The sequence below is a fragment of the Mesocricetus auratus genome, unplaced genomic scaffold, assembly GCF_017639785.1.
Source record: "Mesocricetus auratus isolate SY011 unplaced genomic scaffold, BCM_Maur_2.0 Super-Scaffold_100023, whole genome shotgun sequence".
Classification (NCBI taxonomy): domain Eukaryota; kingdom Metazoa; phylum Chordata; class Mammalia; order Rodentia; family Cricetidae; genus Mesocricetus; species Mesocricetus auratus.
Window position 1 is genome coordinate 30,086,546 of NW_024429204.1, and position 288,358 is coordinate 30,374,903.

At 44.2% G+C, this 288,358-nt stretch overlaps 1 protein-coding gene and 1 long non-coding RNA gene across 6 annotated transcripts; one reads left to right on the forward strand and one right to left on the reverse strand.

Moving 5' to 3' along the window:
* Positions 1-40,466: 40,466 nt before the first annotated feature.
* On the reverse strand, positions 40,467-41,034 carry LOC121133599. Its single transcript, XR_005870480.1, has 2 exons — positions 40,737-41,034; positions 40,467-40,610 (listed from the first exon to the last, which is right to left on the reverse strand). It is a non-coding gene; the product is annotated as an uncharacterized LOC121133599 (long non-coding RNA).
* Positions 41,035-67,605: 26,571 nt separating this feature from the next.
* Khdrbs3 (KH RNA binding domain containing, signal transduction associated 3) lies at positions 67,606-235,043 on the forward strand. 5 transcript variants are annotated; one of them, XR_005870498.1, is made up of 11 exons: positions 67,606-67,777; positions 132,298-132,416; positions 150,887-151,003; positions 155,156-155,302; positions 162,784-162,923; positions 166,607-166,802; positions 187,915-187,997; positions 225,791-225,849; positions 227,507-227,655; positions 229,028-229,085; positions 234,760-235,043. XR_005870498.1 is itself a non-coding variant. In XM_040730334.1 (9 exons), exons 1-9 carry the CDS (start codon positions 67,690-67,692, stop codon positions 227,596-227,598), a joined length of 1,041 nt encoding a protein of 346 aa, XP_040586268.1. In that variant the 5' UTR covers positions 67,606-67,689; the 3' UTR covers positions 227,599-228,110. The 5 variants fall into 5 exon arrangements, 4 of the variants coding, with proteins under 4 accessions (XP_040586268.1, XP_040586271.1, XP_040586270.1 ...); XM_040730334.1 differs by lacking the exons at positions 229,028-229,085; positions 234,760-235,043 and having other exon boundaries at positions 227,507-228,110; XM_040730337.1 differs by lacking the exons at positions 67,606-67,777; positions 229,028-229,085; positions 234,760-235,043 and adding an exon at positions 68,355-68,620 and having other exon boundaries at positions 227,507-228,110.
* Positions 235,044-288,358: the final 53,315 nt, after the last annotated feature.

The window sequence follows — 288,358 nt, forward strand, 5'->3', positions numbered from 1 at the left end:
AAAGTATTAGACTCTCAGTTCAGTAAAAGAATCATTGAAGAAGAAACGTCCGTTCATTTGCATTTCCAGATGAATAGTTTCTTCAGGTGTGTAGGACTAGGTCCTCAGAAGCCAGCATGAAACAGACACTTAGAGGCTGTTTCTATTGCCACGTGTTGGCTCCTCTCTTCACTTAGCCCCAAGGGTAACTAAATGAAGCATAAAAGCCTGACTTGTCTGCTGTCTTCCAGTGTCTGTCTCCTTTACATTGGGTTGTCTGCTTGCCTTGAAGGTCAGCACGTTAGTCACTCAAGAGGGGACTGTCTAACCTATCTCACTGCCTTTGAGTGCTGAAAGCACAAAGATATGTCATAACACTTAACCTTTCTTCTTGGGTCACCTTGCATTCCCAGAATAGAAGAACTCTGAAGGACACACCCCCTCCTCCCTGTGAAAACAGCAATCTAGGAGGCCCAAACCTTCTCCCAGAGAAGTGGTAATCAACCCCCAAGAACCATTTTATCCCCTCCAGCAACAAGGATGTCTACAGGTCACCTTGCAGAAGCAGAGCTGAGTCAGTGATGAGGGGCAGCATCTTCTACAAGGACTGCATAGCAATGCCTACTTCTTGCCCTCTATTTTAACCTCAGGCTCCTATCTCTTCTTATTGCTTGCCATTGCTTGTCTCTTTTACTTAACACATGTACATGTGTGTGGATAGGTGTGTGTGTGTGTGTGTGTGTGTCGCACGCATGCAGAATCTGAAACAAGACATATAGGGTATCTTCCTGTACTCCTGTATGGTGAGGAAACAGAGTCTCTGGCTGAGTTGGAAACTTGCTGTTTGGGCAAGTCTGGCTGGCCAGTGAGCTTGTGGGATCTTCCTGTCTCTGTACATCTAATGCTAGGATAACAAGCACATGCAGCTATACCCATCTTCTTATGTGGATGTTTGAGGACATAGATAAGATGCCTCTGAAGAGATGATTACCTCTGATCCAGGACAAGGCTTGGACCTCCTGAGTTTTTGCCTTCATTGTGGGGAGGGGTCTGTCCAGAGTTCCTCTATTCTGGGCATCCAAATTGACTCAAGGGGAAGGTTAAGGGAAATAATTTATCTGTGCAAGATGGGGTCCTCATGCTTGCACCGGAAACACTCTTATGCACTGAGCCATCCCCTCAGCTCTTGTTCGTTTCTTTAATAGATGTATAGGCACAGGTGTCTGAGAAGAACTTGTTGCAGCTGCTAGTGGCCTGGCTTTTATCTCACAAGCTCTGGTTACAAGCACACACAGCTCTCACGGGAATTTTCTCATATAGTCAAAAGCCAACTCTTGCTGAATAGTCAAAAGACCTTACATCTGTCATGGTCTGGGCTGGGGAGATGACACCATCAGTAAAGCACTTACAGAATAGCACATGGACCTGGTCCAAGACCCAGAAGTAATGTGAAAAAGGTTGAGCATGGAGATAGCACAGGAAAGGCAGAGATAGGCAAATCCCTGGGGCTCAATGGCTAGTAAGCCTAATTTGTATTCTAGGCCAGCAAGTCCTGTCTCAGAAACTAAGTGGAAAGGCACCCAAGGTTGACCTCTGGCTTCCACATACACATTCGCACATACACCTGTGCAGCCTCCCACACGAATGTGCACACGCATGTAGGAGGAGACTTGTTTGGAATGACAAGTGTAGGTGAGCTAATGACTTGGGGGAGGACGGAGAGGAAGTGGCGGCGAAGGGAAAGGACTAGGGCGATTCAAGGCTTGCTATTGTGAATTCAGGACACATTTGTTTGTTTAAACTCTGCCTCATTCTGAAAATAATTTGAGGAAGTCCTTACACATAGCACAGCAAGATAAAAAATAAAAATAAATCAGAAAACTGGGACAAAGAGAAAATAAGCTGGAATAACAAGATGAAAACAAAATAAAAGAAGGTCCTCAAGCAGAAAAGCATGCTGTGAAGTTCAGCACGATTATTCCAGTTGGGCCACAAACTTATTTCCTAGAAGAATGCACTCATGTTTTCCTTTTTATTTTTTCCAAGTGGAGGCACATAGGCGAGTTCCATAGTTAGCAGTTGAACTCATTTCCATGCAGTGAGAAAGGTAGGACACCTTGCTCAAATGAACAAAGAGCTGTCACTAACGTAAAGCATTATTGCCCCCAACTTTTTCTTTTTAACCCTTGCGTAGGAGAATGTTCATGAAAACAAAAAAGCTTCAAAGCCAGTTTGATATGTTGGTGATTCACTCACTTCTCTGTCCATTGTGTGTTGAATTCAGTTTTCAACAGACACTAGTTTCCTTTCTCTGTTGAGCAAAGCAAGCCAAACAGGGAAAATAAACAAACATCTTCACCTCCTGGAATGGAAGGAGGTTCGCCTTCCTAGGAACCCACCTTCATGATCATGGGAGCCTATTCTCAGCTCTTCCATGATGTAGTTCCCATGTAAAGAAACCTCACAATTCCTCCAAAACTAGGACAACAGACCATTGTCATCACAAATCTCCAAGAAGGTGACCAGCTCCCAGAATTTTCTTGAATAACACCATCCCCCAGACTGTATCTGAACTGGTCCTGGGACTCTGTAACAGCTTGTAGTGAAAGTGATACTGTGTAGCTTCCTAGGATAAGCATTCAAACATCTTCAGTTGCCCTCTTCCAGAAAGTTCCCTCAGAACTAGCCTACCATCCTGCAGGAAGCCCACACCACATGAAGACGCCACAAGGAGGGGGACTAAGGCCCTTCAGTCACCAGCAATAACAGAGAATCCCTTTGACAGTCCATACTAGTTGGTAAGTATGCAAGTGATACCTTGTAAGATGTGGCCTAGCTGAGCCTTTCCATGACTGCAGTCAACAACTGGCATTCCATGGTGAAGAACCAACTGCCTGAACTTATTGAAGCCACAGAATCATGGCAGACAATGAACGACGGTTGTTTATCAGTCTCTGCTTGGAGGGGTGTTACACACACAAACAGTGTATTTGTTATGTTCTTCATCTTGGAATCATATACAAAGTGGTCCTATTGGCCCTCTTAAAAACTATGATCTCCATAGCAAGGGTTGGCTGTGAAAGGGCCTAAACTTTCCAATGTGCTTTCTGCCTTCTATGCATAGGTAAGGTAGATAGATACTTTTTACCCTTAACAGTAAGGCATCAAGTTAATTCAGCTTTGCAAAGAGTCTCACATAGTATGTCTTGTGCAGAGACTGCTTTGAGTTTTCTCATCAAAAGACATTAAATATGAACGAGGAATTATAATAGACACTGTCAATGTCTTATCTATATGCCTCAAGGCACACAAGGGAACTTGAAATGCCAGTGTATTGACTGATGACTTTTTCTAGTCCTTTGGAATGCTCTATTTCCCAATGCTTACTGGGACTTGGAGTATAAATTCCTCAGTATTTTAGTTACGTTTCAATTACTGTGACAAACTGCTATGACCAAGGCAACTTATAGATTAAAGTGCTAATTGGCAGCTTACAGTTTCAGGGGGCAAGTTCATGGCCATCATAGCAGGGAGCATGACAGCAGGCAGGCATGGGACCGGAACAGGAGTTGAGATTTCACATTTCGATCTGCAAATAGGAGGCAGAGAGAACTAAGTGAGAATGGTGTGGGCTATTGAAATCTCAAAGTCCATCCTCTGGTGATACAACTCTTCCAGTAAGGTCACACTTCCTAATCCTTCCCAAATGGTTCTACCAGCTGGGTACCAAGCATTCAATACATGAGACTTTGGGCACCATTCCCATTCAATCTACCACATCCAGTTACTCTACCTAAGATGAAATGATGCTAAGGTATATGACCTTAGCCACCTCCCAGAATTTACCAGTGAGCTGAAGATCTAGGGCATGAAAAACATTCTTCAATGGCTGTTTTTTCTTTTGGAGAAACCCAAATTAAGTCCCTCAAATAAGCTAGATACGTTGAGTCACTGCCTAAAACTTTTCCATCTTAGTACATATTAATTTAATTTTAAGTAAGCTAATAGATACCCATCTAAACATAAATCCTCAATAAATTCACTAAACCAGCATTCAATTTCCTTATTTGTTTAAGAGCTACCCCAATGTCCATGTTGCAAATATTTCTGGGCTTATTTCTTTTTTTTTGTTGTTGTTCATTTTTTTATTAATTTATTTTTTACATTCTAATCCCAGTTCCCCCTCCCTCCTTCCCTCCCACTCCCTCCACTCCCCCTCCTCCCATCTGCTCCATGAAAAGGGTAAGGCATCCCCTAGGAAGTCTACTAAGTCTGTCCCATCATCTAGCTGAGCCAGGATCAAGGCTCCTCTCCACCCCCACACCCCTGTGTCTAGCCTTGGCAAGGTATCTCTACATATAGAACGGACTCCACTAAGTCAGTGTGTGCATTAGTGTTAGGTCTTAGACCCACTGCCAGTGGCCTCATATATTGTCCCAGTCACACCATTGTCACCTATATTAAGGGAGTCTGGTTTGATCTCCTGCAGGTTCTCTGGACTTATTTCAATATCAGAAAGTCCATGATGCAGTTGATAAGATGAAGTATTCTAACCTCAAAAGAGGAATCCATAAAACCAGTGTCAATACATGGTTCATGATTGCTTTTACAAATGTCTTGACTGAGTGACTAGTGAAAAAAAGGAGGTATATTTAGCTCACCAGTATAGCAATCCAAGAGCAGGTCACCAACTTTTTGTTCAGCTCTTGTGAGAGCTTCATCATAAATGTCATCAAATGTTGAAAAATGCAACATGGTGAGGTGAGAAGCCCATGGGAGAGACCAGTCCTTCTTCTGCTGTAATGCCCTACTGCATTTTGGGGTCTCATTTAGGTTCTAATGAGGAATACCATAATCCCTCCCAAGGGTGGTACCCCTAATGACTACAGTACACTTGGACATCATTGCACTGGGGAGTGAGCTTCCAAGTTAGGAAGCTTCATGGGACACACGTAAACCCTATCCAGACTTCAGCAGCCTCTAATGTGTCTTCAGTGTGTGGTGTTTAGGAGAGGGATGTGTATTTTTTGGGCACTCACTTTGTAGCAAACATACTCAACAATGACGTTTGTATAACTCGTCTAATCTTCATGGCGATGTTTCCAAAATTTCATTATCATCATCTCCATTCTACTGATGAAGTTGATGCTAAGGAGACTTAAGTTCCTTGTGTCATATGCCCTAGCAGTAAGTATCAAAACTAAGGTATGTACCTTGGCTGCAACCTGCAGAGCCCACCCTATTAAACACAGCACTATATTGCTTCTTATCAAAACACACAGAGTATTAAGGGAAATAAAGCGACACCAAGTTTTAAAGGCACTTTACTTTTGGATGCATTCAAAATACTAAAATTTAAGAGAAAAATGAAAACCCTACTGTTTGAGAAAGTAAACCTATAGCTAGATATAAAGCTCCATATTTTCTGAAAACATGATGTAGACGTCATCAGTATAGGGCATCGATCAAGGGTAGGAGAGACAGAATACTACACTGTCACTCACGAATTTTCTCATGGTAGAAAACACCAATGAGTCAGGATCTTCAGCAAGTTTATTTTCTTTTTAAGGCATCATGGGAATTGAGACAAGGTCTCAGGTAGCCAATGCTGGCCTTGAAATCCCCAATCTTCCTGCCTCAAGCTTCCCTAATGCTAATATTACAAAAGAACACCACCATGCCCAGCTCAACTTCTTGGCCACTAAGAACCTTAATGCTGATAGCATATGCTACTTGTCCTGGTGTTGTGTGGGGGAGTAGTGCGCTGAATTACAATGAAGCTAGATATCATTTAAGACCCTCCCAGCCCCAAGATTCAACAAGACCAGTTAGTTGACGCTCATTACTTTAGCGTGGGAAACACTGTTAACTATCTGTGATAATGAGATATTACACTTGCCAGTGTGACTCTTGCCTTTCTGCACTCCCTATAGGGTAGTTAAAGATAGAAGACTGTACATGTGGCTGGCTGGCATGGGCGCAGAATGGGGATGGTCAGGCATAGCGGCCATCACAGCAACTTCTATGTGTTGACCATGTGGTGACAAATGTGTGTGAAGCCTTTGCACAAGTGACACATATTTTTTTGCATGGAAATTCCCTCGGGAAGGTTTCTTATTCCCAAGAAGTGAGGACCTTGAGAATGGGAAAGTCACCCTAGTCACACAGTCACCTGAGTTCACTGTTTCTCCCCGCCGCAGGACTTTCTCACCAGGACTGTCAGCCAGCCCCAGCTCATTCTTACCCATCCCATCACCCACTGTGGCACAGGATGTATTCTCAGACTTTTTTCTGAGAGCAACAGGGTATTTTGTAGTGAGAGAAGGTTGTCTTTTTATTCCTTTGATTGTCAGCTCCCAAGACAGACACACAACTAATGAACCCACTGAAAGCTTGGCTTCTCAAATTATCTTTTTCCTGAAACCTAGAGAATTTGTGATTGTTCTATAATAACTGCTGCTGAGACACAAATTACCTTTAGCAAACATCAAATGTGCTTAATACCCTCACCCACTGTAATGGCTGCCACTGTCACAACCAGAAAAGCTGAGATTTCCAGTTACAGCACTGACCTCCACAATCAAATCTTTGGATGTTAAGTTCAAACCCTGCCAGGTACCTACAGAAATTCAATTAATAAATATTAGCTAAATGGGTGTTTTGGTAGGAGGCTCAATTGTTTGGGTTTTATTTTGTGGCCTTTTTTGTGAAGGTTTTGTTTCTTTTGCTTTGATTTGTTTTGATTAGTTTTTCCAAAGAGGTCTTTGCTTTACAAATGACTTTGTTTAATGCTCTTCAAATTGTAGCCTTGAAAATGACTCCAGCATGGGAAATGGGAGCCCCATTTCTGCTTGCTAACATTGAGTGAGTCACTTAGGTTTTGGAACTTCTTTTTTGTCAGTGCCAGATATCAGACTTGGGGCCTTGTTGGAGTGGAGCAATCTCTCTGCCCCTGAGAAGTATCCCTATCCTTGAATCTCATTATTTTACAGGAGAAAGGGAGTAGGAAGAGGGGAGAAAGGAGAAGGAGCAAAACAGGAACCAGACAATGGTAAGTGGGACTTCAGGGACTAGTGTCATCAGGCCACCTGGCTCCAGACACTGCAGTTCTCCGGCAGCATGTAAGTGGAGTTTTCCACATCTGGATAGTGCCCATGGTTTTCAGTACCACATATGTCACTTGAGCATGCAAATGAGCCATTTGGTACTGTAGTCACTCACTTCAAACTCTTCCCATGTTGACTGGAACAGCTCTGCAGTATCTGGCCCTTAGCATGCATACAGAAAGAGCTGTGTATATATGCCTCACCATAAAAAAGAAAGAACTCTGCCACACTGGCCACAGGCTTGACCAGTCAGTTTATCTGGATTCCCTTTTTTTCACTACGAGGGATTAAGCCCAGGCTGTCTGGCACATGAGCCAAACTGACAAATACTACTTCTAGAACCTTCTTTGCTCTGCCCTGTGCTCCCTTTCTGCTTCCCAGGAGTAGCTATGACTTCAGGAACATAAACCTTGGCAAGAGAAGAGCAAACAAGCCAAGAGAGGTGTATGGGATGAGTGAGGGATGAATCCTTCTGTTGGGAGTTGCTTACAAAGGGTTGGGTATTATTTATGCAGAACTAATATCGCATTAATGGTTTATTGATTACAAGGACTCTCGGGGATAGGAAGAGTGTAGGAAGTGACAGTACCAGACATTTCCCAACACTGTTCAACTGATGAAAAGCTTAGATCTCTGCCTTTCACCGAGGCAGCCCATGTTCGTGCATCCCTGCCTTGGGCACCTCTTCCCTGTCTAAGTATGCTCACATAGCCACCCCATAGCTCCTGCTCCTGCCCCAGGAGGAAGCTCCGTGGAACCCCTGAGTCTATTCTCAGCTCCAGACCTGCAAAGAATGCAGGGGAGAATTTCAGTTTGCTCTGTCAATTCCCATGCAGCACAAAAGACTCCGGTGAACACTGAACTCCCACATGGCTTGCACCTTTGCTAATTCATATCTCAAGATTGTACCCGGGACCAAGTCTTTGACATGAAAATGTAAAGTGGCCACTTTCCACTTGTCCATAGCACCTCCATGGGTCTGTCTTCACACCCCCTGTATTTCCTGTAGTCATCTTTCTCTTTATTGTCTTTTTACCAGAATTGCCTGGGTAAAGCTAATCTGGACACTTCTAACAAGAGTTCAGCAAGTTTTTCTATGACATCACATGGCCTTGGAGGGGCTTCCCAGCTAGGTGTCTTCCCTGCTTGGGAGCTCCACTTGGGATGTTTCCGTTTCTGAAACAAAGTACCAGTGACCAGTCAGGCATGTGAGGCTGCTGTGCCCTGGATCTACACTTGGTCTCCCAGGCTCGTGCATCTGCCTGTCTTTGAAGGATACTTTACTTCAAGAGTATCCTACCTCCCTTTTGCTGTCCTTGAGGCTGTTGGCTGTGCCACAAAACAAAGCAGGATAGGCTCAGTGCTCTCACACTGGAGAATGACAGAGCCAAGCTTTGGGTAACACCTGACCAGGAGCTACCTGCCGGTTAGGTGAGTGGAAGGGGTTGCAGATGTTCCAAGCAGAAGCAGCTTCCTGCCAATGGGTTGGAAATTAGCTAAGTGGGATGTGGGAGCATTCTAGGAAGTTTTAGAAAAGACCAGGCAGGAAATGAGACTGCAGTGCTGAGTGAAGCCAGGGGACATTGGGCAAGGATAGCAAATGAAGACTTACTTTAGACCACGGGGCAAGGATGGGGAAACGTGCATCTCATTTCTTTCTCAGTGCACAGCAGTTAGCACTGTTAATGTCCAGTTATTCCCAACTCATTAGGAGAATCTGAAAGCTAAATAATAGTCCAGTGACGGTTACTCTGTGCCTCATATCCTGCCAAGTGGTCCATTCTCATGTCTCGCTTTATTTTCAAAACAAGTCTAAGGGAGGCAGTATGCTCACCCCTATTCTACAGAGGAAACTAGTGCTTGTTTGGTCTGTAACTCATGAGGTATGGTAGAGTAAAAATGTACTGAAATGTGACTGTGATCCAGGGATCTGGTTTAAGGCACCCACAGTCCTAACCTCTGGAGCCCACTGTTCCCAGGTTCCCTGATTTAAAAAATCTCTCAAGGTGCATGGCAAACCTTCAGGTTACTAGGAGGACTCATCTGAAGAGCCACAGGCTGCTGGCTTGCTAGCTATTGCAAGGACCCGGGGTGATTCTTGTCTTCAGGGAGGTTGGGAAATCATAAGGACCTGATGACCCTTTGTTGGACTGGGGTTCCTGGTAAAGAATAACAAAAGAAAAGAAGAGAGCAGATGGGCAATTCCTGGATGAGGGCAGGAGGTCAGAAGAGATCTGGATCGTCTTGTTGGTCAGTAACCTGGATAGTGGATTATTGTTTACTCTGTTCAGACTTGAGATTGTGTGATGACTTTGACCCACACACACCACCCCGACTGCATCCTTTACTTGACAAGTTTACATCCTGAGCCCTCCAAACACAGCATCAGTGCCTCTGACTTTCACCTGCCAGACCCTTCGAGATAGAAGCAGACTCAGGTTCTAACTCAGTGCTTTGTTGTAAAAAATAGTTGGGTGAAATAGTTTATAGGGACACACATGAAGGTAACTGACACATGCTTCACCTAAGCTGAAAGTTCTTCTATGCAATTTGAGAAGAAATCATTCAAGAAGCCTGTTAAAACCTTCTCTCATCTGGAATGGGAAGGGCACATGGTGAGCCTTGTACAAGAGCACCCAGGTGATTTCACTTGAAGTAGAAGGTGTCACAAAACTTATTTTTTGAGCAAGCTCAGCTACAGATCATAACATTCTATGTGTTGATTTCTTTCTATTACTATAACAAGGTACCTGAGGTAATTAACCTTAAAAGAGAAAAGGGCTGTGTTTGGGCTCACAGTTTAGAAGGATTCAGTCCATGGTCAGCTGGGTCATTTCTTTTGGGCCTGTTGGGCAGCATAGTTTGAGGAAACATGTGACACAGGAAACTGCTCATCTCACAGCAGCCAGAAATCAATCCTCTTCAAAAGGCATGATACCCTAGATCTACCTTTATCCCACTAGGCTCCATCCCTTAAAGTCTCTGCTGCCTTCTGTAACCACCACAGTCTGTGACCAGCCCTTCTACTCATGGGCCGATGAGGACACTAGTCATGGTATCTGGAGAACCACGCCCAATCCACCAGGGCTAGCAACCTGCTCTGCTTGCTGTTTTCATAGTGATTGCCACCCGCACAGCAGCCACTTGTGTCTGCCCCCTAAACATACCGCTATGTGCTGATGAAAACTCGGGCTTCTGGATCTCTCTCCAAGCTCCTGGCACATTTCACAGTACAACTCTCAATTCACACGAGAAAATGAATTGCAAATAATATGAATGAATGAATGAATGAATGAATGAATGAATGAATGGGTGAATGAGTATATCTGGGGTAGATAAAATTAAGTACATCAGGTTCCGAGGTTAAGGGCCAACAAAACTTCCTTATGAAAGACATAGTATGTCACAGCCACTCGTTTTCACCAGAGTAACTAATGGGTGGTGAAAGGGATTACATACATGAATGACGGCATCCAACACTGCATAAACACACCACGGGTTGATTGGATCCAAGAGCCATAGTCTGTCAACCCCTTGGCCCAGTTATTTGCCTTTTTTTTATGAGACAGGGTTTCTCTGTATTGTTTTGGAGGCTTTCGGTCCAGCCCGGCCTCGAACTCATAGAGATCCGCATGCCTCTGCCTCCCGAGTGCTGGGATTAAAGGCGTGCGCCACCACCGCCCGGCGTCTTTGTTTTTATAGAATCAACCAGTTACGGGTTGAATTTTATCAGCCTACAAAGGCAGCCAGATAGAAAGTTCATTTAACCCTCTGCACACACGAACAGGACCCACCTACTTAAGCTTCTTCATTCGGCCTCAGATAGCTGCACCAAAAGACTGTGGGAAGGTTTCTCCACGCTTACCCAATACTGAAGCCACTGATTTTCCTAGCAGAGCGGCCATGGCTCCTTTTTGCATCCTGTTCTGTCTGGGCATCATAGGAGCTCCTCTCGGCGCAGCCTGATGTGATAACTAACACATCAGAAGCACCGTGGAACCTTCTGCTCTCCGGTCTTTGTACACACCCAGAGGAAACATTGCTTGCTGCAATGGGCAGTGGGAGAGCAGAGATGGCCATCAGACAGGTCTCCTGGGAGAGCAGACATGGCCGTCAGACAGGTCTCCCGGGAGAGCAGACAGACATGGCCATCAGACAGGTCTCCCAGCTTCCGTGGGACAGTAACATGAATTGTGACAAGTCCGTGCATCCACCTATCTTGGCCAAGTGTTCCCACCAGATTGTCTTCTCACTCTGAGGGACTCCCAGCTGGTAGAGCAGAACAAAGACACATCTGCGTGAGTCAGTGCAAACAGTTCCTGTCTGTCTCTCAAGTTCTCCTCTGACACTTGTCACTTGATTCATTTCTGTTGGAGTCCCTTCACCTTCCCTGGTGTTTTTCAGATCTGGGTGAGAATATCTCTGTGACGATTTCACCAGTTCAAAGTGAAGAAAAAAAAAGCATGTCTGAGCATCTTTTCCTGCTTCTGCCTTGTGAGTATACCTTACTACTCCAATTCTTACCTTCCGGCACACTTTTACAGATTTCTGTGTAGGTTTATGTATATAACAGACATCTCCCTAGAAAAAGGTACTCTCTGTGAGAAAAGGACCATATTATCCCATCCATTTCTGTGAGCCCAAAACATACTATGGCTTCTGTGTGCCAGTGACAGGTCCCACCACTAAGCTCAGCAGGCTGTAGCAGTGTTTCCAACCCACCACCAAGAGTGGTGTCTGATGTTCAGCAAACATGCTGTCAACAGTTTTGGAATGAATTAGACGAATAATACTAAGTGTTTCATAAAGCTAAGCTTCATCGGCACAAAGAACTTCATTCCAAATGTGTACCCTCCACACTGCCTCGTCCCCAAACTGTCTAAAAAAAAACACAACAATAGTGGTAATAGAGAAGGATTTTTCCTTTTAAAATATTAATTAGCACTTTTAAAGTTAGCCCATACAATGGATCCCAAAGTTACTTGAAACATGGAGATGTCATAACATCCAGCATTCTCGAAAGCCTTACCAAAGCAGCATCTGCCATGCTGTTATTATTCAGCTGTACTTCACATACCGTAAGTGTGTGTGTGTGTATGTGTGTGTGTGTGTGTGTGTGTGTTGTGGATTAGTGTGCATGTGTGCATATATGTGGGTTCATGTATTTATATGCCTGTGCAGAGGCCTTGGGAGAATCTTGGTTGTCTGTCTTTCTATCTCTTCACCATGTCTCTTTGAGACACAGTCTCTCACTGAATCTAGGGTTCACTGCTTTTGAGATACTCAGGCATTCAGCAATGCCCAGGCACCTGCTTGTCTCTTCATGCCCTATCCCACCGAGTACTGGCCTTGCAGACTTATATGTGGCAGAGCATGGCTTCCTGCATGAGTTTTGGGGGTTCTGAACTCAGGTCCTTAAGCTTCTGCATCAAATGCCCTTACCCACTGAGACATCTCACCAACTCAAATTCATCCTTTCAAAACATAGAGCTCAGAAGTTTTTAACATATGAACTGCCACTGCTCTCTCATCTAGAAAAATTCTAATGCCCACCCCCAATTGCTGGTAAGTACTTGGAGTAGTCAGCCCAATGTCTTCCTCCTGTAATCCTCTGGTTTTCACTAATCTACTGTCTATCTCTACAGAATTGCAGAATTCTGGACATTTTATGCAAATGAAACCATAGATCATGGGATATTTCATGTCTGTGTTCCCCCAATCAGCATGCTTCCACTTTCTTTGACATCAAACCAGTATCGCATTCCTGCTTATAGCTGACTAATATTCTATGATACACATATGCAGAAAATGTTTATCCATTTGTCAGTCGAGATAGAGGGAAATGTCATGAACCGTCATGGAATTTTACTTGAGAATATTCCTAACTAGGAGGTGGTGGTGCAGGCCTTTAATCCCAGCACTTGGGAGGAAGAGGCAGGTGGATCTCTGTGAGTCTGAGGTCATCCTGGTCTACAAAGTAAGTTCCAGGACAGCCAGAACTGTCACACAGAAAAAAACAAAAACAAACAAAAACAAAACAAAAGTAAAACAACAAAGAAGAAAAGGAAGACTATCCCTACTATCCTACTATATTCCTACTATGAACATGCATGAATAAATTTTGTTAAAATTGGTTTAAATTATTTTGGGTATATATCTAAGAGTAGAAACACTGGACCATATTAATCAATATTTATCAAAAGAATTGCCAATCTCTCTTTTGATTTTACATTCCTATCAGCAATGTGTGATGGTTACAACTTCCTCAAATCCTCACTCACGTTTGTTCTGTCAGTTATAGCTGTATTGCTTGGCATGCAATGGAATTTTACTGTGATTTTGGTGCACATTTCCTCGATTGTTAATTTTATTCAGTATCTACCCACGTGTGCTTTGGTGTTTACTTTTATGTCTTTTTAGTAGAAATATCTACTTAAACCCTTTGCCAGTTTTTGTCTTCTTGCTATGAAAAGCAGAACTGTTGACATCATTTATTCTGTGATTCATATATCATAAACTCCATGTGGACAAAGGCCAGATCAAGAATCCTCTGGATTGTTTCTGGCTTTCTAGCTCAGCGTGCTCTTGCTTTCTTCATGCACTCACTAGCCCTCAAAGGTGGGGCAGATTCACACACTCTTCCCCTAATGTGCATCCTGCTCCTAATAAGTTGCTGTTTAAACCCGGGCTCACAGTAGTTGCTATTGAAGAATAACACTGAATAAAGGGATATTGAGAGGTAATAAGATTGATGGTTGCATCTGAGAAAATGCTCAAGAGGGAGCTAATGAGAACTGTCTGACTCAGCAGGGAATAAGTACACGGTGAAATATGAAAAATGAGTAGGGGAAACTAGAATAGGAAGATTAAATGGGGTGAGGGTTGACAGGTAAGGGTAAAGGAGGGAATTTGGGGAGGGACAACTAACACTAAAGGCCTTTGAAGAGACATGTGGAAACCTACTACTGTAAAAGTTCCCAGGGTGTGTGTGTGTGTGTGTGTGTGTGTGTGTGTGTGTGTGTGCCTTTAAATGGAGTTGCCATCTATCTAATGGAGATGCAGTGTCACACCTAGGCATCATATGACATGTGAAACCTCCAGTACCAGTAATGAATCGAGTCATTGGTCACAAGAGGCCCATAGGCCCACCCCACACATAACATTACAGGCTATTGCCATTGCTATTGGCTATCCCCCATACCCAACCTGGTGCTTAGGCTCTATTAATGAAGATGCCATTCACTTATATCATTGAACATGAAGGAATAGAGCAGCTACAAGTCTTACCCCTATTGACAAGCTTTCATATGCTGGAGGATACTATCAACACTACTGAAAAAGAAAAGTTATCATCAATCTCACACACCTATGGACACTGTTATCTATGATAATGACCTGCTTGCAAATCATACCAATGCAATAATGGTCACACATTAGGCAGTAGCCAACCACTTTTTTGCTTGGACTTAAGGCCCACTCCATTGGATGGAACCCATGCCAGATACTGTTAATGAGGCCAATAACCTGTGGCTAGATAGTTCATGAGCCTAAGGGAAAACATACTGCTATTATTCTGTTTTTAAAAAATGCAATAAAGTTACTCTTGATGATATATCACTATACCCATAGATCAGAACAATACTCAATTTTCCTGCAATATATGGGGATTAACCCAGAATTAGACAACGTGAAGATAGTGAGAGACCTTGGAGCACTCAGCAATAAATGGAATTTATGCAACCGTATCAAAGCCTTTCCCTCAAGGCTCAGCTATCTATATGAAAGAGACAGTAGGAAGGTTGTAAGAACCAAAAATAGTAGATAACTCCAAGAAAACAGCGTCTTCCAAACACAAGACAGATGCACATACAAACCCATAGAGACTGTGACAGCATTTTCCAGACCTACACAGGTTCAAACCAGAGAAAATTCCAGCATGGAGAAGAGGAAATGGGCACAAAGATGCTATTTGTATATCAACCACACTCCAGGATGGGCCTCATACTCAGGAGTCATTGTCCAACACAAAAACAGACTCCATGTTCTGTTATATGTGCTTGTTGTTGTTGTTATTGTTATAGTTTGGGTTTTGTCTTTGGGAGATGTTGTTTTGATAGAATATAAACTTGGGTAAATAAGGAGGTATGGAGAATCTAAGGGTATTTGAGAAGGTAGTATGATAAGAATATATTACATGAAAAATGTAAAAAAAAAGAAATACAGGATACCCAGGTAAATGTGAACCTCAGATGATGATGGTTACATGGGTTACTCTCAGTAAAAAGCTATTTGTTGTCCATTTGAAATCCATCTGTGACATAGACTGTGACACAGACTGTGTACTGTGTGCTAGGAAACATGTCTGTGTAGGCTCAACATAGCCCGCTGATGAGATGCGGTCTGGCCAATAGATCGTAAAGATGGCGTCATCTGCAAAGGTTCCTGCTTTTCTAAGGAAAGGTCCATTGTCATTTAGAACCACCTCTGCCCCTTGTGGTGCTCTAAACCCAAGTGTGGTTTCTAAAGATTCACATGCCACATCCCAGTGCGAGGTGACAACCATGACAGGGGAAAGACTGGCAATGGGATGAAAAGGCACTGAGCCCAAGTTTGCACTTCAGACTTTGTCAGGCTGACCTGTGAATCCTTTGAGGCCTTGGCGACGGTGCCGGTGGATCCTCACACTGCTCTGTGCAGGTGCGGTCGTGTGACAGGGCCCCAGCACACATGTGTCCAAGTGATTAGTGTTCCTTTCCACCACAAGATTCACTAATACACAGTTAGGACAAAATGCCCTTACTTTTCAGTGCACCAAGGAATAAGAACCTGCCTGAAACAACAGGGGATTTTACTCTGCAGCATCATCCCCAGACCTGGGAAAGAGTTTCTTGTCATCCCGTGGGTCTGCCCAGCAGTTCCTGTACCTCCTTTCAAACGTTATTTTCACTAAATGTGTTTACTTAGTCTACAGATGTTTGTTGAGTGACTTCTATATGTCTGACACTCTCCTGAGACTGGAGGTTCATAAGATAGCCTCAGTACTATGGGTGGTTAAGGTTTGGTCTGAGTCAATCTAAAACACTATGCAATAGGCACAAATACTATCATGAGTCTTGTGAAAGCAAACACTTAGAAACTTCCAGACCACCATAGTTAAGGGGAATGTATCAGTGATTTTTGATATGATGTGCAATGAATGATTGATGATCATCATCAATTTGAAATGACTTAGAGTCTCCTAGGAGACACACCTCTGGCTGTGTCAGTGTTCTGAACACCACAGAGTCAAGTTGCAGAGTCAAGTCCTTCAATCCTCCAATGTTTTCAGTCCCGTTTTATAGATGAAGAAACCAAGAAAATGAGGTATCTATGATTTTTCCAAGATTACACAGCTAGAAAGCAGTCAAGCCAGGATTTGAATTTGGGGATCATGGTTTCAGAGTTTAATGGCATAAAATCCCACCAATGTCTTCAGTAAAAGATGTGCAGAAGGGCTGTAAAATGAAAGTCTTAGGGGCTGTGAGAATCCAGAGGGAGAATGTTCAGGGAAAGCTGGGTGGAGGATATAGAACCTTTGAGTTGAGTCGTGAGGGTAGTTTGACTTAGAATAGTGTTCTCTGGGCAAAGGAAAAGTCCAGATTAAGGAGTGAGGGAGTAAGCATGTTCAAGTCTGCCTGAGATCTTAGATGAGACAAAATAAGAAGGATTGAAGAAGGAAACTAGAAGCAACCAGACAGGAATCCATATTTGGTTAATCCATTTCAAAATCCACCCTTTCTTTATGAGGCAAGGACAGTAATAAAGCTTAGTGACTACTTATTCAAGTTTTAAACTCTGAGATTGCTTGAATTCAGCTTCTTAGCTGTGTGAACTTGGACCTCATTATGGCACATTTCCTTATGCATAAGTGCCAGAGTCCAGCTCTGGATGAGGGTAGGGTCTGAAGATGGGTAGATGCAAGAGTGGCGATGGGAGGAATCAGACAAAAGACACAAAACAAAAATCTCTAAGCCAGCCCAGGCAGACTCCCATGTCCCAAGCGTTTATTATTACCTCTTAATGGTCAGAGTGCCCAAGAAAAATCCTTAGGCCAAAGGTGCTACAGCTATTATTCAAATTCTGACATAATGTGATGCTTACATTTTATATCTTTATAGAGTTTGTCTATATGTCTAATCCTGGTCATCAGAGTGGTGACACCAGAGTAGTTCTGCATGAGCTAACGTTTTTAAGAAGGGGGGATTCTGATATCTCATTCTTTTATCATCTTTCCACTCCATATATCATATAGTGGTTAGTATCTCCACCTGTCACACGGGAGCCCGGGGTTCAATTCCCCGATGGGGAGCCACCCTGACTCCGCAGTCAGAAGCCCTAAATATGGTATTCAAGGTGAACCATGGGAGAGATAAAAAAGCCCCAAAGCAAAAATACCTAATGATGGCTAAGGCCTCTCAGCTAACTAAAGCAAAAGCCCAGGCTCCCTGGTCTCCTAAAGCCCAAGAACCTCTGTGTCCCTGTTTCGAGTGTGGTCTGGAGGGTCACTGGGTCCAGGCTTGTCCAAACCCTTGTAAACCACCAAGACCATGTCCAAGGTGCCATCAAGAGTGACACTGGGGGCTTTGATTGCCCCCATGTTCCTGACAGCATGGGAACATCAATCTCAGATTGCCTATCAACTGACCTCCTTGGCCTGCCCATTGATGACTGAGGGGGCCCGGGCTCCCTTGGTCTGACCACCGCCATTTCTGACAGGGAGCCTCGAGTAGCTATCATAGTATCAGGGAGGCCCATCTCCTTCTTCCTGGACACTGGAACCACTTTTTCAGTCTTGACAAATTTTGGGGGGCCAACTGTCGCGTCTGCCGCGCAGCCTGTGTCCGAGAACGTGCGAAGGGTGTCGGGGATTGACAACACAGAGACTCGTTCAACAATGTAAAGAAAACTTTAAGCAGGCCCCAAAAAAGGTTCAAGAAAACTTCCTAAGAAAGGCTCCCACCAGAGAAGCTTCTGCTCTCTCCTCTACCCTGGCTGGTTCTGCTCTGACACCAAAAACTGATCTGGGCATGTCAGAAGAGGCGGTTAGTCTTTTCAAGGTCGAGGGTGGTTTCTGTGGGCAGGCCTTTTCCAGGAACTTATTGCCCCCGGGCATTGTATTGTTTTTAGTAAACATGTTTTTAGTAAACATTGTCTTACAGCTGCCTACTCCCAGGCAGAAGGGGAAGTGGGTCTCTGCTCAAGGTCTGGTGTTCCCACAGCCAACCACTCCTTCCTGTTCCTCTATTGTTGGGGTAGGGGGACAGCCATATCAGGCCCAACAAATCCCACCACTTAACTGTATCTTTAAGAGTAGCCCCCTTACTAATTACTTCCTAGTAATACCAACCTGTCCCATCCCATTGCTGGGAAGGGACCTTTTAGCCAAAGTGGGAGCCTCCATTTCTTTTGCTCCCCCTATCTACTTGGCCTCAGGCTTGCAAGCTGTTCCCCTTCTCCTTCTCCTCCAAACCACACAGTCTGACACACTTCTTCCCTTACCATCTCTCAGGTAGATCCTCAGGTATGGAACACCCAAAATCCCTCTATAGCCAAACATCACACCCCTCTAATCATCCAACTACAAAACCCTGCCAAATATATAAGTAAGGCTCAATACCCACTTTCATTCCAAAGTCTCAGGGGACTTAAACCTCTCATCTCTGACCTCCTGAGAAAAAGTCTTCTTCGCCCCACTTCTTCCCCCTTCAACACCCCCATACTTGCAGTCAAAAAGCCTAATGGAACCTACCGCCTGGTTCAGGATCTCTGACTTATTAATTCAGTTCCCCTTCATCCTGTAGTTCCCAATCCTTATACTCTACTCTCCACCATCCCTTCAAAAACTTCTCATTTCTCTGTCCTTGACCTCAAGGATGCCTTCTTTTATATCCCTCTTGACCCCCAGTCACAGAATATCTTTGCCTTTACTTAAACTGACACAGACACACATTTCTATCCAGCTCACTGAGACAGTCCTATTTCTAAGGAAAATAACTAAACCGATGAGGCAGCCAGAATTGCGACTCAGGGGCCTGGGTCCCTATCACATGCTACAAGGCACTCTCATTTTATAACCTTTGCCTCCATCACCATCTCCAGAAATTTTATCCTATCCCTAATAGTCAGCCTTTGTCCCACTTTATTAAAACCTCTTTACAGTCTACCTCTAAGGAACTATCCTATCTAAAGACTATCACTAGTTCTTGTAAAGTCTGTCAAACCTCTAAGCCTACCTCCAGGCATTGGGGTCTCCCTTTCCCCACTCATCAATCCAGGGATCCCTCTCTGGATCAGACTGGCAGCTCAACTGGACTTCTCCCACAGCCTCCAGTCTAACACTTCAGACACCTTTTTTCTAGTGGATACCGTCTCAGGATGGGTAGAAGCTTTTCTCACCACTAGTAAAAGATCACAACAGTTTCTGATCTCCTTTTTAGGGAGATCATCCTCTGTTTTAGAATTTCAACCTCCCTTCAGAAAATAACTCTAAATTTAACTTTCAAATTCTAAAAACTTTAACAAAAGCCCTTAACATCCCATATCTCCTACCATCCCCAGTCTTCAGACAAAGCTAAACAAACTAATCATTCTCTCAAAAAATTCTTATCAAACTTTCCCAAAAACTACATACGGATTGGATAAAACTCCTACCATTGGCTCTCCTGTGACAAAGCCCTTCCAAAGAAGCCCCTCCTCATCCCTCTTTCTTTTTGACAGTACTGATCCCACATCCGTGTCATACCATCTCTTGTTTCAAACCTAAATCTCTATACATCAGTTAAATAATGCCTTACCTAACTACTTTTAAAAATACTGGTTATGTGTCCCTCCTGGGCCAAACTCACAAACACCTTTGTGGCCTCACCCATTGTCTTTTCAGACTTCCCTGCCTTACCGCTTCTAAACTGCTCTGAGCCAAACATTACTAGCATCCTTTATTTCTCCCACATATCTCTCTCTCTCTCTCTCTCTCTCTCTCTCTCTCTCTCTCTCTTCAGTTTCAGAGACTATATTAACTCCTCAGAAACACACTCTAGATTCTACAGATTACAATAATACCACAATGCTTAGTAGTACCACACAAGCCCTATGCCCAACCATTTACAGTGCTTTTCAATTCTCTGTGGCACACAAGTATACCACTGCCCATCTGCTAGGTCATCAGAGACCTACATCCTGGTGTTCCTTTTCCCTAAATTAGGGGAGGTACCTGTTAAAGAGCCCTTGCCAATTCTCATCACTAAATTTACAGCAACACAGCATGACATGAGCAGTTCAAGTCATACCCTTCTGGCAGCCCTGGGCATAACTGCAGGTATAGCCACTGGAGCAACAGGACGGATGGATTACTTCCCTAAATATGTACCATAGGCTTTTCTCACCCTTCAGCCTATCTAGAATGTTACTTCTATGTAATCAGTCAGGTATAGTAAAAGTTAAGATTCAACAACTTCAAACAGACCTTCAAAAATATAAAGAACAGCTTGATAGCTCTGGCCAGTGGATCACTAATAATCCAATATGGAACTGGATGCTACCTTTCCTAACCCCTCTTCTCTCTGTTTTCTTAATTCTACTACTGGTACCATGCCTTATAATTTTTTTGTCTAAATTCCTTCAACAGCAAGTTCAAAAAATTTCTAACCAAACTTTCAACCAGTTGTTATACAGGATTATCAGCCCCTAGCTAAGGAACCAGAAAGCTACAACACCTGGACACATCTGGACAAAGATGAAGATTGTCCCATGAACCTCGATGCCCCCATTCATCAGGAAGTACTCTAATGATAACACTGCCCCTTTTCCAAACCCCAGTTTTATTAAACAAAAAAGGGGAGAAATGTAGGGAAAAGGGGCCAGTCAAAGAAACACACCCTGAGCAGAGCCAAAGAAACACATTTTGGCCCTGCAACCAGAACCAAAGAAATGTACCCTGACCCTGAAATCAGTGCCAAAAGAATACACTTTGTCCCTGGAATCAGAGTCAGTGAAAGAAATGCACCCTGGCCCTAAAATTGGAGCCAAAAGGCTAAAAAGGACCAGAGAAAGAAGCACACTTTGGCCCTGAAACCAGAGCCAAATCTGACCCTAATCCTGTGCAGAAAAACTAACCAATCCTCGAGCAGAGCTCCAGCCAATCTGAGCTCAGCACTAAAACCAGACCAATCCCCACCCTGGAAGCCCTATATAAACCCTGTGTCTGTTCATGCTACCTGGCTGTCCTCTGCTACTCTGGAAGAGGGCAGCTGCTCACCTGGATTCTTCCCTCCCATTAAACCCCTTGGATGAGCTTTGGGTGAAGATCTTCTTTTGCGGCAGCCATAGAGCAGAGGTGACCCTGGGCAGAGCAGAGCAAGCAGAGCTGTAACACTTTTGCCAGGGAAACCTTCCCTGGGCAGCACCAAGTTGTTAGCACCAAGTTGTTACACTCAGCTCTCGGCTCTCCATTCACCTAGAGCAGGGCTGACTGTAGCAACTTCTCCCGAGAAGCCTCCTGCTGAGCAAAACTGCTACACTGGGCGAACATCCCCAGCTGGAAGACCCTGTCCTGCTGGAGCAGATCTGATACACTGGAGGCTGGGCTGTAAGCTGCTAAGCTTATTACAACCTGTGGTGGTCCTTGGCTCCCCAGTTCCAGGATACTTTTCCACCTGAGCTGTGCAACACTCAGTATTCTGTGACTCCCTAGTACCAGAATACCTGACCCATCCCGATCCAGCCGAAATACCAACAATCTTTCTACTCCATACTTGGCTCATCAATATGAGTCTCTGTGTTGGGCTGAGGGAACTTCAGTTAATCTGTCTTTGTTGCCATGTATGCCGCATAATTTTCTAAGAGTACAGTGGGAAGAGGCTTGCAATCTGATCTGTGGCCAGCTTCTCTAGCCCATCAAAACTTGTTGACCTTCTTGAGTTGACTTTGTTTTGAATATCTTGTTCCTGAGTAAGTACAGGGACAGATGTTTCAAGAATTTCTCACAGCCTCATAAAGAGACCTCTGGCTTCTTTGTGTGTGTCATAACCTCCAAAGCATAAGGAAAACTATCAAGTACAAAAGGATGTCTCTCTAAAAGAGGGAGGGTTGTGTGTTCAGGACTTTCCTGGGGAAGCTTAGATGCAGTACTTCTAGGGGAAGGCACAAATGATTCATAAGATATTTTCCCTCAATGCAATATTCCTCAGTTGTATAAATACTAAAAGTCTCCCAAGTAAACACTAGGTAGAGATGAAAGCAAAAGGTGGCACCATGGCCAGCATGTGGCCCAGCTTTGCTGGACAAAGGTCCAGCAACTGTGCTGATTTTATGACATTTGCCGTTCTCATCAGATACGGCTGTGCCATATCAAATGAAGGTAGTTATGTGCTAATCTCATAGGGTTGGGGTGAACAGTACCTGGATTAATACAGGCGAGAGTTTTAGAATGGTGGTTGTGATGTAAGGAGACATCACTGTCATCATCATCATCATCTCATCATCATCAACATCACCAACAATACCATAATAATCTGGTTTACTTGCTTGCTTAGCATAGTCCCAGACTGTGAAAAGGATCCATGGTGAGTTGGGGGTAGGAAACCTTGAAGCTTATACTTTGTGCATCTCTTGCCAGAAAGTGAACCCAAGGCTAGTGAGGGGAGGGATATGCTCCCAGCCTGTCACTTGGAGTAATGCAAAATGTCCCTTTTGGATGACAGCAAGCAAGGCCACTGTTGAAAGACAAGGACTTCTATTAACAACGAGCACAAAGGAGTTCAGCTTATTAACATTTGACTTTGCAGAAGGGGAGAAAAGGGTACTGAGTGGGTCTCAGAATCAGATACGGCTTCAGGAGACCTTGGCAGGGGTGCCGTTGGTAGAAAGATACTCTGGAGAGTCCTCCAGTTTCAGGTAACCCTGAAATAGACAGCAAAGACTCCAACAGCTATGAGAACATCAGTGCCATCAGTGTTCCTTCTGACAGTTTTGGGAAGGACAGTTTTAATTTGCAACTCTAGTTTGTTTCAGATCTGGAGTTATAATCAAAACTTTTTTACCTCAGGCCAAATATGATTTACTATACATTAATCTCTCCTCTGATTTTCTGAGTTACACACAGGAAACAGTCTAGTCCAGGGTCAACTTGCACAGAATATGATGTCCCTGTCCATAACTGCTGCAATTTGAATAATCACCACTAGGTGCATTATATGGAGCAAGGTGTCCTGAAGCACATATTGGGGCTATTATATATGGGACAGTCCTAAACTGTGAAATTTCATGGCTCATTAAAATGTGAAAAAAAATTCCAGAAAGTAAGTGTAGAGTTGCCAGTATTATCATGTTTGTTTCTTTATAAGTGAAATAAAAGATGGAAGACCAACACAGAGAGAGAGAGAGAGAGAGAGAGAGAGAGAGAGAGAGAGAGAGAGAGAGAGAGGGAGGGAGGGAGGGAGGGAGGGAGGGAGGGAGGGAGGGAGAGGGAGGGAGGGAGGGAGGGAGGGAGGGAGGGAAGGAGGGAGGGAGAGAGAAAAAAATCCCATGTAAAGTCACAAATAAGATATTTCAGTATATTTTCTACACAAAATTAAGATGAGTCAAAGTGAGATAAATGTTGTTCTTCATAAGATGGGTAAGGTGAGAACTTGGTTGTGTATCCTACCAGGGATATTCTGTATATTCCAGGTCGAGCACCACACAACTCAGAGCCAGTTATTCTCAACAACTATTTTGATCATGCCTTTGTGTTTTCCCTTCCCTAGGAAGCAGGAAAAAAATTGTAGGAGGAAAATTGGCAAATTCCTTCTATAATTTGCAGGGTTCCCAGGGAGTTCAAGCAACCACCTGGTCCAGATACCTAAAGTTGTGCTTTGACGGTCAGCAGGAATCCACTAAGCTTTCTCCAGGGACCCTTGCTCAAAATAAATCACTCGCCATCTCATTCCTTTCAGTGTTGTAGCATTTCATACATTCCCTCCAAGGAACTACTTTTCAGGGAAATATTATTATTGGCTAAAGTCCTGTTTGGCTCAAATATCCTCAGTTTTTAACCTAATGACCCAAATCTCAGATGCCTTCCAGGATCCCATACTAATTTAATTCCCAATGTTCTGTTTTTCCTCACATCCCATCAGACTCCTCTGGAGGTAACAGCTCCATACACTTTCTGTGTTTGAGATGACCAGGACAGTTTTCACCATGTGTTCATAGAATTCTCTTTCATTCAAATTTATCTGATACTTTCTTCGTGATTACACAGGGTGGTGGCATTGGGATGGAAGCCTACGGAGGTCTAGCACCATTTCCTTCGTGTATCAGGGAGTAGTTTGTCCTTGTCACTGTTGGCATTGGCCAAGGTCACATGCTGAGCAAGTGTTTTTCCCGTCACTAGGCTCTGAAGTGGTTTTCCCTGCCCCTTTCTGTATTAAGTAGTTCTTGAGTGTTAGTATTCAGGCATCTGTACTGGCCAACATTTTATATTCCTACATTATCTGAAGTCTTTATGGACACAGATTCTGCCATATATACTTCTTCTCAAATCACTCTATTCATGTTGTACTCCTGTCTATGTGGGGAAGTTGGAACACATTAGAGGACAGTCTTGGGTTTTGTTTCTCAGGAGCTATTCTTTTCCTTTCTTTTCTTGTCTTCCTTCTGCTAGTGTTCAGGCATCTGTACTGGCCTGTCCTTGGGGTTCTGACAGGATACTTCCTCAGCTGCAGCCACTAAGAGCACCACCTGTGCACATTCACTATGTTCCCTTTTAAAAGAGTCCTGCCCACCTCCCATCCTCTCTCTCTTTCTCTCTGTCTCTCTGCTGTCTCTCCTTCACTCTCCCTCTGTCTCTGTCTCTGTCTCTGTCTCTGTCTCTCTCTTCTCTTCTACCACTCCTGACCTTAGAGGCCAGTCTCCTCTCTCCCCTCCCCCTTTTCTCATTCACTTCCCCCCCCATTAAAAAAAAAGCTCCCTGAAGCTCTATTGAATGACGCCTCTCTCTCTCTCTCTCTCTCTCTCTCTCTCTCTCTCTCTCTCTCTCTCTCTCTCTCTCTCTCTCTCATGCTGCTTCTTAAAATAACAACAATAAGGAAGTCAGGCATAACCCGCACATGGGGACTGGAGTACTCTGTTTGCTTGAGAGGTGGAGTCTGTGGTGTTTACCATTCTTCTCTACTAATTTATGCTTGTTCTCCTCCACTTATTTATGTATTTGCATCATTAGTCACCACTAAGTATTTACTTTATGCTCAGTGTTTGTGTTAGTTACTTTCCTCATTGCTACATGTTCCCAACAACTTAATGTAGGAGATGTGTATTTTGTCTCATAGTTTGGGGGAACATAATGTTGTGATAGGGATAGCACCACCAAGTGCTCACTGTTTGACAGGGAAATCTTACAGCTGTTCGTCACATGATTTAGCAGATTAGAAAGAAGAGAACTTGGACCAAACTGGTCTCAAATGCACCAGTTTTGCAAGCCAGTCCTTACCTTTCAAAGGTCCTAAACCTCCCTATCTCCTAGGGACTGGGTGGTAAAACATATGAGCCTATGAGTGACATTTCACACCCAAACCATAGCATCCTACCTCGGTTCCCTGACATTTATAGCCATCTCATTAGGGGAGATGCATTCAGCCCAACTTCAGGGACCCACATAGTCTTAACAGTCTCTGCATTGTTCAAAGGCCCAATGTCTCTTCTGAGACTCAAGGCAACCTTAACTATGGGTCCCTGTAAAATCAAAAAGAAAGTTACATGAACCTAATACGAAATGGTACCATGTAAACATTCTCTTCTAAAAGGACTGGGAAACATGGCTAGGAAGTATTGACCAGAGCAAGACCCAATCCCATTAGGGCAAGCACCAAAACCTGTAGCCACATCCGTGTTCCTCATCCTGTCTCAGGGGAATAGCATCCAGGTTCCCAAGAGCTTGCCTAGCTCTGATGCTACACATCTGTAGGTTGTAGCACACATTTGTCTTCAAGGCTGACTTCACTCACTGCCTGAAGATTTCCTCAGCTTGACCCTTGCTGTCCATGTTTCTGTCAAGGTTCTGGTTTCCTCACTCCTACCAGAATGTCCCTCTAAGATCTCCTTCTGCATATAAAGACTTCTTTGGTCCACATTTCTAAACCCTTTGATATTCTTCAGAAAAACTAGCTCTAAATGCCTACTAGATACATGGTCACATTCTGTACAGTAATGGCCATGCTTCTCAGGAACGCAGACTACCTCTTAATTTAGTCAGATCATCTTAAAATTTACTTTTATAAAGGCATAGTTTATAGGTGTTTAACTATATATGCACAATACAAAAGTTAAAACATAGTCAAATGTTCATCATTAGTACTGAGAAAGCAACTAATTTTTCATAGTAATCTCTTGTCCTGGAGCCTTTCTGTAACCCTTTATTGTTGCCAGGGACTTCAGGTTGGGGCATTTCTTCATAGACAAAACATCATCCTAAAGCAAATGCTATTTTTTCTCTTCCGTCTCGGTCTGTATGCCTTGTTCTCTTTTTTCTTTTCTCCCATAATCATCATCACCATCATTATCATCGTCATCATCACCATTTCTCTCTTTCTTTGTCTTATCCACACTTCTGTTTTGGATTTGGATGGCAGCGAGAGGTGAATTCTTGCGTTGTCCCTAATCTGAGGAGGTGAGCGCTGTGTCTCACTCCAGTAAGTGTGATGTCAGCTGTAGGTGTTTTGTAGCTGCCCCTGATCACATGGAAGGGTGCTTGTTTTATTCCTAGTACTCTGGGAGTTTTGTCATGAATGCATACTTTAAAAAGCTTGCCTTGCATTAATTGTCCTGCTCATATGGTTTTCTTTCTTTTACTTACCTTTCTGATGATTTATTATATTTTTTTTCAAATGTACAAATATCCCTGTGTACCTACAATAAACTCATTCAGCCATGTTACATAATCCTGCTTATGCGATGCTGGTCTTGTTTTGTTATTTTGTTGTTGTTGTTGTTGAAAATTTTTGCATCTGTATCTGAGAAATAATGGTTTAAGCTTTGGGGGAATTTCTTAGTCTAGTTTTGGTGTTGGTCTGATTATGACCTCACAAAAAGAATTGGGAAAGTGGTCATTCTACTTTGACTTTGTGAAAGAGAATTGGTGTCTTCATTCCTGAAACATTTGTAGAATTTAGCAGTGAAATCATTTAAATCCCATGTCATTTTAGGAAGCATTAGTCATTGATTCAACTTATTTAGTGACTACCATAAGCACATTCAGAGTATCCATCTCTCTGTGTATGAATTTTACACGTTTTTGTCTTTTCCAGGAAATTGTTCTGTTTAATCTAAATAATCAAAGGAAATTATTCTTAATTTTTCTCATTGTTCTTTAACAGCTAGTGCATCAGTAACAATGATCTCTCTTTCATTTCTGATATTGGTAGTTTCTCTTTTGTTACTCAACCAAGAAAAGTTTTAACTGTGTATTGATCTTTCTTTGTTTTGTTTTGAGACAGGGTTTATCTGTGTAGCTGTCCTGGCTTCCTGGAACTTGATTTGTAGATCTGGCTGGCCTTGAACTCACAGAGATCCACCTGCCTCTGCCTCCCGAGTGCTGGGATTAAAGGTGTGCACCACCACCACCCCGCCATGCATTGATCTTTTTAAAGATTGGTTTATTTCCTATTTTTTCCTTCTTTCATGCTTACTGATTTTTTATATATTTTTATTCTTTCCTACTGGTTTAAGCTTAAGATTTTCCCTTTACTGTTTTCTGACATAAGCCCACATCGCTAATGACAAATCTTTCTTCTTATACAACCCACGTGTAGTAAAATGCTGTAACCCCCGCCCTCTGTAGCATTACTTCCTCAGCATCCAAAATTTCTGACAAGTTATATCATCTATTTTTTGTTGAAATTTTTCCTCGTGTAAGAGGAGCTGTCATGTAGGGCATTACGGGTCAAGGGCATAGCCTGGCAAAGGGAAGACAGGGAATGGGAGAAGAGGATGTTCCTTGCTCTCAGAATACAGATTGATTTCATCTGATACTAGCAAGAGGAAGGGGGGGTAAGAAGCTAGACCGTGGACACTCTCATGTGTCATGTTGAACCCAGACATTGTCCTTCAGCAAGAACACAGTGCTTTGCTACCTAGGATCCACTAATGTGGCTTATGGGGACCAACTGTCCCTAACCCACTGTGTCCAGCACTGAGGGATGCTATAGAAGCCTACACTTGAAAGAAAGTGCTAACATGAGCGTAATTCTCTCTGCAAGGTCACACCAGGCTGCCATCTGCTTCTGGGCATGCTCAGAAGTGTCTCCCACATGGCACACAACATGGCCAATATGTCTGTCTCCCTCTCTGAAGGGGCAAGGTAGGTGCAGTAGGATTCTAGGGTTTTTTTCTACTCAGCTCTTCCAATGGTTGAGCAAGATTGCACTCGCTTATATTAAACTGTCTTCTACTTTAAATCCCTGGAGGGGTTTATTTTCCTGAAACACACCCAGTTTTCAATATAAGAATGGATCCAAGAATCTGATATGTGTTAGGCTTCATGTCCGGTAAAAAACTGAATGTTGTGAGTGCTTGGCTAATATTGGCTTTTTGACAAGGCATTGCACAAACAAGATGTGCTCAGAGGACCATTAATTGGTTTATAAGAAAAAAAAAAAAGGAAGGGAGTAGAGAGTCCAGAAATGTGGGGCCAGGGAGGATCAGAAAAGCTGATTTTAGATTCCAAATGGCAGATAATAATATTGATAAAACCCTTTCTCTGAAAGGGCAAACAGTCTGATCAAACACTGCTACCAAGATCAAGTTTAAAATGTGGTCCTGCTGCTTGACTCTGAAAGTGTCAATCAATGTACCGTGAAATTGGAAGAAGACAACAAGGGGTAAGAAAGCCAAGAAATAGCAGATTTGAAAAATTTAGCAGCTGGTGCCAGAGAGATGACTCTGTGGGTTAGAGCACTTTCTGCTCTTCCAGAGGACCCAAGTTTGATTCCCAACACCCATGTCAGTGACAATAAACATTCAAAACCCCAGCACCAGGGATTTTTATGCCCTCCTCTGGCATAAAAGTGTGTGTGGCATACACTCACACAGATACACAGACACAGATAAAAATAAATTCCTTCAAGATAAACAGTCCCCTGAGGTTTTGCAGGAACCATATTACAAAATCAGACCGAATAGATCCTTGATTATTTGAAGCTCAGAGCACCCATTGGTCCTTCAACCTTCTAATAGCAAACAGTAGGCTACACAAACTCCTTGATCCACAAGTCCAGCTTCTCTCCAATACCTACTACCGTTGTATTCATGGAAGAAGATGAGAAATGAAATCCCTCTCCCCAAGAGATCAAAGGTGGGACCACAGGACTTCTGTCCACAGAGTAGAACAAGGTTTGGGGGTATGTACAGCAGGATTTCTAGCTTGCTGTGGGTACTCAATTGTGTGGGTTTCTGTCTCCCTGAGAATGAGAGATTGTTTTGTTTAACTATGGAATTTTGTCCCCTACTCCTATACTGTACATAAAAAAGGAGAAATAACCCACAAATTTAGTTTTAAAGTGCCTGGACCCATAAGATACCCAGTGTGGTCCTCATGTCCTTTGCCAAACAAGGAGGCAGTATCCATTGAATTGGACCACTGAATGACCAAGAGGAATAGAACCCTCTTCTGGTAACACCGAGTGGTGAGATGAAGTTATAGATCTGCTTGTTACAGCCACTACAGTTAATCATCTTGAATAACTAATTGATTTAGAAGCTGAAGTCCCAACCCATAGTGATGCAGAAAACGCAGACCCTGAGCCCAGATCTCCTGACCCTCATTCAGCAAGTTTTCTGATCTGATAACATGCCCTGTGCCAAATCTAAAGTGACCAGTTACTCCCCCAAGGCTTGCTTTTGTTCGTTAGAATAATGAGAGGGCTTTGTTGTTTTGCAGCCATCCATTCTTGTCTCTCTTAGAAAGAGCGATGGACGCATCGTCCACTGACCCAATTTTTCTCCCTCTACCATGTTGAAGGATTTTATGAAGGACTGTAACTACACAATCACCCTCCTCCTTTATGAGCTGAGACAACCTGCCCCCCCCCATTACATTTACTGTCCTCGCTTGGAAGGCGCTTTTACGACTCTGGGAACGATTGCCTCACTCTTGAGGACTCGGGAGTATCCCTCGGTGCTTCATATAACTTGTCACAATATTTTTAACAACAATTCTTCTTGTGTGCTGCCATGAGAGCCTCTCTCCAGCATCTCCCCTGACGGCACTGTTGAGGGTTGTAGCAGCAGGGATCATCTTCTTGAAGCAGCAAGAGGAATTTCCTCCGGCTATGCCCGTCACAGGCCTCCCTACTCTTTAAATTCACCATTCCTACTCTGCTCTCAAACCTCGAGAGTTCAGGTTAGAGTGTGTTGGCCTGGTGCTTTCACTGCATCTGAACAGAAAAGAAATAAACCATTCCGCTAGAGGGTCTGTGGTTCAGAAGATCAAGAGCAAAGAAATGTCCTGACCCAAAGCAACAATGACGTGAATAGCAACATTGATTTGCACAGAGTTATTACATGTAATGCATTTCTACTTGGTACAAGAGGCTGGAGAGGCAGTATTGTAACTGGTGTCCAGTCTTCAAGATTTAGGTCTTACTGGCCAGCCTGGGAAGTGTCTGGGCTCCCTCCATCACCCCCACTTTATTTAGAGGCTTTGTCTTTCTTTTGTTCGCATTCAATATCCATAGCTTATCTCTCTTGCAATATTTATCTGCTTTGAGAACAAAACAGCCATTCATCTCTGAATCCCAGACACCTTAACCAAGTGCCCGGCATGAGACGAGCAATCAATATTCATTAATCCATCATTGATTGAGCACCTGCCTTATGCCAGGGCCTGTACTAGGCACGGACGACACAAGAGTGAGTGACACCTGCAAACCACGTGATCTCAGAGAGGCTTAATATTAGTATGAAAAGCGTTAAAAAAACGAAAGGGGGGCACGGCCAGGTGTAACATGGTCATTACCACGGTGAATCGCAGTGAGGGACAGGTAGATTTTCTCTTTTTTTTATTTTTTTGGTTTTTCGAGACAGGGTTTCTCTGTATTGTTTTGGAGGCTGTCCTGGAACTTGCTCTTGTAGACCAGGCTGGTCTCGAACTCACAGAGATCCACCTGCCTCTGCCTCCCGAGTGCTGGGATTAAAGGCATGCGCCACCACCGCCCGGTGGGACAAGTAGATTTTCAAAGAGCCTGTCAGAGAAAAGAGGTATGGGTCAAAACCTGAACAGTAAGAAAGAGGGTTCAGAATAAATCTGATGCGACAGGAGCAAGCCTTAAAACATGGGGGGAAAAATAACCGTGATGCCAAAATAGGACGTGCAATAGTATAGGCAACGGAAGATGAGGGCTGAAGCCATGGATTTTTCCCTGAGAACAGTGGAAGCCACTGGAGACCCAAGCAGGGAGCCACGTGATTTGGTTCATAGTTTTAGAAGGAGACTCAAACTGGCTGGTAGGAAATGGCTGACCATGACCACGGGGGAAGGGAGGGAGGGTGTGTCTGCTTCAGCAGGGCCAGAGGGCTCCGAGGAAGACACGATGGGAGGCTGTGATGTGATTTTTACAGGAAAGCTGAGCAGAGCATGGCGTCCCATTGAGGTGGAGATAATCCAGCCCAAAGCACAATATGCCGTCTGTGGAGCAGCTACTTCCTGCCAGCGCGTTCCGCTTGCCATTTCACCCTTGCGTTTATGAAACTTTGTTGGATCAGCCTATACAGCGGGTATTTGGGAGAAGGAATTATTTCAGTGCTTGAGAAGCGCCGTGCCGGAAATGGGTTTATCCAAAGTCTTTGAACTTGAACCTAGATACCAGCAAAACTTGATGGCTGGTCCGTGCCACTCTGACGATGATGAACGACATGCCGTGTTATAGATCTCAGCAAGATAGAAATCCCAAGGGCTTTATTTCCCTCCTTAGTGTACTATAACTACATGTAGTAAGCTTATGTGCAGTCATCACGTCCTTGACACTGGCCAGAGAGTGCTGTTTATCAGCTCATTTAGTTCTTGACAGCCCATTGTAAGACAGCAAAACTGGTTAACTCACCCAAAGTCACTTACTTACAAGTGACCTCGCATGGTAACAGTAACAGTAGGTAATCTTCAAGAATCTCTAGGTAGTGGAACCAAATTTGGAAACCCCCAATTCAGTTAGGCAATGTGCTGTAATGATGTTCTGTTCCCCGGTGATACCCAAATGGAACCTGAGGTACAGAATCTGTATTGTCCTTCACCGTGTTGGGTATCCTGCAGAAATCATATCAAGCCCTGTAGGACATGGACTGTGGATAAGCTCAGGCTTAGGAGTCAAAGGCCATGCAGACTGGAGGCTGTGACGCTGGTGAGGTGGTCTGCTGAGACTCCAGCTTGCTGTGTGGGGAAATCTCCCCAAGGACAACAGCCCTGTAGCCCAGGGCTCACCTGGGTGGCTCGGCCCTCAGTAAGCACATCAAAGAGCCTGAAAAGGCATTCCAGAGAGATCTTTTCTGAATGACACAGGAGACCCTCCCCCAGAATGATATTGAAAACGTTGCCAATAAAAGTGATGAACCACTTTTGCAAGTGACCCAAGACTACAACTTTTTTCTTCTCCCTTGCCAAGCACGGCATCCCCTTCATCTGTCTTACATTGTAATCAGATTCAACCTTGATAGAATGAAAGCAGAGGTCACGCTGAACAAACTGGCACTTTACGTGCTTGGGGAAAGGCTCCTTTGTAGCAGGGAAATTACAGCATTTCTATAGAGCGATTTTTCTTAAAAGAGCAGGTTGCTTTGTTCAGGGGGATGCTGATTTCAGCGCTCTGAGGAGATGGCCCGTTCACACTGTCGACCTGCAGAAATTTGTGGGGTTCCTTTTGTTTGTAGCAGCCTGCATATATTACAGGGAGGGTGTTAAAATAGAACATACAAGCCATTGTCAGACAGTCTTTTGATTGTCCAAAGAATGCCAGACAAAATGCAAAACGATTGATTCTCTCTACATTTTACCTTATGCTGGTGTCGTGTGGGAGTTCTGTGAAACAGGGTTCACCAGCTCCCTGTGGGTCCCAAGACCCGAATTTTGTCCCTAAACCTGATGAATAATAGCCTAGGAAAAGAAGTATCACATTTAAGCAATGGTATTCCTGAGCATAATATCAGACCACTGTATAAAATGAAAACACCAGTGCCACCCAAACCAAACCCTGACCTTTAGCTCATGTTTAAGAGGGAAGGACTCGCAAGTGAGCCTTCAATGCAGAGAAACCCACCGTATGGAGCCAGGCCAAAATTTGTGTGCTAATACCACAAAGCAGAGTGTGAAACTATAAGATGTGTTTGAACACTAAATAAATAAATAAATAAATAAATAAGCATGGTTCTCTGTCGATCAAAACACTGAGTGTGTCATGTCTCAACATGAAATGTTATCAAAAATTAAGGGAAGTGTTTCATTTTCCTAGTGTCAATTTTAACACTTAGCAATATTTTTGGCATTGTAATTACTGTTTTCATCCCATTAGGCCTTTTGTGAATAGGGATGTTTGTCTACAATTCTAATAATCACTTATATTTTATGAACAGATGTATTGCTTCATTAGACCTGATTGTTTATAGATAATATAAACGTTTTTGCCAAACCAACTAAACCTCATAATTTGTGCTTCAAGAGCATTTGTTTCTCACTCTTTTCATATGTTGTGAATGAAATTAGCATTGTCTTTTTTTTCATAAAACAGCTATATTTGTGGATGGATAAAAGGAGACTTTTAATCTCCCCTAGTATTAAGAAGGAATCCCACTGACATACTCTTTAATTGCATTTACCATGTAGAGTGCTTTGTCATCGAAGTCAGCAGGCAAGGGCTGCATTCATCAAAGCATCATACTGCCATTGTGTTACAGTCCCTAAGACATGGAGGTAAAAGTTTGATTAATGGGAAAATCATAAATGTGTGCACAGAACCAATATGAAGAGGGGGGAAATCCATTCTTGTAGTATCAGTAGCGCTTTGATTTTAGCTACACTGAGAGAGACCTAGAAACGGTCGAGAGGAAAAGCAAGCCATTCTGTATCCACGTTGCAATCCAGACTGCCCAATAAACTCCATTACAGTGAGCCCTTGGGATGCCAGAGTGTATGTGTTGCTGCACTAGACACTCACTATTGCAGCTAATATACCCTCCCTCTCAAGACTACTGAAGGATGAGATGAGAATTGTGTGTAGAACACCCAGATCATTGCCTAAATCCTTGCGTGAGTTCCTTGACTGCTAGCATCTCTTATCCAACCTGTCTATATACTGAGATTGGGCCATGGGCACAGAGGACAGAGAGGGGTTCCCTTGTATTCAGAGCTGGCATGGTCTTATTTCTGCCTTGACTCTCTGAATGTCCCCACTGCCTAGATGATGTTATAGCCTATCAGTGTGTGCATTTGCAAACGAAATCCAATAGCCCAAACTACAGAACATTTGAAATGCTCTTGGGTAAACTGTGAGGGGAAACATGTTGGGTATTAGGTATGTTAAGAAATAGAAAAAATGAGCTTTTCAAATGTTCAACATTTGTGGTAATGTCTGAGTGACCTAATAAAGTTAGATGGCCCTACGGTTTTCTGTGTTTTACAGGCATAGAATAAAAAGTGTGTGTGTGTGTGTGTGTGTGTGTGTGTGTGTGTGTGTGTGTGTGTGTGTGCGTGCGTGCGTGCTGGCTGCATTCAAGTGTGCATATGGGTGGGGGTCAGACACAGATGTCCGTTCTCTTCTTCGGCACTGTACGCCTTACTTCCCTTTCCCCCGCAACCTCAGTCTGTAGGTATATATGCCAGTGAGATGTGTTTCTTTTTAAAATGTTTTAAAAATTTGTTGAGATTAGGATTTGGGCATGGTGGCCCATGCCTTTAATCCCAGCAATTGGGAGGCAGAGGCAGGAGGATCTCTGCAAGTTTGAGGCCAGCCTGGTGTACAAAGAGAGTTCCAGGACAGCCAAAGCTGTTATACAGAGAAGCCCTGTCTTGGGGAAAAAAATGAGAGACCTGCTGCTGTTAAATCAGACAGCTTCCTTCTCCTTGTCTGCAGGACCTACTGACTTTCAGAGGCAAAGTGTAATTCAAGAACTTACAAAAGCCTGCTTCTCATTAGCAGACACTTAACCACTTTAAAAATTGCATCCCGGTGCCAGATGGTCTTAAGGGGCTGCTAAAAGTGGGACACAAGAAAAACTTTTTTTAAAAAACAGTAAAAATGTTAGAAATCATTAAAATATTGGTACAGGCACAACATTAAGTTCCAGAAATGTGCACTATGGTGTCTGGCTTTTCTGTGGGCATTGGTGATTCAAACATGGGTCCTAGGGCTTGGTCACAAAACACTTCCTCAATGAAGCCATCTCCCCAGACCTTATTTAAGGATCTCTTTACATCCTTAAGATTAACAAAAACCCTGAAAAAAAGAAAGAAAGAAAGAAAGAAAGAAATGCTCTTGGGTAACAAAAGCAGATCTGATTTAAAGAGTTGTTGAGTCTTTTGATGCAAATACCTGTCACAATCCCCATAGCTGAGACAATGAGTGTTTGAAGCAGTATAGCCCCGTCCCTGGGAGGTTGATTGAAACACCACTCAGTGGAGATGGAGTGGCTGGTGCCCTGGTACTGACTGTGGCCAGAGTCAGCCTGTGAATAACTGCATTTGCCACAGGGGACATCAGTTTCTCACTGAAAGGGACTCAGAATATTTGTTCCCTCCTGGACAATGAGCTCAAGGGTCTTTCCTGTCTCCAGCAAGCTGTCTTTGGGAGTGAGGACCTTGCTGTCAAGGGCCTTCTTCTCCTTGCCTGCAAATACATGACTCAGAACAGATGAGATCTGCACAGCCTTGCAGCGTAGGCAGATTCCAGTTTTTCAAGCAAAATCTTAACAATCTAAGAAAAGTCTGAACATAGAAGTGCTTACTGAGGCCAGTGGTTCTCAACCTGTGGGTCATAGCCCCTTTTGGAGGTTGAATGACCCTTTTGAAGGGGTCACATGTCAGATATTTACATTACAATTCATAACAGCATCGGAATTGTAGTTATGAAGTAGTAATAAAAATAATTTTGTGGTTGGGAGTCACCACAGCATGAGGAACTGGAGGAAAGTTTTGCAGTATGGGGAAGATTGAGAATCACTGGTTTAGGTGGAGCAGCTCAGAGGATGCTCAACAGTCACCTTAGCAGCTCCGGGAACATCCATCATTCCATTTGGTCTGAAATCCCCAGATACATAATCCTTGAGTCTCAGGTACCTGTGGTTCTGTGTCTCTCCACCTCCCTGTCCTGTCCTATGACCGCAAACAAATCCCTGAGCTACGTGCTCTCTTGGATTTACTTTGCTTTGAGAGATCTTTTTTCCTCTGGGTTGTCTCAAATTGAAAGGTAGAACACTTTTCTTGCAATGGCTTGGAAAGTCATCATTTAATAATGGAATCAGCCCCCTGTTCCTCAGGGGCTACCAGCTGCTTTTGCTTAACCTAGACAAACAACAACCAAAGGATAATGGCGCTAGGCTAATGCGAGTGAGCTTAAAGCCTTTGGAGAGCAGGAAAGGAGGAGTTACCATGGGACCTTCTCTGCTGCTTGCTCAGACAAGAGCTCTGGAGCTCCTGAGTCATGAGGTCTCTCACAGGGCCACAAGCAGCCTCTCACTAACCTTCCTCTTGACCCACACCTCCACCACCATCTCTTTTTAGCTCAGAAGATTCAAAGTCATACCCTTCTACCACCAGCACCTGTTACCCAGGGCAAGTTAGCGATCACCTGCATAGAAAAATATTAAAGTGTCATTTTGGCACATCTGAAATATAGTGTGTAAACTTAAATTCACTGCATAAACAATAGCAATACCAAGGTGTTGAGAGAGACAGCTAATAAGAGGAAGAGAAGTAAGCATTGAGTAGCGTAGTTAGGACAAGCTTGACTGGAATGATAACATTTAAGATGTGGCTTAAGGATTGATAAGTAACTAATGTTGGGCAGCGGTGCATGCCTTTAGTCCCATAACTCAGGAAGCAGAAGCAGGCAGATCTCTGAGTTCAAGGTCAGCATGTTCTACAGAACAAGTTCCAGCACAGCCAGAGCTACAGAGAAATCCTGTCTGGAATAACAAGACAACAACAACAAAGGAGATTCTAGGCCAAAGGAGCATGCAAAATGGTCCTGGGTAATAGAAAGAGCTTGCCATGGACGATAGTAGACATTAGAACGATGAGGACTAGAGAGGTAAACTTGAAGTGAACATTTAAGTCTTTGTGAGCTGTTACAATGAGTCCAGATGCCCCGCACTAAAGAGGAAAGCCGCTGAAGGACTCCAGGAGAGCAAAGACAAGACACAAGAAATACTTTTAAATATCCCTTTGGTGGTGGGTAGTCACTACTGTCTGGATCAAGGGTAGAGTAGAGGGAGTCAGAACGAAATGGCTATATGTTATGCAAGAGATGATGGTGACATTGAGCAGAGCAGCAGGAAAGAGAGGGGAGGACACATGTAGATTTGCAAGTGCATTGGAAGGGGCATCACCCAAGTTTGCTAACTGCTGATGGATTAGACAAGGGATGAGGGGGGAAGGAAGCATGACATCAGGTTTCTGGCTTGAACAGTGACTGTCATTTCTTAAAAATGAATGATGAATATAGAGGACTTAAAATTTGACTAACTGTAACCTCTTACCTCCCCCTCATCAAGAAATAGATTCTGTGATATCACCCATCATCTCTCGTCACTATATTGGCTAAAGTACAGCAGAAATTATCAAATTGTCACAGACAAGGACCCCCCCTCAATTCTCTGTAGCTCACATTCTCAAGTCCCCAAGTCCCCACTGCTGTGGTAGCTGTGACTGCAAAGCAATGTACATAAAACTTTGGTGGTTGAGAAACTACATTTGAGGCTTGTGAACTCTGAAAGTCAGAAACTTATCGCCAACACAGCAGATAATTCTCATCAGGGGTCTTGGAGATTGAGGGCTAGGCTGACCAAAGTCTATTCTTCACATAGTGGGATAGCTGGACTTTGAATACCTCTAATTCTATTACTATCTAATCTCTTTATACGTTTTCTCCACAGGATAGCTCCAGAGCCACCAGTCACATGCATGTTAATCCCATACTCAAGCTGTGCCTTGGGAAAGGGAACCAGGTCAAACTTGTAACACATTTTATAAACTATCCCTGGAAGTTGTTCAGCATAATTGCATTCATTAGAATCAAGGCACTAAGGCCATTCCAGTTGTGCCATCTTAGACAATGATTTGTAGATGAAAATTCAGTTCTCCTAACTCTGGAAGCTGGGCAGTTGTCTTAGTTAAAGCTTGTATTACTGTGAAGAGACACCATGACCACGGTAACTCATAAAAGAAAACTTTCAATTGGGTGGCTTATGGTTTCAGAGTTTTAGTCCATTATCATAATGGTGGGACATGGAGGCATTCAGGCAGATGTGTGATGCAGAAGGAGCTGAGAGTTCTACATATTGATCTGTAGGCAACAGAAAGTGAACTGTCTCCCACACTGAGCATAGCTTGAGCATAGGAGGCCTCAAAACCCACCCCATAGAGACACACTTCCTCCTACGAGGCCGCACCTACTCCAACAAAGCCACACCCACTAATAGTGCCCCTCCCTATGATCTTATTGGGGCCAATTCCATTCCCACTACCACAGCAGTCTAAGATCAAGGTTCTGCAGACACCAGCTCTTCATACTCATCCCTGAGGATTATATTTCAACATGAACCTTGGAGAAGTCACAAACATTTAAACCCCATTCAAACCATTGATTCCTATAGTTTGTAAAAATATAGCTATCACTAGGTAAGATGTTTAATGAACTTAATTTTGCCGTGTTGAAGACTGGGCATTTATACCTAGCCTTTCCCACCAAATTACCAGAGATGGGAACTTCTCTACATCCAGAATAGTCTATCCGATGGTTATCCTCTAATCCAATGTACTTCCCACCTCCAAAGGCCCTTGGAAAAGATGGATCACCCACCTGAATCTCATCCAGTAGGATGTAATAACTTGATGGTTGTGTTAAGTCACTGAATTTTTGAATAGTTTGTTTCGGAGTGATGGTAGTTAACCATAGTACTAGGGAGAGTTAGGTGTTTTTGGAGACAAAGGATGTTTGGTGAGAGTAAAAACTCATTAAGCTGGAAAGAAACGAAGACAACCAGGTGACTAGAGAAGCCACACTGGAGTGAGTCGTATGGAGCTGTTGAAAGAAAACAATGGGTATTGCTGCATTTCTGGGCTCAGACTGGGGACATTAGAAACACCGAGTCACACACTCTACAGGCATGACTGTGTCTACACAGTTGCTCAGCACTGGAGTGAGTCGTATGGAGCTGTTGAAAGGAAACAGTGGGTATTGCTGCATTTCTGGGCTCAGACTGGGGACATTAGAAACACCGAGTCACACACTCTACAGGCATGACTATGTCTACACAGTTGCTCAGCACTGGTGGGTGCAGCTGCAGGGGGCAGGGTGGTTAGTTCTCTGAGCCTTGATCCCTTCATAGATGATGAAGAAGTCTTAGCACACATGAATCAGGACTCCTGTAGGAAACAGTATCCTGCTCCTGTTCTCCACCTTCTCATGATGGCATAAAAAACTTCAAAACTAAAGCTTAACCAAACATGGAGCCCTCGTTATTGGTATTAATGAAATGGAACACATGGGCTCTTTTTTATATTATACTTGTACAAATAATCCCTTTGAGAGACAAAGTCCTAAATAAAATGCAATTCTAAATAAAATTGAAAACATCCCAGGCTCAGATGACTTCGTTTTGCACAAATAACTAAGAAGCCCAGGTTTTATTTCTTCTTTTTACTCAAAATATTGAGGAAAACAATAAATCCCCTTTCTTTCACTTTTCTTCCTGAGCCATATTTACCAGGACTTTTTTTTTTCGTCTGCAATTTACAAATGTGAAAAGCTGCCCCACCATGCTCCCCACCAGAGACTTTGTTCAGGAACAAGAAGGAAGCTGGGCCTGCTGTGTCCTCCTTCTGTTCCTGTCTTCTTTCTCCCACACCGGCAGCACAAAGAGAAGGAAAATCACATATGGAGAAAATCCTTGAATGCAAAACAGAAAACAGACGTACAGAAACCGAGACTAGGGTCACTGGCCCTCCCAAACCGGGTCTTACAGGGAGAGAGAGCATTGAGGGAGATGCCTTATTGAAACTTACTCTTGTTTCTGGGGTACCAGAAATTAATATCAGTTCCCCCTGCTCTGGTTCCCCACGACTCTAAAAAAGATACCTCTTGTGAAAAAAAATGAGACAGTAAGACATAATCATTTTTGTAAGGTAAGTTACACATTATAATGCATTATGGGTATTTGGGGCAAAGGCAGATTTGGTGGGTGGGCAGCGGTGGAGATATATGCAGATTGCACACGCTGTGTTAATCCTCCAGGACCCAAGGGATGCCCTTCTTCCTGGGGGAGAATCACAAAGGCTGTCTGAAATCACTTGGAGGCTTTTACACAGCTGGAAGAGGACAGTTTGCAGCCCAGGAATGGTGTTTGCAGGGGTTTGTCCTGGCCCCACAGTCTTGGGGTTACCTGGAGTCTTTCTTTTGCTGTTGAGGAAGGAGGCGGTGAGGCGGCCCGGTGAACACTGCATGACAGTCAAACCAGAAGTGGAGGGAGGCGCCAGCTGGAGCTGGGCAAACCCGGTCTGAACTACAGAGAGGGCCACTTGCAAATGAGCTCGTCCCTAGCATGGTGCCTGTCACCTCACCGCACCCCACTGCTAGGGCCTTTTTGAAGTAAGACAGATATATCTCCCAGCAGCCAGGCAGAGAGGATCTGAAGGTATAAAGGCTTAGTGACAAAGCACAGAGTTGCTAGTTGTCCCCACTGCTTCTGGAAAATGGAGGGTAAGAGGTGTAAGGAAAGAGACAACCCGAGCTTTCAAGGCCCACCAGGACGCTGATGCTCCTACACCCACGGTTCACCGAGGCTCGCAGGCACAAAGATTAAAGACCTTGGAGCTGATGCCTGCAAGGCTTCTCTTACCCAGCATCAAAGTCCCACCCTCTAACCCCTCCTGGGACAGCACTGTTGGTGTCCTTTCCCCCAGGGGGACATTACCCTGCTGAGTCTTCCACCCCAGACTCAGAGACAACTGGGGAACTTGCTCTGCCACCTGCCGTGATGTCCCCCAGTATCTGAAGGTGATATCTCAGACTCTCTTAGTCACCCTCCCCCCAGATTGCCTTCTTCTTCTCCGGGTGGCCGACATTTTGGACTACACAGTTGCTCTAAGGCCTGGGCTGTAGGTAGATCTAAGTATACCCTGCATCACTATCACATAGAAGTCTCATCCTTCAGGGTCTGCAGGCTGGAATGTCACCTGGTAACCTGGCCGCCCTCAAGTTCTGCCTCTGTAGGCAAGCATGACCCCTTCTTTAAGCCCTCATTGGCTTTGTATGTGTGGGGGGGGGTTGAGGGGTGAGACATCCTTGAGTGTCTTTGTTCTTCTTACCCCAATAAGTCTCTCCAATTGGTCTCACTACCAGAAACTGAGTACTGAGCCAATGAGTTTCACCAGCATTGAGCCTTCATGCCTAAGGGCTTGGCACTTAAGACCAGTTAAAAATGCAGTTCTGGAGGAGTCCATAGCAACTGACAATGAAACAGGAAGAAAGTTCCTTAGAAACAGAGTTCTAAGAGTCACTCTGGACACAGAACCAGATCTGTGTTGGTGTGTGATTGGTGGTGTAATTAATAAGCAGCTTGGCAACCTAAAACGTTAGCGTTTATTAGCTTGTAGTTCTAAAAAATTAGAAGCTCCAAATTGGTTTCACTTGGCAGAAATCAAGGTTCCTGAGGGGCTACACTCCTGCTCGAGGCTCTAAGGGAGCAACCATTTTTTTTTTTACTTCCTGCTTCCCCATAGGTCTATTCCTATAGGTCTATTACACTGCTACCTTCTCCAGAGGTCTACAACGCTCCTTGGTCCACACATCCTTAAAGCCCGTAGAGTAGCTTCTTCCGGTATCTGTCTGACTATCGCTCTTGTGCCTCTCTCCTGCTTCTGAAGAACTTTTATCATTCCGTTAGATCACCCATATAATCTAGGACAGTTTAAGGTCAACTGAATAGCAATTTTAATTCTACATGCAATTCACCCGTTCTCTGTAAATTAACTAACAACGTATCCCAGAAATTAGGTCACATGCATTTTTGGAAAGATAATGAAACCAATTATCACAACAATCCCATCACTGTCCCACAGTCTGTGCTCTGAAGACTTTAACAGATTGCCCAGCTTACCTGTAGCCTCAAAGGCAACCCCTGACCTCACAGAATAGAGAATCTCCACATACGTATTTATGCTTGTGTGTTTATATGTATGCGTGTATGTTTGCATTCCTGGATGTATTTGTGAATGTGAGTATATGTGTACATGAAGATGTGTTGTTGGCTGTTTTATTACTCTTTTGGGGGGCCTGACACCCAGCTCCCAAGTAAATCACACAGGGAGGCTTTTTCTTACTTGTAAATGCATGGCCTTAGCTTGTTGTATTTCTTGACAAGATTTTCTTAAATTGTCCTGTCTGTCTTTTGCCTCGGGGCTTTTATCTTTCTCTGTATACGTTTTTATACTTCTTTTCCATGTGTGGCTGTGTGGTGGGTGGGTAGCCCCTGGAGTCTTCCTCTCCCCTTTTCCCTTTCCTTCCTCTCTCAAATTTCTTCTCCCATTTATTCTCTCTGCTTACCAGCCCTGCCTATCCTTTCCTGCCAAGCTATTAGACATTCAACTGTTTATTAGACCAATCAGGTCTTTTAGGTAGGTAAAGTATCACAGTCTCACAGTCAAACAAATGAAACATAAAAGAATGCAACACACCTTTGCATCATTAGAATAAATCTTGCACAGCATAAACAAATGTAGCACACCTTAAAATAATCTAGAACAAGGGCACATGCTTCAATATGTGTATGTGTCTGAAGATTTAAGAACAACCTTGAGTATCATTCATTCCTTGGGTGCCTTCTACTTTTTAAAAGTATCTTATTGGCCAGGAACTTTACCAAGTAGATGAGGCTAGCTGGCCAATGAATTCCAGGCATACCTCTTCTCAGCTTTCTAATTCCCATTGCTCAGATTGCAAGTACGCATGACAGCCTTTAAAAAACATTGGTCTGGTAGGGCATGGTGCAATCTGCCTTTAATACCAGCCTTGGGAGGCAGAGGTCTCTTGAGCTCTGGGCCATTTTGGTCTACATATTCCAGGCCAGCTGGAGCTATATAGTGAGGTCTTATCTCAGAAATAAACAACCTTGTTTCTGAGGTTCAAACTCAGGTCATTGCTAGTGAGGAAAGTGCTTTTACTGAGTCATCTCCTGAGCCCCCTAGGAAAATTCCTTCCTTGCCTCTCATAGACTCCTGTGAGTGGTGGTCCATATGATTGTATATATCAACTTTAGATATTTCTGTCAACTTTATAAGCAACTAACTGTCATAGTGGCAGGTAGTTTGGTTGATATAAATATGTTTTATGCCAGGCAACGGTGGCACACACCTTTAATTCCAGCACTTGGGAGGCAGAGGCAGGCAGATCTACAGGCAGGCAATTTGAAGTCAGCCTGGTCTACAGAGTGAGTTCCAGGACAGCCAGGACTGTTATACAGAGAAACCCTGTCTCAAAAAAAAAACCCTAAATAAATAACAAGTAAATACATGCACACATATTGCAAACCAATTAAAAGACAACTTATAAAGCTCTCAGGTGCTACAGTCTCGTGTCCATAAACAGTGAGTGAAGTAGAATTTTGAATGCCATCCTGCTCTACTCAGGTCTCTCTCCTATACTTCTCTAGCTGGGGCTGCTTCTCCTTACAGCAACATGACTGAGTAGACACAAAACCGTGACAATTGCATTTGCTTTTCATCATCTACTAGGATATGGGAGTCAACGATCCAGTAACACAATTGTCGTGTCCCGATTGTATTTGAAATAATTGCCGATAAAATCAGAAAGAAAACTTCAGCAAATCTGAAAACAGATTACAGCAGAACTCCCTGGTACAATGGGCTGATATTAAATATTGTTTCAGTTTTGGAATAAGCCTTCATATTGAATCTAGGTGAACACTGGGTCACAGGATTTGGATTAAAGCCAGGTAGAGTCAAGGCTCCTGTCATTCACAGTGCTTGGATTCAGATCTGGGGGCTGATTTCCTCAAGCACCTTACCTGTCTCCAGTTCAAGTTTGCAGTCATTAAAGATTTGGATTCAGGGATGGAATTACTGGAAATGAGAGTCATCTCCCTGACAGTCCCACTTATGTGCTCATGTCGTCAGTCATAAGCCTTCTGTCTTGGGAAATGGATATTGCTCTCTTCATCTAAACAGTAAGAATTTGATTCTTTTTTTTTCCTTACGAGCTAGGCAAACACTCTACTGCAGAGTCACATTCCCAGTGAGCATTTGTTTCTGGCTTTAGTCCACAAAGACAGTAAGAGGCAAAGCTAGGAGCCACACAAGGATAGTTTGTTCTAAGGGCTTCATCTTCCCATTGGACCAACCTACCTTTTAATATGTTCTGAATGGTGGTAGTTATGTTGCATAAGCCAGGGTCAAAATACACCTATTTCACTTTCCACACTGATTAGTCTAATTATATTACTATCACTGTCCATTTTGTAAATGCGGCACAGAAAAAAAACCTGAATGCAATTAATATAAACAACTATTAAAACAGATGTGCATCTGCAAAGCTGGGTCAAATTGCATCTTTTAAGCAACTCATCTTGTTTTGCATGCAAAAACAACTCCATTAATTTGTTCACTCAACAAACATTTATTAGTGCCCTGATGCCAGTGAGCACCCTAATAGACCTTGGAGCATAGAGATGAATGTGATCTGATAACTATCTTGAGACCCACAGATCTTTGGAAATGGGAACATCAAGTAAACCCCATTTTGAGAAGACACCATCCTCTCCTCCCCACACTGGATCAAGACTCTCATCATATTTCTACCCCAAGTCACCCATAGTTCTTTTCCGTTCTGGGGCTGTGTTGAGTATCCTCATGCCACCCCGAGTCTCCCCTCTGTGATGTTGTTCTCATTTCTATGTCCTATAAGAGACCAACTATCCTTGAGTTCAGTACTGGCCTTTGTTTTTCTCAAGTTACTGGATACTGGCTGAGTGTTGTGCTTGAGAAACCTGAGGATGCATAAGAAGAAACCCTAGAGGCCTTGGAAGATGCCTGGCCAGCAAACTCTGAAGGTCTTTGGAGATGGCCACAGTTTGGAAGAGAGTGTAGAAGATCTCAGTGAAATATGACCTGGGTCTCTGGCATATGACTTGGGGAGAGCACTGTAGGGCTATCCAAAGCATGAAGTCTACACTGCCCTGGTCTAACCTAGTTTAAAGTATGCAGATCAAAGTCATTACCTTCAGATAAGGAAAGAAAGGCCATAAATATTAAATAAAATTTCTGAAGTCTTAAACTGAAAAAGAAGCAACCCTGGTTCCCAAGATTCTTAACTGTTACACTATACCAGCTTCCAAACATTGAGGCCCCTGTTCCCCATGGCTCACGGGCTCAATCTATGAAAAGGGTTCTGTTATTAGCCCTAATTTTAGGGAAGATGGAAACCAAAACTGAGGCTCGGAGATGATTGTTAAACCAGTTTGTAGCACGGTCACTGCAGAGTCACCTTGGTAGTAAGAAGCTGAGCACACTTCTGCTTACGCACTTGTGTATTTGGTGTGGTGGGGGCTGTTCAGACAACTAGTGCTCCAAGTTCCTCCAGGCTGCATGACCAGACATAAATAGTTGTCCTGAGAATTTCTGACCTTATTGTCCCCTGGAACACATGAAATCCCCAGGAGTCATGACACAGGACTGAGCATTAAGGAAGGTTAGATGCAGGACAGCAAAGCAAGACACAAAATTGCCATGTGCAAAGACGCTGAGAGACAGGAGGGCAGAATTCTGTCTTCCGAAACGATCATAACAATCATTTATATTTACCGAGCCTTGTATTATCCAATCTTCAGCAGTCTGTGAAAAGGTTTCTGTCATTAGCCCTCATTTGAGGGAAGATGTAAACGGAAGCTGAGGTTTGGAGATGATGATTTAACCAGTTTGTAGCAGGGTCGCTCCAGAGTCATCTTCATGGCAAGAGAAACTGGACATGCCTCCCTCTTGAGTGACCTAGTGCTGTTTCCTGCTAGCCTCAGAATGTTTGTGGAACCAGATGAGTTGAATTGAGTTGGGTTAGGAGCTAAGAGCTGACAGGCCACCTTCAATCAAGAAGCCAGTCAGGGCAGGCGTTTAGGACCAAACAAAATGGAAACTATCCTCACAATGTCAAATTTATATTAAAGAGCTCAGCATCTTCACAGTAGACCAAAGCATTTCAATGCTTGCTTCAAGACAACAACCATATTAAGTACATTGATATTAAGCCTATCCCCCCCCCCATGAGGCTACTCTGTGCTGAGCTCAGAGCTGAGAATAAAGATATGAGTGACTGATACTCATTGAAGTCGTAGGGCTTGACAGTAACTTGGTGAAGCGTCTTGCGTGGTGCCTGACACATGGTAGGAGCTTGGCTAATGTGTGCTAAATGAGTGCTCAGAAGGATAATGAGGGAATAAAAGAATGAGTTAAATACTTCTTAATATAATTAAGTGGGTAAGACCAGAATGATGTCCTCTGTGTGTCTATCTACTCGTTCTTTTTTTCCCACAGAACATTCAAAACCATGGGAAAGCTTGCAGGCAGCTCTAATTACCAGTTCAGGCAATCTTTGTACCAAGGTGCACCACTTTGATGGTGCACCTGTAAGGAAACAGGAAAGGGCTTGGGTGAGCTTCTCATCCACTTTGTATGGAGATGAGCCGTGAGGGCACGGCGGCAATTGTTTTTATTCCTTAACCAGTGTTCCAGAGAGAGAAGGCAGGTGCTGAACTACACTGTTTATACCGTTCTTTTCATTGGCATCCAAGGGAGCTTGCAGCTGGCTCAGTTTGTTTCCAAATAATGAGATGGATTAAATGATCTATGCGAACATAATGGTTACTTCCTTAAGGGTGAAGCCCTTAGTTTTTTTTCTTGCATCCTACAGAGCAGGATGTCTGTAGGTGGAGTAGAATTTTGTTCATTGCACAAATAAGTCAGAGAACCCCGGGGAGCCTGGGAATGACAGCTCGCAGCTTCACTGTTCAGGGGAAGGAGGAAATGTTTTGCTGACGACAGACATGTAGTAGATCTGGTTCTGGAGGAGAACTAGCTGTGATTTTACCTTCCCCTTCGTGGAGCCCCTGTAACATACGGCACCCCTACTTGGAGATGAAGATGTAGAAATGTGAGAAATCTTTTCCTCCAAAGTCTCGCCATTGCTGTGGATCAAAAGTCAGAATTTGAACTCACATCTATCTGATACTCTCCATTGCATCATAAAAACAAAAGCCTGACCTGTTTTGAATGAAATATTTTCATACTAGCCAGGTGAGAATAGGTATAGCCTGAAATTCTTTACTCCCCAGTGAGCAAGTCTGGACTGGATTTGATTCTGTTCACTGCGTTATTTAAGCGGCTAGAGGCTGACCCACACCCTGCGCAGAAACAAGGGGGAGAGTGAAATTTCCTCTTTGCTTGCCACACTATCTTGGTGAGTCGGGGGGGGGGGGCTGATGGTAGTGTACCCTGAGTCCTGTAAGTACTCTCAGCTCTGAGCAGACAAGGAGAGGACCAAGGTGGTAAAGGATGTCACCTTCCTGCTTCTACTTCAACCACGAATATTGATGTGCTGTGCTATGTTTGGTGGGAGGGAGACAGAGAAGGAAGAATAGAGACAAAGAGAACCAGCAAAGGGAAAGATAATGGAGGGAAGGAGGGAGGGAGGGGAGAAGCGGAGAGGAGGTGAATTATTCCTATCAGGGATAATCTTCATCTTAAAACAAAGACTTAGATACAAAGGAGGAAACTACAATGGGGAAGTGTCTGAGCAGTTTAGCAAAAGAAGACAGTATGTAGATCTGACATGCAGTCCGGAAATAACTAAAACTAAAATTATAGTATAAGCATCTTGCCTACTGTAAACAGTTCCTCCCTCCCTCCCTCCCTTCCTTCCTTCCTTCCTTCTTTTCCCCTCCCCCCTCCTCCTCCTCTCTCCCTCTCTCCTTCCATCCTTTCTTCCTTTCTGTCCTTCCATTTATAAGAGGTTCTTTACAGTCACAAACCACAGAAGGAAAAAAAGAGGGACAATGCATTATAAGGAAAGTATATCATGTTAGAAAAATAATGCCTTTGATGTCCTGTCAACAGGCACTTAAATATAATTTGTCCTTTTGCTTTAACCAGCTGATTATCGCATAGAACTTATTCCATGGTGAGACTTTGTTTTTGTTTTATTAGCACTATTACCTAGTGAGGTAATAATTGCAAACTATTTTATAAAGTATTTTGAACATTGATGATGGTTTTATATATCAAGTTAAGCATGAACTACCTGGCTGTACTTTCTTTAACCTCACCCTCATAGGTTTTCAATCAGTTGTTCTCCTTTGTGTTACTATGATGCCCACTTCAGGCTCAATTTATGCTGTGGAAGATGATGACCTTTAAACATTATATTAACACACATATGCAGATGTATGCAGCTAGATAAGATAAAAATCATTGTTTCAACATCAAGTGTGGTGGCGCACGCCTTTAATCCTAGCATCCGGTGGCAAAAGCAGGTGGATCTCTGAGAGTTTGAGACCGGCCTGGTCTACATAGCAAGTTCCAGGACAGCTGGGGCTACACAGAGAAACCCTCTTTACAAAAAAAGTTTTAGAAACCAGTTCATAATGGGATCAAGAATTTATAAATCATGATTTATAATGAGATCCAGGGTGTCTGAATGGATTAAGTTCATTAACCATTGAGGGTACAAAGCCTGTGAGTTAAGGCAAAAGAAGTGGATTTTTAATGGTGATTGACTTTCTAAACTTGGAATCTAATTATACATGTGTATGAACATGACAAACTATCCAGTAACTTAACACTATTTTTACCGGCATTTCTGGGTACGCCCTGCAATATAATTGTTTCTCCTGAGCACAAGGAAAGAATGCCCTCTGTTTAATTCTTCTCATAGCTCCAACGTGTTCCTCCTTACACTAAATGCTTAAACTGGTTGTCATTGCTGTTGTGTTTAAAACTAGGAGCTCAGAGCAAAACATCCTGCTATCAGATTGTTGGATATGCAATGTATGCTGATGGCTTAAATAGCTTATATTAAAGGTCTTTTAACCTATTGCATGAAGAATGTGCTGCCAATGCATATGGTCAAATAATGATGAGTTGATGCTTTTTTTGTTTGTTTGTTTTGAAAAGATTGTCTATTTTCTAGATTATGTTTATGAGTTTATGTCTCTCTGTGTGTATGTGGGTGAGGACCTAAAAATCCTGGGAGAGGGAATCATGTCGCCTAGTGTTGGAGTTGTAGGCAGTGGTAAACCACTTGGCATGGCTATTTGACATGATTCCTGTCTTCTGGAAGCTGAAGAGCAGTACATGCCCTTAACTGCTGAGTTATCTCTTTTTCCCCCTCTTTCTTTTTCCCATTGAACAGGGAGAAGTCGAGCTGGTGTCTGCCTGGGACCTTTCCCCTCTGCTCACTGGTGTTGACTGGGATGCATGCTACCATAGAAGAAAGGTGAACACCCACTCGGCTCCGAACCCCCTGGCCTGCAATGGTGACCTGGCTGCATGGTATGCTGGTACAATCGTGGCATTAAAGTTGTGGGAGTGACCAACCACCATTTGATTGGGTTGAAGGCTTACTGCATGAAATGGAACCCATGCCTGACACCCCGTAAGATGGGCTGATAGCCTGAGATTATATATAAGGGAAAATCAAATTCCTGTTCTGCTAGAGGAGCATAGTCAAAAAATGACTCCTAACGACATTCTGTGATATGCATAGAGCATCTGGGGACAGTGAAAAGTCTCACATTATGTGGTGGTTTGTAGGAGAGTGGCCTCCATAGGAATGCTTAGACCACAGTTGACGGAGAAAATAGGGAGCATGGACTTGTTGGAGGGTGTGTGTCACTGGGAGTAAGCTTTGAGGTTTCAAAATCCCGTATACCCCAGTTCTCTCTCTCTCTCTCTCTCTCTCTCTCTCTCTCTCTCTCTCTCTCTCTCTCTCTCTCTCTCTCTCTCTCTCTCTGTGTCTCTCTCTCTGTGTCTCTCTCTCTCTGTGTCTCTCTCTGTCTCTCTTTCTCTCTCTCTCTCTCTCTCACACACACACACCCCTGGGGAGCTGGAGCAGAGAATTTTTCTACCTCCTCCCGAGGCTCCCAACCTAATTCCAATCTCATGGCCTCTTTGCATCTCCTCAGCATCCTTATCAGAAGTATGCCCTAATTCTCTTTTGAGAAAATGTGTCTTCTTCAGGGAAAGTACTTAATTCGGAGATTCTACAGCCACTGCTTCCGGCTGTGAGGAAAGAGAGCAATTCACGAGCAACAGAAACCACTGGGTTCCTTTTTCTCTCCTTATTCTCCCTTGCCTCTCGTCCAGCGGTGTCAAGACTTGCCAATTTAGCAAGTCTCCAGACCTGTGCAGCACACAGAAACAGACAAAGGGGGGATGGATGAAAGACGAAGAAGGAAAGAGGAAAGGTATGGAGAAAAGAAAGGAGTGGGTGTTATTTCAGCCCAGTCCCTGGGGGCATCTGAGACTAAGTGTGACCTAGAGGCTGATTTTTCCACATCAGGTCAAATCACCCAGATCATCAAACCTTACAGTAACTCAGAATATTCCTGAAAGAAGTAGACAAGAATCTTCAGTAGAATCCGGGCGTTGGTGACGCATGCCCTTAATCCCAGCACTCGGGAGGCAGAGGCAGGCGGATCTTTGTAAATTGGAGGTCAGCCTGGTCTACGGAGCGAGTTCAGGACAGCCTCCAAAACAATACAGAGAAGCCCTATCTCAAAAAACAAAAACAAAAACAAAAACAAAACAAAGCAAACAAAAAACAAACAAACAAAAAACCCGACTGAGGCAGGGTATTCTTCTGGCCCACAATCTGAGGACACAGGCCCATCATAGCGGGAAGGCATGGCAGTTGGGGGATGGGGCAGCTGACCACATTGCACCCTCAGTCATGAAGCAGAGGGGGGTAAATGTCCCTGCTCACTTTCTTGCTTGAATGCTGCAGCCCAAGACTCCAACTCATGAAACAGTGTCTATGCCTTTAGGTTAGATGCTCCAATCTCAGTTAACTCAGTCTCACAGGTAGGCTCAGAGGCTTCCCTTTTAACTGACTCTAGACCTCATTAAGTTGACAATTTGTATTAGCTGTCACATGGATTTATTGTGAGGAGTGATGTGGGAAGTTATGGAAAAGGCTCTGGGTAGACCTAAGGGCTTCACTTGTTCGGCAGCTCTTGGCTATGGCCCTGGTAGACTGAGAAATAATGGGTACACATACGAGATTAGGAGATATCCCCTCACGGCTTTGACTGGTTTACAGGGATGTGAGCAGTCTAACAAATTGGAATTGCCAAATTTGATAAACGCTTAAAACTGGAAGCGGGTGGACAGATGGACAGAGAGCAGCTGGCTTTTGTTAATGCCCGCCACATTTGAGAGTGACTGTTTAGTATGTGTTTGAGTTATTTCATTTATAAAATGGGCCTGGAGAGGTGACTCAGTGGGGGGAAGTGTCACTAAGGTGTAAGGGCCTGAGTTTAGTTTTCCAGAACCTCTTTGGAGGTGATATCCTTAATAGGTATCCTTTTTTATCTGTCTTTTTGTCTGTGTCTGTCTGTCTGTCTATCTATCTTCTATCTATTAACCATCTATGTATCTATCTATGAATCTATGTATCATCTTTGTATCTATCTATCCATCTATGTATCATCTTTGTATCTATCTATCCATCTATGTATCTATCTGTCTGTCCGACTATAATCTATCTATCTAGAAAGGTTCTCATTTAACCAAGGATAGTATTAGTCTTTCTGTATAGCTAAGGTTGGTCTTTAATTCCTGATCGTCCTGCTTCTGTGTGAGTGCTAGGACAATTGGTGAGCTCTCTTATATTCCAGTATCATTCTTTATGACTAACCCTTGATTTGTCTTTTGAGAAAATTGAATCACAATGAGAAATACTGCTACATGTCTTTGCTCACATAACAAAATGCAAAGCCACCACTTATTGAAGACATGTGCTATCATGATACTCTTCTAAGCGCTAGTCTTTCATTCTTCCATTATGTCTCATACCAATCTTATGAGATTGGCACTTACAAACTGACATTTTATTTAATTTCAGTCCATAATGACACTGTAAGAATGACATTCATAGTTCTATCTTATAGACACTGGGTCTGGAGCGCAGGGAGATTAAGCCATTTCTTTATGTCCATAGGGCTGGTTATTGGCATTCTTATTGCCTCCAGTCGACTATAAGCTTTGTGAAGACAGGGACCCTGTTGCAAAGTCTGGAACAGTAAAGGACACAAAATGTGCACATACACTTAGGCAATAAGGAGATGAATACCAGGGGAAAGAACATGGAGGGGTTTTGAAATTAGTGAGGACATTTTGTGTGTGTGTGTGTGTTAAGGAATAGTTGTAGGATCGCTGGCCACCTGATTTAAGACAAGCTTTTCACTTGTTGAGATACCGGCTTAGGCCCTTCAGTCTTGTGTGTGTGTGTGTGTGTGTGTGTGTGTGTGTGTGTGTGATGACAAATGGTCACCTGTATATTCACATGTAAATGTATGCATGCCCACGTATGTATTCATACGTGTGTGTGATGTGGAATGATGGGTTGACGCTATAGAAAGGTCCTTCAATCTGTCTTAGTTCACTACCAGGCTGGGAATGGAGTTTAGTGCTCACATCCACTCCTAATATGCACAAAGCAGGAAGTGAAATCAAGATTTGAAACTGTACTACCCCAGCCAACCGCAGGGAGAGAAGCTGCCCACAGAAGAAACTTTTTTCTTGCTGCAAAGGAAGAGAATAAGGAAAGAAAATAATGTAAAACAGGTTAATAGGGTCTGAGGAATAGAAAATGTTGATGCCACTGTACATTACACTAAGACATGCCCATCCAATTTATTGATGGTGTATTCCCCAAACTCAAAGGTCTGTGTGTCTGCAGTGACATTAGAATAAACCATCGGAGTACGGAGGAAGGATCAAATCCTGCAGGCTGTTACCGGTTGAATAAGGAATCTGACCTTCATCTGAACCAACAGTGTGGGAGACCCTGAAGGGCTTTAAGTGAGGAAAGAAAAGCCAGACGTGCGTTTTTAAAGATCAGAGTGGTGCAGCATGGGCATGCCAGCGATCATAGCATCAGTGAGATACTGGACAATGAGTTAGAAGTGGGTGATGGGGATTCAGGGTAGGGTAGGGGTGGGAGTCAGGGTCTAAGAAAAGAGCTTGCAGACAAAGCCACTGGGGGAGCAGGGAAAGGGCAAGGCTTCCAGATCTCTGGAATAATGGAGAGACCATTCAAATGGATAGAGAATCCCACGGGAGAAGACAATGGGCATGGGGCAGGGAGAAAGCAGGAGGGGGGGGCGATGGGGGGGGACGGGACACTATTTGCAAGAGAAAGGACAACTGTTTCTTTAGACACAGGAACACAAAAGCAAAACAAGACCACAGCAGTTCCTTAATCCGAGACTCGCTTGATTTAAGGCTAACTGAGGGGCCTGTTAATTAAAACAAACTTGGCATCTTAGAGAAACTGTTCAAGGACTGATTGACCATGGCCGCATGCAGCCTGGGGTCCTCGACTTATGCAATGTCCCCCGTACTGGGTTTAAATGCAATGTCCCCCTCACTGGGTTTCGTTTAAATGTTCTGTGAGGTAAACTGTCCTTTTCCTATTACAGCAGCAGGTTCTTCAACACCAATGCCATTATTTCTTTGGTGTATAATGTGTTAGTCCTCTCTGTGTTTTCGAAAACCCAGAAACCAAGTCACCAGCATGGCAGCAATTTATATAGATTTTTAAAATGTACTTTATATAGAGTTTGGTTTAATGAGCAGCTATGGTGGTCTGAATGAGAAATGTCTCCAATAGCCAGGGGCATTTGAACACCTGGTCCCCAGTTGGTGGCGCTGTTGGGAGAGGCTTAGCTGGTGCAGCCTTGTTGACCAAAGATGTGAGCTCTTGGCCTCTGGCTCTAGCTGCCATGACTGCTGCTTGCTGCCATTCTTCTCTGCCTGCTCTCATGGAACCTGGAGCCATAAGCTCAGATAAAAATCTTTCTTCTGTAAGACATGTAAGGATTCAGGCATTATGCTGATCCCGTCCCCTGACAACTGGCATCCAGGCAGAGCCTTAAACAGCTCAAAGGGCCCTGGGCTACGAGGCTGCATCATGCATTACATGGCTGGGACTTTCTGTATGTATGTGCAAGCTTTCCCTTTTAAGTGAGCGCCTCCCACCTGTCCATCCCTTCTTCCCCTCCCTTTCCCCTTCCTCTTCCATCTCTGTTCCTGGCTGGCCAACACCTACCCCTCCCTTTGCTCCCTTTCCCCAATAAACTCCATGTGGGTTTTATTGAGTTTTGTGCTTCGGGTTTCTTTGCCCACAGCTGCAGCAAAACAACCAGAGGCTTTGGTTGTGGTGTTTTACTGCAGCAACAGAAAATAATTAATACAGCAGCTTAATTTTTTTGTTAATGTGCTCGTGAACTTACTACCACATCTATCATGGGCTAAGACACTGTGTGCAAGTGTCTTAAGTGCACAATATCATTCCATCTCAATATTTCTGCTAGGGAGAGGAAGACATTTATGACTGAGGAAACTGAGGCTGAGAGAGGTCCTTTCCTTGTCGAGCTCTGTCGTAGCTTGGAGTTGAGAGGCCAGCCTCCCAAGCCTTTGTTCTTCCTACTCTGTCTCAGACATACCTTGGGTATAGCTTGAGTGCATGCTCAAGTGCTCATAGGTAAAAGCTTAAACCTTGGGTGGTGATGGTAAGAGATGGCAGGGCCTGGTTGAGGTACGGACTTGTGGAAGATCTTTAGGTCTATGGGCACTGCCTACAGAGGGGTTAATGTCATGCTCATGAGAACCTGTCTAGGGCCTGAGAAGGTTGCTAAGAAGAAGACTAACCCCTCTCTAGCCGCTGGTCCCGTCCTGAGCTATGCGGTCTCATCCCTGAGTTCTTTCTCTCCTACACACTCCACCCTCTATGAAGCCTTCACCATAGGCTGACCTGATGGGACAGTCAGATCCTGGACTTTCAGCCTCCAAAACACCAAGCTAAGTAAAGTTTTCTTCTGTATAGAGTACTCAACCTCAGTTCTTCAGTACCGGAACTGAAACATAGCTCAATATAGGCTCTTGGTAATACCTTTTGTTTAAACTAGAACAACAGACTCCTCTTTCTGATAAGCAAGGGTAGGGAAAAAATGAAGACCAGCAAAACATCTAGTCTAGACATTGGTTTTCAAGCTTACTGATGCTGCATTAGCTAATGATACTATCTATGAAAGGTTTCCAAAATTAGCTCCTTACTACACTTCCTCATTATTCAGTTTCATAGATGAAAGACAAGAGAACCCCTTCCTTGGAATGAGTGACTGTCCTGTGGTTGAAGGAGCAGTTGGTATGGGAAGCCACTGCCTCCATTTCACAGGTGAAAACAAGGAGAAACGACTTGCCTAGTTCCAAGTACATAGTAGGAATCTGGGAGGAAGAATTTCATTTGTAACCTGAAAAGTCCACTGTTATTCATCCGGGTTATTGTTAGGGCTTTTGTTTTGTCTGTGAAAGAAAATGTCAAATCATTCCCAGGCCATGGAATGCTAAGCAGTGTATCTGAGTGACTTCTGTCAATAAATCACTGCTTGATTTTTGCTGATCTTAATCTCTTTCTTGGACAGACAAACACACTTTTTATTTGACCTCAACACCCAAGGAGGATCAGTATTTCAGACCAATATTAAAAATCAGCTGCAAAATCTGTTTGCTATATTGGGATTATTCTATTTATCAAGGAACCTTTACAGAAAACACATTGTATGCCTGGCCATATTGTAAAGCATCCACTGTCTACCTGGTCATGTTGTGTTTTCAAATGTTAACAAATTTTAGCTTCGTAAGGCTCCACCGAATTAGATGGTGTTGACTCTCTTTTGACAATCGAGGAAAGTGGAATGCGTGTTAAATAACTATCTCAAAGTCACACTGGCATGAAGACGCTGGCTCTTTAAGGGATAATCTTATGTGTCTTACTAAGTGGCCCTGTATTTCTGAGGCAGAAGATGATGCTGTGGTTTCTGTGGGTTTATTCCCCTGAGGACTGGCAGCTCCTATTCCTGGACTCTGCTGGACCCTCCACACCTGCTCAGGCAACAAAACACTCCCCTGTCAAATACAACAGTGTAGGCCTGACCCTACTCTGGAAGAGGCCAGAAAGAGTGCTGTCCAGGCCCTTGGTTCTGACCACTCCCTTCATGTCTTTTAGGAAGGAGGGAGTTGAAGTAGCTCTGTGTGCTGTGCAGAGTTGTACCTCTAACAGCAGATATTATGTGCTGTGCACTGTTCCCAATACTTTTCATAGCTCATGACTCGTCTAATTCTCACAGCTGTTTCATGTAGTGGTATAATTTGCCTTCATTTCCTGGATAAGGTCCTGAGAAACTAAATGGATAAGCAGCCCACAGACTCAATCTGAAAATGACAGAGCTTGGATTTGAATCCACATATTCCTTGCAGAGACCATTGTTTTCAAAACAGAGAACTGGTGTCCCCAAGCCACATACAGGGAAAGGCATGGTGTGAAATTCTCAGTGAGTGCAGACCCTTCACATTTTAAATGACATATCAATTTTCTCTGAATGTGGACTCTCATTCAGAAGCCATTCGTGTTCAAAGTCTAATCGAGATTTCCAAACAACACAAGGGGAAAAGGGAATCACCTAGTAAAAAAACTGAGACCAGTACTGGATATGCAGAAGAGTAAAATTGTAAATGTGTAGAATGTAAATATGCAGAAAGTCTTTACATCATCCTTTTACCCTTGACTCTACTGTCTACCCATTTCAACCTCCTTCTGTGTCTGGAAGGTTATGCTCTAAACATGCCATCTGTAGTTCCCTGACCTCTCTGCTTTCTGCTTGGACTCAGTCAAGGGAGGAACCTGCTGGAGGGATAGATAAAAGAGTGAGTTTGGGGTGCCTGGTCCCCTGGATCATTCCTAGATGGGCCCTGTCTTCAGCTCCACCCTGGTTGAAGGTTTTCTTCTACTGTTTCAGTGGGCACAGACCTAATTTTCCTCGCCTCTCTGCAGAGGCAACCAGGTTTAATGCTGATGTCTCACACAGCTACTCTCCCCTTTTGGTTTCTTTATCCCCACCCTAACCTTGTAAATAACCTCTTTGGAAAATCCTGTTATGGCCCTTTCTGAGTGCTCCATTTCTTTCCTCTCAGGACTCTAATAAATTGAAAGAGAGCATAAGCAAAAAGAAAATAGAAGACTCGCCGTTTGATAACACGGTAAGAGAAAACAATATACTATTACAATAGACGTTTTCTGTATGTGGGGGCATAAGTGTGTGCGCTTGCTCATCTCATCTGCTGCGTGAAGTGTCTTACTATGAGACTTTGGTCTTAAGCACCTCTATGGGAACAAACCAGGTTATATCTGCATGATGCTGAGGTTGACAGTGCACCTGTTCCTGCCTGGTGAAAAATAGGGGTAGATGTAATAATATGGCATGAGTCGGAACCTTTGGAGGATCCCCTGGTGGGTGAGGGACAAACGGCGGGGGAGAGACAGACAGAGACATGCAGACATAGCTCATGTGGAAAATTTATTGGGGGAAGGGAATAGAGTAAGGGACTGGGGGAAGAGACAGACAGACAGGCAAAGAGACAGAGACAGAGACAGTGACCTGCCTCCTCAGAGAAACAGCAGAAAGAGCAGAAGTGGTCAGAGCTTGCCTTTTGAAGGGACATTCGTACCTGTGTGCAGAGCTAGGGTGCTGCCTGCCATGTCAGGTCCCCAACGGGCGGAGCCAGGTTTGCATTTGCCTGGATGATAATGCTAAGGAGACAGGGAATAGCAAGTCAGCATCCTTAGATGCTGATCCCATATCTTCATCTCCGGTGCCTCTAAGAAATGACGACCCTCCCCAGGTAGCACACATTTACCTCCCAGTTACTGTCTCAGTGACTAGCAGCAAAATCTCACCAAATTGTAACTCCAGCCCCAGAGTTTACCCCATTCCTAAAAAGCAGGCATGCCCAGATGAGTCTGTTCCCCCCTGCTATCCACAGTCCTCGCAGGGAGTCACTTCATTCCTTCTCCCTTCTTATGCCACATGTCCCCATCCCACGGGCCCTACTCAGATGGATTTTAGGGTGTAAACCCCTAAGGAGGGGGTATTTTCTTTAAATAGTGAAAACTGCTTGATACCATTATTTTAATTTTTGAAGATTGCGAGCCTCCTTTGGAGAACACTGAACGTTTGATTGTAGCAGTTCAGTGGTAGTAGTAACAACAGTAACAGACATAGCCCTGACAGTTGCAGATGCCACTTCTGTTGGAGGCTGTCAGCTGCTTACCAAGCACCCATCGTCTCTCTTTCCTTACTGAAGAACTCCAGCTTTGTTGGAGATGGCAATGCACCCAAATGCACCGGTTACATTTGTCAACTCCACACAAAGTAGAGTCCTCTGGGAAGAGGGAAGCTCGCCGGCTGGCCTGAAGGAAAGTGTGGGGAAAGGGGGGTCATATATTCTTGATGAATGGTTGGTGTTGAAGTGGGAGGACTCATCCCACGGTAGGCGATGCTAACTCTGCCCAAGAGGCCCTTGGTTGTAGAAGACAGTAGGCTGAGCAAGCCGGTGAGCAGCACCCTTCCATGGCCCCTACTTCAGTTCCTGCCTTCAGATTTCTGCTTCAGATCCTGGCTTGGTTTTCCTCTGTGAAGGACTATAGTGTAGAAATGTAAGACAAATAATCCCCTGTTCAAGTTGGTGTTGGTAAGATGCTTTCCTGAAGTGCCATGAAGATGTACACTGGGGGCTGGAGAGATGGCTTAGCAGTTAAGAGCACTGACTGCTCTTCCAGAGGACACAGGTTCAATTCCCAGCACCCACACAGCAGCTCACAACTGTCTGTAACTCCAAGATCTGATACCCTCACACAGATATACATGCAGGCAAAACATCAACGTACATAAAATGAAAATAAATATATTTTTTTTAAAAAAGGCAAAAGCAAGTAGATCACTATGAGTTCAAGGCCAGTCTGGTCTACATAGCAAGTTCCGGGTCAGCCAAGGCTACATAGTGAGATCCTGTTTCAAAACCAAAAAGATGTACACTGCACTTGGTATACTTGTTTGCATGGGGCAGAGCTGACAAGCATCTTACCAACAGAAAAGGATGAGCAAGTGCTAATGTGGAAATATTAAGCTACATAAATAGGGAGAAATCACTTACGTGAAGCCAAGAAAGCTGAGAACCAAAGGTTCGCACTCTGCTCTCCGGGACACAACCAGAACCCAAAGAGGCCTTGTCTCCTTCCCCCAGCTCTTTTATCCCCTGTAAATTCTATGCACTCATGACCATGCCCAAATGGGCGTGGCCAGTGCTATGGGTATGTAAGAGTAAGATCTCTTCCTACAAAGTGCTAACCATTTCTTCCTTGGTTTTTCATCCTTCCTCTTATTCTTTTCTGGGATGAGGTTATGATGCCCACAGTGGAAAGGGTTGGAGAAAGAAACTTAGCATCAATGGCATCTTGTAGCCACCACACCACGTGTACACAGTATATTTTGGGACTTTGTGATTTATTTGGCTAGATAATGGAGGCAGGGCTTTAATTCTGTCATGCCCAATGTCAAAGCCATTGTCCGCATGTATATGATACATTAACATGTGAATGGATGCTATTGTTAGTAAGGAATTACTTATAATGCTATGCAATCAATTGAATTTAAATTTTAAAAGAATGTAGCTCATGCTCTCCCCACTTCCTGGTACTTCCTGGAACCACCTTCCAAATATCTTGCTCTGGACTATAATCTGGGGTGTGCTTCTGGGGGACACACTCAGGGCTTTCACAGGGAACCAGATAAGCCACAGGTCTTAACTGCTCTGCTATGGGACAGCCTGGGACAAAGTTCCACATGTTCAGAGCCCCACTAATCAATACTAAAGCTAAATAAGTCACAATTTTGTAATTTTTTGTTAATCACTGAAAATTTTGAATTGGATTATGATTTGCTATAGTTTCAAAATACTAGATTCTAGAGATATTGCCAAAAAATATTAAAACTTATTAATATTTTTAGATTATTGACTACAATGTGGAAATAACATTTTGAATACATTGGGTTGATTAAATGACTTCATTAACTTTCGCCTCTTTTCACATCGTTGACTTCTAGACATTTTAAGACTACATGCATAGCTCATATCAATCCCCCTCCCATGTGAAATGGTGATGTTCTACTGACATGTCATTTGTCTTGGGCTCATGAGCCCTGCGATTAGCACTTCACATTTATCTCATAAGGACCATAAAGTCACTCTTGGTAATGAGTGGTACCACCTTCATTTTTCAAGAGACACCTGAAAAGGCTGCTTTACCCAAGTCCCCAGCTGACCTGAGGGAGGCCGCTGGTGTTTGGGCTCTGAGGGTGGTGGCTTCAACCACTATGTGCTTGTGGTAACTCAACTGTACAAAGATCATTGAGTTTTCTACATTGAAATGGTGACTGACTGTAGACCAGCCTCCAATGAGTGTGGCTAGAGAGACCAAGTAAGACCCAATGGAAAGACAACATTAGCTAGAGGACTCTGGGATACTACTGCTGGCCACCTGTCCACTAAGACTGAATGAAGCTGATCAAGGATGCCTCTCCTGTCTCCTTCTGTGTATATGTTTGTCTGATTGTTTGATAAATAAAGCACTGTTGACCAACAGGGAAGCAAGATAGGTGGGGCTAGGAGTTGAGGAGGATTCTGGGAAAAGTAGTCAAGAGTGGAGAGTCTCCATGTGGTCCAGGGAAGAGAGGATGCATGAGGCTGTGTCCTCGGTAAGATAAGACCTTATAAAAATATATATTAGTAATTGTGGGTTAATAATTAAATCAGGGCTAGCCATTAAGAAACCATTGCAAATGACTGACAACTTCATGATTAATATAGTTTCCTGCATGTTCATTTGGGATTGACGTGTCTCTGGGACCAGGCTGATGGGAGAATGCACATTACATCCCCCATTAACAACAAGAAGGGGTTTGGGAAGTGTATATCAACCTGGTAAAAATCCAGGCAAAGCAGGAGTGACAGCTGAGATTTGTGGGTGAGCTGGCTGTATCTTGTTGAGAAAGCAAATAATGAAATGTTTGGCTTGTCCCGTGGCAACTGTCAAAAAGTCCACTCTTGTTCTGAAATATTTTCCTTGAGAAGTTTATGCTCATACATGCATATACAACCTCAACTTTATTTCTGCTCTTTCCCACACAGACTGATATTAACTACAGTAAAAGGACAATTGCAAGGTTGTATTTGTCTAAAGTGGTTTATTTTAGTTTTAATTATGTGTATGTGTTTTAATCTGTGTGTTTGTATGTGCATATGAGTGCAGATGCCTGTGGAGGCCAGAAGAGGGCATCAGATGTCCTGGAACTGGAGTTATAGGCAGTTCTGAGCCCCTCACTCCAGTACTGGGAGCAGGACTCATGTCTTCTGCAAGAACCTCAAGTGTTCTTAACTGCTAAGCTAAGCCACCGAATCCCCAACACTTGTCCTTTTCTTTCTTTCTTTCTTTTTTTTTTGAATTTTCAAGACTGTGTAACAGTCTTGGCTGCCCTGAAACTCTTTTTGTAGACCATGCTGGCTTCAAACTCACAGAGATCTACCTGCCTCCTGAGTGCTGGGATTAAAGGCCTGTGCCACTATGTCTGGCTAACACTGGTCTTCGTATATTATGCCTAATATACTGGACTTTAAGGACTTCATCACCTAACCTGTTAGTTGTTCAAGTACAGACAACTTGATACTGCCAAAAATATTTTATTTCTGATTATTTTGGCAAACTCAGTATGTGCAGTTTTACTGTTAATGCTCTCCCTCCCCCAAATCACCATCTAATGTAGACAGAATTGCTTTTTGCGAGCCTTTATATATCCTGACAAGAAATAGTGGGCTCATAGATGGACATGGATGTTTTTACTATAGTGGCAATAATGTTTTACATCCCAGCGCTGCTTTCCGAATGTAGAATCGTACAAGGCAGCAGCATTGGTGATAACTTGGTGCATTCCGGCATCACATATCACTTAGAACAGGATGTGAAGGGTACAGGGTGGTTTCCACGTCAAGGAAAATAATAAAACACATTTCCAAGATGGCTGGATGTGAGAATACATGGCAATATCCAGGGTCTTCTCTGCAAGTCTTTATTGGTCTCGTCAGATCTCAATAAAATAGGAAGAAAACAACTGTTACTTCTATACTTTGCAGGCTTAGAAATAGAGACAGAAGGATTTGGAATGTGGAGAGAACACCAAGGCAGGTCCTGATGGGGTCAAATAAGAGGTCCCTGTCCTCTTCTTCTGCCGGGTTTGCCTGTACACACATCTGTCTGTCATGGTCCCGGTGTTTCTCTGGTTTTCTGTGCACTGTTCCTTTTCTTCCCTTTGCTCTGCCCTCTCCCACGCTTTCCCTTCCCCTTCCCTTGTCCCCGTTTTCATTAACTTCTTTCCCTTTCATTCCCTTCACATTAGAGTCACAGCTCCTCACGTTCCTTCTCGGGTTGGCATCGGCGTTGCAGTCCTACCTGGAGCTCCTTTGGGGGAGACCTGGGAAACCCCAAGTGGCTCTCACACTTTCGGGGGCATGTGCTTCCGAACTTGGCCACGAGGGGGTGCGTGCGCGCGATATCTGTGTCATCTTTCCTGAGGGAACAGAAGTCAGAGGGCTTCTGCTGTGGTAGTAAGAAATGTGCAAGGGGACTTGGGCTTGCCACCCACTGGATAGAGAGGGCATTTGCAAAGCATGTGGGTACAGAGTCAGCAGGCTGGATGTCTCTGGGTGTGTGTGGCTGGGCTGGAAGGCATGCTTTTTCCTGCTTTTTTTTTTTTTTAGATTGGGTGGAATAGAGATGATTGATTGATTGAATGCAAGTGCCCAAGTAGTGGCCTGCTCATGTGTGTATACTCATGTGTGTGCATGCATGTGCATATGAGCAAATGTATCCAATTCTCCTTCCAACGTCTGGGCTATATCAACTTTCTTAGCCGTCTTTCTTAATCCTTCCAGCTAGAGTCACTAATGATCTGAGGGTGGGTGTTGAGCTTGGAGGATCCCTGTCTACCAAAGTGTCTCCTACCCTTCTAGGGGTGCAGTCAGCCCTTTTGACCACAGTCACAGCTTTGGAAATCTGTTTTCTGTGGCAACAATCAGAGTCAGAGACCAGAGTGGATCTTCTGGGCTCCTTTTTCTGTTACAAACTGATAATGGATTTCTAGGTGAGGCTATGCCATCTTTTGGTGTCCTCCTTGCGTGACGAAGCCACTGTCTCAAGCAGTGGTGTTACAGGACTGGTGTTTGGGAGGAATGCCCCCTAGATAAATGCCTGCTTCAGTAAACCGACCGCTCAGCCAGACTCTAGGCTAAGGAGCTAAGCAGGCTCCAAGGGCTCGGAAGACAAAGACTCAGCCTGGTGAATTCGAACCAGAGTGTAAGTGACGCTGGTGGAGTGTGGTAGAATGTTACTTTAAGGTGTGTGACTTTTGTTTATGCTGCATTTGTTTAACTCAGTGAAGCTGTGAGTCTTTGCCTGTCTTAAAACACCCGATGGTCCTAATATAGAGCTAAACAGCCAATAGCAGGAGCAAGGATAGGTGGGGCTGGCAGACAGAGAGGATGAATAGAAGGAGAAACGAGAGGAAGGACCAAAAAGACAACAAGGAGAGGAAAAAGGTAGATGAGATAATTTAAGATAAGAAAAACTGACTAACAACAAGCCAAGCTAAGGCCAGGCAGTGATAATAACAATAAGACTCTGTATGCCGGTTATTTGAGAGCTGGGTGGTGGGTTCCCCGAAAAACAAAAAGAGTAAAAAACATTTAACATTACAGTGGAGAGAGGAGGAAGAGCCAGAATGCATTAACACTGTGTCCGTGAGGAGGTTAGTGAGGTTTAAATCTAGTTTGAGGTTTGCCCCTGCAAACTGGTCATCACCTTTGCCCAGTGCTCAGAGATAGTGAGTGCCGGTGGCTAGGAACCCGTGGAAATGGGGGCCGGAAAGGAACCTGGTTTGGACTCCACCCACTAGAATGCCACATAAGGCCCAGCTCTCTCTAAACACGTAGAAAGAGAAGTTTGTGGTGTGGGCAGCAATCCTTTCAGATAAAGAAACGGCCTCACAGACACAGAACCTGTGATTGGTGCCTGGCCTGATGATGTCAAATACTACACCTGTGTCAGCCTCGCTGGAGTTAATGTCAGCGGCCAGGACCAGGCCGTCTGTCTGTCTCTCCTTGAAAGCAAGTGGCTGGAAGCAGGTGGAGGCTGTGAATGACAGTCACCCCACCCATGGGATGGCGGAGACTGGCTGTGCTTCCTCCGGTAGCCTGGAATGATGGGGAAGATTGGCTGGGGAAGTACTTCTTGCATCTCAGGGGCTGAGTGGCAATTACCTACCTGGATGTGAGGAGAAGGTCGCCCCTCTTCCTCAGGTCAGCTGAGGGACTCCATGACACATGGAGCCTTGTGTAAGATCTGCAGCACCATGGTGTCCTTGCCACAAGGCGCCTTTGGAGAAGGCCCCTTTGCCATGCTGTGTCCTCTAAATGCAGAGGAGTCTCAGCACAGAGTGTGTGCTTGGAAAGTGCTCCGGCCTAGAAGCCCAGATGTAATTACTGCCCGTGGATGTTTGCACGAATGCTGTGACTTTCCCCAAGACTAAAATCTTTTACTTTCTAAAGGACTTGAAAACCAGGGGCTGTAGGACGGTGGGTTCACGAAGAATAGCAAGAGTCTGTGTCAAGACGTGTAGGTGCCCTACAGCGGATCTTCTGGTCCAGCCAGACTGGTGGGTGGGGACAATTTCCCGATCCTCTTACAGGAACATCAGTCTTCTTCCCTAGAGGACCTGGCACCTGTCCTTCTGGAAGGTTCTGTGAGGGGGAGGGACCCCGAGCAGACGCTTCACCATCTCTGCTGTCAGCTTCGTGAGGTAGAGCCCTCCTCCCCAGCTGCTGGCAGGGCATCTGTGCCAAATGCTCCGATGGGGGGGGGGGAGTTGTGGAACACAGATCTGGTCTCACAGACCTCAGATCACTACCTGGGGAGGTGGGGGTGTGGAGGGTTTAGGATAGTGGTGGGACAGTTGGCAGAGTATGAAATTACTCAGCCTCGGAGACTTCTTGATGAGTAAGTGGTAATGAACAGAATCTTTGCTGCCTGTAAAGCTGCCAGAGCCGCCCGACACTTAGTAGATGCTTAAAAAGACAACCACCAGTGAAGGTTTAGATGACCACTGAGACAGAAGATGGGAGAAGCTGGGCAAGAGGCCCTCCTTCACCAGGCACTCCGTCCACTCCCCTTCTTCCTTAGCGGTTCTCAGAGCATCACTGGAATTCCAAGTCCAGGGAGGAAAAAAAAAAAAAAAAGACAAGCAAGAGGCACGTGTTTCCACTTAGATGTGAAAGGAGACAACTTTCCCTCAAGAGCCCCACGTAGCCCAGATGTTGGAGGTCTACATGTGAGGTTCAGACTTGGGGCTCATTAGGATTCCTTGCTACTCTGCTGGGGTTGTGTTCCACATCCAACAGCGAGGACCACACAGATGGTGTCTGCCTCTTGGCTTTCCAAACTTGTCTCGGAGAGCAGCCATGCAAGGGAGACCGCCATGGAACAGCCAGGCTTTCATTTTCTGCCGGATGCTTGTAAAATAGGGAGTCCTTGTGAGCGAGCTTTCTATGAAAACCTCTTCTCACCTTCACTTGAGAAATGAGGAAACCGAGGCATAGGTGACCTAACTTTGGCCCTTCAGGGCCACAAACTAGTAACCATTTCATTTGCTGTCTCCTGGCAGTTTTGACTAAAGAGAGACACGGGGACACTGTTGCGTGGGACTCTGGAGTTGCACCTCACTGTGTACCGGGCTGGAGCAAGGGATCAGGTGTTTGGAGGATTCATTCCTTCAGCACCAGGTTTTGGAAACCTCTCCCTCAGACAAAACTTGCCGTGCCCTGAGGTAGTCCAGGGATAACGGAAAGCAGAGTCGCAGTTCTGTGAATGGTTTCAGAGCACGGGAAAAGAAAGTGAAGCCATCTGATTTTCAGGGCTGTCAAGGACTTGAGGTGGGGCCAAAGCAGAGTCTGAACAAGGACTCTGGAGTCCTTGGCGAGGTGTGAGACATTTATTCCACTCTTTTCAAGGGATCTGCAAGGGAGCCAGGACAGCTGGGGTTCGGTTGGGTGTTTAGAAGGATAAAACACCACCCCAGTGCGGTGTGTTCCCTCCTGGGAACAGTTTTGAGAGACTCACTCATCCATGTCCAGGCACCAGCATGTTTATGGCTAAGGGGAAGGGCAACCCGGAGGAGCAAGTCTTGGAAGACAAAGACAGTCTGAAGGACAGGCGCTTTTATGTAACCGACCTCTGCGCCAAGGGTCTCAGGAGGCTGGCGTTCCAAGCCCGGGCCCCGCGTTATTTTTGTCCAGATACCAGCGGACAGCAAAGAGACCCAAGTTAGGCCAAGTCCTCGGAGCTCTTGAGAACGAGACACCTGGTCGCATCCCCTGTACCCCGAGCCGGGCCTGGTGAACCCGGGGTCCCCTACATTCTTGCCCTTGTCCCTTCTCCCCAGGACGGGTGACCTTGGGCGCGCGCCACTTGACCCGCGGGCCTCAGTTTCCCAGCCTGTGCACACGCAAGGCAATGCTGGACAGCCGAGAGACGCTTCCCGGGGAGCCCGGGATGGACAGTCGGGGGGTCTGGGGACCGGACGCAGCCCTACGATCGCCCCGCCACGGGCCGGCGCGCAGTCCCAGGGTCCCCGCGAGGCGGCGCGCGCCGGGCGGTCGGCTCATCGCGCAGGCGCGGCGGGCGGGGGCCGGGGTGGGGGCGGGGCGGGGGTGGGGAGGGCGCGGGGCAGCGCGGCTCAGAACGCGCGGGGCGGCGCGCGGGGCGGGCGGAGGCAGAGCTCGACATTCGCGCGGCTGGCGGGCGAGCCCGGCCGGCGCTCCTCCGCTCTTCCCCGGCCCTCTCTCCCTCTCTCTCTCTTCTTTCGCTCCTCCCGCCGCCGTGCAGCCCGCGGCCCTCAGCGCGGTGATCTGGGGCTCCACGGGGCCGGGCTGAGCGGCCGCCGCCCGCCCCGAGCCGCCGCCGCCGCCGCCGCCGCCGCCCGGCCGCCCGCCCGGCTTGGCCGCCGAGGCGCCTGGCGGGGTCCGCGTCGCCGGGGGCGGGCGGCTCGGGCTGCGGGGCGGCTGGCGCGCGCGCGCCGCGGGGCGGAGAAGCGGGCCCGGCGGCCGGCGAGCATGGAGGAGAAGTACCTGCCGGAGCTGATGGCGGAGAAGGACTCTCTGGACCCCTCCTTCACGCACGCCCTGCGCCTGGTGAACCGAGGTGAGCGCGCCGGCCGTTAACGGCACCCGCGCACCTGGCTCCGGGGAGGAGGAGGGAGGAGGAGGCCGGGCATCTGCACGGGACTGGAGGCGCAGCCGTGGGGGGACCCTGATGGACCCAAGGGAAACTTCTGGGGCCACCGTAGCGAGCGTCCAGGGTCCTGTGTCTGGGACGACGCTGGGCGAGCCCACTGGAGACAGAGCGAGAGTGGGGCGCCCCGGGACCTGGGGTGTTCGGGGTTGTCCAAGGAGCTGGAAGAGAGCGCTGCAGGGCAATGGATGGGCTTGAGCGGATTGGCTGCGCAGGAGGGGAAGGGAACAGGTGCTTGGGTTGTTAGTGAAGTTTGGGGACCTTGGAAGAGGTTTAGGGTTAGACCTTCCAAGCAAGATAGAGGGGAGGACCCCCAGCGGCCCCGAGGGAGGAGCCCAGTCCCTCTCCCACGATCATCTATCTGTGTGTGCCCTAGGCAGCCACCGGCTGTGCAGTTTGCCGATCCTGGGGGCGGGCACTCATGCCAGCCTGGCAGCCAGGCGGCCCTTGGAGGACTCAGTTGGGGAGAGGAGGCCCGCCAGAGAGCCAGCCCGTTCTTGCTCGCCCTTTCTCTCCGAGACGAGCTGGGCGGGTGACCCTCATTGGTGGCAGGCAGGCTTGGGGTTGAGCACATCGCCAAAGGAACCACCCGCCTGTGCCGTTTTTCACACTCCTCCAACCAGCGCGGGTGGGAGAGGAGCCGAAAGTGCCAAGGACAGGGACACTGGGGTTTATGGAGGCACGCCTACCCAGAACAGTATTCTCCAGGCTTACTTCTCCGTTGGCTCCCTGAATCATCTGCTGGGATGGAAGGTAAACGAAGCCTGCCGCCTTCCCCGGATCTGTCTGCTACACCCCGGGTCCAGCATATGCGTTTCAGAGGAAGATGGGCTGGGGACCTCTGGCCACCTTCTTCTTTTGCTTTCTTTCTTTTTTTCTCTTTCTTTTTCAGGGACATGGCAGAGACGCTATCTGGTCAGCTCTGTAACGGTTTTATGAATCACTCCGTGCAGTTGTCCCTGGTTAGGGGTGTGTTTCTCTCAATGCCGGCCCTGACTCTTATTGTTGAGAAAGATGAGGCAGACATATTCTATGTGTGTGTAGATACCCATGTTTTAGAACCACGACCTCTGCTACTTGTCTGTGGTCGGGAGTTGTCAGGAGTAGGCTGTTGTCGCCCGCTGGGGGTAATGGAGAGTCCTTCTTCACGAATTTAATTTTTTAATTTTTTTGAATTGTTAGGCAGAAATACGTTTGCAAACCTCTCCCATTAATGGCATGCTTATTTCGATTTCTTTATTAGAACAGGCTTGTGGAAGAGTAACGGCATTCACTCTTAAATTAGAGAACAAGAATTTAAGTTTTACTGCTTGGTCCTTCCAAGCAGTTTTGTAGTTAGATTCCTGCAGTTAGGTTTGTACTCCTCACTCTAATGATTTACATATATCTCTTGCTGCCTGCTGGGCTGTCATCTCTGTAAGAAATTTCTTTGTACACTGTGAGATCAGTGGGTTAGAAATGGACTGGACTGTGAAACAAGTACACTTCCTAGCGAAGACACAAAAAAATCAAACCAGGGCTGCACTCAATCAGGGAAACCAGCTGTAAAGGATAATGAGTTATTTTCCAGCATGTTGTCGTGTCATAGCCCTGTGTTGTTAAGATGTTCGCATTTCTGTCGGTTCTTGTGTCTACTGGTGCTAATAATGGCCCCATTTCCTGAACCAGATACTGGGGACCGGGCATGGGGGAGCTGGGTGCTGTTATTTAGGGCTTGTTTGGCTTTGATCTTGTTTGCCTTGCCTTTCACCCAGAGTGTAGTTCTTGTGAGAAGTACATGCCTTACCTGTGAAGGCAGCCCTGCCGCCAGCATGCTCCTGTTACTCTGAGTTTTTACAGGATTTGAGATGGAGGCTGGCACCCAGAAGGCAGTGCTCTGTCATTTACAATATTAATTACGGTCTGTTATGTAACCCCAATGTTACAAGTGCCTTTTTAAAAAACACCGGGTCTGAAGTCAGCATTCGGGTAATTGTTGGCGAAGTTTGGTTTGCAACCTGATCGCCCCTATGAAACCTTTGCTATTCTTATTTTGCTGTGTTCTTTTTTTTTTTTTAATCTTCCTGTAAGGAAAGTCTCTTTTCAGAAGTTGTTTATGTTGGAGTCTCCAGCAGTGGGGAAGGGTGGTCAGCACTGTGAGCCCTTGCTGTGGTGTGGCATGTAAGGACTCGGCAGCTGATGTCTCCAAAGCTCACAGAGTTCCGTGACTTTGAGGCACTTGCTATCTAGTGCCATCCTCAGGCCTCCAGCCGGGTAGGCAAGACAATCAGAGCTTTCCTGGAAGGCTGCTGGGATGCCTGCTGCATATTAGCCTCCAGGTGCTGAGAGTTAATTTGAATCCATATCTTCTGTCTTGAAAGCCATTACAACACTATGACTGTCCCTGGTTAAGTTAATGGAAGAGAGGGAGATTGTGTGTGTGTGTGTGTGTGTGTGTGTGTACATGTGTGTACTTGTACTTTAGAAAGATTGGTGTTGCTTAAAAAAACTCTTTCTGTACCTTTTTGAAGAAGCTAGACCTCTATTGTAGACTTGAGGACTGGATGTCAAGTCCAATGCACCTGCGACTGGTGTTTTAGTAGTCAGCACCATACGATAATGAGACAGTTCATAAAGGAGACCCGGTCATTTCAGAATGCAGTATTCATAAACATTGGTCAGTGTCCTGGCTGCGTTATTCCTGTTGCTGCAGTCTTTAAGTAAGGACGTGGGCGGGTATGCTGTCAGGTCACTGCCTTTCCGGTATAGGTGGGCTTCTGCCCGTCTCTCCAGACTGGTGTTCTATGATGGACGTTACTTACTGAGTTGATGTTTAATTTCCAGCGGAAGCCACTTATCTCTCTTTGCCCCACACGTGAGATTTTCTTCTCCAGCAAAAGTAAGGATGATGCTTAACTGACATTAGAGGCGAAGGAAGTCAGATTCAATAAGAAGTGAAAGGAGTCAGACTTTGGCGGTCTCTAGCTGCTCCCTACTTGTTCCCGTGGAAGTGCCTATAGGGCAAAGTGTCGCGCTTCTTGCCAGGGAGTTGGAGTTGAGCACAGTGTTGCATAGTTTGTGTTATATTTGCCAGTAGGAAATGTACCCACCCACTGAAGCCGTCTCCAGAACGTGTGGTGTTCTGATTTAATCTAGCACTTTGGTCAAGGTTTGGATGGCTCCGTCCAAGTCTGTCCGAGGCACAGCCCCGTGTTTTAAATTATCTGGTTATGCACGGATTAGCCGCTGTTCCTGGCCGAGTGAAATTAGTTGTTGGTTACAGGAGGAAGTGGAGTGGGGGGCACCAGAGTGAGGTAGCCTGCCTGTCCACAGTGATGAGACCTTTGTTGATACTCCAGAACAAATGGGTTTTTGTGGCACCTTGAATTTTTCAAATATTAGAGTTCTTTGCGTTACTTAGGCTTATGTGAGCTGTCTGTCTGCAGGCAGGAGGCCATTGGCCCGCACTTCTTTGCAGTCCACACAATTCAGTGGTGGAGCATCCATTTTGGGGAATCCCTTTTGCAGCCCTTTTTGTTTTGTTCGAATGTGCGATGAGGGCTCAACAGTGAGTTATTTGCAGAGTGGTGGCTAAGGTGTGGTTCTTGTGTGCTTTAGAGTGCGGTTCCCCACTTCATCCAGAGGAGGCTGCCATTATTTCTGTTTTTATTGTTTCTCTTCTGGTTGCTTTGGTTTGTCTTTGCAGGAAATGGAATGTAGTGCCTCATCTGAGGCCAGGCACTTCTGAGTTTTATTCAGTACCTTATAGGGACATACAGAGTTCCGGCACATGGAGCTTGGGGACCCAGCCTGTGTGCTGGGAACTGGAGAGGAGATGATGCCCTGGGTTCCACTGTGGGAGAGAATGAGTTTCCTGTTTATAAATGTTTCCTTTCCTAGGGAACTTGGGTCTTTCAGCTTTTCTTCTGTAAGACAGAGACCAGAATGTGCAGCTGAGCTAGGACAGTGTTCTGAGGCCCTCTGTCCTGAGCTGGGTGGTCTTGTGTTCTTACTACTGTCTACACACCAGCAGGGATGGAGAGGTCTTTGGGCCAGGCTTTCAGCTGTAGAACTTGTCCCAAATGGCACTTTTTCAGGATATCAGAGAGATGGCAAAACCTGGTGGTTGGTTTTGTCACCCTTGGGGTCTGGAAAGCACAGTTCCTGTAAGACTGTTGGCTCAGACAGGAGACAGGAAAGCCTGGCTCCTTGACGTGCAGTTGCTGCTTTTCCCCCTGACCACATTGGCTTATTCTTCCCCGTTCAGATTTCTGCCTTAATTCCTCCATCTGCTTTCCTCTCTCCAGCAGAGGGGGAGGAGGGCTCCATTGCTCTTTTCTTTCTTGTCTCCAGCCCCGGCCCTTTCCTGTGCCCCGAGTGATGCTGCTGTTTAGATCTCAGTGCTTTGCTGGAGAGTGAGAGCCTGTTAGGAGGTAGAGCTGCTCTCACGGGTGGGTCCTTGTGTCATCAGGAGGTAGCATCAAGTGCTTGGGCCCTGCAGACTGAACTCCACCCTTCATGGCTGTGCAGCAGTGACCATAAAGGTCGTGAGGAGTGAAGAAATGTGTGCTGGGAGAGCTCTGCTCCTAGCTTCTGTGGAGCCAGGCCTGGGGGTGGGGATGAGTGTGCACATCACTCAGGAAGGAATGCAGGGGGGGAGGGAGGGAGGAAGGGAAGGTGGAAAGGCTCTAAGTGAAATGTGTTAAAGCAAGCAGAAGTGCGCACCAGGATCCTAAATGTGGCAGAACAGTGGGGGTCTTTCTTGAGGAGATAATGAGAAGATGTCATCAGATCTGCTGAGAATCAGATGTTTATTTACTTTTTTCTTTCTTGAGGAACTTGCTAAACCAGTGCACTCTGGTGCGCAGTCAACTTTCCTTCTGAAATCCATAATGGGATGAGTTTTTTTCTTTTTAATGCAATCAAGTTGGAATTCTGGGAGCCCTTGGAACTTTCTTACCTGAACTAGTCAATCCAGGTGCCAGCCAGAAACAAACTTACTTAGCTTCCTTCCTTCCGTCCCTTTTTTCTTTCTTTTTTTCCTTTCTCTCTCTGTATCTCTCCTCTGTCTCTGTGTCTCTCTCTCTCCTTCCTCTCTTAGACAGGGTCTCACTATGTAGCCCTGGTTGGCCTAGAACTCACAATGTTGACTGGGCTGGTCTTGAGCTCATAGAGATCTGCCTGTCTGACGCACTTCCTAAGTGCTAGTGTACCTGCAGCCCAGCTTAGCCCGAAACTGGCAATCAAAGGAACAACGGAAGCTCTGTGGATGCCAGATGCCAGCTTCAGCGTGGGTATCCAAAGTCCCCTCTTCCACTTGCCATCTGCCTGACAGAAAGAAGAGAGTGGCTTACATTTCATCAGGCCAGTAAGCAGGGTGCTCCCAGCTCTGGGGCAGTGGTGCTCCCTGAGCCCTATCTCTCACCCACATGGGATCTTGCAAGGGAGGTAATCTTACCCCTGCCTTGTTACCTTTGGTTTTCCATAGCTCCAAATGGAGAGCTGTACAGGTGGAACTTGTAGTCAGGCTGGGACTTCAGATCTTCGGGGTTTTGAAAGGATACTTTAAGAAGGGATATAAAAGGCTGTTAGTGTTGTTTTTAAATAAAAGTTTGATTATGGTAGAGACCCATTAGGAATTTCCGTTGGTGATGATTAATTTTTAAACGAGGCATCTGAAAATGTGCTTTAACAGAAAGGCAGCCACTGTGTCCTAAGCTCAGCAGCACTATTGAGACTTCTAGGTAGGTGTTCAGGGTGGGGAGCCTGACTTCTGCCTGCTTCGGCACAGAAAGCGTGCGTGCGTGCGTGCGTGCGTGCGTGCCTGCGTGCGGACTCTGCCCAGGGCCCGCTGTGTTGAAGGAGTCCAGTGGAAATGCAGAGCTGTTTGTGTTAACTGCGTGGTCAGCCAGGACTGGTCCTGAGAATATTAGAGTTTTACTTAGTTTTTGGTATAGTGAGGAAGTTTCCTTCCTTTAAAACCAAGCTCAAAAAGAAAGGGTAAAAGATAGAAAGTTATGTTAACACACAAGATCATATGTCCACAAACAATAGTTTTGGCTTTCTGGGAGGGAATATATTTAAATATGTAGGCCTTGTAATTACTAATTGTTGCAGCTGCCATTTACCAAGGGCCTTTTCTTGTTTACATGCTTTATGCTTATTATTTCATTCAATTCTTGTAACATTCCTAAAGGAATAAATCTTTTTGCAGGTGAGGAAATAGAGGTCAGGAAGGTAAGATAGTTAACCAGCGCATGCGCCTTGGGGCATCAGGGTGAGTGGGGTGGGCACTGTGACTGGTGTTGCTGGTTTAGCTACTTCAGTTCACTGCGAGGCTTTGCACGGGTCACCTGCTGAACGGAGAGGGGCAGACTGGGACTACTGCCCGTGTGGAGACTGGGACATGCATGCCATTTGCTTTGGAAAGAGCCATACCTAACAGGGACCAAACTGCAGAAAGAATGCCGGGATTATGGAAGGCGTCACCCTTCAGGTTTGTCCAGTTGCTCAATTTGTCAGTCCGTCAGTTTGCCCATTAGCAGACTTAGGACACCGTGCTCTATTTGTAGGATCGATGTTTTACACATATGTAATGCAGAACACATAAGCAGGTTCTAAATTATTATTCCCTGCTGTACTTATAAATTGGCTGGGGACAGATGTGTGAGTTCCGGTGTCACTTTTGAAACACAGTGTCTAGTGACACTTTAACACAGAGATCCTAGCTCCATTGTGTATGTTGATCATATGTTATTAGTGTGATTTTAGTTTCCCAGCCCCGGAAGTACGGGAAGAGAAATCCCTGGCTTAGGAACCCTCTTTGATTCCCACCAGAATCAGCATCTTGGGTTGATTTCATTATGCTAGACAAGGCACAGCACCTGAAGCCTAAATTTAACACGTGAAGTTTCATAAACATTTTTTATGACCCCATAGCTTAAAGCTTGCCTGGCCTTTGCAGCTTCCACAGTACAGGAGAGCTTGCTCTGAGTTGGAAGACTGGAAATTTCCATGGTTTTCACCAATCGGCTTCTGCTGCTATTTTAAGGACTTGAAAGGTGTCCTGGCAGATTATTGGTGCTCTTCCTTGGCATGGGGAAGGGCATGGTGTGTGAGGAGCACCCCTTTGATCTCTCCTTGCAGCATAAACCCTACACTTGGGGCCACTGTTGGTTCGAGGCCCCATTGAGAAATTAGAAGGGAGCAGGGGTTGCAGTTTTCATTCTTATTTTCCTGGTATTCTGCTCGTGGTATACATTTGTGTTTTTTCTTCCACTAGATGGCACCCCACATAGCTGTAGATCATCTTACATCCCATACTGGTTTAACTCCTGAACTGAATGGACAAGCTTGCGTTTCTTTGGGTTTTCATGCATTTTTCTTGTTTCTTTCTTTTTCTTTTTTCTTTTTTTCAAGTCTAGGATACTTTCTGACCGGCATTTCGGACATGGTGGCATGTTTTTTGCCTAGCTGCCATTGCTTCTGAGTTCCTAAGGGGTATTATGCTCAGCTGCTAGTTTGCTTTTCCACACATTTCTTTTAGTGTCAGGACTCCTGTGTGAAGTTAGTTTTGTTCGTCTCATTCCGCAGATCTCAGGTCATCCGAGTGAGTCACGCGGCTACCTTGGAGAAGGCTCCGTGATCTAACAAAGCTGTAGAAGCACACGCTTGAACACTGTGTTAAGTAGACACTGTGATGGTCTGGCTTGTGGCAGTCAGCCATTGCTGTCTGGTCCTTGGAAGAGGGATCACAGGTCTGGCAGTCAGTTTGCATTGGGGTGTGTGTGTCAGCCTTAGATATGCAAGCAGGCGACGGGAAGAAAAGGGTTGTTAGCTGGTGTGGGGCTCCCTGCCTCTGTTGCTGTTGACTTGAGTGGTGCATTAGAGGGTCTGTCATTGCCAGGTACAATCCTTGTGAGGGTTTGAAAACCAAACACAGCTCTCTTTTAAGGTGGTTTCTAGCGGGGCTGAATACTGGATCACTGTATTTAGAAACTATAAGAATTCCAAAAAATTGTTTCTCAATGATGCAAGTAGTGTGTATTGGAGTATTTTGAACTACCAAATTGAACTGTGAATATTCAATACTGCTAAATTGAGTCAGAGTAGTTCTGTCTCTGAGCTGACATTCCCAGCTTTGTAAATGGCAGTGATGTTTTTTTATTATTTATTTATTTATTTATTTATTTTTAATTTTCCAGTTTAAATTTAGATAAGAAACGAGGTTGCTTCACAAGTCAGTTCCAGGTCCCTCTCCCATTCCCTCCCCTCCTCCCGAGCCCTCCCCCCAACCCCCCCCCCCCGTTATCCCCTTATTCCCCCAGGGAGGGTGAGGCCCTCCATGGGGGTGTCCATAGTCTGTCGTTTCATATAGGGCAGGGCCTAGACCCTTCCCCAAGAGTTCAGGGTGAGAGTGCACCTCACATTGTTCTATGGGAGTCCAAAGTCCGTGTGTATACTTGGGATGGGTACTGATCTGCTGTCCAAGGCTCAATAGATTCCCTAAGCCTCCTCACTGACACCCAGATTCAGGGGGTATTGATCAGTCCCATGCTGGATTCCCAGGCTGATGCCTGGGATTCAAGAGTTAACCTTTGTCTAGTCAGCTGTTTCTGGGGGTTAAACCAGCCCAGTCTTAATCCCTTTGATCACCAGTCCTCCCTCTCTGTTACTGGCTTTCTTGAGTTCAGCTCAGTACTTAACCAAGGGAGTCTGCCTCTTCTTCGATCAGCCACTAAATGAAGTTTCTGTTTCCCAGATTCTCTGGCCATAGGATTGTAGGCTGGCACTCCCCAGATCTATGTCTAAAATCCATATATGAGAGAGTACATGCCATGTTTCTCTTTTTGAATGGCAGTGATGTTTAGCTCATTTGTTGTCGCTGAGATGAAGTGACAGTGAAGTCCTCACCTGGTCTTCTTTGGTCCCTACAAGCTACCTTTTATATCTGTTGGCCAGGGCAGAGTGTCTTATCTGCTTTCTGTGGGGAGGGACAACTTTCTTACTGTTTTACTGCCCTAACTGGCTGCTTAGAAAAATCCCTTGCCCTTAGTTCCTGTGCTGCAGGGAGGCTACAGTTAGCGGACACGGTCCTGGAGTCGGACTTGTTTGTAGCACAGGAGAGTCAAGTTGTGTGTTTAAAGATTCATTTGGTGTGTGTGTGTGTGTGTGCTCTCCATAGGAGGGCATCAGATCTTTGAAGCTGGGCTTGTGAGCTGCCCCCTGCTGGGAACAGAACTTGGGTCTTTAGCAAGAGTAGCAAGAGCTCTTGACTGTAGATATTGCTCCAGTCTCCTCCCTGTCATTTACTCTGTATCTCATCAAGCTTTCAGGACCCAGGCAGGGAGGTAAACATGTTAACAACCTGTTGCAGAGTGGGTTATGTGCTGTGGCAGAACTCCTAGGAATACGAGGTTTATGCTGCTTTTCTCTGAACCAAGTGGCGACCAAAGTTCCCCTCCCTCCACTTTCCCCACCTCTCTTGGCCCCCAGATCCTCTCCTCTTCTGGCTTTCTTGTTAAAGAGGTATGAACCGGATGCTGAGTAGTGTTAGGTCGGTGACAGTATAGTGTATAACCTCTTTGGCTTTTCTGTCTCTCCACATCTTCACTTTCCTACCCTTGACAATATCTTGTAGTTATTTATCTGTCTTTTCTTCCTCCAATATTCAAGAGATGTCTTGTTCTTTGCATTGAAGATTCATTTTGAAATAATCTTAAGCTTACACATCAAAAGGACAGCGCTAAGACCCCTCTACCCATTCACGTGGATCCACCACTAACGCTTGCTGATGTTTCCTTCCCTCAACCTCTGTGCCTGTGTCACATGGCTTGCCGACTTCCCCACAAGAGGGACTTTCTTTTCCAGTGCTGATGGAGCTGTGGTGTTTGCCTGTCACCCAGTCCCATACCTGTTTACCACTCGAGGGCTCCAGATCCCATGTTGCAGCCAGCTGCCAGGTTCCTAGTGTTTGTGTGTCAACAGCTCTCTGCCTTCCCTGCCCCTGAGGACATGCCTGTGTTTGTGGTAAGCGCCTCTAAGTTTGGGCCGTCCGATTCTTTTGCACCGTGTGGAGGGGATGCTGTGTCCTGTGTGAGGGCTCATGGTGCTGGAAGCTTCACAGCACTGTTGATCAGGCTTGGTTGAAGTCATGCTGTCATCTTCCTTTTCTGGGGATATGCTTTAAGGCTAACTATTCCATGTTTGTCAAACTGTCCCCCACAGACTAGCACCCAGGATTTCTTGCCTGAAATATGCCTGTGGTTGTGGTCTTTGTAAAATTCGTCCTCTAACTCTTCTCCTCTAGTTCCATTCGTCAGATGACATTGTATGAAAGGGGACATTGTCATCTCTCTGTCCTTGTTCCTTTTCCAGCCCCTCTGTTCAGTTTATCTCATTTGTCTTGAGTTAGGAACCTTTACTGTATAAGCTGATCCACTTATTGTCCCACATGTGGTTATTGGGAGCCCTTTGCCTTGTACCCTTGGCTCTTTTGATAGGATTATCACATGTAAGTGTAGCTGGCCTACTATATATCCGTGGGTACCATATCCATGTTTGTCCTGGCCAGCAGGGCACAACAAAGGTGGAGCCCACAGGAACCTGGAATGACGGGACACGAGACACGGACAGCAAGACAATATGGCTGATCAAGCTGCGGGGTTTTATTTTTCTCAGGCCGGTTATATAGTGGTTAGGGCGGGGAAACTAGGTAGGACAGAGTAATCAAAGGAGATTACTTTGTATTACTTTGTATCAGAGATATTTGAAAAATAGAATGTTTATTAAGCGTCTACCTTTTTGTTACGTAAGTCACTGAATTACAGATTACATGTACTGGGTACTAACAGGTATTCTTGTGATCATTTAGTGAACAGAGAAGACACAGATAGCTTAGTGTGAGTGAGTGTCACATGGTTTTACACACGGAGGTTGAGCATCTGTGGATTTGGGTATCTGGGGCAGTCTAGGAACCAGGCACTGAAGGAATCCAGAGAGGAAACAGCTTCTTGCTCCAGGGCTCATTTACTGTTGCCTTTCTCAGAAATTGGTCCTCTCCTACACAGTGCCCTGGTTGTTTTCAGCCAGGAAGGCGCTTATAGACCAGGGTCTGGGCTGCTGCAGTGGCAATGCTTGCAGGCCTGTTGCTCAGAGTTCTGTGAAACAGATTTGTCTCTGTCTGTAAGTGTCTCCATTGTCTCTGTGCTGAATTCAAGCTTTTTCTGGAAAAAAAAAACGGTAGATACTTTTTTTAAAGGCTGAAATTTTTGGGGTATGCATGCCCTTCTATTAAACTCCTGTTAGAATATCAGGAAAGCAGAACAGACAATATGTACAAAGGCTTTATAAAAGCAAGCAGTGTGCAAGGCTATTGTTGGTCAATTGTTGAGTCAACCTACCCTATACTGCTCTCATGTTGCAGACTAAGGACCAGACCTGTTAAGTTTGTTTTACCCTGTCACCCACAATGTGAGTGAGCTATGTCTGCTACAGACCACTCATTTCTCTTATGTAGGTTTTTCCAACATGCTGCGACCTGCCAATTTACCTGCAAGATGAGAGCCTTTTTAATCACTTTATGTATATTGTCCAGTGCTTCCTTATTACATTTGGAAAATAAACTTATGGGAGTAAGTTTTCTTGGCATGATAATACAGATGCCTTCTGCGTGGGGGGTGGTGTGTGTGTGTGTGTGTGTGTGTGTGTGTGTGTGTGTAAAAGCTAGAGGCCTAAGATAGGCGTCCTTCTCAGTTACACTCTTCCTTGTGTTTTCAGACAGGAACTTTCACAGACAGGAGTTTGCTGATCCAGCTGCACTCTGGCCAGCAAGTCACGTGGGCCCTTTTGTCTGTTTATCCAGTGCTAGACTTATAAGCCTGCTGCTGCAGCTGCCTTTTTGCATGGGTTCTGGGGATCCAAACTCAGGTCGCCATGCTTGCATGGCAAATACAGATGAAGCCATCTTCCTAGTCTTGATACTTTCTTTGTAAAGCCCTGTCCAAAGGCAGAGCCACACTGTGGTGGCCTCACATTGCTCTTTCAAGGCTTGACAGAAAGGCTGGATTTTCACGCCAGTCTATGGAGTGAAACAACATTCTCAAAATTATGCTTTTCTTCTTTTCAAAACTTTTAATTGTTTACTTGTATTTTATGTATGAGTTCTCTGTGTGCATATATGCCGGCACACCAGAAGAGAGTATCAGATCCCATTACCAGATGGTCATGAGCCACCACACGGTGTCTGGGAATTGAACTGAGGTCCTCTGGAAGAAGCAGCCAGTGCTCTTAACCTCTGAGCCCCACTTTTCTTCTTCTCCTGTAGGATAGACTTGTTTCTCAAATTTTCTAGATGTAGTTTATTAGTTTAATGTATTTAAAAAGGGACTGAGAGGGTTTTATCAGGAGTGACCCTATTCTCAGAGGGAAAGTATGTCATTAGAAAGATCACCTGTGGGGAAGCCCTGAGTAGTGTTTGACACTGAAGCAGAGTGCAGGTGGCTGCTGTACATAGCAGTAGCTTGACTTGGAGATGTGATTACACCCACGGAAGACATCTCTGTTGGCCTGGGACTGGTCTGGAGTTACAGGTGTGTATGCATCACATAGCCAAAGTGTTGCTCTGTATTTTTACAGCCTTCAGTGTCATAGAAGGATAAGGAGAAAAGAATTAGGAGGTAATGAGCCACTTGTTTGATTGTATTCTGGATGATTCTGTCATAAGGTAGTTTCCTTTTCTCTGTCCTTGGACAATTAGGCGGTGAATTAGCTTTGGTGATAAACACCACAAACCTCAGTGTTTTCATCCTAAAGGGTCCTGGGAAACTCTTTGTGAATTGCTAGCATATTGTTAGATCCTTAAAGTTCAGCGTCTTCCTTTCCCCAAGTCTAGTGAGTCAGTAGCACACACGGTCCTTTTTTTCCCTTAGGGGGTCCAGCATAGAATATTGGGTTTTGAGTTTATGCTCCTTGGATACTTCTTTGAGATACTTAGAAGAGGGAAGAAGCATTCTTGTCTCACCTGTTTTGGTAGCACATAGGGTTGCTTCCAATAAAGAATTACCAGCGATAGTACTTGTTAGGGTTGCAGAGTTAAACAAAGGGGAAGCATGACATCGCACTGAGGAAGTCATAGCCTTTTTGGGGCACCTCTAGCAGGCTGGCAGTTGTGTGTTTCCCCCGGGCTCCTCAGGCCAGGGCTGGGCTCCATCCTTCCACAGTGGGAACATGACTAGACTGAGCAACGTTCTGGGACACAGAGCTGGTTAACCAGCTAGTAATTCTTTATTGGAAGCAGAGAAACATGGTACAGAGCCAGGAAGTGGTGTGGAGCATGGGCTCATCCCCCAGAAAACTCAGCAGCCCCTAGTAGCTTCTCTTTAGCTCTGACTTTGCCAGTCAACTTTACGTCCAATGGTGGGCATCATGCAGTGTCTTTGTGGATGCTTTTGATGTATGTGGCTACATCAAATGAGAATGCTTAGGCCTGGGTCTTCTGATCCTTCAATGTGACTCCTCCTGCCTGCAAGGGGTCTGCTTGCCTCCCTGATATGTGTAGAGTGCAAAGGCCACAAACCTTTGACAGGAACCACCACAGATTAATGCTTAGGGCTTAGGACTCAGTAGAAAGCATACCCAGGCACCTTCCTTAATGCTGTCTTCCTTACTTCTGGCTCTGGTTTGCTTTGTTGAGAGAGGCGGTGTCCGAACCACAGTGGGTAGAGTGCTGGAACTTTCTTGCTGCAAGAAGAAGCCCCATGATAATAGCTGGTCAAAAAGGGAGTTTGAGGAGGAAAGATCTATCAATCAACCTAGCTACCTATTATCTATCTGTCTGTCTGTCTGTCTGTCTGTCTGTCTATCTATCTATCTATCTATCTATCTATCTATCTATCTTCCATCTACTTTTATTAATTTTGCTCCCTGTGTTCTCTATACAGAAGTTCCACTGTATGTACTCTGGCTCAGACAAATTGGTGTGTCAGAGGAGTTGACTAGTGTGGCCTTGGTTAAGGGGAAAGCAGGGACCCTTGCTATACTCTACAGACTTGAGTAAAGTGTGCACTTCTTTTGCCCAAGTGAATTGTTGCTTCCTAGTGAATTATCAAAATGTGAGGAAACTAGTTATGGCAGTCTCAACTCATTTAGTGCATTTTGAATAAAAGTGAATTTCTATTTGAATGACCTGTAAGAGGCTCTTTTCTAGAATTTTTGATCTGTCTGAAATGTAAACAACAGACCTTTCCAATTAAGTTGAGTTGGCTTTCTTACATGGAGAGAAGATGATGGTCTCAACTGATAATACATACATATGCATAGAGGGGTAGCATGGCTTCTGTTTTAAAAACGTTAAAAGTATTCACAAAAAATTTCACACCATACATTGCCTGGGAACCTGCCTTAATTTTGTGTTGCTGTAAGAAAATGCTTGAAGCCGGTTCACTTATAAAGAGATTTCTATAATTCATGACTTCAGTGGCTGAAGAGTTCCAATAGCATGATGTCAGTGTCTTAGTATGAGACCTCTTTGCTGCATCCACATGACAGAGATGTGGAAGGGAAACCCACTGCATAGAGGAGGAGCCAAAACTCTAGGCAACCTGTGTTCCGGCAGCTCATTCTTAAAGAACTGGTCTAGACCTACACTACTTTAAGGAGAGACGACATCAGTTCATACATGGGGTGTCCCCCTCTGAACTATCTACTCTCAGGGAGTTGATCACCAAAGACCAACCTTCCACAGCATGAAGTTTTTAACCAAATCCAAGCAGTGGTGAAACCTAATCTATCTGTGCTTGAAGGTTGCCTAGTGCTCAGGGGAGTCATGCAGATCTCTTGCTTAGCATCTGAAAATTGCAACTTCATTCGAATTGGCTCCTCCTCTAACTCTTGAGTATTTCTGTGTTTTGTGATCTATCTTGGTATCTTTACTTAACACCGTTGCTGCAGTTGTGTGATTTAACATCCTTCTTTATGGACCAGACATGGAATCATCACAGTCAAGATTGCATAGTTTAGTAAGAACTGATGTCCTTAAGAAATTTAACAATAAGTGTGAGTATATAGAGGAAGCAAAATTATTTTCATTTTTGTTTGTCTCAGATCTATAAGGGCTACTTGAAATGAATCTGAAAGCCTGGTAGTGTGTTCCTTTTCTGTAGCTCTTGTGAAGAGTTGTTATAAATTCAGTGTCTTCATTACCTCACAGCTGTGAGCTGACATCACAGTAGATGCTGTGGAGTGTTCTGGAGGCTCTGTGGAGAATCTGACTTTCCTGACCGCTGGAAACTAGCTGTGGAGTGGGCTTGAAGCTCCCTGCTTTGTCTGCGAGAGCAGTACCATGTGACCATCATCTGTGTTCTGGCTTTTCCATCTGTAAGGCCTTCGTGATTGTCCTGGGCTCACCTGGGTAATGGCTCCACTTTAAGGCCCACGTAGTCCTGTCTGCAGCCACTCTCCACACTTGTTAATGATTGTGGACTCTGGAGGTAAGGATGCAGATGTCTTTGGAGGAAGCCAATTTTCTGCCTACCGCAGAGCATTGTGGTGTGCAGCCGGAAATGAATGTTTACGGGTACCTAGAGTATCCGCAGCCGGGCTTCAGAGATTTTCATGTACTCTGATTGTCTCAAATTGTGCATCAGGATCTTAGAGACATCAAATGAGTTGTATTGCCACAGGACTACTAAAGATGGGCTTTTAAAGCTGGCGTTCCTGCTAAGCATCAGGATGTTCTGGGAGACTGACAGACAGTATTTCCTCAGTACCCAGAACCAACTTCTGAGATGAATGACACAAATTCCATCCTGCCAGTGGGAGACAGACTCTCAGTGGAGGTGTGACTGACCTAAAGTCGCACGGCTGGTTTAAAACTACAAGTGGAAGGCAGGCTGAGTCCCAAACTCCCCTTTCAGATTACAGTGGGGTAAGAGGTGAGGGAGCTATGGAGTTGCTTTCTCTTCCTTTGCATTCCAGCGAGGTCCCATGTGTCAAATACTCAAGAGCATCTACCAGAGTGTGTGCCAAGGATTGGTATGGCCTGCCAGGGTGATCAGGTGCTAACTGAACTACTTGTGCCCCTCTCTCCCTCTCCTGTTTCTCAAATCCTCCTTCTTATCCACCACATGCCATGCCTAACTCATTAAGTATTATTTTATGGGTTGCTTTTTTTGAATTTTAATTTGTTTATTTCATAAATTTTATTGAAATTACAAACAATCTTGTTTTACATATCAATCCCAGTTCCCTCTCCCTCTCATCCTCCCATTCCCCCCCTACTGGTCCCTCCCCCACCCCATCCCCCATCCACTCCCCAGGGAGGGTGAGGCCTTCCATGAGTGATCATCAAAATCTGTCAAGTCATTTGGGGCAGGACCTAGGTCCTCCCCGGTGTATCTATGCTGAGAGCATCCCTCCATAGCGAATGGGCTCCCAAGGTCCTTTCGTGCACGAGGGATACATCCTGGTTCCACTGTCAGAGGCTGCATAGACTGCCCAGTCCTGCAAGCTGACGCCCACGTTCAGGGGGCCTGGTCTGGTCCTATGTTGTTTCTCCAGCTGTCAGTCTGGGGTCCATAAGCTTCCACTTGCTCAGGTCAGCTGTTTCTGTGGGTTTCCCCTTTGCCCATCACTCCTCCCTCTCTGCAACTGGATTCCAGGAGTTTGACTCAGTGTTTAGCTGTGGGTGTCTGCTTCTGCTTCCATTAGCTATTGAATGAAGGCTCTAGGATGGCATACAAGGAAATCATCATTCTCAGTATAGGGGAAGGGCATTTAAGGAAGCCTCTCCCCTATTGCTTAGGGTCTTAGTTGGGGTCGTCCTTATGGATCTCTGTACAATTCCCTAGTGCTAGGTTTCTCTTTAAACCTATAATGGCTCCCGCTATTGGCTTGTCTCTTTTCTTGCTCTTTACTCATCTCCAGAATCAGCGCGATCTCACTGCTCCCTCATGTTCTCCTCCCCCTTCTTCTCCCCTCCTCTGCCTCCTTCCCCCTTCCCTCCCCCCTCCCCCATGCTCCCAATTTGTTCAGGAGCTCTTGTTCCTTTCCCCTTCTCCATGGGACCATGTTTAAACCACATCATCATCTCACTAGATGCTGAAAAAGCCTTCCACAAAATCCAGCACCCCTCCATGATAAAGGTCTTGGAGAGATCAGGGATAACAGGAACATACCTAAACATAATAAAGGCAATATACAGTACAGCAACAGCCAATGTTAAACTAAATGGAGAGAAACTCAATGCGATTCCTCTAAAATCAGGAACAAGACAAGGTGTCTACTCTCTTCATATGTCTTCAATATTGTACTTGGAGCAGTAAGAAAACAAAAGGAGATCAAGGGGATACAAATTGGAAAGGAAGAAGTCAAACTTTCACTATTTGCAGATGATATGATAGTTTACATAAGTGACCTGAAGAACTCCCACAGTTGGGTTGCCTTTTAATTATGGCTTTTGTTTTCTCCTAAAGTAGTTTCTTCTAATCTTATCTTTTTTTTTTTTTTTTTTTTTTTTTGGTTTTTACGAGACAGGGTTTCTCTGTATTGTTTTGGAGGCTGTCGGTCCAGCCTGGCCTCGAACTCCCAGAGATCCTCCTGCCTCTGCCTCCCGAGTGCTGGGATTAAAGGCGTGCGCCACCACCGCCCGGCTGTTTCTTCTAATCTTGATGCACTGCAGTCTGTGAAGTGGACACCATTGTATTTAGCCTCAACAAAAATCTCATCTGTGAACTCAGATTGGAGGCAGAGCACCAGAAAGGCAGGCTGAAGAGCATTCTTAAGGTTCCCAAGCACAGTGATGGGACAAGACTTCAGTTTGGCCCATTTGTTTTCAAAGCTCTGTGGCTTCCCACATGGTTGGGTGACTAAGATGAAAAACAGAGCAAACAGAAAAAGAGGTAAAAGCCAAGGTGTGTACTGCACCAGGCATAGGTAAAGTATTTGAGGGACTTACAGTCATCAGCTTGTGGCAAGGGAGGACCTGTGAAGAAAATGGCCTGTTGTCTAGTTCCATGTAATTAACTCTGGTCTGTTCCATAATCAAAACGAAAGTGTAACAGTGCTAGTGGTAGTTCCTATCCACCCGCTGTTCAGGAATAGGATCTGTTTCCAGATCTCTATTTTATCTGATCTTTGTAACAGCCTCTTGTTACAGATAATGCCATTGAGACTGTGAGATGTTAGACTTTAGCATAAGTGCAAACCAGACTTCCTGGAATGGAAAACTTGTGTTCATTTTGCTGCTCTATGCATCTTATTTCAGCATATTCAACATTATTGACTGAAACGATTCCATAAATCTCTGGGCACTAGAGAGAGAGAAACTCAGAGTGCCCGACATAGTGATTATACAGGATAAACACCAAGGGAACACAGGCGTGTGCATTTTAGAGTAGGTAAAATGTGCTTGGCCCATACCATCCTGGATATGCTCCGAGAGCTGGCAGCAGCTAGGACTCAATTCTGCGCTCTACATACCTTGTGGCGCCTGCCGTGTTCTGGTTCTTAGTCATGTTGGGGCTTGTTTCTCCTTCCACAGTGCTGTTAGATGTCTGTCTCCTTCCTCCCTGTCTCTGCCGCCTTACTGTTAAAGAAAGGTAAACCCTGGTTTGTTCTCTCTGTGGAAGTGCTGTGTGCTAATTAAAGGCTGTGCACCTGGCCGGTGTTTGCAACTTGCTAATTACGTTATGAACTCTTGCTCCACATTAAACACACAGTACAATGGTCAAGGCTGTCTGGAGATACCTTCTTAAACCGGTAATTATTGTGGTTGCATTGTTGTGCAGCCCCAGGCGTGGAGCCCGGTGGATGGCAGCAAAATACTTTCCACTGCCACTAGTGCCTGTGTTGTGGCTTATAGCTCCCATGATGTTGGTAATTGCCATCAGGTTGTGGTAGAGCTGGCTGTTGCCATGATGGCTGTGGTGGGGAGAAATGAGGCATTTGCTGTGCTTTAGAGTCTTGGATGCTGATTAGCTAAAGCATATGAGGGAGAGGCCTGCACTGAATCCCATGGCTCTTCTCTGTAGAGAATGCTCCCTGGGAGGAAGGCCTCCTGCTTCTGGCCTGTTTCTGCCTCTGTTCATTTTCCTGCTGCTCCTCAGCTAAGCTTCCCTCAGAGGCCTCTGAGACCCTCCTGGGCTTTGACTGCAGTTAGGACCAGCTCATTTTCTCCTGACCCATGGACTGTTTCTGTTTAGAGCCCCTTCAGATGTAGTTTAGAGCATAAATGGAGAATTCCCGTTTGTGAATGCCCACATTTTGGAAGATGTTACTGTGTAATGATTAGAAATGGATCTTAAAATTAGTCTGTTTTGTGGCCCTGTTTCTTAGCTGTGTGCTCTGGGGCAAGTAACTACCTCCCCCTAAATTTCCTGTTTAATTCAAAACATGGCTATAGTAAAAGAAGCCACCTTACAGGACTCTTGGTGAAGAAGAAATATGCCACCAGGTGTAAAACATTATTGCCTGGCAGGCAGCAATGTTCAATAAATGTTATGTATGGCTGTAATTACTTTACTATAGTTGATTTGTTAATATTGACTGCTAGAACCTTAACTGTGACCAAGGAACAGTAGTACCTGACCTTAGAAAAAGTAGTCTGCACAGTATGGCCGGTGCTGTGCAAGAAACACCTCTCCTCCTTGGTTCCTGCGTCTTCAGAGAATGCTTTCTAACCATCTGACATGTGGTCCACTGACATGCGTATCTTGCTGACAGTCAACTCCATGTATGCAATACTTTTTCAGCTGCTCACTTGTAATAGGTGTTCAATAGGCAATAGTGAATGAACAGATATTAGGTAGGAAATAGAGAAGAAGAGAAATAGTTAACAAGAAAGCGTAAGCTCACAAGAATGTCATGGTGGAAATGTCCTGGTGACATGTACCTCATGATGTGTTTGCAGGAGCCTTCAATAGAATGGCATACTTGGGACCTGTCTTTAAAGCTTAGTGAGAGTGAAGAGAAAGAGTGGGGATTCAGGACATCCACAGCCACGAGGCTCTGGACTGGACAACTGTGAACCCCAGAGCAAAGATGTCTTTACATGAAGTTAGGGGAGGCTTGTCTGTATGGTCACGGACTTAGACCTGTAGCAGTGCTGCAGAAATTCTGTCTTTAAAACATGATTCAGAATTTCAGCTTCATCTTGTTTTCAGGAATTGCTCCTGTTTGTTTGTGGGCATAGCTTCATGTGCATTTCCTTGTGGCATATAGGATGCCAGCTTTCAGAAAATATTTCTATAGCATAAGGATATGAAAAGCTGCTCATGTAGCTCTGACTTGTATTTTTCTTTGGTTACATGATAGGTGTATCTTAAAGTAGTGGTTCTCTCTCTACTTATCTATATAGATATAGAGATCTGCATAGCTATCTTATCTACCTATCATCTGTCATGTTTGTTGCTCTGATGTTACTTACACACTTTCCAATGCTATTTAGTTGATTTTTGTTCCTGCCCTCCCCCGCCAAGGAGATTAACAACACACTGGTCTCAGAGACAGAATATGAAGGGATAAATATGTTGCTCTAAATCATTTAATTCTTACCAAATTATGAAGCAAGTATTTTTATCAGGTTGCTTGGTTGGCTGTAAGAGGAGCCATATTTCTTTCAATTAATGAGCTGATAAGGTACTTTGTAGTTGTGAATGGTTCTTACTGCTTGGCAGAGTAGTTTAGATGTGGCTACTCCAGATTCATCTTGCTAGGAAAATGCTGTTTAGTGGGCTTAGTTTATGGCGTTATCTGTCTGTATTAGTGTTTGGCTTCAGTGTTGAGGAATTAGAGAATCCCACGGATGGTGAATGTCAGCCTGGTTCCAGACATCCCTTTCAAAGCTCACGTTATCCTTCACAGTGGAGATGGTTGGAAAACAGACAAGCCGGGGAAGCAACAGGATTAATGTATATAGTATTTATTTCATGATAAAGCTATATATAAATTAGATAATGTTTGTTGACATTGCTGATGTATATTGATAGTTAATACTCCATTTGACTGGAATCTGATTATTACCAACACTGTAAAGAACCAGTGTTCAGCTCGAGACTGTGAACGTATGTGGCAGTGTACTGAGGTGGAAAGGGAATGTGTCTTGATCATTGCAGCTGCAGCACACGGCTAGTTGATCAGAGCTGACTTTGAACGAGCATCGTCTGGATGCTGGAGGCAGCCAGATGCTCCTATAAACTATAGTATGGCTATGATGGGTGCTTTAAAACTGCTGTCAGAGTCTAGCCAATGACGTGTCGAGAGGTCTTCTTCTTGCCTTGGGTAATTCTGTCCATCTCCTCTCCACGTTGTCTTTGTGTGTCTTGTCTCCCTTGCTCAGCCCCAGCCCCAAGAGGACAGTGCTGGGTTTATGTCTGTCGTGGTTCTGGCCATGTAAACTGTGGTGCTCCCTGTGGTCAGTGCTGTTTCTTCTTCTACTTGCTAGTTGTATGATTTGAGCCAAAATGAAATCAGCAAAATTAGATGCAGGCTCAGGCTTCTTTTGTTTATTTTCTAGGCAGAGATTCAGGTGTTTTTTCTTATAGAGATTACATTTTATTTATTTTGGACTTGTTATAGGTGCAGAGTTACCTAATTATTTTCTTGTTCTGGAACACTTGTCTCTCCCTGACCCAGGTATCTGGAGAGGGGGAAGCTTTCGATGTCTTGTCTGAGATCGAGGGAAGCTAGGGCTTTGTGTCTGCAGGTGCACGTGAGGAACTGAGGGCCAATGACTGGCTCGCGTTCTAGACCTGTCAAGATTAAATAAGACCCGTGCCTGTAAGCTGGAGCATAGGCAATGCTGTAGACGTGCGCTGTGATTTCACACAGGTCTAGAATTCCTGAAGGGGTGGGGCCCAGGAACAGGGCTTCCAAGCCCCTGGTGGTTTAGGCTGAGAGGAGGCAAGACTCACAAGGAAAATGTGGTCGCCATTTGAAGGTGTTTATTTAATTAAATGCTGTTTCTTAACTATGGGATAGAATTTTTCTTTTCTTTTTTGTGTGAAACTATCTGGGTTGTATAATACATCAACTGTCTGCAAGTTTGCTGCACGTTTGCTTGTTTATTTCTGAGAAATTGGTGATTTGGGGTAGGTTTTTTTTTTTTTAATTCCAGGCTGTTTCATTTCTTCTAATTTGTTGAATCTGCATGCATAGTGTTCCCACCTTTACTATCCTTGCAGTTTGGGAGTCCGTGGTGCTATCTGTGTGATCACTTTTGCTAGTATAAATCCTGTTCTTCCTTTTCCTTCCCCTTCCTTTCCTTTTCTCCCTCCTTTTCTTTCCATTCCTTCTCCCCCTTCCTGTCCTTTCCATTATCCTTAGAATGAGAACAATTCAAAGAATAGCTTTCATCTTACTCATTTTTGTCTTCTCATGTTTTAAGTTTCATTGGAACTTAATCTTTTTATTGACATAAGCTTTCTTCTAGAGTAGGGTTTATTTTTGATTTCTCTTTTAGTTACTTTAGGAGAGGTTTAGGTTGTAGCTTTTAGACAGTTCTAATAAAAATAGTAATGCAAAAAAGTTTCCATCTAGTGGCAATGTACTATAAATTTTCTATTTGTTATTTTTTATTGTTTGTTTGTTTATTTATTTGGTTTTTCGAGACAGGGTTTCTCTGTATTGTTTTGAAGCCTGTCCTGGAACGCGCTCTGTAGACCAGGCTGGCCTGGAACTCACAGAGATCCACCTGCCTCTGCCTCCCGAGTGCTGGGATTATAGGCATGTGCCACCAACTCCCGGCTCTGTTTGTTTTTAAATTTAAAATAGTTCTTAATTTCCATGAAACTTCCTTTTTCACCAATGCTTATTTGTAAATGTGGTTTTGCACTTTCTGTGAGTTTAAAGAATGCCCTATGATCCATTATGGACTTGTAGTTCAATTCCAGTGTAGTGAAAGATTTCAGTGTTTGGAGTCTGCCCAGAATTGTTGACTGCCCAGGATTGTTGACTGATCAGGTGTGCTTTGCTTCGGTGACTGTCCTCCATGCCCTGAAAATGCTACACATTGTTGCTAACCCAGGTGGTTGATGGTACTTTGCTTCTTTTTGAGACAAGACGTTGCAATATAGTAAAGGCTATCCTGAGACTCTTGATCCTTCTGTTTTAGCCCCCTTGAGTGCTTGAACTGTACACATGGGTCACCATGTATGACTTAAAAATATTAACTTCACATTAAAAATTATGTGGAAGCCCAATTACAGTGACCACTAACAAAGTTCTGTTGGATTATCGAATAGTATTGGTGTTCTCTTTGCAGCTGTCCTGTGCAGAAACCATATGGTGTCTCCTACAGTTACAGAAAGGTTATACTCCACGTTCTAAGTTACATTATTTTCGTCAACACTTGGAGTGTGAGCCACTGTGAGCTCTGGAGTCTACACTGGATATAGCAGCAGTCTGCACTCAGTTCTGTGAAATATGATCGGGAACCATAAAGAGATCATGAAACCAAATATTCTGGGTCTCGTACATACTCAGCAAAGTTTTATTCTTTCTGGTTTCCCTTAGTTTCTAGGCTGACCTGAGATGCCTGCTTGACAGATAGGTGTGGATTTCCAGTGTGGAATGATGTTTCCTCCCCTATGGGGACTCCGTGCCAGAGAACCTCATTCCATATTCCAGGACTGAGAAGTGTTTTCCCCTCAGGTTGGCCAGCCTGAGAGCAAATCCCTCCTTTTATGCCCCCCACCTTTCTCCTGTGTGCCAAGAGACTCTGTCCTGAGGTCTGAGCAATTCCAAGGACATTTGGTGACATTTTCAGGCTGACTGTTCATGGTCAAGTTTGGAACCCAATTTTGTCCTTAAGTTTAAAATTCAATAGGAAACTGTACGGAAAATAGTATGGACAGTATTCATGCCTGTGCTGTTGTGGGGAACCATCAGAGATGACCACTTAGGCATAGTGTATAACCAGTTGACAGTCTGTTTTTTAGCTGGCTGGGACTACACTGTAGCAAGTATTCAGGACCTAAATGTAGCCCCTTAGACAAAGGAGCTTTTTAAAGGCAAAAACCACATGCTGATATCTCACTCAGTGGCTGCAGGGGGGAGGTTTGCACAAGCAAGCAGTTTAACAGAAGCTAAAATAAGCTGTTGCTGGAGGCACGGTTCTGTAAAGATAAGTTAGCTGGGGCATCTTGACCTCAGGTTCCTAGAATAGAGTTGGGCAATTTCCCATGGGATTCTGCATCAAGGAGATGAAATTCTAGTTAAACCTGAAATGGCCTTCGCAAGAATACAAGATGGAGGAATCTCTCGACTCTCTTGCCCTTTCACAGTGTCTTCTGAGTTAATGTAAATTACCTTTACAGGAGGAATAAAAGAATATCGAGACTATAAAAAAATCCCTAACAAAACCTTCCCTTTAGCTTTAAGAAAAAAAGTCTTGTTCCTGGGGCTTCTGTCCATAATAGGATTTGTAGGACTGTCCTTTGAAGAAGACAAGGGTTGGGTGGTAGGTCAGAAGGTGGATGCTGACTGGGGAGGCAGGTAAAGCACATTGATACAGCTCTTCTGGCCAAGTGAAGCTGCTGTGTGTATTTGTAAGTTGAAAACATGTTTAACTCAGAAGCCTGGGATTTTTAATCTTGGGATTTTGGAGTCTTTGTGTTGGGTTCCGGGAGAGTAGAGAGCTCCATTTTGAACTAGAGATTGGTGCTTTGGTAATGTTTGTGATGCCAAGGTTCCATCAGATATGGGCGGCAGAGGTTATTATCTTGGAGCCCGAGGATAGTTGATAGCTGCAGAAGTGAATTCACAAGTATGAAGTGTGGGCCAAAGTGGGAAGCCCTGGAGGCTTCCCAGACCTTCAGGTGGGCAGACTTGCAGGTTAGAATGATTTTCCTAGATGACTTTCGTTTTTTAAAGCTTTTCCCTCTGTGTTGTTTTTACTGATTCTGTCTGTAGGTTAAACTTCATGTTTTTAACAGACACCGGATAGTGCCAGGCACCAAACCATGCAGTGGTGATTTTATTTTCACTGCCAGGTACTGGACTTCAAAAGTAGAAAGCAGGTTTCACCTAAGAATGTTCCTGATGGAGCAGTAATTGATGCTACTGAAAGTCACCCCCTTGTGCTCACATTTAAACAGTGCTCTGTGACTAACAGACAACAGTGTGCAGTATTTCTGTATGCTGTAGTAGAAAGTTGTCTTCAAAAAACTATCAAGGGAATGAATGCTGATGAACTTTCATCAGGACAGGAAGCCTCTTCCGAGGCAAAGATTTGCAGACTGGGTATCAGAGCTATGAGCGCTGCTTGTGGGGTGGGTGGGGTGGGTGCTACTCCCCTTTGTGGTTTGGTGCTAAACTTTGTGAGTCTTAAAGTAAAATCCACTTTACATTTACTTTAGATAGTGATTCAAATACTTATGTGTTCAAGCAGCTAATTTACTCTGAGAAAACCTGATGGTAAGAGTCAAGGTATAGCAAAGAAAATCGACAGTGTGACCTTTACTCTACTTCAGGATAGCTCTTGTGTAGTTTGGGGTCAAGCTTGCTGGTTTGTTTGTCTCCGTGTTCCAGCCCGGTGTCATGGACTCTTCTGCACTGAACGGCCCTTGGATGTTTATCACACCCTAGTTAACTGTAGTTCATGTCCTGTAGTTAAATGTACTTCACAGCATGTACAAACCCCTGGTTGGGTCCTCAGCAATGAAAACAAAACAGACTCCTAATCAACAGTGGAATTCCTGTCCAGGTTTAGCTGCTAGTCTGTGCTTCTCCGTGTGTCTCTCTTTAAACCAGTCCCGATGCGGTCATTGCTGGAGCTTAGGAAGGCTTAGCAGCCTCCTTATAGGTCTCTCAACTTTTAGAACTTTGTTTTCTATTCATTTAGGTTCACACATACCCTTAAGCTATAGAATTGATTTAAGATTTACATAAATGTCTACCATGCCCTTGATAGGGATTACAGATTGGGATAGTTGAGTTTTAGGAGGAAGGTCTTGTAAACAGTATTGGATTTCTTATCTGTGGCCATGCTGTGAGCATATCTTCATTTTCAGATTTTAGGTTTCTACCTGAGTATTTGCAGTTCCCAGTGTATAGGTTTTATACCTATTTTATCAAATTAATTTTAATTCCACCTTTTGATGCTACTGTGACATTATTTTCAATGGTTTCTAATGTTTTTGTGCTGTATTTAGCTATGCAGTTGATCGCTCACGCATGCAGCCACTCTGTTCAACTCAAGGCTACTTCTGGTGTCATTGTTGTAAATTGGAACTTTCTGGACCATTTTATCAATGACAGTTTTGTCTTTTCTAATCAGAGTTAAGTTTATGTTGAGTTTTCAGGTTTTTCTGTTCTGAGTAGGACTCGTGCCACATGCTCTGAAGGAACGTGCTACAGTATTTTTGATTGATTATGATGTGGCCTTAGGTTTTTCCTTTTGTGTGTGTTTGAGTTTGGGTGCACACATGTGTACGTGTGTGTGTACGTGTGTGTGTGTGTGTGTGTGTGTGTGTGTGTGTGTGTGGCAGAGGAGCATGTGGAGGCCAGAAGTTGACATTGGATATCTTCCTCCATCATTCTCTACCCCTGGATCTATTCATCTGGAACTTGCCGAGTTGGTTGGGACTGAGAGCTCTTGGGTTCTGCTGTCTTCTGGTTGACTGGGCTTGCTGCTGGAGATCAAACTAGGGTCCCCAGATTTGTACAGCAAGTGCTTTCCTGAATGATCCCAGCCCCAACTGTACTTTTTCAAAGATGGTCTTTTTCGGGGTGAGGAAGTTTCCTTTTGCTTTGTGAGGAGTTTTTAATTATTTCAAGTATTTAATGCATTAAAGACTTTTCTTAACATTGACTCAGATCCTCACGGTTTTCCTTTTTGGTCATTTAAATGTAGTGATCCCTGTTGAATTGTTTTCAAATCTTAAGCCATGTTACCTCCCTGAAATTCTCAATGCTCTGAGCTCATGTATTCTATTTAAAGCTCTGGGAATTGTTGCTAATACCTGTGTGGTACATCCCATCCACATTGGTAATAGGTAGATGGATGTGTGGGAGGGGACTTTATTTATTTTTGAAAAGGTTTAACAGAATTTTTGTGTCAGACTGATAAAGTGTGCTTGGCATTTGTGGTCCTTGTCTGTTGTGGAATAATTTGTCTAGAATTGATAGTGTTCTTCCTTCTAGGTCTGGTGGAGTCACCCATGTGGAGCCCTATAGGCCTGGGACTGTTTGATCCCTGATCATAGTTTTCTGTTCTGAGTAGTTCTCTGTGTCATCTCTTACTCCTTTGGTAGCTTGTGGGTTTTATGGCAATTAACTGACTTGAATTATCAAATTTATTGGTCTGAAACTGTTGATAACATCTTTTTTTTTTTACTCTTTTTTTAAATGAACACAGGATAGGTACTGGCACTGTTTTTCACCTGATGTTAATAGTTATGCATTTATTCTTTGTATTGAATAGCAGCCTTCATTTCAGAAGATGTCTTCCCTCACAACCATCACTAGCCCCTCCCCAGGTGACATGTCCTCTCATCTGCATCTCTGACTGGAACAGGACAGATGGGAGGTCACTGGTTATGAGGGTTGTGTCTTGTCAAATGGCTGGTGGTTTGGCTTTCTACGAGGGTCTGAGTGGAGGCAGTGTTGTTACCCCTGCAACCAGAAAGAGCTCTCTCTGTTTCTGACCTTGTCCATTTTGCTGTGAGCACCGAGTGGAGGCTTGAGGAAAAAGCGGAACTGCCGTGTTTCCCAGCACATGTTAAGCTGCTGTGCTAGGCCACACTGTGTGACAGTTTAGCCCTTCCTTGTTTCTTCATGGCTGCCGCTCCGGAGTCTGCAAAGGTGAAGCCTTCGTGGGCCTCATCAGACGTTTGTCATCCCTAGAGTCATTTTTCCTCGTTTTGTGATCTCAGATCTCTGGTTGGTTCAAAAATACATCGTGGATACTGCAGCTCTTTTTGTTTTCAAGGACAAGCAGTGTTCTGCTGCTGCTTTCACCGTCCCGGGAAAAGTGGAGTACCAGCCTTAAATGACTCCAGTTGACTGCTGTTAGGACCACGCAGAATGCTCTCAAATAGAGTCTGTTGTGACAAGATCTCAGTGTAACACCTTCTGACAGAAAGGAGACAGATTTATCCTCTTTGATCAGCTTTCATTGGTCCTTTGTGATTTTGTGTCATGTGTCATAATATACCATGATCTTTTCCTTACAAGTTAAGGTTAGGGATTCTTTCCTGAGGGTGTCTGGGCATCAGGAACTGCATGAATAGGTAACTGAAAGGGTCAGAGGGCTCAGCAGACATCAGAAGCTGCCTCCCAGTGAGATTCATCTCCCAGATGCAAATGTAAGTTAGTTACATTTCACCTTTGGATATATGATGCATTTTCATTTTACAAAATATACTTTACACCAGTAAATGCTCTTTTTGAAATGCATGGTGTGTTTTCTTCTAGGGAGGTAGATGTAGAGGTTAGGTGAACTGGGGGTGCACTTGACTGCAGCCTACTAGTTTATTTACCTACGTATCTGCAACTGTATGAACCTGGACGTGGTTAGACAGTAGAAGGAGAGTGGAGAACACAGAAGAAAGGGTAGTTCATGCAGTGTGTGTGTGTGTGTGTGTGTGTGTGTGTGTGTGTGTCTGTCTGTCTGTGTATACATACGTGCACACGCGTGGGTGGATTGTGATAGATAATAAATGATAGATGAATAAATAAACGAACCTGGCAAGAAAATGATGAATTGAAGAGAGCTCCTGAGGAGACTCAGTTTCTAAGCATCAAGGTGTGGGTAGAACCTGGTGATGCAAGAACCCATGGAGGCATGGCAATTCCACTGATCTTGACACATGTTGTCTGTTTCCGCGTGGTAGACCATCCCAATCTAAGCGCCTCGCTCAGAACTGGTGTGTTGGCCACACACGTCTGTGGTTAGTGGGTCCTGCCTTAGAGATTCTTGCTTGGATTCCTTGTGGCCAGCAGGCTGGTTGGACCCGCTGTCTGCAGAGGTCTCTGTGGGCCAGCTTGCTAGATGCACGGTTTTGGTTTTCAGCTTTAGGAACTCAAAGGCTGGGGTTGTTGGAGCATTGCCAGAGAACTGCCTGCAGCTTCATGTAGGCTTTTGCTTCTTAGCGCCACAGGGCAGGTTCTGCAGAACCTGGGCCATGGGCAAGCATGTTGAGACCACCTGCAAGGCTCCTTATGCCCTTGGTCCCCTGTGCTCTTTGACCCTGCTGTACACCAGAAGCATTGATGCGTCTGACACGGATCACCGAAGCACAGTTCTGTTTCTTCATTTCTCCCTACTGCCCAGGCCCTGAAGTGAGCCAGGTGGAAGAGCACATGGGTCTGTCTGGTGCTGTCTCCTTGGAAGGGGTAACATCTTCATTATTGGGATTGTGATGCTCACACAATGGGGCTCGTTAGTTTACAAGGCTGTCTGTCCTTTAGAGTGAGGTTGTACTGTTAGGTTTGGATGCAGACACTTCCCCTGGCTCTGAGCATCTCTTGCACCTTCACAAGATCAGTTTAGCTGGTGGGTTGAGAAGGGGGTTTCTTACAGAGTGTTGTCTGGGACCTCAGCAGTTTCCTTCCTGTACCCCCTTTTTCTTCTTTGTCGTCAAGTTCTTGTAGGTGCTGCCAAAGCTTCTGCATGAGTTCAAACTCACTACCTTTAACACAAGCGTGCCCCACCAGTCAGATGTGGTGACATTCCTGAAAGCTCTTTGTCTGGCCTGGAGGAGTGAGCCGTTGGCACAGCCTGTGGAGACTTGAGAACAAGTGAAGTAAGAGGGTATTTTCGTGTAGCCTGCCAAAGAGCAGCTGATAATGAGTGCCTGCCCCTCAGCTTCTGCTTAGCAGGTGCTCAACAGGGACCTGTCAAGGAAGTGCTGTCCCTCAACCCTTAAAAGAACAAACAAGCAAGCAAACAAACAAAAAACACGCCCACAAACAAACAAATCCTACTTGTTTTTCTTGGTCCCGGAGAGTAAACCCAGGGCCTTGCACACTCGAGGGAGACAATGAGGACACTTGCAGCCTATTTCTCTCCCCTTTGAAAAATGAGGAAAGTGCTAACCCAATGATCAAATTGCTTATGTGGGGTGGTAAAGGTAGAAATTCTCTTTGTGCAATTCCATCTGAGTTCCCCACATATACCTTTTTCTAGTGGCTGGGTCACTATGTGGTGGCTTCTGTGTGTGAGACAGGAGTCTTGTCCTCTACACTGAGCTTCCATAGTGTGGTGTGACTTCCTCCCCTTCCTGCGCTGCCTGTAGACCTGGCTTAGTGATTTCTCAGGTGTTCTCTTAAGAGTAGGCTGCATATGAAAGTGATGTCAGGGTGGGGGGGGGCTTTCCATAGGCCTCAGCTGCCAATGGTGTACTCTGCTTTTGGGTTGGTAGAGACTAAAGGATCTGCTAAGAAAATAGGTGCCGAATGGTTTTATCTAATCTTGAGATGCTCTGGCACAGAGCAGGGCAAGGAATGGCAATTCAGGGGGGCTAAAGCTAGCCTGAGATAAGGCCCTAGTCTTGAAACATTCCAACTGTTTTCTGTTCTACTCAGTCAGTCTCTGCAGGCACAGCTACTTTCCAGGAATCTCCTTGACAGTACATGAAATGCTTGCTTTGAGATGACAGAAGCACTTGCTTTCAGCCCTCATTAAGGCAGGCCTCAGCAGAGGCCTCTTGAACTGTCCTAACCACTCATCCAGCCCTAGTCTCGGCCCCTGTGCTGAAAGCCTTTCAACACCTCTGAGCTCCCATCCTCCTCCTTTAACCGGGGAGTGAACTGGAGAGAACCTCCTGGCACAATCTTTTGTGTGCCCACCTGACGCAACACTGATCACCCTTCACTATAATTCTCTCTGATGTCTGACTTCCCTGCTTTGTCATGTGCTAGAAAATGTGGCTGGTCTCCCAGAGGGCTCTGCAGATGGCGTAGGCGCCAGCATTGTCTGACACCCAGTAGGTCGGCAGGTAAAAGTGACTGCAAACTTGATGGTTGAAGGTTAGCTGCTTTACTGTCTTCATATGAATGGGTGTACATAGGGTGCCCGTGCATTCAGTCATCCAAAACACAGTGTGTTTGCAGGTTCTCCGAGGAGCTGAGGATGGGCCGAGAAGTAAACCTGCTGTTCAGATCATTTGGGAGTGTGAGGACATGTGGGAATGTCCCCTGGTATGTACTGTCTAGAATCAGTGTAGTGTTCCTGCCTGGGCAGAAGGCTGCAGTAGCATTGAAAACCATCTTCATTTTGTGTGTGTGTGTGTGTGTGTGTGTGTGTGTGTGTGTGTGTGTGTGTGTGTGTGTGTGTGTCTGTGTCTGTGTCTGTGTCTGTGTCTGTGTGTGTAAACTATTGTGGTGTTCTCACTGTTCTCTTGAAACTGGCCAGGTGTGGGATTTCCCCGTAGCCACAGGCAGTTTGGTTACCCATCCCTGTGGGCAAGCATCTGACTGCAAAGGAAAAGAGATGGAAGGCACAGAGAACCTGGGTGTTGCAGTTGTGGTTGAGATGTGTAGGTTTTTTTTCAGGGCCTTGTCTCTTCTTGTTTCTTACTGTGTTATTTCAAAGAGCATACATGAAATGTCAAGGCAATAATAATCGGTAATGCCTGTTACTGGCTGTCAGCATTGCTTGCTTATGTTAGCTTTGTGTTTCAGCTCATTGCAGTGGCCTTGCACAGGGATGTTGTTATCTACAACCACATGACTAAACAGGGAGTCGGGGATTAAGTAACTTGGTGAAAGCCATGGAGCGCTGAGGGGCTGAGACTAAACCCACATCTGACCTTCTCCTAAACCAGCCTGTCTACCCACATACTCTGCGGTATTAAATCTGCTAGGCTGTATGCGCCCCCTCTCCTCTCCTCTCTCTCTCTCTCTCTCTCTCTCTCTCTCTCTCTCTCTCTCTCTCTCTCTCTCTCTCTCTCTCTCTCTCTCTGTAGAATGCAAGTTACATTTTTTTTCCATCTGAAACTTGATCTCTTGGTATAATCTCCTTGTTTTTTTTGTAAATTCTCAGATACAGCTATAGCTTAGCAAGCCACGCCTCTGTTAGGGCTTGTCACCTGCACATCTTAGTCCCTCCTTTTACTGCAGTTGTTTGATGTCCTTAATTTCCAGTCTGGAAACATCAGAGTGTTTTCAATGCATTTATCTTATTTACTTTATCTTTCTGAGTTTTAACCTTGCCAGGAGGAGAGTAGTTTGCTGTGAATTTTTTATTTGATCAAGGAGACTTTCTTTTATTATGTAGAAATGAAAAAAAGATAATTTTTCCCTTTTATGTAGTCCTTATCCCCTCTGCTACCCCAAAATTGAAATGAAATAGAAAAGCAATTGTTTGGTTGCATTTAAGATAAAGCTCATAGTAGCTAGTCTTATATTTTTAGTTGTGAACCTAGCCTTTTAACAGCCAAGCCCTCTCTCCAGCCCAACAGTTGCTAGTCTTTATCAGCTTTGGTATTTTATTATCACACACACACACACACACACACACACACACACACACACACACACACACACACACACACGTATATATACCAGAAAACCATGTTTTTCTGTTTTGAGACATAGCATCTCAATTAACTACAGGTGTTGTGTTACTGAGGACAGAAACATCAGACTTAAGCCTGCAAAGATTCCAGAAGAGGTGGATTGAGAGGCAGAGGCCAGGCCAGGAAACTTGGTTGGCTGTGAGGTGGTATTTGCCAAGATTTGGTAGTTTGGCTATGTTTTTAAGATAAAAGTCTAGAAGTAATGAGGCAGTTTCCATGCAGAGGATGCCTGCTCCCTCTGATTCTCTTGAGCAGTTGGCATTGGGTACACAAACTAGAACTTTATTCATTAGAAGGTGAAGAGGTCTGAGTGTTGGAAGATTAGGGAAAAGGTTTTTAAAATACGTGAGGCTGTCTGGAAAGAGCATCCATCCACCCCCTCTCTCCTCTTCTCAGGAGGAAGGCTTGTTCCCAACTAGAGGCTGACCCTCCTGGAGAGAGCCAGGAGGCTCAGAAATAACAGAAAAGAATGAACCTCAGAAAATATGTGATTAGTTAAGGTTACTAGCTACTTCATGACTGAAATAAGAAGAATTGTGAGTCTTAGGGTTGCTTAAGGTTCTATTATGTTCAGTATCCAGTACTTGGGACTGTTTAGGACAGACCTTCCTAATTCACAATCAATGTGACATAGTAACTGGTTTTGAAAGATGAGTCAAATGGTTAAGTAGGCACTATTAGAAACTTTTAGTGTTTATCATGCTTCAATTACATATTCTCACCGGAGAATGTAATAACTATTGCCCTGATTAAAAACTTCATTCAGGAAGATTCAAAGCCCTGGTGGGGAAAGGACCTTTGTTGGGAGCCCTGCAGCCTGGTCTTGGGTCAGCATATGGCTCCCTGTCCAACTGTTTTCCTCAGGGCAAGACACCTGTGGAAATGGCTGGCACTTGGCAAGGACAGCATAGGAATTTGCAAAATTCATGCAGTTTGCAGACTCCTTTCAGTGTATTGGTTATTCTGTGGGCTGTTTTTAGTTTTACTTTGTCAGTTGTACATGCAACAGCTGTAATTAATTTTCCCTGGAAATTCTGTTCCTTTTCAAATTATTTTCCCCTAAGATTCAACAGGGGGCTAATGTTTCTCAAACCTCCTTTCTGGAATTGCTAGCTACTACTCTTAATCCTGGGAGCTTTTCTGACTCAATAGAGACTGTTAGTTACATATGAGAAAACAACACTTGGAACATTAACTGTGTCTCATAGTTCTGGAAAGGAGAGTAAGGCAGGCACACACAGAATAGAGAAAGGGCTTTGGATATAGACATAGTGAGAGTGAGTTCCCTGGACACCAATCATATAGAATCGATGACACGGTCTAGTATATTCTGATGGGATCGACAGATCCATCTTTACATACACAGTGCTTGTCCTGGTGGAAGAAGTAGGGGATAGTGAGAGAGAGGAAAGGAGTGCTTTGTCAGAGTCTGCCTTCTGCAGGGAGATTGAGACATGGGACTCTCCTGTAGGAAAGGGAACTGTATAAAAATACATCTTGCAGACTTGAAATAATTGTCTGGGTTTGAATATTGTTGTCCTTAAAGCATTGTGCCCATGTCGGTTACCTTTTAACTTTGTAACCACGAGCAGCTGCCAGTTGACATAGGTACTGCAAGAGTAGGATGTGCCTGGCTTGATATTTAGTTAAGTCTGCAAAAACGCTGCACTCTATGTCTAGCATAAGGTTATGCAGGGGTGCGAAGGTTTATTGGGGAAGCATGAAGGGGAACAATGGGGGCTTTCATAATGATCACGATGTATTCCTTAAATTGTGATGTATTTCTTAAAGTCAAAACTGGAAGTCCATAATAAAGCTGTTCATGTAGCCCTGGTAAGAAAGACACTGTTTAAGTGTAAATAAAGATGGGCTGAGCTTTTCGGGGCCACTTGAGTGCTGTCCACTTGGTGGTTGGAAGTTTCCCTTGCGCCGATGTTCCTCACCTCAGGACCTGAACCCCCGCTGAAGCTGGACTGGGCAGATCCCCTTCATTTGCTGCCTCAAAGATTAAGACTGGGTTAGTTTTATTTTATTTTTTATGTTTGCATATAGCTTAAAGTGCCTAAAGTGTTTGTCTGCTCCTCAGTAGGTGCCCAATAAAGACTGCTCTCCCTGCCCTCTGCATTTCAGCTGTGTTTGAGAAAGTTATGCTGAACAGACATTTAATTTACACAACAAACAGAAGCAAAGCTGGTTGAATTCCAAACTCTTTGTCTTTCATTTTGTTGTTTTCTTTCTCAGAATTTAGAGACTTTGAACCTGTCAGGCATTGAAGCCAGAATCCATAAAGGCAGAAGCCTTGGCCTTTTCACACTTGGCAGGCCACACAGAATCCCAGTCACCAAGTGAGTCTTGTTCTGGGCAGAGTTTTTCGTGTGATGTTGCTGAGTTGTACAAATCCTTTCCTGAAATGCTGAATGCATGTGAGAGAAACAGAATAGAGTCAACAGGTTTCTAATCCATTCTACAATGAGCCCACAATAAGGTTTATAACAGTTTTATCAGTTGTCTGAAAATACATTTTATGTAATAAAGATCTTTCTAGGCTCAGGTGGGAGATGCTCTGAGGTGGATCAGGTCCTTTAATTTCCAGGTCATTCACAGAGGGGAGACTGGGACAGAGGCTCTCCTGACATTTCTAGACTCCAGAGGGGAGGGGTATATCATTTAGCATAGTGCAGGGTAGGATTTGATCCCCTCTACAGGGACAGCCTCTGTGATCAACAAAGTGTGGATTGCTGTTTGCTGTTCCTTCCTGTTTGAAAGTTGAGAAGTTGGTGTGGAAGTATTTTTGGTGCTGCTCTATTGTTTGTTTGTTCTTCTGAGACAGGGTTCCTGTAGACTCTGTCCAAGTACTCCTGACCCTTTACCTCAGCCCCCACGTGCATAGATCACAGGTATATGTCGCCACATCCAGCCCCGAGTTGTCACTGTTCATGTAATGACGTTTTCTTTAATGTGCTTTGCAGCCTCAAAATTTGTGTATCTTTTTTTGTTGTTTCTTTTGTTTTTTGTTTTTCGAGACAGAGCTTTAGAGTCTGTCCTGGAATTAGCTCTGTAGACCAGAGATCCGCCTTCCTCTGCCTCCCAAATGCTGGCATTAAAGGCATGCGCCATCATCACCCGGCTTGTCTGGTCTTTTAAAGTAAGTCTGTAGTTACAAGTACTTTGTGGTCCTGTTTTGTAGTCATACTCACCCGTTGCAGTATTTTATCTGTGGCCATAGACTTAGCATATAATGTATGAATTTTTTCACTCCAGTTCATATAAGCATATCTTACATTTGCTGAATGTTATTGGAGTCTTTTAATGGTAAGTGGTTGCATGGCCTGTACAAGTACCTTCCTAGATTTCTTAAGCTGTGCCATTGTAGAGGGTTAGGGTAAACATTTATGGACCTTCCCGTCTGTCTACAATTTGCCCACCTTGTCTATGGTTTCCTTGCCTTTCAGTTTTACTATTAGACACTAGATTAGATAAAGACTTATTGTCTTTATCTTACATTTTTAAATTTGCTTTTGACAACTGTATGTATGTAATGATACATGCTGATTGCCTTCACCCACCCTCTTATAGCTATAGTCTCTCAGCCCCCTCTTTTCCTACAAGTCCCTTTCCTACATTGGTGTCTTTAAGCCTTGCCTCGTGGCCCACTGGGTTTTACTATGACCACATGCAAAAGTGTGGGTGTGCATCTGTTCACTGGACCATGGTGGACTCACTAGTGACTACACAATTAAAGATGATGACACCCCATCTTTCCACATCCGTCATCAGCCAATAGTTCTCTAGGGAAGGATAGAACCTCATTAGCTCCCAGGACTAACTGATAATAGGCCAAGTCTTGTGCAGGCAATCACAGCTTCTGTGAGCCCTTGATTGCAATGGCTTACTATACCCAGAAGGTAGTATTTTCTAGCCCTCTTCATTACCATCTGGAGTTTGCATTCTTTCCTTCTGATGTGTTTCTTGAGCATTAGGACTGACCACTCAGCACCCTCAGAAAGCAGCCATGAGCTGCTCAACTTTCACCGTGTTCACTGATGTTGGGGAAGTCTTTTGTCAATAAAGCACTGTTGAGCCAATAGGAATCTAGATAGGTGGGACTAGGAGTCCAGGAGGATTCTGGGAAGGAAAAACACGAGATTCGACATGTAACCGCCATGGGGTAGGAAGCCCAGAACTATTCTTCGGTAAGAGAAATACTTAGATTAACAATTATGGGGTAACTACTTAAGTCAGAGCTAGCCAGTAAGACACAAGCAAAGGCCAACAGCTTCATAATTAATACAGCGTCTTGTGTGTTTATTTGGGGACTACAACGCAGCAGAGCCCAGGCGGCTGGCGGGGGATAAACCAAAGCGGCTAGCAAAGGAAAAGCTTCTCTTTACAAACTGTAAACAGAAACTGCTCTCAGAGCAACACTAGTCTATGTGTATATACCCATAAGCATTTAAAAGGCAGTTTGCCAACATGTCTGTTTAGCAGAAGTATTAGGTAGCCTGTAGGGCCTGTGATCTTCCCAACCATAGAGTTTTCACCAGGTTTACAGTACCAGGCATATATTCGTAATTATAGAGCAGGGCTCAAATCGAGAGATGAGTTGGTTACCCTCACAACAGATGTGTTCCTGTTGCACCGGTGTGGTAAATTGGTGTTGGAACATGCCAGGTCCACAGCCGCATTAAAACTGTTGATTGGTCTTCTCTCCCAGCAGCCTGTCGAGCGCTTCCCTGCACTGTGTACTTTAGCCAGAAGGAGGGAGCTTGATTTCTCCGTAGCCTGCATAAAAGTGTGTGAAATGTTCAACAGTGGTTCTTACCATCTAGTTCTATGGGTTGTCAGGAACGCTGGCAATACCAGTAATGACCAGAACCTCATAAAAACGATATCTCATACCTGATGCTGGCATTTTCATCTGGCCATGAAGAGACATGGATGCAAAGGGCAGTGTTTGTCATGTGAGGTTCCTGGGTGTGTTTCCTGAAGCGTGCCATTAATCTTCAGGACTCTAACCCAGACACGGCATCCCTATCTGGGTATTGGGTACCACTCACTACCCAGATGCCACCCATGTGATGCTTTGTTTCTGTAGTCAGGGCCAGTTTGTAATTTGAACCTACTTTTTAGATACTTAGGTCTTCTAAATTAAGTTCTTACTTCCTTATTATCATTAGTTTATACTTGCTTATTGTTGGTGCCCAAAAACTGGATGGCTGGGGTTATCCTGGAGTCTGTAGGTTGATGTGCGCTCTGGAGCAGGGCAGGGGAAAGAGCTCCACCAAGCTTCCCTCGACTTTTTTTGCTTTTTCCTCTAAGCAACTTAATGTTGCATTCATCTTTGCTCATGCTTTGGCTTCATTTGTTCTCAGACTTGAGATCATAGAGTTTAAAGGACTTGGCTGGTCACTGTGTTTGTATGTAGTACCTGTAATACAGTTCCTTTGTCAGAAGCATAATTAACAATATGATTTGTACATCCACTGCCTTCTGGTATTCACAACACAGTTTGTAAACTTAATTAGTTCTTGGAATAGCAAATGTTTTGAAGATGATAAACATTTTCTTTCTGAATAGTGTGTTGAATGGTGATATATTCATAGAAACGTATTCTGTGCTGCTCAAATTAGGAGGCTGATAGGTACACTTTGCAATGTGAGCATCACCTGCAGGTGCGCATTCTTAGATTATATTGTCCTCCTGTGCCGTTCACAGGGGACACCAGAAATTTAGCTCAGATCATTTAGCCTCCAAAAATATTCATTCTGGTTCCATTCCTTAGAGAACATGTATGCTAAGGTCATTACAGAGATTACATTTTCCTGAACAATGGCGGCTACCATTGGGATATATACTGGGGAGGGCCTTAGAGTAAAGAAACAGCCGTGAGGCGGCACCGTGGTTGCGCTCTCCACTCTCAGGGATGGAGGTAGCTGGGACCCAGGGCACTAACAAGAAAATTAACTCTCCCGTAGCTTGTAGAGATGCCGTGAATTGTGCTGCGTGCCCAGGACCTTTTCTTTAGTGCCTCATTACCACCAATAAATCACAAATCTTACAAAATGGAACTATTTGGCTTCTCAAGAAGTGTTTGACTGGAAAAATCAAATCAGAGGGTCTGTGATGTCATAAAAGCAGGAAGAAGGTAAAAGCTGCCTAGAAGGAAACTGGAGTTCCTACATTCCGAGGAACCTGCTGGCAGAGGGGAACAAATACAGAGGGGTGTTCTTCATGTCAGCACAAGGAGACTTGGGTCCATAGGACAGCCAAGATCAGGATGGATGAAACAGAAGTCACTTGTCACTTCATTTCGCAGGCAGACCCTGAGTCAGGTATTAAACTTGTTCCTTAATGCCTTACCCATTCAGCTGCACCCTGTTGTAGAATGTTGGGCACGGAGCTCCCACTTCTCTGTTTCTATAGCCAGCTGAAGGGCCATATACATTTTGGGGACCTTTGGGAATCTCATCTACTTCTCCTGTATAGCATGAGTTTTGAAATGAGTAACTCCTAATTGGGGATAGGCCTAGATAGCAGAGAGCTTTAATGTGTCATCAGATACAATTACAATTGCCCTTATTTTCCTTCATTGTATTTTACTTGATTTCTTGAAAATATCAATCTACTCATAACTCCCAAATATACAAATAATAGAAATTATTATTATTGGTTTGGTGGGGACTTTGTTCCTTTTCGTTTTGTTTCTACTCTCAGTAGTTAATAGTGGCCTCAGCCTCTGGGATTCCCCAAACCATACACACCCTCAGAAGAGAGAAGCCCCACCCTCTGAGGGCCTTTTCCAGGTTTCAGGTAACAAATAGTGAGACTTGGTTCTGGCTCCAGAAGCATTGTCATCAAGTGACTTCCTTTTGTCCCTTCATCGGCTTGCTGCAGTCCCTGTGGCACTATTTCTTTCCATTTTTAAAGACGGGATCTTTATGTGACAGTCCTGGCTGTCTTGGAGCTAACTCACTCTGTAGACCAGGATGGTCTCAAACTCAGAGATCTGCCTGCCTCTGCCTGAGTGTGGGGATCAAAGGCATTGCCACCCCTGCCTGAGTACGTGGCACTATTTCTAGGTGACTTCCGTATTATTATTTGTCGCTGTAACGATAAACAGCACACTTGTTGAGGGTATAGGTAACTGTTCATTGTAGAAATTGCTTGCAAGAGAAAATGGCAACTAAGGCCACAGAACCAGAAGCTGAAAAGAACTTGTGGCTCTCCTGCACAGTCTTTTATTAGCATTCCCGTACACGCCTCTAGCCATGCCCAAAGTGGGCGTGGCTAGCGGCGTGGTTCACTTCCCTTTCATTACCATGTCTGTGTGTGCCTCTACCGGGCCACATGGCTAGTGGTGCAGTCCCAAAGTCTCCTCCTACAATTATTATTATATATTATTATTTATTATTATTCCCAGTGCCTGTCTATCCAACCCTTTCTACTGAAGCAGTTGGTGTAATTTCTGCTTACCTGGGTAGGTCCTGATTGATAAACCCACTTGGAAAAGTTCTGCAGCAATGGGAGAAGCACCCAGGAATCAGCAGGATGCAGGTAGTCTTGCATGCCAAACACTACACTAAAAGTTCTAGAGAGCCTCAGGATCCCAGCAACCATGAGAACTGTGAAGAAGACACAGGATGGGGAGGCAGACTGAGCTGGAGCAAGAGAAAGTTAGCCTGTGAGGCGGGGTTTGCAGAAAGTTAGCCTGTCAGGTGGGGTTTGCAGAAAGTTAGCCTGTCAGGTGGGGTTTGCAGAAAGTTAGCCTGTCAGGTGGGGTTTGCAGAAAGTTAGCCTGTGAGGCGGGGTTTGGAGAAAGTTAGCCTGTGAGGCGGGGTTTGCAGAAAGTTAGCCTGTCAGGTGGGGTTTGCAGAAAGTTAGCCTGTGAGGCGGGATTTGGAGAAAGTTAGCCTGTCAGGTGGGGTTTGGAGAAAGTTAGCCTGTCAGGTGGGGTTTGCAGAAAGTTAGCCTGTCAGGTGGGGTTTGCAGAAAGTTAGCCTGTGAGGCGGGGTTTGCAGAAAGTTAGCCTGTCAGGTGGGGTTTGCAGAACCTCTGCCCATATTTCTACAACAGGCTTCAACTCAGTGGGTATGAAGCTAAGAGACAACAGTTTTGGGCTGACACAGGAGGTCTATTTGTGACAGGAAGTGACTGACTTTCATTTTGTTAATTCTAATCTTGGCTATTCTTTAATGGTTTTAAGTGTCACTGTGCTATCAAGAAGAATGTCATGCTTTATTTGTTCCCGTCCAATCAGCAGGTGTCTTTAGATTCATGTTTTCAATATCTAGGGTATAGTAAGTAGCTGGGTTTGGATTTGCAGTTTCAAGTGTCTAGGAGCTAGTCAGTGAGACAGATGGTGAAAATGGGTAAATCTCAAGGCTGCCAGGCCTCTTTGTATCCAGCTCGCTGTCAGATGATTGACACTTGAGATGTTGCTGAGAGGCTATAGTAGACTGGGCTGCAAAGTAGCCACCTGTAGATTACCCCAATGCTGCTGTATGTTAGAATTCTCATATCTGTATGAGAGTTTCCCCTTTTAGTCCTCCTCCTATTGGCTGCACTTAACTAGAAGTACTTGTGTAAATGTCACTCTCTCCTGTGCCATTTGTCCCCTGGTGTAAGCATTTTGAGCCGTTTCAGCTGCTTAACTAGGCATCGCTGACCACCATTTTCCCTATGATTGCCTGTTCTGTGGAGCTTTCTCTACTATTGCCTGTTCTGTAGAACTTTTCAGGCTTCCCCATTTTCTTCTCAATGAAGTAGTGAGACTTCAGCTATATGGCACATCTGCCCTTGTGTTATGCCTTTGGTGAGCCAGCTGCCGTGGGTGCTGAACCAAACTCCTGATCTACACCTTTGGATCTGTGGTGCTGTTGGTTTTGGAGTGTTCATAGTAAACAGACCATGGAACACCTGCCTGAGTTAGTCACTGTTGGCTTGGTGCACAAAAGCTCTCTGTGTTTACTCTGGTTCTGTGTCACTTGCCCAGCCAGGCTAAGTAAGTAGGGTGAGTCACACATTCAGCCTCAGAGTAGATTTGGCAAGTGTGAGAACTTTGGGTTGCACATTCGAACTAAATCCTTTAAGGTTGAAGGTCACAGTGAAAACAAGCATCATTGTAATGTCATTTTCTTTTAAGATTCCTAGATAAGCTTAAAGTATAGCTCAGTTTAGAATGCAAAAAGTTTGTACCTTTTAAAACGACACCCCTGAAGGAAATCCCCAGTTTGTTTGTCTACTGTGAGTAGAGGCAGTCAATGTATAGAATGTTTCTGGAGGACCACCTAGTAAGGAGAGTTCTCTTCAGCTTTAGTATACATTTGGAGATAGTTATTTTTAACAGTTGTATACATCTGTCCCAAGATGTATCATGTCCTCTGAGGCCCTGACTATTAAAGTATATGCTAATTGATATTGCAGAAGTATGCTAACTTTCTGTCATGCTTATTAAATAAAACCTGAGTAACAGAATGCACATTTATGCTGCAGTTGTATTTTGCTATTTAATATTTTTACTCATTTGGTAGTTTTCCAGTGACTAGGAGCATTGGGCATGATGAGTGTCTGCATGTTTTGTTCCAACATTAAAGTGTGTTGGAAGGTTTTTGTGTATGTGTTGGCGGGGGCATCTCTTAAGAATTCCTTGATGCTTTTTATCTCTCCTGGATGTTTCCTTTGGGATCTACTTGTAGCCTTGGATCATTTATCTTTAAAGTTCTGCTTTAAATAAAAGTGACCCCTTCAGATAATATCATGCAAAAAATGGAATTTAGTCTCTTATACTTCTTTGCAAACATTTACTTGATTTTACTTTGGATGTGAGTAGGATAGATATGGACCTGACCTAAACATGTGGTAATGAGATGATGAAGCCTACTTCGGTTCTGTTTTGAAGTTGGTCACTGTGTGTATTATTGTCCATCTAACCAACAGAAAAGTACTCATCTGTAATCCTATTAGCTACAAAATAGGGAGCAAAATGCTTGTGTGATATGGTGGTTATAGAATGTTATTAGTGCAGTCATATTTCTGTCTCAACGTGTGATAATGCCAGCGGGATAAATGAGAAAGACATTGAATCTTCACACAAAGGAAATGGGTTTTATAATGAGTGTGGTCTGAACAGAACTAATCTCTTTCTTGGATCATTACTCCATCTAATCATAAAACTTTTTTTTTAATTCAAATCCTTGCAGGGTTCTAATTGGTGACCTAGAGCCTGATAATTGTTTAAGATAACTGGTTCTTTGCAGTGTACTTAATGGTGTTTGCAATTAAAAGTGAGAAATGTGCTTTAACCCCCAAGGTACAACTAAAAGGTGGATTTTCTTTTCGTCAGTCTTTAATAGTAATCCTTACTTTCTTCTATACATTAATGACTTAAATCCTTACTGACTCAAATTAATCAAACAGTCTGTGGGCTTTCTGAATATTTGACAAGTGCTTTGAGTTGCACTAAAGGCGATCTCTTTAGTCTTTGGAGTAGCGAAGGTGGTTATTCTGTGGGAAGGCAAGCCTTGGCTTTGTGTCAATCATTGTCTAGCTCTGTCTTTTGCTCATCCTTTTTGGTGGTTTGTGTAGTCACTGAGCCAATCCTTCGTTACCTGTTTCAACAAATACTTTCTTTAGACCTTCCTTTCCTATTATCAGATGAAAGTGATCTGAAGAAGAAATGTGCCAGTGTTTGTCATTAGTACCAATAAAATTGCATGTGACCGGGAGCCCAGCTGCGCCTCCTCTTTCTGTGCGCACAACTGGGGTTGCAGATGCTTGCATGGCTGTGTGCTATTACATCAGTGACTTCCTTTGATGCTTCTGTTAAGATGTCTTAGTCAAGAGTAGCTGTCAGTGAATTCAGCCAGCTTCCTTCCATACACAAGTTCCTGGACAATAAACTTAGTCTATTCTGCTTGCTTGCTTCTTGGAAGATTTTGTTTTGTGTCAAAACCATCGTATTTGTAGGGTGGTGTTTGTAGAAGAGAAGGATGACTCACAGTTCTAGAGGGAAATTTCAGCTCACCATTTGTTTAAGGAGAAGGGAAGTGGTAGTTTCTGTTCTAGGCAGTTATAAGGACTAAATTTATAGAAAACTTCCATTATATTTTCTAGAATATAGTAATTGCCGAACTCGTTAGATTTGTTCTACTAATTTTAGGGTCCACCCTGTTTATCTTTACTGTTTAGTCCTTATTACCTCAAAACTAAACCAACCATTTTTATTAACAGCTTAGTGAAGACCTTGGAGTAAGGAGGTAAGCTTAAATTTCATTGATGCAATGAATTTTTTTATTGTAGTGTGTTTGTGTGTGTGTGTGTACACGCGCGCGCGTGCGTGTGCATATGCACCCACACACCCATATACCTGTTTAATTAATGGGAAATCAAGGGGACAGTACAAACAATGTAAGGGCAAGTGTTGCTGTTCACACTCTGGGGGAAATATGAATTAGTGCAGCCCCTATGACAAGCTGTATAGAGAATTCAGAATTAAAACTAGGACTGCCATTAAGCCCAGCATCTATATGAGGGATGTGCAGATACCAAGCAGAAGGAATGTCACTCAGATAAATACTTACGGAAAATGTACAAACTGCTCCATGTATATGACTGGGAACACACTCCAGCCTGCTTACTGTCCTCAGACACTAAGGTTATTAGGTTGGAGGAATCCAAAGCTGATCTGGCCAAGGTTGCTGAGGAAGCAAAAGAGCTGTTTAATTGGCTGGGCAGGTTCTTATTTGCAGTAGTTGGCTCTTCCCCATTAGTGCATCGTGCTTCCTTTTCCAGACTGGTGGTGCTATCAGAGCTGTTTCTCTTATGTAGGCATACAGGGAGGTAGACAGCCATGTTAACTCATTCTGGCCTGTTGTTGTTCTTCTAATGGAATGACTAAATCACAAATAGTAGCTGTAGATAGTAGCTTGTAGCCCTGGCCCTCCTGGAACTTGCTCTGTAGACCAGGCTGTCCTGGAATTCTGAGATCCACCTGTGTTTGCCTTCTGAGTGCTGGGATTAAAGGCATGCGCCACCACCACGTAGCCCCAAAGACAGTTTTATATTAAAGTTTGTAGGGGGATAATAGGAGAGACAAGTTGAAAATCCCACCACTTGCCTGGAAGAGGGGAAATGGAGGAGAAAAGATGTCTTTTAAGTTTGGCCTGGCGGGCAGAGAAACAGTGAGAAAGCCCAGAGTTTCAGGGAAAGGAAGATTAGGAATGTTGAGACTCTCAGTTCCAGGCTTCTGTTGTTCTAGGGTAAAGAATTGCATCAGGGATGCTTGGCTGGCTGGAAATCGAAACAGAGACATCTTTTTAAGAAGGGGAAACAGTAGAGTGTGATGACACATTGTTTTAGTCCCAGTGCCCAGAGACAGAGGAAGGCAGGTCTCTGAGTTTCAGGTCTGCCTAGGCTGTATATGGAGTTTGAGGCCAGTCAGGGCTCCCAGAATGGTGGTTGTCTAGTGAGTTGAGGAAAGGGCCCCAAAAATGTTGAGCCAGGAGGCTCATAACCCCTGTCCCATTTTGCCCTGTTCCTCAGATGAAGCCTAGGCAGTGGCTAACTGGCTACTTCCATATGGTACTCCTGATGTTTCAGTGTCCAGTCTCTACCCTGCTTCCACACTTGCAATGACATTCTGAGTGTCCCCAAAATGGTATGACAATCCAGAGCACCTTTATTTTGTACTCAGAATCAAAGTGACTCCTGGACAGTAACAAGGGCCGAGTGAGGAGTGAGGCTCCAGGGCTCCGATGTGTAGGGTGTCTTAGGCCTGTCTCCTGTGCATGATGATTCTGTCTACCTGTGGCACTGCTGCATGGATAACCAGCCTGGGAAGGAATCCATAAAACCATTCCAGTGGCCATCAGCATTTCTTGGCTTTCTTAATTACCCACGAGTTGTGAAATTAGTAATTTGATCTTCTTTCCTCTTTCCTTGTCCTTTTTTCTAGACGATTGTGGCTGCCATTTCCTTATGAGTAAGCTTTAACCTTATGTATTTTCTCTAAAAAATATTTGTTCCAATTAATGAAAATTAGTTTGTTTCCAAGAGTGCTTATATTTAGAGTGCCACTTTTTTCTCCATTAATGATATGTTTACATGTGTTTACGATGAGCTTGTGCATTCTTACTGGGCAGTGACAGGTGTCTACTCTGCCATGTCAGTTTTTTCTTCCCATGGGACACTATTTACAAGGTGATGAGCTGCATGAGTCATTGGCGGTTAGGCAGGTTTTAGCATAAAACGTCTGGTTTGGATGCAAGGGGTGTTCCTTTAGGCCTGCATTAGTTAATTAAAATAATTTTTAATGAGAACATTTATGGGGTTGGAAGTTAAAATTTTCTTTTCAGACCAGCAGGTGTAGTACCACTGTGCTAATCTGTCAGATAGGATTTCTCGTGGGTAGAGATGCTGCGTATGTATTTCAAAGATGAGTCTGAACCCAACTGTACTGTTAACACTTACTGTGAACTTGCTTTCTGAATGTTGCACATGTGTTTCATTCTCCTTACTCGACCACTTCATTTTAGTGCTGGTTTTTTGACTAATGTTAAAAGCATTGGTTGTGGTGATTAGGAAGGGCTGTGGTTCACGCCTCTTCTTCATTGTCACATGGCTGGTCTGCCGTTGTGAAGGCCCTGTTATCCTCATTCTCCATCTTTGTGGTGCTGGCTGATCTGTATTGTTCTCTCACAGGTCTTAGACACTCTCATGAATTCTTCACACAATACCTTTTAAACACCACTAAGTCATGAAATTTAGAAGAACACTTCATCAGTGGCTATCACTTGCTCGGCTCCTTCCAACTCTTTTAAAACAGCTGTTCAGCTATCTAGAAACCATGCATGGGACCCTTGCTATGTTAGTACTAGAGGCTGGAATACAGCAATGGTGTAGGAGCAGAGGCATCTGTCTCCCCTCATCCCCATCATGGAGTACAGGTACACACCCCCGTAGGTTCTAGACTGCGAGAGGTCTGGGGTCAGGGAGCGTTTTAACTTAAGAGCTGGACCCAGAACTGTTTTTTCTTTTTCTTTTTTTTTGGGGGGGGTCATTCAAAAACTACGAAGTTAAACTAGGAAAAAATAAACAAAAACGCTGCCCTTCAAGGTTCTAGACTGCGAGAGGTCTGGGGTCAGGGAGCGTTTTAACTTAGAGCTGGACCCAGAACTGTTTTTTCTTTTTCTTTTTTTTGGGGGGGGTCATTCAAAAACTACGAAGTTAAACTAGGAAAAAATAAACAAAAACGCTGCCCTTCAAAATTCTGCCCTTCAAGAACTGCTATCCCAGGAGATACTTTGTTGGTAAATGTGAAAAATGCAGGTAGAAGTTGCCTCTGTCGCATAACTGTCCTAACCTTTGAGTGGGTCATCACTCAGTCCTCATGTTGACCCTGTAGGGTAGGTGCTGTGATCTGTTTTTCTTCCCTTTTTTGAGGGGTGTTCAGTGACATAGATGTGGTGACCCTTGAATTATTTCCTGAACTCTTTTCAAGTTTTGCATTTTAGTTTTTTCTTGGAGAGCCTGTATATTAGTCAAGAGTCTCTAGAGAAACAGAACTTTATGGAAATCTAATTTAAATCCATATGTGTCTATTAGAATGGCTTACAAGGATGTGGTACAGCTAGTCCATCAATGGTATCCAATGGCTGAAGACACAAAAAATCTGGTAGTTGTTCAGTCCACAAGACTGGGTGTCTCAGCTGGTCTTCAGTATACCTTGGCATCCCAAAGAAGTAGGCTCTAATGCTAGTGATGGAATGGACTTTGCAGTGAGAACAGGAGGGAGGGAGGGCAAGCAGACAAAAGCTTCCTTCTTCCAAGTCCTTCCAAGGCTGCTAGCAGAGGGTGTGGCCCAGATTAATGGTGGATCTTCCACCTTCAAAGATCTAGGTTTAAAGTGGGTCTTCTCCCCTCAAATATTAAGGAGAAAATTCCTCATAGGTGTACCCAGCCCAGTGGGTTTTAGTGAATTCCAGATGCAGTCAAGTTGACAACCAAGAATAGCTATGGCAAGTCCACGCAATTACATCTCCTTATGTCGTGTTAATTTTCAAATAAAAACAACGATCGGGTCATAATCATGCTTAACGTGATATAAGCTATTTGATGTACAACCACAAACACATATTTTTAAGTAGGTCATAATTATTTTTCATATACCTATCCCTCGTACAACCCCAAACATATAAATTTTGCAATAGGTGGCAATGTCCCTTGAGAGACCTTCCTTTGGTGTTTCACTTCAACGTCATAACCATCAATAGACTCTTTATTGGTATTACATAATAAAAAACTCACAAATGTCTGTACAAACCCATTCTTAAAAACATGACAGAAGCACTTCTCAACTGTAAGTTTCTGCAGCTGGTCACAGTGGCCTTGGCCGGTACCTTCCTCTACTACCCATTCCGTATTTACTCCACCATTAGCAAGCTCTCAGCAGGTCTTGGTTCTTTTCCTAGAGGAGTGACTCATGCCTTCAGTTTTGATGGGTCTGTGCCCTTTGTTATCCTGCCTGGATTGGTAGTTTCCCGTTAAATTTAGTTACAGGATGCCTGAAAGGACTCCAGACATAATCTTTCCCTCATTGTGGAGAAGCAATGCAATTTCACCATGGCAGTCTGGACTAGTCACCTCATCTGACACTGTTATTCCTTTCCTAGCCTGCTGACTTAAGGGCATCAGAAGCCCAGAGTGGTTAGTGGGGGTCTGAGCTTCCAGTTCATTGGAATGTTTGTGTGTCTCCTGGCAGGAGTGCCCGCCTAGAGCCCAAACTCCTAGGCCATCGAAACTTACGGTTGTGAGAACAGCAGGCAAACTTTCCTACTGGTCACTAGGGATGATAATGAGTGGAACTGTTCCCCTATCCATCATTGGATTACTAGACCCATAGGTCCTGTAACCATATACTGGACACTGATTCAAAGCATATCCCACCTTCTGAAAAACCCTGTGTCAGCCCTCCAGGCTGCTGGCACCTAGTTGGGGCTGTTACTGTGTCTTCACAAAGGCCAGTCCATCTTTCTGTCAGCCCAGCTGCTTCAGGATGGTGGGTAACATGGTCACACCAGTGGACTCCATGATTGTGGGCCCATGGTCTCACTTCTCTAGCTGTGATATGAGTTCCGTGATCCGAAGCAGTACTGTGTGGAATACCATGGTGGTGGATAAGGCATTCCGTAAGTCCACAGATAGTTTTGGCAGAAGTATTACACGCAGGAAAGACAAATCTATAACTAGAGAAATATCACTCCCGTAAGGACAAAGTGTTGTCTTTCCCACAGAGGAAGTGGCCCAATGTAGCCAGCCTGTTACCAGGTCACCAGAGTCAGCGTCAATTCAGGACCAGTATCCAAAGGACCTCAGAAAGTCCCTTTGTTCCCTTCACCCAATGTACAGTTGGCCTGTAAAAGTCCATAGGTCCCTCTAGGGAAGAATTGGGGAAAGATTTAACAGTAGGACTGGAGAAGGCTAACAATAAAATTGTTAGGTATTTTATCAAGGTCCTTCCTCAAGGGAACCTTGTCATCCCTTTTAAGGGGTCTGCAAACTGGCTCAAGCCGGAAAATTGTCTCATGGCTGAGATTCTCTTTTGACACAATCCAGTGGAACTTTTCTTTCATTTGAGATTTTTTTTAATCACTTATACAGATAAACAAATGAGGCATCCTGATAGAGTTCCAAATGTCCATACAAGTCAAGCCTCCAGTAAAATCAGTTTGCTTCTGCTGTCTACTAGACAGCTACAATGGCTTCCCATTAGTGACTCAGTGCTGCCACCAGGCCCTGCTACTTAGGGCTCAGTTAAACCCGTTGCATTTCATTTATTCAGCTGAGCAGCAGTCTTCAACCTTAAAGGAAAAGGTGACAACAACGATTCCCAATGTGCTGGTGGCCCTCTCTCCACTCCGCATTTTATAGGGTTAGCGTAGGGTGTGTCTTCTGGGCCTTCCCATTGTAGAGGGTAAGGTTTTACACACACACCCATTCTAGCATTGCAGATTCCCTGAGCCTTATATCCCTTTGTTAACACTAAGTCAAGGGTATCAGGCGTCTCCAGCTCCTTTTCAGTAAGCCACCCTTTGACAAACACTTCAGCTAACCATGCAAACAACTTTTGACACCTTTTTAAATTGTGCGAGTTTCCGTGTTAAACCTAGAATCTACTCAGAGGACCCATATCAGTAAACTCAGCCTGATCTAGTTTTATGCTCCTTTCACTAATGCTGCACACTTTTACAATCCATTTCCACGCATATTCCCCAGACTGATATTTGAATGAATTAGCAAACTCATTAAGCTCTTTAGTATGTAGACCTCCTCATGTACTACACTTTCTACCTCCCCTCGAGGGCCCTGCTTAGCCTGAAGTCTGGTTATTGGTTTAGAGACAACTGTCTGTGGGCCCTAATGGACATCAGTATTGTCTTGCCTGGCGTCTCCTTGAGAGAAAGTCACTGCTGCTTTAACGGACAGGGAAGGATTAATTTTCTCAAAGATGGAAAAAGCAGTATTGCAGAGGGTGGGGGTACCTCTGTGAGGGCAGAGAGACAACTTACTCAGGTGAGATAAACCCTTGAGAATCAGAGGGTTCAAAGCTCTCAGCTTCAATAGGGTTCTCCCACACATCCCCATCCAACGTTACAGGATCCCATTCCTTACCAAACAGTGCCCTTACTTTAACTTCTGACACCCTTGGAAGATGGGACGTGAATTTTCTCTGTAATTCATCCAATCTTAGGATAAGGGCTTCTGTTAGCTTTTCTGCAACCTGTTCTCTTTGGTTGCTGGAGAAAGAGTCTCCTCTAGACCATGCTTCCTAGACGGTTTACACACATATGGAGCTGGCTGATTTTATAACAGCTCATTGCTGTCCTTCGCCATATTCTGAGATGCTAGAATTGGGCTAATTTTATCACAGAGCTCATTCTTTTTCTTTGTCAATTTATCCAGAGATGCCAGGAGCGAGTAGCCAGCATCATTTTCTTTATGTTTCCACAGTTGTCCAAAGTTTTCTACAGTCAACAAATTCATTGCCTTTCACAATTAGTAACTTAGGATAATCAAAAGCTTTTGTCTCCTTAAGTTTGTAAAATAGTTCACAGCATGGGCTGTTAATACTCTCCTAGCTGGAGGGGATTCAGTAACCGTAGGTATTGGCAAATTGGAACGGCTATTTCAGATACTTACAAAATTCATCTTTATAATTCTGTTGGTCTGGAACCCCTTCTGGTACCAAAATCTGTATTAGTCAGGGTTCTCTAGCACAGTGGTTGTAAACCTTCCTAATACCGTGACCCTTTAATACAGTTTCTCATGTTACGTTGACTCCCAACCATAAAATTGCTTTTGTTGGTACTTCATAACTATAATTTTGCTTCTGTTATGAATTATAATGTAAATATTTTTGGAGGTAGAGATTTACCAAAGGGGTTGCAACCCTCAGCTTGAGAACCACTGTCCTAGAGGAACAGAATTGATAAGATGAGAAGAGAAAAATTATATATATGCATATTAATGTATTGTATGTGTTTATACATATATGTATAAATACATGTGTATTTATCTATATACATACATACATATACATACATATATATATATATATATATATATATATATATATACACAGAGAGAGAGAGAGAGAGAGAGAGAGAGAGGCTTACAGGCTGTGGTCCAGCTAATTGAACAATGGCTACCTATAAATGGAAAACTCGAGAATCCAACTTGCTCAGTATGTGGGGCTGGCTGTATATATTGGAATACTGAAGCAGCAGCTCCAATGCCAGTGATGGAATCGATTTGACAGTGAGGACGAGAGCATGGATGCAAAGAGCCAACTTCTTTCTTCCTTGTCCTTATGTAGGCTGCTTCCAGAGGAAGGTTTGGGCCTTCCCACCGCAGAAAAATCTGGATTAAAGGTGGGTTTTCCCATTCCAAATCATTTAATTAAGAAAAAAGTCCCTCACAGGTGTACCCTGGCTCTTGGGTTTTAGTTAATTCCAGATGTAGTCAAGCTGACGCCCAAGAACAGCCACCACAGTTCATTATTCCTAGGAAGAAATTAGCAGTCAGCATTGGATTCCAGCGACGGGGCTGTCTGCTTCTCTCCTACTGTGGGTGCTGAGCCTGAAGATCAATGTGCGTTTTCCCTTAAAGTGGAAGAGTTGGTCTGTTGCATTGTGGGAGAACCATGCTTTCCCAGTGTATCGTACAACTGTGTGTGTCCTTGCCTCTGCTCTGCTCTCTGTCTGTCTGTCTGTCTGTCTGTCTGTATCTGTCTGTCTGTATCTGTCTGTCTGTCTGTCTGTCTGTCTGTCTGTCTATCTATCTATCTACCTATCTATCTAGGTGCCATTGCTGCTTCTGTTTGAATTTCTTGCTTTTACTTAATTCTGTAGGGTACTTTGTCAGCAGAGGACTCTTTCTTTACCTTTCAGTTGCTGTTGCGTTTTGATCAATTCTTGATGCCGTACAAAATTCCTTTAGCTCTACTTTCAAACCTCACAGGCAATCACTGTCACTGAGGTTTTGCCATTCCGAGCTTCTCTGGACATGGCCACAGTACTTCTCACAGAAAAGCCTCATTGCACGAGAGTTAAGCAGGAGGAACAGAGGTGCCTGGGGACACTAGGGTTTAACAGTTCTCAGAACACTGTTACACCTCATTTCAAATGAGACAGAATTGTTGGTTGTTCACAGTAGCTGCTGTTTCGAGGCATGTTCACCAGAGAACTTGCAGGGACACTCTTTTTTTTTATTATCATTTTTTATTTTAATTTTAAATAGCTTGTTTTACATGTCAATCCCAGTTCCCTTTCCCTCCCCTCTTCCCACACTCCCCTTCCCCCCTCCCTCCCACGCTATTGCCAAATCCTTCCACATAGGGGATATCTAGAGTCTGTCATTTTACTCTTGGTAGGGTCCAGGCACTCCCCTAAGAGTCCAGGCTGAGAGAGCATCTCTCTTTGTGCTATAGGCACATGAAGACAGTTTGTATACCAGGGATAGACACTGATCCACAGCTCAGGGCCCCATAGGTTGCCTAGGCCTTCTCACTGACACTCACATTTGGGGGGTCCAGATCAGTCCCATGCTGGCCTCCCCACTGTCGGTCTGGGGTCCAAGAGCTCTCCCCTGTTCAGATCAGCTATCTCTGCTGGTTTTGCCAGCCCATTCTTTGCCGATTTGCTCATCACTCCTCTCTCTCTCTGTCACTGGGTTCCTTGGGTTCAGTTCAGTGATTAGTTGTGTGTTTGCCTCTGCTTCCATCAGTCACAGGATGAAGGCTCCCGGATGGTTATAGACATCAAGTTCATTATCAGGAATGGGCATTCGAGGTGGTCCCTCCACTATTGCTTAGCTTGCCAATTGATGTTATACCTTTGGATCACTCGAGGTCACTCTGGTGCCTGATCTGTCTTCGATCCTATGATTCCCTCTTCCCCCTATTCTACCCCCACCCCCTCAACTTCCTGTTCCCCCATGACCAACTCCCTTCCTCTTTACCCCCTCTATTCTTCCCGGGTCCCACTCCCCCCGACCCCTCGCCATGTTCCCCATCCATTCACAGGATCTTGTCTCCATCCTCTTCTCTTGGGTACTATGCATATATGCATATCTTTTAGGTTCTTTCCTGTTTCCCAGACTCTCTATCTGTGGAAGTGCAGACTGGCACGATCCTGATCCATATATAAAATCCATATATGAGTGAGTACATACCATGTTTGTCTTTTTGCGACTGGGTTACCTCACTCAGGATGGTTTCTTCCAGTGCTATCCATTTCCCTGCGAATTTCAAGATTCCATTGTTTTTTTCTGCTGAGTAATACTCCATTGTGTAAATGTACCACATTTTCTCTATCCACTCTTCAGTTGAGGGGCATCTAGGTTGCTTCCAGGTTCTGGCTATTACAAACAATGCTGCTATGAACATAGTGGAGCAGATGCCCTTGTTGTATGAACCTGCCTCATTTGGATAAATGCCTAAGAGTGGAATTGCTGGGTCTAGTGGTAGATTAATTCCCATTTTCCTGAGGAATCTCCATACTGATTTCCAAAGAGGCTGTATGAGTCGGCATTCCCACCAGCAGTGGAGGAGTGTTCCTCTCTCTCCACATCCTCTCCAGCATAAATTGTCTTCGGTGTTTTTGATTCTAGCCATTCTGACAGGAGTAAGATGGTATCTCAGAGTTGTTTTGATTTGCATTTCCTTGATGGCTAAGGATGTTGAGCACTTTCTTAAGTGTCTCTTGGCCATTTTAGCCTCCTCTACTGAGAATTCTCTATTTAGCTCTGTACCCTACCTTTCAAGTGGATCCTTTGGTGTTTTGGAGACTTGTTTCTTGAGTTCTTTGTAAATTTTGGAGATTAGCCCTCTGTCAGATGTAGGGTTAGTGAATATCTTTTCCCATTCTGTGGCCTGCCTTTTTGTCTTTTTGACTGTGTCCTTTGCCTTACAGAAGCTTTTTAGTTTCAGGAGGTCCCATTTGTTAATTGTCGATCTCAGTGCCTGTGCCACTGGTGTTATGTTTAGGAAGTGGTCTCCTGTACCAACTCGTTGAAGAGTATCTCCCACTTTCTCTTCTAAAAGTTTCAGTGTGGCTGGATGTATGTTGAGATCTTTGATCCATTTGGACTTAAGTTTTGTACAAGGCGATAAACATGGATCTATCTGCAGTCTTCTGCATACCAGTACCCAGTTATGCCAGCACCATTTGTTGAAGATGCTTTTTTTTCCAGTGTACAGTTTTAGCTTCTTTGTCAAAAATCAGGTGTTCATAGGTGTGTGGGTTAAAATTAGGGCTTTCGATTCGGTTCCATTGGTCTACCTGCCTATTTTTGTGCCAATACCAAGCTGTTTTCAGGACTATAGCTCTATAATAGAGCTTGAAGTCAGGTATGGTGATGCCTCCTGAAGTTCCTTTATTGTAAAGGGATGTTTTGGCTATCCTGGGCCTTTTGTTTTTCCATATAAAGTTGATTAATGTTCTTTCCAGGTCCTTGAAGAATTGTGATGGAATTTTGATAGGGATTGCATTGAATCTATAGACTGCTTTTGGCAAGATTGCCATTTTTATTATGTTGATCCTACCAATCCAAGAGCATGGGAGATCTTTCCATTTTCTGGTATCTTCTTTGATTTCTTTCTTCAAAGACACAAAGTTCTTGATATACAGGTCTTTCACTTCCTTGGTTAACATTATCCCCAGATATTTGATGCTGTTTTTGGCTATTGTAAAAGGTGATGTTTCTCTGATTTCTTTCTCAGTCACTTCATCATCTGTATATAATAGGGCCACTGATTTTTTGAGTTTACCTTGTATCCTGCCACATTGCTGAAGGTGTTTATCAGCTCTAGTAGTAACCTTGCGGAGTTTTTTGGGTCACTTATGTAAACTATCATATCATCTGCAAATAGTGAAAGTTTGACTTCTTCTTTTCCTATTTGTATCCCCTTTATCTCCTTTTGTTGTCTTATTGCTGTAGCTAGAACTTCAAGTACAATATTGAAGAGATATGGAGAGAGTGGACAGCCTTGTCTTGTTCCTGATTTTAGAGGAATTGCTTTGAGTTTCTCTCCATTTAGTTTGATGTTAGCTGTTGGTTTACTGTATATTGCTTTTATTATATTCAGGTACGTTCCTGTTATCCCTGATCTCTCTAGGACCTTTATCATGAAGGGGTGCTGGATTTTGTCAAAGGCTTTTTCAGCATCTAGTGAGATGATCATGTGGTTTTTCTTTCGCAGATTGTTAATATGGTGGATTACATTGATAGATTTTCTAATGTTGAACCATCCCTGCATTCCTGGAATGAAGCCTACTTGATCATGATTTTTCTGATGTGTTCTTGAATCCGGTTTGCAAGTATTTTATTGAGTATTTTTGCATCAATGTTCATGAGGGAAATTGGTCTATAGTTCTCTTTCTTAGTTGTGTCTTTGTGTGGCTTGGGTATCAAGGTAATTGTAGCCTCGTAGAAAGAGTTTGGCAGTGAGCCTCCTGCTTCTATTGTGTGGAATACTTTGACGAGTGTTGGAATGAGCTCTTCTTTGAATTTCTGGTAGAATTCTGCACTGAAGCCCTCTGGGCCTGGGCTTTTTTTGTTTGGGAGACTTTTGATGACTGCTTCTATTTCATTAGGGGTTATAGGTCTGTTTAGATTATTTATCTGTTCTTGATTTAGTTTTGGCAAGTGATATCTATCCAGGAATTTGTCCATTTCCTTTAAATTTTCAAATTTTGTGGAGTACAGATTTTCAAAGTATGCCCTGATGATTCTCTTGATTTCCTCAGAGTCCGTTGTTATGTCCCCTTTTTCATCCCTGATTTTGTTAATTAGCATGTTCTCTCTCTGTCTTTTAGTTAGTTTGGACAGAGGTTTGTCTATTTTGTTGATTTTCTCAAAGAACCAACTCTTTGTTTCATTGATTCTTCTCAGTGTTTTCCTGGTTTCTACTTGATTGATTTCAGCCCTCAATTTGATTATTTCCTGGCGTCTGCTCCTCCTAGGGGAGTTTGCTTCTTTTTGTTCTAGAACATTCAGCTGTGCTATTAATTCTCTAGTATGACTGTTCTCCAGTTTTTTCATGTGGGCACTTAGTGCTATAAACGTTCCTCTCAGCACTGCTTTCAAAGTGTCCCATAAGTTTGTGTATGTTGTGTCTTCATTCTCATTGAAATCGAGGAAGTCTTTAATTTCTTTTTTTATTTGTTCCTTTACCCAGGGATGGTGCAATTGTGCATTGTTCAATCTCCACGAGTTTGTAGGGTTTCTGTGATTTGTGTTAATGTTGAATTCTAATGTTAATGCATGGTGGTCTGATAAGATGCAGGGGGTTATTCCAATTTTTTTGTATCTGTGGAGATTTGCTATGTTTCCTATTATGTGGTCAATTTTAGAGAAGGTTCCATGTGGTGCCGAGAAGAAGGTATATCCCTTTGTATTTGGGTGGAGTGTTCTATAGATGTCTGCTAAACCCAGTTGGGTCATAACTTCTATTAATTCTTTTGTTTCTTTGTTAAGTTTCTGTCTGGAGGTCCTGTCTAGCGGTGAGAGCGGGGTGTTGAAGTCTCCTACTAGTAGTGTGTGAGATTTTATGTGCATTTTGAGCTTTAGTAATGTTTCTTTCACGAATGTAGGTGCCTTTGTATTTGGGGCGTAGATGTTTAAAATCGAGACTTCGTCTTGATGTATTTTTCCTTTGATGAATATGAAGTGCCCTTCTTCATCTCTTTTGATTGATTTTAATTTGAAGTCTAATTTGTTAGATATTAGGATTGCTACGCCTGCTTGTTTCTTGGGGCCGTTTGATTGGAAGATCTTTTCCCAGCCCTTTACTCTGAGATAACGTCTGTCTTTGGTGTTGAGATGTGTTTCTTGTATGCAGCAGAAGGAAGGGTTCTGTCTTCGTATCCATTCTGCTAGTCTGTGTCTTTTTTTAGGCAAGTTGAGGCCGTTGACATTGAGGGATATTAATGACCATTGATTGGTGATCCTTGTTTGCGCTTGATTTATTGTTAGTGAAGTTATTTTGTGTAGTTTCTCCTCCCTTTTTCTTTTGGTGTTTTGTAAAGTATGATTATATATTGCCTGTGTGTTTGTGAATGTAGTTATCTTCCTTGGCTCTAGGTTTTCCTTCTAGCATTTTCTGTAGAGCTGGATTCATGGATACGTATTGTTTAAATCTGGCTTTGTCATGGAATATTTTGTTTTCTCCATCTATGGTAATTGAGAGCTTTGCTGGATATAGTAGTCTGGGCTGGCATCCTTGTTCCCTTAGCATTTGTAGGACATCTGACCAGGATCTTCTGGCTTTCATCGTTTCCATTGAGAAGTCAGGTGTAATTCGGATAGGTCTGCCTTTGTATGTTACTTGGCCTTTTTCTTTAGCTGCTCTTAATATTTTCTCTTTACTCTGTAGGTTTGATGTTTTGATTATTATATGGCGAGGTGACTTCTTTTTCTGGTCAAGCCTATTTGGTGTTTTGTAAGATTCTTGTACTTTCATAGGCATATCTTTCTTTAGGTTAGGGAAGTTTTCTTCTATGATTTTGTTGAATATGTTTTCTGTACCTTTAAGTTGAAGTTCTTCACCTCCTTCTATACCTATTATTCTCAGGTTTGGCTTCTTCACGGTGTCCCATATTTCCTGGATATTTTGTGTTAAGGATTTGTTGGTTTTGAGATTTTCTTTGGTTGACGACTCTATATCCTCTAATGAGTCTTCAACACCTGAGATTCTCTCTTCTATCTCTTGTATTCTATTGGTGATACTTGCATCTGTAGTTCCAGACCGTTTACCGAGCTTTTCTATTTCCAGCATCCCTTCATTCTGTGTTTTCTTTATCGTTTCTATTTCAGCTTTCAATCCTTCAACTGTTTGAGCTGTTTCCTTAATTTTCTTGGTTGTTTTTTCTTGGTGCTCTTTAGATTCTTTGAGAGATTTGTTTATTTCTTGAATTTTTTCCCCCATTTCATGGATTTTTTTGTTTGTTTTTTCTTCTATTTCTTTAAGGGATTTCCTCGTTTCTTCTTTGAGGGTCTCCATCATCTTCATGAAATAATTTTTAAGGTCTGTCTCCTCTTCTTCATCTATGTAGTGCTTTTCAGGTCTTGCTGGTGTTGGATCCCTGGATTCTGGTGGGGTCATGTTGGTGTTTCTATTGCTGGGTGATCTCTTATTCTGTCTTCTTACCATCTCTTCTTCCAGTGGGTGCTGGCGGGGTCTTTCCGTCTCCACTGGTCTCCTTCCTTACTGCAGCTGAAGCTGGGGATGCTGAAGCTGGACTCCCTGGGGTTGGGGTCTTGGAGGGGCTGATCTCTTTCCTGAGGCAGGGACACTCTTAAAGAACATCGGTGTTGCTGGCTGGTAGCTCCATGGGAAACTTGCCACATAACTCTCTTCTCTTTTATTCATAAAAAACTCCTCCTTGTCCTTTCTTACATTGTAGTTAGCAAGAAGCAGAACTCCAGAAGCCAAAGAGCAGGTTAGTACATTTAGGGTCTTTCCATGGGGAACTTTCCTGGAACCCTGACTTAGCTTTTGTTCCTGTATGTCGTGTGGTAGAGCCTGCATGCCAGGCTTCAAAGCCTTCTAACACGGCATCTGTTCTTGTAAGGTCTGAGATATGGTATAAACAGGCCAGTGAAGTAAAGAGGGACGTGCCACGCTACAGAAAGGGTGAACACTGAACGCCCTGTATTGTATCACGCACGCACATCACAATGGGTTGCTCTTACGTGTTTGCACATGTGAAGCAGCCACAGCTCTGTATTACTAGAGTGAAAAGTAGCCAGGGCCCGTGGAAAAGAGCCTGCAGGAGATGGTTGTCAAACAGGTGTGCTATTTATCTTTGCCAGAGGAAGAAAAGTTTGCGTGTTCTGTAGCAACGAGAATATGCGTCAAAAGACTGAACTGCACTCTCAGAAGTGGGATACTTAAGCATGGTAAAACTTGTATGTGTTCTTTAAAGTAAGGAGAAAAAGAAAAGGTTTGGCCTCCAATGGTAGAGCCTGCCTGTGCACTGGAATTCTGTTTCCCTTCCTCCTCAGCCCGCCTTTGGCTGGCTTCCTAAGCATGGGCATCCTGCTCTGTAAAATGATGATGGAGACTTCTAGAGAGATCCATAGCCCTGTGCATGATGAGTCATTATCCCCAAATTCATAATAATCAGGTGGGCGTTGCTATAAGTGATTTTCACCACGTTCTCCTTGCTTTGCTGTCTGGCTCTCTGTGTACTGAGCCCAAATGGAGCCTTGCTAGACAGACCCGTTACACGCTTTCAGACTGCTTCAGGCTGCCAGGGCCTTACAGGTCTGCCACTCCCACCCTCCCTGCTGCTCTGTCCCGAGAGGCGGTCAGGACAGACCTCTTGGTTATGTTCATAGCCATGTGCTCTCTGCTCCCAGCACACAGTGTACCGTGCTGAGGAGACGCGGCATCGGAGCATTGCTTTTCTTTATTTCCCCTGTGGTGTGCCTGAGTGTGACTGCCTGGCTCTGTGCAAGTTCATGGCCCTCTGTGTAGTACCGCCCCGTCTCCCTTTACTCTGTCTCCCGCCCTGTCTCTTCCTTCAGCTTGTGCCAAGTCTTTCCTGACCCTCTCCTGCCCTTGCTTCCTCATTCCTCCTCATTTTAACTCCCTGAGCTCTCCACAGGTCTTTATTGCTTTGATTAGCCATACCTATGTTGGAATTTTAAAAAAAGACTTAGTTTTATTTTTGTGTTTGGGTGTTTTGCCTGCATGTATGCCTGGTCCCCACAGATGCCGAAGTGGGTGAGGGTTCTCTCTGAACTGGACTTATGGGCGAGTGTGAGCCACTAGGTGGGCGTTGGGAACCCCACCCAGGTCCTCTACAAGAGCAGCAAGTGCTCTTAAACACTGAGACATCTCTCCAGCCCATGCTTTTGTGTGTATTTTGTGTAGCCCTTTATGTAACTGTTCAGACAACTCAAGTTTACCCATTATTTTCGGGAATCTCATTTTCAAGGTCAGCAACTCAACAATAAAGAAGCTCCAGGAAGGCCAAGTTGCAGTGTGAAAGTTTCAGGCTGCCAGGCAGTGATGGCGCACGCCTTTAATCCTAGTACTCGGGAGGCAGAGGCAGTTGGATCTCTGTGAGTTTGAGGCCAGCTTGGTCTCCAAACTATAGAGAAACCCTGTCTTGAAAAATTAAAAAAAAAAAAAAAGAAAGAAAGAAAGGAAGGAAGGAAGGAAGGAAGGAAGGAAGGAAGGAAGTTAGTTTCAGGCTAATGTGTTTCATACAAAAGTACAAGTTCTGTATATGCTCAACCCAGGAACTCATTGCTTCCTTATTACTTGCTTTTCCATTGCAGTTTGTAACAACAATCTACAACCCCTCCTCCACACACGTGCACACAATCCACAAGAGTCATTGGATGGATTCTTCCCTCAATAAAAGCATGTGAATGACCTGTTGTTGATACATGTTAAGGGAGGCCTAGATTTTTGAGTTCTGACTCTTACTAATTATGTGATTTTTAGAAATCAATGTGGAAAATTGTGACTAATATCCGTCTGAGATGCTGGAGTGGAGTGACAGAGTCAGTAATATTTCCATGAACTGACTTTTACCTGTACTGAGAGAATACTAACTAGTGTTTATCTGAAGCCTACTTAGTTCTGAGATACACTATGTATAAAGAGAATCCACAGAGCAAGCAGAGACAGATGTAATATACACAAAATGCTACAGAAAGGGACTAAGAGTTTTGGGCTGAGGCAGCTCACTTTTAATTCCAGTCTCAGAGGCAGAGACGGGATACCCGGAGCAGCTTGGCTAATGAGACCAGTGATATCAGTAAGTTCTTGGTTTGATTGAGACCCCTTGCTTCAGCGGGTAAGTCTGGGGTGATGGCAGGCTATCAAGGATGACTTCCTGCATTAGCCTAATATCCACATGCACTTTCAAACACATGGACATGCACATTCACCCACATTTGACTCACACTCATACACATGCATGCATACACACACATGCATACACACGCATGCATGCAACACAAACATGAAAAATAGGAAAAATCTTATTGTTCTAATGGAAATTTTAGTTTACCTGGTTTGGTGACTCATGTCAAAGATTACTTGAGTACATAATAAACGATGGGATTTATTTTCTTTTACTAATTAACGCTGAAGTCTTGGATTATACTCAGTGAAGTAGCTGACTTTTGACTTGCTGCTGTTTTCTTTCTTAATTTATTCTTTGAGAATTTTAACCACATATACAGTTATGATCATATCTCCCTCCAGTTCCCTCAAGTTCCCAACATGTCCCTCTCCCCAACTATATGACCCCCTCTTATATTTTTTTTCAAAAAACCCACTAAGTAAAATTAATGTCACTCATAAATGCATGGGGTAGGCCATCCACCGGAGCTTTGTCAACCTCTGAGTGGCCACACTCCCAAAGAATGACTCTCCCTTCCCCAACGTCTATAAACTGCCATTGCTCCTCCATTCAGAATGAGGCTTTCTGAGTTTCTCCCCCATCCAAATAGGAATTTCAGCTGGCGTGCTTTCGTGCAAGTGACTGCAGCTACCACGAGTTCATGAGTGCCATCACATGTCATGTCCGGGGACTGCATTTCACAGCACTTATTCCCACCAGTTCCTTACCCGCTTTCTCTTTCCTCTTCTGAGGTGGAGATGGTATTTCATAAAGATGTCCCATTTTGGATGAATACTCACAGCTCTTATTGTCACCACTCTGGCCAGTTACACATCCCTGCAATGACTGCTGCCCAGTGCAAAAACAAGCTTTTCTCACGGAGGCTGAGAGCAGTCTAGGTCTATGGGTATAAGCATAAATATTTAGTATGCAATTTGACAGCATGGCCATTAAAAAAAAAACACAGAAGGTTCTGCCCTAGGATGTATGACCTTCTTCCCACGCCCCAGCCTTGAACTTCATTCAGACAAGGAATATAATACCATCCCAGGCATTAAATTCCCTCCTGTTGAGCAGACCTCAGAACTAGTCAGAAAGCAGATGGTTACTCCATGACAGTCATGCCCCTTCTGGCCAGTTTGTATTGTAGCCTGCAAGGTCCATTGCTGGGTAAGACCATTGATGTCTTTTATATCCCAGCAGCTTAATGAGAGCTAACTGGTAGTGAGGGAGGTTTTTTTGTTGGGTACTAGTTGCTTTCTTACATCCTTTGACCAGCATGTGTGGTGTCTTCATCAGTAGTTGGGTCTTACTTTGTGGTTATGGTGGGTAACCAAGAGAAAGGGTGTAGCTGTGTTGTTTTGGAGACCTCTGGGGAGGTGTCTTATGCCTGGTGCTGCAGTTTTTGTTTAATAGCCATGTTTCCTAGGAGCTTCCTCCATAGGCTTCCTAAGCTCCCATAAAGCTTTTTCATGACTCTTAGCTTTGGTTAATTCATCTCCTCCACCCCCTTTTATGATTACACCTCCGACTCCCACTGTGTCACACTCTTGTATGTCACGTGTTCTACTGTTTGCTCTAATTACATTTCATTTGGGTTATAAGTTTCCATACACCCCTCCTCTAGGTTACTCCAAAGGACTCAGTGGTTTTTGTTGAAGAATAAAAAGTATTAGTTTATCACACCATTGACTCTGAAATTATTCAACTTGTTAATGTATGGGAAGTGGCTGAATGTTTCTCATCTTCAGACCCTTTCCTTTGTCTCATTTCCTTCCCTATCACTCCTGTTCCTGTTGCAGTGTCTTCTGGCTCGATCAGACCGTTAATGCCAACAAGGAACCCAGTGATCCCTTCTGAAGATGGAGTGAGAGGGGGACATGCACACTCCCCACTGCACCTGCATTCTTCAGGGCAGAGATAGCTAGACGAGAGATGATGATGATAGATAGACAGACAGACAGACAGACAGATGATAGATAATAGACGATAGATGATGATGATGATGATAGATAGATAAATAGATGATAGATGATAGTTAATAGATACATAATAGATGATACATAATAAATAATAGATAGATCATAGATAGATGGATTATAGTTAACAAGCAAAATGATTTATGCAAGTTGTTCCCTTTGTGCACCCCCCCCCCCAGTTCTTTCTCTTTCTCTGAGCCTTGTGTCTTGTGGTTGTTGGGAGTGAAAGTCCATAGGACTTTCTGTGTGAGCACCTGACTGTGCCTGTTGTATACACTCAGGCATTGTAGACGATACACGAAGTGAGCGAACATGTGTGCTATTTCTAGTTTCTGAAACTTGCACACTCAGGTGCTGGGCAGGAGATGTCTGCAGAAGTAGGCTTTACATTAGAGGAACTTGTGAGAGATGCTGTCTTCCTTTTTCCCCATTGCAGTAACAGAGTTGTCCCCATGTGCTCGGTGAGGATCAAGCTAGAGGGATTAATTTCCCTGTTCCCGATACTTCCCCAAGGAAGGAGAATCAGTGAGCTTTAGATGGATGAACCTTGAGAGAAGATGAGCTCATTCCAGCTGCACAGGGAAGGGGGAGGGGGCTCGTTGCAGAAGACAGTGTATGTAGTGCAGGGTCCAGTGCCGTATGAGGAGGTGGCTGCAATTGGGGAGCTGGCTGACAGGGTCATCTAAGTTTTCCATCCTAACTTAGAACCAATTTTTGAAACTTACAAAAATTTGAGATAAAAATATAATGATGGGGAAAGTCCTGTATATATGTCAATAAAGCACTGTTAGCCAATAGGGAAGCAAGATAGGTGGGACTAGGAGTTGAGGAGGATTCTGGAAAAGAGAGACACAGACAGTCATCATGTTGCTGCCATAGAAGTAAGAGGTCCGGACCCTTTCTCCAGTAAGAGAAATACTTAGATTAACAATTATGGAGTAAATACTTAAGTCAGAGATAGCCAGTAAGAAACCAAGCAAACGGCCAACAGGTTAATAATAAATATAGCTTCCTGTGTGTTTATTTGGGACTGATGTGGCTCTGGAACCAGGCTGGCGGGAAGGCTTTTCTTTACAATATAATGATTTTCCACCTTCCCTTTCCTCCCTTTAGCCCCTCTCCTGCCTCCTGCCCTCTCTTTGTTCTTCTGGTTCCTGTCTTGAGCCAATTCTTGGCAGTACAAGCTTTAGAATTCCAGGCAAGAGCAGTAATTAGGGTGCTGGTGCTGTGTAATGCCGAGCTGAGAACAGGACTGGGGGGGTACTCCCAGTCGGCTCCTTTATTAATTTTTTGTTTAATTGTGTAATTCCGTGTTTGTCCACTTTTACTGTCATTAGCACATAGAGCTGAGGGCTGCTTTGAGAGCAGTGCTTGGTGCCTTTGTCACGTATGAAGATGTCATTGGTAAAATAGGAGATGTGTCATTCCTTGAATAAAGTATGCCAGTTTCTGCATTTGATGTCCTTGCACATTGGGGCCAGCCAGACTCCACAGTTCTGGGTCACATGCTTCATGGTATCTTTTTGCCTCCACAGAAATAGAGAAGTTTCAAAAAGGAGAAGGCAAGGATGAAGAGAAGTATATTGACGTGGTGATAAATAAGAACATGAAGCTGGGACAGAAAGTGTTAATTCCTGTGAAACAGTTTCCCAAGGTAAGACGTGAGCTGTGGGCTGCTGTTAGCCTGAGCCGCAGGGAGCAGACACTAGAGTTAGAGGCTCCTTGGGCTTCACACACTTCTGAAGCTAATTAAAACTTTTTAGTGAACTTAGTGGTCTGATTTTTTTTTTCTTTGACATCTGTATAAATTGTCACTAGCCATGTTGTTCATACCATTGTTCGTTCTTTGTATTGCAGAATGATAACCCTTGCCTGCTGTACTGGAGCTAGTTTAGACAGTTTTAGTTTGATGTTGTACTACACATTGCAGGAGTGTTTGCTTATAACTCGTTTATCTGGCCAAATGCCAAGTATTGAAATAGAGCTTTGTCCAGTCTTCAAAGAGTCCCAGTCCACCCACCCTCCCTGAAGTGGTTGCACAATGTGAGGTGTCCATAGGTGAAACATTTGGGTTGTGACTGCCCCTGCCACATCTGCAATATGGCGCACTATTGGGGTTTCGTTGTTACCATTCATTCTGTTGTTATGACTAGCACTCTGTGTGTTTGTGTCTGCTGTTATGAAAGACACATGTTTGACCCGTTTATCTCTTGGCTGCAAGCGTTCTGATGACTGACTGGTAGGAGCTGTTTACAGGCCCTAGGTACAAGTCTTTTATTATCATTTTAGCTTTTTACATTAAGGGTAGTGTTGCATTTCAAATGAGTTTTGTAGATGATTGTGTAACTTAGAGGTTTGCTGTGGGTTTCCCATGTCCTTCAGCAATCCCTTTGTTGAAAACTTAACCCTAGACTTGACTGTCAATCATATTTGGAGGTGGGACCTTTGGGAGGTGAAGGGTTAGACAGTTCATGAAGGTGGGGCCACTTTGATGGCATTAGTAGCTTATAAAAACAGGTAGAGAGAGACAACCTAGTAGGTAATGTGTTTGTTGCTCAGGCATGGACCTATGCAAAGAGTGGCCCTAGCAACGTACTTTGTAACCAAGAGTGGGTGCAGGAAGCCAGCCACTCTAGCCCAAATAATGCGTTGTGATTTCCCTCAGGAAGCCTGCCTCAAAAACTAAGGGGAAAGTAACTGAGGAAGACAACAGACATTACGCTCTGCCCAGGCACCCATGGACACCAGACTCACACATATACTAAAGCAAAAGCAAAAGAAAAAGGAGGAAGAAAGGCCCAAACTGCTCTGCTTACTCTTTGTATGTGATGTTTGCATCCATGCTGTTCAATAGCAGAAGGCCCTCAAATGGTTAAATTGGCCACTCTCCAGTGGAAAACCCCACAATCAAGAATATGAGGGGAGCATGAATTGTCTTGAAGGATTAAAAAAGTGGGGTGGGGGGTCTGGAGTGGGAGACAGTAAGATGGGTGGGTAGGGAAGGAGTGTGTGTGAAGGACCTATAACTAATTAACACACACATCCACAATCACAAATCCTGGTACTCTGCTCTTGGATGTCTCAGCCTACAGAACTGTTAGCCAATAAACTTCCATTCATTGAAAGTTAACTCTGCTCAGGAATTTTGTCATAGCAACGGAAGATGGAACAAGGCAAGAAGAAGCTTGCTTTTCCCCTAGGAGAGTGTTTGCCTTCCCCATCAGGACCTGTGCTCTCTGTCTGGATCGATGTAGCAGCTTGGATGGAAATGGGATGGCTGTGGAAGTGAGTTGTATTTCTGAGTGCTTTGTGCTGTTCCACTGACATATTTATGGATCCTTATGCCAGGGCACAGTCTTGTTTACTGAAGCTTTTTATGGAGAGACGTGAATTTAAATTGCTTCAGCTTCTTTTTCTGGATTACTTATGTGTTCTGGATCTTCTACAATTGCCTATGAATTTATGATTCACTCGTGGGTTTCTACACAATGACCTCTGTGTTCTGGCTGCATTTGTGTGGTGTCTGCTGATGGCTCTGGAGGCTGTCTCCACTTCCCAGCTTTTACTCTTCCCTGTCTGAGTGTGATATGGTGTCTGTTTATATAGACAGCTCAGATTCTGCTCAACAACATTGCTTCTTCATAGTACAGTGTCTGATACTCACGATTTTTCACTATCAGAAACTGGATGTTTCCAATGATTGATCTTCTGAGATTCAGATACAGCGTTTGTTGTCCTATTTATCTGCTTTTTTTAAAAATTGTTAGTTTATTATGTTGTTTGATAGGATTTCTGGTTTTTCAGTCATAGTATCTACATATGAAACTTTACTTCTTCCTTTACAACTTTCAGGCCTCTTATAATACTGACCACAGGAGGTGGGGGTAGAAGCCCTCCGTTTTCCCCCAAAGAAGAAAATGTATGATTCTATTTGATCTCTCATCATTACTTTATTGGTGAAAAATGAATATGATATTTTAAGTTTCATGTAGTTGCCTCTGCCGTCCACTGTCTGTTAAGCAAGCCTGCCCCTAATGTTTGTGTACAATCAGGAAGGAGTCAGAAGCTCCTGTTGAACTCTCCTTGGCTGCATCTGTACCTGATTTTGTCACAAGTGTTGTGCTCCATATTTATAACTCGGTAAAGTTATTTAATAAGCAGATTGAGACAGTCTTAAAAGAAAAATGTTAGTCTTTTCAAGTGCAAAGTAATTTATATGGTTGTTTAGACTTCTGATTGGTCAAAATGTGGAGTCTAATGCAGTGAGTGATTCTCAGCCTTCCTAATGCTGCGACCCTTTAATACCATTCCTCATATTGTGGTGAACCCCAACCACAAAAGTATTCTTCTTGCTACTTCATAACTGTAATTTTGTTACTGTTATGAATCATAATGTAAATATCTGTGTTTTCCCATGGTCTTAGGTGACCCCTAAGAAAGGGATGTTTACCCCAAAGGGGAGGCTACCTACAGGTTGAGAACTGCTGGTCTAATGGCTGTGATTCCATAGGTACAAATTAGTTCCTGAGTTAGAAAATAAGGATGCTATCTTTTTTTGAGAAGCAGTTGGTAAGAGATGCCTGCTGTGGCCAGTAATCTGTGTTCTGCTAACTGAACTTTCAGTCTTAGTCCTGAAGGCGGTTGGCAATCCTGAAAATATCAGGATTTTGTGTGATCACAGCTTGCTAGCAAAAGTCAGTTTTTTACTATAATGCGGACGTGTTTGTAGTTAACACACTCTTTCCTAGTGTTTTAGAAGTGCCAATGTGCCAGGTGGCAGCGACGGCACACACCTTTAATTACAGCACTTGGGAGGCAGAGACAGGCAGATCTCTGAATTCCATGACAGCTGGGGCTATACAGAGAAACCCTGTCTTGAAAAACAAAAGTGCCAATTTATTGATGTGTTGATTTTGGTTTGTCTTGAAAACAAATTATCTGTGATAGTTAATGCTGAAAATACAAACTGATGCAATTTTCTGGGTAATGCAGATGTAGGTAGGAATTTTGGTGGCCCCATCCCTGAGCACTTGTGTGCATGGTTTAAATCCTGGCCTGCATCAGCTCCCAGCTTCTCCTAGGTCTCTCTTTCCAGGTAGGAGCCAGGAGCTGCTTCCTTCCCTTTCATCCTTTCTGAGGACTTTGATCAACCATTGACTGCAAATTTGCCTGAATGATTTCTTGCGTCTGTTGAAATGAATATTACGTATTGCTTACCTTGTTTATAGACTGAATATTTAAGTTTTGATTGCTCTGAATTAATCCTTTGTTGAAGGCTACCTGATAAATATGTTCATTTGCATACTGCTGGATTCAGAATCATTTATATTCTTTAATGATAATGTCCTACAAATTGCACTTAATATTTTTGTGATATTTTGTTACTGGTTTTATGTTGCTGCTATAAAATGAGTGAGAAGTGTGTTTGTTTTTTGCTGTGTCTTTCTAAAATTTGGATAGAGTTCACTCATGTAGGTGCCTGGTCCTGGTGTTTGGTGATGAATTCAGTAACTGTTGTGACACTAGTTATATTTTCGAATTCAGTCTTTCTGGAAAAACCATTTTATGGGGCCTGTCCATTTCATCGTATTTCTGGTGACTTTTCTCTCAATTGTCTAGAGTTCAGTGCATGTCCTCTGATGTTCTCAGTAATTGTGTGTGTGTGTGTGTGTGTGTGTGTGTGTGTGTATACGTATGATGGGGGCTCTTGATGACTATGTGAGTGCATCAATGTGTGTGTGGAATTCAGATAACTACCTTGGGTGTGGGTGCTGGCCTTTGGTCTTGTTTGAGACAGCCTGGTCCCTGCTGCTTACTCCATGAGCTGCTGGAGATTCTGTCTCTGCTTCTCATCTCTGAGGATTGCAGATGGATGCTGCTGCCCCCAGCTTTCCTTGGCTTCTGGGGATCACACTCAGGTCTCCATCCCCACAGGTGTTACCTTCCTTTATGCTGTTGAGAGCAGTTCAAGCAGATGCCCCGAATTCTTGGTCATGTAGTTCTGAAGTCTTGGTTATCTCAGTATATTGGGCTAGCACTCTCCTATCTTGATGAAGAGTTGTCTGTCATGTTGATTAATTGTTGATTGTATTCTGGTCTTTATAAATGTTCATTCTTGCAAGGCTCAGTTCTGTTATACTGCTCTGAAGGCCACTGATGCCTTGTTGATAGCTAATTATAGATTATATTCAGACTGTAAACTATTAATAAGAGTTGAACTCTTTCTTTAGCTTGACTTTGCATCTAATGCCAGAGTATATGGTTATAGGCAGACAGAGATCTTGAAAGATCTTCTGTTCTAACTCTTTATGGGCTTGTTTTCTGTCACTTTCCAGGGCTTACAATAGTTGCCTTTGATATTTTTCTTCAGACTTGGACAGTTTATGGTTGACACATATGGGTATCAGATTGTGACCAGTGTTATTCACAGACTTAGGCAGATGCATTTTTATATAGCCAGAAAGTGTGGACAGATACATTATTAAGTAGCTATGGCACATGCAATAGCAACCCCTTTTAATAATATTTGGGTACATGATAACTACCCTGAAATTGATACTTTGTTTTATATGAGCTCTAGTGTAGAGTAATACATGAATATAGTATCTCAAAATTTCAGATACTCCTTCTCAGTATCAGCTTTGATGAGATAGGAAGACATGTAATTTCTGCAAACAACAGATTCGAGCTCAGTGCAGTTGTTTACAGTGTCTGGGTAGGTTGGATGTCTCCCATCAGCATCAACTAGCCACCACCTTCAAACAGCTTTGTATGAATCAGTGTATGAGCTGTAGAAGCCCTGGGCTAGTGTCAGTTAACTGTAGTTGGAGGACAGTGAAGGACTGTCCCTTGGGAGTTAGCTGCAGGGACAGTATACAGTTCCTTGTAGAGTTGCTGCTGGCTGTAGGGTTTGAGCTTCTGCAGCAAGAGAGAACTGTTGTGTGTGGAATTCTAGTTAATAGAGAGCCTTAAACTTACTGAATTCTTTCCCCCTGTCTACTGATCTTATGTCTGACATTTGAGGATCTCTTCTGAGCTCAGCTTTATGGGAAAACTATAGTGACTCAGTTACTGGTCTCATACTCAGTTGAGTGGGAAACACAGGTGAGTAGTTAATGCTCAGAAGACACCTGGCTGTAGGACAGGAGGATCCTTCTGACACATCGAAAGAATGCTGCTTTGAGGGGGTCATCTCTTGCAGAGGTCACAATAAGACATAGTGACGTTTGCTAGTGTAGGCTGTGTATGTCAGATGCACTAAGGAAATTACAAACCGTTGCATTTGGTCAGGAAGATCATTTCCACAAGTTATGTAGATTTGAGCATAAGACATGACACAGTTGGTTAAGGAAGAGGGTGTGGGATGTACTTAACTAGTAGGACTGCATACCCTTCTAGTCTAGAGAGACTTTTGAGCTGTCTTAGCGGATGTGGGGTCCTGTTTCAGGAAGCATGGCACATGCAGTCTCGTGTTGAGGGGGATGCTGTGGACCATGTTAAAAGATGGAGTTGTAATGTTGAGCAACTGAGTAATGTCTTCACGTCTGGATCTGCCCACACTGTTGCCTTCCTTGTGCTTGGCAGATGCCAGGTGAGATGTTCTTCTGGAGGCGGAGATCACCGAATGCTCAGTTTATATAGATTATTATTATTACCCTATGCAGATGCTTGTATGCACCTATGGGAAAGTTTAGCTCATAGATTAGGCACAGTCAGAGATTAACAACAATAATAAAATTGAGTGATTATAATAATTTACTGTTGTAGAGTCACTTAAAACTTATGAATGACTTGTTTCTAGCTTTTTTTAAATTAATGATTTTGGTTTGAACCAACTATGGCTTAATGGAACCTTCAGCATGACCCCCCCCCGAAAGAGATGGGAAATTCTTACTTTTAATTTTAGTAATTTGATGACTGTTTTTAACTATCTCTTGGTATTCTTATATGTTCACTGTACTGTTTGTGCTTTAATAAATTCTAATTAAAAATCTGTGGCATTGAGTGTTGTGAATGCAAGATGGTTGCTATTTTCACAGGAGCTCTTGGGTGAGGGTCATGAGGTCAGAGAACCATGAAACATATCTGCTCTGTGTTATAGGTAAGGCTCCTCTCTAAATGTTGACAGGCTTCTTTCCTTTCTCCTTGGAGCATATTGCAGGCAGTTTCAGATCCAACTATCCAGTAGCTTACCCCCTGGAAGTTGTTGGTTTAGTTTCTATACATGGTGAATATATGATGTGTAAATATATTAAAGGTTGCAATTTTCAGAGACAGCATCCTTCCCTGAGGATTTATGTGAAATTATTATTTTAGGTGTGAAACTGACAGTTTACCTGTAGAAATCAGATGTTAACATGTGTGGGTAATTATCTCTGTTACTTTAATTGGGAGTACATTTTGGGGACCAGGCAGTTTTCATGAATGTAAGTTTTTGGATCTGACGATGAACCCCAGGCCTGAGTGCGCCTTCTGTGAATCTTCACCCCAGTCATAAAGTGTGATTCCTGAAAACTCAGGGGAACGCAGTGTTATGATCACTTGCAATAATTGGCCATCACTTTAAGCATGGTCATGTCTTTGCTGTAACATGTAATGTCCTCCCTTCTAACATTACATCACCTCGCTATACAGTTCACCACATAAGCTAATTCCTCCTGGTTAACCAGAACTTGTTACCAGCAAATCCCCATCCTTACCTTTTCCCTACCCAGCTCTCTGTACACACTGCTTTTTGAGTCCACGCAGATCATGGGATTTGTGTCTCTGTAGCTGGCTTATTTTATTTGGAACAAATCTCTTTTTTTTCCATATTTTATTTAACTTTTTACACATGTCATTTTCAGTTCCCTCTCCATCCCCTCCTCCCCCACCCCCCAATCCTTCCAAACCCTCACCTCCACTCCATCCCCCCCTCCACTCCCCAGGGAGGGCAAGGGCCTCCATGAGGGATTTCCAGAGTCTGTCACATCATCCCGGGAATGGCCCAGGTTCTTCCCCATGTGTCCAGGCTGAGAGAGCATCCTTCCACCACGTGGCATGGGCTCCCAGAGTCCCTCTGTATGCCAGCAATAAATATTGCTTCACACTCCAAGGTCCCACAGATTGCCAAGGCCTCCTCTCTGTCACCCAGGTTCGGTGAGAGGGATGTCTGGATCAGTCCCATGCTGGCCCCCAATCATCAGTCTGGGATCCATGTGATGCCACTTGTTTAGGTCAGCTGCCCCTGTGGGCCTCGCCAGCCCGATCCTGATTCCCTTGGTCATCACTCCTCTTTGCAAGTGGGTTCCAGGAGTTCAATTAGGTTCACAGCTGTGGGTGTCTGCCACCATCTCCATCAGTCAGTCACTGGATGAGAGTTCTAGGATGGCATATAAGGCAGTCATCATTCTCACCATTATGGGAAGCAATTTAAGGTAGCCTTAATGCCAGTTGGTGTCATTCCTGTAGATCTGTGAAGATCTCACTAGTGCCAGATCTCTCGTCCAACTTATAATGGCTCCCTCTTTTATGGTATCTCCCATCCTTTTCTCCTCTATTCTTACCCTGGCTCAACCTTCCTGCTCCCCCGTGTCCTCCTCTCCCCTCCTCTTCTCTCCCTCTCTTTCTCCCATCTCCTTCTGCTCTCCCTTTCTCCCCCTCCTCAATCTAATTAGGAGATCGCATCCCATAACCCTTCTCCGGGTTATCATGCATATCTCTCCTAGGGTCCTCCCTGCGCCCCAGACTCTCTGGCGGTGGGATTGTGGGCTGGCAATGCCCTCATCCATGTCTAAAATCCATATATGAGTGAGTACATACCATGTTTGTTATGGGTTACCTCACTCAGGATGGTCCTTCTAGTGCCATCCATTTGCCTGCAAATTTCAAGATTCCATTTTTTTTTTTCTGCTGAGTAGTACTCCATTGTGTAAATGTACCACATTTTCTCTATCCACTCTTCAGTTGAGGGGCATCTAGGTTGCTTCCAGGTACTGGCTATTACAAATAATGCTTCTATGAACATAGTGGAGCAGATGACCTTATTGTATGAGGGTACATCTTTTGGGTATATGCCTAAGAGTGGAATTGCTGGATGTTGCGGTAGACTGATTTCCATTTTTCTGCGGAATCTCCATGCTGATCTCCAATGGTTGCACAAGTTGGCATTCCCACCAGCAGTGGAGGAGTGTTCCCCTTTCTCCACATCCTCTCCAGCATAAGCTGTCACTGGTGTTTTTGATTTTAGACATTCTGACAGGAGTGAGATGGTATCTCAGAGTTGTTTTGATTTGCATTTCCCTAATGGCTAAAGATGTTGAGCACTTTCTCAAGTGTCTCTTGGCCATTTTGGAGTCCTCTATTAAGAATTCTCAATTTAGTTCTGTACCCCATTTTTTAATTGGATCCTTTGGTGTTTTGGAGACTCGCTTCTTGAGTCCTTTGTAAATTTTGGAATTCAGCCCTCTGTCAGATGTGGGGTTTGTGAATATCTTTTCCCATTTTCTGGACTGTCGTTTTGTCTTATAACAAATCTCTTTATGTTCCTCCATGTTGTCACAGTGATGTGAATTTATTTAAACCCTTCACCTTGTTCCATTCTGTGTATATTTCACTTTTTAGATCCTTCATTTACTGATGGCCATTTCGGTCATTTCTAGCACTTGGTAGTGAGGTTGGGACTGTAGGCTTCTCCTGAAGATTCTGAGCCCATCAGAATGTATCTGTATTAGAGTTTGCCGTGCTGTGATGAAATGCCCAGTGCACAACAGGGCTGTAGGGAATGAGGATTGCGGCCACCGCTGAAAGGTTTCCGTCTGCTGTGCTGGGCTGCAGTGGACGAGCAGAGCAGAGCGGAGCGGAGTGGCTCCCACTGTGGGGCCAACACGTAGAGACACGAGTGGGGATGGAGTGACGTCACAGGAGGCAGCATGTCTCCATCACATGCTTCCTCACATGCTTCTTTTTTTTTCCACTGTAATTTCTACCATAACAAAATTCTGAACATTCACCAAAGCAAACAACTACTTCATACCTGCACAGCCCAAGGTGCATGAAATATATATGCCGGGAGCTTGACTGCAGAGTGGAAGGAAGAGTTAGTGTTAGGAGGAGCTAGCGTGACTTTGTCTTGTGTTCAGTTCCTGTGTCCATCAGTTTTGAGCATGTCAGCTGTTCTCTAAATGTCCTGACAAACACCTGTTGGCTCTTCGGTTGGGATGCACTGTGACAGGATGCATGGCTATAACTGGACCCCATAGGTACCCATGACTGTTTTGGTTCTTTCCCTATTGTTTTGCTTTTGTTCATTTCAGTAAACAAGTCCTGAAATCTATTTAAGTGTCTGTGCCCCAAAGCAGGGCACCATTTTTGCCTACTCACTACCTCTTCATCAGCCCCCTCCCACCCACCCCTCCACCCTTCATCTTTCTGTTTCCTCGCCACTCTTTGGGGATGCTGTCATTCCTCACCCACACTGTTGTCAGAGCCTCTTATCCATATCAGTCTCTAGCCTTTGATTTTAAATCCTTAATTAATCCCCTGCATTCGTTCCCAGAGCGGTATGAACTCTGATTTTCTGGATTAACATTTTCTAGCTATCTTGCATACAGCTTCCACTGGCAAATTCAGCTCATCTGATGAAACAGTGATGAGAAAAAGTCTGTGAAGTGCGTGCCACCTGCACATCACTGCTCATATCATCTGGAGAAGTCACTTGTAATCTCCATTGATTTTTTTTTCTTTGTAAAGATTTGGTAACGTCTGAGTACACTGCGTTCTCTTCCGTTTACAAATCCCATGTTAACAGCAACACTCAACGGAGCAGTGCTGTACTTCACCACCAGTCATAGTTATACTTGCTAGGAAAATTAAGACATTTAAATAATAGCATTTATTGGCAGCTTAAATATGTTACAGTAATCTAGTAGCAAAGAAAATTGACACAAACTGTTTGATTTGAGAGGCAAATAAGCCTTAATTTCATAAGTATTTACCGAGAAGCCATTATGCAGGAAAGAGAGAAGACCGAAGTGGGTTCAACAAAGTCTAAGAGAACTTAATAATGTTAATGGTGGAAAGCATTCATTCCACTAAATAATATAGGCTGAAGGGTGAATTAATGGAAGAGAGGTAGTGGGACAATTTGAAGGAGTGATGGGAGGTTATTTGGAGGGTTCCAGGTGCAGTGGGAATATGATAAAACAGTTTCCTCAGCTGAAATCATCTCTTCATCCAATTTGTTCTGAGTCCCACATTCATTGTTACCGTTGACTTTTCAACCAATGACAGTGTAGCAGTGGCATTTTAAGATGTAAATGTGCAGTTTTATGAACCTTCATTTATGGAAGGTGTAGATAGGGTCCTGGGCTCATCTGGAATGATGGTGCACAGGAGGGGTTGATGGTGGCTGTCCCTGTGGGATACACAGATGGGCCTACTAACACCTGCTTCTTACTCCGCTCTTTGATTAATTTTCAATGGGTACTTTATACTGTGCTCAAAGATTAAAAATTACCTGAGTCCTCTTGTTTTTTAACTTAATTCAGCCTCACCTCTTGAGAATATGTTAAAATTGTCTGATACTATACCTCAGGTATTTTATATTGTTCTGGGATATATATTCATGGATTTTAAATATACATGGAAATTTTATTAGACCCTTGGGTGGAAGACACTCTTGATCTGTTGACACTGATATTCCATAAATTGGGTTCCTGCCATTTGTTCTTGTGGTGTATCCTGTGCTTGCGTCTAGTTAAGATCCAGTAGTCACTGATAGAACTTGAATGTCAATTTGTATGCATGAAACATTGCTTGCCTCCTGTAAGCAAGGTTTCATTCTAGGGTGTCAATGGGCACAAAGATGCGTGAGACAGGGCCTTTTACCTCTCTCTCTCTCTCTCTCTCTCTCTCTCTCTCTCTCTCTCTCTCTCTCTCTCTCTCTCTCTGTCTCTCTCTGTCTGTCTGTCTGTTTCTCTGTCTCTGTCTCTCTCTGTCTCTGTCTCTCTCTCCCTCTCCTAATTTACTCATTGAAGTCATCCAGGCTAGGTGAAAGCTGATTCCCATTTATGCTGTAGTGTTTCTCAAGAGTTAACTTATATATGGCTTGGTAAAGGTTTCAGATGTGTAATAGAACATAGTGGTCATATTGTATGTAAGTGTTGTGTCAGATGGGTTTGCTCCGTCTAAAATGTTGTGTTGGTGCTACAGAGATGGTTCAGTGGATAGGGATGTTTGATACTCTTCCTGAGACCTGAGCTCTGGTCCCAGCAGCCATGTCCAGTGGCTCCTAACCACCTCTTGCAAACCTCTAGTAGAACAAAGGGCACCAGAGCGAGCAAGTGTGAGTACAGTGAATGCCGTGAGGAAGTGGCACCAGAAGCTGCCAAGCGGCAGTGCAGGGAGCTCACCAGTTGGCCCCTCTTAGTGGTCCTTGGTGAACTGACAATGTTTATGACATTGCATGTGCTCAACTGTGAGGCGCCTGGTGACCTAAGCTCCTTCCTCTTGCTAACTTTAGACTTTGTACAGTGATGTATAATGATGTTGCAGCATATCAGAGGGGTTGTTGAAGAAGAGGCAGGGCTCGGGTCACTGAGAGCAAATGCAGAGATGATGCAGATATATAGATACAAGGACAAGTGTCTGTTGGGGACCAGGAAAATATTGCTGAGGATGTACACTCAGGGGACAGGGTGAGAAGGATGGTCTGCCCACAGGAAGGTGGCTGTTACTGTGTCCTCCTACCTAGCACAGGCCCAGGCCTGCCATACTGTGTGCATTTAAGTCTTTTGAAGTTTTTTGGTTTTTTTGGTGGTGTGAGTACTCTGTCTGCATATATACCTACATGCCAGAAGAGTGCATCGGATCCTGTTATAGATGGTTGTGAGCCACCATGTGGTTGCTGGGAATTGAACCCAGGACCTCTGGAAAGCAACCAGTGAGCTTAACCCCTGAGCCATCTCTACAGCTCTTTATTTAAGTTTTTTTTATATGACATTTTATTGAGAAAGAGAAACAGAGCGCGACACACACACACACACACACACACACAGGGGGTGGAGAGTATGCATGTACAATTGTGAAGTTCAGATGAAAACTTTTGGAGCTCTGTAGCTCTGTTCATTCCATCCTTTAGTGCAGATCTAGAAGATTGAGCACAGGTGGAAAAAGATGTGGCTTTCTCAACATAAACGACAACAAGCAGATAGTAACGTTTCCTCCTCTTCCATGGTCTTGCATCCATTCTTGGTCAGGTGTGTTCAGGCTTGAGTTTTCTGATAGGATTTTGATATGTGCTCGTGTTGGCAACTTGTGGTTATATTTGGTAAGTTGTAGGTGGTAATGCTTTACTTGTATAATACCTTAGCTATCAGTCTGCACTGTGGTTCGTTTTGCTTTGGACAGAAGATAGTTGTCTGCTGCCACAAGCAAGATGCAGAGTTATTCTCTCAGAGTGTGCATTCACAATGGAGCCACTCAAGGCAAGGCGCGGCCTGGAAGCCTTTGTTCGATACACCCTGGAGCAGCTCGGAGTGACTGGGAGGGTCAGCAGGTCAGCAGGTCAGCACTGCAGCACATTTATGGTTTTTAGATTTTTGTTTGTTTTGTGCTGTCAGTGGTCAGATCCAAGACCACATTTTACATGTTAGGTAAGCACTGTCCCTCTGAGCATCGGCCACCAACAAGATCTTGTTGTTTTGAAATTCTGTTTTTATTTCTTGTTCAAAGAGTGCTCTTTGTGTTCTAGAGCTTTACTGATAGAGACGTGGCCTTCCCAACATAACCAACAAAAGATAAGTAGGAGCTCAGGTTCCTGGTCCTAAAACCATTACTTTATTGCCCCCCCCCCATTCACTTTAGGGAGAATTTGTTTCTGGCAGTGCATGGAGGGTTAGGAAAGGGACTAGGGGTGGAGATCTCAGAGTTCCGTAAACTTTGTTCTCCAGCACCAAGAGTCTAAGGTAAAGTCTTCAAATAGCTTGGTTTGTGTAGCAGGAGTGAGTGGCTTCAGCTCGTCAAGAGGCCTCTAGAGAAGAGGGTGGGGCCGGGAAATAGTGGAGGCGTACAGGAAGGCCTAGGCTGCACATGGTGCTGAATTTATATGGCATTCATTACTTCAGTGTATGTGCCATTGTTAAAATGTTAAATTCATATTAATGTGGGCAGAGCAAACACAATGAGCACGTGATTTCTGGACTCTCGGGCAGAGGAGATGGGCAAAGGTCTTTGCTGGATGAGTCTGTCCTCTGCTTTCCCCTGCACTTCCCTTCTCTGTCGCAGAGTCACTCACTCTGTTCTCTCCCTTCTCTCCTGTGCCCTACTGATTCCTGTCTGAAAAACTCCATAGCGTCTGAGGCTTTGCCTGTGCCTTCCCACCGAGGCAAAGGGCTCATAAACAGCATAGCTCACATGTAACTGTCCTGGAGGCCATCCTCCTCTGCCCCCTGTCCCTGTCTCTTAGTAGGCATCATCATCTGTGTACATGTCTCACTTGTCATTGAGCAGACCTCGCTTGTCCTTGGCAACAGGGGCCTGGATGGCTTTTGTTTCTCAGTTGGCCCTAGATAGGTTTTTGCCCTTCTTCCTGGAGGGGAATGACGGTACTGGGTATACTGTGTTCCACTCGTCCCCAGGTCATTCATCAGAGAATTGTGTAGTAAGTATCCTCACCCATTCTTCCCCATGGGCTCTGGGAACAGTATTATCCTTTAAGAAAATGTCAATCTTTATAACGCAGTGACTGGATTATACCCTCATGGATCACAGGTGTCTTAGTGGTCATGGCTCTGTGTGTGCCAGGGATGCTATGAAGTTAGAGTTTCCTAGGAGAGATAATTAGCAGCTAGTACAGCTATGTTTTCCATTGTCAGTGAGGAAGTAACTTTCTCTCCAGCCCTCTCTGGCCAAGCTGTGTGGGCTGTGTTGAGGCATGGTGGCTACAGCTTTGATGACTCTGAGGGAGAATGCTAAACATTAGGACATAAACATTCACAGAGAATGATAAGCTTTAGGACATAGGTTCTAAGAAGAGTGGGTCCGGTGTGTTCTAATCAGAGACCTGCTGTGGCCAACTTTCGCTGCTGACAGAAGGAAGTAGAAGTTGTAGAATAAGGCCTCTAGCGGTTTTGTATGAGAGGACATAGCTGGCAGAAGACTGGTTAATGCATGGTTGGAGAAAAGTGGACAGACTTAAGCTTTCTGGCATTTAATTAGTTCCTTAAACAGTATGCTCTCTGCACAGGCATTGGCAATAAGGCAAGAAGGCGGCCTGGCCAGAACCCCCAAGGAAAGCCGGTCTGGAGGCTTGAGCCACAGGGCTGCAGGGAGGTGGTGCCTCTTTCTGGGGTTGAGGCTCTGAAGAGGAATTCTTTAGAAAATCTGAGAGCAGAATAGTTAGTCAGTTCTCAGAAGCTGTACACGTTCTTGAGACTTGGTTGTGATTGCCCCCAGGGAACAGTTTCAGGTCATGTGCGTAGAAGGGCAGCTGGACTTGTTAGTGAAGATCATGATTATTGCAGCTCTCATCTCTCTGTAGGGAAATACTTACTGGTGCCTTTTTGCCATCCTGGTGGTTGTAGATCTTTGCCTGTGTGTGTGTGTGTGTGTGTGTGTGTGTGTGTGTGTGTGTGTGTGTGTGTGTGTGTGATTGGCATCTGGAGATAAATCATTGCTTCTAGAAATGATAGCAGTTTCATGTTTTAGTGCAGATGAACAAATGAAATTATTCAGTATCTGTTGACTTAATGGAGAAAGGAGTGCTGAAGTGCATTAATTCTTACTGTCTTGCATACATAGTTGCCATACTAAAAACTGAGCCCTGAATTCGGTAAGGACAGACTATGTTTATAGCAGACATTACAGGAATCCAGAAAGGGACTGTTTAGCAGGGATGAATGCATGATGGAGCTATAGAACACAGACAATGCAATTCTATTCAGCTGCCAAGGAAAATGTTACCATGGAATTTGCCAGTGAATGGGTGGAACTAAAGCATAGTATACTGAGTAAGGGACCCAGAAAGACAAATGCTACATGTTCTCTCTCATGTGGATCTGGCTCCAAATCTTTGGATTTAAGATGTCACCTGGAGCAAATGAAGAAGCCAGAGAAGTAGAAAGGGACCATGGTGGGGCTGTGAGGATGGAGAGTAGTGGGACGTGGGTGCTACGAATGGGGGAAGGGAAGAACTGTGGGGGGCTTAACTGTGGCCAGGGAAGGGGGGTACTACGGAGGAGAGGCGTGAAGAACAGACAAATAGCACTAAGGGTAGTTGAAAAGTTCATGGAGGGCAGGGTAGAGATTCTGTAAGGAGAAGTTTGTATAGACTTACCTTAAAATAGGGAGTTACACCAAATGGTGACAGTGTTCTCCTGGGAGGCATAGACTTTCTAACACAAACCCCAGTGCCAGTCAAGGGAAGCCTCCCTTTCTTGTTGGTTAAGGGAGTCCAAGAGACTCCAAAAATAATATAGACTATTGCCATTGCTCTTGGTTTCCTCCCTTAACTTGTACATTAGACCCCGTTGCTGAAGATACCACACACTGTGGACAGAGGACATGGAGGAATGGAGTTAGAGTTGACCTGGAAGCCAGTTAGTTACTCTAGGTGAGAACTGGCTTTCACAGTATCAGAAGGAGCTACACTAGCTGCCAAGGTAGAAACACAACCAGTAGTCCTACCTGGCTATAAAGCATGAGAATCATTATGACAACTGACCAGAAAAGTTACCTCTGGAGGTTCAGTGGTGACATCTTCAGAGTCATCAGTAGCTGTCTAGTTAGACGTAAGGTCCTCTCAGTAGGAAGTAATTTGTGCTTGTTACTGTAAACCTATGCAGCTGTTACCCGTAGCTGGTGAGATCAAGGATCCTAGAGGAGAACCTACTGCTGCCACTTTCCTTAACAAACCAGTATAATTTCTAAATGCATTCTAAATACTTCTCCATATACCCACACATAAATGGCTCTCACCCCTCCTCAAGGGCATGGGTGCCACTGTAGAGATCCACAACTGGCCAAAGTGGAGAAAATAATGACTGTGGAGAGCCCAGCTTCACTTGGCAAATCTACAATGTCTACAATGCAACATATAATCTTTTTTTGGTTTGTTTGTTTTTTGTTTGTTTGTTTTGTTTTTTGTTTTTCGAGACAGGGTTTCTCTGTATTGTTTTGGAGGCTGTCCTGAAACTTTCTCTGTAGACCATGCTGGCCTTGAACTCACAGAGATCCGCCTGTCTCTGCCTCCCTAGTGCTGGGATTAAAGGCGTGCGCCACCACCGCCCAGCGCAACTTCTACTCTTAATGCTCAGGGAATATGAAGGAAGATGGGGTGGAGAGATTGTAAGTGGACCAGGACAATGTCTGTGAGAAAGTGTTTTATAGACATGACAGGGAAGCTGCACATATGAAATATTAACAAAATGGCTGTGTATACAAGACTTGAAAAGTGACAGTGCCAGTTACCATGCCATCCTGGATGGAGGGAAATCTTATAAGGTTCTACCCCTAGATGAAGAACTAAAGACAGTCAATGGCTCCTGGAAGAGGAAGAATCAGTCTTCTCCTGTGATGAGCCCCTGGGAGGGCATCCAATCCCAAGTGTTCAGCTCTCAACACATGTACATATGAGCAGCATTAAATGGACTCAATCAGATTGTGTGTGTGTGTGTGTGTGTGTGTGTGTGTGTGTGTGTGCGCGTGTGCGCTCGCGTACATGCATGTATGTGTACGTGTGCATGTGGATGGATGGATGGATCAATAAGAGTTCATGAATTTGGAAGTAGGTGAGTGAGAGATGCATAAAAATAAATTTCAAAAGAAAAAAACATTGTTATTAGTTATTTGATAAAGGAAATGAAAGAATCAATATTGTACAATAAATGTAGTTGCACCTTCCAAAAAGTCAAATCAGGAAAAATCATAGAAACTGGGTGATCCAGCTCAGAGCACCCACTGTCCAAACAGTAGAAACATCTAGGAATGTAATTCAGAGTAGGTAGCAAGGACAGGCAGACACAGGTGGCTTAGGATGCTGATGTCCTCATCATGTTTTTTTTTTTGATTGTTTAAACTATATATGATTTTTATATTTAAAAATAATTAAAATTTAAAAGCAAGGAATAATTCCATGTGAAGATGAAATGTTTGAATTTGATTATAGACCAATAAAATTACAAACAAGTATGAAAATGCTGTTTTGAGTTCCGTTGTGTTCTGATTTCAGTAAATTCACTTGAACTGCCAATAGTTAGATCAGCTGCTGAGTGTCGTTCTTTGCAGCTATGGAATAGATCATGAAGACAGCAGCGGCTGTCCTGAGTGTGTACTCAGAATTCTTACCAAAGAGAGATAAATGGTGAGCTGCTTGAGACTCTGGTTTGTAGACAGAAATCTTTGTAATTTACCTCGATTATGGAAAGCCATAAAAACTTTTCACCATTTCTCATTAGAATTCCTTTGCTCAAGGTGTTGCTTGCATGAGTGTTACATATTTAGAAAGATTTGTTTTCACTGAACCACCCAGTCCTCAGAATGACCCCGGGAGAGCGGCTCCTTTCTTCTTGTGCCTTGCACAGAGAATGGAATGTGTCTCCAGTGTAAACCATGGTAGTCTGACCCATGTGCTCAGTAACCACATCTCCCCTGCTTGGTAAACTAGAAACCACACACATCCAGCTACATGAACACCCTGCATTCTCACATCTGCTTGTTTTGGAAAGACTTACTTTGTTGTGACTCATGTCAGTCAGTCACTGGCTGGGGACTCACTGGGTCAGTCCATTCACTGGGTGAATGGACGCAAGTGCTAACAAAGTATGAGAGCCCTCGTGTCCCATCCCGGGACCGCTTTTCTCACCTGTATGCTCATCCTAGCCTGTGTATCGTTGACAGCAAACTCATGATTACCACTGTCACTGAAATGGCAAGTACTAAAGATAGCTTTAAAAGTTTACATCTTTGGTACCACCACCATGCGGTTTGTGGAAAACACCACAGTATGATTTATATAGCCGGAAGATAAATACTTGTTAGTGATAAGCAGTGTTTGACAGGGTTTCCCAGTGCTCAAGGCTGGTAAAATACTTTAAGATTTGAATGTTACAAATATGGTTACAAATATGGCCGGTTTGTTTTTCCTAGTTCAACTTTGTGGGGAAGCTTTTGGGTCCACGTGGCAATTCTCTGAAGCGCTTGCAAGAAGAAACGTTGACAAAAATGTCCATCCTTGGAAAAGGTTCCATGAGAGACAAGGCAAAGGTAATACTGATCATAGACAGTGGTGACCTTGTTGGTCACGTACTATTATGTCTGCTTATCACCTGTTGTGTTAATGCCTTGTGTTTAAGTGCTAAGTAGAAGCTCAGATGAGATTATAGGAAAATGTTGTATAAGGTGATACATTTCGATGCTCTATAGAAGATTGAGTTCTCTGACTAGTTCCCAAACCCACAGCGTCTTACCACTTGTAACTATTTAAGACCCATGCACAAAAATCAGACAGCAGTGGCTTACACTTTTCATCCTGAATGCAGCATGTCACCTTTTATAATGAAGAGAAAGAAAAGTGACATGTAGTCTCCCTCCTTTGTATTTTAAATTAGTTCCTTGGGACTCTTTTTTACCTACTTCCACACGATACATAAGGATGTGTGGTCAACAGTTAACCACGAATGGCTGTGGTCTCTTATGGTTCCCCTGCCCAGAGGTGCGGCTGTGTAGTTTGTGGAATGGTTCACGTGGGCACAGGAGAATGTGGCTTAATAATGCATTTCTCAAATGCCTTCTGCCTGCTGTTAAGCAATACATGGTTGGACTTGAGTTGCAGTATGTGTACATTGACTTCTTTTCCTGCCCTTTATTCATGTCTTTGAATGTTTTAATAATTGCTTCCTATTCTAAAAAATTTGTGTTCTACATAGTTTTTGTGTTATATGCCCTATTGTTTAAGTAGATAAAAATTAATGAGTTACCTTATTGATTAATTTGACTTCTGAGAGGAAAGGAATTTTCATGTAACGGTGCTTCTTACATTGTTCTCTGCCATCACGTATCTTACTGTTAGAGATTTACATTACAGGGAACCAAGTCCACATTCCGGAATTGCCCACATTAAACAATGAGTTTTAGATGTAAACTTGCTTGTATAAAGTAAATGTTACCTCTTAACAAGCCAAGTCCGTCTGAATGTAGTTTCCCTAATACAAGAAATCTGCCTGTACTCCACATTATAGTTAGGAAATATGATAGATAACATTTTTTTTGTTGTTGTACATGTAATAAAACTGAGACTTGGGAACTTGGGTCATTACCTGGGTTATCCAGAAGGATCAGTTATATTACTAGGGTAGCACAGTGAAGCCATGTGTCTCTGACAGCAGCACTAATGGAAGTGAAACGTGGCATGTCTCAGTCTCACACAAAGTTTAAGATGTAGGTCCTAGGACCCCAAAAACTTTAGGATGGGAAGTCAGTGTTTTCAGAATTAGTGTGAAACTAACCTAGCGGGCACATTAGCTTCACACCTCACGGGGCATAGAAGAAGCAAGGATGGCAGCTCTCACCAATTGTGTATACGTATGCAATCACAGTCATAGTTTGTGCCTGGCTGTCCACGCAGTAAATGGAATCCCGAATGCCACCAGCTTGCTATCAAAGTTTAGCAATCCTTTCAAATTATTCTGCCTAATAAGGCTGTGTTTTTTCTCTGCTGCTGGCATATTTGGTACATAAGAATGACAGCAAGCAGTAAGCCTCAAGAAAAGGGAATCCATGTTGTGAAATAATGAATAACCCCATCCCTGTCACTGTGAAGCAGCACCTAGCTGTCTGGAGAAGGGAGCAGCAAGACATCTGCCACAGTATTCCTCATGAATGCCTGTCACTGAGTGTCTCCGCTGCCTTTGCTGGTCCGGTACCCTGTTTACAAGCTTAGACCTCCACCCCAGAGTACTTACCACCCACTGGGCAAGTCTCTCTTTCTGTCTCTAACCACATGAATCCATCACCAAACATGTATTCTGTCAAACCACAGAGTAACTAGGGGAAGAGAATATATTGTACATTTTCCACTCCACCCAGCCACTATCAATGGAATGCAATGGAACCAGAAGTCTCTGTCCTTTGATGTCATGAGTCCTAGCCTGTAGGAGAGCAGTGTAGGTCTGATAATTCTCAATCTCTTCAAAAATTCTTCTTACTATACCATCCTTCTAGAAAAATGTTCCAGATCCTGGGAAGACGAGGGCTATGCCTATTATTATGTTCCTATACCTTGTTCTTCTAGAATCAGGGAGCAAGCAGAAGTGTGAGCATGGGCCAGGAGGTAGCAAGGGGGAGAAATAGCCATGACAACTACAGTCTCCTTGCAAGGAGCTCCCTCAGTGGTTCAGGCAACAAAGATGCTAACTAGATAGACACCCAGGGTGTGAAAGACTCAGTTTTGTTTTGGCATTTAAGTATTTAGAATTATTTGAATCTCTGCCTGAATGCTGCTAATGCAGTTCTTAGGTTTCATTGGTATCGACATGAACCCGAATCTCATAAAGAGACTGTACTGTGTATCTTTGTGTTGGGTCTGGTACCCTTCTTTGGCTACATGCACTCAAACCTCCAGGGGCACTTTGTTAGCTTGCTATCACAGTAGCAAATATTTGAAACAACCAGCTTATGAAAGAGGAAAGGCTTATGTGGACCCACAGTTTTTGGGTACCAGCCTGTGATGGGTTGACCCCATTGTTTGGGAATCTGTAGCGAGACAGCACTTCATGTCTGGAGTGTAGGACAGCAAAGGCACTCACTCGAGGCCAGGAAGCATGAGAGAGGATGGGACAGGTGTGTATTTTTTCTTCTAAGGCACACCTCCAATGGTGGGAGGGATCTTACCTCCGAGTCACCTTTCCCAGTGACCTTTCTGGGGACATGGACTTGTGAGGGACAGACGCCCAAGATCCAAGCCGCAGCAAAACTCCTTCCTCATTCCACCCTAACAACTTTCTCTTCCTGCTGCTCCTTGCTGTACTGGCTTCCTCCACCAAGAGGTCTATCGTTAAACCCTCAAACATTTCACCAAAAGCAGCTGCAGGGCATAGTTTAAGTAGCAGGTTTCGCTTTAGGTATGCACCATCAGTATCCTATTTGCTGGCCCATAGCTATCTCTTCCCTGCAGGAACCCTTGGATATTGACTGCAGTTGATCCTTTTAGTAGTTTAACTTTGCCTGCATAAATTCTCAGTTAATCGTGTTTGTTTCTAAAGAGAAAGCCCTTACTTAGTTTTAAAACCCTTCATTTGAAAAATATTAAGTTCTACCAGTCTTCACTACTGTAGCAAATTTAACAAGAGCTCACTGTGTTCATTTATCTGCTACACTGATGAAGCTACAGCATGCTGACACCTGCCCGTGGCTGTAAGTGCAGGGGCACTGCGATCTGTTGGGCCTTAACTGCTGGCTTCATTGTGCTGTAGGTTTTGCCCACATCTTCTATGTTATAGGTGCGTCCTGCTGTAGACAGCACGCTGGAGCTGTTCTGTGAGTCACACTTCAACAGGCTCATCAGATAATGTTGAACTGGTGCTGTCCCATGCTAAAATCCTCCCTGATAAGAGAAAGGCACCTGCCCAAAGTCATGCAGTCGAGTCCACATCCCTCCAAACAGCACACTTCCCTTCATTATGTCGACGTGGAACAGGGTGTTGGAACTCACTGTGGATTGCACAGTGACTCCTCACAAGACATCCTTCATGATTCCGGGATAGAAATGAGAAGCATAATCCAGCATTCACACATCATCAGGCTAGATGGGCATACAGGGTCTGCTCTCTGGCAGTCGCCTACTAATGAGGGAAAACCAAAAAGAAAGAAGTGAACTTGAAACATTTTTGGATGTTTTGAATTGTGGTGAAGCTTGGTGTCAGCATCCCAGAAACAGCAAGCATCGATAGTGCAGGAGTGAGCTGGGCACTCAGCCAAGTACAAGAACAGAGGTTTGTGCATAGCTAGGGGAGACAGTGGGAGAACAGAGGTTTGTGCATAGCTAGGGGAGACAGTGGGAGAACAGAGGTTTGTGCATAGCTAGGGGAGACAGTGGGAGAACAGAGGTTTGTGCATAGCTAAGGGAGACAGTGGGGTAGACAGGGGCAGACTGGAGTCAGCAGGTGGCCAAGGGTAGATGATCCCTTAGGGGCAGCATCAGAACAGGAGAAACTGTATTCCAACAGAATAGGATGCCTGTTCAGGGTTCTCCAGAACCTGGGAACAACAGGATCACATTTGTAGTTGGAAACTATCCTGGGGTGCTATTTGCAGTGGAGTCTCTTGTGACAAACATATGCCAAATATGGTTTTGAGTAACTTTTGCTTGGTTTTTCCTGTTTCAAAATGTCACATTTTAAACACAGTTTTCTTCCTTAGGAGGAAGAGCTGAGGAAAAGTGGAGAAGCGAAATACTTCCACCTCAACGACGACCTGCATGTGCTCATCGAGGTGTTCGCGCCCCCTGCCGAAGCTTATGCCCGGATGGGGCATGCCTTGGAAGAGATCAAGAAGTTCCTCATCCCTGTCAGTACTTTTCCCTGGTGACTGACTTGTGTCTTTACCCAAAGCCTCGATGACGTGATTCCTGCTTGTTGTCTGTGTGACTCCCTGTGTTAAGGTCTCCTGTTTGTCCTGTTTTATAGACATCAGGGAACCTCTTAAGGGCAGTAACATTTTAGACAGATTAAGTACTATCACCAAGTTTATAAGATTAAAATATTGGAAAAGCAGAACCACTCATTTAGATTTGGGGACTCCAGGATAGGTTTTTATGTGATCCTGAAAATGCCACATAAATTCCATGCTGTCCTTTAGTTATTAATGTCCCCCATATGCCTGGCCCGTGATTGGTGTGGGACATGTAGATTTAAATAAAAGCAATCCCTGACTCCTTGAGAAATGTGTAGTTTAGGGGAAAATAGAAATCTCAGTGGATGATTGAGTATAGCATGCAGACATTCCTGTGATGCTCAGAGCACAGGGGCTTTCAGGATACGTTCTGTTGGGGGTCACATTTCAGATGCCAGGCATTGCTATGAAAGTGATGATTTAAAGGGAATGTATCCCTGCTGTCGTTCTCAGAGTTAATTGAAGTATTGGTGTGCTAGTGATGAAAAGAGTTTTGTTTTCGTTTTTTGCGTGCTCATAATAAGCTCTGTAGACAGTTGTTTCAGAGGAGCTGGCATATCTGCCAGGAAACTGTCTACACTGAGACTGTCCTCAGAAGGGACAGTCTATCCAGAGCTCTGCTGGGAGATTGACCTACAGTGTGGAGTACATTTTAAGCCTGGGTTTCACTCAACTGGTCATACCACTGAGCTACACCTCCAGCCTCATTTAGTCTAAGAACAGTATCATTGTGTGGTAGACACTTATAAATGAATGATGGCAATCCCTTCCCTCTAGAGTTTGTAGTTTGACAGAGAGGCCCATGAGATGACTAAAACTGCAACTGTGGCACATGGGGTAGGGTCCTTCTCTCATGGATGGCTACATTGGTACATCCCTTGGCCTTTTTAATCCTCTGTCAGGAGATAGAATCTTAATTTTTCTAACCCAGAATCTGGACTGGCTAAAACAACTGTCTGTCTAAACCAAAGTTATTAATGTCTGCTGCTATCTCTTTATAAATGTTTAATAATATTCTTTCATTTACGGGTCTTTTTGCCAGATATGATGGTGTACCCCTTTAAACTCTTCACTTGGGTGGTAGGAAGGTCTCTGTTACTTAGGTCCAGCCTGACCTACATTCCAAGTTCCAGGCCAGCCAAGTGCATAGTGAAATGCTGTCTAAAGAACAAAACAGAGCAAAACTAAAGACCTCCTAAGATTCTTTCCAGTTAAGTCCCTTTGTGTTGATTTTTGTGTATGGCATGCGATTCAGATCTAAATTTGACTTTTCCTGTTGTCCCCCTGTTGAATTGCCTAGCGTTGTCTATTTGTATTTGGGACTCTGAGTTGTGTCCCATTGATTTATAGTAAGCCTGTCCCAATCCAGTTGCATATTTTCCTTCATCCTTTCCATGAACTTTGAAGTCTGGGGTGTAAATTGTCCATCATAGTGTTGCTTTCCTCCTCCACTTTTATTTTCTTTTTAATTCTCAGTAAGGTTAGCGCAGACTTTTCCAAACCCCGCCCCTTCCTGCTATAAGCTGTGTCCTCTCCCCAGTGCAGGCATGGGAGGCTCCCTGGTCTGTTTTCCTTTCCTGGAGTTGTCTGGGTTCCTTTCCTTTTCCATACTGGGTTTAGTATAAGGTTCCAACTTCTGGAATGTTCAGCAAGGATTCTGCTAGATGTTTTGTTGAATCTGTAGATGAGTTTAGAGTTAATTTTTAATTTTGTGTCTTTTCTGTGAATATGAAGTACTTCTCATTCTCAAAAACAATGTTCTTTAGTAACTCAAAAGTATTTTATGTTTTTAAGGGTCCAGGTGACACTTATTTTGTAAAAATTATTTCCAAATGTTTTTTAAAACAGTTGTTTTTACTTTATGCGTACGATGTATTGCCTGTGCTTATGTCTGTGCAGAATACATGTGTGCAGTGCCCACAGAGGCCAGAAGAGGGTGTTGGATCCTCTGGAACTCCTGTTACAGAATGTTGTGAACTTTTGTGTGGGTGCTGGGAATTGAACCCTGCTCCTATGCAAGAGTGACAAATACTCAAACAGTTGAGCCTCATTTCCAAATATTTTACATTTTCCAGTACTGTTGCGAATGGAACATTTATTTATAGGTACAATTGATTTTGTTCATATTGATTTTGCTCTGTGACCTTGCTGGATGTTTTTACTGTTTATACACAGTATTTTAAAAAATAGAGGCATTAAAGTAATGGAGGCTGATTAAATAAAATCCCCGCTAACTGAATTACTAGGCTTGTATGACATACCTATCACACTGTTACTAAAGACCACTCTGGCACTCTGGGCACCTGTTGACATTTTTCTTGATGTCTTTTGTCGTCTTGTATGTCACCTCCATTCCTCAGTCTTCTATCTTCCTGTAGAAGACCGCTGGTCCTGTAGTTTTTCCTCCTTTATTCTGCTATGGTGGCACATCACATTGGTTGATCTTTAAATCCAAGTTTGCATCCCCTCCATCTTCATATACTGCCTCGTAACTTGCTGCAAGATATGGTACTGATGGTTTGTCAAAGTTTACCATCTGTAACCCTGAGAAGCTGCCTTATAGGAAGTGTTTTTACACTTGTCGTTTCTGGTGTTACTTTCTGCCTGTGTGAATGGAGCTGCCCTACAGTACCTTTTATTTTGAGTTTGAAGAAATATATATATTTACATACAGTCTTTCTTGTAACATAGACCTGCTTTCATTTTGAATTTTCAGGGAGTGAGTTTACTGGACCCACATAGTGAAGTGTAGACTTTATAAATCTTGGGTGATAGTTTGTGCCTACGGTTCTTTGACCGTGTCTCTGTATGACCTGTGGCCCTCACTTGTAATGAATCCAGGAGTCACTTTGCTTCTGTCCATAACATGTTGTTCTTTTCCTGTGTCTCGAGTTCAGTTTTTAGCAATATGGCTATCACACTTTGTAGATCTGCATGTTACTAGTTTTCTTTACATGTGGGATATTTTCAGTTATTTGAATTTTTTTTCACTTCATACTCTCCACCCTGAATGACCTACCTGTACCTCCATGTTAGATTGCCTGCTCCTGCCCCGTAGCTGCAGGCTCCATTATCTTCTTCCTTCCTGTTTCTCGGGTGGGGCTGTTTTCAGGTTCCCTGGTTCCACCGTCTCACTTACGCTGTGTGCGTCTCCCAGGACTGTTCACAGCAGTGACTTTACCTTTTCCTCTTCTCTTTTACAAGTGTCATGCGTGGCTCCTCCTCAACAGGGTTAGTTGCCTCTGCCTGCTTTTCCTCTACAAGAATTGTTCACATTTTCTTTGTGTGTCTCTTTATCCGTTGTTTTTGAAAATGCTAGAGTTAGATAACATAATGCAGCAAATCTGAATTTTATGTATTTTACTTCCAATACTGCTGCTGTTGCTGGTGCTCTGTCTTCCATTTCTCTTAGAATCATGCCGAACTAAACCCATCGGCTCTGTGTCCTTCATGCTTTCCAGGCGTGTTTATGTCTTCCTGTCTTGCTTTTATTTTTTTCTGTCCTTGTGAAAGAGAACATGCTGTGTCCACGTGGCTTGGCTGTCACCAGTGGTTGGTCAAGGGCTATGTGCTCAGCGCCTGTCTTAACCCGAGGTCCCTGTTGCTGTGCGCTGTGGAATCCAGAGTGGCCCATTTTTGTGTCCACCTTGCATTTCCTGCCTGCTGGGATTCTTTGGTGTCTGCTCTGCAGGGACTTGCGGTCAGGCAAGCGCGCATGCGCATGAGAGCTTACCAGGGTCTCCCTGGCTCTTTTCTGACCCTATTTTGTTCCGTTCTGGGCAGGCAGTGTGCTGCTTGCCTCTCTAGAGGTGGTGCTTCCAGGCTTGCTGATCCGTCGTTTTTCCTCGTTCATTTCCTGTTGAGGTTTTCGCTGCAGTGGGCATGGTGTTGCTGGTGTGGTGCTCCACCTTTGTCCCAGAGTGAAGGAGCCGTCTCCTAGGGCTATGGCATTTTCATGCTCGGGCTGACCAGGCAGAGTGATGGCGTCCCCAGGCAAGAGTGCCACAGACTGCTTTCTTACCTGCAACTTAGCAGTTTTTCATGATTGATTTTATAGTGTTTACATTTTATTGTATGGCTTGAATCCATTCTTAGCCTCCTTAGATGGTATCTTAGAACTGTTTTACTTTCATTGTTTTTCATGGAGACTTTCCTCAGTTACCCAGAACACACCATCTCTAGTCATCCTCAGTTATCCAGAACATACCCCCCCACTCATTATTTTTTGTTTCTTAAATTATATGTGATTTTTTTACATTTGTTCTTATGAGCATTTGTGAAGTTTCATGATACTATTCTTGTATCTGACTTTATTGCTTGCACATTCTGGAGTTTATTTTAACTGGTCTTCAAATAATGAGAGTTAAAGTTATTTTCTATAGTTACAATGTCAACAATAATCCCAAGAAAACCTTGAACATAAGTATTGTGGTATTTTGGCAAATTATTATAAATAGTAGTGTGTGTGTGTGTGTGTGTGTGTGTGTGTGTGTGTGTGTGTGTATGTGTGTGAAGACACTGGATTCCAGTGTTACTTTTTAGTGTTACAGTTGTTTTTTACAGTGTGTGCACATGCCTTAGCTTGTGAATGTCATAGGACAACATGCCAGAGTCAGTTCTCTTCTTCTACCTATGGGGTATCGGGATGAACCCGCGTCATCAGTCCTGGTAGCAGACTCCTTTAGCCTCTGAATCAGTCCACCATTCTCCAGGCTCACGCAGCAGACTGAATTCACTGGGTACAAAAGTCATGTACATATATGACTCCACTTGCATATAAACACGCGCACTCGCACGCGCACACATACACACACACGCACGCACACACACACGGGGTGGGGGGCTACAATTCTAATCCCCTTTCTACTCTTAACTATTGAAGAAAGTGTAGGTGTTTCAATACTTTTATTTTTCACCTAGAGAGTTAGTTGTTGTTCATAAACCATTGTGTATGGCTTTGTTGTAACTATGATTTGTCACACCTGCCCATCTGATATTACAAGTGTAAACCAACTAAATCTCTCTTAAATTGTCTTAGAAAAGACATAGCCATACATCCAGTCATTTAGTATCTGTGTATTTTAAAATAGTTTAGCAAAGCTGGTATTTAAAATGGACTGTTATAAACATCCAATCTTTTTTAGGGCAAATGATTTTAACTTGACTTTTCCAAACTTTTACTGATGTCTCAACAGGGCTTCAGCCATGATCTTTTAATCAAATCTATTTTTAGCCATCTACAACTATCACACATCACAACTATTTTCCACAGGGCAAGTATTAGCATTTTTCTAGCACATTTTATTTAGACTGTGCTTTGCAAAGTATTTATTAATCTTCACACGTTGTTTAGCAAAATGGCTGATAAAACATTAGCAGTCTTATTTTAGACAGTTCCAAACAATGGAAAGATGCAGCTGACAGGTCTGAGGCGCAGGTAGGTCTGGGAGAGAGAGGATCTGTGTATGTATCCCTCCCCGTCTGCCTACAGTCTTATTTCAGACAGTTCCAAACAATGGAAAGATGCAGCTGACAGGTCTGAGGCGCAGGTAGGTCTGGGAGAGAGAGGATCTGTGTATGTATCCCTCCCCGTCTGCCTACAGCAGTGGTTTTCACTCTGATGTGAAACACCCTCCACATGGTATTCTCAGCGTTCCTGTGAGCAGTGTTCATGGGATTCCTCTTATTCCATGGTACTTACTTAGTTTTTGTTTGATACTTGGGGAAGACCAGAAAGAGAAGACATAGGTTTGGTTGTAAATGTTCTGTTTCTTCCACATTTTTAATTCAGGTTATAAATACTTCAGGACACACCTGAATTCACTGTCACACTGGAGTGTGCTCATAGTTTTCCGGATTGAAGCCCCCTTGGTGCCCCTGAACCTGTAAAGCCTTGTGTCAGTGAGTGCCCTTTTGTAGCCAAATATCAGGAGACGATCCTGCCTTCACTGTGGCTCTTAACGGTCTTTCACTCTTTGTCTCACGGAGACAGATTCCTTGTCCCCCTTCTCTCTCCATCCATGCCATCTGGCCAAGAGTGGCTCTCCGGTTAGGCAGTCCCCAGGCTTCTGTGTGGGCTGTCTGATAAACTTTAAGCTAACACAGACTTTGTGTAGCTGCACTCGCAGGACACCCTGGAGTGGAGCTTTCTCCTTCTTCTGCTTCCTTTACAGTCTGGAGGTTGGTTTTGTCCTCTCCAGAAGGTAAACCCTAAAAATGGTTAAATTGTCTCAGCAACCTTCCTTCTAATTGTTTGAAGTTACCTTTAAAGTGATACATGGCTTTACATGATTTGGTTTTGCTTTCTCTTTAAGATCCCTTAATGTCTTTATAATTTGTCTGTGTAGTACCTTTTTTGATTTATTATTTATTTATTCATTTTTGTGATATTCTTACTCGTGTTCCAGGCCGATCTGCTACTCACTGTGTAGGCTAGGCTAGTCTTGAACTCAAGATTGCCCATCTACCTTAGCTAGTATCTCTGTTTTTTGTAATTTAGTACTCTTGGAGTCTTTTTTTATCTCCTTGTGTGGGACTTTGAGCCTCCCCTCTATGACATGATCTCTCTTCCTCAGATGTGCCCTTTTGTAGAGAAGTTCCTTTGGCTGCTGGACAGCTAAGTTAGACTTTCCTCTGTCAATATTGCAAAGCTGTGATGATACATTTTTATCTGTTTATTCTGTGTCTTTGTGATTATCAAATGGAATTGAGGAAGGTTACATGGAGGAAGGAAGGAGGATGGAGTCGTAGTTTCCGAGTTCAGTGTGTGGACATTGCAGCCTTGTGAGAAAAGTACAGACTTGCAGGACTCAGATTTAGAAATCTGGAAGTTCTTTGGTTCTGACACAATTTAGAATTACCTCTGGTGTGGGCCTCGGAACATGTCTGTGCTAGCTAGCATGATTCTCATAGTCCTCGTTATTTTAACTGAGGTGGGAAGACCCCCCTACTATGTGTGTGACTGTTCCCTAGGGATCCTGGAGTTTGTAAGTGTGAAGAAAGCTAAGCATGTGTGTGCTCATTGCTTTCTGCCTGACTTGAATGTACTATGATCAGCTCCCTCAGGCTTTTCTGTTAGTCGATGTAGACGCTGAGTACTTAGGAGTGAATGGAGCTGTGAATAGCAATGTCCACCGCACACAAAGCTATGTGGCCTTGTATCTCAGCTGGGAATTATGCATTAGAAAAGGAGAGACATTGGCTTAGTTGTTATTTTAGTCTGAAGGAAAAATTGTAGTTTTCTATTTTAAAAAATTTATTTTTATTTCAATGAATTCATATTTTAACTGCTTCCCTGACCTCATTTTCTTTAAAAAAAATTACTGCTTGCTTTATATTCTAAGTGCTTTTGTATTTTCGATGTCTTTTCTGTGCAGGACTATAATGATGAAATCCGGCAAGCGCAGCTCCAGGAATTAACGTATTTGAATGGAGGGTCAGAAAATGCAGATGTCCCAGTGGTTCGAGGGAAATCCACTTTGCGTACAAGAGGTGTGACAACACCAGCAATAACCAGGTAGGTATAACTACTTTTTGGTTTTAGATAGGCTTGCCATGGCAACAGTTTGGGTGGTGCTGTCATTAGTGGATGGAAATAGTTGTCAGTAAATTTGTACAAAGCTGCATTCAGACTTTGTGAGGTCATAGTCAGGAGACTGACTCTGGTGTGAGAAAGTTGGACCTACACTTACATATACCCTGTACGACTTCCTAGCTAGTAATTGTTGGCATTGTCCCCGGCACAGATTCTGTAATTCCCTGAGACGGAGCTTGTGTTTAAGTCGGCGTAGCGTTGGTACCATGGGGGATACCCTGTGTATGTACTGACTGTTCCCTATTGGGGTTGTTTCCCCGCCAGCACTGAGCATAATGTCAGTTAAGGAGAGGCCCCCTGAGTGCGTCTGCATTTTGGTCACTCCCTGTGGCCTGGGTCTGATGAAAACTGCTGAGCTGGCATGTAGATACAAAGTTTTTGTTTCTCTGGATTGATGGTTAATTTGTAATAGGGAAAAAAGTATCAAAGAAATTAAAAACAAATCTGAGATGGCTATCTTAAAATCGGGGAAAAGAGGAACACTTTTTGTTATGAAGTTGTTTCTGGAGATAGTGATTTCCTGTGTCACCTGAGTTCTAGGATTACAGCCTGCACCACCATCCCCAACTAGAAATTTCAACTTTTCTGTTAAGCTGGGAACCATGTAGAATTGTATTTTTCAGATGCGCTATGTGATGGAATTTAAAATAACATTTATTTTATACCTCTAAGTTCATTTGAGGAATGAACGTTACTTCCCTTGAGCGTGCTTGTCAGTAACTATTTGTGCTACTGTGTTGTATGCCAGGCCTGGATGTAGGCACCTCGGTTCCTCCAGGAGAAAGAGCTGAGGGTTGCTGTGGATAAGTCTGGGAGTCGCTGTGTGGATACTCACTGAATGAGAATGTACATTTCCACATTTTTGTCTTGCTTGAAATAGTTCTTGTTGTAGCTGCCATGACCAATTGCCACAGATCTGGCATCTCCTGGGTAGAATTTTCTTGATATTCTTTTCTCTTACAGAAACAGGAGGCAGATGTGCAAACTCAGTGTCATTAGGCCAAGGGTGAGGTTTTGGAAAGGAGTAAATCCTTCCCTTGACTCTTCTGTTCGTGGTGACTGCCAGGGCTATATGATTTGTGGCCCATCACTCAGCCCTCCATCCATCTGCACCGTGTCTCCCTCTTCTGTGTCCCTTTTGTAAAGGGTGTGTGACTGTAGGAAGGTCTGCTTAGGTGATCTGACGTCACCATTCCATCTGAAAGTTCCATCAGGCCTTTTCCTGTAACTGACCTAACCTGCATAGGTTCCTGTGATTTGACAGCAGGATAGTGTTTGGCCTGACATTCAGCCTACTGCAGTTACTAGGCTAGTTTTATCTTTAAGTGATGGGAGCTTACCCATTTCCCCAAACTATGTTACATGTAAAACAGTATGTTCAGTAGGTATTTTAAGTCTTCTAACTTGTCATGTCTGTACATTACCACTCTGCTGTCTGTTGCCGTGTATGGGGGACAGGTATTGTGGTTTCAGCAGAGGGCTATACTGTGCAGATATAAACTCTTTCTGGACTGAAATGTCTTGTTCAGATCTTTCTTCCAAAGGAAATAGCATATATGGACAGATAAGAAACAGCCTCCCAGAATGAACATTTCTGTGCTGTAGGGCTTTCTTTTAGTAGATGCAGTCCTGCAACATGTGGGATTGGTCTTCCTAGACTATAATGCAGCTAAAACAAATTCCTATAGCCTGGTGATGTGGTAACCATGGTAACAGTGATATAAACAAACTTTTGTGCTGCCTGTCCTATAAAAGCAGAACATGTGCAGCATTGCATGTGAATTATGTAGAAAGCTCTGCTCTCTAGTTTATACAAGTATACTGACCACATCTAATGGATTCCTGTAACGAGCCATTAGTTAGTCATGCCTGACAACCTGTGGATACAGAAATAGGTATCACCATATTGGAATATAAGTCTATAAATGTTCTTTAGAGTGACAGATACAGAATTTAGGCAAGTAAGTTTACTATACAAAAGCTCCTGTTCTGCTATTTATTATATACAAGTACATAATAAAATTCATCATGTTACCTAATAACTCTTGCATATCACATGGTGAAATAGTGGCTCAAAATGAATCTCCACTGACCAGAAGATGTCATGTTCATTGCCAATGTGTGAAAATTCAGTGTTCCTTAAATCACTAATAGAGTATAATTTGGTGCTCTTTCCATGAAGCTAGCAATGTTACCAAGAGAGAAGCTTTCTTTCTACTAGAATGTAATAGTTGGAGAAACCCCTTCCTCTGTGTGATTATTCAAAGCTTTCATCCCCAGTTGATGGTTGGGACTCAAATTTATCTTGAGTTTCTTTATGACAATTGACGAGGAAGCCTGGGTGCGAGATGCACCATGTCTAAATGTGAGGGAAGTCACGATGCAATGCTACAGAGAGTGCAGCCCTCCCGGGTGCCTAACACTGTCTAGTGCTTGCACAAGATCACGGTCTGTAATCTCAGAAGCCAGGCTGCTCTCTGCCAGCCAGGGCTGCACCTTGTCTCACGAACTACCGTTTTGTTTTTTTTTTTATTTTTTTTTTTTTACAAACTTCCTGTGGTGCAGTATAATTTTTTTTATAAGATTTTTACAAGATCTTTGGGTAGCTTCCCAGAAGCTGGGTTTTGTCAGTTACTTGTGTCTATCAACCTGAATTTATCTTAACCAACGCTTCCTGGTTTGTTCTCTGTTACATGGTAAATTCATAAAAGCTCCCAAGTCCCTAGTAGAAGGCACATGTGGTCATCTCTCAGAATTGGCCATTTACAACTCTGTCTTGTTCACATATTTCTTACCTAGTGGCATGAGTAAGTTAGCAGGGCATGTGCCTTGTGGGCCACTTTGGAGTCTCAGAGTAGGACAAATTGGTTTCTAGAACCTTCTAGCATTACCTCACCATTACCACTTCAGGACAGCTTTCTGACCCTGAATACATCTGAAGTTAAATCACACAGTAATAGCGTTGTAATAAAACTTTTCCATTTTCATTGCAAAGCGATGAAGTAAGCTTATTCTTTACCCATAGTCTTCCTGTGCCCTGCCTGACTCCAAGTGTGATCTAGGAGACTCTAGAAGAAAGACCTGGGGGAGCAGCAGGAATGGAGGGGTGTGTTTCAGGATCTTACTCCACATTTGCAGGTTGCGGTGGCAGGCTGGCCTAGAAGTTGGAGAGCCCTCATGGATGCCTGTGTCTCTTCCCTTAAGCCAATTGTCTGTTGGTAGCAGGCAGAACTGTGGCATACATTTGAATCCCTTCTCTGCATGTGTTTGCAGGCAATTTTAAGATCTCTCCAAGTCTCAGATTCCTTGTCCATAGATGAACAACATTTGCTGTCATTCTGGAATGGCATCATTTGTGTGACCTCCCGGAAGTCAGAGCTTCCCATCGTGGCCACCATGAAGAAATTAAGCTCTGCCTGGGATATTTCCGTATTGTGTTGTGCTAGCTGCCTAGATACATGTTCATTTGCTGTGGTTTACTGTGTTGTCCTTACTACATATTGCAGAAGCATGGAACAGTGATTTGTCTGAGATATCAATGTGTGTGAAGGATAACGTGGTAGAAAATATGACAGATATTGCTCATTTGACCCTCTTGCTTACAGGGGAAGAGGAGGAGTCACAGCCAGGCCTGTTGCAGTTGGGGTACCACGTGGGACACCAACTCCCCGAGGAGTCCTTTCCACCCGAGGGCCAGTGAGCCGGGGAAGAGGACTTCTCACTCCCAGAGCAAGAGGTGTCCCCCCAACTGGATACAGACCTCCACCGCCACCCCCAACACAGGAGACCTATGGAGAGTATGTAAGTAAAGGCAGCGGTCATGTGATCAGTTGATCTGGTTCAGATACTGTGTCATAGTCATATTCTCTGGTTCACCTCCACAGCTTGGCGAGTAGTTATTGACCATTAAAGCCAATTCACACAGAAATTCAAAAGTGTACGTTCATTTTGCCAGGCAGCTTGAAGCTAAGCAGGATGCCAGCTGTGGGGAATACAGGGCGGGGTTCAGGAGATAGCTGTTAAGCTCTTCCATGAGTTGACTAGAACATTCTTTCATATTCCATTTCAGGTTGCCTCAGAGTATGTCAGTCACTTGAAAAGTGATTGCTTAAATATACCAAGATGGTATCACCCTTAAATGTGTCATTTCAGTCTGCTTAGCATCAATTTGTAATGGAAGTTCTTTTCAGTCAAGAAAATTAAAATTTCATATTTTTGCATCGATTAGTTTTCTTTACCAATTCATTAATTCTCAGATGTAGTTTGTGATTAGGGTAAGAGAAAGAAAAGCAACTGTAAAAGCTGGGGATTCTTGCTATAGCTTCCTTGCTTATCACAGACGGAGAAAATGAAAAGTCAGTAGGTGGATGACTGCTGCCAGTCACTGTGGGTACTGAGGGGAAGTCCACGGACCGTTGTCAAAGGCCATAGTGATGGGGGTAAGATACCAGCATTAATGGCCCTGACTCCCCTGCTTTATGGAGGTACTGAGCTCCTCTTTGTCTCTTTGCACAGTTTCTAGAAGGTTGATTATCCCAGAGTCACTAAAGTCCAGCTCCATCTGGAGCTGTTTTGACTTGTGCATTCTGAACTTCAGTGAAATTCCATGAATGCTGTCTCCTTAGTTTCTAGACCAGGCTCATGCCTTGGGGTTGGCCTAAACTGCGCTTTCCGTATCATCTGCTCCTTTTTCTGCTTCCACATAGGCCAGCCACTGCTGTAGAAACTCCTGGGTCAGTGGCTGAGCTGTGGGCTCTCGAGCATATGGCTGTAGTCACCATATCTTCCCACCTCACCTGAGCATGTGGAAGGACAGGCATGCGCAACTCTTGGCTCCTTTGACTCAGCAGAGAACCCTGTGATTTACACTCAGCGATGCTATCATTCCATAACAGATTCTCTGTTGTTCACTTCAGTTGTGGAAGGATGTGACTCTTTTCTCGTCTCTTAAAATTGCTTGTTTTCCTGTTTCGTTATGTTCTTGTGAAAATGACGGTATTGGCCATCCCTAGAGATCTTCCACAGATGCTGGCTTTTCCAAAAGGAGTATGGACAACAAAGAGGAGTGCTCTTGAAGGCCTTGTAGATACATGCCATGAGCCACTTTATTCCCACCTGGCTAACTGGGACTGAATGATGATGTTCTAGAAATTGCTAGGCAGGGGTTGTGGGAAATTGGGTCACAGAATTCATTTTGCCATCCACTTGGAATGAGTTAGGCAAGTTACACATTTGCTGGTTTTATAACCACATGTTGAGAAAGTTATTGTCACCTTTCCATGTCCTAATTCATCTTACAGTCACTAAGGACTGCTTTGTGAGCTGCATTTATATTCCCTGCCTAAGCGTGTGCATGCTGACCAGCCTAAAGATTAGTGGAAGAAATGCAAACATTTCTTGCTTCTTGCCTGTAGGAGGAAAATAAAAAAAAAATGGATCCTTAATTTCGGTTAGAGTGCTAGCAGCGGGGGTATGGGGTGTTGGTTGCCTGTAGCTCTGATTTTTGTTTAGTTTTTGATAATGAGAAAATAATTGAACCGATCAAGTTAATGAATTGACGGATAAATATTGTGTGGGATGAATTTACGCTACTAGGTCTTTAACTGCCGTGGCAGCCCTGCAAAATATTACTTGTTTCATTTTCAGGAGCAAAGATTGGAGCATCTGAAGGAAAAAGAAACCTTCGTTATTTATCGTGTTCCACACCCACACCTGGCCCTCTCCAAGGCACTTAAAGCTGTGATTTGCACTTGGGGCCAATGTTGCTTCTACTATACCCTTCTGCATTACTGACAGCCACCTTCCCTCTTGCTTCAATTTCCCTGGAAGGCATCAACTCCTGCTCTGAGCATGCATGCTTTCCAGGCCACTTCAGGAGGAACAGCAGATTGTAGGAAACAAAACCCTGTCATAGGTGCACACCTTCCCCAAGCAACTCCTACTGTGAAGGGCTCAGACTGCAAATGTGATCACTTAATTTCCCATTTGTTAGTCATTGAAATACCTCCTCAGATTAATAGCCAAGCTGAAGGATTTTCCCCACTTAGCTTAGCTTTTTGTAATCCCTTGACAGAGTTAATGTCCAGTGCTCAGCGGCTGTGTACTGTAACTGGGCCATCACTGATGGCGGTGCAGGGGGGGAAGAGGCCTCCTCCCCTCACTTATGGTAGATCGCCATTAGCAGCTTCCCAGCTGTTCCCTTTAACTCATCCCTCTCTCTTGACCCAACTGCAACTGAGTGTCCCTCTTCTAGTCACACGGGTACAGTTGGTAGTCTCTGACGTGTGTCTAGACATTGGCCATTAGTCTTAACTGTTTGAAATCCTGATGGTTAGTCAGTGCTTAGCTTTTTGTGTTACCAAACAAAACAACAAAAACTAAACAGCGCCTAACTTTGTGTTTCTTCATCATTTTTTTTAATGTAGTGTAGTGCACTACAAAATAATGAATTTCAAATCTGACAGCTTAGACTAACATGAAAGCGTCATCTTAGAGCAAGCGGAAGGACCTTTCTCCTTAGAACAGCTGAAATGTTCCCTTGCCGAGGAACAGCCGTGAACCAGACTCTGAACTCTGAGGAGGGCTTCTCCCCTCTCCCTACACACCTTCTCACGTCCAGCCATGCTGTCATGTCCAGCACCTCTGTGCCTCGGTCAGTGCTGACTAAGTGGATGGATGAGGAAGGAGGCCTGTGTTGAGGGAAGCCAAGTTTTAGAAGGTTGCCAACTGCAGCATGGTGCTGAGGCCTCTGTGACGGGCAGTTGTTGCTGTCTCGTGGGTCTGCACGGAGCTGTGCAGTACCACCATCTGTATTCACCTGTCTCAGAGACCATTAGCGCTAGTTTTTCTTTAGCCATTGGCAGTTTGTGGCACAGTCTTTAATTCCCTGGAAACAACCCTACAAAGCAGGGTGCCTTCTCTCTATGGAGGTCACCACTGACTCGATTAAATGTAGTTTGTGTCCCTTTGTATTCAATACTATTTTATGACACCTTAAACTGGTAAATGAAAATAGAGAGCTGTTAGGAAGAATTGATGGGAATAAGAATGAAAACAAATTCATAACCTAAAATAAACAAATAAATAAGGCCTTTTCACTATTTAAGGATATTAGACCATCCCTGTCTCTGAGAAGAGTCCTTTTGCAATTCAGAAATATAAATTCTAAAGATGTCCTTGAGGCTGGCAACTTAGATTATTTGCATAGCATATATGCAGCCTATTCCTGGCACCACAATGAATAAGAATTTTTAAAAGACCTTGACAAATATTCATTAACAAAAATTTTATTTCTGTAACCGTTGTAGATTATATTTAACCAGCCTGTTTACTTTTTTAAGATTGATTTAATACTTGCTGTTTGAAGTGGTTATTTCTACAGTAAATATGGGGGCAGGGCATCATACAGTTGCTTATTTAAGCCAAGCCCAGAGGAAGAATCCGGGTGTATATTTGTTATCCTGACATGCTTGAGGTTTTGTTGAGAAAGTCTGTTTGGATGCCTGAGAAAGCCTATTCTCTTTGTAGTATGTATTCTAAAATAGAAGAGCATTCTCTAACAGGCTGAGGCACAAAAAAGACACAATTAATGGGCTTGTTGTCATTGATTTTGTTATCTAATGAACTCAATTGAAGCCTATAGAAAGCCTATAGAGGATGCATAGGAATGCCCTGTTGAAACTGTATGGACTTTTCCATAGGTGAGTGAAACCTGCACCTTCTGCCATTGCCTCTGAGCCCAGAGTGTTCCTCAGGAGTTACAGTCACAAAGGACTCTCTGTCATCCAGAAGAATGTCTGCTGGCTGTGTGTGGCTAGAATTACCATTCCTGAGAGCCTTGGTGATACATCCGGGAGCCCTGGGTAGAGCTGGGTGGCCATAGTCACCCCAAAGCCTCCCCTGTATTAGACTTTTCTTTAACAAATATTCCAGGAAAGCACAGTAGTTCACCATCTCCATTTTTTCCTAAAATGCAGAAAATAGGGGATGTGTACGGTGCTTCTCAACCTGTAGGTTTGGGACCTCTTTGGGAGTTGCATATTGGGTATCCTACACGTCAGACATACGCATAAATTTACAGTTATGAAATAGCAATGAAAGAATCTCGTGGTCGGGGTCACCACAACATATGAAAGGGTCCCAGCCCTGGGAAGGTTGAGAGCCACCGCCTCTGTGTTTTCTCTGTGAGCACTTAAACAGTTCAAAACGTGAGCACGCATGGAAACAGGCCTGGCAGAGCCTGCATTCCTGCAGACTGGGACAAGCTGCTTCTTGGTCACAGTAAAAGAAAATAAGCATTCAAGCAAGCATGCGTCCCTCCTGTGCAGCTGACAAAGTGCAAAAGAGAAAGGTTCCCTCAGTGTCGCATCTGTGGCAGTGTGTCCTCTGTTTGACCACCTATGCACTCACATGATAACTGCTGGGAGGGGAGCTGGCTTGGGTCACTTTCCTGCTCTGGTCAGGCCTCGCTTCTGCTCTGTATGTGTGAGTTCTTTACATACCAAACTCTGGGCGTCTCCCAGTTCGCCTTGTCCTGCACAAGCTCTCAAGTTACCCCACATCCAGCAGGTTACTGCGTCATCACTGTCGCCTTCCTTTCCAAACCAGCCCTAAGCAATGGGTCTGTGGTTTCTTTCTGATACGGCTGTTGTTGCAGAGAGCTGCCTGAGTGCATTCTGCCGGGTAACAGGACAGGCCAGAGTAATGCCTGGGCCTTTCAATGACCACACATGGGAAAAGCCACAGTCAGTGATCCAGGTGTACACATTGTCAGGGCAACAGCTTGCTAACCAATTACCAACTTATTATTAATACCAGTGTGTTACTTTGGGCATAACTAACAACTCTACTTTAGAACAAGTAATCATCTGTTTGGAACCGAATACTGGGACCATGGTGATGAGACATGGATTCAAGTCACCCTACATGACACACTCGACAGTATGGATGGATGTGCAAGCCTGCTAACGGAGGTCCCCCTGCCACTCAGAACTCTGCTTCTCCACCTCTGCTCCTCTCTTGTCTGTGCTTACGGTGGTTTCTTCTCGCCTTTCTTTTCTCTCCTTTGCACAAGTCTTTCACAGGGTCTGACAGTTTGCAGATGTCATCTAAGGGTTAGGTATACAAGGTAGCTAACTTGGCCATTGCTATACTTACTGATTCCCACATTCTTAATGAAGAAAACTGAGTATATTCAGCCAGTTTGAGCAAACATCAGATGGTTCACTTGTGGAGCTAAGAACTATTAAGTACCAGTGCTGTTTAATGAGGAATCTGTTATTCCAAGAGGCTAAACGGGCTTTTCACTCTCCGTTAGAATGCAAATCTGTTTTGTTCTTGTCTGCGTAATTTGCCTTTGTGAGATTGAGATTCTTCTCAGTCTGCAGATACCTCTGCTGCTGATACTGTAGCTGACAGATCTGCAGTCAGTCTACGTGTCTGTAACTTTGCCTGGCTTGAGGATTCCATAGTGGAGTGTTTTCCATCGAAACTTGACTTCCTTTAACAGTTCACGTGAGGGCTAATGAGAAATTAAATTCATCAAATAGAAAGTCTGATTCTGAAGGGAAAGTGACAGAATACAAAAAAGCAAGTATTTTGATGTTGATGGAAGCAAACTAAAACTGAGTGTCTGTGAGTGTTTGGAGTATTAAAGTAGTGTTGACAATTGTTTGGTTTGTATGTGTGCACATAGAGTTGTGTGTATCAGCTGGTCAGAGGAAAGTTTGCAGGAGTCAGTTCTCTCTTCCAGTGTGTGGATGCCGGGACCAGAGCTCGGGATGTCAATGTGTGGATGCCGGGGCCAGAGCTCGGGATGTCAATGTGTGGATGCCTGGGCCAGAGCTCGGGATGTCAATGTGTGGATGCCTGGGCCAGAGCTCGGGATGTCAATGTGTGGATGCCTGGGCCAGAGCTCGGGATGTCAATGTGTGGATGCCGGGGCCAGAGCTCGGGATGTCAATGTGTGGATGCCGGGGCCAGAGCTCGGGATGTCAATGTGTGGATGCCTGGGCCAGAGCTCGGGATGTCAATGTGTGGATGCCTGGGCCAGAGCTCGGGATGTCAATGTGTGGATGCCTGGGCCAGAGCTCGGGATGTCAATGTGTGGATGCCTGGGCCAGAGCTCGGGATGTCAATGTGTGGATGCCTGGGCCAGAGCTCGGGATGTCATTGTGTGGATGCTGAGGCCAGAGCTCGGGATGTCAATGTGTGGATGCTGAGGCCAGAGCTCGGGATGTCAATGTGTGGATGCCGGGGCCAGAGCTCGGGATGTCATTGTGTGGATGCTGAGGCCAGAGCTCGGGATGTCAATGTGTGGATGCCGGGACCAGAGCTCGGGTTGTCAATGTGTGGATGCCGGGGCCAGAGCTCGGGATGTCATTGTGTGGATGCCTGGGCCAGAGCTCAGGTTGTCAAGCTTGACATTTACTCACAGCCAGCTTGCTGGCCCCAGAAATGGCTTTAAAAAGTCAGGTTTATTGAAAATATGCATTTGCTTTCCTTCATGATGCATAAACTTAAGTTGTCTGCAAAGTGCAGTCTTGTTATTCTTATTCTCTGACTCATTTAATTGTGATTGATTGAGCTTTGACACCTAGGTAGTGTTTTCTGCTGTCTTAATAAGGTGCCATCACTCAGTGTGTGAGACTGAGCTTTGACATGAATCTCCTGCCTCAGCTTGGGGGACATTCTGACTGTGGGTCCTACAAGTTGATAAGAATGAAGGTCTTTCCATCAGCAGGACTTGGATATGTTTCTATTATCTAGCTATAGTGTACTTATTAAACAGAGTGGGATACCATACTATGATCATCGCCTTGTATGGTGTCACCTTGCCTACTTGATAAATTCTCAAGTTAAAGAGACAGCAAAGGTTCCTAGAGTCCATTGTATAGCTCAGAATGGCAGGGCCAAGTGGTCTAACCCCCACCCCTCCCTTTCAGATCCGTAGGAGGTAGCACACAGGCATCTGAGTGCTCCATGGGGATTTGAGTGAGCAGTGAGCACACAATTGTGTGTGGAACTCAGAGAGCACTTGCTCCCGGCTAAGCCTCATCTGGAAAGGAAGAACAGTTCTTGCCAAACCGCAGATCAGCACCCAGCCAAGGCCACAGTGACTCCCAAGGGCTAAGAGGGGATGAGCCAGGATTGGGGCCCGATTCTCTGGTCCTTTGGCTAAAGCTTTTGTTTTCATTATTCTTACTTAAATAATGCTATAGGCTAGAATAAGTAAGAAAATGAGACTTTTCTTGTAGTCAAAAGACTACAAGAACCAAAGCTAGAGGCAAAAATCATTAAGGCATAACTGGCCATGAACCAATTGTCCCAGCTGCTACACTCTGGCTTGCTATCTTGCTGGAGGTGATGCTGAGCTGCTGTAAAGCCACCAGCTCCGGGGTCAGTGAGACTCCATTACTCACTTGTTGTATTTAGCTTCATTTGTGAAGGACCACAGAGCACCCTTGCACAGATTCATGGATTAGGGAACCATTGTGCTCTGCAAATGAGAGAAAACTGTGAGGCCTGCCTGCCGTGCTAGGTAAGTTTTGCCTCGCCACTTCAGGGGAGTGTTTCCTCACAGGATGTCAGCTGTGGCTCAAACCCATTTAAAAAGCCAGAGATGCTTTTGAGTAGAAGCGGAGGCCCAGACCCCAGGCTCTTTTGGCAGACACGCTGCTTGTCCTGTTCTCTTGCTTTATGGCCCATTAAGACTGTGCCAGATGGAAGATGATTTGCAGAAAAACGATGCCCTCACCTGTCACTTGGGAGCACTTTACCACGTCCCCGTTGTGCAGACTCTCCTCTTTAGAAATCGCACTGCAGGAACATCAGGGAGGCCATTAGGAAAAGCCAGGCGTCACTTCTTAGCAGTTTCTGTGTGAAGAGTCAAGAAGGAGGGTTGCTCTCATTCAGGCTTCCCCTGGGGCTTTGGGGATTTGTTGTTGTTTGCTTTTCTCTGAGACAGGGTCTTACTATGTAGACCAGGCTAGCCTCAAACTCAGAGACCTGCTTCCCTCTTCCTCCCGAGTTCTGGGATTAAAGGAGTGTGCCAACATACTTGGCTTTGCCTGAAGTTTTAAGCCTGACAGATGTTGGGGTTTTGTGCAGAAGGGGACTTTTCCGGCAGCATACTTCTCCAGGACAGCCACTGCTGAAGTAATGTCGACAGGTAACTGATTACTAACTGCTTCAATTATCTTGTTTTTCCACAGTGAACATTTTAATTAAAACAATGCAGACTGTGGAAAGGTTATTTAGGAAAATACATTTTTTAAAAACATGATTTGAAAAACCAAGGGACACCTTATTTAGATTGAAAAAAATCATGAATGTTGTATAATCTCTTAAATTTAGCAGAGATAAGAGTGAAGAGTAACAGTATACAGTTTGCTTGAAATATCTGTCAGGAGCCTCACAAGTCAAATCCTTTTCCTAAACTGAATGGCTGATTTATTTTAGGAATGGGAAATTATACGAAATAACATGTTAAATAAAGGAGTCTAGGCAAGATGGGGAGGGCAGACAGCTTTACCCTCATCTCCTTCAGAGTTGCTGTCAGTGTAGACAAATCCTTCTGTTGGAGTCAGACTAGCTATCAGTGAGCCTGGAGTCCTCCAGCATGCACCACCCTCATCTTTATCTCCTTACAGCCCTGTTTCCTTCAGGGGGTCAGTCTCTCGTGTGGATGCATTATCGATGGTAGACTCTATGCTCCCTTTTATCATCAGGGTCAAGTGTTTGGGAAAGACTCAGTGTTTGATTTCTTGATACAGAGACAAAACACAGTTGACTTTTAGGATGACAATATACATAGCTAACTTGTGTGCAAAGGAAATAAAGAGAGGATGTAGCATTCCCCTCAGGTGGGAACTGGTAGCATTGAGATGAAGTAGCTTGAAGTAGCCATGAGGGGTTTCTCTGGAGACTCCCAAACACAGAGAAGGTTGTATACCACAGACCTAGGAGTTTGATGGCTCTGTGTCATTGTTGAGTTACCATCCTTATCCTCAGAGAATTGTTTTTAATGTTATGCAGTTTATTTTTAGATAAGCAGAGTGTCAGGTGCATGACAGGATATGGGTAAAAGATACTTCAGAACTATTACATTTGAATGTGAATATTTGAAAAAATAAATGCAGCTGCATCACCGAGCTGGCGATAGCCAGTGAAAGGCTCAGGAGCGGACACGGTGGTAAAGCAGGGAACCCAGCTAGATGGATTCGACTCTGTGATCTGCCTCAGTTCCTCATCGACGAGTAGAAACAGTAGTATTTAACACCTGGGATGCTATGAAGATTAGATTGTCATCTGGATAGAAGTCAGGATTATATCTGCTACTTAGTGCGACACCTAAGTACTTCTGTGTTTGACTCAGAAGTGCAGTTACATTTACCAGGGGAGCCTCATCTTTCAGAAGGAACACCAGTACAGTTCTTACCAACCAGTGACAAACAGGTGAAGGTGGCTTGGGGTCTTAGCTGGGATTCAGCATAGGAGTGCCCTTCAGTGCTCTGGGAGTACAAATCGGTACACCTACTCTGGAAAAAGTTTCGGTCCTTTTTTGCTCCCAGGACCTCATGGTGCATCTGAGTGGCTTCCAGCAGCGATGTACAAGAGAGTACACCAGGCTCCGGGGAAAGTCCACAGGCAAAAACGAGCTGAAGACTGCTGGCCTAGGTAGAATAGATAAACAACATGCAGTCAAATCATATAGAACAGTATTTTAAGGCCATGGGGCAAGGCCAGGCATTGCTATGTACAGCAGTGTGAATAATTCCCACAAACATCACACTGAATCAAAGAAATATTGCCCAAAATTGTAGCTATTCTGACTCTAAACTCTCAGGTTGTGTTGAAAACCGTGGTGGTTAGGGGAGCAGATAGTAATAGCAAGACGACATGGGTTGTTCTAGGAACTGTTGTCGTTCCATTTCGTGACCTGGTGCTCTTTCCTGCGGTGCGTATGATGAGCTGAGACCCCACAATGCCATTGTCTAAGCTGAGTTCTTAGGACTTTTGTTCTATAGCTCACTGGGCTCTTGAGTAAGCGGTTCAAAGATTTGATGAACTTGTGAATTCAGAGAATCTAGCTGTTGCTGTGTGAAACAGAACAGCCCATAGTCCTTCGGTCTGTAGGATCGGGTAGTCATCTGCGGGATTCTTAATGAGCTCTGAGAACTGCCAGGAAAATTCTCACAAAACTGAGAGCTGGGTGCTTTCCTTGCGATCCCTGTATTAGCAGGTCGGCAGCCCCTTGCTCTCTGGCACCAGTGGGCGTACCTCTTTTTCCAAGCCATTTCTCAGATGGAGGAACACGTGACAGAAGTAGTAGATCCATGAAATCCATCAGTGGCAGCCATGCATTCACTCAGAAAGTATTCCTTGGATGCTCACTTAGGGGCAGTCACTGGGAAAATGAATGAACCCCTAGACACAGCCTGAAATAGATATCAGCAAGAAAAGCAAACAAAGGGGGAATATTGAAATACATGAAAACTGAAAATGCAAAAGAAAGAGGTGGGGAGAAAAGTTAGCCAGAGCTCTGTAGTGGGACCCTGTTATGGTGAGGCCTTACTAGCTGATACCACACTAATCCATATTCAGTGAGATTGTTCCTGCTCTTTCCTGTCATTTTAGTATTTCTAATTTAACATTTAATTTTTCTCAGTTATGATTTTATCTTTCCCTTGAGTGTAAGATTTCTAGTTTCACTGCCTCACTATTTCTCTGTTCTGTTCTGAGTTCCTTAGAAAATCCTACCAGTGTATTTGTCCTCGTGTTAGGTGCAGTGGGAGACGTGCTGTTAGTGACTGACAGACTTCTCTCCACAGGCTGGATCTGCATCTGTACTGAGCCACAGTCAATCTTGACATTCAGTTCTTTATTTACATCATAGCATTTGCAGAGCAGAAATGCAGACCTTGCATCTCAGGCAAGGTTTTAAGAGTTTATCTTCTTCTACAGAAGTCATACTTAGATAACTTTGATTTTTCTCTGACTCCATGGTTCTAGAATTAAAAGGATAAGGCTATAAATGAAACAGAACCATCTTTTTTGGGAAAGTACTGTGCCAAACACTTTCACCTACTTCTTTTTCTTGGTTAATCTTACACACCATTGGAAGTAGTAGGAGCTTTGTTTGGATTCCTACTTTGGAAATTGCCAAGTTGAAGCTCTGAGAGATTAATGAGCTCTACATGGGTATGCAACACACCCATGCCACAGGTGGACTTGGAACGTGATTATTGCAGTCCCAAAGCCTGGGGGGAGCAGCCTTGTGAGGCGCTTCTTACAGCCACAAGGTGACCGGCTGCCCATGGTATCCTGGGGTCACGTACGTCATACTTGATGCAGATGATGTGGGGACACTTCTATTTAGGGTTAGTAGTACCATAACCTGCTGTGTCTTTACTTGAAACTGCTCAGCTCACATGTTCACTGTCATTAAAGGTACTGTTGAAGCTACATTGCCAAGGATACTATTTCCCAGAGTCCCAGCTAAAATGAATTTTAAAAAGTCTTTATTATTTGTTTTATAAACTCAACATAATCATTTTATACCTTAAATTTGCTGGAGCTTTTCACACTGCATCTGTGTGGAAACTTCTCATATCTCAAAGTGGCCAGTTGTCACCCTCGTTAGGGTGAAGTATTCACAATATAATTACCTCCCTTTAAAAGGATGCCAGACTGAAGCAATAGTTTTGTAATCATTATTTTAAATTCTCTCAATTTAAAAGGTTTCCCCAGATTTAAATATTATGCTTGATTTTACTTGTGGCCAAAATGCTGTTTTCTCTGTCTGCCCTGGAAGATGGCTTTATAGCCGTGTGTTCTGATTATCAGGCCACGTGTCAGAGCACATGTCCCTTGCTGCAGCCTGTTTTCTAGCTAGGGGTTCATTGTCCCAGTGCTGTTTCTAAGCAGAGACTGCAGGAGTGTGCTTGGTGAAGAAGCAAGCTTTGTATGCATTTGCGCAGTATTTGATAACGTCATTCTGACTTTCAGAAATAGAATAGACTTGCAAAGGTGATCATTTGCTCAAGGCAGAGAACAGAAGTCTGAGTGCTCTCACCAGACGTGGTGTAAATGTCAAGATTTTCAACATTCAATAAGTCCTATGCTTTCTTCTGTAGTGTTGCCTTGGCTTGCATTCATCTCAAGGAAAGTTATTGTATTTCCTGCGAGTTGGTCATAAATTTGTTCTTGTGTTGAATCACTCAGCAGCTGTTGCTACATTGCCTGCTCTGTGTGAGATGAGACCATGCCCTGGTTTGCTCCCTCCTCCCTCTGTCTTTTACGTGCACTTGCTATCCCTCCGTTTCACCTCTTGTAGGGCTTCTTCCTGGTCTCTCATGATCTCCCTTTTAGCTCTCTGACCTGTGCACACGCATGTAAAGATGCACTTATATGCACGCATGCGCGCGTGCGCACACACACACACACACACACGAGTTATAAATCTAGCTTTCACATGAAAGAGAAAATATACAGAATTTGACTTCCTGAGTCTGGCTTATCTTGCTTAACGTAATTACTAACTGGGAGAAGGAAAGGAACCAGCTGGGTAATATAGGCAAGGGCAGTGCAATAGCAATGAGAACAAAGTGTAATAACTTGTGCATGAAGATGCGGGTGGTGCAGGAAGGGGAGGATCAGGGAGCAAAGAGGAGAGGCTCGTCCTAACTCATCGGGACCTTCTAGACTAGAAAGCAAGAAGGAGTCAAAGAAATAGTTGTAGGTGCCAAATATATGCAAGTTATCAATTATGATAGCTCAAAATGATATTTTAGTTTGCAGGCTAACATTTGCTATCCAAGAAGGTTCCCAAAAGAGAGCATTTGTAGAGGCACCATCAATGAAACCACACAGGTGCCCATTTGGTCTGTACCTTGTCTGAAACAGTACAAGTTAGGAAGCAACAAGCCTAGATTTTCATTTTGGCTAGGTTCTTCTAGAGGAATGTGTAGATGAAGACACACTAGACAGCCGAATGTAGATTCCCTGCTCTGTCTAATTGAAAGATTCCAAACAATCCAGAAGCTTCTATAGGTTCTGGTGAACCTGTAATGCCAGCCGGCCCTCAGGTTTCAGATCAGAGTGTAGAGGGAGTGTGTGAGAAGTTGGGGACATTAGACAGATGCAGGGCAGTGTGACAGCAGCGCTAACAGGACGATGAGGGAAGGCGTGTGAATGCCTCTAGACCTCCTAAGGAATGTCCAGATCAGTTCAGTAGTTGGCTTAAGCTACCTTTCTACCACCCCGTTAAGTCATTTCTGGTCCTCTGAGGATTGGCTAGAATTGAAGAAGCTGATAAAGAGCACAGGATGAGGTGAGAGAAATACGTAGGATTATCTTGCTCTTTACCCAGGCATCTATTGTGCAGAACAGGGTTACTGAGTCCGCTTTGTGTGTGGCTGTGGCTGGTCTGAAGGCAGCATGTAAGACAACCTCAGTTCATAATGTAAGTGAAGGCAAGTCATCTGCTGGGGGCGGTTACAGAGCTGTGCACATTAGGCCAAGTGCTGGCATTGTGCAGACTGTTCAGTTGAAATTTGTGACAGTTGAAGCCTCCCATTTGAACTTCACCCTAGAAAGCTGATTGTGGACACCTGGTGAACTGGATGGATTTATATCTACACTGGAGACACAGAAGTGAGGCCGACAAGGATAGGTGTCACGTCATAAAAGAGAAGTGTCTTTAACAGAAAATGTGGCAGTGTGTGAAATAACACAAAGATATCCATGGTAAAGACACTTCTAATAAATCAACTGTGCCAGTGAAGTGTAGTGAGTTCTGAGTAGCTTGGATGTGTGACTCAACCAAGATCTCAACATCTTTTCTCTCCTGTTTTATTACTCCACTCAGTTGTATGTTAAATATAGCCAATAATGTACTCATTTTTTTTAAATTCTGACTCTACCTATTGAAATATATGAAAAGGAACTTAAGTGTAAAATTATACAAATAAGAAAAAAGTGAGCAACCAGTTGCTTTTTACAATGGAAGATAAAATTTAAAAGAGAGAGAAAGAACATGGCTAAATTCTAATATTACCAAATTGCCAGACAGAACACCCTAATACAAGGATTGCTGAGGTGGTGAATACCTCTCTTGCCAGCACTTGGGGAGGTAGAGGCAGACGGAGCAGGAATTCAAGGTCACCCTCTGTTAAAGAATGGGTTCTAGGCCAGCCTGGGCTACTTGAGACAGTCTCACAAAGAGAAATGGGGGAGAATCTAATGTTTCGAGCCTTCATAAGCTCCACCCTTCCTCACCCACCCTTGTTCACTTGTCTGCTGCATTCTCTGGTTCATGCTCAGTCTTGTTCTCAGTCTAGGAACACTCATCCCATGCCTTTAAGTAAAACCTGTGGGAGAGCACCAGAGTCACAGGCGCTCGCTCTTTAACCCAGTCACGTTAGTCTCTACAGACCCCATATTTCCATGCATTGTCCGTGGAGCAGATATCAATGCTGTAGTTGGAAGAAGTACAACATACATACTGTAGTCAAGTCCAATAAAGAAATCATAAAAAAGAACTGTAGGTTGATACTGTGAAATATAAAACACAGATGTTAGTGAGCCAAACAGTTGTGTCCTTAAATAGTATTGCAATAACCTGGCAGATAGTTGAGCAAGGGTTGAATGCCATAGTAGAGGAATAAAATTGTGCACTACATGGTATTTTAGTTAAAATTGTAGTCATTTATAATCTTAAATATATGTCAGAACTCTTTACTTGAGCTATACATTCTTTACAGACATGTGACATGTTGCTAAAGAAGCCATAATCTGTGTATTTTCCAAGTTGTAAGTATCCCACAATGACCTCATTGTACTCTGGGCTTTAAAGATCATCCTTTGTGTTCTGCAGTAACCATGCCACTCAAATTCCAGATGTCCATTCCTTGACTGGTCCTCCATGATGCTCCTCTGGCTTTTCATCATTATCCCTCTAGTCGTGCCTTAGTGTACTTTCCAGCTCCTAGCTTCCCTGGGTGCAAAGGTTCTGTCCTCCTTGCTCTGCCCCTTCAATTCATTCTGATTAATTTTAAGACCTTCCTCTGAAAAGGAAAGGCTAGCTTTTCTGAGAATTCACATTGAGCCTCCTTTGCTTTTTTTCTCAGTTGGTCTGGTCTATCTCATCTCAGTGCTTACCTTTGACATGATGAATTATACAGGTTAGGTGATAGATGGCAAGTTTAAACAATGATTAAGAGTGTTCCTATTATTAGTTATTGCCAGCCTTTAGCTTAGTACTTGGCCAGAATTCATGTTACTGTTTTGTGACGGCCCTGATAATGAACATCATCTCAGAATTTGCATTATGGCCACTTTGCTTTGGCCATTGAAAGACCATAACCAAATTAGTAATTTACCTTTAACTCTGAACAACACTGTGATTTGCTTTTTGTGTTAAAATTTTATTCCTTTTATATGACTCTCCTCCATTTTGTATTCATTTCTTCCTTTGTGACAAAACATTCAACTGTGTAGGTAATCATGTGTAATTTACATAAGACTTACTCCTGAAAGTTGATAGTATCCATTTATGCTGATACTTGTTTTATGAAATTGAAAGATTTGGAAACCTTCTATTTAGATAACTGTTTCTTAAAAATCAAATAAAGTGAGTCTGTAAATGCTTTTTAAAAGTGAATTCATAATGACCAAATGAAGATAGTTACCATTTTTGTTATCCTTCAATAAAACTACCTTCAAAGTATGTCCAATTACTATATCTATTTTTAATTTAAGAAATACCTGAGTGGAGAGATGGTTCAGCAGTTAGGACCACATACTGCTTTGGGCCTGGAATGGAATTGTGTTCCCCCAAACTCACTTTAGGGTGCCCTAAATTGCCTGCACTCCTGTCACTCCAGCTCCAGGGCGCTCTGATGCTCTCTTCTGGCCTCCGTGGGCACCTGCATTCGCACTCTGACGTGTACACACCAACACAGTGACACATGACTAAAAATATTTTAAGAGAGTGAGGTAAGCACCTTTGGACGTATTGTGTGACTCTCCCTCGCACATAGCAGCTTTCGATGTTCTTCACCTTGTTGAGTTTTACTAAAACTGCAGGAACGATGTGCAGATGTGGGTACCACCTGAGAAAGATGGGTGTCAGGGTCCTCATGAAGCTCTTCTTATGCAGGGCATGTGTGTATACTTTCTCATCATTTCTCTGTAGTTCGGGGATTAGCATAAACGGAGAAACAGATTTGGGTAGGAGGATGAGCTGCATTGAGTGAGAGACTGTGGTGTGGCATCCTGGACACTGATGGGACACTTCTTTGACCACATGGCACATTTGCCTGATCCAGGAGTTGTGCACATATTTGAAGTTTCTGAATAACTGATCCCATAAATCCATAGCCACTGTCTAATTAAACCTGAAAACTTAAGAGCCAGCTATGGGAAAAGATGCAGGGCTTTTGTGGCCTAAATATCAGTATGTAACATGTCTGATTTCCTTTTATGGTAACATTGTTTGTCTTGGCTGTTTTTACGTTCACAGCCCTTTAGAAAGAACAGTGAGAGGCAGAGGCAGGAGGATCTCTTCTGACTTGGAGGCCAGCCTAGTCTACATAGAGTTCTCTCTCAAAATGAATTACTCAACATGGAGAAAGTGCGTCCCCCAAAGAATGACAAGGGTGGCTTTTTCTTTGTAGTTATGACTTTTCCTGGTTGAGTTATAAGAATTCTTTATACTGGAGAGTAAACCAATTCACATGTGCTATTTGTAAATATTTTTCTCCCATGCAGTGGATTATCTTTTTATTTCTTTTAAATAGTGTCCTTTGAAAGTTCAAAGCTTTGAATTTTTCTGAACTCCATTTCTCTCCCTAATCCTCAACTCTGTGCTCTTGCTAGTCTACTAAGGAGATCCCCGATCCAGGGTCATGACGGTGTGTACTTGTTCATGCTTACATTTTGTTCCCATGGTTCTGTAACTGTTCACATACAGATATGATGCATGTTGTGCTGACATTTGCATACGACATGAGGTTGTCGTTCAGTTTGACATTCTTATGTGTGGGTCTATCTGGGGGTGCCACAGCATTGTTTACTGAAAAGTCCCCAGACAGCTCTCTTGATACTGCAGTTAGTTTCTGACTTTCTTTTTCTGTGTGCCTGTGAGTGGTGTGTATTGCTTTGGTAATTACTCATCAAATATATGGACTGCTTTCTTACATCCACTGTCATGCAGGCGAGTTTTACTCTTACTGGCGGTATTGCTCTGTAGATGTACAATAATATTACCTATTTATATTGTCTTGTATATATATTTAAATACAAAGTTTTTCATGTAGCTTCAAGTTATTAAAGGCTTCTCACTTCTCTTTGTGCTTCCTACTGGCAAATTTTCTGTTTTTATCTGCTAAAGTACGAACTGCCCCTTTATTTTTGAAGGAGTGTTTCACTGGATATAAGATACAGCACCAATGCAGCAGTCTCTCTCCACAGCTCACTCTTCCTGTCTAGCTTCCTTCGTGTCTGGAATCTGGGTTTTCCTTTTTGTGTGTTCATCCTTTTATTTTTAAATTTTTTCTTCTGTTTTTAAACTTAAATTAGGAACAAGATTATTGTACATGTCAATCCCAGTTCTCTCACCCTTTCCTCCTCCCCTGCCCCCCACTGACCTCCTATCCCATTCCCTTTCTGTTCCCCAGGGAGGGTGAGACCTTCCGTGGGGGATCTTCAAAGTCTGTCATATCATTCGGAGCAGGGTCTAGGCCCTCCCCCATGTGTCTAGACTGAGAGAGTATCTCTCAAGTCCATCCGTATTCTAGGGATAAATACTGATCCACTACCAGAGGCTCAACGGATTGCCCAAGCCTCCTAACTGAAACCCATGTTCAGCGGGTCTGGATCAGTCCAATGCTGGTTTCTCAGTTATCAGTCTGGGGTCCATGAGCTCTCCCTTGTTCAGGTCAGCTGTTTCTGTGGATTTCTCCAGCCTGGTCTTGACCACTTTGCTCATCACTCCTTCCACTTTGAAACTGGATTCCAGGAGTTCAATTCAGTGTTCAGCTGTGGTGTCTGCTTCTGCTTCCATCAGCTACTAGACGAAGGCTCTGTGATAGCATATAAGGTAGTCATCAATCTCATTATCGGGGAAGGCCATTTAATGTAGCCTCTCCACTATTGCTTAGCTTGTTAGCTGGGGTCAACCTTGTAGATCTCGGGACATTTCCCTAGTGCCAGATTTCTCTTTAAACCTATACTGACTCCCTCTATTATGGTATCTCTTATGTTGCTCTCCTCTATGCCCACAACTCAACCTTCCTCCTCCCTCATGTCCTCCTCTCCCTTACTCTTCTCCCCTTCTCTTTCTGCTAGTTCCTTCTCCCTTCCTGCCATGCTCCCAATTTGCTCAGGAGATGTTGTCCTTTTCCCCTCCTCAGGGGGACCATGTATGTCTCTCTTAGGGTTCTCTTTGTTTCCTAGCTTCTCTGGCAGTGTGGATTGTAGGCTGGTAGTTCTTTGCTCTGTGTCTAAAATCCATATATGAGTGAGTACATACCATGTTTCTCTTTTTGTGACTGGGTTACCTCACTCAGGATGGTTTCTTCTAGTTCCATCCTTTTACCTGCGAATTTGAAGATTCCATTGTTTTTTTTCTGCTGAGTAATACTCTATTGTGTAAATGTACCACATTTTCTCTATCCACTCTTCAGGTGAGGGGCATCTAGGTTGCTTCCAGGTTCTGGCTATTACAAATAATGCTGCTATGAACATAGTTGAACAGATGTCCTTGTTGTATGAATGTGCTTCTTTTGGGTATATGCCTAAGATTGGAATTTCTGGATCTTGTGGTAGACTGATTCCCATTTTACTGAGGAATCTCCATATTGATTTCCAAAGAGGCTATATGAGTTGGCACTCCCACCAGCAGTGGAGGAGTGTTCCCCTTTCTCCAAATCCTCTCCAGCATAAACTGTCATTGGTGTTTTTTATTTTAGCCATTCTGAGAGGAGTAAGATGGTATCTCAGATTTGTTTTTATTTGCATTTCCCTGATGGCTAGGGATGTTGAGCAGTTTCTTAAGTGTCTCTCAGCCATTTTAGACTCCTCTACTGAGAATTCTCAATTTAGTTCTGTACCCCACTTTTTAATTGGATTATTTGGTGTTTGGGAGACTAGCTTTTTGGAATCTGGGTTTTCATTATCTTCTAGTTACCATTCTTCCTTCCTGTTAAGAGTCAGGATGCTCCTGTGTCGGGGGGTGATTGACCTTTGTGGTACTTATGGTTATGGGTCTCTCAGGTTTTACCGTTCAGAAATGTTAAGCTTCTTAGGTATGTGAAGCTTGTTCTTCAAATTAGGATAGTTTGAAACCAGTTCTTTCTCTTAATATTTTTCTGCTCAGACATTTGGTGCTGTTCACAGGTCTCTGACACTATGTTCTTTTTTCCATCCTTTGTTCTCAGCATGTCTGTCTTCAAGTTCAATGACATCTGTCCAGTGTTTCTGCTGAGGAAACCAGTGCTTTCTTTACTGATTTTGAAGCCCAGCATTTACCTTGGCTTCTCTGTATACTCATAGTCTCTATTTGATGAGGTGATACTGAGGCTTTACTTGATCACAACAGTTTCCTTAACTCCTTGACTGTACTCAAGATGTTGCTTTAAATTCTTTGCCTAATAAACTGGCTTTTTGGTGCCCATTCCATATGGTGGGATATCTTGCTCAGCCTGGATGCAGGGGCAAGGGGCTAGGTCCTGCCTCAACTTGGTATACCAGACTTTATTGACTCCCCAAGGGAGGCCTTACCCCCTCTGAACGGAGTGAGAAAAGGAGGGAAGGGGAGCTGGGGCTAGTATGTAAAATGAAAAAAAAAACATTAAATGAAAAAAGAAAACAAATAAATAGGTTCTTTGTCTAGTAGATTCAAAGTTTCAGCTTACTCAGAAACAATTTTTATTAGCAGCTGTTTTTCTTATAGACTGTATTTTTTGTATTTTTTTATACATCTCAATTTCTTGTTTTAAATTAGACACAATATATTAATTAATTATCAACTCTGGGAGTCACATTCTTCCAGGATTTGTCATTTGTTGTATCTTTAGGACTATTCGGGACAAATCCTGTGAAGTCTGTGTGCATCAGGTGTTGGCACTTTAGTCTTCCCCTCGTTAACTTTGTGCCTGGCCTCTGATGGGAGGGAGTGTGCTTATTATGTATAATGGCACTCACACTGGGCACTCGCCCAGCCATTTTTCCCTCCACTGTGAGTTATAACCATTCTCTCCCAGGGTCAGCCCTAGGAAGGAGCTCTGGGCCTGTGGTCTTTTCTAAGTCAGGGGGTGTGGTCCTGAGGCTGAAGCCACCCTCCAGATTCCCAGGAATATTTTGGTTTCTTTATGCTTACTAATTAACCTATTTGCTCAGTATTTCTCCACAGTCTCACACAGCTAAAAATGTTAACCAAGTGGCTCTAATTATTTTCTTGAATTAACCCCTAGGGAGTGAGCCTGCTGGACCAAGGAGAGTGCCAAGTCAGATCAAATGATGACCACTGACTAAAGAGAGTCCAGTTGCCTCACTGCACCCCAGTGGCCTCCAGGCTGTTGCTAAGTGAAAATATCACACATCTCTGCGCTTACCTGGATTTAGCCATGCCTCCTTTGTGTGTGCGTGTTTGTTTTTAAATGAATACTCTTTGGCTCTCTGCAGCTCTGTGGTTCATTTTTGAGTCTGGACAGTGGTGACCTCAGCAATGGTTTCCAGCACGAACTTGGTTTTTTGAGAGAATGTTGGGAGCTTCTTGCTCTGGTGTTTGTACTGAAGCCACCACTATGCTTCTTAGTTAGCATCAGCTGTTGTCATGCAGGGACTGGAAGCAGAGTGGCCTTTCTTGCCAGAGGGTCTTTTCAATGTCTCTCCTAATGGTGTGTTTCAGGACTATGATGATGGGTACGGTACTGCATACGATGAACAGAGTTACGACTCCTATGACAACAGCTACAGCACCCCAGCCCAAAGGTAAGAGTCACCCCTTGCTGCCAGACCCTGCATCAGCTTGGCCCAGGGCCCCTCCACAGGGAGGTGTGGTAGTGCTAATGTGATTGATTGGACTTGCTGTTTGTTGTACCTTCCAACTGGAGAAGTAGAATCTTCCCTTCCAAGTAACATGTATGAAAACTTCCATACATGTCCTATGTCATATGCTCCTGGAAATATTCCTGCTAGAGCATCTGGACTTGAACTAAGTGGTTAATATCATCCCAAGGAAGGATGATAAACTGTAATAATATCCTAAGGAATTATGATGCCTTTTAGTCCTAAGACCTCCCCAAATTCCATGGACACTGTGAACACCCTACCTTTCTGGAGAATGTAATGCCAAAGCTTGACTTGCTACTCACAGAACAGTGTGCCTTCTTAGCAGTGATGCTCCTGTCTCCCCAACTTCATCCTCCCCCGTCCCCAGAAAAACTGCACACACCAAAAACTGGTCCTACAGTGACTGTGTGTCTAATTGTGATAGAGCGTCCAGCCACATGCACGGATGTGGTGCCACTCACGTTGTGAGAGAATACATGTGTTCTCTTAACTGTAAACGCTGAAGCTGGATAGGTGAGAATATTAAACAATTTTCGCTTTTACTCTAGACATACTACTTTGTGTATAAGATGTGACAGGTGGCCTTCAGACTCAGGCTGACAAGTGGCCCTTTTCAGTGAATGCCTTGTTGTTCGTGTTTGTGTCATTAGTTCTGGGGACAGAGGCACTCCAGAGTTTGTTGAAAAAGATAGGCAAGAAGCTGCGTGAGCCTTGCCCTGCAGCTCCTCCTGTAGGTAGGCCAGCAGAAGCATCCTTCCTAGTGAAGAGAGCAAGGAGTGAGTGGGGTTCCAGAATAAGTTGTTTGAGATCACACCATAAATGGAATGAGGAGATGGGTCTATAGTCGGATCTTCTAACTCAAAGACTACTGTTTACACTAGGCATTTCTCTGCTTTGCTTAAAAACATAATATAAATTAGTGTCAGTTTCCAGTATGAAGAGCCCTGGGGAAGCACATGTGTCTTCTACCTCATAACACTTTCTGGGTGTATGGTTTCTGTCTGAGTCTATTCTCATAAGGCCTGTCACCAGGCCAAGTGAGCATGTCCTGTAAGAGAGACACTGTACCTGTGGAAGAGGAGACCAAATACCAAAGACTGATCACTGCCCAGTCAGATGGAGAGACTGGATCCTTCTGGGCTTCCCCGTACTCTTTAGTGAGTACTGACCCCACACCATCTACAACTGGAATCTCGTGCCATTATGTTTTTGCTTGAGCTGTATGACAATCTGAGTATGTGAATGTTCTAGATAGTGAGTTAGAACTCAAGGACCTTTGTTTTATTTACTTAAATAATTTTTTTATATATTTTACATACAGATCACAGTTTCTACTCCCTCCTCTCCTCCCAGTGCTCCCCACCAACACCAGCTTCCTAGCGCCCTCCCCTTTCACTCCTCTTGTGCCTTCATTCAGAAAGGGGCAGGACTCCCATGGGCTTGCACAAGGCATGGCACATCAAGCTGAGGGAGAACAGACCACCCCCCTCTTGTGTCAAGGCTGGGCAGTGTAACCCAGTGTGGGGAACAGGTTCTCAAAATCCAGCTAAGCTCCAGGACCGGTTCTGATCTCACTGCTAGAAGCCTTGCAAAGAGACCAAGCTAGATATATATCACACACACACACACACACACACACACACACACACACACACACACACACACACGCAGAGGGCCCAGGTAGCTCCCAAGAAGCTGTCTCTGTGGGTTGCCTGGTCATGACCCCCCTGGCTCATGCAGTCCCTCCTCCCTTCTCCAGAAAGACTCCTGGAACTCAGCCCAGTGCTTTGCTATGGGTCTCTGCATCTGCTCCCATCAGTTACTGAATAGAGCATCACTGATGACAATTAGGGTAGCCACAAACTGATTACAGCAGATGGCCAGTTTAGGCACCTCTCTCTTAGCTGGGGTTATCCGTGTAGATTCCTGGAGGTTTCCCTGGTTTCTCCCTAACCCCCAAATGGTCTTTCATCTGTCTTTCATTACCATCCCCCTCTGTCCCACCTCCAACCTACCCACCCACAGCCCACCCAACCCGCTCCCATCCCTCCATCCTCCCCTCCCCACCCACAGCTTACCCAGGAGATCTCTTCTATTTCCCCTCCCCAGAGAAGCCCAGCATTACTTAGTTGCCTGTAGTTCTCGGTACAGAGTTGAGACTTTGTAGTATTTGTCCCGCTTCACTTGTTCTGTCGATTGTTTCCTAGCTTGGCTCATGTTTAGGCAGTAGTGTTGGTGAGACCTTATATGTGTAACTACTAACAATTCTAGGAAATGCAGTCTCACAGTAAAGTCCTCTGACTCTTAAATATTTATACCCCATCTTCTGCCCTGTCCCCTTAGCTGTATAGTTGTTTTGTAGATGTATCCATTGGGACTAGCTTTCACATTTTGATTGGTTGTGGTTGTCTGAAATGGTCCTCGTCTATTGCAAAGAGAAGTTCCCTTGGTAAGAACTACACTTATCTGTGGATATGAGAACATTTAGAGGGTAGTTAGGATTATGGTGATTTAGTAAAGTGATGATTGTAGGTTCTTCTCCAAGATCTATGACTTCACTAGCCATGGGTAGTTTGCTAGGTTTCCAGTACCAGTCCTGGTTTCCTTCTTGCTGAGTGGGTCTTAAGTCCAACTACAGAGCTGTTGGTTACTGGCAACATATGTGTACCACTGCTGCACCCTAGGATTGTTGTGCCATACTAACCGTTATTGTGGTTGATATCATAGCTGAATAGGAGTGTTGGTTGCTTACCTCCTTTAGAAACTTGATGTAGCTGGAAATTTCTCTCCTGCCTGCCAGCTCCTGAGTAACCACTCTGAGGCTTAATTATAATTGTTTGTCCAATGGCTCAGGCATATTACTAACCAGCTCTCACAATCAAATTAACCCATTTCTACTAATCTGTGTATCGCCATTTGACTGTGGCTTACCGGTAATGCTCTGGCATCTTACTCTTCCGGCAGCTATATGGTGTCTCCCTGACTCTTCCTTTTCTCTATATCTCTGTTTGGATTTCCTGCCTAGCTATATTCTGCCTGGCTATTGGCCAAATCAGCTTCTTTATTAACCAATAGTAATAAAACATATTCACAGCATACAGAGAGAGGGGCATCACTCATTAGCTTGCTCTGCACCTTCTGGTAAGTTCCAACTTGACTTAGTTCCAGCTCAGGGGCATCTAGGTCAAGCAGTGGACCTTTAAAACCAACCAAAATGTGGCTGGTTGCTCCCATAGCCTTTGTGCCATTAGTACAACAATAGATCTTGCGAGCAGGTTGCTGTTGTGTCAGAGCTTGTATCTGGGTGATAATGATGATTAGTTTTTTCTTCTGGTAGTATGTAAAATCTTATAGTACCATGAACATTAGTGAGTAGGGGTGAAGCTTCTAGTTGGGCAGCAGCTGAATTTCTCTGTGATGGATGACAGATGTAACTGTTGATAGCCATAGGACCTAACTATCCGGCTATGGAGAGTAACCAATAGCTCTGGCAGTAGTCTTTGACATATGGAGGTTTCCATAGGGCCCTTTGACCAATGAATCAACAAGATGTATCTCATTCCTGGCACTGCAGGTGTTACTTGGTATCTTAGGAAGTCTAGTTGCAGCTTTGTCTCTTTTGTTACTTCTATTACTCTTCCATTCCTTTCATATGTGTATATGTTTTAGGAAGTCTCTGCAGTAGTAAGTTTCCATATGGCTTTTCAAAAAGCCATTATTGTTAGTTGTGAACCTCCTTGTATGTCTTCCTTTAACCTGCCCACCCACCTCCTCTCTATTTAATCCTTGTATTTTAGTGCCTGTTTGATCCCCCTTGCCTCCTGCACAGTCACCTCCCTTAATAGCTAACTAACCTCTTAAGTCTGAAGTTAAAAACAAACATTCAAATATGAGAAAAAAACGGGCAATGTTTATTTATCTTTTTAGGCCTGGGTACCTCACTCAGGATAATTTTTCTCCATTTATTTGCATATTTCATAATTTTGTTTTTCAAAGCAGTTGAATATATTCCATTGTGTTAATGTACCATGTTTTCTTTACTCATTTTCTACTATTTTCCTGTTTCTGGCTATTATGAATGAGCTCCAATCAACATGGATGAGCTAAGATATAGCCTTTGAGTTGATGCCTGAGTTGTACAACTTGATCTTGAAGTAGATCTATTCCTACCTTCCTGAGGAACTGCCACATTGATTTTCTTACTGACTGAACAAACTTACAGTCCCACCAGCAATGGATAAATGTACCCCTTACTCTATAGCCTTACAGGAATTAGCTGTCATTCATTTTATTGATCTTCACTGTTCTGATTGGGATAAAATTAAATTTCAAAGTATTCTTGACTTGAATTTCTATGGTTGCTAAAGATATTGAACATTTTTAAGTGTTTCTAAGCCATTTGTTTTTCATCTTTTGAGAACTCTGCTTAATTCTGTACCCCATTTTTTAATTGGGTCGTTCTGTTTATAAGTTTTTTTTGTTATTGTTCTTGTTGTTCTTTATATATTCCAGATCCTATCCCTGTGTCACATGTATATTTGGGAAAGACCTTTTCCATTCTGTAGGTTGCTGCTTTGCTTGAATGCCCTTTACCGTACAGAAGATTTTTAGGATCATGACGTCCCATTTATTGGTTGGCTTTAGTGCATGTGCTACAGTGTCCTATTCCTTTTCTGTGCCAATGAGTTCAGCCTATTGCCCACTCTCTCTTCTGTCAGATTCAGTGCATCTGGTTTTATGTTGAGGTCTTTGATCAACATGCAGCCATCCAATTTGACCTCTGTACCACTTGATGTTGTCTTTCCTCTAGTGTATATTTTTGGCTTTGTTGTGTAAAAACTCAAGTGTCCATAGTTGTTTGAACTGATATCTGAGTCTTCAGTTTGATTCCACTGATCAACATGTCTGTGTCTATGCTACTGTCATGCTGTTTTTATTACTATACTCTACAGTACAGTTTGACGTCAGGGATGGTGAGAACTCTAGGAGTTCTTTTACTGTTCAGAATGGTTTATCTATCTGGATCTTTTAATGTTTCTAATTTTTTTATTCTGTTAAATATTGTGTTGGAATTTTGGTGGAGATTGCACTGAATATACAGATTGCTTTTGGTAGGATGGCCATTTCATTGTATTAATCCTACTGATCGATGAGCATGGGGCATATTTCAGTCTTCTGATGTTTTCCTGAGTTTCTTTCTTCAGTATCTTAACTTTTATTATTTAAGTTTTTCACTTGCTTGGTTACAGTTATCCAAAGATTTTTGTTTTAATTTTTGTTCAGTTTTGAGGCCATTGTGAAAGGTACTGCTTCTCTGATTACTTTTTCAGTCTATTTGTATCTACATATAAAATGGTTCCTGATTTTTGCGTATTAATTTGTATCCTAATTTTCTCAGTGTGTTCTTCGACTGTAAAAGTTTTATAAAGTTTTTAGTGACTTCAATGTGTAAAACTCCTTCTGCAAATCAAGACACTGACTTTTCTTGTCTTGTTTGAACCCTACTCTCCTTTAGTTGTCTTATTTTGCTCTAGCTAACACTTCAAGGCTTTCATTGAATAGGTTTGGAGAGAGCAGACATTGGATTTTTGTGTGAGCTGGCTATAAATTCGCTTTATATTGTTGAGATGTGTCACTATATTCCTAATCTCTCCAGGACTTTAATCATGAAGGGGTGTTGGATTTTGTCAATGGCCTTTTCTCCATCTAATGAGATGATTATATGGAATTTGTCTTTTTTTTTTATGTGGCTTACATATGTTGAACCATCCCTGCATCTCTTGGATGAAGTCTAGGATGACCTTTTTGATGGGTTTTTGGATTTGGTTTGCAAGTATTCTTTCTTTTCTTTTTTTTTTTCTTTAGAATTTTGCATCTATGTTCATGAGAGAAATTGGTATATACTTTCCTCTTTTAGATGGTTCTTTGTGTGGTTTTTGGCTTCATAAAAAGAATTTGAAGATGTTCTTTCAGTTTCTATTTTGCAGATTAATTTGAGGAGTATTGGTGATATTTTAGGGTCTGGTAGAATTCTTCAGTGAATCCAACTCGCCTTAAGTTTCTGTGAGTTGGAAGATTTTTAATGACTGCTTTTACCAGAGGCTATGAGCCTGTTTAAATTGTTTATTTTTTCCAGCTTGGTTTAATATTGGTAGATCATATATATTAAGAAATTTATCCATTTATTTTAGGTTTTCCAGTTTGGTAAAATTCAAATTTTTAAATATGTCATTATGATTCTTTGAGGTTTACAACTTTCCTCTTATCATTTGGACAGTTGAACCAAGGGTTTGTTAATCCTGTGGGCCTTTTCAAAGAATCAACACTTCATTTCATTGACTCTTTGTGGGTTTTGTCTGGCTGTTTGTTTGATTCTATTTCATTGATTTTTACCCTGAGTTTTAGTATTTCTTCCCATCTATTCATTTTGGTGTTATTTCTTCTTGATTTTGTAGAGCTTTCAAATCTGCTATTGTTATCAATATAAAATCCAGTTTTTTTTTCTTTAATGTAGTGACTTAGTGTTATGGTCTAGTGTCTTAGAACTGCCATGTAGCCCCTACATTTGCACATGTTGTGTATTCATTTTCATTATTAATTTTCTTCTTGATAGCTGTCTTGACCTAATGCTTATTCAGTAGTGAGTTGTTCAGCTTCCGTGAGTTTGTATAGTCTCTGCTGTTTCTATTATTGTTGATATCTGCCTTTAATTTGTGGTGTCAAATGTGATGTGTCATTATTTGTATGTTCTTATATCTGTTGAGACTTGCTTTTTGTCCTAACATGTGGTCTTTTCTTTCTTTCTTTCTTTCTTTCTTTCTTTCTTTCTTTCTTTCTTTCTTTTATTTTTTTTTTGTCTAGATGAACTGTCTTGGTGAGATAGTGGGTTACTGAAATCACCCACTGCCATTGTGTTAGAGTCAGTATGTGATTTTACATTTAGTAGTGTTTCTTATTATGAACTTGGGTGCTCTTGTGTTTAGTGGATAAATGTTTAGAATTGCAATATCCTTTTTCTGGATGTTTTGCCTTTGAGTGTGTACTGTTCTTCCCTATCTCATCTCATTAGTTTTTGTTTGAAGTCTGATTTGCCAGGTATTGAAGTAGTTAGCTGTACCTGTTTGCTTCTCGCTGCCATTTGATTGGAATATCTTTTTTACCCAGTCAGTATCTACCCTGACATTAAGGTGTGTTTCTTAGATGTATCAGAAGGATGGATCCTGTTTTTATATCCGTTCTGTTAGTCTGTGTCTTTTTATTGAGGATTGAGAGTTAATAAATAGTATTCATCAATTCATGGAATTTTGTTGTTTGGTGTGAGGTTTCCCCACTCTTTCAACTAACTAATCTGGAATTACTTATTTGTTGTGTAGTTAACCTTCTCTTCAGAATGATGTTTTCCTCTAAGTGCCATCTGTAGAGCTGGGGAGTGGATAGAATTTCCTTACATTTGTTTTTATTGTGAAATGTTTTTTCTTCCTCCCTTGATGTGATTGATAGCTTTGCTGGGTATAGTAGTCTCAGCTGGCATCTGTTGTCTCTCAAGCCTGTAGGACATCCATCCAGGACCTTCTGCTTCTGAGTCTCCTTTGAAAAGTCTAATGGGTCAGCCTTTCAGCCTTTGTATATGACTTGGTCTTTTCCTTTGAAACATTTAATCCTTTCTCTGCCCAAATATTGTAGTGTTTCGGTGGGTAGGTGTGTGTGTGCATGCGCGCACATAAGTACACGTGCATGCACTTGCTGAGTGGACTTTCTTTTCTAGTCTGTTTGATGTTCTGTATGTTTCTTGTATTTTTACAACAACATCTCTTTAGATTGGGAAATTTTTCTTTTATGGTTTAATTGAAAATATTTTCTGTGCCTTTGACCTGGATTTCTTTTTCTTCCTTTATCCTGTTATCTGTAAGTTTTGTTCTTTTTGAAATGTCCTAGATTTTCTGTCTATTTTATGCATGGATTTTTTTTAATTTAACATTTTCTTCGATTGAATTGTTCGTTTCTTCCATCCTGTCTTCAAGACCTGAGATTCTCTCTTCCATGTCTTGTACTCTGTTGATGAAGCTTGCCTGAGTTTTTCATTTCTAGTCTTATCTCAGTCTGGGTTTCTGTTTTGGTTCTATTTCTTTGTTAAATGCTATTTTTATGTCTTGAATTTTTTCTATTTCATTCAACTGTGTGTGCTTTCATGGTCATCTTTAAGGTCCTTGTTATTTTGAAGTTCTTGTCTTATGCTTCAGCTAAATGACTTTTTTTCAGGGCCTGTTGGTTTCTGGAGGAGACATATTGCATTGGTTGTTCATATTTGTGTCTTTTGAGCTATGATCTAGGCATCTGGAGTTCTGATGTTTGAATTGTTTCTTGGTGTGGATATCTGGTCTCCTTTTTTTGGGGTGAGTAGTCTGTCGTGTGGTTTCTATTATCACTCTGGGTTCTAGCCAAGTGTGGATGTGAGAGATTTTAGGTCCTGTTCTAGTGTGGTTGCCTGTGGCTCCCTGGTAGAGAGGGAGCTTCTGCGGCTCAGTGGGAATCACAGGGTGTAGATAGGATAGAAAGTCTGAAAAGGGCAGCAGGAAAGAACTGGGAGGATGCTGGTTCTGCACAAGGGGCCACATCTCCAGGGGATGGAAGTGGCCTTATGTTTTGATTTTGGTTTTTTTGTTGGTACCAGTCCTATCCTGCATAGTTACCATAGGTAATGGAGGAGAAAACAAGCACATTGCCTTTTTATTTAGTCCACCACCATGCAAGACTACAGTCCAGATGATCTTGTTTCTCCTGAACTGCCTTAAAGAGCCAGACTTCTAAGCCTTACTAATAGGACAGTAATGTGACAGTGGATTTCTGGTCAGCTGAGAGAATGAAAAGCAAGTTACTTAGAGGATACTCTAAACCACCTCACTAAAGGTCCTGTCTTCAGTCACAGTCATAATTTGTAGTTTGTGGGCCCAGGGATATAGCATAGGACTTTAAGGTGAGGGTACACAATCTGTTCCATACCACATAGATACTATAACCATGATGTACGTGCAGCATATGTCTCAATGTTAGGAACCTGATATAAAGCACAGTAACCCTAGTATCACATAGTGTCAGTATAGTGTCCCCTAAAACGCTGCTAAACTAAATCCTGGGATGTTGTCTTCATAAGGTTCAAAGAGTTTGTCTGAAATTCAGCTCGGGACCTCAGTGTGTACAGTCTTGGTCCCACATTTCATCCCTGCTTCCACCCTTGTTTTGATATCAGCTGCTTTTACTAATTGCCGTTTGTATCCCCACATCTGATGTTCTGGTGTGGATGAGTGCTTTCCTTAGAAGACTCCGATGCTAAAGGCTTGAGTCACAGCTGCCACTTCATCCTTTGGAGCCTTAGGAGGAGGGGCCTCACGGGAGGAAATGGGTAACTGTGGGTAGGTCCTTGGGAGCATCTTCTCTGTGATTCCACTCTGGCTCTCTGCTTCCCTGCTATCTTGAGGAAGAATCCCCTTCCTCACAGGCTGCTGCCGTCCTGATTCTGTGCCTATCGAGGGCGGGGGCGGGGGAGTGATGATCAGAAGCTCTGAAACAGTCTGCCAAATCGAGGCTTTCTTCCCATAAGTTGTTTTGTCAGAGATTAAAAGCTTAACCCAAAAAAAACAGTGAAAACCCCTGGTATTTAATGCTTTCCGATATCTTAAAATTGTGTCTTAAAGTCTTATTCTATCAGATCTGGACTATGTTAATCAACAGAGCCTCACAAGCCGCATCTTTAATGTTCAGGTTGAGACAGCAACATTAAGAACTTGAGTCTTACAACTTAACATTAGATCCTTGCAGCAGATAGGACTTGCTGCTCTGCTGTTAGGGAACACACAGCCTCAGGGTCAAGGCTGGGTGACATCTGCAGTGCTGTGTGGCTCCCTGTGTCTGTAGGCTCAGATGTCTTTCTTTACACACTGCAGTTGCTGTAAAATTTACTTCGTACGTCAGTACTGTTCTTCAAGTCTGAAACATGTTCCTGCTAGTGTTGCCATTGGCTGCTGCGTGAGTTCCCTTCTTGCTCCTCTTTTGGAGAAAGTGAAAACCATGAGCAGAGCTTGACAATAGACCACCCTCAGAGGAGTCACCATCATGAGAGCAGAGAGCCTAATGTGGGACCGCTGTCACCTGAGACATCTCTCCAGTAGACATCCATTAAAGCCACGCCACCATTCATTTGCCTTGTGCAAATAAGTGGTGCGGGACTTTGAATTCCTTCATGGCTGCCATTTTCTTGCTCGTAGGCAGGGCTATACTAAGTGCAACTGGCTGCCTGTAGTCCTGTTAGGGGCCACACTGCCCAAGTAGCGAATTGGAGAGAACCACATACATTAGTGTTTCCAAGTTTTCACTTTGATGTGTTATCCTTAGCATATGTTATGCATAGATACAGAGCACTTACTGATACTTTCTGATACAGGTGCATCGTCTGTAACATTTGAAGACCAGTGCTATAGAGTTTCAGATTCTGGCAGAACTGTCTTCAGACCCCCCCCACACACACACACATACTTTCAGGCACTTGATTCAAGACTCCTCTGTGTATAGGAAAGATAACCATGTGTTTTTCCTTCAGTGGATTGCGGGAAGGATGCCATTCATTGACTCTGGGTTGTCTGCTAGATGACCAGTGGAGAGAACACTAGTACCGCCTTCCTTTCGCACCTCCAAGTTACTTCTCATTTCCCAGGTGGACGGGTGTAGGAAGTCTACCTTCATAAATCTGGAAGGACTCCGTGGGCAGGTGTTACCAAGGGACAACAGAAGAGCAGGAAGACCTTGCTTAAGACTTCCCGTCTGCTCCCCTAGTGTCTAGAGTTGCCGTAACAGAGTAATAGGAAGGTAGGCAGTGACAGAACAAGACAAGAAGTGGCATGACCACCTGTCCTATGTGCTTAGTGGAGGGCTCTCTTCAGAAAGGATTTCTCCGCTTCCTCAGTCCTGATCACCTTTATAGTGCTGTATATTGCACAAACAAGTGTATGTGGAGGTTTTGGACATTTAATTTTTTTCTCTTCATTAAGCATCCTCTCTTAGAATCAGAGTACAAATTACTGCCCCTATATTGACAGAATACTTTTGTAATGAGCTTGATAATTAATACTGGCATTGTAGTGTAAGACAATGCAGTTTATTTAATTTTATACATTTAGTTAATATGACATCAGCATAGACACTGGAAAGGGGATTATAACTGGTTCTTTGTAATTTGCAATCATAATAACTCAATGGAAGTTATTGATTGGTCCCTGCTGGTACATAACTTCTGAGTAGCCGTAGTCATGAATGTAAACAGATGATAAATGGCCCTGACCTGACCTAACCTGAGCTTCCATGGGTCCCACTGTCTTGCCTCCTGGAGGCCTGGCCCCCAGTTGTAATCCCTTCCATTCTGAAGCAAGTTGGGTTAGTTTACATCTCACATCCTTTATGACAGTCATAACACTGGTCCATATTTATAAACAAATGTGAAATAGCCAAAGGAATACCTGGCCCTTGTAGCGATCACAAGTCTAATAAAGAAAAAAATGATCTCAAAAGGTGCACATGACTCTGAGGGAGTTGGTGACCACATTTAGCTTCTGGGGGGTTCATTCTATACCAATGAGCTAATTTCCCATTGCACTCAAGTTTTGACAGTACTTTTAGATACAATTTCGCCTTCTAACGTCTCTGAGATTTTCATGGAGATACTTTCCATCCCTGAAAAGGAAATGAAAGATGGCATCCCAATGTGGCTACTGGTCATGGGAGTCATTTGTGCATCTTCAGTGGCATGGTAGCATGAGTGTAGATTCTTCTACTTAAGGAATCTGAGGGTTCAAAGGTTCTACAACTTTCCTGGAGATGTACAGGTTTAGGCTTTTGACCCATGTGTGACATACCTAAGTGTTGGACGCTCTCAAGCTTGTCATTTGATTTGCCTGTCAGTCCTTAATCTTAGAAGGAGATGCTGAGAACACACAGACTGCATCCCTGTCCAGTTCAAAATCCATCCCAGTCCTACTTGCAAGAGTGATAAATATAAGGTGTGTGTGCAGGTGTGTAGGGGCAGGGCATTGCAGTAAATGCACAGACTCCCTGAACAGTGCTCACACATGGAGTCTTCACACCTTTCCTCCGCAAGTGTATGGAAACACACTAGGGCAAAGGCAGGCTAGTGGTAATAAATCAATTGTCTCTGTCAGTTCAGTGTTTAACGTTCTTGAGAATGCATGAGATTTATCACCGAGGACTTGTAGAATAATGGCAGGGTATGAAAACAGAGTCCACCAGGGAGATGTACGACATCATTTGGATTTAGCGCTGCCATCTGCTTAATAGTGCCTAGAAAGACTAGAGCAGCACTTATGATCAGCCGCTCATAGCAGTGACAGATGCCGTGCTGGGTGAGCACACAGGGAGGAAGTTCTTTACCTCACCATGGACTGTGTGACTAGCTGTCTGAGCAGGGCATGCGTTGGTTTTCAAAACCCGACCTTAAACCTTCACTGTACAGTTTTAAAGGTCTGCTTAGCAGGCCTCTCCATGTTTTCTGTCTCATACAGTCTTAAATGTATTTCTATTGGTTTGTAAGAGTTTTTCTACTAAGTTTTACACACATTGAATCTTTTTAATCAAAAATGATATTAATATTTACTTTAAAAAATGGGGGATGCCATAAGTAATGTTGCAGGATTTTGTTTTTAAAGAAAAAATACTTAGATTTGGGTACCAGTAGGGAGAAAGACTGAGGAAAAAATACATCAGAGATTTCCAGGACAAGTAGTGGCGTGAGCTTCTCAGGAGTCACCTGTGTAGTTAACTGAAAGAAAATGATAGAACTTTTGAAGTAAGTTTTAACTTCCAGTTGAGCATTAGGGTTTAGTAAAGAAAAGAGTGCTTAGAAATCTGTGCAAACTTATATTTTCAAATATGAGACACCCTTGTCTATGTGAGTCTGGCCAGGAGACTTTGTTTTTGTCTTTGTTTTTTGAGTCTTCTCTACAAAATGGGAACAGTAGAACTAACTTGTGGGTGTGTGTTTAAATGAGCTAGGATATGTGACATGCATGCCACTGTTCCGGTTGGTCTGCAGCCACACGCAATAGACACCACACAGTGTCATGAGCCTTTCACACCATCTCACAGACACTAGGGGAGTTTAGATCCTTAGGAGCCTCTTTTCACACCTGGAGCCTTGGACAGTCCTTCCTCTTGATACAATACCAAGAAAGCAGTAGAATGGATGAATGATGCATGCTTTGACAGAGCTTAAGAGAGAAGTTTTGTTAGAAAGGGGAGGGAGGGGAAAGGAAAGAGACAAGAGGTAAAGAACAGCAGAGAGGACAGAAGAGGGAGACAGGAAAAGTCCTGTCTGTCACGGGGAACAGCGGGAAGAGAGAGCGGGAAAGAGAGAGTGGAGAGCTGGAGAGAGCAGAGCCAAAAAGAGAGCGTAAGTGGGCGGGGGTCTGTCTTTTAGAGGGGTCCTTTGCACCAGTGTGCAGACTAGTACTCATGGAAACCTGGGCTGGCCAGGGCACTGCCTGCGTGCATTCTGCCCGGTGACGGTGCAGGCCAGCATGCTATTGTTACAGAGATCTCAATCTGCCAGTAGGCCCACAGTCAGGTCAGCTTGATGACTTAATTAAAAAGTCAGTGTCTGAAGTCTTCAAAATATATTCAGACCTTATTTATTAGAGAGTGTTTGAAGCAAGTGATAATGTGGTTTTGCCTTTTATAGTTCATTATAAAGGGACTTTCCTCGAAAGAAAGTTGTATTTGTAGATGTGCCTGGACTTACCAGGCCACAAAGAGCACTGGGCAGTAGGAGCTCTGAGGGGGGAGGGGAACGACAGTTTAAGGTGTCTGTGTGGGGGAGGGGGAGACCATGAGAGCTGAGGGGGAGGGGCACAGTAAGAGCCCTGGGAGAGAGTATCCAGGTAAAGAGACTAGATAAGAATTTAGCTTCCCACTTGCCCTGTCAGGACAGATTGTGATATAACTCCTTTCAATGGTGATGCAGTCTGGGGTAGTTTCTTTGGGACATGTTGATTTGGGGATGTAGGGAGAAGGGCAACGCCTACATTTAATAACTGATATGGAATATTTAATATCCTGATAGCTGTTGTTATACCCACACAACTATTGATATACCCCAGCTGTTGCCATTTGTTACAAATATGTCGTCTTGGTAGATTTTACTTTCTTTTTAAGTAAATAGTTATAGTTCTATCCTTGGCATTCGCTGTTGTTAGTGTACGACGGTGTATGTTCCCAGCGTTTCAGAAGTTTAGGCAGGATGTTCAGAGTGTCTGCCCAGGAGTCTGACACAGCCCGCCAGGTAGCCGCTGTTCGTGTTACTCCCCCAATCTCAGTAGCCTCATCCACAGAGTGGGGATAAATAACTCTCTCACCTACCTCAAACAGCTGTGGGGGTTGAGGAGAGAATTTATTATCCGTCTGTGTAGTGTGAAACCCAGTGACACGGTGCTCTCCCGCCTTACTGCTGGCGTGTGTCGGCGTTTGCCTGTGCTTCCCACTGGGGCGCTGAGGTGCTCAGGCCACCTCCCTGGTCATCCTCCATACGTCTTCTCTATGTGACCTGGTATGTGATGAGCACTTAGAAGCAGTAATGCGCTCCGCTTTATGCCACTCACTTCGTGCTGTGATGTTTTTATTTGTAGAAGACCAGGAACGAATGACTGGCAGAGCAGTAGGAATTCATCACCACAACTTCTCTGTCTTCCTTAGTCTGTCACTTAGAAACACGGCTACACCTCAGGAACATGAATTTATGTTGATCATGTAGCTAAAAAGATAGTGTCAGTCCAATTTCAGTCTTAAAAAATGATTAGTAAAAAGTATTGGTGATGCTCTTAGGTATTGCTAAGTTTAGACACATACGTTGCATTATTTACATATATATTTTATATCCTGATAAGACATTTTTATTGGGGCTGGTGAGATGGTTCAGTGGTTAAGAGCATGGGCTGCTCTTATGGAGGTCCTGAGTTCAATTCCTAGAAACCACATGGTGGCTCATAACCATCTGTAATGAGATGTGGTGCCCTCTTCTGGCCTTCAAGCACACATGCACACAGAATACTGTATATACAATAATAAACAAATCTTTTTTTTAAAAAAACATTTTTATATGTAGGAAAAAAATATGCATCATATAAGCTTAGCCAAAGGAGTAGAGGTAAAGTGTCTCAGGTGAGGCTGAATCAAGACTTTGTTGATCACAAACCAGTGTTTTATCTATCTTAGCTGGTCTTTCTGCCTTCCTTTGAATCATGAACCTACTGTTGACTTACTGTGACGGAGTAAGCTGTATGATTATAATAGTGGCTACCTTTTGGTACAGTCAGAGTTCCAGTGTGGAAAGTGTGTAGCTTCAGGAATGATCGTTCAGAGACTCATTTACATATGCAAATGAATCATAATTTGACAGGAGGTTTCTTGGACTGGATGACATCTAAGTCTCTGAAAGTGTGAACACTGATGTGCTCTCCATCTGGTTTCACAGAGGTCTGTGCAGCAATCACAAAGCTGGTGTCTGAACAAACGCCTCTTTATTATCTTGCAGGCAGGGTCTTGGAGCAGGTCAGCTAGCTGTAGTTTTGTTTTTCGACTCTGCAGAAGCTTTCTACATGCAGCCGTGATTGAGGGCTGTTCCTGCTGACTAGTAAGCACCTTGTGAATGGGTTGGGCACCTATGGAAAGAACTCTGCACTACGTCTAGCAGACAGGTGCCAGGTAAATTCGTTTCCCTATGCAAATGACTGGGCTCTGAAATGCGCTCTGGTGCTAAAGGAGACTTGATGAGCAAAGTGGCCACAGTTATGTGTTGGGTACGTTCAGCTGTGTTGAGATCACTGATTTAAGGTTTGAAAGCCTGCTAGAGCTTGACTGAATGAAAGCCTCCCATGAGAACAGTCGTCTGGGTAAAACATCAGGGATGGCAGTGTTTCCTGTGCTCTGTCTCCAAAGTGGTAGGATTTTCTTCTGTTTGAACTCATGATTCCAAAATTTTCTGAATAGAAAGCATTACATTTCCCTTTGAGATACTTTTAAGCAATTTGTTAATAAGAACTTTAAAAGAGTGTGTTGTAACTTCCTATCCAAAATTAATAGCAATCAAATTGAAATAACTTACACATTTAAACCTTTGAAGTTAGTCAGTCAGTATCTCTGTGAATTCTAGGTCAGCCAGGTCTACACGGGAAGTTCCAAAGGCAACCATGACTACATAATGAGACCCGGTCTCAAAGCGAACCAAATACAGCTAACCAACAGCTGTGGGGTTGGAGAGGCGGCCTCATATACCTACGGCTTTTGAGGACTGAGTTCAGTTACCAGCCCGTGTTGGGTATCTCACAACTCCTTATCCACTTCCAAGGGGGTCATCACCCTCCTGTGACCTCCAAAGGCACCTGGATCACATGCATGTAAACACACACACACACACACACACACACACAATTAAATTTTGAGATTAACTGTAGAGTTATAGGAGAATGTTGAGCATAGCAACATCGCCTGTGGCAACAATTGTGTTCAGTGGAGTAGTAGCTTTCAAAGGTGTCCTGGTCCTGGTACCCCACACTGGGGAGTGTGTCGCCATGCTACCATGCAGGTGGAACTTTGTATATATGTTAATGTAAAGAATTGAGTTGAAGCCGGGCGGTGCTGGCGCACGCCTTTAATCCCAGCACTCGGGAGGCAGAGGCAGGCGGATCTCTGTGAGTTCGAGGCCAGGCTAGACCGACAGCCTCCAAAACAATACAGAGAAACCCTGTCTCATAAAACCAAAAAAAAAGAATTGAGTTGAGCAAATTACCCTCAGTCTCTGACAGGTTTATTATAATCACACAGCAGAAAAGCCAGAGACTGTGTAGCTGTGGAAGAAAGGCAAAGATGAGTCAACACACTGATGGAGGATGGAGGGAGGGGCTACAGACAGACATAAGTGGCCTAGGACTGAACAGAGTTTAGGGGAGGGGGGGTCAGATGCTTCCCCCAGAGTCTACAAGAAGGAGTGTGGCCTTTGCCCCTTGATTTTAACTCAGAGGGGAAGGTGTGGAGTAATAACTCATGTTAGTTGTTGCTTCATTTATAGTAATCTCATGCAACAAACAAACAGAAATACAATCCCACCCAGACCAAGGAATGCCCTGTGAAGCTGTAGTTGCTGCTAAGTTTCCAGTTATTTCCAATAAATATTCAGCAGCCAGTAAGAATTCATGAACAAGGAAATATAATAAAGAGACTGTTACTGGCTAAAATGTATATAATTGATCATTAAGTAAGGATATAATAGAAAATAGCAAATCAGTACAAGGAAGATAAAAGGGAGAGCATAGCCTGCGGCAGGGACTTCTGGAGAGTCCAGAGTGAACAGGTCCCTGAGCTGGGCCTTGTGGGGAGAAGGGGAAGGGAGGAGAGAAAGCAAACCAAGAGGCCAGGAAGGTGGAGAATAGATGAAAAAGACCAGGTGACTAAAATGGTTGGATTATATAGGGAAGAGCGGCTGCGCGGAGGCAGCCCCAGCCCCTGGCCTTGAGAAGTAGGAGCAGGGTTAGGGGTGTGCCAACCAGGAGAGCCCTGTAACAGGTAGAGACTGAGGGATGCTGGGAGAACCTGGTGGCCAGAGTTCACTTTGATATGTTAAATAGGCACCTCAGCCTTTGATGCCAGACTGTAAGAAAATGTCAGCAGCAGATAAAGACTCATAGTGTATCAAAGAAACACTGGGATTAACTAAGGAGCTTCCAGTCACCAAAGCTGAGATATTGGAGCAGGACGGCATATGCTATTTGATTGATAATGCCAATCATATTAAATGGCACAGTCCTGGACTCCGTCATCCCCTAGGTCACAGTACTGATAAAGTTGAAAGTCTGGAATAGTGAGATTCTAAAAGAAAACATCAGTGAGCTAGCTGTGGGTAGACATGTGAAGTCTTACGTTTGTTTATCACCTAGAAACTGGGTTTCACCTTCTTTCCTCATTTTCACTTTAGCTATTGGGTGATACTTTTATGACTGCTGCAGTTCTTAGGGGTGTGGGAGTTACCAAGTACGATTGTGCTGGATTCCAAGATTCTAGAACTGATCCTCTCATCTATGTCTCCATGAGTAGAAAACCATGGTACTTGCTAAATATTATTGAAGTTGATGAAGCTTGTAGAAAAGAAAATGAGTTTCTGTTGAATCCCCAAACCATAATGAGAAATTTGCAGTTTGGGATTAGGACCTTCTGAGAATGACTTTCAAGGTAATTCCAGTCATGTTTATACCTATTAATCCAAGCACATTTGGTGGAGACCAGATGTTTGGAATGGCTGCATGATGGGGCAATGATGAGAACCTCTTTTTATATGTGAGTTCCTTAGTTTTCGTTCATATTCTTTCCAGCAGATGGAATCTGGAAAACATAGCATTAAGTGAAATAACTCAAACCCAGAAAGATGAAAAACACATGTTCTTTTCTCAAATACAGACACAGGAACTTTTGGTGAATGTAAAAGTCTGCCTGAAGAAGGCAGCCAGCACGGTTTCTGATTGATTAACAAGTGTACTCACAGAGAACAGTAAACACACAGCAGTGTCACCAGTGTGGCTTTTGCCATCTTTGTGGTCTGTGCATGTGCATACAGAATGACAGCTACATCTCCCATACCATGTGGGAACATGGCACAGACTCAGGGATAATCATGTGATAGCTACCACTAAAAATACCAAAAGGAAACCGCAGTTGGGTGGCTTGCCTAGCCATCCCATCAGACTTTGAGAAAGTTCCCCTCTGCTGTCATTTCCGTCCTTTTGGAAGCAGAGAAGTCAGGGCAGTTTCTAGCTTATTTTCTGAGGCTACCATACCAGACCTGACCCCCACATCAAAAGAGGCATTCATTGCTAGAGAAATCAAACCCAAGTAGCTGCAGATGGTAGTCTCTTACAATCATACATGTAAAACTCATGTACCAAAATACCAAAGCAAGGGCAGTCGTGTAAAAAAGCAAAGATTTATCACGATAAATCTGCCTCATTACTGAAAGTATTGAATACAACAAGAGTCCCGTACTTCACCCCAGTAAATGGTCACATGATTGTTTCCATAGATGGCAGAATCTACTGTATACAACTTGATATACATTGATAATGACAAGTAGAAATCAGGACAAATAGGAAATAAAAGGTAATTTCTATTGACGTGATAAAATTCATTTCTAAGAGAAAATTTAAGTGATTTTTAAAAGCCAGCCAGGTGAAATATCATATATGAAAACCTCCTTTCCTTCCAAAGGTGCTGCCTTTCCAGGCATGTTCTTCCTGCGGTGCTCAGGGCCTCTAAGAGTGGCAAGGGCAGGAGGGGAAAGCAAAGGTACAGACAGGAAGGGACCAGCCTGGAAAGGATGGCATTACTGGCAGACTGGCTGAAATGTTACTGATAGTGTAGTACTACATAGTATAAGGTAACAAGCCACATTTCTGTGTACCAGCAACTAATACGCACTCTTCAAATAAACCATATTAGCAGCATCAGAAACTCAATGCTTAGGCTGGGTGCTGGTGGCACATGCCTTTAATCCCAAGCACTTGGGAGGTAGAGGCAGGTAGATCTCTGTGGGTTTGAGGCCAGCCTGATCATCTACAGAGAGAGTTCCAAGACAAGCAACACAGAGAAACCTGTCTTGAAAACCCAAAACCAACAACAACAGTAAAAAAAACCCTAAATACTTAGGAAAGATTTTTAAACATTTTTTTTTTTAAATTTCGTGGGTCTTTTGCCTACAGACATGCATGTTTGGTACCCACAGAGGCCAGAGTATGCGTTGGATCTCCTGGAATTGGAGTTACAGGTGGTTGTGAGCCACCATGTGGATGCTGGAATTTGAACCTGGGTCCTCTGGAAGAGCTCCCAGTGCTCTTAACCACTGACTATCTTTCCAGCACTAATCTTTATCCTCTTTTTAAATATTTTTAAATTTTTATTTCATTTATTAAATGTAGGTAGTCTAGCTGTTTAAGGACATTTTAATACAGGAGTAACTTGTACATGGAACTTTTATATGGAACTTATTCTTTTTAACATGTCGTAAAATTCACTATATAAGTTAAAATTGTAATTATTTTAGTATACGTCCAATTTGTGAAGTCACTTTAGAATATCTCCACCCTTCCAGTTAACTTGTTTATACCCATTTTTCTTATCACTTTCACAGCCTCTTCCCCAGACAACCTCGGTTTACTTCTGTGTATGTAGCTTTCCCTCTTATGAATGTTTCATGCAAAACAATCACACCCTCTATGTGATCTTTTACGTCACACACTTTCATGAAGTGTTGCATTTTTAGACCAATTCACATGTAGCCTGTAACGTCAGACAGTCCTACCTTTGGCGTATTCCTTTGGCAGTGGTGGTTACTGGGCTGTGCCCACTGTAAGGTATTACTGTATAACGCTGCCATGAGCATTTTTGCTTAAGTCTTTGTGTGGACTTGTTTGTAGGTAACTGGGACTTGGAAAGAACTACATGAAATAATTTGTGTTTAACCTTTGAAGAGACTTTGCAGCTACTAGCAGACACAGTGGTACTTGCCTGTAAGTCCAGTGCATAGCTGGGTAAGGCATGAAGTTCACAAGTTCAAGGACGGGCTACACTGAATGCAGAATTTGAGATGTTGATTAATATAGGGAGGAAGGGAAGGCTGAGGAGCCCAGCTGTTTTTAAAGTGGGAATGCTGTTGAGAATCCTCACTAGGAATGTGTGAAGCTTCTTAGTTATAAGTCTGGTAAAACCGCCCAAGTGTTCTGTACTGGCAGCCATTAACATAATGATAGCTGTTAAATGGCGATGACCTATGATTTTGGATTATAAGTGAAAATATTGTCAGGTGCCAATCCCCTATCCCTACCCTCAGCTGTAAAAATCAGGACATCAAAATGGTAGTCTACTTTTTGGTTTTTCCAATAGTGCAGACAGAAGGATTGCCAAGTAAAAGCACATTCAAGATTGACAAGTGAGCCAATGAACACTAAACCAGCTATAAAATATTGATTGAGCATTTCTGCTACTCTGCAACAGCCAGACCTCAGTGCCAAGAGTACACCTCGCCACTCACTGCAGGTTGGATTGGGTAGCTAATGCAGCTTGATAGACATTCAACTTGTATCTCCATTATGGCACGGAGCGCACATGGAGGCCCTCCCTCAACTCTGATTTGTTTTTCAACTTGAACACATACTCCATTCTGTTGAACCTCATTCTTAGCAACCTCTCCACTTCCTGTTTCTCCAGAATGACTCTTGAACCACTCTCCCTTGCTGAGCTCCCAAGGCCAGTGTCCTATGCTTCTCTGCCTTGCATCTTCCTGTTGCTTCTATCTGGGAAAATACTGTTGTGGGGTCTGAGTGGTTTGTGCAGAAAGGTATGCTATAGGTCCTGGCTCTGCCGTTGACTGTGTGAGCATGAGTAGCCACACAGTGTCCTTCTGAAACTGTGCGTTTAGCTTCTGGGATGACCGAAGAGCGCTTCCTGTCCCAGAAGTTCAGTGCATTCAGAAAGTGGTAATTAGGGACAACAGTATAATACATTGCCCACCATTGTCATTGCCATCAGGCTTGCATCACTACGCATAAGCCCTTTGTTCTTAGCTGTAAGTGTTGGCAGAATAGATCCTGTGATATCATTGTGTTTCCAGGGCGAATGTACGGCTATAATACTGTCAACAACATCTTTGAGTAACTGCTTTGTTTCACTTAGACTTTACAGTGCTCTCAAGAAAGATGCAATTTACAAACAATGTTTCTAATGAGAAATTAAAATAACTTTGCCTGCATTTACATAAACAAAGCCTAGTGTTTGCCTCGAAAGTTGGCTTCATGTTAACTGTTCCCTTGACCTTATCTGTGAAGTAGCCACAGCAACATGGAGAACCCCAGTTTCAGATGAAGGCCTGGTTGTGTAGGAGAGTCCACAAAGCACTGCCTAGCGCCAACCATAGTGGTGCTGCCTGTGTGTGTTCTGTGAGACTCACAAATGCCGCATTGGCAGGCTTCTGTGCAGGGGTCACCTGGTGGACCTGGGGTGGGGAGTTCTTACCAACAAAGGATTGGTAGTCTTTTACATGCCCCCCCCCCCCGAATCTAGTTACAGTTCAGTTTTTCCAGTCATGTGGTACCATCTACATCCTTTAGCCAGGGAGTACTGGAGGACCCTTTCTTCTGTAGGAAGCACAGTGTGGTGTCTAGGTCAGGCCAAGGGCACACACGGGCTCAGATCTTTTGAGCTCTGTTGCCAGGAATCAGCCCAGCCAGGTTTGTTTTTCTCAAAGTGCAATGGAAGCAGTTGCAGGCTAGTGAGAGGACAGTGTGGTAGCTTAGAGTCCAGGTTCCCTGTGGGCTGTCCGTCACCTTCAGCTCTTCTTTCCATCCTGATGGGGATTGCAGCTGCATCCCTCCCTGAGGTTTCCTCTTTCAGGGTTTACGTCTGCAAAGGAGCTAAGTTGCAGAGGGTTTGGGTTGATGGCTGCCCTGACTGCACCTTCACTCCTGCTGCCTCAGGAGTCTGCTGATTAAGAAGAGGGGTGGGGCTGGAGAGGTGACTCTGGTTACCCATCACTGGCCACTGTTGCAGATGACACAGATTCAGTTCTCAGCAGCCACTGGGCAGCTTCCAACCATCTCTCACCCAGTTCCAGGAAATGTGATGCCCGCCTCTGAAGGTACCAGACACATATACACCTACAAGCAGAATACTCATAGTAATACAATAAAAATAACCCTTTTAATGAAGGAGGAAAACCTACATTGTGCAGGCAGCCTATCCTGTTGGTTTTCACCCTTGACACACATGGCTTATTTTTATTTATTTATTTAATTTATTTATTTTTTTGCTAAAATAGAGTGTACTTTCAGCAGAGAAATTTATACTTATCTGAGACAAACAAAATTTGAGTGCTGTTCTCCTGGGTATGTGACCTGAAGGGGGCTGCTTCCTGTGCCTCGAAGTGCCTCTGGCCTTTTCTGTTAGATCTGACCATGAGATTTTCAATTCCAGTAAACTCCTTTGTCACCTGAAGTGACATGCCTTTTTACAGCACTCAGGCCTATCACAGATTAGATTGTTGTGATTGATGGTTAAATTGGATGGTAGTGAAAAGCTAGTCAGAGTAAGCGGGCTTCTTCTGCCCAGCCCTGTGGCAGCCTTGCTGAGGGCCCTCAGAGATGACTGTGTCCCTGAGGCTGTTTCCTTATTCCACTCCGGATTGTGTATCCTCAGTTAGCATGTCCTTTCCCTTTGTCTGGCTTATTTTTACTTGTCAGTGCAGACCTTTCTTCTCCCTAGAAACTTTACTGTGTCCCCTAAAATTGCTTGGGCAGGGCCCCTCAGATCTATACAACTTTGAGCTTCCAAGGTTCTATAGCACAGTCTGAGCATACTCACTCACTTGTCTGATTTGCATGATGTACTAAACACGTTTTCTTGCCAAGACCAAATTGTCTGCTGCTGCATTCCCAACATTGGCACATAGTAGGTGCTATGTATCCACTAAATAGCTTAGAAGAAAGAAGATGCTGAAAAGCATCAAGATTATCTCACACGGCATGGCGTGGGAGCTGTGTGTGTGTGTCTTTAATGGTAGACAAGTGCTTTCAAACTAGATTTATGACACGGAATAGCCAAATCACTGGGGAAGATGCTGTGTATAGGTGACCTAACACAGTACATCATTTATAGCAAGGTGCCTCCATGACTACTGTCCTCCAAACTGTCTGCTTGCTCTATTCCACATGTGTTAGTTATGTTACTGTCAAAAGCAACTTCTGGGTTAATTTGGCTCATGGTTTGAGGGGACAGCATTGTGGTAGCCGATCACATGACATTTACAGTCAGGAAGTTGATAATGATGGCTGCTGGTATTCATTTTGCCTTTTTGTTATTCATTTTAGACCCCAGCCCATGGAATGGCACTGGCCACGTTTAGGCCCAGTCTTTCCACCTCATCTACCCTGATCTAGACGGTCTCTTACAGCCACGCCAGCAGGGCTGCCTCGAGTGATTGCAGATCCTGTCAGATAGTTGGTCAGCCATTATGATGGGAGGAGCCCTAGGATACAGGCCTCCTCAGTGATTTTCTCTGAAGCGTGCGACTCCCGGTGTGTGAGTTGGCAAACAGAAGAGAGGAAAGGGATCCAGAGCCAGAACAAACACTTTCTGGAGGATGTGTTGGAGTGTGTTACTGTGACAAGTGATCCAAGTTTAGTATCTTGAGTTTTTTAAAAATAACCATTTCTGTTAACTGAATGTCAGTAGGGGTAGGCTACATGACGCTCCTGAGATCAATTTCTTCTCTTTGATTTGGCAAAGCACTAGCCAGCATGTACCTTGTAGTGGAGGTGACACTTAGAAGTATTTCACGGCAGAAAGGGGCTTCAGGAGGCACCTGGTGTCCTTGATTGGCGTTTAAAACACTTTTATTAGACAAAGTGATTATTACATCTGGAATGAGGCTTTACAAACTTAATTATAACAATAGGGTAGGAACAACAGTCAGCATTTATTTTGTACTAAATGGCAGACCAGGGAAAGTGCTTTGCATGTGTGAACCCTAATTACCCCTCATTCGTCATCAGCCTGTCATCTAAGCCCCAGCTGCGGTGGTGGCTTGTGAAGCGTTACAGAGCACTTTGTTCATTTATGCACCCTTCCTCTCTGTGTGTGATTGACCACGCTTATGTCTGAGACAGTTCTAGAAGTCATTCTCCAAAGACAGAACTGCCCACTCAGAATGCTGCTGTGGCCACTCCCAACTGAGCCTCTAAGCCTAACCCTGGCAGCATCACAGGCCTTAGCCGTGCCAGGCTCCACCATGGCCGCCTTTGTTCATCAGTGTTTCACACATTACCACACCAGCAGCCTGTGAGACGGGTCGATGTGAGCTGAACAGAATTAGTGTGAGGCACAAGGGAACAGTAATGACCACCCTGGACTTTGAGGATTCCAGCAGGCAGTGGGAGCCTGTGCTCTAACCCTGGTGCGTAGTTTCCACTTGTTGGGCAAACCTACTCCCACGGCGACTGTAAGGGACAGTTTCTAGAAAGCCTAATGAGATTGGGAAAGGCTAACAGTGTCAGTGGGGTCTGGCTGCTGCGATGGGGTCGTCATGGGTAGAAACAGCTTTGGGGGAGAGGGGTCCATGTGCAGGGTGGTATGAGTCGTGTGATTCGAGGCCAACGGCAGCACATTCAGTGTCTTGGGAACATGTGGGCTGAGAGCTGGGGTAGGCAGAGCCTCACAGGAGGACATCCTGAGGTCACCTGCACCCTGTTTGCCTGAGTTGGGACCCCAGGCTAGACTTCTAGGCACTCTGGTCGCAAACATAATCCAGGGAAATCATCTTGAAGGCCAGATGTTGCTGATTTTGTGAATATAAGGCCTTAGGCTTTTCATTAACAGGGATCTTTGTTCTCATCTGGCTTCACAGTTTACAAGTTTCATTCCTTGAAGATTATTTCTTAGTCTATAAAATCTGAATGTTTTCTAGTTCGTGAAATAGGAATCGAACCTGAAAGAATTCTGAAGTGTGTGGGGTACATGTGTGTTATTTCCCTTATCCTGGAAAATCTTCTGATCATGACATAAGGGAGAGAAAGTTCATCTTAGCTCATGGTTTCAAGGCTTCCGTCTCAAGGGAGGAGGCTGGCGAAGCAGCCTGCATCATGGCACCTAGGAGGCAGACAGGACTGCCATTACTCTCCACTTCGCTTTTCTGTCCTCCTCTAGTCCACCATCCTGGGCTGGGCCTTCATCCCATAAATGGCTATTGAGGGCCTTTGGGGTCCAGCCCCGAGGTCTCTTCAGGGTTTAGATTGGGTGCTACTGGAAACAAAAGCTTTTAGGTTATCTGAGGGCAAATGAATTCTCTCATACCTTGCTTTTTGGGACAAATCTCTTTATTCTTTTTTTTTCTATTCTAATTCTCCTGTCTTCATTCTAATTCCTCCTAGCTTCTCCTTCTCTAGCCTCAAAACTATCTTTCTTAGAAGAGCCTTGTAGTAACTAAAAAAATAATTATGAGACTTAACCTCTAATCGGTCAAAAGGTCATTCCTAGTAATAAGTAGCTGAGCCACTGCCATGGCAACACAAAGTTCCAAGGTTACAGAAGTAAGACTGTGACCAGACAGGGTGGGGACACAGTGTCCAGTGACAAACTTTGAGACAAAGGCCTATTGTCAGTAGACTTGGCAAGCAAAGAATTGGCATGCTTTTTCTTCGGGTGCTTTGTGTAGCTACCTTGGTTGGATGGATACCTGCATAGCTGTAAAGTTTTAAACTTATGATCTGCTTACAAAAAGCCCTTAGTCTAGTTTAAAGTTGCTCTGAGGTAAAGTGAGCCCATTGTGAGCAGTTACTCTGAGCAAAAGGAACAAAGCAGGCTTTTAAGTGTCTACAGTCCTTGTAGGACAAATAGATCTAGTTATGAAGCATGTCCTAGTATACTTTCTATATATAAAAATTATACAAATAAATGAAAGTCATATTCCTGACCACCCACAGATACATTTTCCCGTAAGACTGACATGCCATCATGAGATTACATATACACAATACTTGAGATCACACACTACAGTACAGATGTAGGGCTGAGATGTAATCATAACATTACATAAGCACAACACATAAGAACGCACACTACAGTGCAGGTACTGGGGAGACACCAGGCTGCTTTAGCAAACATGAGCAGCGGTTTCCAGAGTCCATGGTCCCATCAGAGAATCACTCCTCTGGTGGGTTGACATCTGAACACTAGTTGTGATCCGCTATAACTCGCACGGTCTCCAACAGATGGCACTATTCACGTGCATGATGAGCCATCCCCCACCTTGGCTTAGCCTCTGGAAATGCCCTCATAGGCAGAAGACTAGAGCACACTTCCATTAGTGTCTGACTGTAACTCCAGTCAAGTAGGCGATAATTAGCCATTACAGTGGGGATATTTGAAGATCTACATATATAGTTGTTCTCCCAAATCCAGTTCCATCTTCAGTGTTCTGTTACCTTCTGTCAATCATACTCTGGAAATATTAAATGGAAAAATCCAGAGAAAAATACTTAATACATTTTAAATTGTGTTTTAGTATGTTGAATTTTCACAATCCTATTTCATCCTGTTAAGGAAATGAGGCGTCCCTTTGTTGAGCATATCCATACTGTATGCACAAAGTCCATAGCCATCTTGGTCACTGGAACTGTCATGGGGGTACCACAGTGGCCTTGCTGTACCTAATGACAGCATCAAAGCAGCAGAAGTGTGCTGTTAAAAGCTTGTGCAGGCCAGAGAGGAGCAGACCGTCCCTCCTCTAGTGAAGAGTTTGACACTCCCAAGGAAAGAAATAAGACTGATGGGGCTAAAAAATCTGCAATAAGAATAAATATTCCAACAAGAGAAGAAGCTGATGGTGTATTTGGTTTTGTGCACATACACTAGAAGTTATGCCACAGGAAGCCAGTAATTGGCAAGGTTTAGAACTGTTTGCACCATCAAACATCCCCGCTGCCATGCAATTTTACCTTACTGCAAAGCCTGGGCACCACGTGTTTAAAGAGTCTCTCTGCCCAGTCTCTGCTTGACCTTCTCCTGGTCTGTCTACCCCCATCCTTTTCCTGAAGGAAATAATGGTCTCCCACTTCAAGGTGTCACACCGTTGTCCTCAGGTTGAGTTATTACTGTCAGGTTTTTGTTTGTGTGTGTGTGTGTGTGTGCACATGTGCAGGTGAATACAGGTGCCAGAGGAGGGCAAAAGAGGGTGTCATAACCTCTGGAGTTAGCAGCACCAGCAGTTATGAGGTCCCTAGTGTGGGCTCTGTGGACTGAACCTGTGTCTAGTGTCAGTATAGCAAGTACTCTTATCCACTGAGCCGCCTCCCAAGCTCTGTTCAGTCCCCAACATATTATGAAATCTTCACTATTAATGGATTAGTAAAGAGTCATACTGTTTTTCTGGAGTAATGACATGACTTAACAAGTTAAATAAATGGGCTTTTTTCATAGTAACTCAATGCATGTTAAAATTCAGATTTTAATACCTCTCACTTTTATATAACTATTAAATATTTCAGTACAATTAGTTTTAGTTCTATGTATGTGTGTCTGTGTGAGTATGTACACATGAGTGCAGGTACCCATTGAGACCAGAAGGCATTGGATCCCCTGGAGTTGGAGTCCAGGCAGTTGGAAACTACACAATGTGGGAACCAAACTCAGGCCCTTGGCAAGAACAGTATGTTCTTAACCACTGAGTCACCTCTCCAACCAACCAACCAAACATACATACATACTCCTAATTATCATTGAGAAAGAAAAGGACTGTTCCTTTAATCTTAAATTATATTATCTGAGTAAAAGAGAAAACAGAGATTAAATGTGTGATGATTTTTAAGCTCCTTATTTCTGAGCTTTGGAGTGTAATTTAGTGGTAGGCTGCTTGCTTAATATGTCCAAGATCCCTACTTCATCTCTATTACTTTCACCAAATTTGATTTCGTACCCAAGAATAGCATGATAAAATTCGGCAGTTTCCTTTGTCATAGTTCCCCTCAGTCCCATGGTGGATGTCATGAGAGATGTGTTATCTCTCAGCCAGGTTAACGAACAGTTCTGAAAAGTCAATAATTTAGGAAATCAGACCTTCAATTTTCATGGCCCGGTAGGGCTACTGCACCTTTCTCTTAGAGACGGGGGTACTTCCTGATTAGACTATAAATTTGTTGTGTTTAAACTGCTGGCATACGTTGGAGATGCTGTGGATTCAGTTTGAGACCGCTGAAATAGAGAGAGCTTGCAGTGAGCAGTCCACAAGGACCCCCTTCCATTCCCTGTGCGTGTGTTATGCTGATGCTGCACTCCTGTCTGTTGCGTGTGCAGAAGCATTGTGAGTGAAGACAATGTGCATACCCTAATTAGACAGGGCTTCCCTGCTGGAGATGCTAACCGTGATGGGAACAGTCCGTGAGTTGTAGTCTTTTTGGTGGAGAGTATGGTTTGCTGCCACTGTCTCAATCCCTGCTAAAGCACCCACACCTTTACCCACGTGACTTGGTGGAAATACCAGCACGGTGAAAAAGACAAATAGCACCTCATGTCTTTATTACTGTGACAACGTTTTTCCTTCATGCATACTGAGTGTCCTCAGGCCATCCATTGAAAGCCATGGCTCTGGGCCATTTCAAAGATGTGACGGTATGCTGTAGGAGAAAGATGGATCATCCCTGGATCCAGCATCACCGGGTGGAGCAAGTCGTCTAAATTGTGTCTGATGTGTGCACGCTTCTCATGGAATGGATGGCCCTCCCACGCCAAGCTGTTGGTGGGCAGACATGTCCACTTTCCTGCCTGTCGCAGTGTGAGTCCTCCAGGGAAGAGGAACACCATGCCCCTGTCTCACCTAACACACTCTGAAAACCTCTGAAGACAGCCAGCAGTAAGGTCAGCACCATCTCCTCCCCCACAGGAAGTGCCATTAACCCTGTGGGTGCCTGTGGGAGTGCAGGTGAGCTGGGATCCAGGCAGCAGCCGCGGGAGGAGGCTGGCTTGACTTCACTTATAGCTGCTTTCATCAATTGCTACAACCTGATTTTGTGGCTTTTTATTCAATGTCCTCCTGAGGAAATATCATTAAATATTATGAAAGAACTATTAGGTAAGGAAGGCTCTGATTGAAAGTAGATTGAAATTTTTTTAGCTATTTACCCTGAAGGAATTTCAGATCTTCAGTTATCTATGATAATGGGAAAATAGGAATACTCCCCAAATTCCATTTGAGATATTACTTTTCATCTATTCTGCTTTATCTATAGAAATTCCTCATGGTTAGTATAAGGATTAATGGCTCTGTGGTAGAATAGAAACATTGAGAGGGAAGCTGGCCTAGATCAGTTGCCTATGTCACATAATAAGAATTTACCAAGTATTAGCTTAAAAATTAATTTTATGATAATACATACATAAAGATTTCCCTTAAAGAGACAAGTCAAATAATTGGGAAATCAGCCTTATAAATTAAATTCAAAAGATGTAGCACTTAGTCGTCTGACTGCAGGGGGAGGGGGGGTGTTCAGCAGTGCCCCAGCCCAAAGTCATCAGAACCCCGGGGACAAAGCACAGTTGCAGACTTCACTGAGAAAAGGACTGCTTCCAGCTCCATGCTCCATGTTTATGTCTGTCTGAGGGTACCTCTGGATGTGGAATTCTGGGATATGATGAACTCGTGGGGAACAGTGTGAATGTTCAAGGTTTATGTCATCTATCTCATTATTATGATAATTAAAATGTGAAGACTTTTAGAATTAGGACTTAAATGATTTGTAAACTAAATGGAATCTAATAGAAAGAAACACACAAAACTGAATCAAAATGTCCATCTGCTCGACCCACCAAATTCGGTCCCATGAACTGTCAGAAAGTTTTAAAAGAGTCCCCAGATGAAACCACAGGGTGGGGCAGAGGGTGGCAAAACCGTATTCAGGAGAAGGGTACCATGGAGTGCAACTGTCTACAGGAAAGGCCCTCTCACAGACAGCCATGACTGAAGGAGCCTTCTCTGGTGGGTTCAAGACCTGTTTCTGTAGCACAAGACCTGGCTTGGTCTCTGGCACCCAGCAAGGCCAAGGAGCCGTGTCTGCCTGCGTGATTGTTGTGACAGCACAGTCCTGTGGAACCATGCTCCAGGGGAACCATGCCATCCCCAAACAAACAAACAACTTGACTACCCCACTGCATACAACACCCTGACCGGATCTTAAGTAAGGGAGGTGTGTGTCACATTGACAGACACGCAAGCTGAGGATCTGAAAGCAAGAATTCTTACATTGCAAGAATCTGCAAAGCCTTTTCAAAACATCAGACAGCATACTAAAAATGGCACACCTTAAAAGACCAGTTCTCATAGCATGGATGATTTTGTAATCAATGTCCATGTGGATGAGAAGACATGGCCCGTAATGGCCGACAAGCTCTGAGGGGAGATGGCAATGGTATGTTAAGAGAAGCTTTCCTTGAGAGGAGCCTTCCCGCCAGCCTGGTTCCAGAGCCGCTTCAATCCCAAATAAACACACAAGAGGCTATATTCATTATGAAGCTGTTGGCCTTGCTTGTCTCTTACTGGCTAGCTCTGCTTTAAGTAATTACCCCATAATTGTTAATCTAAGTATGTCTCTTACCAGAGAATAGTTCTGGGCTCCTACCCCCATGGCGGTTACATGTTGACCCTCTTGTTTCTCCTACCCAGAATCCTCCTGGATTCCTAGCCCCTCCTATCTAGGTTTTCTATTGGCCAAACAGTACTTTATTGACAAATGCACAGGCAAATAACAGGACTTCCCCAACATCTCCTCTTTTCTGTATAAACAAAAGAAAGGTCTTAATTTTAACATAGTCAAATTGTATATGACAGAACAGTTATCAAGTAAGAACATAGTTACAATATTTTAGCAAGATTTAAAGAAAATATCATCCATCTCATCCTTGTGAGTCCAAAGTTCTATATGTAGTTTATCTCTTATCATAACTAAGGAAAACTATAATTATAACTATCTGTCTTCAACTCCATCAAAGACCACAGAAGGATAATATATAAACACTAGGATTGACAGAGACATCTTACTGCCTGGACAGTCACCCGAAGTTCCTCTGTAATGTTGGGGCATCCATCTTCAGCCCATAGGCCACAATGTGTCTGGAACACTTCTCAGCAAAGCAGGAAATTTCAAACTGTCCATCTGCATTGGCAGTCTGTCAGTCATTTGTCTTTGTCCTGCAGAACGTCTCCTAGACTCTTCCATGAAGCAGGAACCCTGTAAGACTGAGTTCAGCAGTCACTTTTCTGTGGGTCCTGCATGTCCAGTTTATACAACAACAGTCAGCACGTGACACAAAATTACTGACAGTAAAGCTAAGTATTTAATGTAGAAAATTACTCACAAGATACCAAACCCAGAGAAGCCCAGCAGATCTCAGCTAGCGGCTGGACCAGAAGCCGAACTCCAGGAAAAGAGAGCGAGACTTCCTGTGCGCTGTCTTTTATGCCTTCCCCCCGTAACGCCCCTAGCCATGCCCAAAAGTGGGCTTGGCTAGTGACGTAGTTCCGCCTACGTACGTATACGTCTTTAGTCCTGCCTAAAGTGGGTGTGGTTAGCGGTGTGGTAAACCGCCCTTTTATTACCTCATCTGTATGCGCCTCTAGTAAGTCACATGTTTAATGGCGGCATCAGACTTCCTCCTACAATTCCCCTTTTAGTCTAAAAAAGGACAACTAACTTGTGTCCATGAACAAAATGTATCAAACATCTATTCTGTCTAAACCTAAACTTATCTTAAAGAAACACCCAAATATGAACACCTCCTTCCAATGGTAAGGATAAAGAGAGCATTGGACGGAAGGTGCAGAGGCCAAGAGATAAAGGGTTTGACTCCCACTTCAAAAGGAGCCCAGCAGGATTACCAGAGGGGGGGGGAAACACAGAAAAGGAGAGCGAGCATAGAATTGCCTGGGAGATGGACCTCCGGGCATGCTCCTGGGGGATTATCTTCGTTATGTTAAGTGGTGTAGGACAGGGGATTCAAGACTATGAAGTTCACTAACAGAAATGAGTACCAGCTTGCATTAATCCTTGTCTCCTGACTGTCCTGACCTCGATGCCATGATGGACTATACACCCTGAGCTATAGGACATATAAACTCTCTCACTTAAATTGCCTTTGTCAGTGTATTTTGTTATAGTGACGCATGAAAAAAAAACTAAGATAGTAACAAGAATTTTTAGAAAGAAGAAAAAGTTCTAAAAACAAAGATAGTTTTCTACTCACATTGAAGAACATCAGCTGCCAGGGTAGGTGGGTAGCAGGTCACCTATGCCAGGAATGCAGAGCTGGAAAACTGTTACCAATAAGCGGGCTGGGTGTTACTTTGCTGTCTAAAGGATAAATTCCAAACTCTAGAACTTTGTAGATGTGAAGGATGCACCCAACTGATATTCCAACCTTGGTCTTCTCCTAGTCAATACAGCTTCACTACTGATGGACAAAAAGGAATTAATATTATCTACTTAGTAGGTTTGTGAAGCAGTGTCTGATATATATATATATATATATTTATATAAATATGACTAAATTAAATATATGATTGTATGTTATCCATCAATGCCTTCAAAGTAGGTAAACTAGGCATTTTCCTTCAAGAGTCCAAGAAAGACTCACCTCTCTCTCTTGTGTCCTCCATTGTTGCTCAACTCGTCTCAGACAACTGTGTTGGCTATTCTCTCTTCTTCCCACTAAGGCTGTGTGGGGTGTCCATACACCAGTGCTGCTAGCGGGCACTTGGCGGTCTGCATGAGCTTCGCAGGAGTGGATATGGCACCTTGTTTCTGTGTCTCACACACAGAAAGCTCCCCTTGTGTTCATTGAATGCATGACTCTGCTCTGGCTTAGGATCAAGCTCCTTCCACTTTTAGAAAGTAACAGGCTTTCAGCCCTTTCATCTCATTCCTTTAGAACTAGAAGAGGAGGAGATGCCTCTTGTGAAGCATCACCTACTAATAACACTGCATCTCTTCAGATTGTCGGGATATAGTCTTTTTCAGCTATCATGTCATTCACTCGTTCAATATATTAAGCTAAAATCTAGTGAGTTGTTCCTTCTGTGGCCTGGACATTGTTCTGAGGGAGGCTGAGCCACATCACTGAGTAAATCAGACACACCTCTTTTTTTGTGGGTCTTGCCTTCTCACTTAACTGAGAAGAAATTGGGAAGAAGTTGTCCCTTTGAGGTGGCTGTTCTGTGCCGCTGAGTGAGGTGAAGGACCAGAGTTGCCATGGTGAGGTAGATGGCAGTGTCTTCCTGCAGCCCTACCTGCAATGGCACCAGCAGACCTGATGCAAGTACGAGACTCCAGACGGTTTGTTCTCAGCACACTAGGTAGATTAAGAGGACTTGAGGAGGGCAGGCTGAGGGGGCAGTTCACAAGGCTGATGTGATGTGGAACTTTTTGAGTGTGACGTGTCTGTCAGAAGTTTAGATGTTAAAAGGCAGTTGGCACATGAATACAAATCTCAGAAGAAATACCTTAAAAGATTATGCACATTTGAGAGGCTTGGATATTGAGAGGCTTGGATATTGAGATTTCATTTAGAGACTATACAAAACCACCCAGGGATTTGTGTGAATGAATGAGAAAAGAGGGCTGCCCTCTGAACGCAAATGCTCTAACCTGACAGGTTGAAGAGCTGAGAAGGGATGGTCAAGCTCATGGTCAAGGTGACTTCAGTGGTAGAAAAGAGCCAAGAAGCACCTTGCCCTCCATGGAGCTAAGTGACTGAGGGGACAGGAGCATGGTGACATGGGCTTGACTTTGCCTTGCCCTACCAGAAACTAAGAGAGGAAACCACAGAGATGGCTTAAGAAACAGAAATGTTTTGTGTTTTAATGACATGATCCTCAGGCATTCCAGTGAGGTGATTAACTGAGGGACAAGCAGAGTTCAGAGGATTAAGACGTACAGTGTGAAGATTGCCTATATACACCCTGAAACAACATGCCTCGGGGTTGGGGAACTGCTTGGGAGATTCACTGCACAGTGTTTGCCCACAGGGACAGTGTCATAGTTGTGCATATATGTTGGGGGACAGAGGAATCCAGTTATGGCATAGCAATGAAATAATTTTATGACTGGAGTCATCACAACATGAAGAACTGCATTGAAGGGTCGGCATCAGGAAGGCTGAGATCCAGTGTCTTAACAGGTTTTAAGAATGAGTGAGCTCATCCTAGTAACCTGAAGAAAGGAAGGGGCATAATGGAATGGCGCTTTTGTGAGCTACACCACCACCTTCCTGACAGCTTCTCCAGGCAGGAATTATGCTGACAGGTCATTGGGGGCCCGGGTGTGGAGCTCTGCAGAGGTGACCAGGAGCAGCCTGCTCCTAACCTCCTGGCGGGGAGGCGCTAACCTGATCTAATGAGTGTGCACTATTCAGCTTCATAGTTTTGGGGGGAGGGAGGGAGTTGTTTCTATTAGTTTAAATTGTGCCCCTAAATGGAGTTTGCTTCGTGTTTGTTTCCCCTCTGCCATGTCTTGGCTCTTAGTGTACCCGTGGGCAACAGGACACATCTTTGGTTAATAGACATGTGAGGTACACGAGATGAAGTGCAGGGAAAGCAGTTGAGGTGAAGCTGACAGGTAGGAGAGCACAGCTTTGATGACAGTCTTGCAATATTAGTCAGAAACTGGGTGAGACGATGGCAGATGTCAACTTACAGGTTCACTTGTCAAAACTGAGGTTGTCTTATCGCCAAACCACTGCTGGGCCAAATGCTGCTGCCTTTCATCTTTCTGGTCTCTGGAAAATTTTCACGGCCCCAGCCCACACTGCGTTCTGCGCGTGATCTTCACAGGTGAATTGCCAGTGACGTCATGTAATCAGTCAGACAGTTGTTACACCCTGTGTCTGTCATCTCAGCTGTGAGTAGCCTTGATTGGGAACCTTCTCTGGCAAGGAAGCACTTCCCGTTTTATGAAGGGCTTTCACTTTATCTGTGCAACAGGTAAAATTCTCAAGAACCATGAAGAGCCATTATAATGTTGCTTCTGACTTTGTTTGGGGCCATTTTCTTTCAAACCACCACGGTCCCTGTGGACCCTGCCTTCTGTGCTGAGTGTGAGGAGGGGCCACGTGAGCTCCAGGGAAGTGTGATCATCTAAGGAAAACTCGGCCTCCATCCTGTGCATGGTGACAGAGCCTTCGGTGTGGCTGTGCTAGTGTCCTCAGCTTCTGTGAGCCTCATTGACGTAAGACAGTGAAAACAGAATTTAGATGGGATGGGTTTGTGCCAAGAGAAGCAGCCAGCAAGGCGCCGGCCAGGCTGCGGTAGGTCCACTCTTGCCTCCCGCTTCCTCCTCAGTTCTGTGGGAGCGCCAGCCTCCACTCTGACTCTGATGAGCGTTTGTAAAGCTCGTACCTACCTGTGCCTCCAGCACAGCGTGTTCTCGAGCCTCCATTGCAGAAGGTTCACACTGGAACGAGTGTGTTCAACTGTTCAGCTAACTGGTAAGAAGTGGATAGCCCAGGTTCATGGGGTGTCTGTCCTGTTTGGTGCACTTTAGAGACCTATCCTGAAGGATGTTCTGGCCCACAGATGCTATTGGCGCTTGGTAATTCTATTTAAAGACACTTGACAACACTTGGATTCCTCATCCTTTTTCCTTCATTTATGCTGTGCTTACTCCATTCCTCCTTTCCTCAGCCCTCCTTCACCTCTGTCTTCCTGGCCCTTCAGAACATTGTGCAGCATTGTACTCGCTACCTGGGACACAGGGTGTGTGTGTGTGTGTGTGTGTGTGTGTGTGTGTGTGTGTGTGTGTACCCTTCTCCACACACTATGCCCCCCCCACCTGGGACACAGGGTGCGTGTGTATCTGTGCACACCCTTCTCCACACACCGCAGCCTCCCCCCCCCCATGCCTCCTGCGGAAGCCTCTGATACAGACCAGAGTGAACACCAGTGACAGTAGACTAGGATGGGGGAATTTCTGTGGAGATGTTTAGGCTGAAGTGTGAGTAGACAGTGGAGGAGAGACTGACTCATCTCCAGCAGAAGAGGCAGTCACGAAGCTGCTTCTCCGTGGAGCAGCTCTCACTGCTGAGGGACCAGCCGGCTTCCAGTGCCTTTGGGTTGCTTAGACTTTGGTATATTTCATACAAGAAAGGGAACATGGGGGTGAGGCTTAATGAGGTAGGGTATAGCCTGCAATTGGGGTGTGTGCATCAAATAGAGTGAGCTGTGTGTGCTGTTACCCATGAGATTCTAGGCTGCTTCCCAACCATCTCCCCTGTAACATGGTGTGACAGCTCCCCTACCCTGGTCCCAGAGCATGCAGATCTCAGCAGACAGCAGAAGACACCGTGTTGTAGAGGTGTGGAGTGCAAGCTGGCCTCCGTTGTGCTGAGAGCTTCATGTCTGCTTGTTGGAACTTGAAATAATCAGGATGCTTGCTTCTTACAAAGTTGGTGGGAAACAGGGAAGCCTAAGGGGTAACCCTCTTCTTCAATACTCAGAACACTTGTGGCTTGACAGCCAAACATCTGTCAGTAAAAACCAAACAGAACCTCACAGAATTCAAATATGGTATGAAGATGAAGCCCGTTTTTATAGTATCTGCATAAGGATGACAACAACGGACTCTCGTTACTGTCTCTGGAATTGTAGATTAAAACCTAGACTTCCCTATCCATTGAAAAGACCTTTTAAATCCCTGGGATTGATTCACCTGCCTCTCCTATTGCACACCGTCCAGGCACCCAGGAGTGAGTTTTTTGCTGATGGAGAGCAGAAGTGTTCCTGGCTGGGCCTGCTGTTCAGTGGATGATAGAGTGCCTCAGCAGTCATGGCACTGAGTTCTTTGGAAAGAAAGTGTCCACTCCTTCCTGCTCGTCCCCCACGGCACCTGATGTGCTCCAGACTCAGGAGTTTAGAGCATTTGATAGTCAAATAGTCTACCTTCCTTCAGCATTCTGTCGTCTCAGGAGGAATTAATTCCACTTTAGCCCTTTCTATTTTTAGTGTATCTAGTTTTGAGTCCTTGTTGGGTGTGCCTGAACCCCACAGCAGAAGCATCTTGTGCTAACAGTGTTTTCTTTTGTTCGTGCAGCGGAGCTGATTACTATGATTATGGGCATGGACTCGGTGAGGAGGCTTACGATTCCTATGGTGAGTGAGTGGCCACAATAATCACACAGACAGAGGGCGAGTGGCCGTGGACAAACCTTCAGAGTCCTTATCGGAAGGGAGACCCATACTCGCTTAGTGATGACCTCATTTGTGTGTGGACCCCTCCTCTCAGTCCTCTGTGCACGCCTTGCTACTGTCAGAGGCTCCTCTAATAGTTAAATGCAACAGTGCAAGAAAGAGTTCAGATCCCACATGCAGCTGTTTTGTTTGGGTTGATGGTCAGTGCTGACCATGTCACTCCACACAGTAGGTTGCTTAACTGTAGACACTTGATGGCATGAGTCTTTTTTGAAGTACCTTTGTTCCTTGACAGGAATGGAAATGACGCCATTGAGACTACAGCTCTCATGCGTCCCCCTCCCCCCATCTTTATATTTTACCTCATCCCCAACCTCAAGACCTCAGAACAATTACGCTAAGAGTCACCTCATAAAGGCTACAAAAGCTGACCATGGAGGAGGCACAAGCAAGGGTCTATCAGGCTCATCAGGAGGTAACTCCTCTTAGTTCTGCAGGAGCCCATAAAGGTGCTGGGGAATCCATGACCAGAGTCTCCATATGGTGAAGGATGACAGGTCTCATTAACAGTATTGATGGTGGTGACAAAATGATGGAAAGAAGTTCCTTTACCTCAGGGCAGAGACATCAGAGAACAAGAAGCCTCTACTGGTAGCAAATCTCCTAGAATACCTGATATCCTGTGCCAGTAAGCTAGGACACTGGGAAGTCAGCTCTGAGACATTTCCTGAACTTAACTGCAAACCCATTTCTGGTGTACTTCACCAGCCAGGGGCTGGGTTTGTGTTGTTTTGTTTGGTTGGTTCGGTTTGATTTTTTTATTGTTACTCATAGTAAACATTTAAGAGAGATGCATTGGCTTGGTGAGTGCTGCCTACTTAAAATCACGCAAGTTAGCCAAAGGGAGTGACACTGATTGCATGTTTGTATCGGAAGAGGTCATTTTAAGCATTTTTCTCTCACAGCTTTTAAATTGGTCTCTGAGGACACATGGCTTTTTGATTGCTTTGTGTTGCAGCAGGGACTTAACTGTTTGCTGTCTGACACCTGGGGATAAAGGAAAGTCCTGACACTTGAATTTCAGGAGGTAAAGATAGAATGTCTGTGGTTAGTGACAGCTGTCCACAACATGGAGTCACTGAGCGAAGACCCACCAGTGTGCCTCCCTCAGGCTTTCCGTGGGGAACCTGTGAAGAGGCAGCGACTTCTTTTCCCCTTCTGCCCTTCCTACTGTGATCGTGGTTTTTCCTTTTTCTTTTCCTAAATTATCTGTGTTCTTTTTCCTTTGCTTTGCTGTTGGAAGAATTAGAATCATCCCTTCCATTCTGTTAGAGTTTTGATAAGGCTGTTGGATTTGCTCTGTGAGGAAATTCTTGCCGCTAGTAGCTGTTTCCAACACAAAGGTCACTCTCTTCTCAAAGCCATCATGACACTGGTGACAAGATGATTTTGTATTGTGTTCATAACATTTCTAAGTAAATCCCCATGTGTTTCTTTTATTAGTACATCAGAGACATGTAGCTCCAGTGTGACATTTACCACTGGTTCGGACAGATGAAATGGAGCTACTGGGACCCCATGACAATGGTCTAATTATGATCCATCTTCCTGATTTTAGGGCAAGAGGAATGGACTAACTCAAGACATAAGGCTCCTTCAGCGAGGACGGCGAAGGGCGTCTACCGAGACCAGCCATATGGCAGATACTGATTGTACTGTCTGATGTTGTGAAATAGCCAATCTCCACCGTCCTGTATACTGTTCAAAGTAATTTTTTTCTATGAACAATCCCTTTTTAAATAAATCAAAATGCTTAAAATCTGAATGGATGGAATTTAAAACCACTTTGTTGAAGCATCTACTTGGCAGGGAGAAGAAGGACATGTAAAATTTTGTCATTTGCAGTCTGTATATGAAAACTAGGTCATGAAAAGAAAAAAATAACTTTGATTAACTAGTGTTAAACATAAAGATAGGTTTACTAAATATGTTAATCCATTCTTTTAACATAAGCCTCACCTTTCATTTTGAAGGTTTCCATAGAATTTAGTTATTTTATCTTTCAGCCATATGCTAGTTTTTTTTCTTGCCAACTTGCGTAAAAAGGGAGCCAATTACAAGTGCAAACAATGTGGTATTCTTTTGTAACTCGAGTCTTGAAATGTTCTGTAGTGTTAAGCAAAGTCTCCTCTTGCTTGATACTAAATAAACTTTTGAAAGAAGTTTCGTGTGTGTGAGCTAACGGTTCCTGCTTTTCTATTTAAAAAGGCCTTCGTAAATAGCTGTAAACAGGGAAAGGCTCCTCTAACAGTGCTCGTCATAAAAGGGTCACTAAATATTGTACAGCTTATTTTAAAAGTGGTATAAAATTAAATGTGCCATGATATACTCACCATAGGTTCAAATGCGGTCTAAAGAATCCACACGGTATCGATCTGCTCAAGTGGCACGTTAAACCCACGCAAACCAAATCTGGTTTTAAAACTGGTTTTAAAATAACTACTGGATTTTCTGGAAAGGATGTGATCAGTTTTCATCTTGTCGAGCGTTTTTTCACTAGTGCAACTTTGGATTTTTTATGAGACTTTTGGTACCTTAATGAACACCTCGCTCCATGCTGGAAGCATAAGCACAGAGCTTTTAAAGACATTCTGACTTGACTAATTGAGGTCGCACTCGCCAAGGCTGAGGATGTGTAACCCTTAAACGGTCTTCATTTTCAAAGGTAAATAAATCAAATAAGATTTTAATCTCACTTAATTATCTTAATATAACTAATAAAACCAGGGAGATTACAACTTAGCCAGTTTCATTATCCATTTTAGAAAGGTTTTAAGATCACCTAAATTCTCATTTTAAAAAGTTTAATTTGTTTTAGTAATCTAAAAAGCTTTAGTTTAGCCAGTTTAATTGGGGCCAATTCTTCCCTGTTAAACAACTGTAAAACCTCATAACTAGTTGTGTGTAATACATCTTTTGGTTAGTAATTGAGGGCGTTCTTAAAACTGACAAGGGTTTAATAAAGTTATTTGTTAATCATTTGGCTTACGTTTTAATTGTAGATTATGTAAAGTATTTGTCTTTATTTGGGGGGTTTCCTTGCATTTATTTTGAGTAAATAGGTTTCTTCTTTTGTTAGGAAATGTCGACCACCTTGGACTGTCAGAGGAGCTCGGTGTAACTTAGAGCAAACAAAGGTATGCACCTTTTGTCCCTTGATTCCAGTGGCTGGGGCCGTGTTAGACTGTTCTTGCTACCGCAGTGGGGTGGAGCAAGGTTCCCTTCCCACTGCTTCCGATGTGACTGCACAGCTAACATCCTAAAGGACCCCTGGAGAACCAGGAAGCTTCTGCAACATGAATGGGTCAGAGGGTAGAAACTGGAGGCTCGGGCTGTCAGCACCTCAAGTCATAAAGCAGTCCATTCAATAATCTGCAAAGGGTTTCTAAATTCTTAAGTTAAAGAAAGCAGTCTGCCAAACTGCTGGTTTAATGTGAACCCTTTGTGTTTAAACATACATGTGAATGCAAAAACCTACAGAAATGTACAAGCAGTTTTTCAAAATAGCAATCTGGTCTTGTAGAACAATCTTTTGTGCTTCTGAATTTTGAAAATTAGGACTCTTATAAAATATTAAAGCGGGTATTTCATAGTTATTTCATTTTTCTTTTTAAAGTTTGGTTTTTTAATCTGGAGATCTGTAAAGCAAAGATCTGTGAGGGAGGGAAGGTATTGTTAATTTGATGGAAAATGCCATGTCCGGGGCCACGTGAGCTTTGTGAGACCAAAAGGGTGTGATGTTTGGGGACGTTATTGTGGGTTTGAGTGGTTTGTCTGTCTGTTCTTGAAATCTGCTGTCACTCCTTAGCCCTGGCCAGCCCCTAGAACTCATTGTGTGTATAAACCACCACGCCTGGCTGGATCTTCTCAAGTGTTTATATCTGGGCAAGTGTCCCTTCCTGCTAGTACCAGGGAGATGAAGGCATGCTGTCACCTTCACACTTCTGTAGCCTTCAGTAGGCATTGTTTATAGCGACAGTGGTACAGTCGCATGAAGGTCAGTGGTCAGGATTGAATTCATGTGTGTAATATAAAGGAGAAACATACAAACTTTTTCCCTTAATAGTCAGAATTGGCTAAAACACTTAAATTGCCCAGAAGAAGAAAATGAATGTCTTCTAATAGAGAAAAATTGTGAAGTTTATCGAGTTTGTTGTTTGCTTGGTTTTTGCTTCTTTTCCTGCTATCGGGAAGAATGTAAAATATATTATTAGTGCTTTTTTATTTTAATTAATCAATTAATTAATTTGGTATTTTTGTGACAGGGTTTCTCTGTAGCTTTGTAGGCCAGGCTGGCCTCGAATTCACAGAGATCCACCTGCCTCTGCTTCTAGAGTGCTGGGATTAAAGGCGTGCACCACCACTGGCCGGCTGTGTTAGAGCTCTTATGTTGCTTTCTGAAGTATGTTTTTTCTAGTTTAAGAATTGGCATATAATAATAAGCCTAGACTTTCTATTTCATGTTTTACACAGCAGTTTATCATAGAATTCTGTGTGTCAAAACTGTGACACCAGGCTCCAGCCAAGACATTGGCCAGGTTGAGGCTCATTGGACAGGCTCCAGCAATGCCAGACCCTTCCCTGCCAGCCTGTTCCCAACAGTGTGTCCACAGCTCTCATCTCACAGTGGATAAACTATTGATTCATCAGAGCCATCCTGACTCATAGACTATGAAGACTCACCTAGGGGCAGGCTTTCTCTCCTCCTGGGCAGTTCTCAGTGCAGTCTGGCTGATAGGCTTAAACATTACAACTACAGGACATTCCATTGCCTGATCCCCTCTCCCCAAACCCGATTTCCTCCTCATGCCACAAGAAGTCTGTAGTGTCCCCACGTGATGCTACTCTCATCTCCTGCCCTGTCTCTCCTTAGAGCCCATCTTTTTCCTCATGTGTTAGCATTCACAGAGCTCTGTACTAGAGATCAAGTAGGAAGTGGGAATGCAGTGACTAAAAAGATACAGGACCCTACCTTAAAGCCGTATGAAAGCCAGTGGTTCTGGGAGTCAGTATTCCCTGCTCTTTTACATGTGGGACTCAGCCCTGTCCCTCTGCTGTCAACTGTACTGTCATACTCTGAACTCAGCCCAGGCCCCCTCTGCTGGTAATTAGACGGTCATGCTCTGCCCCCTGCAGAGCTGGGTTTGTGACTGTTGCTTCCTCTCAGTCTGGACGTCATCACATGGTGGTTACAAGCTGTGTCAGTTGCCAGGCATGTGCACGTGGCTTCATGTCAACTATGTCACTGGCGTCTGTGTTTTATAAAACCTGTCATCTGTGTTTTATAAAGGAAGCGACTGAAGCTTCAGACCATGAGGTCATTGTGTTAGCTACAAGTCCTTGTAAGTGGTGGAAGCAAGATTTGAATACAGCCACTTTGTGAGTTTCAAAACACTACTTTTTCAATCTCCACGTTACACTGCTAAAGGCTTCTTACAGTGAGGAGCTGTATGCCACTTTATGGCCCAGTAGGCATCATCCAGACATTATGATTATCCCTGCCCCACATTCCTGCATAAGAAGATACACTGATTTTCCTTTAGGTCCTACACATGATGCACTCCAGGTGTTCTAAGTCAAATCATTTTTAGTATTCACTTACGGTAAACACCTTCAGATCGTCTCTTTGGCTACAGGCAGAAAGGATATAAAGATGAAGACAGTTCCTGCCCTTGTGGGTAGCCCACCCTGCTATGGAAAATAATAAGCAAAGTGCAGACCAGCCTGACCTCAGATACATGTAAGGTATTTTATACGTGCCGGAAGACAGATGCAAAGCCCAGGCAGGGTTGTTAGAGATAGAAGATACCCTGGCAGGACAGGCTGTGGGAGCACGCATCACCCAGCGTGATAACCTTGGGTGAAATGGCTCAGCTCCTCAACGGTAAGGTCCCCCCCTGTGAAATGAACATGGCAGAGATAACTGCCTTCATAGGACTATACAGGTAGAGGCCTGCCCAAAGCAAGGTCAAAGTCCTTGCTCTCACTTGGTGCTGTGTGCATTTACATAGGAAAATACGGCCTTGGAAGGGAGCTTCACTGTGTTAGACAATGAGAGACCTTGGCTGGGTAGGTGAGGGACGTGATACACACACACCTTCTCTGCTGACTGAAACCACACCTCCAATGCACTCATCTCCATCCAGAACTCAGTACAAACCTGCAGCCGTGACATCTCCACCCTGGTCTCTGACTCATCACACAGCTTCAGACAAGGAAGGGTTCAGTCGGTCAGCATATAGAGAACCATGATAGCTGAGATCCCCTGGCGTGGGAGTCACGGGAATAGCGTGGAAATAATTGCAGTGCAGATAGTCTAGTTCTCTCAATTTAGCTCAAAATTACACAGATACTCATCATGGTGAATAGAGAAAGGTCCTGTATAAAACTGATGACTAGAAATCCAACTGCCCCTATGCCACTGTTTTCAAATATGTGCTGGGCATAAAATAAGGCTTATGTTTCCCACGCAGTTCTGTGGGGACAGGAAGGAGAGAGCTCATCATTAACTTGAAAGTGGCACATGTATCCTGCCTCTGTACGCCAGTCTGGGAACGCCGTGAATCAGGTTCCCATCCTCATTCCAGCCTCTTTATCTAATGGGAAATTATAATCACTTGCAGCTGACACTGATCCCCAGGAGCTCACCTCCAGCCCCCACCTCCTTCAGGGGTCACCACCCAGGCTGAATTATCTCCAGCTCTTCCCGTGAGTTCCCAGCCACGCGTGGGGCCCTGCATGGTCCCGCTGCTGTCTTTCCCCGCTTGCAGTCCGGGGAACAGGTCAACAGGCTACTCTTCACATGGCCACCGCGCCAGAGCCTTGGTTGCTGCAGACACGTCACCCCCAGATACTTCCTGCCTGGCCATTCTCTGCCAGTTATCATAGTCCCTTCCCCAGAGGCCCAGCTCACAGTCTTGCCCTTGTCTGCCAATTTCAGTGAGACTGGAAGCATACCATACACCGGAATCCTTCATCCCTGTCCCCACGCAAAGACCCTTGAAACATCGTGAATTGTGACATAATGTTCTGTATTTGCCCTTCCCCCACCATCAAAGTATAAACATCCATGGTGCAGATCTTATGCATCGTAGGTTGTGAATGCTTAATCCGTCAAAGGAAAGGGAATGAGATGGCTTCGTGGCATAGTTTAGACAAAAATGGATCAGGGTCTCTTTGGTCTTGTCTTACAACTTTATAAACAGGTTGTAAAGTGATGAGAGGGGGAGGGAGGGGTGGGAGCTGACCACCAGTCTTAGCATGATTCATGCATCTGCTAACCGGCACGGCTCCTAGTATCTAACTCACACTGACATAAAGGGGGGGGGTGGAAGGGTGAGCAGTTGCTGCTTGCAGCCGCTATGTGCAGAACATCTGGCACACGGTATGCTGGGGGCATGCCAGGGAGCAAGGAGAGGCAGTGGTACTGAGTTCAGTATAGACATCCCTGGGTGCCCGTCCGTGCGCCTTACAGGAGGGGTGAGGTCCTCACCCACCCTCAGATGTGGGTTCTCTCCCTCCAGATGCCTTCTGTCTTTGTTCTCTTTTAAGGGATGGCCCGCGGAATGGTGGGCTTTGTACCATGCACTAGTAAAGAGGACTCTTTCTGGAACCCTAGACCTATTGGGGAAAACAACCTCCACAGTGTGTGTGTGCTCATCTTCCTGTCTTCTCCGCCTCTCTGGATCCTCCTAGCTTGCCAAGGATCTCCCTCTCATCTGCAGCCAAACGAGCCTATTTCTGTCAGAGATGACCAGCTGACAGTACTCGCTCCAGGACCAATTTTGAGCTACTGGCTTCATTGTGTGGGTTGTCCTTCGCCCCTCAGTAAGCTCCCAGGCAGGCTTAATTTAGTACTTTACATTTTATAAACTTGAAGCATTTGAAAGTCATTCAAGAAATTATCCCTGTTTAAAGGCCATGAGACCTGCCATACTAAAAATGTTTGAACTCCATGTATTAGGGCTTAGAAAAAGCAGTTTTCATCTGATTCTTCTATGCAGTAGTGGCGTGGTATGCGGATGGCCCCAACATGCTTCCTGTGTGTTTGGGACTATGTAGGAATAAGATTGAACAACAGACAGCACAGGTGTTAGAGTGAAAGCAACTTCACTAGGTCTGTGGAAGGGGCGGGCTGGAGCTGAAATGGGTTGTGAAAGTCACCATCATGCCAACAGGTGGGCCTGAGAGAGACGCAAGAGCCGACAGGCTGGAGTAGGTGATGGCTGCATGGGCTAGCTTGTGTGCTTGGGGACTTAGTAGGTGTTGCTGGACTACGGGGCTGCCGGGGAAGAAGATGCTGCAGAAAGTGCTAGGGCTCAGCCAGCAATGAATGACAGGTGTGTGCGGGTGGAGCGTCTCCTTCTGAGTCACCTGGCCTCTGAACTGTCAGTTCTCCATGGAGACTGCATGGAAATGAGTGGCCTGGTGTTGATTAATAAAAGGGTCATTTAAACACCCGACATCTCAGCCTCTTATTTGACAAGGATGAAAGGACGGTGCCAGGGAGGAGCCATGAGAATGTCACTGTGTAGTCCAACAGCTGTGTGACACAAGCATTGCCATTCTGGATCCAGCCATGAAAACCACAGTGCACTGAGCTTGGTCAGCACCACCTGCTTGTCCACCCATGGTCTTTATCCCACAACTGGTTTCTCCCCCACTTCAGCCATTCCCTGCCACGCTGCTTCTCATACGTGGCCTGTGTGTGCTGAGTCTGCTTCTGAAGCCTGAAATCCACTATGTGGCACAGATGTCATCACTGTTGCTTTGTTGACGTGTACAAATGTATTTCACTTTCCTCTTTTTCAGGAACTGCTGTTGTTACGGGCTGCCTAAGGACAGTCACCTCACCGACGTGCCTACACAGTGACTAAATTCGCTTGGGAACCTGACAGTCATCAATTGATTATTGTTGTTGTGTCCCTAATTTGTGGTTTTGGAATGTTTTTATGAAACATCTTTTAATGTAGAAAGCCTTTCTTTTCTTTTTAAAGAAAGTTTGATTTTGTTGTCTCAGAAACCAACAAAGAAGAAGAATGATTTGTATTGTGGCTAATAAAGTCCCCCATCAAAGTCTCTTCCATTTTAATAGAGATGAAGACCACGGGTCTAGTTATTTCTGTACAGCTCTACAAAGTTTGCATCCTTGAGAGCCTTGTAAGACTTTGGCTCCCCACAAGACGTTAAGAATCTACACAGAGTGCAGATTTGAGAGTGATTTGTCCATCTCAGTTGTGGCCAATAAATGTGTTAGGCAAGGGAGTCCTGTCCTGTCCCAGGTTAGTCATGAGGGCTTCTGTGGGAAGTGGACGGTGCGTGGGACAAATCAGGACTTCAGGGCCTCCCTGTGCTATGCCATGTAACATGAAGGTCATGGTCTCTGTGTATGTGTTACTCTGTTTCCTCTCCTTCCCTCAGATGCTATCACGCTCTGATTTTCATTCCATACACCCCGGGATCATGTGATTTATATGGGAAGCTCATCACAGCATGCTTCCTGACCTTGGAATTTCCAGAACAGTCTCACACATTGTTGAGGTGTTGCTTTCTTCCCTCAAGTGTTTCCTAGAGGCACTGACTTTTTCCAGCATCTTAGGTTTGGGACATTGTGTACACACAGAATCACTTTGAATAGTTTAACTTTTCCTTATCCTTTTAGTATGCATCCTAAAAATATAGTTGGCGTCTACTGAAGTTCTGACTTTTATATTTATCAAATGAGCATTTTTCCATCTTCTGACTTTGTGATGTGCAAGGTGTGTACTAGAGAACACAGCAGAGCCCTACAGCCAGCAGGCTGCTTGTAAAAGAGATTTGAGAGCTGCAGTCTGGGGACAAGCTTGGGAAGGCCACTCCCTTTAGCCCATCTAGACTGAACAGGCTGTGATAAATGGAAGACTCTGCGCCCTTCTTACTTCGTGACCCAACTGAAGCCCTGTGGTTGTGAGCCTTCCAGCACAACTCTGCCCTGTCACCATGATGCACTTTTGACACCTTAATTCTGGCCTGTTATTGCATCACCTTCATTGAACACATACATATTGATAAAGGTGTGCATGAAGCTAACTACAGAGAAGACATAATAAACCAAAGGGGGTCCATCCTGTAGAGGCTTACATTTCCTAGTGAAGACAGGCCACCACCCACAAAATGGAAGATGTGGTGGTGGTGGGGTAGCTGTGGCAACAGGAATAAGCCCCACGCCACCTGGGTTGATTGAATAAAGCAATGCCTTAGCAGCCCAATAAAAGTAAAGGAGAGTTTTATTGAGACCCTGGTTAGTATACAGGACCTGAGGAGAGCATTCCTCATGCTAGAAGGACAACAGGGATGGGATGCCAGTGTAGAAAGTAGACAGCTGAGAAAAAATGAAGCTCGGGAGCTACCTAGAGAGGACAGAGCATGGAGCATTACCTTGAGTTTCCTGGGAGCCGTTAACAGGATGAACAGAAAAGTTGAACCAAAGAATAAAATGATCCAGCGTGTGTTGCGCTATGTTGGTAATTATCGGGCAATAAATCAGGTAGTGACTATTCACAAAATAGGCTATAGTGGAATCTCATAAAGACCATGCAAGGGAAGAGAAAGCCATCATAGTGCAGGGTGGGTGGCAGCAGGGGCCAGATGTCAGGTAGGCTTTGAAAGGAGAGCACTCAGGGCTGCTGGTTCAGACGCAAGGAATGAGCTGGATGAGGCAAAGAATCTGGTCCAAACCCACTGGAAAGTACTGTCTTCCTGAGTGGAAAGATGGGTTGCGGGAGGAGCCAGGTGATGCGAGATGTTTGAGCTGCGCTTCTGAAAGGGAGGCGAGCTCAGCTTGGGAGAAAGACTGCAGTCTCTACACTTGGAGGAGTCCCTCATCCTCCTCGTCTTCAGGCTCCCCTGCCACGCCTGTCAACAAACCACTTGACAGAACACACCTCATCATGCTTAAGAGTCCTCAGGAACTCGCAGCTTCTGGGTCAGCTGCAAATCCTCACCTTTCCGCCCATGCCCCTTCATAGTTTGGGGCCCCTACCTACGCATCTCTCAAATTCCTGCTCTGCTAACTAATCAGGTAATTGATTTTACCAGCAGTTGCTGCTTGTTTGAGACTTACCTGATCACTGTCAAATGAGGGATTTCAACCACTGTGTGTGCACACGCGAGGGGAGAAGGAGGCATCAGCCCTGCCTGGTGGTTTCCAGATGGGACAAAGCAGGGATAAAGTGGCACTAGGTTCCCGCTGGCTTGTTGACACGGGAGCCGGTAAGGAAGACCCTCTCATCACTGCTGGAATAGAGTAGCGGGGTGTCCTCCTTGGGAGCCTCTGTCACGCAAAGCTAGGCAGCAGCTGATACAACACAGCTGGCGCTTGGCGCCTCTGACACACTCGATGTCCAGTCAGTTGAGGACATTCCAGCTCTCCACAGCATCTTTACTAACACCACCGGGATGTCACTGCTACCGAGTAGACATGAAATTCACAACCTTCTATTCTGCATATGCAACCACACACTGTCCCCCACACACACTATATGCATATCTCCACATGGGCTGGGTTTTCCTACATGTCTTTCATGTGTCATTTCAGCCAACCAGACATGGCATACAAAGGAAATGACGTAGCATAACTCACCAGTCTGGGTGGTGGAGGCTTCCAGCCACTTCGGACTGGACCAACAAGTGGGATCAGCTCTACCTGAGACCCATCACAGCTCAGTAGTCATGGTTTCCTTGGCTGGCTGGTCTCTGGAGTCTGTGTGCGTCCTTTCCAAGAACTCAACCCCAAATGCCCCAGACTGGCTATAAATGGAGGGGGGGAGGTCCACACATTCCTTCTCCATGGAAAAGGACAAAGGGACCTGCCCTAGCCTCGAGATGAGGACATATCCCAGTCACTTCCTAATGTGTCCCTTCTGCTACACTGGTGTTCAGTTCAAGTGTTTGAATTTTGGAGGGCCACCAGCTTGGCAACAAAAGCAGCCTACGGGACAAAACAGATGATCACAGGTGGCTGGTATCCCTGACTGGACCTAGCGCCCAGCCTCTAGTTAAGTGCTCTTGGAAAGTTTGCAGATGGGGAACAGCCACCTGTCCTTTGTGGGGACGAAGGTGCCAGGGGAATTTTGAAAGGCAATTCACCTTTCCTTTGGCTGAGCTAATTCTCAGAGACATGGGGTCCCCTCCTTGACACCCTCTCGTCAATGGCGCTCAAGCACAGAAGGCTGAAAATAACCGTTCTCCTGTTTGGCTTTAAAGGATCTTAGCAACTCCCCATGGTTTTAAAAATAACAGCTACTGCCTTCCTTCCAAGTGCATTTAACTACATCAGACCATAAAGCTCTATGTTCAAAGTGACAATCTCATGGGGTTGTGACATGGTTGCTATCGCTGTGCCAGAAGATTTTCCTCTAGTTATCTGAGGATTCTGCCTTAATGTGACCAGATTGGCCCAGTCTGGACAGATCAGTTAGATACTCTGGGACAGTGATGCTTTTCATAAGAGCTAACAGCTCCTCACACTCTTGCTTGGTGGAGATTTAAACGCGTCTTTCACTTTGGCTTTGCCCAGTTTGGTTCTGACCTGTTTCCTAATTGCCACCTGTGCCGCCATTTTGCCCCACACTGGCAAAACCTAACCACATCGCTCAGCCTTCTATTGCTCTCCCCTGCCCCTAAATGCCGGTCTTCACTCACTGAAAGACTTCAGAGAGGGTCTCTTGTAGCCCACTGTCCTCACTGGAACTGATACCTGGTGTGGGAGTTACTAGCACTAGGAAATAATTCTAGAATTCAGACGTAAATGGTATGATCATTTATTATCTGTTTTCTGAAGGTTGGGAACCGGGACCCATTCTGTTCCAGCCTCAGGAGGCTTAGTGAGCCCGAGCAGACTCAACATAGCTGTGTTACCCACGTCTCTCCATTCCTTGCCACGTGGGTCCTCTCACACCCTGCCTCAGCGTCCTCACAACCTGGTACCAGCTCCCCCAACACCACTGGTGCAAGAGAAAGCCTTTGTGAGAAGGAAAGATGAGAGAAACCACAGACATTTCAACCCTATCTGCAGAAGTGACATCACCTTACCTGTTGGCCAAAAGCCACCCTGGCTGGAGGTCATGGTGTAAAGTTATGAACCAGGGTGCACAGCAACTGTAAGCTGACTTCTTACTGGCAGGTTCAGTTACATCTGTGTTTAGCACCCTGTACCTCACAGTGTAACAGCAGGGCATGTCTCACAGGGCTGTGAGGAAATGGGGATGAGCATGCTACCGTCTCGCCATAAGCCCTGAGGTGCAGTGAGAACTGGATAGTATTAACTGTCTCTCGTGGTCATACTTCTCCCACACTCACACTTGAGATACAGCTTGTAGGTACCCCCCCCCCATACACACCAAACACTCATCAGTCGCACTCACTGGTGCTCACGTTCCCAACCTCATGACTCTGGTTGGAAACTGCTGAGACGGCCCTGTTGGAAGCGTCACTCGATGATTCTCCAGGTCTGCGGTCTTTATCCTATGTCACCTCTCCTTACCTTGCTTTGACTAAACAAGCGTTTCTGGATTTTAGACCATTTCCACACTAAGATCTTTTGACGCTGTTTAGTTGTGTCTAGAGGGAAGTTCAAACTCCCTTGGCCCAAAGAGCACTCTCCCCTTCTGGGCCAATTTCCCTTCGCAGTGGCTCTTTGGTCTCCCTCCTGAACTCCGTAAGTCTGCCTACATTGAACTCGTACTGCTCCAACAACCCACTTTGCTCCTTCCTAGTCTTGGGGCCTGCTTCTCTTCCTCTGCAGTCTGCATCCTTGACACCTGCAATTTACATCATCATGGACTCTGCCTTAGTTCCAGCCTGCTGCCCAAGGGCGTGGTGATGTCCCTAAGTAGTTATCTCAGCCAGAAGCACTTTCCGTGCTCTCTTTCCTTACCCCCAGCCGAGCACCTGCTGGACACTGGTCACAGTACCCCAGCATCCATATGTAGTCGATGCCTCTTGGGTAGATTTGCAGAAAGTGAATAATGGGGATAGGGAGTCCTTAACTATAGAGTGTACTACTGTATTGAACAGAGGAATTATACACTTCCCCGGGGCCCACGAAAGTGGAGCCTCTTCCTGTATGTGTGTGTGTGTGTGTGTGTATGTGTGCGTGCGCGCGTGCGTGCATGTGTGTGTGTGTGTGAGTGCGTACACACACATGTGCATGTGCGGTTTTGTGCAATGTGCACACACCAGCTAAACTTGACGAAGGCCAGATTGATGCACCGTACCCTTGCCTGATTCTCCAGTGGCCTAACATGGAGGCTGAGGCTGGGCCTAACTGACCCTATTTTGTGGTGTTTGGGGGCATGACTCTCAATCACAGTGCAAGCTGTGTGTATTTACAAGCTGCAGGGGGTTTCAGCTTCAGTGATCACCATTGCTTCCTCCTCACTGAATTCCTTCCAGCTCCCGCCCCTCATACCTTGTGGGCCAGTGCTAGAGCTGCTTATGGCGGCTGCCAAAACAGCCAGCATGCCCGGAGAGCTGACCGTCCACTGACCACGCTTCAAAGCCTCTTCTATTTGGAAGGAATTTCTGGCACTTAGGTTCTTCAGGGTAATGCATGAAAGGATGAATAAGTGTGATAGAAACATACAAACTAAGAGCATCTGCCAAGCCTGGAGTAGAAAGCTGTGCTCATGAACCATGGTGGCTGCCATGGGAGAGGGCTCTGTGCAGTGAAGGATGGGGAAGTTACCACTTGCCTTAAAACTGAGTACAGAGTGGCCTTATCAGGGTTTTCCTCAAAGGCCCTTTGGCATCCTGGGAAACTCTGTCCTTTTAGAAACTGCCACTCCCTCCCTATGGTGCCTTCCTGTGTCTGCCGTTCCTTGCCTTCATTTCACAGCTCACCCTGTCATGCTTCCCCAAGTCATCCATCCAAGAAGCAGGTCCAGTTGCAATTGAACCCTGGCATGACACGGGGGTGCTTTAGCTGTTTTCCAAGGCAGTGGCCTCCAATAACAGAGGAGGGTGACCACTGCTCCTTCCACCCACATTTGTACCCAAATACCTCTCTATCCTTGCTGGGATTTGATCTTAATTTCCTTGTCTGAGTCAGATTGCTGAGAGGCCCTGACTCTCCTGGGCATGCTAGGCCCAGTCTTGGGTATCAAGGCAGCTGGAGCCAAGCACCAGTGGGATCCAAAGAGGCTTTGCTTTTTCTGCTAGTATTGGACACAGGCTCCCATACAGAATGTGGCTTGCCTGACTTCTGATCCAAACCAGGCTATTCTAGTTTGCTTTCTGTCACTGTGGTAAACACCACACCATAAAGCAACTAGGAGAGGAAAGGGTTTATTTACCCTGCATTTCCAGGTCACAACCCATCATTAAGGGAAGTCGAGGCAGGGGCTCAAGCAGGAACCACGGGAGGAAGCTGCTGACTGGCTTGCTCCCTGGTTTGTGCTGAGCTGGCTTTCATGCAGCACAGACCCACCTGGCTAGGTCCTCTCACAGTCATCATTAACCAAGACAAAGCCTCATAGACACGGCTACCAGGCAATCTGGTTTTAGCAATCCCCGTGTGAGACTCCATAAAATGATCACATTGTGTTGTTGACGACTGAAACTAGAACTTTGACTTTGTCTCCAACTCCCCTGCCCCACTGGCTAAGCAGTATGGAAGACCTCTGAGTGGGTTTAGATACATCTGTCAAGTAACGATGCCGCCCTCATTACCCTAGAAAGTTGTCAGAGACTCAAATGCCCAGGCTGAAGGGACACAGCTGAACCACAAACATGAAAATATGCCACTGTGGCTCAGGTAGTCAGCCACTCACCCAGTGCTGGCTGAGTCCCTGTTGTGTCCTACTGTGCAGAATACAGGGCATTCCTCTCTTAGGCAGTTCTCAGACTCCACTCGGAAAACAAGATGAAAGGGTAAACAAGAACATCCCCAACACACCAGCCTTTGAAATACAGAGACCGGGCAAAGAACATTGAGCTCTTCAGTCTAATGTGGCATTTCAGCTGAGAAAATATGATTCACTTATCTGCTTTCCACCCCAACTTCCAAACCTTGTGGCCTGTTCAGGGGATGGCTGTGTCCCAAACCCCCAGGGGAAACCTGTTGTGAAAACAGTGTACACAGTGAGATCCTATCCTCTCCCATTTGGGGGCAGGAGCTAGCTCCCTGAATTCAAGAGCTGGTCCCATGTGAAGAGCTACAGAAAGGCCAACAGTTAAGACAAAGGAGAATATGACAAGATAAGGCCTGGGCACTGTCTCTCTCTCTTGGGCCATTTTGAGGGCATCATTTGGGCCAAGGCAGTTTCCTGGGTTTTGTTAGAATTACAGTAAACAAAGGGGAGAGCTTGTGCCGACACTCTGGAAAGATGGCCCCACCACACACCATAGGCGTACACCTCACCTGGGAAGGAAACTAGAGCTGACCCTGCTGTCAGGGTCACAGATGAGCCAGCCCTGAGGGTTTGAAAGCAGGAGAGCTGACCACCCTCCCATTATGCTACCTACAACAACTGGGACAGAGAAGTCTGCACCTTGCCTGGGCAATACAGTAGAGCTGGCCCAGGACATATGAGTGAGGAATACCCGGATCTGAGGGTTTGAGAGCAGAGCTGATCCCGCTCCTTGCTGTAGGCTGCACTGGGTGAGCTAGCTGGAGAGCAGTGCTGGGGAGTTCATCTGGGAACTGATGATGAAGGAAAGCTAGCAAGCAGACCAACCCAGCTATCACCAAGGACCAGAACCAGCGCTGAGTTGGCCCACCCCAACATCCACCAAGTCTACGAACTGTTGGAACATGTGAAGGAGACAAGCCTATAGATCCAAAATAGCAGAATCTCCCTGACACAGGACAACAAGAGTATCCACAAGGAGTCACAGTGAGAACCCATTACACATGGTGTAGCTGGAACCAGAGGACTCAAGCCAGACCATTGACTTGTGCCAATGAACACTTGCAAGAAAGTGTGATTGAACTAAAGGGTAAACATGTGCCTGGAGAGGCCACACTACAGCTTCCACTAGATTATTATTATTATTATTATTATTATTATTATTATTATTCCTCCTTCTGCCTACTTCCTTCACTTCCTCTTCCTCCTCCCTTCTTCCTCTTCCTCTTCCTTCCTCTTCCTTCTTCCTTCTTTTCCTTCTCCCTCCTCCTCCTCCCTCCTCCTCCTCCTCTTCCTCCTCCTCCTTTTCTTCTTCTCCTTCTTTTCTGTTTTGTTTCTTTGTCTTCTTTGGGTTTTTGGTTTTGATCAGGGTCAGGGGAGGTTACAAGAGCAGAAGCCAGATGCAAGGGGATGGGGAGATAAATATAACCAAAAAGGTATGGAGATGAGGTTAGGGAGACAGCTCAGTCCATAGAGTGCTTCCTTCTCAAGCATGAGGACTTAGAGTTTGATCCTCAGCACTGACATAAAAGCCAGCCATGGTGATCTGCATTTGTGATCCTGGCACTGGGAAGGCAAACACTGTTGGATCTTAGGACCCAGTATAATCACAGGGGTCTTTATAAGAAGACACCGAGAAGACCACTGTTGAAGAGTCACGAATAGATGTGTTGGTGGAGGGAAGTGCCCCCGCCAAGCCAAGGAACAAGGCAGAAGATGGACGATGGCAGAATGGATTCTTTCTTACAGACTGTAGAGAGGGGCAGGACCCTCCTGACGCCTGGGCTGTAGCTCATGAGAAGATGAAACTTCCTGAGCTGGATAGAAGTCTGTGCTGTGGCAAGCCTCTAGGTTTGGCTGGGTGGGGACAGATGTATAAATCTAAGAGGTGTCAGCAGCTCTGAATGCTTGGGAAGAAGCCCATTCTGAAGCTGGGCTGTCCTGCCTTGATGACCCTGCCTTGGCTGTGAGCTGTGGAGCCGGAATACACTATGCAATCTGTCACTCCAAATTTTCTGACCTGGATTCGCAGATAGATTTTTAAAAGGCTGTTTAAGAGGAACCTCAGCAGGAGATAAATGGCAGGAAGAAGTCATGGCAATTTATTTTTCATTTCCCTAAAATACCAGCAGCAGTTTACATTGGGTGGGGAGAAAGTGTGCAGTCCTCATTGCCTCTCAAGAGAAATGTCTTGTCCTTATTAGTCATGTAACTGAATTCATAGAAGTTGGTGGAGTTTTACCATTTTAACTGACCGGATTCTGTGTTCGGTGTCCCCCATTGCCCCATCTCCACTAAAGGATTTAGGGTGGTTCCTTGCAATGCATATTACTTACTATGCAGAAGGATAGGAGGGAAAGATAACGTGAGGTTGATAAAATGACAGACAACAGAAGGTGACACTGGCAGCCACATGCCTGAGACAGACCATAAAACATCCCTGCAGTCCAGGTGAAAAGGACAAAGTGATTAAAAATGTGTATCGCCCACAAGAAGCATCCTTCATCGTGTGTGGAAGAACACACAGAAAACACTCCATCCGCCTGATCTTTCAGGGCAGGAAGGTGTAGGTGTAGGGCAGGAAGGACATAAGACCTGGGCTACAGTTAGAGGACAGTAGGGAAGATGGGAAAAAAGCCATCCATGCAAAGCGCAGTGCAAGCTGTGCCTGGTAGTGAGCCGGCGTGTGTGGTGAGTGGCAGCACCCACACTGTGGAACAGGGTAGGACCAGCAAGCGTCAGGCCCCTTGCCATGATCACGACCCAAAAATTTGCCTTGTGAGCCGTGAGAGGCCCACAGGGGTATAGGCTATAGCACTGACAGCTCTGGTCACCATCAGTGGTTCTACAGGGCTGCAGCAACCGTGCCGGGAGAACACAACTTGCTGTTTGCCTGTGGCATCTGGCTGTGTGTCCCCCTCTAAGGGACAAACAATGGCAGTACAGCCCTTTGGTGCTGTGGTTCTCCTAGACTTCGTGGTCAGCATTCCTGTACCCCTGGCCCCAAAGCCCTACCATAAAGCAGAAGACAGAGCAAGGGGTGTTGTTTGCCCAGGGAAGGTGTGTAGCCATGCCAGCTGTCATGGAACAGGCATATTAGCATCTGTGGATCCAAAGTGGACCTGACCAGACTTCTGGAGCAAGTACTTTTGGCCCTGTGTATTACTTAAGGTTCTCGAGAGTCACAGGACTTATGGAATAAAGCTCTCTCTCTAAATACATACATATGTATTGTATGTATGTATCATGTATGTATATATGTATGTATAGCATCCATATATATATTCCATAAGTACATATTCCATATATATGGAGTTTATTGGGATGACTTAAAGGCTGCTGTCTAGCTAATCCAACAATGGTTAGCTATGAATGGAAAGTCCAAGAATCTAGTATTTGCTCAATCCCATGAGGCTGGATGTCTCAGCTGGTCTTCTGTATATGCTCGAATCCCAAAGATGTAGGCACCAGTACCAGATAGATGTGCTGCTGTCAAGGTGAGGGGAAGAAAACAGTGAGGAAGTAGCCCCCACATAGGTTTCCAGCAGAAGGAATGGCCCATATTAAAGGTGTGGGTTATCCTGCCTCAAGATCCAGATGGAAAGTCCATGTCTTCCAAACTCAAGATCCGGATCAGAGGCATGTTGTCTTCCAGCCTCAAGATCCAGATTACAGAGCAGTGTTAGAGCCCAGAAGCAGCATCAGAGGGAGGTCAGAGCTTCAGGCCTGGAGCAGTGTCAAGGAAGCCACGAGACTTGAACTGGGAGCAATGTCAGAGGGAGGCCCCAGCCTCAGCCCCAGGAGCAAGGAGTGATCACTGGGTGAAGCAACCACTTTCTATCAGTAGCTTCCAGAAACTATTGCAAAATTTCCTCTAGGAAAGAACACCTGTGTCCCAGCCAGCATCCACCACCATTTTGATGGTGAAAGATACCCCATTACTGTATCAACTCAGCCCCATCTACACCTCCAATGGGAGGAGCATTAACCGGAGCTGTAGCCCCACCTGCACCTCAAGGAGAGACCACCTGAGCACTGGCCCACTTCCACCAGAAGTAGTGTTCAGGCACAAGCTCTACTTGTGTCTGAAGGAGCGTTCAAAGGAGCCACAGTACCCCAACTATAACAATTGGAGGAAGAGAGAACCCCTGAAGCACATGGTCCACCTATACCGATTAGAGAAAAAGAGGTATAGACAACAAGGTTAAGAACACACTCAACAATACAAAGAGCAATATGGTACCACTAGAAACTAGCAGTGCTACAACAGCGAGACCTGAACATCCCAACACAGATGAAGTAGAAGGAAACGACTTAAATAAATTTATGAGGACATGAAAAAATACTCTTAAAGAAATGAAGGAAAAGACAAACAAAAATTTTGAAGATATCAACAAATCCCTCAAAGAAAATCAAGAAAAAGCAATCAAAGTGAAGGAAAGGATTCAAGACATGAAATCTGAAATAGAGGCAATAAAGAAAACACAAACTGACCGACAGTCTCCAAAACAATACAGAGAAACCCTGTCTTGTAAAAAACAAACAAACAAACAAAAAGAAAACACAAACTAAGGGAATTCTGGAAATGGAAAATTGGGGTGAACTATCAGGAACCACAGATACAAGCATAAACAACAGAATACAAGAAAGAGATGGAAGAGAGACTCTCAGGTATTGAAGATAACTTGGAGGAAATAGATTCATTGGTCAAAGAAAAATTTAAATCCAATAAATCCTTAACACAAAATATACAGGAAATCTGGGACACCATGAAAAGACCAAACCTAAGAGCAATAGGGATAGAAGAAGGAAAAGAAATTCAAAGCAAAGGCACAGAAAATATATTCAACAAAACCATAGAAGAAAGCTTCCCCAGCCTAAAGAAAGATATGCCTATGAAAATACAAGAGGCTGACAGAACACCAAATAGACTGAACCAAAAAAAAAAACCCCTGGCCACATAATAATCAAAACAATAAACATATAAAATAATGAATATTAAGAGCTGTAAAGGAGAAGGGCCAAGTAACATATAAAGGCAGGCCCATCGGAATTACACCTGACTTCTCAATGGAAATGATGAAAGCCAGAAGATACTGGTTAGAAGTTATACAGACATTAAGAGACCACAGATGCCAGCCCAGACTACTTAACCCAGAAAAACTTTCAATAATCATAGATGGAGAAAACAAGATGTTCCATGATAAAACCAAATTTAAACAATATCTATCTACAAATCCAGTCCCACAGAAAGTAGTAGAAGGAAAAAACGCCAACCCAAGGAAGTCACTATGTCCACAGGAACACAGGAAATAGATGAGCTCACAGCAGCAAACCCCAAAGAAGGAAAGTGAACACACAATGCCATCATCAACAACAGAAACAAAAATAACAGGAACAGCAATCACTGGTCACTAATATAAATATCCACTAATATAAATGCTCTCAATTCACCTATAAAAAGACACAAGATAACAGATTGGATACGATGACAGAATCCATCCTTCTGCTGCTTACAAGAAACCCACTTCAACTTCAAAGACAGATATTACCTTAGAGTAAAGGGGTAGAAAAAGATTTTCCAATATAATGAACCTAAGAAACAAGTTGGTGTAGCTATCCTAATATGTAACAAATTAGGCTTCAAACTAAAATTAATCAAAAAAGAGGAAGAAGAGGATTTCATATTAGTCTCAGGGAAAATCCATCAAGATGAAGTCTCAGTGAACATCTGCGCCCCAAATACAAAGGCACACACATTTATAAAAGAAACATTACTGAAACTCCTCAAATCACACATAAAATCCTACACACTTATAGTGGGAGACTAACAGAAGTTATCACCCAATTGGATTTAACAGATATCTATAGAACATTCCTTCCAAACACAAAAGAATATACCTTCTTCTCAACATCACATGGAACCTTCTTTAAAATCAACCATATACTAAGCAACAAAGCAAGTCTTAAAGATATAAAAAAATTGGAATAACCCCTTGTATATTACTGGTTCACTAAGGTTTAAAATTAGAATTCAACAAATGCAAATTGCAGAAACCCTAAAAACTCATGGAAATTGAACAATGCTCAATTGCACCATTCCTGGATCAAGAAGAAATAAAGAAAGAAATTAAAGACTTCCTAGAATTCAATGAAAATGAAGGTACAACATATACAAATTTATGGGACACACTGAAAGCAGTGCTAAGAGGAAAGTTCATAGCACTAAGTGCTCACATAAAGAAACTGGAGAATAGTCACATGAGAGAATTAACAGCACAATTGAAGGCTTTAGAACAAAAAGAAGCAAACTCAACCAGGAGTAGATGCAAGGAAATAATTCAATTGAGGGTTGAAATTAATAAAGTAGAAACAAAGAAACAATACAAAGAATTAATGAATCAAAGAGTTGGTTCTTCAAGAAAATTAAGATAGACAAACCTTTAGTCAAACTAACCAGAGGGAGAATATGCAAATTAACAAATTCAGAAATAAAAAGGGGGACATAACAACAATGAGGAAATCCAAAGGATCATCAGGTCATAGTTTGAAAACCTGTATTCCACAAAATTCAAAAAAATTTAAAGGAAATGAACAATTTTCTGGATAGATATAACTTACCAAAATTAAATCAAGAACAGATAAGCAATTTAAAGAGACCTATAACCCCTAATGAAATAGAAGCAGTCATCAAAAGTTTCCCAACCAAAAAAAGTCCAGGCCCAGATGGCTTCAGTGCAGAATTCTACCAGAAATTCAAAGAGCTAATACCAATACCACTCAAAGTGTTCCACACAATAGAAGCAGAAGGGTCTTTGCAAAACTCCTTTTACGGGGCTACAATCACCTTGGTACCCAAGCCACACAAAGACACAACTAAGAAATTACAGACTAATCTCCCTCATGAATATTGATGCAAAAATATTCAATAAAATACTGGCAAACTTAATTCAAGAACACATCAGAAAAATCATCCACCACGATCAAGGAGGCTTCATCCCAGAGGTGCAGGCATGGTTCAACACACAACAATCTGTCAATGTAACCCACCGTATAAACAAACTAAAAGGGAAAAAAACACGTGATCACCTCACTAGATGCTGAAAACATCTTCAGACAAATTCGACACCGCTTCATGATAAAGGTCTTGGAGAGAATAGGGAGACAAGGAACATACCTAAACATAATAAAGACAGTATAAGATAATCCAACAGCCAGCATCACACAAAATGGAGATAAAACTCATTGTTATTCCTTTAAACTTAGAAACAAGACAAGGTTGTTCAATCTCTTCATATCTCTTCAATCCTGTACTTGAAGCTCTAGCTAGAGCAACAGGACAACAAAAGGAGATCAAAAGGATACAAATTGGAAAGGAAGAAGTCAAACTTTCACTATATGATATGATAGTTTATATATATAAGTGACACGAAGAATTCTACAGGGAACTCCTACAGCTGATAACAAAATTACAGATTACAAAATTAACTTAAAAAAAACCAGTAGCACTAATACATATAGATAATAAATGGGCTGAGAAAGAAATCAGAGAAACATCACCCTTTACAACAGCCACAAACAACATAAAATATCTTGGGGTAATTCTAACCAAACAAGAACTTTGAGTCTCTAAGGAAAGAAATTAAAGAAGATATCAGAAAATGGAAAAATCTCCCATGCTCTTGGATAGGTAGGATCAACATAGGAAAAATGGCAATCTTGCCAGAAGCAATCTATAGATTCAATGCAATCCCATCAAAATCCCAAAGCAATTCTTCACAGACCTTGAAAGAATAATAATCAACATTATATGGAAAAACAAAACAAAATAAAAACCCAGGTTATCTGATACAACCATGTACAATAAAGGAACTTCGGGAGGCATCACCATCCCTGACTTCAAGCTCTATTATAGAGCTATAGTCCTGAAAACTGCTTGGTATTGCCACAAAAGTAGACAGGTAGACCAACTGAATCGAATTGAAGACTCTGATATCAACCCACACACCTGTAAACACCTGATTTTGACAAGGAAGCTAAAATTGTACAATGGAGAAAGAAAGCATCTTCAACAAATGGTGCTGGGATAACTGGATGCTGGCATGTAGAAGACTGCAGATAGATCCATGTCTATCGCCATGCACAAAACTTAAGTTGAAATGGATTAAAGACCTCAACATAAACCCACTCACACTGAACCTCTTAGAAGAGAAACTGGAGGGTACCCTTAAATGAATTGGTACAAGGGACTGCTTCCTGAACATAATACCAATAGCACAGACACTGAGATTGACAATTAATAAATGAGACCTCCTGAAACTGAGAAGCTTCTGTAATACAAAGGATACAGGTAACAAGACAAAATGGCAACCCACAAAATGGGAAAAGATATTCACCAACCCCACATCTGACAGAGGACTGATCTCCAAAATTTACAAAGAACTCAAAAAGCTAGTCACTAAAACACTAAATAAGCCAATTAAAAAGTGGGGTACAGAATTAAATAGAGATTTCTCAGTCTAGGAATCTAAAGTGGCTGAAAGATGCTTAAGAAAGTGCTCAACATCCTTAGCCATCAGGGAAATGCAAATCAAAACCACTCAGATTCCATCTTACACCAATAAGAATGGCTAAGATCAAAAACACCAATGACAGCTTATGCTAGAGAGGATGTGGAAACAGGGGAACACTCTTCCATTACTGTTGTGAGTGCAAACTTGTACAGCCACTGTGGAAATCTGTATGGGAATTTCTCAGAAAATTAGGGATCAACCCAATTCAATACCCTGCAATACCACTATTGGGAATATACCCAAAGGAGAACATTCACACCACAATGTTCATAGCAACATATTTGTAATAGCCAATTTTTGAAACAACCTAGATGCCCCCCAACTGAAGAATGGTTGAAGAAAATGTGGTATATTCATACAATGGAGTACTATTCAGTGGTAAGAAACAATGACATTCTAAAATTCGCAGGCAAATGGACAGAGCTAGAAAAAAACCATCCAGAGTGATGTAACCCAAAACCAGAAAGACAGATATAATATGTACTCACTCATGAGTGGATACCAGACATAAAGCAACAGATACCCAGCCTCCAATCCACAACCCTAGAGAAGCTAGAACCCTCTTCCAGAAATAAATGGAAGGAGATGCAGAAATACACAACCAACCTATGGGCCAGGCTCCGGAGTACAATCAAAATGAGGGACAAGCGATAATATGAACAAAGGAGTCAAGACCATGATGGGGAAACCCACAGACTCAGGTGACCTGAGCAAGTGAGAGATCACTGACTCTGGTCTGACAGATGAGGAACCTGCATGAGACCAAACTAGACTCCCTTAATATAGGTGACAGTGGTGAGACTGGGACAATAGATGAGTCCACTGACAGTGGGTTCAAGATCTAACTCTGATGTACACACTGACTTAGTGGAGCCCATTCTATATGGAGAGACACCTTGCTCAGCCTAGACACAGGGGTGTGGGGTGTGGAGAGGTGCCTTGGTCCTGCCTCAACTAGATGATGGGACAGACTTCATATTCTTCCTAGGGGAGGCCTTACACTCTATGTGGAGCAGATGGGAGGAGGGGGTGTGGAGGCAGTGGGAGGAGAGGAGGGAGGGGGAACTGGGATTGGAATGTAAAAAATAAATTAATAAAAAAGAAAGATTTTAAAAAAGATGTAGATTACAAGGCATCCTTCATTTCTGGATGGCACTTCATTCCAGACATGGTCAAGCTGACAACCAAGAATAGCCATCACATCCTATGACAGTCTTGGTACAAACCACTTGGCCTCAGTTCCCTATTCCCCTCAGAAGGAGGAGCACAAGTTTTGACATTGGGCTGGTCCGTCTCGAGGCCAAGTCCACTTCAAAATGTGCCCTACTGAGCTCAGAGTTCACATCACATGTGGGGGCCTCTGTAACGTCATCTGTAGAATGAGCTGCAAAGGAGTGAGCTCAGAGTTGTAACACATGGGAGAACAGTTGGGAAAGTCTTAGAGCTGGTGAACAGTCACCCCTTTGTTAATATTTCCTCAGCTGCTTAGCTACAAGGAGGGTAGTATGAGGGGTCACTGCCAGAAGGAGACCTGCCATCTTGATATGTTAACTCACAGGCTAAGATAGATGCTAGAGTCCTGGCCATCTCTTCTGCCTCCTTTCCTGGTCCATTACAGCAAAACCAGCCAGCCATGTGCAGTCGTAACAAGGTAAGCACACTGGAAAGTTTATTTGGATTAATTACAGCATAGCTTAAACTATACAAAGCATCTGGTCTACACCCAGAAGACTCCACAACCAATGAACTAACTGTAGCCCTATATCCCCAAAAGTAAACTATTTAAATACATAAATTAAAACATTTAAACCAAAAAAAGTATTGGTGAAAGAAAATTGTCTAAGGAGCTATAGAGACAGTACTTCAAGGGAAGGAGGAAAGACATGTTAAAAGTATAGAAAAGCAAAGATTAAAACTTGTACCTTTTGTATACTGAATTAGAAAACCTCTAACTAAGAGAACTCTAGCTACAAACCCTGAAACCAAATAAGCTACCTAAAAGCAATTTTATGAATGAACCCGTCTATGTAGCAAAATAGTGGGAAGACTTCTAGTTAGAGGTAAAAGCCTCACGAGCTTGGTGATAGGTGGTTACCCGACAAAGAACTTCAGTTCAACTTTAAGCTTACCATAAGACATTATAATCTAAATGTTAACTTAAAATATAGCTTAGTGACAACTCTTTAGGAATGAAAATAACCTTAAATAGTGAATAAACCATAGTTGGCTTAAAAGCAGCCACCAATAAAGCAAGTGTTCAAGCTCAACATCCAAAACACTATCAATACCTAAAATCATAGCCAATTCCTATAATTATAATTGGATCAATCTATTTTTATGTAGATGAAATACTGTTAGAATGAGTAACAATAATTTTATTCTCCACGCACTAGCCTATAACAACCCGGATAACCATTGTTAGTTAACACATATGCAAGTATATTAACCCCCTATAAAATTACTTCCTACATAATGTTAATCCTACACAGATGTGCTTAAAGGAAAGATGAAAATAAAAGGAACTCAGCAAATACAAATCCCGCCTGTTTACCAAAAACATCACCTCTAGCATCACAAGTATTAGAGGCAATGCCTGCCCAGTGACTGAGTTAAACGGCCGGCCGTGGTATCCTGACTGTGCAAAGGTAGCCATAATCACTTGTTCCTGAGGCTTGGGTAGGGCTGGCTGGCAGTTTCTCCTACATATCCACCTTTACCTCTGTCCTCCCCATTCCTCCGAGCGTGGCTTAGTGGGAGTAGAAGTTCTAGCTTCAGCTTTCTTGTCTGTGCCACAGAGAGCATCCAGCATGATGGACTGTTCCTGTCTTAGGTTGGCCTGCCTCGAAGATCCTTACCCATCATTAACTCGAGGGATGACATCTCTGGGAAGCATGCCCAGGTGGGAGGAGTGCCTGTCAACTATGCCTCAGGAGTTTCTGTGAGCCAGGCCCAAGAGACCTCCCAAGGAGGGCCACCTTCTGGGTGTTGAAGTGCCAGAACCTGGAGTGTGGAAATACACTGTAGTAAACTCTTAAAGAGAATGACTAGTGATAAGACAATACCCCAATCAAAGCATAGGAAAAAAAGGTCACTCATGAGCCAACCTCACACTTTCAGGCAAAAAACAGCACACATATCCAGAGGTCAGGCTCCCACATGTTTTCGGGAGGAATCCAGGGGCCAACACCACAGCCTCATCCCAGAAATCCTCCAGATCGTCAGTCTTCACCTTAAGGCACCTGATGACCAATATTGATTTTAATACCCTTACCTGAGGCTCCTTACAGTGGGAGGGTAAGTTCCCCATTCCCTTAAATGGTTAAGCTGTTATATTTTAATTTTCAAATTTAATTCTTTAAAATCTCATTGTTTTTTGTGTTTGTTTTTTGAGACAGGATTTCCATGAAGCCTGTCCTGGAACTCACTCTGTAGACCAGGCTGGCCTTAAACTCACAGAGATCCGCCTGCCTCTGCAAGTTCCCCATTCTTTTTTTGTATTTAGGTTAGAAACAATCTTGTTTCACATGTCAATCATAGCTCCCTCTTCTTCCCCTCCTCCCCCTCCCTCCCCACCAGGTCCCACAGTTCCCCACCCAATCTCCAGTCTGATCCCAAAGGAGGGTAGAAGCACTCCATGGTGCATCTCCAGTAACTGTTATTTCATCCAGGGCAGGGCCTAGACCCTCCCCCCAAGAGTCCCGGCTGAGAGAGCCTCCCATATTGTGGCATGGACACTCAAAGTCTATTTGTACGCCAGGGATAAATACTACCCAAGGCCCCATAGATTACCTAGGCCTCCTCATTGATACCCACATTCGGGGGTCTGGGTCAGTTCCATGCTTTCCACACAGCCATCAATCTGGAGTCCAAGAGCTCCCCCTTGTTCAGGTCAACTGTTTCTGTGGGTGAAACCAGCCCACTCTTAACTCCTTTGCCCATCAGTTCTCTCTTTCTGACACTGGATTCCAGGAGTTCAGTTCAGTGTTTATCTGTGGGTATCTATCTGCCTATGCTTTCATCAGTTGCTGGGTGAAGGTTCTGTTTCCTAGACTCTCTGGCAGTGGGATTGTATGCTGTCAAGTTCCCCATTCTTTTAATGACAGGAGACATAGATAAGAACGAAGTCTAAAACAGACAAAGGCAGACTCGAACACACACAGCAAGTGTGTTGGAACTAAGTGTAGATGTTCCTACCTAATGCCTCAGGGGTACCAGCCAGACACAGAGGGAAAGATGGAAAAGAAGGAGGTCCCCACACTCACCTTCGCGAGGACCAAGGACATGAAACACATGAGGGGCCGACTCACCCAACAAGTCATGGAAGAGGGGCCCCCGAAATGTGTTGCGAGCGTGAAGAGGCTTCCAAAGGATGCTGATAGAGAAAGCGGAAGTCCACCGACTTAAGATCCATCCACCAACGTACCGCCAGCAACAAAAGGCAATGCCAGGGCCCAAAAATCAGCCGTGGCGATGGAAAAAAACACACTGATTCAAGCGGGATTGAGGCCCATGCCAGCATGGGCCCCACGTCTAGGCACCGATGTTGCGGGTGACCCTACTCAGACACCCCCTGGAGAGGTGGTGAGAAGACTCAGCACCAAGACTCAAGCACTGAGAGTCAGCGAGTAGCAGAACATTCTGCAGACTCACTAAGGAAGTCAGACCTGCCTTTATACCCCATCCCTAGGTCCCATTGGCTCAGACATCTGACTCTGCTGCATTGTCCTTTCCTCATTGGTCTCTCTGGTCAGGTGTGTCTCTTTGTCATCAGTCTCTGGGTGTAGAGGCAGACTTGGCTCAGGAAGGAAGTGCCTGCTGTGCATGCTCAGGCAGGCTGAGTTGGGCACCTGCGGCTTGGGTAGGCTGGCTGGCAGTTTCTCCTACATTCCGGAAATAGTTGCTCATTGAAAAGAAATAAAACGAATACTGTTTGAATACGAACAGCTAGGGCAGTGGAAGATGCCGCCTGTCCGCTCTGCAGCTGCATTGATCTTCACGGCACTGACTCCAAAGCTCTCAGTCAGTTGACCTTGGACATGGAGAACTGAGAACTGCAGTTTTTGCATCAGCTCCCTGACCACCTGGACAAGTGATGTGATGTGGGATTGCTCAAGCTGGGAGGGGGCTTACTGCTTTAGTTGTTGCACTTGTCGAACTCTTTTTCTAAGAAAACTTATCGATGTGACCACAGGCAGAATTGGGACCACTTGGGTGGAGCTCTAGAACTCACCCTGGATACTCTCCCTTACCCCAAGCCCTGAAAAAAGCCCAGGCTGCAAGAATCAAAGTACTTTGCAGATACCCACACTGCTCTGAGACTCCCAACACAGGCTTGGGGACCACAGGTTGCCCATTCTCTAATACAACGTCAGATACAGGCTGAATAGCTTTCTGGAAAGGTTCCATAATGGAGTTAGCTGCTTATGAGTAGGGGATGTCTTAATACTTAGCTACAGATTTGGGGAAGCACTACTGGCGGATGGAATACCAAAAGGCTAAGACTTCTGGTATACACAAGAATCTTTTCCAGAGTGAAGATCAAAGTTATAGGCACAGAGTTGACTGAGTTCTGTGCAGGAGGGAGGCAGGGTGTGGTATGGCAGCATCTCCTATAGTACACCAACAATAGGCTTTCAGTCATGGTCTCCCCTTCCCTCAAGCCCCTGTACTCCCTCATATTCCCCACTGGCAGCCTGGCCTTTTTAGTTCTCTCGGTCTTGACTGAAGGCAGTCTCAGTGGAAACCCACCCAGGGAAACCCATGGTAGCCAAAGCAAAGCCTAATAAGACCCTTTGACTCCTCGCACGTGTCATTATTCAGGTCCTACAATAATGGGTAGTCACACTGGTCTCTGCCTTCCCTCGGCTTTTGGGCATGTCTGTGGGCTGGTGAAGGATTGTAGATCACAGACTTGGGGACCCTGGAGTCTCTACTGCCTCTAATTCTCCTGCCAACGCCTCATTAGGAGGGCCAGTAAGGAAGAATATCTCACCCCTTTTGGGATAGTGTCATCACTAACCCAGAGCCCCCTTCCACCTCATGTAGCCGCTGAGCTGTATCTGGAACAGTGAATCCCAGGGCCTGGTGACACAGCTTCCTACACAGGGGGTGGACAAGGACATGAAAGGGGCCAGACAACAGTCAGAGCACTTGCCTTGAGTGACAGACACGAAGAAGGAATGAAAAATTGCTTTGGGAAGGAAAAAACCCACTTGTATCTTCTTTATTTATTTATGTGTTTATTCATTTATCATTTATATTCTGTCTACCTCTTAGAAAGGATTTGAGAAGTCTTACAATATTAAAACCCATATAAAAGAAACAACAACAACAAAACCCTCTACAAAATAAAGATCATCTTAAAGGGGAAAAATGCCTGCATACCCAGCACTTAGACTGGAATTGTTTCTGCGTCTTAGCTATTAATCTAGCTCCATGTTACCTGAAGGTAACACGGGAAGGGTGACTGTTACTAGCCTGTGTGGTGCAGCTCAAGGTTGGAGGAAATTTACTTTTACTTTGGCCAGCAATGCCCTGCCAGAAGCTGCTGCCTGAGGCTCGGAATTACTAAGGAGGAAGCTTACTCTATAGCAGGCATGAAATGCTTAACCCAGAACTTCTCACAATGGGCTGTGGGTGCCCAAGCCCTACGGAACATGTGATTGCTGGTAGTTTACCTTCTGGCGTTTACAGATTTGTCTGCCTGTTAAGATGATAAGGGTTGGGCGGTGGTGGCGCACACCTTTAATCCCAGCACTCGGAGGCAGAGGCAAACGAATCTCTGTGAGTTCGAGACCAGCCAGGTCTACAAGAGTGAGTTCCAGAACAGCCTCCAAAGCCGCAGGGAAACCCTGTCTTGAAAAACCAAACCAAACCAAACAAACCAATAAAGATGATAGGGAACAGCCCTGGGAGCATCTCTGTAGCAGCAACCAGAGGCTGACAGAGGGCTCTGAGTGGAGTGGACAGTGCACTTGGCCTAAGGGCCTCTGAGCTTGGTGAGGAACAACGAGAGGAAGAGGGGTGGGGATCGCCTTTGGGGCTGGCAGGTCCTGGATGGACTGACCCCAGGGGAGCTATGGGAAAAGCAAGTTTCTGACCACAAGCTTTTCCGGTGACAAGGTGGCAGGAATGGGTGCCTCCTGTGGCGCTGGCAGGCAGGGGAGGAGGAAGGTGGAGGCTTGGTAAGGTGGCGTCAGTGCCCAGCTCTTGGCGTTCTCTTACCACCTGACCTTGGGGTGAGCAGGGACCTCCTCCTGTAAAGGACAGGAGCTGGGATCCTGAAACTACAACCCCGCTGAAGTCCGTGGAGACAGACCTTGGGCATCCTCACCGCCGATCCAGGTCAGAGCCTGGGCTGAACTACAGACCCCCTGCCCAGCGTTCAGATAGAGCTTTCCAAGCTGGCACTGTGATACAGCCAGCTGTGCAGGGTGCTCTGAGGCACACCCTGAGCTCTATCTGGAAACATTCTATTCAGCAGGACTGGGAACAGGCCAGCCATTTATAGCTGAGTAGTTGGCATGATAACCAGTCTCACTGCTGAAACCCCTCCATGCTGACTCCTTGTTTGCCGTGTTTGTCCAGAGGGAGTGAAAATATCTGTGATAGGCAAGTCTTCCCTCTTAGGTTGCCCAGCTCGCTGATGCTGATAATCTCTCATCTCACCGATCCTGCTCATGACTACTCGAAAATAGGTTCAAGCAAATTAATGTCTTCTGTTCATAGTGTGGCTCTCAGAGGTTGCTAGTCCAAAGACCACTGAATATGGGCCAAGTCTGGGACACATGCCTGATGTTTGATCATGCATTGACTCCTGGAAATGAATTGCTCTCTGGGGAATGTACGATTTCACAGCCTTTCTCTGCCGACGAGGAAACAGACCCCTGGTGAGTTTAAGGAACCTGCCAGAATTTCATAGCAGAGAGGAGAATCTCACTGCAGGCCAGGAGGCAGGTCCTCGCTCCCAGAATATTTTCTGCACTAATGAAGCCTCGCCCTGCTCAAGGGGTCTTGCTCCTTTGTTTGCTGCCCTGTGACGGTCAGTAGATGGTTCCCATCGCAAGGGGGCCTCTGACTCTTGAAGGAGAAACATCAGGGACAGCCTTGTGTGTCTGAGGCCTGGTAGGCATGGACCAAGATGGAACGGTGTGGACAGGTCACTAGCACTGTTGACTAGCCAGCACTACTGTGGTGAAGGTACGAAGAGTGGATTCCCGCTCCTGCTGGGTAGAGCAGCTGCAGAAGTGTGAGCCGCCAGCACTACTGTGGTGAAGGTACGAAGAGTGGATTCCCGCTCCTGCTGGGTAGAGCAGCTGCAGAAGTGTGAGCCCCCCACGTGCTACAAACCCTGATGGACACTCAGATTTAGAGTCAGCCAAGCCGAGAGGACACTGGGGACACATCAAGGACAGCTTTGGGAAAAGCCACAGGTGGGTGAGGAGCATCCAAGGATGTGTTATGGTTTGGGTTTAAGTCCCCCAAAGGCCACATGCTGAAGTTTTAGCACAAAGAGCAAGCAGTGCTCTTTGGAGGTTGTAGAATATTTAGAGTGGGGGCATGATGGCAGAGACAGGTAGGTCACTGGGGGCATGTGCTTGAAATGTGTCTTAAGACACTGGCTCTCTCTGTTCCCATCTCTGCACCCCCGACTGCTATAAGATGCTCCACCCTGAGCTATCTCCATGAGGTTCTGCCTCACCACCGACCTGAGTAACCATGCCAAGCAGCCATAGACTGAGCCATCAGAGACCATGAACCCAAAGACACCTTTCTTCCCTTAGCTTGACATCTTAGCTACTTTGTCACTGGAATGAAACACACAGTAATCATCCCTGGCAGCCAATACATCTTAAAATTCAGCAGTGTCAGCCATCACTTGAGCTTTTCAGAACATGGGTGCTGGGCACACCCCAGGGCTTCAGAGTTGGTGTGAGTCTGGCAGGGCTGATGTTGCGCTCATGTTACTGGCCCTGGGTCAGAGAGAGTCTTGGACAGGGGATGTGCCATGGCACTCAGCAAAGGGTGCTTCCATGCCTGCTGACGATGTTAGTCTGGAGAGAGAGGGACGGAGGGACAGGTAGGTAGAGAGGGAGAATATGAATATGAACAAGGGGCTGATGCAGCCAGATATTATCAGTTGTTAGAAGTGTGATAATGTTATTTTTTATTATAAACTGTTTGGCCAATGGCTCAGGCTACTTATTGGCTAGCTCTTTCTTAATTATTGATCGGTTTCTATTAATTCATGTATCTTCACATAGTTTCGGCTTACTGGAGAATACCCGAGTATCCATCCTACCTTCTAGGTAGCTACATGGCATAGTCTCATGACTCTGTGTTTCTCCTCCCCAAATTCTTCTAGTCTCATAGCCCCGCCTATACTTCCTGCCTGGCTATATCCTGCCTCTCCAATGGCCAAACTGTCCCTCCTCCCAGCCTCAGTACCCTGAAAACAACTGCTTGGGACTCAAAAGTGCCTCCCTCTCTCCCCCACCATCACATCGAAATTGGCTCCTGACTTTTCAAAATCACTTAGAGAGTGAAAAGAGGAAAGAAACATGAGAATCCCCCAGGGCAGGAAAACTCCTGCTGGTTTTCCTACAGATAAAGGCTGCAGGTTCCCATGGAGAGCTGGGCTCTAAAATAGCAGCAGTGCAGGCAAGACAGGCCAGCTGCTCCGGAGTAAAGAAAGGCGGCGACACTCTGAAAGGCATTCACTGGAGCTTGCCCGGATGAGGCTGGCTTGTGGCACACAGCCACAGACGTTCTGTAAGACCCAGAGACCCTGGTGTCCTTCTGTGGTGGCTCACTGATTCTTCGTATGAAGTTGGGTATGGGCTCATTTATGATTCTCATTGCACGTGTGGACAGGGTCTAAAGCTTGGGGCTTGAATCATAAATGAGCCGGAGGCTGGATTTACATAAGCAGCTGTGATACTCCTAACATGCTGGAATGGTGGCACACTGATCATTTGGCCAGACATACATGGTCTGCAATATTGAAAATTAGCAGTTTTTCTCACTGTAGGTCCTCAACCTTAAGCCACCCATGAATAATTCAGTTGTCCCCTTAGGCATATCTACCAAGCTCACACCTTTGAGCTTGTTTCTCATGAATCATGTGTGACTGATTCTGTTTACTTGCAAGATTGATGGGAGAACCGAATGTCAAAGCTCGCATAAGCCTATCCAACGTCTGCCTTGATACCTAAATGGAGAGAAAAGGCAGACACAAGGGAGAGGACGCTATGTGCCCAAAGCCTGGGCTGGCATTATGTGTGTGCTTTTCCTCCTTAGTTAAAGCCCTGACTGTAAGCCAAGCACTGACCGAAGAGTTTCTTTGAATTTCTTGATGTGATTTTGATTATGCTATGCATCAAGCATAACTCATCATTTTCATACAAGGTGATGCTGGGCTCTTAGATTCGCAGTCACATCTCATCTCTCCATCTCCCCACAGTCCCACCCTCCCTGGTTGACTATGTGCTGCGAGGCTGCATGAGACATTCCTTACCAGAGACCCAGCTCAGTGCAGGCTCAGAGCTGTGTGGAGGGAGTAGATGTGCCTTCCCACACACAACCCTGCCCCCCTTGCCCCAACTTCTATCTGCAGCCACTTTTCCAGTCCAAGTTTATGAAGACGCATGGGCTTCATTAGGCTGGGCCTAAGCCCTAATTCATCATCATCCACACAGCTTTCAGAAAGCCCCATGTGTTCTAAGAGTGGACGTGGTGTCAGACGGTGCCGTTCTGATTAGAAACTTAGAAACAACAGGCAAGGCTTAGAATCGATCCAGGCATTGGAGTCTGACTCCTTGCAGAAGTCTCCCAGGCGGGGACTCAGCGGGCAGGATGACCAGGTTGTAATGATGATGGATGACCCAGCCCTTGACTCTGAGCTTGAGTGTGGGGAGTTGGACCAAGGCCTTCAGGTTTAATGAGATAGAGGTCCCTCAAAGAGTAGAAGGGGCAGCTCTAACTCTAGGCAACAGAGATGCCCTGGAGGGCTTGCAGGATGGATAGCAGTCACCTATCTATCTGCAGTTGGAAGGATGGTGGTTGTAGATGGTTATGGGCTAGCTCTATCACCCATGAAAATATCCCTTAAGCTGGTTACCTAAAATGAACCATTTTTTTATTCCCCAGGATATGACACCCACGGGTAATAATGTTGAGAGAACTCTCAGCAATGAAAAAGAAATTAAGAGCATCTCCAAGAAGTTCCTCTAGACCACAGAGTCCCTGGCTTAGTGGATGCCCAGGACCTAGTGTTGATCACACAAGGATTCCATCTCCACTGCAGCTTCCCAAGCTTTCTTTAATGCATCCTCTTCTACATATGCAATCTGTTCTAGTCGCTCAGACATCCCAGTGATGGGTCTGGCTGTCCTGGGATCATCGAGTTGCTGTTTAAGTCCAGTGTTTTACTTAATAATGGTCTTAAAGTATAAGACTAACAATTCTGGCAGTCTCATTGGAGTATGCCTTTATTATTATCATATGTTACCATTATTTGTTGTTAATGTTCCATTATACCTAACTTACAAGTGAAACTTCACTGTAGTTGTGTGCATCTGTGAGTAAATATTACATAGCCATCCATCCCTTCATGACAAGGATTTATGAGAAACATACTAGTGGGGTTTTGTTGTTGTGTGAGTATCATAGCATATTTATATAAACTAAGATGGCTACAGAAAACTAGGTGATGCAATTGGACTGCCATTTTACATGTGGCCCATCACTGGCCAAAGCGGGGCCATATAGAACAGAACTGTATATACAAGGTTCATTAGCATCTGTCATTTCAGGCACCGTTTAGGGGTCTTTGCTTAAATTCCCCATTTATGTGAGGCTCTACTTTACTTTTGCATGATGAAGTTTGTTTATGTGTGTCCTAGAAGACACAGAGTTAATAGGCATTTGTGCATCTTGTGGAAGATGTGGTTTCTTGGTCCCTTAGAGGGTCTTCTACCCACACAGTATTTCTGATATAACAAATACACCTTTACGTTTCTCCAGACACTGAAATGTGTGCACGTCTCTGCCCTTGATGAGACTCTTCCCTGTCTAAATGGCCTTTCTCATCGCCTTTCCTGTCTCTTCTGCCACTTGGATTTCACTCTTGTCACCAAAGTAGTTTCTAGCCCTGGAGTCCCTTGCTTGTCATCGTCTGTTATCTGTTGTGCATGGCCTTCTCTCTCTTCCATTGGATTCTAGGCTGCTGAAAGACCAGAGACCTTGTCCTTTGAGTCACCACCCAACTTTCTCCTGTGCCCCAAATGGTGTGGCTGAGCATATATATGAATAATGGCACCCTATCCGGATATGAGAACACGGATCTATCATTTCTGCTAATACTTAAGTAAGATCTCACAAAGATCTTGACATACTTTTTAAAAAGTTAAAAATGTGGTTGCCAGCAGGTTAATGCAGAACTGTGAATAGCATTTCAAAGAAAACAATGGAAGGCTAGGACAATTGCACATTGCACAGCATGCAGCAAACTGGAAATAGCTTGGCTTTTGTTTGCTCTCAGAAAGACCTGTGTGTGTGTCCATGAGGCAGGAGCCTCAATTCACCACAGGATGGAAGAGGAAAACTATGTTAACTCTAAGAAATATGGTAGTCTTTTGCCTCGATAACTCATGACATGGGAATCATTTAAATCTTTGAGAAGTTTAGAACATCAACTAAGAGGAAACAGAGTTGTTCTAGTGTTTTTTGAGTGGTACCTCCTTTTCCGTGTTATAAAAGAATAATGCTAGCTTTCATGTCCCTGCTAGCACCATCCAGTTGACCTCCCCTGCCTCCTGCCCAGTGTGTAACTATTGTGTCTGTGTTGGAGAGAACAGTGGTGGTGGTACTGTTTATCTGCCCTTGTTAGTGATTTTCTGCATATCCAGATATGTTTTGTGGGTGTGGTTCCCACTCATCTTGGTTCAGGTACTTCTAGAGTGCTTCCTCCTGAAAGAGCATCCTGTTGTAAACCTTACTTTTCTGTTTATAGGCTGGCAGAGGCCATTAGAGCAACCAATGCACAGACTATGGTTTATGCATGGTCAAGACCATGCAGCATTCTGGGCATTTCCCATCCATGAAGTAAGATTCAGGGCTCTGTACCATGTACTTCTTGTGTTTCTTTTTCTCCACTTTGCAAGCTGCATGTTTCTTAGGGAGGCTGCCACTGATAAACCCTTGTAGTATTTTTTCTTTTGGTAATTCATTTTTTTCTTTACTGTGTCTACATTTGACATTCATCTGAGATGATGATTTTAACTACCATTAATAACTTTCTCTTCGGCACAAAATTTACTGGATACTTACTATGTGAATGTGCCAGCTAGCTATCATGGGAAACCAGGAGCAATGGCAGTGGACTATTGTTTTGGGATGCTTCTGGGTCTTCTTTGACCAATACCTCCTGGGTAGGTGACCTATACTTAGCACTGAGATTTTAATGTAATAATTTGTATCTCAGTTCTCTCTGTGTGGGGAGGGTGTGAAAACACTTGGAAAGAGAAGCCCTTTCCAACCATGTAACCAAACTAGGAAACATAAAACTCTACTCCAAAGACTACCTTGGGCAATTAACAATATGTCTCTGCCTCCTCCTTCCCCACACCACACTGTCCCATTCAGCTCCATTCACTTAAGGAATTTTGTACAAATCTTTCCCTGACGACCTCTAAACAGTGGAGCCAGTGCTTATCCCTAGAGCACAAATAGACTTTGGGAGCCCATTCCCTAAGGAGGGACATTATCACAGCCCAGATACACGAAAGAGGGTCTAGGCCTTCCCCCAAATGGTGTGACAGACTTTGATGATCCCCTGTGGAGGGCCTCACTATCCTTGGGGAGTGGGTAGGGTGGTTTGGGGGGGTCAGTGGGGAGCATGGGAGGATGGGAGGGCAAGGGAATGGGGGATTGATATGTAAATAAGAGTGCTTCTAAAATAAAAATTTAAAAAACCGTATCTTCCCTGTCTCTCCAAGAATGCCCAGTGTCTCCTACACAAGCACACTGGGTAGTCCCTTAACATCTCTGCTAGTTGTTCTCTTGGAAATAGGCTTTAGTATTGGTACGGTCACCACAAAGTCCTGCTTCTGTTAGAAATGACTTTAGTACATTCCTATTAAACTGATTTAGGATTGGCAGGGGCAAATACGGAGATGTCTATCAAATCCTAACAGTAACAGAACAAAGGCACATCAACAGAAATGGTTCTGTACATTTGAGGATTTATTTATTAAATCTTTTCTTTTGCTAATTTCTGGTATTAATTTCCAAGCTCCCTTTTAAATTGTAATCCAAATGTTAGTTGCATCATACAGGATGTAAGTAAAGAAGAGAAAGAAAGTCAATATCCAATCAGAGTTTTGAAGGGACAGTGAGGCTTTATTTTTTTTAAATGACAAAGGCACAAATGGAGAAAAGAAACAGGAAAATGGGATGGAGTGTTTGGTTTGAGTGCTGAGCAAATGTTAATAATGAGTAGGGAAAATTGTTAGTATTGATTTATTTCTCATGTTGGGAAGATCAAATATAGGACTTTAACACAACTTATAATTTTCATGTTGAGCCAACCCAAAATACTGGGTATATAAGTTAAACTATCTTAATGCTGGAATTTTCATATCATATAAAGTACTATGTATGAATTTGTATGATAACTTGATTGATGTCTATTTCCTCTGTTGATCTGAAAATTCCAAGGGAAAAAAGGATAACTGTTTTCTGTTTCTTGAAGTTAGCAGGATATTAGCTAAGTTGTGTACGCTTGTAAAATATGTCATTGAAAGAGTACAGAAGGATCAGAAGGGGAGTCAACAGGTCACCAGGGCTGTGAGTAGGGATCTGACTCTCCTATGAGGTCAGGACTGGTCGGGACTCCAGCATGAACGTGACAACACTGCACAAATCAAATCTAGGCAGATTGGGGCCCTCAGTACCAGCATCTCAGGAGATACAGAGAATCTTGGAGTGCTTCATCAGGTGCTGCAGGAAATCTTTTAGAAAGGACACTTGAGGATGGGTGTGAACATGTTAAGAAGTGGATTAGTGATTGCTCTGGAGGTCATATCCATGATCCAGGAAGAAGGATTCAGCAATGGGAGGAGTAAAGTCACACTGAACCTTTACTCTGTTCTGCCTGGGACCCTGAAGTCAAACCAGCCTTTATGGATATCCAGGGGTGAGGCAAAGGGGATGCACTTTTGGGCTTCTACCATTGACTTGCTAGGGGTATGGGGTAGCTAAGGAGATGCCTTGAACTTGGACAAGATGTGAGGAGCCGCCCTCGCTATCGCTATTGCCGTTAGAAGATGGCGCTGACATCTGCTGTCAGTTGGAGTTAACCGTTAGAAGATGGCGCTGACATCTGCTGTCAGTTGGAGTTAACCGTTTAAGCTGTGCCTCTCCCGTGGCGTCATCTGGGGTGATGTGCAAACCACCAATCCCGGCTCTACACGTCTCACTCGGAGCTCCTAGGCTTATATAAGGGGCTGGGTTTCTTAGCTTGGGGTCTCCCTCTAAGAAGCTAATCATCTATCTCTCAAGATGCATTAAAGCTTTACTGCAGAAGGATCCGAGTGTTCTGCGTCGTTCTTGCTGGCAAGACGGTAGCGCGGGACATCTGGTGCCGAAACCCGGGAACTCTTCAACATCGCCAGCGCCGCAGGAGACCCCTCGGAAGATGGGGCGGATTCAGAACTGCAGGGACGTAAGTTCAGAGAGGTATGCTTTATCCTGAACACCCCTTTTCTCGACTTTGGCCTTAGTTTGTCATCACCGTGGGACGGGTCAGTGGAGGCTTTGGTGCTAGTCCTGTTTGTCCTTCTCCTTCATCGTGGGTGGTGCTGTCAGTCTGGTGCTGTCAGTCTGGTGCTGTCAGTCTGGTGCTGTCAGTCTGGTGCTGTCAGTCTGGTGCTGTCAGTCTGGTAACGGAGTTGAGCGCCGTTTTTTAGATAAGCCGCTAGCGCGATGGGGTTGTCACAGTCAGTGGTTACTGCCCTACAGACTGTGCTAAAACAAAGAGATCTCAAAATTGCACCACGAACACTTCAAAATTTTGTGAAGGAGGTAGATAGAGTGGCACCATGGTATGCTTGTTCCGGGTCCCTCACTGTGGCCTCATGGAACAAGCTAGGTAAAGAACTAGACAGGAAGCATGCAGAAGGAGATCTCCACTTAGGTACCAAAGCCATTTGGAAGCTAGTTAAAAACTGCTTGGAGGATGAGGCCTGTCACCCTGCTATAATAGAAAGTCAGGGAACCTTAGAGGAAGTTCAGGATAGCATGTCAGAAACTGAACGGAGTGAGAGAATGGGAGCTCGCAAAAGGAAAGACATGTCTAAGAAAAAAGGCCCTCCCCAAGAAGTTAAGAAAGGGGGAGAGAAAGAAGGGAGTGATCATTCACCCCCTAACAAATCTAAGAAAAAGAAAAAGCCAGAATCTAGTCTATACCCTACAGTAGAGCTAGAAGCCTTGGAGCTAGATAATTCTGATTCTGACACTCTGAATTCTAGCGAAGAAGGTGGTCTAGAGGAGGAGGTGGCACGGTATGAGGAAGAAAGATATCACCCTGATAGACACCGGCCGCTGAAAACAAAAATGAATGTGAGGCCACCACCTATAAATCCGGCGGGCTCACGCCCCTCGGCGCCTCCGCAGTATGAGCTTCGGCTGAATACTGGTACTGACTCCTTTTTACCTTTAGAGGAACGGAGAAAAATACAAATGGCTTTTCCAGTATTCGAGAATGTGGAAGGCGGAAGAGTACATACTCCCGTAGATTATGATCAAATCAAAGAATTGGCCGAATCCGTTCGTAATTATGGGGTCAATGCTAACTTTACCACATTACAGGTGGAAAGGCTTGCTAATTTTGCCATGACTCCCACTGACTGGCAGACGACAGTGAAAGCAGTGCTTCCCAACATGGGACAATACATGGAATGGAAGGCTCTCTGGTATGATGCAGCCCAGGCACAAGCTAGAGTTAATGCCACGGCTGAAGATGAGAATCAGAGGCAGTGGACATTTGAAATGCTGACAGGTCAGGGTCAACATGCCCTTAATCAAACCAACTACATCTGGGGTGTCTATGGTCAGGTGTCGGCCGCCGCTATTAAAGCATGGAAGGCCCTCACAAAAAGGGGAGAGTCCAGTGGACACCTTACAAAGATTGTCCAAGGACCCCAAGAGCCATTTTCAGACTTTGTGGCCAGAATGACCGAGGCCGCCAGTCGCATCTTTGGTGATTCAGAACAAGCTATGCCCCTGATTGAGCAACTTGTCTATGAACAAGCAACCCAGGAATGTCGAGCGGCTATCGCCCTCGCAAAAGCAAAGGTTTACAAGATTGGCTCAGAGTGTGCAGGGAGCTGGGGGACCCCTAACCAATGCAGGACTAGCTGCCGCCATTTTACAAACGCACAGGCGTAGAGATTTATCTAGTCGAAAAGCTTGTTTTAATTGTGGGAGAATGGGGCACCTTAAGAAAGATTGTCAAGCCCCTGAAAGAACAAGAGAATCGAAGCTTTGCCATCGTTGTGGTAAAGGTTATCATAGGGATAGTGAGTGCAGGTCAGTCCGGGATATGAAAGGGAGGCTTCTGCCCCTATTGAAGAACCCAAGGTACCCCAATCAAAAAACGGGTCACGGGGCCCATGGTCCCAGGGCCCTCAGAAATATGGGAACCAATTTCAGAAAAGCAATCAAGAGGAAGTAGAGGCTTCCGAGGAACCCCCGGAATGGACTTGCGTGCCGCTTCCGACTTCTTACTCATGCCCCAAATGAATGTTCAACCGGTCCCAGTCCATTCCTCTGGACCTTTGCCCCCTGCCACCATTGGGCTTATTCTGGGCCGTGGCTCCTTAACTTTACAGGGACTCATTATATATCCTGGGATTGTTGACCCGTATCATAAAGAGGAGATTCAAGTTCTCTGTTCTAGCCCTCGGGGTGTATTTTCTATAAAGCAGGGAGATAGAATTGCACAACTGGTGTTGCTGCCCTCCCTCGGGGATGGAGAAACCTACACTTTACAAAAAAGGGCTATGGGATCTTCTGGAAGTGATTCAGCCTATCTGGCTATACCCCTAAATGAGAGACCTACAATAAAATTGTTAATTAATGGAAAAGAATTTGAAGGGATAATGGATACGGGAGCAGACAAAAGCATTATTTCACTCCATTGGTGGCCGAAGTCTTGGCCCACTGTTGTTTCATCTCATTCTCTACAAGGTCTTGGATACCAGTCCTCTCCTGCCATCAGTGCCTCAGCCTTAACCTGGCGGAATGCTGAGGGCAAACAGGGATGTTTTACCCCCTATGTGTTGCCACTCCCTGTAAATTTATGGGGACGGGATGTGTTACAAGCCATGGGCATGACCCTAACTAATGAATACTCCCCCAGGCATCAGCCATTATGGCAAAGATGGGGTATACAAAGGGTAGAGGCTTGGGTAGGCAAGAACAAGGCAGAATAACACCCATTACGCAACACGGAAATCGGGGTAGAAAAGGACTGGGTTTTATTTAGGGGCCGTTGAGGCTTCACGACCCATACCATGGAAAACAGAGGAGCCGTTATGGGTCTCTCAATGGCCTCTATCCTCTGAAAAATTAGAGGCTGTCACAAGATTAGTGCAAGAACAGGAACGGCTGGGGCATCTAGAGCCTTCTACCTCCCCATGGAATACACCAATTTTTGTTATTAAGAAGAAATCTGGGAAGTGGAGATTACTCCATGACCTGCGGGCCATTAACAATCAGATGCATCTTTTTGGCCCTGTTCAAAGAGGCCTTCCTTTGCTTTCTGCACTTCCTCAAGATTGGAAGCTTATTATTATAGATATTAAGGATTGTTTCTTCTCTATTCCACTTTACCCACGGGATAGACCAAGGTTTGCCTTCACTATCCCTTCTCTTAATCATATGGAACCAGACAAGAGATTTCAGTGGAAGGTACTGCCGCAAGGCATGGCCAATAGCCCAACAATATGTCAGCTGTATGTGCAGGAGGCTTTGGAGCCAATTAGGAAGCAATTTACATCTTTAATCGTTATCCATTATATGGACGATATTCTTATTTGTCACAAAGAGTTAGATGTTTTACAAAAGGCTTTCCCCATGCTGGTGGCTGAATTAAAACAGTGGGGATTAGAGATTGCCTCAGAAAAGGTTCAAATTGCAGATACAGGCCTCTTTTTGGGCTCAATGATTACTCCCAAAAATATAGTTCCTCAGAAAATAGAAATTCGCAAAGACCACTTACAAACATTAAATGATTTTCAGAAACTTCTGGGAGATATAAATTGGTTGAGGCCCTTTTTAAAAATTCCATCTGCTCATCTAAAACCCCTCTTCGATCTCCTGGAGGGTGAGCCTCATATCTCCTCACCCAGAAAATTTACCCCTGCTGCCCACCGAGCCTTACAGATGGTGGAAGAGGCCTTACAGGAAGCACAATTACAACGTATTGAGGAGTCACTACCTTTTAATCTGTGTGTTTTTAAGACAGCTCAATTGCCAACTGCAGTCCTGTGGCAACATGGACCATTACTTTGGATTCATCCAAATGCTTCCCCTGCTAAGATTATTGACTGGTACCCTGATGCTGTTGCACAGCTCGTGCTTCGCGGAATAAAAGCAGCTGTTACACATTTTGGCAGGGATCCTGATTCCTTGATTGTGCCTTATACTGCTGCACAAGTTCAGACCTTGGCAGCCACATCTAGTGATTGGGCAGTTTTAGTTACTTCCTTTTCAGGACAAATTGATAATCATTTTCCAAAGCATCCAATTTTACAGTTTGCCCTAAACCAGGCTATAGTGTTTCCACAAGTGACAGCTAAAGACCCACTCCCAGATGGGACTGTGGTGTACACTGATGGATCAAAAACTGGTATGGGAGCTTATGTGGTCAAGGATAGGGTTATATCTAAACAATATAATGAAACTTCACCTCAAGTTGTAGAATGTCTGATAGTACTGGAGGTTCTTGAGGCTTTTCCAGGACCCCTCAATATTGTATCAGATTCCTCTTATGTGGTTAATGCAGTTAATCTCCTTGAGATAGCTGGAATAATAAGATCCTCCAGCAGAGTTGCTAACATCTTTCAGAAGATACAAGCTGCCTTGTTAAATAGGAGATTTCCTGTTTTCATTACCCATGTCCGAGCACATTCTGGACTCCCAGGTCCCATGTCCTTAGGGAATGACTTAGCGGACAAGGCTACAAAGCTGGTGGCCGCTGCCTTGTCTACCCATGCACAAGCAGCAAAAGAATTCCATAAGCGCTTTCATGTGACGGCTGAGACCTTGCGCCGTCGTTTTGCTCTATCCAGGAAAGAGGCTAGGGAAATTGTTACTCAATGCCAGAATTGCTGCGAATTCTTACCTACTCCCCACATGGGAATAAACCCACGTGGCATTAGACCATTGCAGATGTGGCAGATGGATGTTACTCATATTCCCTCTTTTGGAAGGCTTCAATATGTTCATGTTTCTGTTGACACCTGTTCTGGCGTAATGCTTGCCACACCCCTAACAGGGGAAAAGGCCTCATATGTGATTCAACATTGCCTTGAGGCCTGGAGTGCTTGGGGAAAACCCAGAATTTTAAAAACAGACAATGGACCAGCATATACCTCTCAAAAATTCCGACAGTTTTGTCGGCAAATGGATGTTACCCATCTAACTGGCCTACCTTATAACCCTCAAGGACAGGGCATTGTGGAACGTGCCCATCGTACACTCAAATCATATCTGATTAAACAAAAGGGGAGTATTGAGGATGTTCTACCCTCGGTACCAAGAGTTGCTGTGTCCATGGCACTTTTTACCCTTAATTTCTTGAACTCTGATGCCCAAGGCCACACTGCGGCCGATCGCCACAGTTTAGAGCCTGATAGGCCAAAAGAAATGGTAAAATGGAAAGATGTCTTGACTGATCTCTGGAAAGGCCCGGATCCTATTCTTATAAGATCCAGGGGAGCTGTGTGTGTTTTTCCACAGGAGGAAGAAAACCCCCTGTGGATCCCTGAAAGACTCACTCGAAGAGCTCCTTCACAACTCCAGAATAAGAAGGATGGAGGCCAAGTGGGTGATGAAGACTCTCCTACTCGGGATGATGGTTCCTAGTATGATGGGAGAGTTACGGTGGGCCATCATGTCTACCTTCCCCCTACCGATGCCAGTGATGCAGAATGCCCAGGTGTTCCCTAGATTTTTCACAACTAATAGAGAGTTGGGGCTTGCCTTTTTGCCTTTAGATCCTCAGATACAGAGTTTTCAGGATGAGAGAACCTTGTCATTGGTAGGAAGCTTGTGCTTTACTGTGATTTCTTCATTAAAGGATAATTTTATTCATATGGATCCAGAAAGATCTAATGCTAATCCTTTTGAATTAATGGAAGCTGTACTGATCTTTCTCCTATGATAGTGAGAAGGGACAGATTACTTTTGATTGGAAAGGGGCATTAGGCAACAGTCTGAGTGAGGGACAGAGCTATGGATCATCTGATTGGTCCTCCTCCAATGTTAAGTATACCCCTTTTAAGAGAACTAATTATTCAGCTGCCCTTTATTTGGGTTGTGAGTAATGTTAACTCTGATATGTAATAAACCATTGGTACTGGACACACATGGTTTCACCAACTGGATGTGCCATAATTTTCCTAACAGAACAATTTGATTATTTTCATATTATTCTTGTTATAAACAATGATGTTATAATTTTGCGTGTGAATGCCTACAGGTGTACAATTAATTATTTCATTAGATGAATTCTAATTACAGAGTATCTAGATCTAAATGGATGAACATTTCTACTCTCTGGCTGGAAGTGACTTTGAAGGGATTTACTTGTTTTCATGTCCATGAACCATGTGTAAGGTACTTCACAATGGCAATACCAGTCTTTGAAAGTACACTGAAAATAATAATTGAATATACAGACACAGGAGAGAGCTTGCATGCTGTTATGGATTCCAGGGGAGGGAAAGACTACTGCTGCCTTTCAGTGGGATTTTTGTTACTGTTGTTGTTGTTTCTAGGTCACATTCAAGGAGAAGATTCTAATCCTATGGGATTCTGGCTTCACTGCGAATATCTGTTAGCCTTCCTCCCTACCAATGGCCCACTTCATAACATGGAACTCAGACGCATCACGGTCAACCAGATATCCCTGATTTGGGAACTGTCTGTCCAGTTTTCTCCTGAGCTTGGAAAATGCATTGAATATGTGAGAGAGCTGCTTGCATCACATGTAGTCACTGTTTAAAGGAGGATAACTAAGGTTACAATCCTGGTGGGCAGAGCTATCCTGAACTCAGAACCACATGGAGACAATCTCTGCATCCCCCACAGGACCTGTATGCTCACACCTGAGACAGCGGTATGGATGGGTGTGAGGCAGAAGTTATATGAGAGTCCCCAAAGAACCAACAAACCACACTTCCTGTGTTTTTTTTTTTTTTTGGCCAATAAGACATTGGGTATCAGAATGAAGAATTCAAAAGTGCATGTACTATGGGCAGCACTAACTGGACTTAGTGGGTTCAAACAAAAACAACAACAAAGAGGGGCACATGTAGATTGTAGGGGAGCACTGGGGCATATACAGGGAATTGGGAGGAAGGACAGACATGGTATTTCCCTGTACACATGTATAAGTCCTGCATACTGAGCCTTTTCCTGTTGGAATCTAGTTTTATGGAAACATAAGCTATTGATTGACATGAGATATTGCCAGTAGGGGCACCAGATGATGAGACACTTCATGGAGAGTTAAGTACCTGGAGAAGTGAAGCTTCCTAGCCTGGCTCACAGCTGGACAGGTCAGCAAATGCCACAGATGGCTCTAGTGTCACTCAGTCAACCCAGAAGAAACTTACCAGGCAAAGATCACAACTTCTGAATCTTGGTTGCTGACATGTGGCACAAAGGCAGGTTCTCACTACGCATGCCTGTTTGGTTGCTGAGGGAGGGGCATGGGAAGTAGAAGATGGGAGCTGAGACAAGCTGTTACTCTTTGGGGTGACTTTTCAAGGCAAAGATAGATGAATAAGCAGTGGAAGGGACCTGTGTCTCCTGAATCTCTCAGGTGTTGCACACTCAAGCAGAAGACTGAAGTGAATTCCTTGTCTCTTGGCTTCCTACTTCACATGCTCATGTTTTATGAAAGAGTTAAGGCTTCAGGACTCCTCATTGGTCATTACCCTGGTACTGTTCTCCCCAGGGATCTCATTTTCTTCATTGTCAACAAGAAGCACATGGATTAGGGCTTCTTTGAGCAAAGCAGGTCCTTAGAATATTTGCCCCTCAATGTTCTACACACCACTGAACTCTGTCTTCATACTGAGACCCAGGAAAGAACAGAGTCATTTGTGAACACCCAAGTTTAGCATCCCAGGGGACATACAATGGATTGTATGTCCATTGCATGGGATCCAGTGACACCCCTGATGGTCTGTTGCTTCTTGACTGATTTAGCAGTAGGACTCTAAGACAATCAATGAAGGGTCACTCTTTTCCTTCATCTACATGTATTCTTCCAGAAACAGGCGGGGCTTCACCACAGCCAGATGACAGCTGAGTAGGCAGAAATCGCTGTCTGGGGTGGTGAGTTGCCACTGAGAGCTCAAGTATGAACTCTGGTAGTTTCTGAAAGGGAAGGATGGTTAGCTTCTGTCTGTTACAGTGGATTTTTCAGTAAACTTGAGTATATTCAGCACTACCTGGAAGACACACTACTGGACACATCTGTGAGGATCTTTCCAGATAGAGTTAACTGAGGAGGGAAGGTTCACCCTCAACACAAGAGGCGCTATCCCCATAGACTAGGAACCCCAAAGAGTAAAAGAAGATGCCCACTAAGCATCAAAACTCACCACAATGTGACTAACTGCCTCATACTGCTACTGGCATGCCTATGTCATCACTAGCATCAAACCTCGAAGTACCAAACAAAACCTCATTTAAGCTATTAAGGTGTTTTGTTACAGCAGAGAGCAGTAGCTAGCACACCTTTGGATAGTGAATGGAGATGAGGTTAGGTTACAGTGGTGAAAAAGACCTCCGTGTCTGACAAACTGTGGGGAAGAGCTAAGACTTTTCAGAAGTGATGAAAAGAAGTAAGGAAATGCATGGTTTGTCTTGGCTTTGAAAGTCACTTGTCATTGCTGATTAGAGAACTAGATGTCCAGGAAGTAGCAGTTCAAGCTGGAGGGTAGGACAACATTCCTGAGGACTCCCATCTGGGCCCAGATGGCTGCACTCAACACAGGGAAATGGAACTTCAGCAAACAATGAAACAGGGAGATGAGCATACAGATTAGCATATTTATGTATGTGAGACGTAGATCAGAAATAGTACACCGAAGAACACACACACACACACACACACACACACACACTCTCCCTCCCTCCTTCCCTCTCTCCCTCCCTCCCCCTCTCCCCCTCTCTCTCTGTGTGGGATGGATAAGATGGAACTTGTTGAAAATATAAAAAGTCAGGTTTGTATGTCCACTGGGCTAGAACTACAGGAGAGAAGCTGGTAGCCTGCTCCTGGGCAGTGTCTTTGTAAACAGAGTCAGTAGAGAAGAGATGAACAAAGATCGCTGAAACCCAGTCCCCAAATGGTCCCATGTCTATTCGTCACAAGCCTGTACCCTCCCCACCACCACTAAGCCACACACAAGCTCTACCCTAGAGCCACATTGAAGGGGCTTGTGGTAGAGTTCATCCTATTGCAGACAGGAGGCCATACTTTGGGACAGTCCTTGGCCTAGCCCAGCTTACTGAATTAATTTTTTTAACCACACAAAGGCATTTAAGTTTCTGGGCTTCACATTCTGTGGCCCCCATCACTAGACTCAGATTGAGTCTTTTAAGGTGAAGATTCCTGGGTAGAACTCCGATGGGTTCCAACCTAGTATGTGTCTCCACTCAAGACACAGAAGGAGCGAAGACAAGGCAGGAGGCTACCAAACAGTCCCACGAAACCTGGGGGAGCTTTCTGGATGGAGCAGGATTTTGATGACACCCTCTTCATATTGATGAATGGTGTTTTCTCTCATCGTTGGATCCACATCCCCACCATGTCCACTTGGTCCTCTTTATGCATACAGGAAGAGGACAAAAGTAGAGCCCAGGACCAAAACCAGATCTCGCTCATCTCTCGCCCAGTGCCCCTGGGATCAGGAGTGTACACGTGCCTTAAAACTCAACTCTCCTCCACAATAGCAAAACCAGATCTCGCTCATCTCTCGCCCAGTGCCCCTGGGATCAGGAGTGTACACGTGCCTTACAACTCAACTCTCCTCTTCAATAGCTGCATTCTTAAAATTGGAAATATTTCTCCAGTGTAACTGAGGTATAATAGACAACTTACACACATAGACATGCGCACAACTGGAAGGCATACAGCACACATGGGTCCACTGTGCCATGATTACAGTATCTAGTTAGTATGTAATCTCCTCACCTCCTTTCTTCTCCTTTACTGATGAAGACACTTCAAGCTCATGCATCGGTGTTGGAATTTTGACTGACTCAGTTTTGTGCAGGTCTCGGGCATGTAATCACAGTCACCGTGAGTTCATGAGTGCTATAGCCATTTCATGTCCAGAAGAGAGGCCTTCATAGCGATCCTTGACATCCTTCCGCTTTATCCCTCTTGGGATTTTGATACAGGATCTCACCATGCAACTCCGAACTTGTTATGTAAACCAAGTTGGGGCAGGAGCTCATGAGACCCCAATTTCCTAGTGAGAAGTTATTGGTAGCTGATAGCCAATGAGCGGAAGGAGAATCATTCTTCTGTAACTGGTGGCATATCTATTTCCATATTGTAAGGATTCAGACATTATGCTGGCCTGCCCCTGTCACCTGGAAGAATGCACTCAGGCAGTACCCTGGTCAGCCCAGGTGCAAAGGACCCCTTTAAAAGAAACACATTTGCCCACTTGTAGTCTCTTTCTCTCTCTCTTTCCTGCTGTTCCCCTAGAGTAAACAGGACTTTCCTGTCTCCCTCTTCTCTTCTGTCTCTGGTTCTGTGTCTCTTTACCTCTTTTCTCTTTCCTCTCCCTGTTTCTATTTCTAATAAAACTTTCCACTAAGCTCTGTCTACCTGGCATGCTTATCGCCTGCTTTGGTCACCCTTTCCTGCCATGAAATCCAAGGGTCTCCACACACTTTATTCCTAACACAGATAGCCTCAAATCCATGCATATAAGGGCATCACTAAATGAGCTTAGTGTGTTATTTTATTTCATTTTCATCTTTGAGATTTAATTTAACTTTATTGTATTAATGCTTTCCTGAATTATGTCTGTGCAATACTATAGTGTGTGCAATACTATGTTGACCTAGAACTCACAGAGATCTGCCCACCTCTGCCTCTTGAGAGCTGGAATTAAATGTGTGTTCCACCATGTCTGGTTCTTCTATTTTTTTGCCTCCTCTGTGGAGCTGTTCTCTGAGCCTTGGGGGGGTGGTAAAGATGCCCTGTTTAGGGCTGAGTGCCTATAGTCACTCATTCTCAGCACTCTGACCAGTTATAGGCCTCTGCATTGATTGCTGCCCAATGTGATAAGAAGCTTCTCCGTCATGATTGAGAGCAGCCCAGGTCTACGGTTATAAACATAAATATTTAGGAAGCAGTTTGACAACCTGGCCATTTAGCAAAATAACAACCATACCGACCTCCCCTAGAGCCTATAATCTCCCAGTCATGGGCTTTTGACCAGGTTTACAGGAACAGACATGAATCCCTCCTATGCAGCAGACATCGCATCTGATCAGAAAGCAATGGGGTGTCCTATAACAGTCATAGCACTATTGTATCAGTGTGTTCATCTTGCCTGATGGGCCAGTATTTGTAGCATGCAGAGTCCAACACTGGGTAAGATTATTGATGTCTGTTCTCCCGCAGCAACCTACACAACACCTTCTGGCACCGTGAAAGCTACCTAGCAGGGAAGAAGTTTATCAGTAGGTTTTAGATTGATTTCTCTATGTCCTGTAGCTAGAGCGTGTGGTATCCTCAGCAATACAGGCTTACCATATAGTTGGTGCAAACTACATGGTATATGTGCCACAATTCTTTACCCATTCATCTACTGACAGGCAACTTTTCATGGTTCAGCTATTAGGAATAGTGTTGCGATGGCCAAAATGATACAGTGATCAATTAACTCAATAGCAATGATAACAATAATAATAACCAATTAAAAAAGGGCCAAGGACCCGATAGGTGTATCATGAAGTGTATTTTGCAGAAGCACAAATAATCTGCCGAGGGCTACCCATCCAGCTGAGCGCAACGAGGACAAAGGAAAAGCCTAGTCTGCAGCTGAACCTCCTGCCTGTGCTGCTGGGAGGGGGAGGGGTGTACATTTATACGCATGGAGGTGTTAGAAACAGAGTCTCCTATCTCCCTGTGGGGACCAGTGAGCCCTGCAATCATTACTACAGGCTGCCCTGTTGTTTCCTAGCCCATGTCAAGAACATCAATTAAGGGGACTCCAGAGCTCCGGCACTCTGCAGACTTCAGTCACCGAGCAATTATCGAGTCTCTCTGCCTGGCAATTATCTCCTTGCTGGCCTCTTTCATGTATCCAGTTCCCCTGGTGCACTTGTGCAAGGTGGGGACCAGGTGACCCACTGTAACAAGTTCCTTGTCTCAGGGGCTCAGGGAGCTGTATCGGGACACAAGTGCATCCACAGTGGAGTTAGAAGGACAGGCCACAGTGGGCCAGGAGCCTGGGTGACAGCCAGGAGACCAGAGCCAGGTCTCTGCTCTGTCATTTGGTCTCAGTGGGCATTTCAACAGGGTGGAGATGATGGTGTCAGGCTTCGCTGCAGGGGAGCATGGCCTCCCTAGCAGGGCATCAGGCCTATTTCACTGTGACTCCTTGGTGCCTCCCCCGAAAACAGACAGAATTCACAGGACCAGTGGCTTCCCTGGGGCAGTCTCTCTGTCTGTCTTTCTCTCTGTGTGTCTCTTTCTGTCTCATGCATCTCTGTCTCTTTCTGTCTGCACCTCTCTCTCTATGTCTCTGTTAATATGTCTCTATCTCTGTCTGTGTCTCCATCTCTGTCTGTCTGTCTGTCTGTCTGTCTCTCTTTCTCTCTCTCCGTGCACATGTGCACACATGAGTGGGCACATGTAGAGGCCAGAGGTTGACATGGAATGTTTTCCATTTGACAGCAAGCCTCTGGGAAGCAACTGTCTCTGCTCATGGGACCTGGGGTGACAGGCATGTGCCATGGCTTCTTTGGCATAAGCACCAGACATCCAGACTTTGTTCTTGTGCAGTAATGCCCTCGCACCCAAACCGCCTCCCAAACCCCTGGCTTTCTTAGTCTTTGCTCACTGTGGCATCTCACAATCAGGTAATAAACTGTGGCATGACTGTTGTTTTAGCATGAAGAAATAAAAGCAAGGAGGGAACGGGAGAAGACCTTGATGGGTGAAAGCCTCTGGAGGTGTGCATCCTGCTTGTAAAGATGTGGAATGGTAACTGTGCAGTCCATGGGAAGATGGCCGTACTCTGTGCCTATGTCATGTGCTTCTCCTGTGTATAAAGAGTCACTTTCTTGGAGGTTTTGGGGCTCTGGGATCCAGAGGAAGAAAAAGGAGCACCTCGAAGGCAAATGGCTGAGTCACTTTCAGAGCATATGTCTGGAGCTTCCTGAATCCTGTCATTAACCTGCTAGTCCCCCTGGGAGTCCTGTAGCATGTATTTCCCACAAGTGAGGGCACTCCTTGTGTAACCATGTTGCGTCTATCAAAGCCAGTGCTTAGGGCATGAGGAGATGGCTCAGCAGATAAAGGGCTCGCCATGTAAGCAACAGGACCTAAGTTTTAATCCCCAGAACCCATGGCAAACTAGGCATGGTGTCTTCACATAATCCCAGTGCTTCTATGGCAAAAAGAAAAAAAGGAGAGAGAAAGAGACGGAGAGACAGAGACAGAGAGAGACAGAGAGAGACAGAGAGAGACAGAGAGACAGAGAGAGGTGAAGTTCCTCTGCCACCTAGCTTGTTATATGTAGCAGAGAACAACAAAAGACAGATCCCTTCTCAAACAAAGTAGAAGTGAAGACCTATACCAAGGTTGTCCTCTAACACACACACTCTCTCTCTCTCTCTCTCTGTCTCTCTGTCTCTGTCTCTGTCTCTCTCTCTCTCTCTCTCTCTCTCTCTCTCTCTCTCTCTCTCTCTCCCTCCCAAAGTAGATGGATGCTTCAGCTCTTCTATTCCAATTCTTGGTTTTTCCTCCATGTCCGTGCCCACATCCACAGATGGGATCCCATGTGAAAAAGATTCTGCACCATCCTAAAACAGTGTCACTAGCTAGGACCCAAGTGTTCAAAGAAGACAAAGCTCTTGGGGGAGAATTCACATTCAAACTACGTTTTACTGTGCTTTTTCTGGATACTTGGTTTTCTGGATTTGGCTATTGGGGTTCTTTTTTCACCAGTTTGTTCAGACATGTTCTATTTGTTAAAAAAATAGTACCTTAATCTCTGGCACAAGATGTTCTAGTCTCCTCTTGTGTATCTCTCATATTGGCCTTGAAAAAAAATCACCATTTGTCACTGTGTCCTGTTTTCTTTCAGGAAAGGAGGAGCCAAGAACAAGACATAAGGGAGTATGGCTGTCCCCAGGCACCCATGTTGTATGCATCTTGTTTTTGTTTTGATCTATATGTGATGGGAGATGTCATTCTATAAATATGTCTCTCTTTGGATAATGAATAAAGCTCTGTTGGCCAATAGGGAAGCAAGATGGGTAGGACTAGGAGTCAAGGAGGATTCTGGGAAACAGGCACAGTCAGTCAGGAATGTAGGATGCGGGAGACGTAAGAGGTCCGGATCCTTTTCCCCTGGAAGAGAAACGTGGAAATATTCAGATTAGCAGTTACGGGTTAATAATTAAGTCAGAGCTAGCAAACAAGCAGAAAACAAGCAAACAACCAACAGCTTCATAATTAATATAGTGTCCCGTGTGTTATTTGGAGGCTGAGACATCAGCGGAACCCAAGCGGCTGGCGGGAAGGATGCACATTGCATATATGTGAGATGCTGTGGCTTAATACTGGTATGTTTGCTTCTAGTCCATCCTCAGGGTTATTCTCATTCACACACCTTCTGTATTTCTAAGACCTTCTCTAACACCGAGAAGTCTGGCTTTCTTCTTCCTTAATGCAGTCATTTATTTAATCAAACCTCCTGTATGGAAATGTCCCCTGTCATTTGCCACCTTGCCTCCATGATAGAACCCCGCCCCATTCTATGTGATTTTGACTCCACACTGCCTGTCTGACTCTTTACTCTCCATGGGCTTCAGAGCCTTACCTGAGGCTCCATCCCAAACAAACAGGCCTTCCTGTACCCAGGCTCTTTAATGGTCCCTTTAAATATTGATTTCCTCCCCTGGGCTCAGCTCCTTTCAAATCTTGAAATATGTCCATTTTTGTTATTACAGAGTTATTTACTCATTTATATACAGGATGTTTAACAGATCTTTGCGATGTGAGTGAAGGAAGAGCACCATAGAGAAAAGCTCAAATGCAGGGGAAAAAAGTTCTTGTTCTGCCTGCATCGATGAAGCCAGAACCAGGAACATAACAGACAGAAAGCCAGGGTCCCCTGAAAGTAGCACTTAGAAGTGAATAACTAACTACTGTCTTTAAGCATGGGAGACAGGCCATGTGTGTGTTTGTAAACAACCCTCTTCTCCCTCTGAAGGTGTATTATATAGAAGTAGGTGGAGAACCTGAGGTCACAGGGTCACACATACATGTGCGTGCATGGGTGCGTGCGTGGGTGCTTGTGTGTGTGTGTGTGTGTGCGCGCACATGTGTGCGTGTGTGCACAAGAGTGCCTGTGTGTCCACGTGTACAGCAGGGACTCAGGGCACTTAGGCAACATATCATTGGTGTCACTGCGACCTTCATCTTGAATTTTAGTGCTGCAAGTTCATCGTGCAAATGGAAATGTGGTCTCCCTCAGACGTGGTAGTTTCAAAGTTCTCATGTATAAATGCATAAAAAGAAAGATTCTTTTCATACTTCATCTACTTCCTTGTCAGTCTCAGCTTCATTTTCAATTCCCTCCTTTAGTGTCCTAATTTCCTTCATGATGGGTTGCTTGATTCCATCTTTAGGAGCCCGGCTTGCTGGGAGGATCAGTTTGGGCTAGACTCTCCGTCTCTCCCCTCCCTCCCTACCTTCCCCCTCCCTCCCTATCTCCCTCCTCTTCTTCCCCTCTTCCATTTCCTCTATCTTTTATGAAATCCTACCACCAGAAGTCTTGGATTGTAGAAACACCGAAGCTGTGATGCAGCCCCCCCACTCTCCTACCACTCCACAGTCTCTGGCCACGAAAGCTTGAGTAGATAATTCTGGGATGGGGGAGTGGTAGCTGAGTATGTGCAGCAGACCCACAGAATACTGTGTGATCCAGACATTCTCTCTCATAATTCATTGCATTTTTCTGCAGAAATAATGTTGGCTATTTACTCTTTAATTTTCCATTTGTTTTTTGCAGGGCTGTTTGGTCAATCCATGCTACAGTACCACTCACAAAATCTGCTCTCCCCAGAGTAAGAAACTGGGAAGACCAGTGGCTTTCCAACAAGCAGCCAACACATCACAGGCGTGGCTGGAACCTATCTTAGACTGTGTACCATGTCATCCTCTGGTAGAGTGGACCTCACGATTCAGAATTGTACCAATTACTTTGGATCTCAGAGAGTACTGATGCAGAGTTTTGAGGGGTCCAGAATACAGTGCTCTTTTACAGGGAGCCCTGCTACTTAGCAGCTTATGAACCATAGGGGAAAAGACATGGTCTGAGTCTCACCTGTCACTTAAGCTTTACTCTCATAAAGGGTCAGAGGGGACGAGGGGCAAAACCCTATCTGATCTTCCTTTGAATCCATACCAGCAGAGGACTGGTGGATGCTGGTTCAGCTGAGTTAGTGAGGGTTACACAACCAATACTACAAGCATAACCAACTTCAAAAAGTCAGGAGAGTGGCCAACCTTGAGGCCTGTGTCTAATGCATGTGATGCAATACAAAATCTAGATATGGCTCATATCTGCCTGTGCTACATACAAGCCCTGTACCTCCTGAGGTCTCCTAGATTATCTCAGTAGGTCAGAGAATAGAAGGCTGTCTTTCAGAGTTGTTTAAAAGTTGGGGAAAATGTCTACGTAATGTACATGGGAGGCATTCAGTAAGTTAGAGAAGTAATGACATTAATAACAGCTGTGATCATAATCCCTTGTTCTTAGAAAGTTGCCTTGCATGCAACAGGTGTGCTATAAATTATTCTGGTCGAGTTAATTCTCTTTTCATACTCAAAACCATGGGATGTCCTGACTAAAGACAAAAAAGACTCACTCAATTAACCGTGTTTCGAAGTGTCAGTAAGGACCAGGAGAAGGCATTTCTGTATTTTGTGGTTTTACAATCTCATCCTCTGCCATGGTATTTAGACGGTAAAATGTGATTGTCAATTAAGAATCCCTTTATTAAACACACACACACACACACACACACACACACACACCACGAGACGCACTTCACACAGAGTTGGAGCTGCTGCTGGCTAGCTGTAATTTACCACATCATGTCCCAGTAGAGAAAATTTGTGGCTGGATTAATGCCCCTTCCTCTGGTAGTAAATCAATTCCATACATGTGGCCATATTTTCACCCAAGCGACAGGCAGCACTGACTGCTATTTTGTAGGCACTGTAGGAGAACTTGTGGGATAACTCCCAGGCCACCAGGCACTTCCTCCATGAATAACAGACTCCTGTGATTTTCCTGGGGAGAGTCATTTCAGAAAGCGTGGCTCAACCTGTTCAAAGACAGGAAAATGGAACTTGGGACCTTGGTGGAGCAACCCAGCCTGCCAGGTTAGGCTCCTTACAGGAGCTTTAGAAAGTGACTGGTTGGGTAACCTTCCTCGGCCACTCTCCTCTGTTGTGGGCTGATCTTTTTGTACACAGGGAAGATGTGCCTCCACTTGACCTCATCCGTCTGAAGCACCTTCTGATTGGTTTAATAAAGAGCTGAATGTCCAATAGTGATGCAGAAGAGGATAGGCAGGACATTCCTGGAGAGAGGGGAACTTGGGGGAAGAATCGGAGAGGTGGGAATTCACCAGTGAGACATGGAGGAAGTTGGACATATGGTACCGAGGAGAGGTAACGAGCCATATGGCAGAATGTAGATTAATATAGATGTGTGAATTTAAGTTATAAGAGCTAGTTGGGAACAAGCGTAAGCTAAGGCTAAGCTTTCATACATAATAAGTCGTCACGTCACTATTTGTGAGCTGGTGATCCAAAGAAAGTCTGATCACACTCCTCTTTGCTTTCTTCCTTCCTGGTCTGCATACTGGTCCTCCCTGCGACCTCTCAGCAAAAGCCTGTTCTAGGTTAGGGCATCCATGGTGTTCTCTTACCACCTAGAACATTGTTACTGAATTCTCACAGGTGTGTATGATGAGTCTGCTAATGTCCATATTGTTTACTTTCTTTGGCTCATATCCTTCCTGTGTAGACTACCAGATCTCCTATACGCTGAGCCCAGAGCATAGTTGAGTGAGTTACTGGCACTTGAATGAATGAAGCAAGAAGGTATGGGGTGTGCTGTAGTAGTAAGGATCTCACTACAGTTGGTTTGAAGATTTCTCACTGAGTGCGAGATAAGACTGAAAATCTCACAGATGGGCAGGGGTCATGAGCATACAGAGGTCTTTTGGACGTGTGGCACTCTGATACTTGAATTTTGAGAAACATAATTTTAGCAGTATCTGCCTTCCTAACTAGTGCTTATACTTGGCTTAACATGTATAGCAAGCTACACTTCTTTCTGCATCTTGGCACAGGAGCTCATAGAACTTGGGGGCTAACCTGATTCAATGTAGTCAGAGAGATGGAATCACTCCTGGTTCCTGATGGGAACCATGTACTTGGTACTTAGGACTGTCATGCCTCTCTGTATGTCATGGATGTCTTCTTGTCCCATCTTTGTTAAGGTTTTGTTGCTGTGAACAGACACCATGATCATGGCAACTCTTATAAAGAAAACATCTACATGAGGGGACTTGCTTACCGTTTTGGAGGTGCAGTCCATTATCATTATGACAGGGATCAAGCAGTGCTCAGGCGTATTTGGTGCTGGAGCTGAGAGTGCTACATCTTACAGGGAACAGGAAGTCACACTGAGAGAAGCTTGAGCAAAAGAGACCTCAAAGCCTGCCCTTACAGGGACACATTTCTTCCAACAAGAGCACCTCCTAATAGTGCCACTCCCTTTGAGGGCCATTTTCTTTCAAACCACCACATCTCTCTTTCAAAGAAGATACTCTAGCCAGCATATCGCGATCCTGTGTCCTTCATCAATTTGCAGCTCCTGGATGTGAGCTGACCCATTCAGCACTCATAGATACTAGACTAATGGGTTCATCACTCCATTCCTGAACTGGCCCTGCCTGGTTTGGGGGCATTATCTCCTTCATAGGCTCCCTGTTGTTTTTGAGTAAATTTACCAGAGTCAGGATGGTGGCTGGTAGAAGCTACCTGGGTTGATGTTACATGGGACAAAAAACCTCTGACCAGTTACACATGTTGATTATCTTCTTCTTCTTCTTCTTCTTCTTCTTCTTCTTCTTCTTCTTCTTCTTCTTCTTCTTCTTCTTCTTCTTCTTCTTCTTCTTCTTCTTCTTCTTCTTCTTCTTCTTCTTCTTCCTCCTCCATCAAGAAAACAGAAGAATTCTCATTTTCCTAGAAGCCATGACCTACTAAGAGGTCCCACATACAGGCAAAAGTTGTAGGATAAGACTCCTCGAGTTCTTGCAAAGGACCTTATCTAGCTGAGGAGTCTTTATTCTTCCCTACACCCTTCCCAATCCCTGGAACGAAGAACTTGGTGGCTATAACCTGGATATATATGCTGTGGGTACAGAATAACTGATTAATGAGCTATTGCCAGCTGCAATGTATGCTCCTGGCTTGAGAGCAGCTCCAGGGTCCCAGGCAGGCTTCCCACATTCTATCTGGAACTTTGGTACCTTCCTGGCACCTTCTTTCATGAGAATGCCTCATTTGTTTCCCAACAGACTTCTGACCAGTTCTAATCCTGTGTAAGAATACTCAAACCCCAACACCTGCTTTGCTGTGAGGTCACTCTCTGGTCCTTATTCATTCATTTGTTCACAGCTGCTGATTCGTGCCTGGACTGGAAGGAGCAGAGCCATAGTGTTCAAAGTCCACGCTGAGAATTTCTCCATAATTTGGACCTGCCAATCATCAGACAAATCTGTATGTGAGCATATTAGTTTCATATCTTTGTAGCTGAGAAAGGAGTTACCAATGTGATTCTACGGTATCATCCACAAACTTGGTTTGTCCTGTAGCGTGTACCAGGCACTTCTTCATTGATGATATGACAGTTAAGGACTGTCTATTTAGTGTGTGTGTGTGTGAGTGTGTGTGTGTGGTATACCATGAATGCATGTGGAGGCCAGAAGTGTAGATTCTCTTCTTCTCCTAGGAATGGAATTCAGGGGGTTAGGCTTGGCAGCAAGCACCTTAACTAGCTGAGTCATGTCTCCAAGCCTAAAATGAAGTATATAGAAGACATCTCTAGTATTATCGTACTTATGTTCTGGGGAAAGTGGGGAAAGGAGATTAATTGACATGTTAACAGGCACAGAGTCAGTAATTAGTATGTCTAGACAACTAAAATACATTGATGGAGAGGGTGCTTCTCTCAGTTCCTGATGGCTGCATAGAGTCCTAGGGGCCTTTTACTTTAGTCTCTGTCAGTGTCCTAACATGGCCTTCTCTGGTGTGTCTGTGTCTCCTCTTCTAATAAGGCTTTACGTCACTCCTTTTCTTAAAAGTCACAGAAGATTAAAAGAAGGTGATACTGCTACCAAACACAGGACCTCAAAGTGTTTCTTTCAGGAGACACCGTTGAACTCACACTTCCTTTAGTTTAATATTTGACAGCTGTGCAGATCTTGCTTGGTGGAGATATGCAGCACAGAAGAGCAGCAAGGGCTGCTAATGTCATCCATATAAGAGATTCCGGGAATCTGGACCAGGGCAGAAGCAAAGGCCACCAAAGGAAGAGGAAGATTCAGGATGCATTTTGGTGGTAGAACTGTCAGGTCCTGCGGGGAGAGTGAGTATGGCTGGCTGGGTTGGTGGTTCTGTAAAGAAAAAGCGCCAACAATGTCACCTAAATGTTTATCCTGTGCTCCAATGACGTGCCACTGATAAAGGGGATCTGTGGAGGGGCATGCTTGGTGGCACTTTGCCTGAGTCACACCGGAGGGAAGCTCATATTGCAATTTCGCCCAATACTGGAGTCTTCCAGCAAAGCAGTGACAGTGCTGCATACATTGCCCAACCTTCCTCAACCCAGTCAGGGGTCTGTGGCCCCACTGGGCTACAGTGGAGATGACCTAAAGACCCGTCAAGTTTGGCTCATTTTGAATCTGGTCAAGTTTGCAAAGGGGATAGAAAGCAAAAACTTCTCAAGCGTCCAAAATGAAAGCTCTTAATCTAATTCCGTGTCTCCTTGGGGACTGCAGTTGTGCGGGTCAGTCTCCTCAGTGCTTATGCTGTCCAACTGAAGTGCTCTGTTCTCTTTTCAGAAAACCAAGATCCACCCCCCAGGCATCTGGAGCTCTGTGTGGCGAGTTGGGGCTGTTTCTATTGACTGTGTGTTGCCTTAATGGCCCAGCATTGATCTGAGCGATCGACCTCTGGGTTTCAAATAACTGACATGGTTTCCAATGGATCCAGATAATTAAGACTTCTCAAATGGCAACTAATAATTTGCATTTGCAGGGCAGCCATCCACAGGAGCCTGGGGAACCCACGGCTGGTGAAAAATGAAAGGCTAAGCTCAGCCTGGTGAGCTCGTCTGATCCTTGCTAATGGAGTCTTAGAAAAATCATTTTGCCCTTCTGACCTCTCTCACCAATGTTATCAAGTGACCTCGGGGAGTTATTTTCATTTATTGGAAAGCACTCGGGACCAGCTGCAAGCATTATGGGGCGTGATCCTGTTGTTCTGTTCTCTGCCTTCATTGCCTTCATCAGGGGCCCTGTGGAGCACCTGGAGGGGCCATGACAAAGGTTCTGCGTTTCCAATTCCTCTCTCTTGCTTCCTAAATCCATGTTTGGGTCTTTGTTTCTCTGATCCGTGTCTTTTGCATCCAGGACCGAAGCTGAGAGTCCTGTGAGAGACAGCATGATCTAGACACACCCTTATTCTATGTCCCAACTGCAAGGACTCAGGCACTCTGCTGGTCTGCCCCTGTCACCTGACAGAATGCACTCAGGTGCAAAGGACCCCTTTAAAAGAGACCTCTGCCCATTTTCACTCTCTTTCTGGCTCATCCCTTTCAACCTCTTCTTTTTCTGTCTCTTTCCGCTCTTCGTTTCCTGTTGCTCTCTTTTCCCTCTCTTCCTACCATTCCCTTAGGGGCAGACAGGACTTTTCCTGTCTCCCTCTTCTCTTCTGTCCTCTATGTATCCCTGTGTCTCTTTACCTCTTTTCTCTTTCCTCCCCTTTCCCTTTCCTTTCTAATAAACTTCTCACTGAAGCTCTGTCTTCCTGTTTGTCACCTGCCTCGGTCACCCTTGCCTGCCATGGAATCCACCAAGGTACCCCACTCAAGGTCCCCCATGTAAAAGGAGTTCTTAATTGGTCTAGATAATAAAAGGCCAGAGTCATATATAGAGGGAAATGCTGAGAGATCAGAGAGAATGGGCAAGCTTCAGCACACCGTACTGCCTAAGCATTTCAGCAGAGAAGAGACCAATTTCCTGTTTCTCCCTGCTTATATCCTGTTTCTGCCCAGATATGTCACTTCCTGTCTGTCTGTACAGACCTCC

What these genes read in the sequence shown, in the direction of transcription:
- Khdrbs3 (XM_040730334.1), top strand. Translation starts at nt 67,690, where the DNA reads ATGGAGGAGAAGTACCTGCCGGAGCTGATGGCGGAGAAGGACTCTCTG. An exon ending in TCAAGAAGTTCCTCATCCCT is followed by an intron (nt 155,303 to 162,783) that starts GTCAGTACTTTT and finishes TTTTCTGTGCAG; the next exon opens with GACTATAATGATGAAATCCG. An exon ending in AGGAGACCTATGGAGAGTAT is followed by an intron (nt 166,803 to 187,914) that starts GTAAGTAAAGGC and finishes GGTGTGTTTCAG; the next exon opens with GACTATGATGATGGGTACGG.